This window comes from Bubalus bubalis, chromosome 5, assembly GCF_019923935.1.
Source record: "Bubalus bubalis isolate 160015118507 breed Murrah chromosome 5, NDDB_SH_1, whole genome shotgun sequence".
NCBI lineage: Eukaryota > Metazoa > Chordata > Mammalia > Artiodactyla > Bovidae > Bubalus > Bubalus bubalis.
This window is the reverse complement of record NC_059161.1, coordinates 55,076,766-55,365,123: the sequence shown is the minus strand read 5'-3', so window position 1 is coordinate 55,365,123 and position 288,358 is coordinate 55,076,766. Positions and strand designations below refer to the sequence as shown.

Below are 288,358 nucleotides of genomic sequence, written 5' to 3'. Positions count from 1 at the left end.
TGAAGTGATGGGACCAGATGTCACAATCGTAGTTTTCTGAATGTTGAGCTTTAAGCCAACTTTTTCACTCTCCTCTTTCACTTTCATCAAGAGGCTTTTTAGTTCCTCTTCACTTTCTGCCATAAGGGTGGTGTCATCTGCATATCTGAGGTTATTGATATTTCTCCTGGCAATCTTGATTCCAGCTTGTGTTTCTTCCAGCTCAGCATTTCTCATGATGTACTCTGCATATAAGTTAAATAAGCAGGGTGACAATATACAGCCTTGGCGTACTCCTTTTCCTATTTGGAACCAGTCTGTTGTTCCATGTCCAGTTCTAACTGTTGCTTTCTGACCTGAATATAGGTTTCTCAAGAGGCAGGTCTGGTGGTCTGGTATTCCCATCTCTTTCAGAATTTTCCACAGTTAACTGTGATCCACACAGTCAAAGGCTTTGGCATAGTCAGCAAAGCAGAAATAGATGTTTTTCTGGAACTCTCTTGCTTTTTCCATGATCCAGCAGATGTTGGCAATTTGATCTCTGGTTCCTCTGCCTTTTCTAAAACCAACTTGAACATCAGGAAGTTCATGGTTCACGTATTGCTGAAGCCTGGCTTGGAATATTTTGAGCATTATTTTACTAGTGTGTGAGATGAGTGCAATTGTGCAGTAGTTTGAGCATTCTTTGGCATTGCCTTTCTTTGGGATTGGAATGAAAACTGACCTTTTCCAGTCCTGTGTTTCCACTCTTACTCCTAACCAAATCCTAGGAGATATACATGTCCATGAAGATTAACTACCCTTGTGATAATCCATCCAACAAAGTGATCTTGAAGTTCGTGGATCTCCCTAATTCTGCTTATTTACTCCACTGCATTTTGACCACCCATCTTCATGGCCACATCCTGGGTTTTGTCATCACGCCAAAAGCTCAAACTCCAATATTCTGCTCTCTGGTCCTTCTATCCTCTAAGTTTTCATAGTTTCTTATCCCTACTACGCTTGCTCCCTGGCCTCACAGGTATTCCAATATCTTGACTTCTCAATTTTTTTTTTTTGCAATCAGCAATACTTTTTCTTCCCATTCAAGCCTACGTACCTGGATAGGTTACCCAAACTATCCTGTCTGCTAACCTCGATTTCCTTGCATTATCTGTCTACCACATTTCTTAGGAATATTCCAACCCTGAGACAATCCTTCAATCCTCTTTCTCCATCCCTGTACCCAGAAGCTGCACCTAATAACAAAAACCAGGCAGCTCTCAGGGTTAGTTCTACTATATATTCATGGCTTCAAAATTCATCTGATCTCTAGCACCACCCAACAAAGCTTTCGCTTGTCTTTGGTCAGCACCCTCTTCCATTCTCTGCAATAAGTATTGCCAATGTTGACCATTCTATTTCTATCTTTATCCCTTAGGTTTCCTTCCATCAGTAGATAATTTACCTCTTCTCCATTAGTGAAGCTGAGGTTATGAAGTGTGATCTCCCTTATCTTTTCTCACAATCATGTGTTTATTTATTTACATCCACATCACTTTTGATTCTTTCTCACCAGTCTCAGAAAGTATGGTTTCCTTTCACCTAGGACGTGGCTCCTCTCTCCCTGGACACCACCTCCTTCAGAAACTTTCTCCACAACTTACCCCCACCCTCTCGCTTCCACAAAGACCATGAAAGAAACACAATGCAGCACCCCAGCCCTGAAATAATCTAAAATCTGCTTAGAAACACAAGGTAAAGAGCATTGGGCCAAACAATAAAGCAGATGAGTAAAATCCTCAGCCTAGTATAGTCTCATGAATCTACTGCTGCTGCTGTTGCTGCTAAGTTACTTCAGTCATGTATGACTCTGTGCGACCCCAGAGATGGCAGCCCACCAGGCTCCCCCATCCCTGGGATTCTCCAGGCAAGAACACTGAAGTGGGTTGCCATTTCTGTCTTCAATGCATGAAAGTGAAAAGTGAAAGGGAAGTTGCTCAGTCATGTCCGACTCCTAGCGACCCCATGGACTGCAGCCTACCAGGCTCCTCCGTCCATGGGATTTGCCAGGCAAGAGTACTGGAGTGGGTTGCCATTGCCTTCTCCTCATGAATCTACTACCCAGTCATAAAAGTCAATACTGAAAAGTACTACAAGGTTATCTGATACCCACCCCCAATACTACAAGGATTTCTGTTCCAGACAGGCATCCAAGTAAATGAACCAAGGAAGATAGTTGTCTCATCTTACTAAAATCCTCCAGAGATGGAAATTCCAATAAGTTTCCATCCCAGAGTGGCTGTTGTACTTCCCTTAGGAGCATTCAGAGGCATATATTTTGATGGTGAGCCAAACCTTTCAATTTTCTCCTATTTCTTAAAATGCCTCATTCAAAGGACCACAAGACAATCAACCAAAATTACTTCCTGGAAATGAATAATGTGAAACTCTGGGAAAGTATAGTCAGCCTTGGGACTCTCAGAATTACAATAGATCAATTTCTTCTTAGAGAACTTGAAGATAACTTAGAAGAGTAGAGTGATCTTCGCCTGGTAACCAAGAGTAACCATATCTGGAGAGTGGGACACACACACACACACACATGCCTATCGCCCCAACCAGAATCTTGTCCCTCTCTCCCTTTCTCTGCATTTTCATTTCTCCCTGGAAGACTTAGTCTAAAGCCCTGAAATTTGCCCAGCCTGCCTGATGGAAGTTATCCAACTCTATGCAGTGACTGATAGAGTTTCTGCAATAAGGTCATTAACCCTGGACCATCAGCCAAACCCAATGCAGGAATCACAAGACTGATGTTCTCCATCAGCCATGGAGCAAATCCACTTTTCCTCTAGCCTACAGCATCATAGATGTGAGACACAGCCAGAGTCTAACAGCAAGGACCACTGCACAGTGGCAGCTAGAATTCTCCAAAGAAGATCCCTGCCAATGAATGTGAGACCATCTGTAATAGTCATTAGTAAAGCCATGTTTTAAAGTTCCTGCTTAAATTATATAGCCAAACTTTATGTCTAAGATATATAGCCCCCAAATTTTCCACTCCTAAAATAGTTTTCTTTTTTGGAAGGATGTAGTTACTAAAATGCATGAAGAAGGCTTGAAATGATTGAGGAACAGTGTAATGGTATGTATTAAAGGGCAGGGAATCAATTTAAGGACAGGACTGAGAAGCTGGACCTGTCTCCACCACTAATGTAGGGACAACAGTGACCAAGCTGGAGTTCTCTGTATCCATGACCACAAAACAGAGAAAAATTAGAGAACTAGGAATACAATGCAAGTAACTAGAAGTAAATTATATAGTTTAATATATACGAGTATAAATATATACATACATATATAACATTACTGCTGCATATTTTAAAATGGACTTTGCTTTTAATCAAAGAAAGTAAATAAATTGATGATTTCATTTATCCATTTCAAATCACTAGCTCCTCCCACCAACTCTGAGAAGCATCTTAACATGGAAGAAAAGAATGCTACATGGGGAGTCATTTAAATTCATTTCCCCATGAGATATCCAAGGCCCAGAGAAGTTAGGTGACTTATCTGAGATCTCACAGCTTTTAAATAGCTGAGTCCAAATTCCAACCCAGGTCTTCTGATTCCAAAATGTGGTGAAAATGCTGCAGGTTCTCACAACTTGTCCCTGAGACTCACCAGTTACTGCCCCTCCTAGAATATTCTTCCAAATTACAGCACCACATGCTTCTTGTCGAACAAGCTCTATACTGAGTTTAAAGCTTCCTGGAAGCCTTCCAAGCTCTGCCTGTTCTAGCAGGTCCAGTGCCTCCAGCTCCGGTACTGAAAGTATGGAATTTTGTAAAATGATTTGCATATACGACAACTATTCAAAAAGAATGGGACTTGGGGAAATTGCCAGTACAGGTGCAATTGGGATTCTGCTGGGAGCTCAGTACCCTATTAGAAATGTGTGTCTGGTATTACCTATGACTGTTTTGTTGTATTCTTCAAGAAAAATGGCCATTTTTCTACACTATAATGGTTAAAGTGTTCTAATAGAGAAAGTTTTAAAAGAAATACTTTTATATTCTTATCACCAACTTACAAAGTAAGATCTTTGGAATATAATTAACTATTTAAAAGGATAGGTTAAAGCAGTGTTGTTGAATACAAATACAATGCAAAGAATTTCGAATCTCATGATAGCCGCAATTTCTAAAAAGTAAAAGGAAATGGGTGAGATTAATTTTAATAATACATGCTATTTAACTCAATATATATTGAAAATATTATCATTTCAACATGCAATCAACAAAAATTATTAAGACAGTTTACATTGTTTTATTTTAATTCTAAGCCTTGGAAATCTGGATTAGTCACATGTCAAGTGCTCAATACCCACACGTGACTAGTAGCTACTGTACCGCACAGAACAACGTTAGGGAAACCTGGTCATTTGGTTTCCCTAGGAAAGCCATTCCCTGGCCATTCACCCAAGGGAAATGCAAAGTAGAGGATATTAGATAATAAGAGTTCAAGTTTAAGGGGAAAAAGGAACCTACAAGTGTCAGGTATGCTTATGTAGGCTTGCACGAGTATGAAGAAAGATGTTGAAGACTATATTTATCAGGCTTTTAATACTGTTTATTTCAGCAGAGCACAATTTGAAGAGCCTGGATGACAGAATATTACTAGCTATTTTATATACTTTTCAGGTGGCACTAGCAGTAAAGAAGCTGCTTGCCAATGCAGGAGATGCAAAAGACAGGTTCAGTCCCTGGGTCGGGAAGATTCCCTGGAGGAAGGCATGGCAGCTCATTCCAGTGTTCCTGCCTGGAGAATCCTATGGAGAGAGGAATCTTGCAGACTATAGTCCATAGGGTGGCAAAGAGTCAGACATGCCTGAAGCAACTTAACACGCACACATACATACATCTTTGTATTGTTTCACACACAGTACAATGAGCCTGTATTAATTTTACACTTTGTCTTCAATCTACTAAATAAACTGGCAAAGGTTGAGGGTAGGATGGGCTTTAGAAGAGGAGAATTTTAGTTGATACAGTAATCAGAGCTGTTTTCAGAGCTGGTCAAGTTTTCAGAAAGAAAGGAAATTAAAGAATTATTTTTATTGTACTCTGCACACTTAATGCTTAGAGATGATGTAGGAAAACAATAAGTTGTCACTGAAATCTCAGAATCAAATATAAGGGAATCAGAAGTCAACACCTCCTCCCGCCCCATCAAAGAAATTCTTCCACCTCAGCTTGAAAGGAAAACATTTGTTTTATCAGATGTACCCAGGGCCAAAATGTCACTCCTTTGCCAAGAATCCCATTCCAACTCAGCTGCCTTCCTCACCCTAGTTTCTCTTCACATGTCAAATGAAAACACCAGAATTTAAAGTGAATTAATAATAAAGTGTTAATTGCTCAGTCTTGTCTGACTCTTTGTGACCCCACAGACTCTAGCCCGCCAGGCTCCTCTGTTCATGTATTTCTCCAGGCAAGAATACTGGAGTGGGTGGCCATTCCCTTCACGAGGGCATTTTCCCCACCCAGGGGTCGAACCTGGGTCACCAGCTTTGCAGGCAGATTCTTTACCATCTGAGCCACCAGGAGAGCCCACAGTAGAGCACAGCAAAATGACATTGCCCCAGTCAGTCCAAGGCCATAGGCTACTCTGAGAAATGGATAGCAGACAACAGAGTATCAGTACAATTCTGAAGGTGGATGAGGATCACCAAGCCCAAACCCATCCCAGCAGAGAGTGGCCAGAAAAAGGCTAGAGAGAGGAGTTCCAGGAGGACTCAGAATAGATCCTCAAGATCATCCTCCCCACTTCCTCTTGACCACTCTTCTTCCTATTCCTATAATTCACCAGATTACAGCTTAATCTTTGCGCAGTGCAAACTGAAATGGAAAACTGTGTCAACAATGCTAGGATTGCTGACAAAAATACAGCCTAAGACACACAGTCGCCTGGATGATGAGAAAGCTTCCCCTCCGGCGTGAGCCACTCTGGTTTCCTGGCCTGTCTCCCCCACCAGCCGTATGTTCCGTTTCAGCACTTGCTGTATCTCACTCAGCTTTCGATCACCGAGGCCTATCACGGTGCCTAAGACTGATGCTCAGGTAACACTTTTTTTGATAATACCAAAATCTAAATTTGATTAGCTGTTTACCTTGGGCCAGGCATTGTGTAAAAAAAGAATGAAAGAGTGAATTGTTAATGGGGAATAAATGAATACTGAATGGGAAACCTAAAATAAGCTACATGTCATCCATCATGGTCATTATTGTACCAATTATCTCAATACTGAGCATATTCCTAAATATGCAATGCAAAGACTAACAATTTGTAAAGAATGTGTACCCTATTGTGATATTGTGATTATAATAGATATGTATTGGGGTCTTCCTTCATGGTTCTTGGCTCACCTCCCAAAACCTTTGGAATGTTCTGAGCAATAAGAGCAGTGGGATTGCCTTTTTCTATTCTATTTGGTCCTTTGTCCTCAGTTCCTGAAATCTCTTCAGAGCCATCAAGGTGAAATGGGTATCATGTTATTCATAACAAAACTCTTCCCCCACAGCCGAGTTTATGTTAATGAGGGGAGTTTTGGAATCACTTAAGGATAGGGGCTGGTTGCCAAAGGGAATGAACCCAAAGAGAAGGTTGGGATTTTCATCTCCACTCCCTGATTTCTGGGGAGAAGAGAGGGACTGGAAGTTAAATCAGTCACCAATGGCCAGTAATTTAATCCATCATGCAAATTTAACGAGGACTCCATAAAAATCCCCCAAAAGGACAAGTTTCAAAGAGCTTCCAGATTGGTGAACCAGACTGCTTCTGCATGCCATTGTGTCAGGACCCAAATTCCAGTAGGACAGAAACTCTTTTGCTCAGGAACTCATGCTATGGATCTCTTCACGTGGTTGTTGCCTCCTATCTTTTACTGTCCTTTGTAATAAGCCAGAAATCAAGTGAGTTAACTGGTTTCCTGAGTTCTGTGAGCAAATTAACTGAACCCAGTGAAGGAGTTGTGGGCACCTGTGATCCTTAGTCAGTAAGTCAGAAACGCAAGTGACAACCCAAACTTACAATTGGCATCTGAAGTGGCGAGCAGTCTTGTGGGACTGAGCCCTGAAGCTAAGGGATCTGACACTCTCTCCAGGTAGGTAGATGGTGTCAGAAGGGACTTAAATTATAGGTCACCCAGCTGGTGATGTCTGAGAATAGCTTGGTGGTGGGTGAAAAAAGCCCACACATTGCAATTGGTCCCAAAATTGAACCCATGAACTACATCTTACATTGAAACTTCAGTGAACATAATTTGTCCATCCATAATCATTATGGCTTCCCAGAGCTAATGGTAAAGAACCCACCTGCCAATGCAGGAAACATAAGAGTCTCGGGTTCAGTCCCTGGGTAGGAAAGATCCCCTGGAGGAGGGAATGGCAATTCACTCCAGTATTCTTGCCTGGAGAATCCCGTGGACAGAGGAACTTGGCAGGCCACAGTCCATGGGGTCTCAAAGAGTGGAACACAATGAAGTGACTTAACAACACATAGTACTACAGAGGGGCTATTTAAGGTATTTCCATCTTTCAGGGTATTAGGGTATTAGGAATATCAGTTATCACATTTCATGGATGAGGGAAGAGTTGCTTGATATTCGGTTCTTATTGATAAAACACTGGAAAAACATCCTTTTCTGAGGCAAAGACATAGTTGCTACACAAACTTAGTCACTTCTGAACCCCTGAACCAGAGGAAGAGGATCACCAATTTCCCCCTCCCCCAAGAGGCAATTACCATGGGCCCAAAGAGACATTTCTGTTTGGTACTTAGCCTAGATTTTACACAAGGGACTAAAATGTTATACTATTTCAGTCCAATCCATCAAAACTAATGAGCCCTCTGCACTTCATGGCTCTTCCTCTCCATCATAGACTATTATCAGCGACCTATGAGTTCTCCCCTTCTAAGAGCTGCCTGGGGGGTTCATACACATAATTCGGGCATAACTGCTTCGCAGTCGTGCAAGCAGCCTTGCATTTTTGTGCAGATGGCCGTGCTGAGAATCAATTCATCAGACAGCTCCAAAGAGCTCTGTGCAATTAAGGATATGCAATCTGGAAGAGCCCCAAGCCCAGAGAGGGTACCCAGTGCTCTCTGTTCAGTCTTCCAGTGATCTCTGGCTCAGCTCTGCCCCTCCAGTGGTGAGAGGAGTGACCTAGAAGGAAAGGGACAGGCATGCTCCTGGACAGTGTGTGGTGGCCATTCTGAAATTACAGAAGGAGAACAGATGGAGAAGTAACCTCAAATAAATATTCATAAGAAGAAAATCAATTATCCACCTTATGTGCCACCTGCCCTACCAACCCAACTTAGCACACAGCTGCGGGAGGCAGAGGAGGACACATGCGAAAATTACAGGCTTCCCCTCGAAGGTATTCGTGCAGTCCAAGGGGCCAGTGCCAAACCAGGGATTTGGGCCCACCTGATCCGAAAAGATGGAATATTTTGTGTGTGTGACCTTTAAAACAGGAACCAAAGCCATAGAAAGATGACATAGGGTAACAGAAAGAGCAAAGCTTTCCAAGTCAGACTGGCCTGGGCTCCAATTCCAGAAATGACCTTTCTTACCTCCTGCCTCTTAGCTCTGATTACACAGGACAGGGTACCAGACTCTGAACCTCACCATCCTCACCTGCACAGTAGGGAGAGACTCCTACCTGTGCTGATGAGGGTCGAGGAGCAGGGCACAAGGACTGCGATAAGAGAGATGAAGCATCTAGGCACAGCCAAAATGAACAAGGATTAGTTCCTCCTGCCCCCAAGTATACCATGCCATAGGTGAGAGACTGGATTTGCCCATGTCAAAGCCATTAAAATTGACTGGCTTCCCCTGGGAACTCAAAGGATCTGCCTGCAATGCATGAGACACAGGAGACATGGGTTCAATCCCTGGGTCAGAAAAAAATCCCCTGGAGAAGGAAATGGCAACCCACTCCAGTATTCTTGTCTGGAAAATCCCATGGGCAGAGGAACTTGGCAAGCTACAGTCCATGGGGTTGTAAAAGAGTCAGACATGATGAGGAGACTAACAACGAAAGAGTGGGGACGAAGGTATGTAATTCCTAGAAGTTTATGACTCCACAAATCTTTAGGGACTTGAGATATAGCTAAATGATTTGGTATTAATATAAAATGTTTCTTGACTATTTTTCAGTTGTTATTTTTAATAATGTAGCTCCAGACTTTCCTGGTGGCACAATGGATAAGAATCCACCTGCCAATGCAAGGGACATGGGTTCTATCCCTGATCTGAGAAGATTCCACATTCGACATACTGCAGAGCAACTAAAAGCAACTAAGCTTGTGCACAGCTACTGAGCCTGTGCTCTGGAGCCTGTGAGCAGCAACTATGGAGCCTGAGCCCATGGACTGCAGTTACTGAAACCCACATATCCTAAAGCCTGTGCTCCACAACAAGAGAAGCCACCGTAGAGAAAAGTTCACGCACCGCAAGTAGAGAGTAGCCCCTGTTCATGGCAACTAGAGAAAGCCCATGTAAAGCAACGAAGACCCAGCATAGCCAAAAATAGATAAATAAATAATGTAGCTCCCTAGCATAAATCCTTTATTCTGCATCCAGAGCTATGACAAGGACAAAGCCACTGTTACCAAGTCCAAGCTCGCTCTGCTCACTGCATGATATAGGCCAATGAATCTGAGAGATGAGGTGTTGAGGCAAGGAAGAGACTAATCATGGAGCCGGCAGACCGAGAAGATGGCAGGCTAGCACCTCAAAATAACCGTCTTTTGGGGGCCTGGATGCCAAGTTCTTTTATCAGTTCAGTCACTCAGTCATGTCCTACTCTTTGCAACCCCATGGACTGCAGCATGCCAGGCTTCCCTGTCCATCACCAACTCCCGGAGCTTACTCAAACTCATGGCCATTGAGTCGGTGATGCTATCCAACCATCTCATCCTCTGTCGACCCCTTCTCCTCCTGCCTTCAACTTTTCCCAGCATCAGGGTCTTTTCCAATGAGTCAGCTCTTCGCATCAGGTGGCCAAAGTATTGGAGTTCCAGCTTCAACATCAGTTCTTCCAATGATTATTCAGGACTGAGTTCCTTTAGGATGGACTGGTTGGATCTCCTTGCAGTCCAAGGGACTCTCAAGAGTCTTCTCCGACACCATGGTTCAAAAGCGTTAATTCTTCAGTGCTCAGCTTTCTTCATAGTCCAACTCTCACATCCATACATGACTACTGGAAAAACAATACCTTTGACTAGATGGACCTTTGTTGGCAAAATAATGTCTCTGCTTTTTAATATGCTGTCTAGGTTTGTCATAGCTTTTCTTTCAAGGAGCAAGCATCTTTTAATTTCATGGCTGCAGTCACCATCAGAAGTGATTTGGGAGCCCCCAAAAAGAAGTGTGTCACTGTTTCCATTGTTTCTTTTATAGATTAAAGAGAAAGAAGCAATGAGGAACTAAAGTCAAAAGGCAGAACAGAGAGGGAGATGCAGTGGGGAAGTTAAGTGAAAGGGTGTTCTGTCTTGCAAAACAACTCCCAGGGAATGACCAGCCTTCAGAAGGGGTGTGTTGATCTCTTCTATTCACAGGTTCAGTTCAGTTCAGTTCAATTCAGTCGCTCAGTCGTGTCTGACTCTTTGCAACCCCATGAATTGCAGCATGCCAGGCCTCCCTGTTCATCACCAGCTCCCAGAGTTCACTCAAACTCATGTCCATCGAGTTGGTGATGCCATCCAGCCATCTTATCCTCTGTCGTCCCCTTCTCCTCCTGCCCCCAATCCCTCCCAGCATCAGAGTCTTTTCCAATGAGTCAACTCTTCGCATGAGGTGGCCAAAGTACTGGAGTTTCAGCTTTAGCATCATTCCTTCCAAAGAACACCCAGGACTGATCTCCTTCAGAATGGACTGGTTGGATCTCCTTGCAGTCCAAGGGCCTCTCAAGAGTCTTCTCCAACACCACAGTTCAAAAGCCTCAATTCTTCGGCGCTCAGCTTTCTTCACAGTCCAACACTCACATCCATACATGACCACTGCAAAAACCATAGCCTTGACTAGATGGACTTTTGTTGGCAAAGTAATGTCTCTGCTTTTGAATATGCTGTCTAGGTTGGTCATAATTTTCCTTCCAAGGAGTAAGCGTCTATCCACAGGTGGGCAGGAGCAAACTATGTCTCCATGAGCTGAACAAAGGCACTTTAGTTTACAATTAAGCAGAGGGGCAGGGTCCTCCAGGCAAACCATTGAGTATGATTATAATAATAATAACAAGAACAGCTTCCAACACAGAGTCAGAATTGGCTTCCTCCCTGCAACACCACTGAATTTACCCACCATTAAAAAACTTTGAAAGGAATGATACTAAAGCTGAAACTCCGGTACTTCGGCCACCTCATGCGAAGAGTTGACTCATTGGAAAAGACTCTGATGCTGGGAGGGATTGGGGGCAGGAGAAAAAGGGGACGACAGAGGATGAGAAGGCTGGATGGCATCACCGACTCAATGGATGTGGGTTTGGGTGAACTCCGGGAGTTGGTGACGGACTGGGAGGCCTGGCATGCCGCAATTCATGGGGTCGCAAAGAGTCAGACATGACTGAGTGACTGAATTGAACTGAACTGAAAAAACTTTTAGCACCTCAAAATTACAAATTATACTTTCAAAGAAAGAAAAGAAAGAAAGTGAAGTTGCTCAGTCGTGTCCGACTCTTTGCAACCTCATGGACTGTAGCCTAGCTGGCTCCTCTGTCCATCCACGGGATTTTTCAGGCAAGAGTACTGGAGTGGGTTACCATTTCCTTCTCCAATACTTTCAAAAGTGTTTTACAAAATGGCAGAAATGATTGGCACCAGAAAGTCAAAGTCAAGGGCAAAGACACCCCCATTTGCCCAGGGTCCCGTTTCTGAGCTCAGGGACTGTAGCCCCATATTCACACCCCACCCTCTTCCCTGCCATACCCAGTAGGAGGCAAAGGGTGGTCTCCATCATCCCTAAGACAGTGCTATCCTATCCCCAACCTCATGAAACCATCACAAAGCAGATTCTGCCTTCCCAAAATAAAAATCTCAGCTCTTGAGACTTCCTTCGTGGTCCAGTGGTCAAGAATCCACCTTCCAATGCAGGGAACTCGAATTTGATCCCTAGTTGGGGGCTAATATCCCACATACCAAGGCAACTGAGCCCACGCACTCTGGAGCCCTCAAGCCTTAAGTAGAGAAGCTGGCAAGCTGCAAAGACCTCACATAGCCAAAAAAAAAAAAAAATCCCACATTACTTAAAAATAAAGAGAGATAAAGAGACAGAAATCCAGCTTTCAGCATCATTCCCTTCATCCCTTGAGGGGGTGGGTAGCAGCTAAAAGGGGGACTCTATGAAAAAGACAATTTATATTCCAAGTGCTTATGATTTACCTCCAGACTCTTCTTTTTTGCTTTGTTTTTCGCTTTCTCAGTTTGTTTGCTGAGTGTGCTTTTGAAAAAGCAAGCAGTACAAAGAGGAAAAGAAAGGATTTGTGTGATTGATGACTCTACCTGATAAACACCCTGCCCTCATGATTCAGTGGTGCCAAGAGAGAACTGAATTATTCTAATTCCAGGCTGTGGAACCACTTTCCTTTGCCAAAGCATAATAGGGAGCAAATCGTTGGAGGCACCTGGGCCCCTTCCTGCCTTTCAGACAGCCAGGTGGCCATCACCGCTACCATTCTGCCATGCACAGACAGACTGTCAAGCACACAGAGCCTTGGTAACCTGGAATTCTGCTTTATAGAGGAATTTCTCACCCTCCTCACAGGGATGGGGACCAGAGTTTAACTCAGTGTTGCTAGCTGGCTACACCCACATGACGCATCTGCCTTCTGTCCACAGCATCCACACTCCCCACTGATGGCCATGGTCACCCCCTCAGCTCCCCTACCCACCCAATTCCCCCAAGTAGAGATAGATAACTTGTAAGAGAAAAGGAAGCAAACAAGAGACCTCTCCTGTGGTCTCACCATCTCTCCTACCCTGAAAAGAGAAGCGCATACCCACCAGCCCATCATCAGAAGCCAGCATATCTCCATTGTTACTGCAACCTCTGAACTCTTGAAACCTCAGGCTTGAGGGTAGGGGAAAAATGCAGGTTTTCTCCTCAAACCTGCATTTGTGCAGGAGGACCTGAAAGGGTAGGACAGCCCAGAAAAAGAGGGGGGGGGGAGGAGGAGAAAAAGAAAAAGATTGGCTGGCAAGACCTTGCAGTTTGGGGTCAAGACCCTGCAGTTCGGGGTCAAGACCCCAGCAAGTCTTCTTCCTACAAGTTCATGAGCACTATCCTCCATCATAGCCTTTCTAAGGGTTTGAGAAAGAGCCCTAGGAGGGCTCTAGAAAGAGCCCCTAGAAAGAGCCCCTGCATGAGGCTCTCTGGAAGCCCACTCCTTCTCACCCCTGAGCCACACAGCCTAGCCTCAGTCTCACCTGGAACATATGCGTCCCCTCCTCCATGCCCCTCTCCTCTCTCCAAGTCCCCTTGGTACCCACCCAGCCTTCCCCCTCCTGCCTTTTGCTTATAGGCCCATATGCTCTTTGCTTCTGTTCACCCAGCTATATCCCAGTCCCATCTATCAGAAACAAGTCCTGACCCAGATGGTCCTGTGGAGACTTTGAGGAAGAACCTCAAAGCAGAGCACAAGAAGGAACTCATGAGGCCACAGAGCTGGTGTTTATCATCATTGTTTCTGGGTTCTCGTCTATGTTTTCCTACTGTTATCATTCCATCAAAATCCTGATGAAGGCCATTGAGGGTGATGAAGAGAAACAGAAAAAAAGCAGAGAAAGCCCTCATGCATCCTGCTCCAGGATGCACAGGCCTCAGCAGAGCCATTGGAGCCATTGGAGCAAAACACAGGCTCAGGCCAGCGTTAATTAGCAGAGCCCAGCCAGGCTACGGTGATGATGGGAGACTGAAGGATTATAGAAGGCAAGACAGATGTGGTTCTGTGAATAGTTTGGAGGTCAACAAGTCACTCTGTCCAGCTATGAATTCACGTGGTGTGACAGCTTGGCAGACATGGAGATCTCACTAATTTTCTTTTTTATGGCAATTCTGGATGTATTTCTTTTTTATGGCAATTCTGGATGTATTGCAACCCCGCTGCTATATGTGTATGTATATATATATATTCAGGTCATGACAGCTTCACAGAATGCCTTTTCCCACACAACAGGGGTATTCTCTGCAGCAACCTGCAGCCAAAGCTGGGACAGAGCTGGCATTCAGGTATCAGCAGGGAGGCAGTTCAATTGACCACAGCTAGGAAGAGGGCTCACTTGTCTGCCCTGAAGATTCAGGAAGAAGTAAGGATCTTACCATCACCTCTAACTGCCTGGTCCAGATGTTACCAAGTCCAGGCTCATTCTGCTCGCTGTACGACAGGCCAATGAATCCAAGAAACCAGGTGTTGAGAAAAGGAATATGGCTGACCGAGAAGATGGCAGACTAATGTCTCAAAATAACAATCTTGTCGGGGTCTGGACACCAGGTTCTTTTATAAAACAGAGATTGGGGGGATGCCATGTGAGAAGGCAATGGCACCCCACTCCAGTACTTTTGCCTAGAAAATCCCATGGACGGAGGAGCCTGGTAGGCTGCAGTCCATGGGGTCGCTAGAGTCGGACACGACTGAGCAACTTCACTTTCACTTTTCACTTTCATGCATTGGAGAAGGAAACGGCAACCCACTCCAGTGTTCTTGCCTGGAGAATCCCAGGGATGGGGAAGCCTGGTGGGCTGCTGTCTATGGTGTCGCACAGAGTCGGACACGACTGAAGCGACTTAGCAGTAGCAGCAGCATGTGAGAGTTGGACTGTGAAGAAAGCTGAGCGCAGAAGAATTGATGCTTTTGAACTGTGGTGCTGGAGAAGACTCTTGAGACGCCCTTGGACTGCAAGGAGATCCAACCAGTCCATTCTAAAGGAGATCAGCCCTGGGGGTTCTTTGGAAGGAATGATGCTAAAGCTGAAACTCCAGTACTTTGGCCACCTCATGCAAAGAGTTGACTCATTGGAAAGGACTGATGCTGGGAGGGATTGGGGGCAGGAGGAGAAGGGGACGACAGAGGATGAGATGGCTGGATGGCATCACTGACTCGATGGACGTGAGTTTGAGTGAACTCCAGGAGTTGGTGATGGATAGGGAAGCCTGGCGTGCTGCGATTCATGGGGTTGCAAAGAGTCAGACACGACTGAGTGACTGAACTGAACCGAACTGAACTGAAGAAACAAAGTAAAAAGACCATCAATTTTAGTAAATATCTCCTAGAATGGCAAGCCTCAGGCAGGGGATGTGTTAATTTCTTCCTTCCTGCCACCCACAAGTGGACAAGGTGCTGAACAAAGACTCTTTAACAGTCAGGCAGAGGGGCCTGCATTCTCTGAGGTAGGCCATTATGTATGATTATAACAAAAGCAACAAAAAGCAAGTCAAAGAAACAGTTACAACATGGAGTCAGAATTGGCTTGTCCCTGCAACACAGCTGGTGAACAGTCACATCGGGTTCCGCTTTAGATGTAGCGCCTGGCTTTGCCAAAAGGCTGGACAGAGGCCTCGTCAACCCCTCCCCCAGTGTTATTCTGGGAAAAGAGATGAATGATGAGATATTAAATCCCATGCCCCCTCTCCCACAATACCAAGCTCATCATTTTCTCCCAAAGACAATTTGAGTCTCCATAACAGTGTTTGGCATAACATCTGCTATATTAAAGGTATTTGAACACCCTCTTCCCTACTCTCCATCCTTGAACTGTGGTATTCCTTTCTGCTTTTCCACTCCCTGACTTAAGCCTGCATCCAGGAGCTCATGTTTTCCATCCTCACTGGCTTCAGAAACCTAATCTGAGTAACACTCACTGGCTTCAGAAACGATCTTGTTGTCTTTCACACTTTGTTGCCTCTGCCTGGAATGTCCTTCTCTCTCTCCTTGCCCTTTGGTCCAAAGGAAATTCCTACTTCTGATCTTAGCAGGGACTCCCCCACACTGCCAGGCTGTGCTGACTCCTCCCTGCCTCCCACTTCATACACCCCTCTCCTAAAGCCTTGACTACACTATTTTGCAATTACATGTTTACCTGTGTCCTCCCAGGAGTACCTTATTTTGTGCATCTTTATTTTCTTCATTGCTATGGCCCCAGCCAGCACAACACACATTTTAGATGAATACTGACAAGACCTTGGTATCTCTGTCTAATTCTCCAAATCTCTCCAGAGACCAGCACTATTCAGCTGGAGCTGCATTCCTGCCCTGCTTTTCAGAGCAAGAAGGGAAGCTGTGAAGGATGCTCACCATAATCCATCACACGTCTCACTGTAGAGAACCGTCAAGGATAGACCACTTAAGGGAAACCTTTTTAAACTGTGCTTTGAAGCCAGGTATGGTGGAAAAACCACTTCATCACACCAGGAGGGTCAACAACACACTAGGAGAGAGTCAGAAGAGGGAAAACCTCCCTGGGAAATGGAGCAGGACCACTTGGTCCTTGCCACCCCTCCCCTCCATGTCCTCAGCCTGCCTTTTGTCTGCAGAAAAACTTTAGCCAAAGCAGAAGTTTAATCAGAGAAGTGAGAAAATGCAGGAGCGGAACTTCCCTGGTGGCTCAGTGGGTGGGAGTCCACCTGCCAACACGGGGGACACAGGTTCCATCCCTGATCCAGGAAGGTTTCACCTGCCAGAGCAACTAGACCCATGCCCTACAATTCTGAGCCCGCACTCTTGAGCCCACAACCCGCAACTACTGAAGGCCACCCGCCTGGAGCCTGTGCCCCGTAACAAGAGGAGCCCCTGCTCGCTGAAACTAGGGAAAATCTGTGCACAGCAACAAAGATCCAGCGCAGCCAAAAATAAATAAATGTTTTTAAAAAATAGAAAATGCAGAAACAAAGAAAACCAAATAATATAGTCACTGTGTTGTAGCCACGCATTCCAGGAAACAAACTCACTCAGAAGGACAATGCAGATAGTGGTGTGCAGTTTATTACACCGGCGGGCCCAAGGCAGAGTCTCCTCTTAGCCAAGGACCCCAACCAGTTTTTGTGAAAACCTTATATACCCTAAGTGTAAATGCCCAAACCCACCTCCCCCAATTCCCTGAAACTAGTCTGGACAAGGTAAAAGAGAGATACAGTCAAAGTTAACCCATGATTCATGTGTCACAAGACTAGATAAACATTAGGCATTTATCAATAGGACTGCTGTCATATCCCTATAAACATAATGGAATTTATGACTTTGTTCTGTTACAGAGATAATTAGCATATTCTTTTAGGCAACGGAGAGTCCAAGTACAAGTCCTGAGGCTCTTTTATCCGGGGGGTCTGGTTTCCCATTGGTATGCCGCTTCTATAGACACCGGGCACAAAATTCAGAGTCCATTGGGAGGGTGACCATGCGTGTAGCCTAATGTTCACAGCCTGGCCTAAGATGGAGTCCAGCTCTGTCTGTTTCCTCCTTCAGCTAAGCATAATCAAGGACCTTTAGTTCCTCCTCAAGGGCAATATATAATATTCTGAGCTATATCCTGTGAACTGTCTTACAGACACTGAACCCCTACCAGATGAAATTAACCACATGATGACCAAACTGTGGCCATGACACAAAGTGCCTCAATTCTGAGAACTGGCCTCAAAGAAACGGGAACAAACTGGCCCTGGAAGTGAAGATTAGCTGTACCTAAAACAACCAAGATGACGCTGGTCAGACCACCAGTGACCAATTTCAAGATGACAGTCAGAGCTGACTGTGCTCTTTCTGCATGTAGCCCCCTCTTTATAGGCAAGAGCCTATCAAAGCTCTTGCCCCCTGATTGTTATGGGGGGAATTGGCTTTTGGACAGACATCCGCCCTTCCCCACCCCCAGTTGCCAGGATCCAGAATAAAGCAAACTTTCCTTTCCACCAACCTGGCTTCTTTACTGGCTTTTGAGCGATGAGCAGCCAGACCCCACTGTGGTAACACCCACACAGCAGAAGGGCCTCAGATCCTGACATAGCAGCAGCGATGTCCTGAGGACGCCAGCCTTGTGCCAGCTCCCTGTGTCCCAGAGAAGCCTGTGTCCCTTGAGGGCCCTTAGGCAGAAGAACCTCCCACTAAGGGCATCTGAGGGTCAGGGGAGCGAGACGCATCATCAGAAACATGTTTACCCAGCTGGCCACTGGTGGCCAAGTATTCTTTACCAGAACGTGATGATAAATTCCATAACCAGCAGATGGAAAACTTGATGAAAGAATCACTTAAAATGGGAGGATGCTAATACAGGCTATGGGCCTCTGTTAACCCATCTAAATATCACTCTACTTCAAGCTCAAGGGTAGCCGCCTCTTCATCACAATAATTCTTAAATGTTTGGGACCTGGCCACCTCCCAAACATTTCTCTTAAAAGACAGAGGTTCCTACAAGGTGGAAGGCCTTGACTGCCTCCATAAGGAGGAAAAAAATATCAAACCTGATTGACTTTCAAACTAAGTCCATTAGTGTTTCCTATCCACCCCTTTTCTGCTTCTTTGGTTAAAAATAGGAAAGGCATTATGAATTGGTGAAGTATCAATAAAAAAAAGACTGTGATTTGGAGTAACACAGACGTAGGTCCTAATCTCAGCTCTTCTGTTACCTGGAGCAAGCTCCTTGATCTTGCCAAACCTCAGTTTCTTTGTCTGTAAAATGGGATTGAAAATAAACACTTCAGAAGGCTAAAGTAAGAAATAAACAAGATAATGTCCAAAATCACCTAGCAGGTTTCCTGCAATGGAAGAAACTCAGTAAATGCTACTTCCTTCACTTGAACACAGGTTCCCAAAAGGGCTTCCCAGGTGGCACTAGTGGTAAGGAACCTGCCTGCCAATGCAGGAGACGCAAGAAATGTGGGTTCAATCCCTGGGTTGGGAAGATCCCCTGAAGGAGGGTATTCTTGCTTGGAGAATCCCATGGACAGAGGAGCCTGGTGGCCTATAGTCCATAGGGTTGCAAAGAGTCAGACACGACTGAAGCAACTTAGCATGCATACATGCAAAAAGGGCTTCATAGTCAAATAAATTTGGAACGTGCTTGCTTAGACAACTTGAAACCCACTTTTTCTCTGCCGGACTTTTCAGAGCCTTTAACCTACCAATATGAGCTCCAGGAGGTGCTACCGTCTTCAGGCTTCCCAGGCTTCTGTGACCATAAACCCTCTTCATGGACACCACTCAGGGGCAGTGCTCTGTGGCTTATCATTTACAAAATGATGCTTTAAATTAAAGAGAGCATATCAGCTAAATGCCACAGTGTTTAAATGACCTCTTCTGGATTATGTAAATAGCATTGTTTCTCTTTAGGGAAAACATTGTCAAAGTAGAGAAGCCAAACTCAGTTTTCTTCCCCAAAACTCCTGCATCAAACGAGTGCTTAACCCAGCCCTAACTTTTTCTAGATGTGGACCAGCAGTACCCGCTGCCTCAGCTTCACTGCTGATTATCTCTGCTGACGCTTCCCAACACGCGCTTCTCTGGAAGAATCAGGGGCCAAAAATAAAAGTAGAGGGGTGAATACTTAAGCATTTTTAGGTTTTCATCTGATTGGATGTCTCATATATGCATGTACTCTAAATAGGGATTTCTGGGCCAAACTGTAGCAGCAGAGAAATTTTCAACCATTTTATTAAGTTTTCACACCCTTGTAAAGGAAGCAGGCTAGAGACTCACACACTCAGCTGGCAGAGTTAGAAACTGACAGCCAGAGAGTTCAGCTGGAGGGCAAACTGCCATGGGAGGAGGGCACGGCCTCCCTGAGGCTCCAGTTTAGACTTAAAAGCATCTTCTATTATCATTGTCACTTCTACTCATCAGTTATGAATCCTGGCATGTTGTGAAACACACCAATTCTGCTGGTAAGTAAATTTCATCCTGCAGAGGAAAGGAATTAACAAACAAGCTTCATCGTTCCAAAACTATTTGTCAGGCTTAAAGAGCTCCTCTAGATGCGGTGGTCCAATCCAGCTCTGCCTAGTGACCTGCCTACGAGCTTCACAGCTGAGGTTGTGGATTAGACGCAAGGACAGTTTATCCCTTCATGCAGATGAGAATGTCAGATGGCTCACCTTCACCACCGTCCCCTGAATCACAGGACGCACTTAATCCTGCTGCTAAACGAAACGCTGAGCACAATGTTATCGGACTGGAGGCGAGAGCTTTGAAAACAAGTGTTACATTTACAAAGTTGCAATCTCAACATCCCGCTCACCACCCACTCCCAGCTCCCTCTAGCTGTGTTCCTCTCAGTAACACCCGAATGCCTAGAGCAGTGCCTGCTGCAACGAAACACACACTGTCACTGTCGTTTCTGCAGAATGAAGAACCATCCGTTGAGCCGTTATGCTGGGAAGCCCTGGGTGGGGCTCTTATCCGCACACCAGCTCTGCTAAATAGACAGTCATCCCATTTAACAGATGACAAAATCAAGGCTCAGACATGTCCAGAAACATACCAAGATGCTCTCACAGTATCTATATCCCAGGCAAGGCCAGAGAGGCCCAAGGAGATGGACAGTAAACCTCGCCGTGTCTGAAGTGGAGGGCACCTGCCTCAGTCACTGCTGGGTTGCCCTTCCAGAATCTTCCAGTATCGTTGAAAATGGGAAACAGTAGTGCCCCAATTGTAATCTTGCAACAGTAATTTCCCTCATTCACCAAGTGCTTCCTATTCACCAGTCATTATTCTGCATAATTTATGTCTGCTACATATTTAATCCTTACAACAACCCAGTTGACTAGGTATGATTCTTGTCGCTCATGAGAACTGAGGTCTGTAAAGGTCAAATGCCTTTCTGAAAGTTCAAGAGCCAGAATTCAAATCCAGGCAAGGCAGCCTGGCTCCAGAGCCCACACAGGCTCCAAGCGCTCAATCTTCCCGCTCTCCTGCTGTGCTCTCACGGCTGGGAGGACTTCCTCCCTCGTGAGTTTAAGTGTATATCTGAAAGTAACACAACACTGTAAACCATCTATACTTCAATTTAAAAATAAATAAAATGAAAAAAAAAAAAAGAATTGCAGAACTCGGGTAACGAGCAGAACTCGTCTAAAAGAGGCAAATTTGAACCAAGGCAGGCTCCTGCAGTTATCTGCAGTTACCACTTACTGCCTGAGTCTGCTTCCCACGTGGTACAATACTGGCTTGCCAATACAGGAGACACAGGAGACGGGGTTAGATCCCTGGGTGGAGAAGATCCCTGGAGAAGGAAACGGCAACCCAGTCCAGTATTCTTGCCTGGGAAATCCTACGGACAGAGGACCCAGATGGGTTACAGTCCGTGGGATCGTGAAGAGACAGACACAACTAAGCCACTAAGCACATCCAGCCTTCAGCGGGTGGCTGGGGAGGCCTAGCCCTCAGTGGGTCCAGTCTGTCCGGCGCACAGACACAGTGGTTACCTGTAAGTGCTCTTGGTCTGTGGTGCAGCAGTGATGGTATGGGCTTCGTGACCATAGAAACAAGATGCGCTGTCGCTAAGGTCAGCCTGGCCTAGATGTAGGACAGATGGGTAAGACTGGGGGTGAGGAGAGAGTCAGGCTTGAGTAAATCTAGGGTGGTTAATGTCTATACAGTTAGGTTTAGGAAAAGCTCTCGAGGAAGACAGCACGTAAGATGATGCTTAAAAGGATGGGTAGGATTTTCATAGGCAGAGATAGAATGATGTTGGTAGTAAGATTTGAAAGAAATAAATACATAAATGTGGGCTACAGTCCACAGGGTCACAAAAACCGAGCACGCATGCACACCTGAGTCTGCAGTGAGCCGCCCAGAAATGGCTGGTGCTCCCCAGGGGGTCTACATGCCACCTGATGAGGTCCCTGGTGCCACCAGCAGCCTCTCGATGCCATCTCCAACCCCAGTAAGGTGGAGTGTGGCGTAGATATGGGAGGTGTGAGAGAGGGAGAGGGAGAGGGTGAATAGAATAATGAGATAAAAATGGAAGTGGGGCCTTGTGTGAGCCCGCTGATGACATCAGATAGAAGTATAAGAAGTATCCTGACTTCTTTGCCTATAAAAGCTTCCAAGCACCTCAATTCCAATGAGCACTGGAATACAGCAGCACCAAGCAGGTCTCAGATGCCAGCTGGAGTCCTACAGTCTGACTCAGTTTTGATACCATTTACCCAGTGACAGCGTCAGATCCCACAGGTCAAGGGCTAGGTGGCACCAGACTGACCCCACCCCACCCTGCTCCAGATGCCAATCAGAAGCCCTGGTCACTACCTGGTGCTTCTGACCCACCAGCTACAGAGGGGAGGCTCCTACATCCTCTCCTTGGACTTCGATGCCAGTCACAGTCAAGGTGGTTACTTGTTCTTCTGTGAATCAGAGGTTCCACAAGCCCTCCTCAAGTTTGAGTAATTTGCTAGAGCAGCTCACAGAACTCAAAGAAACAGTCTACCTACTAGTTATTTTAAAAACAGCTTCCCAGATGGTGCTAGTGTTAAAGAACTCGCCTGCCAATGCAATAAATGTAAGAGATGAGAGTTCGATCCCTGGCTGGGAAGATCCCCTGGAGGAGGAAATGGCAACATACTCCAGTATTCTGGCCTGGAGAATCCCGTGGACAGATGGACAGAGGAACCTGGTGGGCTCAGACAGACACGACTGCGCAAGCACCCAGGAATAGCCCAGTGAAAGAGAGGCATATGGCAAAGCATGAGGAGCAGAACCCCTGTGCCCTGTCCATGCATGCGTGCTAAGTCCCTTCTGTCGTGTCCGACTCTTTGTGACCCTATGGACCGTGGCCTGCCAGGCTCCTCTATCCAAGGGATTCTCCAGGCAAGAATACTGGAGTGGGTTGCCATTTCCTTCTCCAGGGCTTCTTCCTGACCCAGGGATCGGACCCGAGTCTCTTTATGTCTCCTGCATTGGCAGCTGTGTTCTTTACCACTAGTGCCCTCTCCAGCCTCTCTCCAAATCTCCACGTCTTCATCAGACAGGAAGCTCTCCTAACTCTCTCTGTTTATTATGAAAGCTTCATTACAAAGGAATGATTGATTAGATCATTGGCCAGCTTTGACTGATTCACCCACTAGACCCTCTCCTCTCCCTGAAGGTCTGGGGTGGGACTGAAAATTCCAACCCTCTAATCATATGTTGACTCCAAAGGCAACCAAACCAGCCCCCAACCTTAGGGGAGAACCAAAAGTCATTTCATTAACTTAAAGGACATCTTTCTCACTGTCATCTCTTAGGAAATTTCAAGGAAATTTTGGAACTGTGAGCCAGAATCAAGACAAAGACTCCTCAGCCCTAACCCATCCCTGTTCCCGAAGTTCTGGCCTAAGGTGTCTGATGCCTCACTCCTAAAGGGCTCACTCAGTCTTTGGCTCCCACCTCCCCTTCCTGAGGATGTATGCCCCCAACCCAGACCTCTCTGGGCTCCAGGCTGGAATTTCCAGCAGCGCCCTGGACACCTGCACCTGGGCATCCTGCCAGCTGCATGGATCTCAGGCTGGATTCATCACCTTCTCAAAGCACATTCCTAGTCAGAGGTTGCAGGTCTCTGTCCATCCACTTGGTCCCCAAGCAGAGGGCAGGTCCAGCCACAATCAGCAGAAACCAGTCACCACCCTTAGGAATAAAGGAGCTCAGATGGTAATCCAAGAAATGGATCTAAACTATGACCCAGGTGGTGATGAAGGCAAATGCAGCAGGCTTTGGAGATAGTTGCAGAGAAAGGCTCTATTTTATGCACATGTTTAACATTCCAGGTCAAGATGTGTGTGTTAGCTGTTCAGCCATGTCCAATTCTTTGCGACCCCGTGGACTGTAGCCCACTAGGTTCCTCTGTCCTTGAAATTCTCTAGGTAAGAATACTGGAATGGGTTGCCATTCCCTTCTCCAGGGGGTCTTCCCAGCCCAGGAATCGAACCAGGTCTCCTGCATTGCAGGCAGATTCTTTACAGTCTGAGCTACCAGGAAAGCCATGGTCAAGTTTCACTCCTTCAATAAATGAGCCTGGAGAGAGAAAAGAAGATCTGACCACAGGACACATTGATGTTTAGGGATGAGGAGGATGAAGGGCAGCCTGGGAGACAAAGAAGGTGCTGCTAGGGAAGTAAGGGGATAAGCAGGAGTGAAGGTCCAGAGGCAAAGCCAGGGAAAGGTTTCTGGAAGGTCAACCAAGGCTGGGGCCCCAGTGGGGTGAAGACTGAAAAGAGACCATTGGTTCTGACAACACAGAGGTCACGGAGACAAGATAGGGTAGATTGGATGGCGTGTGGAGAAGCAGACAGGTGAGAAAATTGAGAGGTGAAACGAACTGGAAGCAAGTCTTCCGAGGAGCTTTGATATTCAATGTAGCAGAGAGATGGAGCAACAGCTAAAAGAAAACAAAATCTAGGGTGGGGCTTGTTACATTGGGAGATTACTGCCTACTTGTATGCTGGCATAATCCAGTGGAGGAGAGTTTGTGGAAGAGAAGAGGTCATTGCAGAAGCAGAGCAGTTGATGGGTAAGAGGGTTGAAGACATGGAGTGCCTGTGGACAGTTTGCTTCCAACACAGCAGGGAAGGTCTGATTGATGCCTCCCCAAACTCCTGGTTGCATCTCTAATCTACACTCCTGATTCTTCAGTCTTTAGTCAATCACCAAATGTTGTTGTTTATTCACCCCATACTATTGATCACTTTCACCGCTTGATTTTTTTCTCATGCTGTCAGTCACAACTCAATTATTACAAGCCTTCTTCTTGAGAAAATACACTTGCTTCAGTGTTCAAAGCAAAATGACATAGAGCCGTTACGCAGCCCAGATGAGCAGGTACGCAGCCCACATGAGCAGGACGAGCAGTTTGTCCCTATGAGTGGATGAGGTCTGTGGAGAAGAGGAGCTCCTTGCTGCCTGGTCCCACAGTCACCAGAGTTCATTGACTGTGACAGTTGACAAAGTGTCAAAGTGACAAAGACGGCTTGTCTTTGCTGCCTCCTGCCCTTTTGCTGTCCTAAGGCAGAGGCCCAGGGTCCCTGCTGGATCCCAGAGAAGGAAGGCAGGGCAAAGAGAAGCCCCCACCACAGGTGCTGTGACCAATGCTCTCCACTCACACACAGACCCCAAGGCCACCAGACATGCTCATTCAGCAGAAACAACTTAGACCAAGGGCAATGGCTCTTAGCAAATGATCTCTTTCCAGCCAAAAATTCCTCAGGGAGAAAGCATGGCTCTACTGAGGGCTAACATCAGTCCTGGCTTCCCCCCTGGCTTTGCAGGGAGGTGCGCACCTGGCAGGCACGAGCCAACCTCTGCTGCCGAAACTGGGGCCAAGGTTAGCTCATCCCCAGCCCTGGAGGTACCCCAGGCCCTTCACAGAATCAAAGTCCAGGCCCGAGAAAGGAGGACGGTGCTCCTTCTCCCAGCCCGTGGAGGGCCTCACTCTTGCCTAGGATGACTGACAGTTGAAACATCAATTTCTTGAACAGTAAAATCCCACCCCTGGGCTTCCCAGTGAGCTCAGTGGTTAAAAAAAAAAAAAAAAAAAAAACCCACTTGCAATGCAAGACATGTGGGTTCAATCCCTGGGTCAGGAAGATCCCCTGGAGGAGGAAATGGCAACCCACTCCAGTATTCTTGCCTGGAGAATTCCATGGACAGAAGAGCCTGGTGGGCTACAGTCCATGGGGTTGCAAAGAGGCAAACACGACTACATGACTGAGCATGCATGCACAAGCCCCTCAGACTTGGTAATTCACTAAAATGACTCAGAGAATTTAGAAAATTGCTGTATTTGCAATTACAGTTTTACTACAAGGGATTCAAATAAAGACCAGCCAAGTGAAGAGGCACATAAGACAAGGTCTCAAATGTGGAGCTTCCATGTCTTCTCCCCAGGGCAGTGGAATGTGTCACTCTGCTGGCACATAAGTGTGCTCACCAACAGGAAGCTCACCCATCCAGTGAGTCTCAGCATCCAGAGTTTCCAGGAGGGTTTCATTACATAGGCAAGGTTGATTGAATCATTGGTCATGTGACTGAACTCTCTCTCCAGCCTTCCCCCAGCCCCCATCCCATCTCTTCCACAGAAGTCAGGAGATCAGATTGATATCATGTGGCTCAAAGCTTTAATTCTCTGATCTCATGGATGGTCTTTCCCATGGTCAACCACCAACGTAAAACTATCTGGGTGCCCATCATATGTGACCTCATTAGCATAAGCCCAGTTGAGGTCGCAGGGCCCACCATGAATAACAAAGACAAAAACTCCCTCCAAGGAACCTGGGACAAAGACCAGACATTCTTTATTATACAACAGTCACGTGGGTCATCAACACCCATTGGCCAAAAAGGGAAAGGAGAGAGTAGATGATTTCCCAAGAAGTGTGCATGAGCCAGGCCTGGGAGCGATATACATACACCGAATTGCAAGAGGATCTGGAATTTTTGGCCTAGCTGTATCCCTAGGAAGAAGAGAAAATAGATTTGTTAAACAGTAAGGTGGCTCAAACGGTAAAGAATGCCTGCGATGAGAGAGACCCAGATTCAGTCCCTGGATTGGGAAGATCCCCTAGAAATGGGAATGTCCACCCACTCTAGTATTCTTGCCTGAAGAATTCCATGGACAGAAGAGCCTGACAGGCTACAGCCCAAGGGTCACAAAGAGTTGGACATGACTGAGCAACTAATACTTAACAATGCCACATAGATACTTTATTAGCCTGGGGTAATAATATTTGTCTTAGAGGAATAGACTAAAGATGAGATTATAAAGTTTCTCAGCATATTACTTGGTACATGTTGGGCAGATGACTAGCCTCTTAACTATTCTCCCTTCCTCCTTTCTCCCTGGTCTGTCTTCTCTCCAGTTCTTTTCTACCCTTTGTTTCTCTTTAATATTTCTGCAAGCTCTACTTTTCGCAAATCATTACCTATTCCCCATTCCAACTAAAGAACTTGGATAGTTTCTATTGTTTTCAGGGCAAAGTCCAAAGAGAACCTGGCATTAAGGCTCCCACCCCAACTTTCTGACTCCCCCACCACTAACTCTCATCTTGAAACAACTCCTGCTCTCAGAACATACCATGCAGCTCTGCTTCAGTTAGATTCTTTATTTGATCTCTGCTGCTGCTGCTGCTGCTGCTGCTAAGTCACTTCAGTCGTGTCCGACTCTGTGCGACCCCAGAGACGGCAGCCCACCAGGCTCTCCCATCCCTGGGATTCTCCAGGCAAGCACACTGGAGTGGGTTGCCATTTCCTTCTCCAATATTTGACCTCTGGCCCCACCTAAATTGTACTCATATTTCAAGAAATAACTCATTTCCCATTTTCCCCATGAACCTCTTCTGACTACACAGGTGTTACTCCCTCAGACTGAACATATCATCTCTTCTTTCTGGACATTTGTGATACTTCTTCATATTATTTCATTAAGTTCCATCTGTGTAAGTATTCCTCCCTTTAGTCTAATTTCCTAAGAGCAAGAGCCATGTCCGGTACCCCTTGCATCTCTCTAGGTTGCCTAGGGTAGTACCTTTTGCAGAGAAGATATTTCAACAAATACTTGTTGATTGAGGCATAAACTTCAAGAGTACAATGACTAGGAAGAGTTCAGATCTGAGCTGAAAATCCAATGACAACATTTTCAAGCTGCATAATCAGAGACAAGGTCATTCTTGAAGATCTCTTTAAGTCAAGGCTAATTACCTCTACCAGACAGGGTGGTTATGAGTAGTAACAGGATAAATATATATAAGGCACCTCCTGAGTCCCTAGAACACAGTGTGCCTTCAACAAATGTTAGTTCCCTCGCTCAGCCACCCTACCTGAAACTGATGACACAAAATGAGGAGGAGACAGGCAAAGCTGACAAATATATCTTACATTCCAAAGCTCACAGATCCTGGCCCCGGGAGCGGGGTGTGTGTGGGGAGGAATAGGGGTGACCACCTCTTTGGATAATATGTGAAAGACAAGATGCTCTTTTTTTCTTTTTTGACAAGATGCTCTTTGGCTCTAAGGGGGCCTGAAATGAGGTTTAAGGGATGGTAAGATGCTAGCAAATTCGAAATCAGAGTTATTTCAAGAAAAATTTGCATCCCAAAGGTCTGACCTCACCAGGGAGCTGGAGACCACTTTGTCAGTTTGGCAGGAAGGTGAATATTCCGCCCTGAAGAGCCACGGACCCAGACAGCCCTGGTTTAATGACCCAGCAGTAAGGGGACTGGCCTGTCCCAAATGAACAAGAGAAGATGGGGGATCACACATCCCCCTTCCACACTGACAAATGTCTTAAACTGGACTTTAAGAGACCCACCCTGTGGGACATCCAGTTGAGTCCATGGTTGTTTATAACATGATGAATGGATGTGACTCCGGATAAAAATACAGCCCTACACTATGGGGAGGAGTAGATGCATGTCTGTGTGTCCTTCCAGTTATCACCAATAGTTGATCAAGAACTCACTGCATATTCTTTGCAGAGCGGCCTCGTTGTTGTTCAGTTGCTACGCTGTGTCCCACTCTTTGCAACCCAGTGGACTCCTACACAACAGGCTTCCCTGTCCTTCACTATCTCCCAGAGTGTGCTCGAACTCAAGTCCATTGAGTCGGTGATGCCGTCTAACCATCTCATCCTCTGCTGCCCTCCTCTTTTGCCTTCAATCTTTCCCAGCATCAGGTTCTTTTCTAATGAGTTGGCTCTTCCCATCAGGTGGCCAAAGTATTGGAGCTTCAGTTTCAGCACCAGTCCTTCCAGTGGGTGCTCAGGGTTGATTTCCTTTCGGACTGACTAATCAGAGGGAAAAAGCAGAACCTCTGCTTCTCGCACAGGCAGTTGAGTCTCCTGCCCACCCGCTTTCTCAGAGAGACCTGAGTTAGCCTCCCAACTCTACCACCCACCTGCCCCAGGACTTTCAGAAGTGACTCACTTGACTTTCCCAGATGTAATGCCCTCGCAGGTGCCCTGAGCATCAGCTGAGGAAACGAATGTCCCTACAGAGCCAGCGCTGCCCCTGCCATTCTACTCATGAATGTGTCAGTACATTATCAGACATCAGGAGATTGAAGAGCAGAGAGTAACTTTGGCCACCTGATGCAAAGAACTGACTCATTGGAAAAGACCCTGATGCTGGGAAAGATTGAAGGCAGGAGGAGAAGGGGATGACAGAGGATGAGATGGTTGGATGGCATCACTGACTCAATGGACATGAGTTTGAGTAAACTCTAGGAGTTGGTGATGGACAGGGAGGCCTGGCGTGCTGCAGTCCATGGGGTCACAAAGAGTCGGACACGACTGAGCGACTGAATTGAACTGAGTAAATTGTAACTGTTTATTAAGCATGAATAGGAATCCAGTCTAAGCAGACACAGGCAAAAAATGAAAAGGGATTGAATTGGGGGCCATGGCATCGGCCCCTCTGCATCTGAGGCCCCTCAGCGGGATTGAAGGTCTCCTCTGACATCACGTGGGGCTGTCTGGTCACCTGATTTACAGACCTTCTCAGGTTCCAATTGACGTGCCTTCCTTTGGAGAAGTTCTGGCCTTCTTGCAACCACCCTGCCCAGTCCGTCTATATTTTAAAGATAAGAGCAGAACACCAAGGCTTCAGTGAAATGACATTGGGGGGAATTGCCATGCCCCCCAATTCAAAGATGTAGTTGGTGGCAGAGCTGGAATGCAGAACTATTGGGTCTGAAGCCACCATCTCAGCCCTGTACCCCTCTCCCTTTCTAAAGCCCTGACCCCCTGGGACTTTGCAGTAGTGGCTACAGGGTTTGGAGACACCTGGCAAAAGGACAGTGAACTTGCATGGGAGCCCGTGAGGTCCAAGTCCATTTACAGTTGGGATGGAGCGGTCCCATGGTGACTGCCAGACAGAGGGGCCGGTGGGCAGTCTGGGCCCATCACCATGACAACAGGCAAACAGCACTTTCTCCTTTCCAGACCCGTCTGTACATCGCCCCCTGTGATCTTCACTCCGCTTACTTTCTAACTTGGACGAGAAAAGTGATCCCTCTTCTAACTGGTAGAAAATCTGAGCTCAAGAAAGTGGCATCACTGCCTAAGCGCAGGGCCAAGCCCCTCACAGTTCAGAAACAGCCCACCTGACAATCAGAAGGGTCTTCTCATGAAAACTGCACATTTATGCCACAGTCATGACAGAGAAACATCGGTGCCAGATCCCAGGCCTGTGTCTGAGCCCAGCTGCTTCTCATTCTCTTCTGAGGCCAGGCCTGCTGTGAGGTTTCATTTAATTGTGTATTTTTATCATTTGATATCTGTAGCCAGATGCCTGTAGGCAATAAATGCCCTTTTCCATCAGTTCAAGCAAGAAAATGTACCTGCCATGGTACCATTTGCTTCACTGGGCTGCTGACTTATTTTAAGAACTAAATCTTTGCTGCTACTCTATTTTTCACACTGGGGTGTATGTACTCCAAGACTGACATTAATAACTTACACGGAGGGCAGTTTCCTTTCGAGTGAGAACGTAGCGCCACCTAGTGTCTGCTCGCTCAACCGCAGCCAAAATAAATAGCGGTAACCTTGACAAATGAGAAAGTTTTGCGCTCTCAACCAGAAGTTCTACACACATTCTTCTCTTCTCACATAACAGAGCTTTCCTGGCAGGATTATATTTGTCTTATTTTTAAGATAAATAAGTTAAGACACAAGGCCCCAGCAAGAAAGCTGAGTAAGTTTTCCACTTGCCAACTCAGGGTCATACTTTCCAACTTGGGTGGCTGTCATTTATAAACGATGAGCTCATGAGAGAAGAGAGCTAATGCAACCCCCAAGTGCCCAAAGCACGACCGTGGAGAATGGCAGCCCTCCCGCGGGACCTGATGCAATCGTCTTGACTTTATTTAGCCTTTCATACCAGCGTCTCTAAGCTCTGGGTGCAGGATTATCCTCACAGCACCCCCTAAGGAGTACAAATCTCAGTGATGTTATTACCTGGAACTTATATGTAAGGAGGTGTTACGTCCTTCCTCTGTGGTGCTACCCAGAGATGGGGCTGTTCACAGGCCCCCTAAAACTCACTGCCCCTCTACTTCCTTGCCAGGGCAAGAACTGATATCTGTCACCCTATTATCACTCTGGCCTTCATGCTCCCAATTTTTTCCAATATCTACACAGAATTTCTTGACCTTGGCACCATTGAGATGGATAACTTTTTGTTGGGACAGTGGTCTGTTCTGTGCACTGTGGATGTTCAGCCACATCGCAGTTTTCTACCCACTGGATGCCAGTAGCATCCCTCTCCGCATTTATGACAATCAAAATATCTCTGGACATTGCCAAACGTTCCCTAGGGGTGCAAAATTACCTCTAGTTGAGAACCACTCTTCTAGAAGGCAAGTACACAGAAATATAAATACAATAATACTAACAACAGTTGCTGGTGTTGCTCCCATTTGAAAGGTACAAAATGCATGTGAAGAGCTTGATGATACTATCTTATTTAATATTTGCAACCAAGAAACCAGTCTGTGTTGACTCTCTAAGGAAATACTTATATTGCACATAAAGAGACTAGAGCTCAGAGATGTTAGGTAACATGGCCAAGGTCACACAGCCAGCAGTGGCAGAGTTATCATTTAAAATCAGGCTTTTGTGACTCCAAACCCTGAGCTCATCACCACCTCCAGATTCTGGGACCACAGATCACAAATGTTTCTGAGTAGCCCTGATTGTCCACAGTCCTAGAATATGCTTCAGTTCAGTTCAGTTCAGTCGCTCAGTCATGTCCCACTCTTTGCGACCCCATGAATCGCAGCACGCCAGGCCTCCCTGTCCATCACCAACTCCCAGAGTTCATTCAGACTCATGTCCATCGAGTCGGTGATGCCATCCAACCATCTCATCCTCTGTCGTCCCCTTCTCCTCCTGCCTTCAACATTTCCCAGCATCAGAGTCTTTTACAATGAGTCAACTCTTCGCATGAGGTAGCCAAAATACTGGAGTTTCAGCTTCAGCATCATTCCCTCCAAAGAAATCCCAGGGCTGATCTCCTTCAGAATGGACTGGTTGGATCCCCTTGCAGTCCACAGGACTCTCAAGAATCTTCTCCAACACCACAGTTCCAAAAGCATCAATTCTTCAGTGCTCAGCCTTCTTCACAGTCCAACTCTCACATCCATACATGACCACAGGAAAAACCATAGCCTTGACTAGGCGGACCTTTGTTGGCAAAGTAATGTCTCTGCTTTTGAATATGCTATCTAGGTTGGTCATAACTTTCCTTCCAAGGAGTAAGCATCTTTTAATTTCATGGCTGCAGTCACCATCTGCAGTGATTTTGGAGCCCAAAAAAATAAAGTCTGACACGGTTTCCACTGTTTCCCCATCTATTTCCCATGAAGTGATGGGACCGGATGCCATGATCTTTGTTTTCTGAATGTTGAGCTTTAAGCCAACTTTTTCACTCTCCTCTTTCACTTTCATCTAGAGGCTTTTTAGTTCCTCTTCACTTTCTGCCATAAGGGTGGTGTCATCTGCATATCTGAGGTTATTGATATTTCTCCAGGCAATCTTGATTCCAGCTTGTGTTTCTTCCAGTCCAGCGTTTCTCATGATGTAGTCTGCATATAAGTTAAATAAGCAGGGTGATAATATACAGCCTTGACGTACTCCTTTTCCAATTTGGAACCAGTCTGTTGTTCCATGCCCAGTTCTAACTGTTGCTTCCTGACCTGCATACAGATTTCTCAAGAGGCAGGTCAGGTGGTCTGGTATTCCCATCTCTTTCAAAATTTTCCACAGTTGATTGTGATCCACACAGTCAAAGGCTTTGGCATAGTCAATAAAGCAGAAATAGATGCTTTTCTGGAACTCTCTTGCTTTTTTCATGATCCAGCGGATGTTGGCAATTTGATCTCTGGTTCCTCTGCCTTTTCTAAAACCAACTTGAACATCAGGAAGTTCACGGTTCACGTATGCTGAAGCCTGGCTTGGAGAATTTTGAGCATTATTTTACTCGCGTGTGAGATGAGTGCAATTGTGCAGTAGTTTGAGCATTCTTTGGCATTGCCTTTCTTTGGGATTGGATTGAAAACTGACTTTTCCAGTCCTGTGGACACTGCTGAGTTTTCCAAATTTGCTGGCATATTGAGTACAGCACTTTCACAGCATCATCTTTCAGGATTTGAAGTAGCTCAACTGGAATTCCATCACCTCCACTAGCTTTGTTCATAGTGATACTTTCTAAGGCCCACTTGACTTCACATTCCAGGATGTCTGGCTCTAGGTCAGTGATCACACCATCGTGATTATCTGGGTCGTGAAGATCTTTTTTGTACAGTTCTTCTGTGTATTCTTGCCACCTCTTCTTAATATCTTCTGCTTCTGTTAGGTCCATACCATTTCTGTCCTTTATTGAGCCCATCTTTGCATGAAATGTCCCCTTGGTATCTCTAATTTTCTTGAAGAGATCTCTAGTCTTTCCCATTCTGTTGTTTTCCTCTATTTCTTTGCATTGATCACTGAGGAAGACTTTCTTATCTCTTCTTGCTATTCTTTGGAACTCTGCATTCAGATGCTTATATCTTTCCTTTTCTCCTTTGCTTTTTGCTTCTCTTCTTTTCACAGCTATTTGTAAGGCCTCCCCAGACAGCCATTTTGCTTTTTGCATTTCTTTTCCATGGGGATGGTCTTGATCCCTGTCTCCTGTACAATGTCACGAACCTCATTCCATAGTTCATCAGGCACTCTATCTATCAGATCTAGGCCCTTAAATCTATTTCTCACTTCCACTGTGTAATGATTTAGGTCATACCTGAATGGTCTAGTGGTTTTTCCCTACTTTCTTCAATTTCAGTCTGAATTTGGTAATAAGGAGTTCATGATCTGAGCCACAGTCAGCTCCTGGTCTTGTTTTTGCTGACTATATAGAGCTTCTCCATCTTTGGCTGCAAAGAATATAATCAATCTGATTTCGGTGTTGACCATCTGGTGATGTCCATGTGTAGAGTGTTCTCTTGTGTTGTTGGAAGAGGGTGTTTGCTATGACCAGTGCATTTTCTTGGCAAAACTCTATTAGCCTTTGCCCTGCTTCATTCCGTATTCCAAGGCCAAATTTACCTGTTACTCCAGGTGTTTCTTGACTTCCTACTTTTGCATTCCAGTCCCCTATAATGAAAAGGACATCTTTTTTGGGTGTTAGTTCTAAAAGGTCTTGTAGGTCTTCATAGAACCATTCAACTTCAGCTTAAGAGTATGTTTAGCACTATTCAAATAATATATCCAGATCTAGGTTTAAAGACATAAAGACTGTAGCTCTTCTCTGTAAGTTCAATCCAAAGTGTTAGAGCCAAGGTCTTGCTCCAAGGGAGAGCCCTGGGCCTGAGTGCAGACACAGTGGCCAGTAATTCACTGTATGGCCTTTATTTGGGGTCAGTTATTTAAGCTCTCAAAGTCTCTATTTAGTCTCCCCCAAGATAAAAAGGATGAGAGAGATTTTCAACCCTGGCTGCACACTAAAATCATATGGGGATCATGATGGGTAGCAAAAAAATCATATGGGGAGCCTAGGAGTCACCCCAAAACAATTAAACCAGAATTGCTGGGACCTGGACCATAACATTTCTGAGCTCCCCGGGAACTCAATGTGCAGTCAGAACTGAGACAAATAGGACTAAGCCCCTCGAGTTTTGTGTTTCTACTTTAGGACCCAATTCCCCTTAGAGAGGAGGTCCTCTTCTCCCCTTTCCATTATACACAAAGCTGGTTTAGGGGTGCCTGGTTTCTCTGTCTCTGAAGACTGTCCCAAAAGCCTTGAACAATTTCCTGGGACCCCTCAGTGTTTCAACTGCCCTCCAGTCCCTGAACGAATCTTTTCCAGCCTCCCACTGTACCCACCAAAAGTCTGGAAACCCCACCCCACTGTCTATGGCAGCTGGGGGTGGCAACTCCTTCCACAAAAGGCTGCAAAGAGCAGGGAGCATGACAGAAGACAGCTGCCATGAAAGACTATCCCCCTCCTGGCCTCGTTGAGCGCTTGCTCTGACTTTAATAAGGTTAATTCTAATCTGTGGTCTTTCAAGAGGTGAGAGAAGCTCCCCTTTCTAAACATGGCTCGCTGCCTCCCATTTCAGCCCAAAGGCGAGTGATAACATCTCTCAGCAGGTGCCTGAGAGGAGTTCTGGCTACGGAAATGCGACTTCTTCCTTTCCTCTGCCTCCCACCACCTCCATTTCTGTGAGTGACCCCACTACATTGGGAGGGCTTCACACAGTACTTTTAGGTACAAAAGAAGTAATAAAAGTAATTTACATCGATGAAGCATTTCTGAGATGCCAGGCTCTGGGTAAAGTCTTTACATGCACTGTTTCATTTCTTCTTTGCAAGCACCCTCCTGAGAAGGTACTGTTGTTATTAACACCATCATCATCATTATCCCCATTTTACAAATGTCTGCATTCACTGTTCTTGTTCCTCGGCCTTGGTCCCCACGATGCCACCAACTATCTGAATGAAGGCGGGTTCCCACTGGCCCATGCAAGTGCAGGGACCATGTCCAGTTTGGTTCACCACTGGTTCCCAGACTGGCAGAAAAAGAGCCAGAAATCAAACTCAGGCAGGCTGGCCCCTAAGTGCCTGTGAAGTCTATAAGGAAGGCTGAGAGGGACTTCCCTGTGGTCTAGTGCCTAAGACTCTGTGCTTCCAATGCAGGGGGCCCGGGGTTCAATCCCTGGTTGGAGAACTAGATCCCACATGCTGCAACTAAGAGTTCACATGTTGCAAATAAAGACCCCACATGGTGCAAGTAAAAAAAAAACAGCTGAGCAGGCTCTCTGGATGTGAGCCATGAAGGACACAGAAGAGCATATGGAAAAAGATATGGGCGGTGAGGGCAAGTGCTACCGAGACACCAAGGCTTTATCCATGAAGAGGCCAGGGAGGGTCATTTCATGGGAGTCGCGGGATGGAAGGGAGTTGGTGAGTTGAATAAATGGGAGATGAAGAACAGAGAGAACTGCTACCTATCCCAAGCTCACGCTGCTTGCTGCACAACAGGCCAATAAATGGAGAGACAAGCTGCTGGAGCAAGGAATAGAGACTATTCAGAAAGCCAGCAGCCCAAGAAGACCGCAGACTAGTGTCCCAAAGAACCATCATCCTTCCCCAGTTAGAGGTCAGACTCCTTTTATCCTAAAAGGGGAGAAGGGAAAGTCCTAAATCTGGCCAGACTCCAAAGGAGATGTGTTCATTTCTTCCTCCCTGCAGCCATTCACATGTGGGCCTGGTCAGGAGGTTTCCTGTGAGTTAAATATATTTTAGCTTAATGCTCATGACCTGGGCGGAGAAGGGAATGGCACCCCACTCCAGTACTCTTGCCTGGAAAATCCTATGGATGGAGGAGCCTGGAAGGCTGCAGTCCATGGGGTCGCTAGGAGTCAGATACGACTGAGCGACTTCACTTTCACTTTTCACTTTCATGCATTGGAGAAGGAAATGGCAACCCACTCCAGTGTTCTTGCCTGGAGAATCCCAGGGACAGGGGAGCCTGGTGGGCTGCCGTCTATGGGGTCGCACAGAGTTGGACATGACTGAAGTGACTTAGCATTAACATGACCTGGGAGGCATGGTGTCCAGAGATGGGCCATCATAATGTAAGCTCTAGGCAACACTCCCCTTAGTGATTAACTTGTACTAAAGTATAAAGGTTCTCTGTTACAGAAATAGTGAAGACAACTCCCTGGAGTGGAGGGAGACTTTTGATTTGTTTTGCTTTGTTTTATCATGCTTTCTGTGACAGAGACTCGAGCATGTTAAAAGCTGATGGGAGGTGTCCAGCAGAGACAGAGAGGCTGAAATGTTTGAGGGGTAGAGGGCAGAGTGGTACTGCAGGTCCCCGGCTGTCTCTGCCACAGTCAGAGGGAAGGCCAGAAAGCCAATCAGACCTTGCAGGTCCAGGTGGGTGGTACCTGAAGGGGACTGAGCCTGGCATCTTTACACCAAAATTAAATTCTATCTTCATTACCACCCTGGGAAGTATGGATGCTCAGTCCCTCTGCACAAGTGAAGAAACATCCTCAAAAATTAGATAACTTCAGGATCTTCCCTGGTAAGTCTAGTAGTTAAGACTGTGCTTCCAACGTAGGGGTGTGGGTTCAGTCCCTGGCACCAAAATCCCACATGCTGCACAGTGTGGCCAAAATATATTAATAAAATAAATTTTTTCAAGTTTGGTTAAAACAAAGAAAAGAAAGGTTTGGTTTAAGAAAAAAAAATTTAGGTGACTTTGATACAGCCAACAAAGGGCACAGCTTGGCTGGGCACCAGGTCCCTCTGGCACTGAAGCCTGAGCTGGTCTGTGGTTGCAGTCTGACACCCTCCGCAAAAGGTGACCAGGACCAAGTGCCACCAGATTTGAGCCAAGTCAACCAGATCCCCCAAGTCCCTGGTCTTCCCACTGCCCTGCCTTCCCCCTGCCTTTTGATCTGCAAGTGGTCAGTCCTCACCTCCGCGGTGTGAGTGAATCTTTGTTGGCTCAGCAGCTCAGGAACAGACACCAGGGTCAGAGGAGTCCACCAAATGAGACCTTGTCCGAGTTAAGAAATCAGTGCAGCAAGTTAATTCATCACCATGGTGGGACTGCGTGTGTGCATGCTAAGCCGCTTCAGTCGTGTCCAACTTTGCAACCCTATGGACCACAGCCCGCCAGGCTCCTCTGTCCGTGGGATTCTCCTGGTATGAATACTGGAGTGGGTTGCCATCCCCTTCTCCAGGGGATCTTCCCCACTCAGGGATGCAACCTGTGTCTCTTACGGCTCCTGCATTGGCAGCCGGATTCTTTACCACTAGTGCCACCTGGGGGCTAGAGGAGCATTTCCCCATCCTCCTTGGTCTTTGCCCTTCGAGGCTCCTCCCTCCCAGAACAACTTAACACCAGCAGCTAACTGATATTTAGGCTAACTGGCTGTGCACCCCGACCCGCTGACACCCCAGCACTGCTTGTTCACGCCTATCTCCAGACTCAGAACTGGAGCCGAATCAGAGCTCAACCATCAATCGCATCCAAAAGTCCAGCAAGCCAATTAAAATCCTATCTGAGAGAGGTCTGTTTGGTGTGAGATGGGACCAAAATCCAGGAGGTGAATTTGTTACAATGATTTTAATAAGCAGGGGCATTTCATTAGACCCTCACAGAACAGGGAGGCATTCAGGCTCGAGATGCCCCTAGGAGGTCAGACTCTGCCCACCCATGAGTGGGAGACATCTGGCCTGTTAAAATCAAACACAAACAGAGACCAGACTCAAAAATCCCCTGAGCAGACAAGTTCAGTTTAGTTATACAAGCAAAGCTTAATTTAGCTTCTTTTGCAAGACAAGCAAGGTTAACTTGACCTGGATCACTTCTCCCTTTGGCTGCTGAAAATCATATGCAAAGCTTCAATTGTTCCCCCAAACTGGTACGAGGTAACCAAAAAACTGATCACTTCTAATATTGTAAATAATTCTGAATCGGTAACTGAGAAGAACGTGAAGAGTCAACAGAAGCACCTCCACACGGTATAAGCTGCTTCATAACGATATTCCTCGGAGCCTCACTCCATGTTTCAGTCTGACTGCTCCCCATTTACAAACTGTCCTTTTTGGTGCGTGCACAATACTTTCCTATTTACTGCTTCAGTGGTTCATTGGTTCTGTTGCTGTGTAGTCGCTAAGTCATGTCAGACTCATTTGTGACCCCATGGACTGTGGTCCACCAGGCTCCTCTGTCCATGGAATTTCCCAGGCAGGAATACTGGCGTGGGTTGCCATTTCCTTCTCCAAGAGACCTTCCTAACCCAAGGATCGAACCCTCAGCTCCTGTATTGGCAGGTGGGTTCTTTACCACGGAGCCATCAGGAAAGCCCTCGTTGGTGTTACTCCTGGCTCTTTTCTGAACTCTTTCTGAACTCTGGACAGCTCTAAGGGGTGTGGGCCCAGGATGGTGAGAAGGACTGTGTGTTCTGGGTCATTGTGGAGGATGTTACTGACCCTCCCAGCAAGGATCTGTGCAAACAGAGGACAGGGTCAGCTAGGACTCAGGGCCCCTGACCCCAGCTCCCAGGTTCTGCACCCCTGAGCGCCTCCTGTGTCCTGAGTTCCTACCAACTTGGGGAGGAGGGCAGGCCAGAATTCAGACACCTGAGCCAGGCCTCCAGCCTTCCTGGACACCAAGAATGCGGCAATGCGCTCGGGGATCTATCCCTCTTCTCTAGCACTACATGGAAACCTGGAGGGCAGGGATTTCCTATCCTCTTCATTTCGAATCTCCTGCAACTAGACACGTGTATGCTCCGCGCCTCCTGGGACACAGGCCACAGGCATAAATGCTGTCACTTCCGCTTGAGAATCTGTATGGGGTTTATAAAGCGACAGGGTCCCCGGCTTCCCGCGCCTCCCCTTCCTTAGCATTGCTCCTCTCTCCCTCCATGCCCAGACTCGGGTGCTCCCAGCTAAGGGGTCCTATTCCTGCCTCCCACCCCCAACTCAGTAGTGAGGGGCCAGATCCCAGGGAAGACCCCCCCATCTCCCTCCCTCCCTCCACACTCTGATCCTGGGAGTCCCCACTCAAGAGCCTACCTTTCATCTTGGACCTGCTGTTGCCAGCCCCTGAAGCTTCCTCATCTTCAAAATGAAGGGCAGGCTAATTGAACTTGAAAGTCCACCCTGACCCTTAAACCGCACATGCTCTGACCTTGAGTCTGACTGTGGATACGCTGGAATAAGGCCTGCTCCCTGGACAGTGGATGCAGGACAATGATGCTCAGGATGGTGCAGAAGAGCCGATGGATGCCCGGGCAGGTGCTGAGCCGCCGGGCTCGGTCCTGTTCCCCTTCCCCCACCGCGATGCAAGGGACTCAGCCCCGTGCAGCTGGAGAGAAAGGAGAGCTTGCGGATGGGCAAGCAAGGCAAGCTGCCTGCCGTGCAGAGTGCTGCCTTACAGCAGAAAGAACAGAGAGCACAGCCAAGGGACTTCCGCATCCATCTCCTCCTCTCTCTCCATTCAAACCGGGCCTGGGATGCCTTCTGCCACTTCCCAGTGCCTCAAGCTGGAATCTCTCCCTGAGATGTTCTCCTCTGGGAATGTTCAGCCCATGAAGCACAACATCTGTCACGTTTGTAGCTGGCGCTTCACAATCTCTGCCCAGGGTCAAGTTCTCAATTGTGTTGAATTCCCCAAAGAGCTCCAGGATAGAGCCAAAATGATCAACTCCATTTTACAGATGGTGAAAGGGCTTGATAAAGGGGGTCAGGAGAAGCAGGAAGGGACATAAAATTAAATATAAAACTTCCATACACTTGTTTCTCTAATACCAGACTGAAACTGAAAGTTGTGACCCCATGGATGGTAGCCTGCCAGTCTCCTCTGTCCATGGAATTCTCCAGGCCAGAACACTGGAGTGGGTAGCTGTTCCCTTCTCCAGAGGATCTTCCCAACCCAGGAGTTGAACCCAGGTCTCCTACGTTGCAGACGGATTCTTTACCAACTGAGACACCAGAGGCTTGATAAGGGCGGGGGGGCGGTCAGGAGAAGGAAGAAGTGATGTAAAAATTAAATATAAAACCTCCTTACACTTGTTTCTCTAACACCAGACTACTTATGAGCAAATTACACTCTTTACAGGATGCCCACCCTCCTGATCCTTCTTTTCATCTCATCCTTCATCTTTATGTCCTTTATCCTACAGCTCAAAAGTTAGAGTTGAGAGGAGAGGGGCCTTTTTTCTATCACATACCATTGCGACTGCCGGCACACCCTATTCACCAGGGCTGTGAGGAGGGTTGGTGCAGGTGAAAATCGCTGGTGAAGCTCCACTTGCCAGAGACAGCACAGGATCAAGGGAATGGAGGTGGAACAGGAGGGAAAGAGGCAGGGCACAACCTTGAAAAGAATGATACAGCCGCTGCTGCTGCTGCTGCTGCTGCTAAGTCGCTTCAGTCGTGTCCAACTCTGTGCGACCCCAGAGACAGGCAGCCCACCAGGCTCCCCCGTCCCTGGGATTCTCCAGGCAAGAACACTGGAGTGGGTTGCCATTTCCTTCTCCAACAGGATGTGACAAAAACTGGTTATAACCAACTAGGTGCAAGATTGTGGAAGATTCAACTTCTGGTGGACCTTGAGCCTCATTATACACTCACTAGTGCCATGACCGTTCTGAGGCCAACCATAAAACATCAAGAGATGGGAATATCAGACCACCTTACCTGTCACATGAGAAATCTATTTGCAGGTCAAGAAGCAACAGTTAGAACCAGACATGCAACAAGGGACTGGTTCAAAATTGGGAAAGGAGTAAGTCAAGGCTGTATATTGACACCCTGCTTATTTAACTTATATACAGAGTTCATCATGTGAAAAGCTGGGCTGGATGAGTCACAGGAAAATAAAGGATGTTACAAAATTCCAACTTGGATGGAGAGGCCTTGGAAGTAAGGGAGGATGATGAGAAGACGTCTCCCAAAGCGGCTTCCTGATTTCTTCTGGCTCACAGAATGAACGTCATCGCAGATGTCATTCACTCAGCATTTATTGAGCACCTACTGTGTGCTAGACACTATTCTGGGTGCTAGGAATACAGCAGGGAGTAAAACAAAAACCCTTGGCCTCAAAGAACCAACATCCTAACCTGGAGAAATAATAAACATAATAGTAAGCACATTATCTAGTAGGAAAGGTTAGGTAAGTGGCATGGGGCAAAAGGGCAGATAAGGAGGACGGCGCAGCTTTAAGTAGGGGGTGGGAGGGTCTTGTTGTGAAAGGTAAGCAGAAGCCTGAAGGAGGTATAAGGGAGAGAAGCCCGCAGACCACTGGGAGCGCGCGATCCTCATCCTCTCCTTCACGCGGTGCTAGCTCCTGCTGCCGGCATGATTTCATGCCTTCAGTAAATAGTTAAGCAAAAGGAAATAAGGCTTCATTATCCAAATAGTTTTTAAAAAGAGCAGGGACAAGCTTTACTTACTCTAATGTCTAATAGTATGTATCAGATCAGATCAGTCGCTCAGTCGTGTCCGACTCTTTGCGACCCCAGGAATCGCAGCACGCCAGGCCTCCCTGTCCATCACCAACTCCCGGAGTTCACTCAGACTCACGTCCATCGAGTCAGTGAATGCCATCCAGCCATCTCATGCTCTGTCGTCCCCTTCTCCTCTTGCCCCCAATCCCTCCCAGCACCAGAGTCTTTTCCAATGAGTCAACTCTTCGCATGAGGTGGCCAAAGTACTGGAGTTTCAGCTTTAGCATCATTCCTTCCAAAGAAATCCCAGGGCTGATCTACTTCAAAATGGACTGGTTGCATCTCCTTGCAGTCCAAGGGACTCTCAAGAGTCTTCTCCAACACCACAGTTCAAAAGCATCAATTCTTCGGCGCTCAGCCTTCTTCACAGTCCAACTCTCACATCCATACATGACCACAGGAAAAACCATAGCCTTGACTAGAGGAACCTTTGTTGGCAAAGTAATGTCTCTGCTTTTGAATATGCTATCTAGGTTGGTCATAACTTTCCTTCCAAGGAGTAAGCGTCTTTTAATTTCATGGCTGCAGTCACCATCTGCAGTGATTTTGGAGCCCAGAAAAATAAAGTCTGAATAGTATGTAGTACATAATAAATATGTGTTGAATCAATTAATTCCTCCATAATCAATAACTTAATAAGAACAGTACAACTTCCCTGTAAGTGTGAAACATGATACAAATTGTCATATAAACAACAGATTGGAGACTCTTTTAAGATGTAAAAGTACCGCTAGTAATATCAGAACACTATTATATTTTTGCTTTTTCCCTTCCAGCATTTACCTGTATCTATAACTTATCATAGGTATGATTTAGTGATTCGTAATCATAAACACATGGTTTTGAGGACGGATTTTTTCTACTTATGGTGTTGTTTTCGTAATTGCCATTGATAGAGGATGCACAGGCTAAGCTATTTTCCGACTGCCAGAAAGTAGTATTGTTTCCAATGTCCCTGAATTATAGCGCGCCAGGTAGCAAGGAGGCTCCATAGCTCAGTGGTTAGAGCACTGGTCTTGTAAACCAGGGGTCGCGAGTTCGATCCTCGCTGGGGCCTCTCACTCGCTCCTCTCATTTTTAAAATCGTCCCGTTGTAAATATGCCCCAAAATACAAAATTATTTCTGAAAACGTTACTTCTTGCAGGATTAAAAGTAACTGCTCCTGACATGCTTTACTGTGCTTTAGAACTGACCCGGAAGAGAAAATACCGGAATGCAACAAAGAGCAGGAAAAGGAAAAGCGGTCCTCGGCGACGCGGCGCTACCAGGACCTGGGGCCCAAGCTCCCGAAAAGGAGGCGCGAGGCTCCAGGGGTTTGTTCTCAAGCCCTGCAAAATCAGACTAGCACTGAGCCACAAAAGGGCAGGGGGGCGGCTGGCGCCCGGCACTCCTCCGCGGGCGGGGCGCGCGCGGAGGCGGAGTTGCGCCTGTAGTTGCACAGCGCAGCCGGCGAGCGGCGCTATGGCTAAGCGCCCACTCGCCTGTCCGCGGCCGGCTTGCGCCTTCTAAACCTATTCCCGGTACTCAGAGTGTGGCCAGCGTGGCCTGGACCGAGGCCGGCGCTGTGATGACACGTGGCAGCCCGGGCTTCGGAGCCCAGCCCTACCCCTTGGAGAGGAAGGGGGAGCGACTCCCAAAAATAAACAGTCCCGGTCTGCTTGGGAAGCCAAGTTTGGCAGCCGGTCCTATGTCTCCGTTTTTTTTCCCCCTGAATTGCAGAATGCCGCGTGACTTTTAAAGTCGCGAGAGCCTTTTCTGAATATATGATTCTCTCCACCCACCATTTCTTGATAAAGGATTGTTTGTAAGGAAGCCACTAGCCACTTGTGGCCCTTGACTGAGTGCCTGAAATGTGGATATTTCGGACTGAGATGTGCTGAAAGAATAAATTACACGTTGGATTTAGAAAATTTAGCACAGAAAAAGAGAACTATGCCGTTAGTAATTTTTCGTTGATTACATATTGGTGTAAAGCTATCATATATTGTTCAGTCGCTCAGCTGTGTCTGACTCTTTGCGACCCCGTGGACTGCAGCAGGCGCGGGCGAGGCTTCCCTGTCCTTCACCATCTCCAGGAGCTTGCTGAAATTCGCATCCATGTAATATATTGGGTTAACTAAAATACATAGTTGCATTGCTTTTACCTATTTTTAATGAAAAATGCGAAAAATTAGAAACAGAAAAATTTTAGTTACAAGTGTGGCTTCCATTTGCAGCTCTCATTTCTGTTGGATGGTGCAGAATCCTGTGACCTTGAGTTCAAGTTAATTCTTAACCTGTGCTCATGCCAGGTAAACCTTTCATCTCTGGGTCTCCCAGAGCCAGTACTGTGCCTGGCAAGCAGTAACCATGGCATTGGTTGAGCTGAAATTACATACCTCCCTAACGTAATCTTAAACTCCACAAAAAACAAGAGAATGTATTTCTTAAACTGGGTTCATTTTGAGAATGATGTAACTGTAAGAATTTCTATCTTGGTTCCCTACATGTTAGCTTTAGAAAAACACACTTATCTTTTATTGGTTATTTAGACTTCCCTGGTGGCTTAGACGGTAAAGAATCTGCCTGCAATGCAGGAGACTGAGATTCAATACCTGGGTCTGTAAGATCCCCTGGAGACAAGAATGGCAACCCATTCCAGTGTTCTTGCCTGGGAAATCCCATGGACAGAGGAGTCTGATGGGCTATAGTCCATGGGGTCGAAAAGAGTCGGACACAGCTCAGTGACACTTACTTACTTACCCCTTTGTGAAAGTTCATGGGCATTGCCAGCCATCTTCCAGAAAACAAAGCCAATTGGCCAGAGAGGAATACCCTGCCTCTCCCCCAGGTTCCCAAGCATTTCAGGGCACCTATTCAGCTCCTGTCTCTAGACCCACTATCCTCCTGTTGAAAAGTTGTGTTCAGAAGGCCTTGAATTTGACGGATGTGGTCCTGTGCTTAGACACATGAACTCTGAACACCTTTCCCTCGGGACTTAAAACACTTTCAGACCATAACCTTTTTTTGTTTTAATTTAAGTATAGTTGATTTAAAATATTGCTTTATTTTCAGGTGCACAGAAACCTGTTTTATTGTTTCTTGTTTTTTTGTTTTATATAGTTTGTATCTATTAATCTCATGCTCCTAATTTATCCCTCCCCCTTTCATTTCTTAGTTCTAATGATTTTTGTGTGGAGTCTTTAAGGTTCTGTGTATAGAAGATCATGTCATCTGCAAATAATGACAGTTTTACCTCATCCCTTCCAATGTGGATACCTTTCATTTCTTTGTCTAGCCTGACTGCTGTGGCTTGAACTTCCGATACTGTCTTGAATAGAAGTGATTAATCCTTGTCTTGTTCCTGAATTTAGCAGGAAGGCTTTCAGGTTTTTACATTATTATGTTGGTTGTGGGTTTGTCATAAATGGCTTTTGTTGAGATAGGTTCTCTCTATAACCACTTTGGTGAGAGATTTTTATCATGAATGGATGTTGAATTTCATCAAATGCTTTTTCTGCACCTATTGAGATAATCAGGACTTTCCAGATTGCTCAGTGGTAAAGAATCTGTCTGCCAATACAGGGGACAGAGGTTCAATCCCTGCGTCAGGAAAATCCCCTGGAGTAGGAAATGGCAACCCACTCCAGCATTCTTGCCTGGGAAATCCCATGGACAGAGGAGCCTGGGGGGGTTACAGTCCATGGGGTCACAAGAGTCAGACTCAACTGAGTGACTGAGCATGCACTGAGATAATCATACGGTTTTTGTCTTTTCTTTTATTAATGTGGTGTATCACACTGATTGGTCTGCATATGTTAAACCACCCTTACAACTCTGGAGTGAATCCAACTTGATCCTATTGTATGATCTTTCTTATGTATTGTTGGATTCAGTTCGCTAAAATTCTGTTGAACATTTTTGCATTCATATGCATTAAATAGGGCCAGACGCACACGTCTTTAAAGAAAGATTGTACAGGGAAAAAAGTGAAACAGAGTGAGCGCATATATCTGTTCCAAAGGTTAGATCCAGTCTCCCTGAACTGAAGCAAGATTTTCAGTGATGCAGAGAGTAAGCCCTCCCATCGTTTCGTTGATGTCTTCATCTGAGAAGCTAAAAGTGTAAAATGTTAGGGTTGGTCGGACCTGAAATTCATTTTTATGCTAGAGAGTGTGTACAAATATCCTAGAGAGTATATACAAAGAACGTCACCTGCCATTTCAGTAAACAAGCGATGCTGTGGCCATCCAGCTGTCAGCCGCTGCAGCCACCCCTGACGCTACACCTTCAGGGGAATTCAGGCTGGAGAAAAACAAGATACTGGCTCTCGATAGTTAAGATGCATATCTAAGGAGTAATTTCAATAAACCCAGACTCTTTTGCATCTTCCCATACATAGAAAAGCATTGAGATCTTTAACATGAGATGTCCATTTTTGTGTGTGATTAGCATTAATCTTTTGATGTTCAACCACATGTTGTTCATCTGTTTTCAACAAAAACTCCTATAAACCCTGGCTCCTCCCTTACCTCTTGGGAACAGTCACTCGGAGCTATCTGAGAGGCTGCTATCCTGAGCTATAAAAGCCTGCCAAATAAAATATAACTCTCAACTTTCATCCATGCAATTTTTTTCAGTCAGCAAGAGTGATCATAAGAGCTACAAAGGTAAGCGAAAGTAAAGCAGAGCAAAACCATGAGATGGGGTAAAGGAAGGTGGATACGTGCATGCTCAGTCACTCAGTTGTGTCCAACTCTTTGTGACCCCATGGACTGTAGCTCACCAGACTCCTCTGTCCATGGGATTTCCCAGGCAAGAATACCAGAGTGAATTGCCTGATTCCTCCTTCAGAGGATCTTCCTGGTCCAGGAATCAAACTCATGTCTTCTGCATCCCCTACATTGGCAGGCAGACTCTTTGCCAGTGAGTCAACTGGGAAGCCAAGATAGCTAAGAGATGATCTAAAAATGCTCTTCAGAAAATGATGACCAGTATTTTACATCTTTAATAAAGGAGAAAAAAGAGAAAGAGAGAGGTTTGGTGTGTTTATATTAGGTTAGGTTACCCCACGAATGGAGATTGCTAAAGAAAAAAATGGAATCTATTTCTTTGGAAGCCTAAAATAATCTGTCCGGAATATATTCAACCTCATCTAAAGCAGGAATCACATGACCTCTGAAAGTCCTTAACAACCCTGGCATTTTTGGGATTTGTTCTGCTTAAGTCAAATTGCCTATACTGTTCTGGATGCTTTGCAGAACTTGGAGAACTTAAGACAGGGATCATTTCTTCTCTCAGTGCTTTCATTGCTCAAATACCTGGTTAAAAGCCACCTATCCTCATTGGGGGCCCTAGAGGGAGGCAAGCTCACAGGAGGCAGACCGGGGCATTGGTTCAAGTCCAGCTGAACAATTGACTGTTCCCTCACTGCTATGGTCTAGGGCACATTGCTTAACCTCACCAAGCCTCACTTTCCTCATCTTCAACATAAGTCATATGGCCACACACATGATGCAAAGTTTTGAGGTTTCAGAAAATTTGTATAAACTTAGCACACAACAGGTAGGCACAATGGAACCACCTTTATTATGCTATTTGCCAGGGCAAAACAGTAGTCGCCGGAGGTACAGAATAGGACCTGCCCTTATTCAGACCCTGAGCTTCAATGAGGGCAAAGGAGATGACCGCTTTAGAAGGGGTTCCCCTTGGGAACTTGCCACTACAGGCCTCCTCTTAGAGCTGGGAGGAAGCATGGGAGAGACATGGTTCTTAAGGCAAACTGGTGAGGCACATCAGATTTCTTAACGCCAGACAAACATCAAGGAGCTCAAAGAATATATGTCCATTTGAGCCAGTGTTGATGTATCACTGTTGCCCACAGGCACTTACAAAGCAAAATGGAAACACGCGGTGGGATTTGAAGCAGGCTTACAGACTAGTGCACATGATTATCGAGGTGCCCTGGCCAGGTGGGGATTGGTCTCCCCGCAGAAGCAGACAAGGAGCATCCGTTCAGCTGGCAAGACACGGGGAGAGGACGACCCGGCCACCCTAACTCAGGCTCTCTCTGCCGGCTCCCACCTCCACCCCCAGCTTCCTGCACGTGTAAAGTCATGTTCAGCAGCAGCAGCTTCCACGTGGTGAGGTGGTTCTGGTCCCCTGAGCGGCCACCTTGACTGAAGAGGCGGAGGGAGACTTCTGCCAGCTCGTCTCTGCTGTGCGGCCTGCCTGGCTATGCCACCGGGGCGTTTGGGGATCCCTTTCCTCTTCCCCTGGGGGCCTGGGGACCACACCCTGGCTCTCTTCTTTGCACCAGGCCCTGGAGATGTCTTCCGGCTGCTTGTGGGAGAAGCTGGCTTCTTGAACGAGTCTTTCTGAGATGAGGCCCGGTTTGGACTGGAAGCTAAAGTTGCACTGGACAGTTTTCTAGCAGCTTTCTCAGACTGCTCCTTTAGCAAGTCCAAGACCATCTCTGGAAATGAGCATTAATTTAGGAGAAATATTAGCCCTGGAAAGCAGCTGTAAGGAAAGTGCCACCCAGGAATCCTATGCCCACTTGAGGGTTCTTGAATATTCTTGAAATTCTTTTGAAATTAATATATTTAATTCCCTGGCCTTGATCTAAAGAGATGACTTTTGTAATGGGGTAACTCCAGTAATGCATACCTGTAGAATAGTGCCCTTAAGACAGCACCTCTCTTCCAAAAGTCTTTCCTGACTCCCCACCCTACCCCAAGGAAGAGGTCCTCACTCTCGGGGCCCTCTCAGACCCCTGGACATCCTTCTAGCCAGAATCTTAGTGTTCTTTTATTTCTTCACTTGCCTGTACTACCTGCCCCCCTCTCCTTCGGTTCTAAACTCCCACAGGTCAAGTTACTGGTGCATCTACCCCCCGGGATTAGCACAGGACTGCTGTAAAGTACTAAATGAAAGAATGAATACATGAACGACTGAATGAATGAATGGACTGAATGAATGAATGAAGGGCAGCACGTGCTGCCCCCTGGTGCACAACCAAGACATGCAGACTGAGCCACAGGCTCTAGTCCTCACCCAGAGAATAAGCCTTAGGTGAGAAAATAGGACCTGCCACCCCGGGACGGCAGCTGTTTGCACGGAGCACTGTAGCCAGTGCCTCGATGCCAAGGCCTGAGCCTAAAGACAAACATGGACTCACTGGCGAGTGGCCTGAACTGGACCCGCTTACTCTTGGTTTTCACCGGCACTGGTTTGTACTTGCATTTGCCTGGAGGTGCTCTCCTGAAAACAGATGGAAAAAGTGAGGACACAAGACTCTGAAGACAGAACCAGGAAATAGGTACAGAGTTGTAAGAACGGAGGCCAGCCTTCCCCTCCCCACAGGGATGGGACAGATGAAGCAAGGGATCTTCAGTGAGCTCAGGTGGAGAGGAGGAAGGACACGGACATCACAGGGACACAGCAGGCCGTTGGGGGGCAGTGTGCAGAGGGGGTTGGGGCAAGGGCGTGGCAACAAAGGACAGGGTTCAAGTCCCAGGGACCACAGGCAAGCCTTGCTGAGTTTCAACTTTCGCAACTATAACGTAGAAAAAATAATAGCACCATCCTCACAGGGAGATGGGGAGGATTAACTAAGAACTGTGTACTTGGCACACCAGAAGTGATGAATGAATAACTTGTTGTTATTGTTATTTCGGGAGGTTGGTTTGGTTTTGGGGGTTTTTTTTGGCCACATTGCGTGGCATATGGAACTTCCCTGATCAGGGGGTCAGGGGATTGAACTCATGCCCCTTGCAGTAGAAACATGGAGTCTTAACCACTGGACAACCAGGGAAGTCCTAAATTGTTTTTTAAATGAGATTTTGAAAAACACCGGGAGCAGTGGTCAGAACATACAAACGCTCTGTGGGTAATGATGGGAGTGATGGTGATAAGGAGGAGAATGACGCTCTGCCTCTGCTCTGATGGCAGTGGTGATTCCCTAAGGAAAATCTCTTCAGATACTCACTGCGCAGCCCCTTAAGTAATGCCAGCCCCTCTGCCTCCTAGTATTTTGATTCTTAAACTGCTGTCCCCGAGTGCATCTTCTGAAATAAAAGGGGCTTTGCAGACTAGGAGCATTTCCAGCTACTTGGTGGCAAAGCCAAGATTCATACCCAGCATTCAGCATTCATACCCAGCTGGGATGGGTGCATTTGGTGCAAAGATGGGCTGCAGAATTAAACACAGCAGAATCGGGATCCATTGCTACAGAATTTTTTTTTTTTTTAAGTCTCAATAATTCAAGTCATCATTATAACTGAACTGAATGGGCGGCGCTGAAAAGACTTTGATCCAGAAAGAGGGATGTGTTCCTATCCTCTGGCCCCTCTAACTAGCTCTACCTAGGGCAAGCAATTGAAGGTAGTAAGGCTCAGTTACTCTAACCTGCAGATTGAGGGTGTCACCCTGTCTCGCTAGGGTTCTGCCAGCATTGAATATCAGCCTGCATGCACAGCACGGTGCCTGGGACACAGAAATGCCTGGATAAATGTCAATGTCTTCTAGGTGGAACAGCCTTCACAGTTGCCTTATGACTGACTTCTCTTGCTGCCAGAAGTGAGCTAAATTATCCCCTAACCTAATCAGGAAACTTTCAGAGGAAAGAAGAGGGGATTCACACACCTGTTGTGTGAAAGAGGTTGATAGAAAGAGCAGAAAACTCCCCACACAGTCTCTGTCAGTCACCGGAAGCACTTTAAAGACCCTGGGTTTGCTCCAACCCCAGATCACAGGAGATCTGCATGGAGGAGACGTAGCAGTGGAGACAGCTCAGTCCCTAACTCACCCTGGCAACCTTTCCCCCATCAGGAGAGGCCCCAGGCACAATCTTGAGGACAAAGCCCCTTCCAGGAACTTCTGAGAACACCTAAAGGGAGCCCTATTGCCAAGAGGAACTGAGCTAGGCTGGGCTTCTGAGCCCTCACCAGTAGCTGGACTGAGCTGCCAAATGTCCTCTGAACTACCCCAGATATGGTAACATAAGCCTCAAGGGAAGTCCTCCTTGGCAGGTCTACCTTCAGGCTGATTTGTAGGGAGACTTTCTTGCTTTGGGTAAGAATCCTGAGATAATAATAAATCCAGTTCACTGCCCAGAGCTCTCAGGATGGATACCCCACATCACTCTCCCAGGGACAGATATGGACACACACTCAAAAACCTCACAAATGGGAAGCTGTAGTTTGGCATTTGCCAGATGAGTTGAAGGTTGGTTAGTCCCTGAGAGAGGTGGGCAGAGAAGCAGAGTTACACATCATAGAGTTCACTAAGTGAATAAACGCTGTCCCTGAATTCTGGAAACAATCAGGTGGAGACACAGAGAATCCTGACAGTTGAAGATACAGCTGCTTCTGGGACTCTCCTGGGACTGGTCCAAGACTGTACAGATGCCAAAACCCAGTGATGTGCGAGTCCTCTATATAAAATGATGGAGTATTTGCATAGAACCTACACATCCTCCTGTATACTTTAAATCATCTCCAGATTACTCATGATACCTAAGAATGCAAATGCTATGCAAATAGTTGTAAATATAATTGCAAATATTACAGAAATTGTTGCCAAGGCATGGCAAATTCAACTTTCGCTTTTTGTAACTTTCCAGAAGTTTTCAAGATATTTTTGGTCCACAGTTGGTTGAATTCACAGACATGGGACCCACAGATATGGAGGGCCAACTGTATTTGCCAAAGACCAAGCCACGGAAGGGCAGCAATATTTACTCAGGTGGTCAGAGTTGTACACCACTGTCAGATGATCCCAGACAGAAGTTTCCAGAAGTATATTTTTAAAAAAACAAACAAACAAGGGACTTCCTTGGCAATCCAGTGGTTAAGATTCCACACTTCCACTGTGCAAATTCAATCCCTGGTCAGGAAACTAAGATCCAGTGTGCAGCACAGTGTGGCCAAACAAACAAACAAGACAGGAGCCACAGGCCTACAACTAGTCATCCTATAAAGGCTCAAGATCTTCATTTTCAACCACAAAGAGATCATTTCTCAAATATTCCATAACTGTCCTACACTTTCGCCAGTCCAATCTGCTTTGAATCTAAAGCAAAGATTTGCTTCCTTGATCACTTCTATTGATAGTAATTCTTGGGGAGTGAGGACTGTCTTTCTGATCGGCCATGGAGATAAGGACTAATCCAAATCACCTGAGAAGAAAAGGAACCCAAATCTCACCTTGATGGGTCAACAAATTTGTAAATGGATCCGTGTGGTGCATAGGCACTGGGGTAAGAGGTGGCCAAGAAGTAGAGCTCCCCTGAGAAAACAGGAACAGACCATCAGGACAGGGACACAAGGCAGGGCCCAGACAGCTAAACACACAGAAAATCATCACCAGGGGGTTGTGGCCCTGAAATACACGAGCCCCAGGAAGGGGTCCCCAGAATCCCAACTGGGGAGAGGCCTCAAGAGCTGTGAGCTCCCCAAGGAGAAAGTCCATCTCAGCCCCCAGACCACCTCGGAGTGCCACCCAGCAGAGGCATGTTTCTGCTGTGCGTGCTAAGTTGCTTCAGTCATGTCCGACTCTTTGTGACCCTATGGACTGGAGCCCACCAGGCTCTTCTGTCCATGGGATTCTCCAGGCAAGAATACTCGAGTGGGTTACCATGCCCTCCTCCAGTGGATCTTCCCGACCCAGGGATCAAACCTGCATCTCTTACATCTCCTGCATTGGCAGGCAAGTCCTTTACTACTAGTGCCACCTGGGAAGCCCATACGTTCCATAAACCAAAGGCTTCTCATCTCATTTATCACCACTTTGCTTTCAGAAACTTCACCCCAGTGAGTCTCCATCTCCCTCCCCAGCTCTTCAGTACTGATAAGGATTCTCTGTGAAACCCAGAGACAGGCGAGCTACAGGCTGAAGACCACTTATTATTGAGTTGGTCAAAGTTCATTCAGGCTTTCCATAACATCTTCCAGAAAAATCCAAACAATCATTTTGGCCAGCGTTGTTCAATCACTAAGTCGTGTCAGACTCTGCAACTCCATAGACTGCAGCACGGCAGACTTCCCTGTCCTTCACCATCTCCCAGAGTTTGCTCAAACTTGTGTCCATTGAGTCGATGATGCTATCCAACCATCTCATCCTCTGCTGCCCCTGTCTTCTTTTGCCTTCAATCTTTCCCAGCATCAGGGTCTTTTCCAATGAGTCGGCTCTTTGCATCATGTGGCCAAAGTATTGGAGCTTCAGCATCAGTCCTTCCAGTGAATATTCAGGGTTGATTTCCTTTAGGATTGATTGGTTTGATCTCCTTGCAGTCCAACGGACTATTTGTTACCCCTTCTTTAGGGTTTCCCTGATAACTCAGTTGGTAAAGAATTTGCCTGCAATGCAGGAGACCCTGGTTTGATTCCTGGGTCAGGAAGATCCACTGGAGAAGGGATAGCTACCCACTCAAGTATTCTTGGACTTCCCTTGTGGCTCAGCTGGTAAAGAATCCGCCCACAATGGGGGAGGGCTGGGTTTGATCCCTAGGTTGTGAAGATCCCCTGGAGAAGGGAAAGGCTACCCACTTCAGCATTCTGGCCTGCAGAATTCCATGGATCATATAGTCCACACGTCAGACACGACTGAGCGACTTTCACTCACCCCTTCTTTAGTGCATTGGTCCCTGCTCCCTGCCCCTCACTTCACTTTGACCTCCAGCTCTACCTTCTTCAGTCCTGGCTTCCTTGTGTCCCATGATCTTCCCCTCACTCCTCAGTCCCTCAACTTGGTCTTCTCCACACCCTGAAGAAATCACCTCCACCCACTGTTCCCGTCATCTCTTTCACAAGGGCCCCTGTTTCATCCCATTTTCTCCTGTTTGAACTCCAAAAAACACCATTCCCTTCTCATAGTAGGTACCTCATTCCACCTCGTATCACAGTCTCCTATGAGAGACAATGAAGAGTTGATGAGCCCAACTTCAACTAGATAAATCTGAGTCTGAATTCTGATAACACTCGTTACCATCTGTATTGTCCTGGGCAACTTCTCCACCTGGGTAACCCTCATGTTATTTATTCATTTGTAAAAGAGAGATAAGAATACCTCCCCTGATTATTAGGTATTGAGTGAGAAAGTGTTCAATCATGGACAGTTCCTCTTACTTCCTTACGTCTCTGTTCACTGTGATAGCTTTTTGAGCTTGGCACAATCTCTGTCCTACCACCGTGGATTTAATACTCTTGCTATCGTGTGCTTCATGCAAGCCCTCTCGATTTATGGAAGGAAACATCTTACCAAGGTACAAACTGGAAAAGCCTAGAGCTTTAAACGGCTCTGGGCTATTTAAACAATCTTCTTCCTTGAAGTTGTGGTGAACAGTGACTAATATTTGTTTGAGGCCAAGTTGTGAGGCTAATGTTCTTTGCAGAGCCCTGCACACAATGTAACAGCTGCCTGTTAGACTGGTTTTGTGGACTGACCCTATAATCTTCCCCTTGTAAGGGGTGGTGGGGGTGGAGGTCTGAGGAGTTAGGACAAACCTTTCCCTAGAGGCAGTTGGCCCCTCTGATTAGAAATCATTACCTCATCCGAGGTGATGCTGGCATGAGATAAATGATACCAACATGTACACAGGTCACCCTTAGGCACAGGTCCCTCCAAACCATGCAATTTCTGGTCTAAAAGAATTGGAAACCCTGTGTTGCTGCATATTCCCTACACATGACTATAGTTTTTGTAAATTATATATCCTAAGCATGCCATAGACTTCCCATTGTATTTTTAGAAGACAATGCTAGACGTGAATTTCATCTATAGGGTCTAACTGGCATTTTTAAAGCATTGTTGTTGTTTAGTCGTTAAGTCATGTCTGACTCTTCTGTGACCCCATGAACTGTAGTCTGCCAGGCTCCTCCATGTGTGGGATTTTCCAAGCAAGAATAGTGGAATGAGTTGCCATTTCCTCCTCCAAGGGGGATCTTTCCCACCCAGGAATTGAACCCATGTTTTCTGCATTGCCAGGCTGATTCTTTACCACTGAGCCACCTGGGAAGCCCCTTTAGAACTATATTTTAGGGTAAGAACAACACACCAAAAAACTGTAACAGGCTATATAAAGCAAAACATATGCAATATGAATTTACTGCAATCATTATGACCTCAGCCAGCCCTCTCGGGAATGTGCTTCCGTGACTGACATTCAGAAACCCAACCCATCAGAACTCAGCCATACAGCCCCACGCCCACCATTTACTCCATCTACTCACTCGTTTATTTGTGCCAGCTGTCGGCTGGAAGAGTCAGGAAATAACTGTAGCAACAGTGAGGGCAGAGCTCTGGTGCAACTAAAACGGGGCTTATCACACTCGGTTCTAAATATGTCAGTAATGGGAAAGACTCTGACACACACAGAAAATCTGAATCACTGAGCAAAATCATAAAAGCATGCAACTCTGAAGGAAATAACTTGCCTTGGGAACAGCCACTCTGGTTTTAGGGCTGCCCTTTGGGCAAAGTCTGGCTTGGAAACACCTTGGCAAGTCCACTCCATCAAATTCAGCCAAGGACACTTTTGTTTGCCAGATGTACTGAGTGGTGTTCAAAAACTGCCTTGTTTTCTCCTGCAACAAGTCTACAGGCTAAACAAACCAAGCCACCAAAATCTGGCTTTTCTGTGGCCTCCTGAAAAGGAACAAGCCATAGAACATGGCAGCCCAGGGACCCTGGGAAGGCTGCCTCCAGGGGTCTCCAGGCTCTGAGGGCTCCAGCCTCCTTGGGGCACCAGTAGGGGAGAGGCCCCACTGCTGACATGGCCTGTGGCTGACATTCATTTACATCATCCACTTTCCACTGAACGTGCCAGCCTGTGGTTTCTCCCCTTTTTTGTATGTTTGGATTTTCAATTTGGAACTCACTAAGACTTTTCTCTATTAAGAATGCTTAAATTTTCCAAAATATCATCTGCTTCTATAAAATATTTATCTCAAACTATCTATTCACCAGGTATTTGAGGACTTCCCTGGCAGTCCAGTGGTTAAGACTCCTCACTTCCAATGCAGGGGGTGCAGGTTTGATCCCTGGCCAGAGAACTAATATCCCATATGCCATATGGCATGGACAAAAATAAATTTTTTAATTAATAATAATAATAATAATAACATAAGCTAGCTGAGAGGAAGGCTGCAGCTTCTGACTGGCTTTCTTTATGTCCCACTCAAGTGAAGCTTTTGTACAGCCACCCTTGGGTCAGAGTGGAAAGAAACCAAACATTGAAGAAACCATCAAGGCTCTGGTTAGCACTTGTAGAGAGTCCTGTGGAGAAGGCAATGGCATCCCACTCTAGTACTTTTGCCTGGAAAATCCCATGGATGGAGGAGCCTGGTTGGCTGCAGTCCATGGGGTCGCTAAGAGTCGGACATGACTGAGCGACTTCCCTTTCACTTTTCACTTTCATGCATTGGAGAAGGAAATGGCAACCCACTCTAGTGTTCTTGCCTGGAGAATCCCAGGGATGAGGGAGCCTCGTGGGCTGCCGTCTATGGGGTCACACAGAGTCGGACACAACTGAGGTGACTTAGCAGCAGCCGTAGCAGTAGAGAGTCCTGTGTCTGGAAGAGACCCCTAAGAGATCATTGTGTTCTCTTCCGTGCCTCAGAGCATGGCTAGATGCAATGCCAAATACCGGAAGGATCACAGGCCTTGTCACCACTTACGTAAACAAAATAAACCTTTAACTTTCAAAATGACACATAACTTATATAAAGCTCAAATTAAAACTTCATTTTCTGAGTTAACAATTTGAGGATATTTGTTTTCTCATTGTTTGTTTTGTATGGGGATTTTTTGTTTCCTTTTGTTTTGTTTTTAACTTTTTATTTTATATTGGTGTTGAGCCAATTAATAGTATTGACAGTTTCAAGTGAACAGCAAGGGACTCAGCCATGCATATATATGCATGTATTCTCCCCTAAGCTCCCTCCCATCCAGGCTGCCACACTGAGCAGGGTTCCCTGTGCTAAACAGTAGGTCCTTGTTGGTTATCCATTTTATTTTATATTTTTCAAAATGGGAATATAATTGCTTTACAATGTTGTGTTAGCTTCTGCTGTACAGCAATGTGAATCAGCTATGAAAGTGAAAGTGTTGGTCGCCTAGTCATGTCCAACTGTTTGCAACCCCATGGACTGTAGCCCACCAGGCTCCTCTGTCCATGGAATTCTCCAGGCAAGAGTACGTTGCCATTTCCTTTTCCAGGAGAGCTTCTCGATCCAGGAATCAAACTCGAATCTCCCACATTGCAGGTAGATTCCTTTAATGTCTGAGCCACCAGGGAAGCTGTGAATCAGCTATAAGTGTGTGTATATATATATATAAACTTATATATATATCCCTGTCCTTTTGAATCTTCCTCCCACCCCCACCATCTCACCCATATAGGTCAACACAGAGTGGATATTTATTAAAGCTAAATCCCTCTTTCCCTTCACCGCTCTCTCTCATACGTGCACAAATGCCTTGCTCTGCTGATGCCCTTAACATACACCTAATGGCTCTAGTGTGTAGCCTCCTACCTAGCTGTCTACCCTTTCCCCAGATCTCTCAAGAAAGAAATTCTCCCTTGTTCATTCACAGAAGTTTCCTAACAAACTCTGGGCAGGATCAGGAAGAGCCCAGCCCAGCTAGTGGCTGATCATCAGAGGTGCTTTCTCTCAGGCAACAGCAGCAGGATAAATACCCACTGTTGGCTCTGTCTACATTTGTATAATCACAGATTAGAACAGTCCTTCACAGTCAAAGGACTGAACAGACTACAGTGCAGACCTTGGTCTACCTGCACAGTGAGCTGTACAGCCAACCAAGAAGGGATAAGTTGGCATAGTCAGTCTGTCTTCCTCATTGGTGAAATAAGCAAAATAATTACATTATGGGGGTGTCGTGATTACTAAATAAGATTTTAAAATGTGAAGTGCCTAGAACAGTATCCAGTTCATTATAAAAGGTGGGCAATAGTGAAAATAGAAGAAGTGGTAGTTTCTATTTAAATAATAAGAGTAATAATAACAACAGCAATGATAATTAGTATATAAATGTTTGGGGCTTCCCAGGTGGCTCAGTGGTAAAGAATCCACCTGCCAAGAAGGAGACGCAAGTTTGACCTCTGGGTCAGGAAGATCCCCTGGAGAAGGAAATGGTGACCCATTCCTGTATTCTTGCCTGGGAGATCTCATGGACAGAGGAGACTGGTGAGCTACAGTCTCTGGGGTTGCAGAACAGTCGAACATGACTTAGCAACCAAACAACAACATAAATGTTCAGTTCACAATGCCTGTGATTATCTAAGATCCAGTAACCAGAAATCAATAAACTGTTAACATTTGTTACCTGCTTCATCTTCACCAAAGGAGATGATAAACTTGCTGTGTGTGCTGATCAGCCCTGGGAAGGCACAGGACTCAGTGCTGCCCAGGCAAATGTCCTGTTTCTTCCATTTCTTGGTTTTTCTATCTTCCTGCAAAGCCATAAGTCGACTAGATGAAAAGTAAAACCTTATATTTTAGGAATCCATATGTCTACCCGGCAGGATATTTTTTTTCCTCCTAGAATCTGGGAATCCTGGAATACTAGGACTGAGTCTCCCATAGGAGGTCAATAACTAACCGCCCTTAGGAATCAAAAAAGCTGCTTCAGAGATATTTCTGACACCATCTTGCCCTGGATGGGGAAGCTCACTTGCTATTATAAGAGGAGTTTGGTGTCCTGTGAAGCTTGCACCACCACAAAAGACTAATTTTTATTAGCTGGATAGTTGCTCATCATCTCTAAGCCTCAGTTTTCTCATCTATAAAATGGTGGATAGTAAGAGAATGTACCATAGGCAAGAACTGTTAAGGTTAAATAAGATAACATATGTAAATATTCATAAATTACCAATGTGCTTAGCATATAGTAAGGACTCAAAACAAGTAGCTATTATTATTATTATGTCTGTAGAGTAGCAGTTTACTTCGTATTCCACTGTCCATCTATCTGAACTAAAAGAAGGTTTTTTAGAAGAAAAGGGAGAGAAAATTGGGTAACCAGGGGTATCAGCTGAAAAGTTTCATAGAAACAGAGATGCTCAACCCACAGTAATTCTAGTGCATAGAATTCAATTAAAAATCACTGCATATCTGTTATGTGTGGGGGTGAAATGGTGGGTAGAGGTTATGGGGAAAACATAAAGAACAATTAAATCCCAAAGATCTGACAAATTCCTTGACAGCAGACTACAAAGACTCACTCAGATAGAAATAAGCTGAGTAGCCTGTGTCTAGAGATGGAAATGGCAACCCACTGCAATATCCTTGCCTGGGAAATCCCATAGACAGAGGATCCTGGCAGGCTACACTTCATTGGTCAGAAAGAGTCAGACATGACTTAGCATCTAAACAACAAGCCTGTATCTATTAAAGAAACTGAATTTGTATTTAAAAGTCTCCACAAGGAACACTTCAGAGGACTTCTGGTTTCCAGTCCAGCATGTAACAAGCTTGGAAGTCAGCACACCATCCTAAAATAAGCAAAAGACTGAAAAATCAACAACTTCTTAGATTCATAAGAGAAGCGAGGTCACAGGGAAAACCATTGCCCCCAAAATTAGAAAGACAAGCAGGAAGATACAGAGAATCACAACTTACAGAAAATCAGAAGCACAAACCTTCACAGGTATCAGTTCTGGGGTTGGAAAACCTAACATGTAATTGACAAATTGCTAGAAGTTCCATATGGACAAAGCGTGAGTTAGACAGAGGTGTCCAGCCATCCAGGGTCCCTACACTTTTGTGAGTTTTATCTCCAGGAGCTTGACCAGTTTCCCAAAATAAATATCAGGAAAAATCTGCTTGTGCTTCCAGCAGGAGAAGGGGGAAAGGAATCATTTTGAAATACACCAGTGCTTTCTGTTTCTCTTAACAAATGTCTGTCCTCAGGAGAAACTAACCAGAGACTAACCTGCCAGGATTTTATCAGAACCTCACAGACCTGGGATAAGGAAGTACCTAACTCTAGCCAACTCTAGCTGTCCTGTCCCACCTAAATGTGTATGGAGGCAGGAGGGCTACTGAGAAACACTGATGAAGTTCACAGTCCAGAGCCTGCTGCTGCTGCTGCTGCTGCTAAGTCGCTTCAGTCGTGTCCAACTCTGTGCGACCCCAGAGACAGCAGCCCACCAGGCTCCCCCGTCCCTGGGATTCTCCAGGCAAGAACACTGGAATGGGTTGCCATTTCCTTCTCCAAGGCATGAAAGTGAAAAGTGAAAGTGAAGTCGCTTAGTCGTGTCCGACTCCTAGTGACCCCATGGACTGCAGCCTACCAGGCTCCTCCATCCATGTGATTTTCCAGGCAAGAGTACTGGAGTGGGTTGCCATTGCCTTCTCCAGTCCAGAGGCACAGGCTCACTAAAAAACTCAGACCTAATCATAAGACTAGAACACTTCCTCTCCCCCACACATCACCACCACTTTGCTAAAGACCAATTTACAGCAGTTTCTTTTACCCAGTGCCTCATACCTGGCAATCAGGAAAAAAATTACAAGGCAAAAAAATGTAGTTTGAAGAGACAGAACAAATGTCACAACCAGATTTGGATGTGGCATGGGATGATGGAATTATTAGATTCAGAATTTAAAACAACTATGATTCATACGCTAAGGGCTCTAAGGATAAAGCAGACAGCATGCAAGAACAATGTAAGCAGAGATAAAGAAACTCTAAGGAAGAATCAAAAAGAAATGCTAGTGATCAAAAACATCATAATTTAAATAAAAAACACTTTGACAGGCTTATTAGTAGACTGGACATGGCTGAAGAAAGAATCTGAGTTTGAGAATATCTCAATAGAAACCTCCAAACTGGAAAGAAAGAGAAAAAAGACTGACCAAAAATTAAAAAAAAGAACAAAATATCCAAGAAAAGTGAAACAACTTTTATTTTACAACATAAAGTTGTAACATAAGCATAACAGGAATATCAAAAGGAAAAGAAACAGAAAGAAGAGCAGAGAAATATTGGAAACAATAATTATTAAGAATTTCCCAGAATTACTGTTAGATATCAAACCACAAATCTGGGAAGCTCAGGGAATACAAAGCAGGATAAATTCTTTAAAAATTACTTATAGGCAGATCTTATTCAAACTATGGAAAATCAGGCATAAAGAAAAAGAAAATCTGAAAAGAAGCTGGGAATGGAGGGGTGGCACTTTCAGTATAGAGGAACAAAGATAAAAGTTACATCAAACTTCTCTTCAGAAACCATGCAAGCAAGAAGAATGCAGAGTGAAATATTTAAAGTGTTTAGAGAAAAAAGTCACCAACCTGTACCTGGTGAAATTATATTTCAGAAATGAAGGACAAATAAAGACTTTCTCAGACAAAAATTGAGGGAATTTGTTACCAGTGCATCTACCTTGCAAGAAATGTTAAATGAAGTTCTTTTGAGAGAAGAAAAATAATATCGGTCAGAAACTCAAATCTATATAAAGAAAGGAAGAGTATCAAAGAAGGAATAGGTGAAGGTAAAAATCAAAACTTTTTTTTTATTCTTCACTGGTCTAACAGATAGAAGTTAGTTCAATATACTAACAACAATTACAACAATATACAACAGCAACAATGTATTTAATTATGTATGCTTATGTATACAGTAAAATAATAGTATTATTAAATTATAAAATGTTAATAATTATTATATATCACTGTTATAATTATTATATATGCTTATATATAAGTGAAATGAATGATAACAATTAGGGACAAAAGGGAGGAAGTAGGATTATTTTTTTATTGTAAAACACAGACTACCCAGGAAGTTTTGTAATGTTGTTTGAAAGTGAACTTAGCTTAGTTGTAAATGTATATGGCAAACTCTAAGCAACTCCTTAAACAAGATTTCAAAAAGTAGTATGATCAATATGCTAACAAAGGAGAGAAAATGGAATCAACTAAAATGTTCAATTGAATCTGCAAAAGGCAGAAAAAGAGTAGAAGAAAAAACAGAAACAAAAAACAATATCAAAAAATAGAGGAGTAGTGAGTATAGTAGATATCATTTCAACCATAGCAATAATATCTTTGAATGTCAATGGTCTAAATGTACCAATTAAAAGACAGAGATTGCCAGAATGGATCAAAGAATAGGGCCCAACTACCATTAAATGGTCATCTACCATTAAACATCAGATCTAGATGGCTTCACTTGGAAGGAAGAAACACATTTTACACAAATTAGTCCAGATAATTAAAGAAAAGGAAATACACTTTAACTCATTTTATAAAGCTCACGTTAACCTGAGGCCAAAATCTGACAAAGGTATTATAAGAAAGGAAAGCTATAGCTCATCTGTTTCTTCATGAACACAGAAACATTCCAAACACATTAGCAAGTTGCATTCAACAATATATTAAAACAAAAACAATATATTAATCAAATACAACATGATCAAGTGATAATTTTATCCCAGGAATGCAAGATTGCTTCAGTGATTAAAAAAAAATCCATCAGTGCAATTCTCCATATTAACAAACTAAAAATGAAAAAGCCTCATGATTCTCTCACTAGATGCCAAGATACATATGACAAAATGCAACATCGTACCTAATACAAACCCTCAGCAGACTAGGAATTGAAGGAAATGTCCTCAACCTGATAAAGGGCATACACAAAACCCAGCTGACAGCATCAATCTTATTGGTAAAAAATCGAATGCTTTCCCCCACTTCTATCCAACATTGTACTAAACGTTAAAATGAAGCAATAAATCAATAAAAAATAATAAAAGGCTTCCAATTCAGGAAAAAAAATAAAGGTATCCATGTTCATAGTGAAATTATCTTCTACATAGAAAATCCAATAGAATAAACAAAAAAGTCACTAGAACTAATAAGAAATTAGTTACATGTTATGAATTAATATATATGTTATATATATGCTGGATATATATTATACTTGTTATATATATATATATATACACACATATATAGCAACATTCAACATAGCATCAAACACTACGAAATACTTAGATGTCCAAGACCTTTTACACTGAAAACTACAAAGCTTTGCAGCAGTTTTATTCACAATCCCCCCAAAGTGGGGACAGCCAAAACATCCATCAACAGGAAAATAAATGAATAAACTCTGGCATATTCATGCAGTTGAATGTTACAAAGCAATAGAAGAGACAAACTACTGATACATGCAAAAGCATTGACAAATTTCACAGACATTACTCAGTGAAAAAAGCATCTATGATGAGAGTGGTTATCTCTGGCTAATGAGGGGGTGGTGGGGAGAAAGGGATGGTGTACTGACAGGCAATAGGCAAGAAGGAACCTTCTACAGTGATAGAAATGTTCTTCATCTTGATACGATTAGTCTTAACACAAGTGTATACATTTGTAAAACTATACAGCCACACTGTTAAGACATTGAATGTTGTGATATGCAATTTATACTCCAATTAAAATGTTGAAAAAGAGAGAGGGGACATCAATCCTTCCTTACCCACTCATGAAGTCCCCAAAGATGTATAGACCATTGAGATTTGGGGATTCACATCCACGGTAGACGTAGCCTCCAGTGACTGACTTGCCCACTGCATGGCCATAAGCATAGATCGGCAGAATATCGTCTGTCCAGGAACAAGGAAAAAGAGTGTCATAGCTAAACCTGGGAGCTTCAAGGAGGAAGAAGGCAGTTTTTAAAACCAATTCCCTTACTGAGTGGAGAATGTTTCATCTCTTGGTCTTTGGGAGGACAGAAAGCCAAGTAAATCATGTTTATCTTCTCAACAGACCAGCCATGATATTCATGAGCTTCCCATTTGATTGGCCTCAGAAAGCATAGAGGAAGCCTAAAGTTCCCTCATCTGTGGGGCAGTGACCTGGAAATCAACACCCTTAAATTTTCCCCCCAGGTCAATATGGCAGATACTAAGGTTTAGGATTTGGAATATTGTAAGGATTGGATGACTGCTTTGAGACCTTCTCAGGACAGACCATCCCCTGTCCTCCACCTGCCTCTTGTCTACAGAAAAACTTTAGCCAAAGAATAAATTTAATCAGGGGAATGAAAAAATACAGAAGCAAGGAAAATAGTCAAACAGAACAAAATAATAGTAATTTAGTCATTAAACTAAATCAAGGACCTTTAGTTCCTCCTCAAAGTCTATACATATATACTGAGCCATATCCTTTGAGCATATAATCCTTTCAGTATTATAATGAAACTCCCACCAGATGGAAGAAGTTAACTACATGATGGCCAGACTGTAGCCATAACATAAACTGCTCCATCTCCCACAGTTCCAAGAACTGGCCTCAAGGAAATGGAAACAAAGCAACCCTGGAACTAAAGATTAACTATACTTAAAACAATCAAGATAACTCTGATCAGACCCACCCTGCATGACCAATTTCAAGAAAAGTGTCAGAGATGGCTGTCCTGTCCTACATAGCTTTCTCCCTCCACCTATATGCCCCTGAAACTCCCATTTAAAATTCTTTCCCTGGTTAGCAAGGGGAAATTGGTTCTTTAGGACACTATTCCACCTTCTCCCCAGGATTGCCAGCTTCCTCAGTAAAGCTATCTTTCCTTGCACTCAACACTTGTCTCTCAGTATTGGATTCCTAAGTAACAAGCAACCGAACCTGAGTTCAGCAACAGAAGGACGAAAAGACCAAGCAATGGTGATAAAGTCAGAAAAATTAGAATTTTAAGCCAGATGGAGTTTCTAAAGCACACCTTGATGACTGATGTTTAGGGACTGTATACGGGATATCATTTCAGTGGCAGTTCCAAATAAATAAAAACATACAGCCACTTATTTTCCTTTGAGGATGGTTCAAAATTGTATGCCTGAAAAATCATGTGAGTAACTTATTTGGAATATAGATTCCTAGGTCAATCCCACCACACCCCCAATCCACCCAGGATTCAATTCATTAGTTGGCGAGAAATGCCCCGACTTTCAGGTGCCAGTGGCTAGAGAACCACTGAGAAGCACGATTCCACAGGACACAAACAAAGGCACTGTAAGGACCTGCAGCACAAGACACTCCCAGGTTTTATTCTCCCACCTCCACCCGCAATTCATTCCACTCACTCAAGAAATAAGAGGGCTTCTCACTTACCCAAAGAGGCATTTTGACAGAGCTTTTTGTCGTAACATTCAAACCCCTCCTTTGCCCTCCAGCCATAGTTTCCACCTTTAACAATGATGTCAACTTCTTCAAACCGGTTCTGTCCCACGTCCCCACAGAACATCCGACCTCGGCCCTGATGTGTGACAGGGTCCCCTCGGTCCACGGCACAGCGCCACATGTTTCTGATCCCGTAGGCGTAGATGGCGGGATGGGCCCCCGGCTCAGAAACAAATGGATTGTCCATGGGCACTCGGTACCGCTTGCCACCTGAGCCGGCCCCATTCACATCGATCCTTAACACTTTCCCCAGCAGGGAACTTCTGAAAGGAAGAAGGCCAGAAACAGGAACAGGAGAAATATGAAGATGTGAGATTGCTGGGTCACATGATGCTGCTGCTGCTGCTGCTGCTGCTGCTAAGTCACTTCAGTCATGTCTGACTCTGTGTGACCCCAGAGACAGCAGCCCACCAGGCTCCCCCGTCCCTGGGATTCTCCAGGCAAGAACACTGGAGTGGGTTGCCATTTCCTTCTCCAATGCATGAAAGTGAAGTCGCTCAGTCATGTCCGACTCCCAGTGACCCCATGGACTGCAGCCCACCAGGCTCCTCTGCCCATGGGATTTTCCAGGCAAGAGTACTGGAATGGGGTGCCATTGCCTTCTCCAGTAAGTACCACAGACCCACTCTATATTGTCCCCACAATTAACAATACTGTGCTATACAGTACTGCACACCTAAACTTTTTAAGAGAGTGGATCTCAGGTTACATATTCTAAATAAAATAAAACATCTCAGAACTGGAGGAGATGGCCCAAGATAGTCTACTGAGAGTGGATCTCAACTGACAACCAAGAATCACATGGGGAGATAATACACACACACATACACACACACATATATATATATGTGTGTATATATATATAGTTAAGACTTTCCAATTTTTGACTCAAAGAGAACTATTAGGCAAAAGTCTGATGCAGCCCCAGTCCCTGTGACACTGAGCAAGTTGCAGCTTCAATTTTTCTATTTTTATAATGGGGTGGTTTCTCTCAGGTTTGGTTTAATACTTTGAATTTTTTAAAGGAACTGGTTCTATTCTTCTTCATGTAACAATGTGGGCAGTAGAAAGAACAGAGGCTTTTGATGACTGTGGTCTCTGAGCCTAAGGAAAGTTATGACCAACCTAGATAGCATATTCAAAAGCAGAGACATTACTTTGCCAACAAAGGTTCCTCTAGTCAAGGCTATGGTTTTTCCTGTGGTCATGTATGGATGTGAGAGTTGGACTGTGAAGAAGGCTGAGTGCCAAAGAATTGATGCTTTTGAACTGTGGTGTTGGAGAAGACTCTTGAGAGTCCCTTGGACTGCAAGGAGATCCAACCAGTCCATTCTGAAGGAGATCAGCCCTGGGATTTCTTTGGAAAGAATGATGCTAAAGCTGAAACTCCAGTACTTTGGCCACCTCATGCAAAGAGTTGACTCATTGGAAAAGACTCTGATGCTGGGAGGGATTGGGGGCAGGAGGAGAAGGGGACGACAGAGGATGAGATGGCTGGATGGCATCACTGACTCGATGGAAGTGAGTCTGAGTGAACTCCAGGAGTTGGTGATGGACAGGGAGGCCTAGCATACTGCAATTCATGGGGTCACAAAGAGTCGGACACGACTGAGCGATTGAACTGAACTGAAAGCAGGGGAGAGTAACACCACTTTGCAGTGTGGCTGTGATGTAAGGGTTAAATGAGTTAGTGTGCATATAGCATGCCATGCAGTTTCTGACATACAGTCAGCATTCAACAAATGCAAGCTCTTTATTATTACCAACCCTGATATTTTTATTACTAGGGATAACGAGAGCCACAGGCTTGCTGGGTACAAAGGGCAGAAGGATCACATGACCTTCCTCTAGATGGCACAGCCTCGCTGGATTGTCTGAGTTTGAATTCTGGTTCTGCCCTATACTCTCTATGACCTTGGATAGACTACTTCACTCCTCTCTGCCTTTATTATCTTGTCTGTAAAATGGCTATCATAACACCTATACTTCATAGGATCCATTCATTCCAAATGTATTTATGGCATGACACCATTGCTAGGCACTATTCTAGGGGCTGGGAATACATGAACCAAGAAAAGAGATTAAAATTTTTGCCCTTGTCAGAATTATGTGCTCAAATAAACATAAGGTATTTAGAATAGCATTGGACACACAGTAAGCAACAAATATACATTGCTGTTGCTTCTGTTAGCCTCATTAACTAACTACTCATGTATCTTCACGTGAGACACAGTGCCTGGAACACAGTAGTCAATAATATTGTTGAGCTGAATTGAACTAGATGGTCAGACCATGGCATAGTAAATAATGTCCTACTCATATATATTAAAAATCTTGAATTTATCTTTATATGGCCCTCTGAGAGTCATGTTGAACATCTATAATATTAATTATAAAAATACATTATGCCTGAAAAGTATAGGACAGAATTTCTCTGGTGGTCCAATGGTTAAGAATCCACCTTCCAATGCAGGGGGCATAGGTTTGATCCCTGGTCAGGGAACTAAGATCCCACGTTTCACGAGGCAACTAAGCCCACAGGCCACAACTAGAGAGACTGAGAGTTGCAGTGAACAATCCCACATAAGGCCCGAGGTTGCCAAATAAATAAATATTCCAAGTAAATATTAAGGAAAAAAAATAAGAAAATAAAACCAAATGTTCTACCCATTGTGTCAACAGAGGAGACTACATCTTGCAGTAAATGAGTTGGGTTTGACCCTCTGCAGATTCCATCTCAGCAAAAACATTACACCAGGGCAAGCCTGCATCCAGCTTACTTGTTCTGAGCATTTCCAAATTTGCCGAAGGGATCCCCAGCCTGTCCTCCATCCCCAGTGAATATGTACATATAACCATCTAGGCCAAAAAGAAGTTGTCCACCATTATGATTTGAGGCTGGTTCTTCTATCTCCAAAATGACCCTGGAAGGAAAAAGAAACCACACTTTGATGAAAGCTGATACAGCATCCTCTTGAGACATCCAGAAATGACTGGCCCAAGCCAGCCAAGGACCACAAAATGGGTAGCTCGGCAGCCCTGGGACACCCCTCGCTTCCTAGTATGACTGCGTCATGAATCTTTTTTTTTTTTTTCACATCCTGACTTCATGTGCTGTAGACACAGCGGGGTAACCATCACCTTTTCTGGTGTTCAGCCTTACTCTCTTCTCTACAAGAACCACCAGTCCCATCCTTTGGACAATCTAGCAGGGGTTAGTCTATCACTTCTTCATGCTCTTTTCAATCTCTAAACCTGTCTGTATGGGAAAAGCGAGATAAGGCAGAATGGAGTAGGAAAAAAGGGTGGAATGGTGGAGCAAAAAAGCATGAGCTTGGGGTTAGTTGGAGCTGGGCCCTTCATCTGACCAGGCTTAATTACCTTGTGTCAAGCTTTCCGGAGAGGATGGGAATTCCCATGTTCAAGATAAAAGGCCTGAGATCTAATGGTCACACAATAATCAGAGGCTACTGTTAAATTTAATGTGGATATTATCTAAAATCATTTCTCCAACCCTTATGGCCTCTGGCCTTTGCTTACCCTCTATAAAATCAAGCAAGCATGGTTCTAGGTAACTGTAAAGATGGGTGGTTATAGTCATGAAGACCATCCACTCAAGATTCTAACTTGGGTTAACCCACTAATCAGCAATGACTTTTGTCCTCATTATAAGCTACTGCTGCTGCTAAGTCGCTTCAGTCGTGTCCGACTCTGTGCGACCCCATAGACGGCAGCCCACCAGGCTCCCCCATCCTTGGGATTCTCCAGGCAAGAACACTGGAGTGGGTTGCCATTTCCTTCTCCCATGCATGAAAGTGAAAAGTGAAAGTGAAGTCACTCAGTCATGTCTGGACTGCAGCCCACCAGGCTCCTTCCATGGGATTTTCCAGGCATTGCCTTCTCCCCATTATAAGCTAGTAGATCTAAACCCAGGGAAGTTCCTCTATTTCATCTTAGAGGACCAACTGGCAATATTTTGGAACACAGCACACAGTTGCAGACTCTCATGCGTATGCCTCACCTCTCTGATTTGGGATCGGCTTTGTTGGGATCAGCCCGAGAAACTCTCATCTCACTAATCCGGATCTTCTCTACCCTCTTCTTGCCCAGGCATGAATAATAAATGTAGAACTTGCGGTTATGGCGGAATCGGGGATGAAAAGCCAACCCCAAAAAGCCTCTCTCGTCCCCAATCCAGGGAGTGGTCAGCACGAGGTTCTTGAGGTCCAAGAAGGGTTGTTCCAGGCGACTCCCATCAGGCAGATAGACCCACACCACCCCCACCTGCTCGGCCACGAAGAAGCGGTGGGTGCCGTCCCCAGCGTGGACCATGGAGACCGGGTTCCTCAGCCGGTTGGCCACCTCAGCCAAGCAGAGCTGCAGGCAGCCCCGACGGTCCTCGGCCACCGCCCCCAGGTTGCGGTTGAGATGGTCACTCCTCAGGATGTTGGGGAAGCAGTAGTCCTTGTCGGGAAGGTTGAGGAGGTGGCAGAAGCGTGTGCCATCCTTTCCAGGGGATTCCTGGAGGCGGCGGTCATTGGTCAGCAGGGCGATGGCGGAGTGGCAGTTCGAGTGGAATGCAGAACAGTAGTCAGAGCAGAGGCCAGGAAGGTTCTGGAGGGGCGTGCGTGGGTTCTCAGCGTCGTAGAGGTGGGCTGCGTAGGGGGAGCACTCCTGGAAAAGAAGAGTGACCTTAGCCCCCAGGCAGACTGGCCATGGTAGGGCTGGAACCAATTTTTCTCTTTTCAAGGATTTGACTTTTTTTTTTTTAAAGAATTTTTAAACCTTGACTTCACTTTGGTTTTATTACAGAAATATTTCCCTCTTGATGCAATATACTTATTTTAATTTTATAAAGTCATACCTGTGTGGATGTTCTAATCAACTTTATGTTTTGAGCAAAAAGAGGGAAAACAGGCCTGGGGAAGAACCAGGATTCTGGAGCTTCTGTTACCAACTACTGAAAAGAAAGCTCTTCTTTGGGACCCATATTTTCTACCCAGTTAATGCTCCTGGAAAGTAGAAAGGGAAAGAAAGTTCTCTCGGATTAACTGTAATTATAACTTTGCTCTTGACACATAGAGTTTTGGTAAATGATCTTTTTTTTTTAATAAAAAGAGGTAGTACCAAATGTCTCATCTTTCCCTTTTTTTTAAATTATAAGTGCTGTAAGATTTAATTTCTTTATGCACATCTGAAGCAGTGTGCCAGAAGTTTTACATTTACTGAATCTCAGTACTGGATCTGTGTGAGTCGCTCAGTTGTGTCTGACTCTGTGACCCAATGAACTGTAGCCAGCTAGCCTCCTCTGTCCATGGAATTCTCAGAAAAGAACACTGGAGTGGGTTGCTGTTCCCTTCTCTAGGGGATCTTCCCGATGCTGGGATTGAACCCGGGTCTCTTGCATTTCACATACTGCAGGCAGATTCTTTACCATCTGAGCCACCAGAATCTGTCATGTTAATTATTTAATTTTTCTGTGCTTTTCCATATGTTAATTTTTTTTCTTTCGCCACATTGTACAGATGTGCAGTGTGTGGGACCCTAGTTCCCCAACCAGAGATGGAACCTGTACGGCCTGCAGTGGAAGCACAAAGTCCTAACCACTGCCAGGGAAGTTCTAGTCAAAATATTTTATAATTTAAAAATAAAATTATCAAAATGAACGTGCAATGTATCATTCCCAGAGATGAGGCATGTAGTGATTTCTTCTCTTTGATGAAAGGCAGAGGCAACTGCAATCAAGAAAGTAAGAAAGGCCCGTTTTTGTTTGTTTTGTTAATTTTTGGCTGTGCTGGGTCTTGGTTGCTGCGTGGGCTTTTCTCTAGTTGCAGTGAATAGGGGCTACTCTGTAGTTGTGGTTCATGGACTTCTCACTGCAATGGTTTCTGTCTCTCGTCACGGGCTCTAAGGTGCGTGGGCTCAGTAGCTGTGGCACATGGGCTTAGTTGCCCTGCTGCACGTGGAATCTTCCTGGACTGGGGATTGAACTCATGTACCCTGCATTGGCAGGCAGATTCTTAACCACTGGACCACCAGGGAAGCCCAGAAAGGCCAATTTAAAGGGAGTGGTTGGGGCCGTGGAGTAGGGCAGGGTCCACTCTGGAAGCTGCTTCTGATCATGGACGCCTCCCTGGCACCTGCCAGCCCAGGGCTGTCTCATTCATATCTGTTCTCTCATCACCTAAGAGAGGAATCAGCAGCATTTCTCAGATGTGTTGAGTTCCCCATTTTTTCTTATTTCAACCCTGATTGCAGATTTGCAGAGCAGCAGACTCATCGGGAAGAACAGAAGAAAGAGCCCAGGGATTCACAGCATCTCTCCCAGAGCTGTTTCCATTTAGGAGACTTGTCAGAGCCGCTGACAAGAAGCCAGATAGATGAACTGCTCTGAGTCCCACCTGACTGACCTGTCCACTCCTGGGGAATGGAAAGAAGAGAGATGGAAGACAAAAATAAGGATAAAATACCCAGGAACAGAGGAGGCTGTGGACAAGTAACCACCTGCATGGCACACTCTTAGGCATCATTTAGAATCTGCACAGCTGCCTCTACTCAATCAGCTCAGGAACTATCATTTCTGTCTTAGAAAACAAAGGCCCAGGAACAATCTCTCCTAGGCACCAGGCACTGTCCTCTGCCCTGGGGCTGCTGACAGTGAGTGAGATGCCCAATGGCGCTGTCCTGCTGGAGCTTATGCTTGCCCTAGGTCAGGGAACCAGTAAGTGGATCGGCCAGGGCTGTTGTGACTCGACTTTGGCATGGTATGATCAAAACGGCACGAGACTTGGAGCCTGAGCCTGTGGATTTGTGCCACGGCACTCTTTGACCGTGAATAGTGAAAGTGAAAGTCACTCAGTCATGCCCAACTCTTTGCAAGCCCACGGACAGTAGTCCATGGAGTATCTCCAGGCCAGAATACTGCAGTGGGTAGCCGTTCCCTTCTCCAGGGGTTCTTCAAAACACAGGGATCAAACTGGGGTCTCCTGCATTGCAGGTGGATTCTTTACCAGCTGAGCTACCAAAACTCCTAATTCTGGGACTTCCCTAGTGGTCCAGTGGCTGAGACTCCTCGTTCCCAGTGTAGGGAGCCTGGGTTCCATCCCTGGTCATAGAACTAGATCCCACATGCCGCAACTAAATACATAAATGTTATTAAAAAACAACAACAACAACAACAACCTAATGCATAAAATGGGGGTCCTAGTAGCTGCCTGAAGAATCATTGCTGGGAACATACTGCATATGTGGGGAAGAAAGAGGGAGAAGAAATTTAAGTTGTGAAATTTAATAAATATTAATAGATGCGTGTAGGTCATTGTTTTCGTTTTCAATTTTTTTAATTCTTATTTATTTATTTTTGGCAGTGCTGAGTCTTCCTTGCTGCACAGGCTTTTCTCTAGTTGCCGAGAGCAGGGCCACCCTAGTTGTGGTGTGCAGGCTTCTCATGGCTGTGGCTTCTCTTCTTGCCAAGCACAGGCTCTAGGGTTCGTGGGCTCAGTAGTTTCCACTCTCCGGCTCTAGAACACAGGCTCAATAGCTGTGGCGCAGGGACTGCTCTGCGGCATGTGGGATCTTCCCAGATCAGGGACTGGACCCGTGTCTCCTGCATTAGCAGGCGGATTCTTTACCATTGAGCCACCAGGGGATTTCGTTTTCAATTTTGCTGAAGCATAGTTGATTTACAATGTTGCATTAATTTCTACTCTATAGCAAAGTAATTCAGTTATGCATACGTATATTCTTTTTCATATTCTTTTCCTTTATGGACATGTGTAGGTTATTCTTATTCCTCAAATCCCTGAAACAGGAGAGCTGCTGAATTTGGCTTTCTGAAACCTCATGCAATAGGGAAGGGGGAGGGAGGAGACATTTTTATCTGGGGACTTCATCCAGAAATGGAGTCTCAGTGTTGCTCATAAGAGCCGGGCTTCTGCCCAGATGGTTATCCCAGAGTTAATTCTCCAGGAAACAGCTGAAGGGCAGAGCCTGAGGTGAGAGAGGACAGCCCAGGGTGATGCCTCCCAGGTGGCTGGCTTCTGTTCCATTCACTTCACAGGGAGGTGAGGTGGCCAGCTGGCTCTGGGATCACAGTGGGAGAGCCAAGTAATTGCACTGACATGCCCGAGGGGCTGGGGAGGGGGTTCCAATCTGCCTGGATTTGCTGTCTCACCCCCAACCCATCAGTAGAGTGCTCCTCATGACAGCTTCTTTCCTCTGCCCTCCAACTAGGCTCTCCCCGGCATCCCTGAAGCCCTCTTCCCACAAAGTCTGTCTGCAGCCAGCATCTGACATGGGATCAGGCTGAGCCCCACAGAGGTGATGTCTGCCAGGGATGTGGGTTTTGGCCACTAGAGAGCCAGGAGAAGCAGAACCTCTGAGTAATTGCCACTGAGCAGCTTGACACTCTCCCAGGCCAGGTTTGGAAAGCTGGGGAAAGCCCCCCTCATCACACCAGAGAGCCCCTGGTGCAAATGACCCAGCCGAGGACTGTATCCCAACGGATGCCACCACTCTGTCCACACGCTCCATGAGCACCCACGGGAGCTCGCAGCTCTCAGTGCCCTGTAGGGAGGTCCCAGACCGCAGCTGTCCCGAGCTCCGCAAATAATACACCAGGGCCTGCAGGACCCCGGAGGGAGAGCTTTGGGAAACCAAACTCCAACTTAGTGTGCCCGTCCAGAGCCCTAAGTCCCAGGTGAGGGCAGCCACAGGTGAGTCTCTCTCAAGGGCTGGGCGCCCAAAGAGCCCTCCCCCCAAAACCCTCACCAGCCATCCCAACGTTGTATCAGCTGGGGCTGGAAGGCAGCCTCCAAAGCTGGCTCCCTCACCTTCCCGCAGGGCTCCTGCTCAGGCCTACCTGGCAAAGGATGTCTTTAATGTACCCGCCACACAGCTCATGGCCCTTTAGGTCGAAATATTCCATGATGTCCCAGTACCGGGCAGCGATGCGGTGGTCCTTACGCTGGTCACAGCAGCCGAAGGACTCATAGTCAGAGCAGAACTCGAGATGCTGGAGGGGCTGGAAGGGGGGCCGGTAATCCAGGCACTGGGGGTGTCCCTGCAGCAGCCCCACCTGGCCCAACAAGACTATGAGGCTGAGACAGAAAATTCGAGAGGTGAGGAGCCGGGGCGTCCACCGACTCCAACCACCCCTGGGAATGGACCTTCTGAGCATCTTGCCCTGGGGACACTCTGGCTACTGCGTGCTCAGGCTGGCTTCCTGCTTCGGGCTGGTTCCCTCACTCCCGCCCCCGCTGTTTTTCTTCCTTCCTTCTCTTCTCTCCTCTGAAGGTTCACTGAGGTGGTTTCTGAAACATGTCCCTTCTGGGAGCTGGACCGCTGTCTCCTGTGAAAGCGGTGAGCAGCGTCCAGTCCCTGCCAGTCCCCTAAACAGGAAACTGGTACAGCCTGCTGGGAGTGTAGTTATCCGGGAGCCAGCAGAAAGGTACAGTGATGTCCACGGCCAGATGAACTAGTTTATTAAAACTGCAGAGAATTCCTATGGGAAATTCCCACTTTGTTTACAGCCCCGTTCCCAAGCTGAGCAGTCAGGATCTCCAAGGAGAACAGCACACAGTACCCGGTCCTGGACAGCACGGTGGAAGACGGTGTTCCAGTGTGCCTTTCGTGCCAACAGCAACACGGGGAGCTCGGGTGTGGATCTGGGAAGACGGAGGCGGGGTGGGGCAGGCAGCAGGGCCCTGCAGTTCCTGAGACCCAAAAAGGTGTGTATTCTGAGGGGTAGGAAGACAGGACATTTCACAAATCAAGAGGGGATGGTGAGTCATAACTACCATGGTGATCATTTTGGAATGTGTAGAAGTATTGAATCATTATGTTATGTAACAGGAACTGACATAGTGTTGTATGTAGATCAATATACTTCAAAAACAAACTCACAGAAAAAGAGATCAGATTTATGGTTATGGGGGGATGAGGAATTGGATAAAGACAGTCAAAAGGTACAAATGTCCTCCTTATAAGACAAATACTAGGGATGTAATGTACAATATGATAAATATCATTAACACCTATGTTTTATATGAAAGTTGTCCAAAGAGTCAATCCTAGAGTTCTCATCACAAGAAAAAAATTTTTTTCTGTTTAACTTTGTATCTATATGAGATGATGGATCATCACTGAATTTATCATGGGCATCATTTCATGATGTATGGAAGTCCAATTATTATGCTGTACACCTTAAATATATAGTTCTATAACTCAATAAAATAGAAAAAAAAGAGGAGATGGTGAAGGAAAAGGAGAGGTTCACACCTAATGTAACCAAGGCATCAGCAAGGACTATCTGGGATGGTTTCATCAGGAAGCACAGAACGTCTGGGTTATTTTTGCCAAATCTGTATTTTTGGGGGGTCAGCCCTCCTCACTTAGCATGTGTTTCAACATTAGCACTGATGAATACTAATACACATTTTGCTTTATCAGAGTAGGAAATGGCAATCCAGCCCAGCGTTGTTGCCTGGAGATTTCCATGGATGGAGGAGTCTGGCGAGCTACAGTCCACGGGGTCAGAAAGAGCCAGATGCAACCAAGCATGTTTTGCTTTATATATGTCCCTTGCACATAATGGTCCTTTGATAAATATTTCTTGAATGTGTGATGAAGTACACAGAATCCCAAACTCAACCCCAAATAGAGGCATGAACAGGAGGAGCTTAGGCTCACAGGAGACATTTGGTACCTGAGCTCGCTTTCCTTTGGGTTTTTCCACAAGTTCACTCCACCCTGAAATGTCCTTACTGGCAAACACTGCCCTCTGAAATGCAGATGAAGTCAAAGATTCTTCTGGATGGAGGAGGGCTCCCCACCTGGCACCCTCTTCACCACCAAGAGCCTTTGCCAGAGCATCACCAAGAAGGGACACTGAGCCTCAGTCTAGCCAAGTCTGTGCTCATGATGCTTTGGATTATGAAAGCCCAGAGTAGCTTTTAAACTATGTTTTTATAACTATGAGAAAAGGCAAGAAGAGGGACTCATTAGAATGACTCCCCAGCACAGCCCTGCTCTCCCATGGGTATGGCTCAATATCATACTTTGTTGAATGTCGCTTTTCAAAACATACATAACACAGCATCTGTTATTCATTGCGACTGTGCTGATTCCACAGGCTTGTTTGCTCAAAGGTCAGATAATGTCATCGCTTGGGAAGCCTTGGGCGGGAGGAACTGCTCTTGGACCAATCTCAGCCAGTGAATTCACAGCCCTGAGACCTTCTCAGAAATGGGAGGTGACCAGCTGCCCTGTAATGTATGAGAATGAATGCATTCTCTCGTTCCATGTCGGGCCTAGGAGTACTTTTTGATTCTTTACTGACGTTTGGGTCAGTTTCCCTTTCGCCAGGAAAAAGAAAATTGAGTCCAAAGGAATGCCTCCTTTTTGGAAAATCATTTTAATGTTTCTATTTACATAATTATGGCTAAGTATTAAAAAACTTATACATAATTAAACACAAATCTATGTAAGTTCAAGTCAGATCTTACTGTTTGGGGCAGTGATTATAAAATTAGCAGGGAGATATTGGTTTCCAGGCCCCATCAGAATTAATGACAGCATGAATTTCTGATTATTAACATATGCAGTGTTTCAGGTGGGACTGCATAATATTTTAAATATAATTACATGATACGTTTGGTTATGTAATAATGATGCAGTAATTAATTTTATAACAGATGTCTCAGTGTCAATTCGGTAGGTTTTTATGATTATGTGCAAAGGATTATACTGGAAGAGGAATATTGAACCGAAAACTGATGCGTGAACTAAACTTTTTGAAGAAGTTTATGCTCTGAGAAGAAACGTTAAAATAAGTGTCTAGAGGAAGGGCAGGACAGTAAATGCAAGTTGCCTTGGTCTTTACAAAGCACGCAGTGTCACCTGCACTCAGACTGAGCCGCCAGGCGGAGCGGGGTTCGGGAAGAGTGGGTGACCTCCCCCCCCACCGTAGGTACCCCCCGGGAAACTCAGGGCCTGTCACGTGTAATAGCTCCCTCTGTTTCCTTGAAGTTCTTCCACCTACAACTCTTTCTTTTTTTAAAAAAAAAAACAAATCAGGTTTATATTATTATTAAAAGAAGCTGTGAAGAGGCTTTGTTTTCTTTTGGCTGAAAGAAGGGAAGTTTGTTAATAGTCTCACCTCTTCTTCCCAAACCACAGCCCAGACCTGTGGGGCATTGGGAGATGACCGTGGTGTCCAGGATGTCCCAGGGTTTCCTCGCCTCATTCCTCTAGCTTCACCCCTGCGGGCGTCTCAGGCTCCCCCTCCTCCGAGCCCCCAAGACCCCTTTTAGGCCCCTCCCTGTGGGCAGGGGGATTGCGAAGGGCTCGTCCCTCGGGGCCGAGGAGGTGATGGAGGACTGCCTGCACGTTTAGCTGAGGAGCCCTCTCTTCCTTTCGGAGGCCGCTTCTCCAACATGTCAAGCTTCCCAAACATCAAACCCAGGGTTACTTCCCCCAGTGAACAGTATCCGAGGGACGGTTCCGATGCCCAGGTTCACTCCTAAAGCGGTTCTGCTCACTGTTTTCACCACTGAGCCTGTGGTTAGCTGTGAGACTGGGTTTCCTTCAAACAGCGTGTCCCTGCCTAACTCTGTCCCAGAAACCAACCGCTTAAGAGGAAATGCAGACGGCATCAATGAAAGTGAATATTGAAAGTGGGCCTCTTTCTCACTTGGTAACAAAGAATTGATTTTAAGTCTGAAATGATTTTAAAGAACAATAGAGCCAAGTGTGGATGTTCAGAGCGTGCTCCCCAAGAGAATGGATTCAGAGTTTTTTTATTGCAGTGGTTCCCATCTTCACACCAGGTAAAGGACAGGTGTGTTTCTGACACTTTTTTCTTCCACTGGTACTTTTTTAATGCTTTTCTGTCAGGTTTAAACATTTTGAAGTGTCCCATTGACAAGAACATATTGTATAACAAAAATTTTAAAGAGTATGTTTGTGTTCCTGTTGTAATTTGATTATAAGAAAATTATGAGGGCTAAATTACACTGTATAAAATGTCACTCTTAAAACTCGCATGTTTGACGTAGCTTCTAAGACCCATGTAATTTTTTTGTGTCCCTTTTGAATTTTTAAACTTTTGATGAACAGTTAGAGAATATGAAAGTATTTCTGAATAAAAATAAATCCACACACAAAAAAAATAATAAAATAAAATAAGTGTCTAAATAATACAAGGCGCATTATATTGAGATAATAAGCAGTTTGTTAGTGGATTCCAAGGAGGAAGAGATGACATCAGGCTCAAGGGAATGAAGAAAAAAATCATAAAGAAGGTTGAGCAGGGTATTGAAGGTACAGGTGGGGAAGAATGGACAACAGTTTCTGACCGTGAGGTAAGCCTAGGAGATAAACCTGGCATCACAGCTGGGCCCAGACGGAGTATCTGAAATCACTTTAGCTCTCACTTTTGAAGTAAACATGGTATTTTTCTAAAAATTACTGTATTCGTTTGCTAGGGCTGCTATAACAAAGTACCACAAACTGGAGTCTTCAACAAGTATTTATTATTTCACAGCTCAGGAGGCTGGAAGTCTGAGATCAAGGTGTCGGCAAGGTGAGTTCCCACTAAGGGGCAGGAGGAAGAATCTGGCCCTCGCCCCTCCCCTAGCATTTCAGGGTTTACCAGCAGTGTTCTGAATTCTTTATAGATACATCACCCTGATTTCTGTCTTGTGTTCAGATGACTTTCTTTCTCTGTGCATGTCTGTGTCCAAATTTCCCTTTTTCATAAAAACGTCGGTCAGATTAGAGCTCACTTTAATGATCCTATTTTTAACTTGATTACCTCCGTAAAGACCTGATCTCCAAATAAAGTCACATTCTGAGGAACTGAGGGTTAGGATTTCAATATATCATTTTATATATATAAAATATATATATGCACCCATACACTGGCATGCACACAATGTTTCATAAGACAAGTGCCTTTTTAAAATGATGTTAAGAATCTGGTGTTTATCTTAGAATCAGGTCATGGAATAGAATAGAAACAACATAAAAAGCAATGCTCCAGCTCAGTAACCTCTCATACAACGTTTACTGCTTTCTCTGGCATGTGCCTTCTCTAACAATCTGAAAATGAGCAGGTGTGTTTGAGCTCAGGGAAAGTATTAATAACTCTTATTTGTATTGTGTATTATAGTGTATGGAGCATTTTCTCACTTCATCTCAGGTGATCTTCACAATAACTCTAAACAGGGCAGATATTCCACTACCAATGTACAGACAAGTGACTTCAGTCTCAGATTCCATGAAAACACTTACGAGTCATGCTTTAGGTGAAGGAAAAAGATGGCATGAAAATTTAGGTGATCCAAGTTATAGCCCAGATATCGCTCACTCCATCATGATGTATAAAAGCTTTTTTTTTTTAATATAGCAATAATCTTACTTGTCTCTATTCTATAGGCAAAGAAACTGTGAAAGCTTATGATAAGCCCAGGATTCAAACCTATTGAACCAATTCAAGAGGACTGCAAGCCTCTTGAGGTCTGCACTTGGCAGAAATTCACCAAAATATTACTGCCTATGGGATAGGCACAGTCAGTCAATAACTTTCATAAGTTTTCATTCGGCTCTGTTCAATATTTAATAAGCCAGAAATTCTGTTAGGTGTTGGTGATATGGAGATTATTAGTGTTAATCGCTCAGTCACGTCCAACCCTTTGCAACCCTGGACTGTAGTCTGCCAGGCTTCTCTGTCCATGGGATTTCCCAGGCAAGAATACTGGAGTGGGTTACCATTCCCTTCTCCAGGGGATCTTCCGCACCCAAGGATGAAACCCAGGTCTCCTGCATTGCAGGTGGATTCTTTACTGTCTGAACCACCAGGGAAGCCCGGATAATATACTACTAAGACAGACAGATGTACAAAGATCATTAAACAATGCAGTGATTTGACAATTTGACAAGAGGCTGCAGGGGAGGGATTGGTGAGGACACAGAGAGGGAACCTTCCATGCCCAGGAGAGGGGAAAGGCGATGGCTTCCCTGTATTCTTTGCCCTGATCCCTAGCTCAGGGCTCTGCAGGTTATAAACACTAACCTGGGAGGCGGTACACATACCACAGATAGTCTCTGATCTTTGGAACTACACTGATTGAGTTAGAGTCCTGATGCCAACACTTAGCAGCTGTGACCTTGGGTGAGTTATTTAATCTCTGACTACCCTACTTTCTTTCTTGGTAAGATAGGGGATAGTTCGTAGGATTGCAGTAATGAGATGATGAAATGTGAAGCCCAAAGTGCTTGATAAACTTTAGCTGTTATTATTTATGAAACTGGCTTTTACTGCGCTTAAGAAATTTTCAGTTGATTCACACTGCTCTCATTGCATAATTAGATACAAACTTTTGATAACCATATGTACTCATTTCTCTTTCATCCTCACCTCCATCCTGCTAGAGATCAGGAGAATTCATAAATCCTATTTTAGAGCTTTTGACAAAGGTATCAGGGAATAGATGGGATGTGGACATCCCTATAGGGTTAATCTTATATGGAACTCACATACCACCCAAGCATGGACTCCCAGTGGTAAAGCCAATCCTGATTACTGGTAGCTTTCACTTGCTTTACTTTGGTTCTGTTGGGCATCTGCTTGTCTCACATAAATAGTATAAGGTTGGGTAGTTGTTCGTTGATGGTCATTTATTTATGAAATATAAGATATCAAGTTAAATTATTGACAAAGCGTAATTTATCTGCTAGTTTTCTCACAGAAGGTTTGAAATTAGTAAGAATATAAGCCAATAGTGGGCTTCCATGGTGGCTTAGATGGTAAAGAAATCTGTCTGCAATGCAGGAGAGCCGGGGTTCAATCCCTGGGTCAGGAAGAGCCCCTGGAGAAGGAAATGGCAACCCATTCCAGTATTCTTGCCTGGGAAATCCCATGGACAGAACAGCCTGGTGGGCTACAGTCTATAGGGTCACAAAGAGTCAGACACAATTGAGACACTAATACTTTCGCTTTCAAGCTTAGTGAGGAAATAGCAGCAGAAAACAGGACTCTGAGTATATGATCACACATAAGCCAATGGGGGAAATGTGTGGTTTGCCATCTGAATACTGGACTTGCTCTGAAGTTAGGGAGCCTTCAAGGAACTCAAATACTAGTTATCTGAACAGTAAATGTACCTGAGCCAAGACAGTTTTGAAGAAGCACTTACTCCAACGGTTACTACAACATGTTATAAAACTCACTCATATTCCGGGAAAGTTGTTCTTGGCATCTGAGTGAAGCTTCCCCATTGGGCTTCCTATATAACACTCAGACACTATTTCTCCACTGTCCAGCCATCCACTGCTGCAGCCTGGTCTCTAGGAGAAAGGAGAGGGACACAGGAGTTCTAGAGCAAGTCTTTGCCGGCCATGCCAGGCACACACGTGGACCAACACAACTGGAGTCCTTTAAAGTTAGGCCAGTGCCAGCTGAAAACAAGCAGGCCTTCTACCCTCTCTGACCCAAATGTCCTCTAGAGTCAAAGGTCCCTCTCTACCAGAGGTCACTTAACCCCACACTGCCATGTCTCATTACAAAAAGAGAAAGGGGAGGAGTTCTTTTCTAAATTCTTCTTTCCTCAACAGAACTGATCACCAATATATTCTTCATGGTATTAAACCTAACGTGGATCATAGCATTGCAGGCATACGCTTTAATCTCTGAGTCACCAGGGAAGCCCTAATTAACATCTAAAAGAACACAAGTTCATTTAATAGTCCCACAAGTTATATTTCATTACACAATTGTCAGAAGCAAATTAGCTGCAAACTGCAATAACTGCTGTAGCGCTATATTCTTAGATTAAACAAATATATTTTTATTTGAAGATTATTCCTTAATGTTACATTTAACAGTACAAAAGGGAAAAATGTATTTACAAAGAACAAATGAGACTCTTCCTCTAGCTATAACTGTTAGTAAAAAAATATATAAAAAATATACAAATAAACTTTTTGTAGTCAAATAAACTACTTCCTTAAAATACCAAATAAAATACACTTAAAACTATCACTGAATTACTACTCTGTAGCTACTAATCTGAAATAACTAAAATTCAGTATCAGAGTCCTGAATTTACAATGCTGTATTTTTTCACTGATTTCTTCATCTGCTTCATTTTCTTCTTTAACACTTGATGATCTTGCTTTGAAATATACCGAAAATATTTACAACCTAAAAAAAAAAAAAAAAAAAACAAGGCAAAATAAACAAAAAGTTTTAATACTTATCAAATTCTTCAAGTGCTTTTCTACATTGTAAAAATTCTGCTTCAACTCTGGCACACTGATGATTATATAAACAGATGGATTTGTATTATCTATGGACATATGTCTCGGAGAAGGCAATGGCACCCCACTCCAGTACTCTTGCCTGGAAAATCCCATGGGCAGAGGAGCCTGGAAGGCTGCAGTCCATGGGGTCACTGAGGGTTGGACACGACTGAGCGACTTCACTTTCACTTTTCACTTTCATGCATTGGAGAAGGAAATGGCAACCCACTCCAGTATTCTTGCCTGGAGAGTCCCAGGGACGGGGGAGCCTGGTGGGCTGCCATCTTTGGGGTCGCACAGAGTCGGACACGACTGAAGCGACTTAGCAGCAGCAGCAGCAGCAGCAGCAGCAGGGACATATGTCTAAGCTCATTCTCAGCACTGTCACCAGTGAAATGGACTGCTTCCTACCTACAAAAATACTTCCGATCCATCATGATTAAAACTTATACTTTAGCTTGTTTTCTACCTTCCCTCCCAAACCTTAGTTAAGATGATATGCATATTATACTGTGCTCTGCTTAGTCTTGTCTGACTCTTTGCAAATCCATGGACTGCAGCCTGCCAGGCTCCAGGGTACCCAGGGATCAAACCCAGGTCTCCCGACATTGCAGGCAGATTCTTTACCATCTGAGCCACCAGGAAAGCCCAAGAATACTGGAGTGGGTAGCCTATCCCTTCTCCAGGGGAACTTCCCAAACCAGGAACTGAACCGGGGTCTCCTACATTGCAGGAGCTACCAGGGAAGCCCATGCATATCACATTCATGTATTAAATACGCCTTCTCCAGAAGCAAACTACAACAGCTTCCTTCTCAATGACAACTTGGTCAAACAGTCACAGAGGTATCTGTAACAATTAGAAAGTCCTCTGTAGAAAACCTTGATGTGAAGAATTAGGACAGACAAATTCTAGGTTAGAAAAGATCAAAAATTATCTCTCATTCCCACCATCTAGCAGGCAGCCAGAGGTGATCAAGGAGTTCTGCCAAAGGTGCTCATCAGACCTTCTATCTGCTTTTCATACTCTTACAGTGCTAAGAGGATCGCTAGTTAAGTATCTGAGAGACATGAGTCAAATTCCTGTAAGAAAAATGTAAGCTGGATATTATAAGGGATTATCTATTTAATAAATGAGACCATAAATCACATATAAAAAATTAATATTATTACAGTCTCAGCTTGCATCTATTCATCTTTCCTAGAAATTGCTAGGATATATATTGTACTTAGAGTAAGGAGTTTATTATCCCTGAAAACAGTATGTGAGACTTGCTAATATTTTGTTAGCTGGGAAGCAGTGGTGTATGCAGTGTTAATAATTTGTGCTTCTAAATGTATCTGCCACTTTAGCAAAAACAAAATACAGATTTCTGCTTCTGTCTAGAATACAGAAAACTGGAAAGAACTTTGCTCCCATCGTAACAAAGAGAAAAAGCCAAATAAACGACAATATCCTAACTTCAAGCCCACCTGAGCTGAAGTCACATGACAGCCGAGCAGCCTGGACGGCCAGGAGGGAAAGGCCCCTCCAAGGAGAAGTGGGCCTGGTCGCCTTGAGTGGAGCATGGGAGGAAGGGCAGCCCCTACACCCTGCTCCGAGCACAGAGCAAAGGCAGATGACGGCGAGAATTCAAATCCAGGGTGTAATGAGGGTAACCAGACCAAGAACAAAACCCAGCTCAGTTCCCGATAGACTGACTTAACCCCCACACTAACATCCTGAAAAAAGAAGCAGTGAGCCCACTCTCAGGCACTTTATGCCTGACATGCCTGATATTTTAGAACTTACGCAGCACTTTAACGTGAGCTTTGCGTGATGCTTACAACAATCCTGTAAGCAAATCAGGCAGCTGTGACGCTGCCGGTCTCACACAGAAGGCTCCCAAAGGCGACCTGCTTGGCCTAAGTGATGCAGCGAGTAAGGGACAGAATTGGAAAGTTAACCCAGGCCTTCAGACCCCGCTCAAACACAGGTACATTCTGATATCTGTACTAGAAATCTTTATACTCATAAAGTTGGAAATCACAGTCCAAATCACATTTTTGTGTCTTGTCGTCAGTATATTAGGGAGAAATTTTTAAAACTACTCTCGTGTTTATTAACCCCTTTCTTCGCACAAAATCAGCATCTGGTTAATCTTAGTAAACATCTGAAACATTAACTGAGAATACTAATTCCAAATTAGCACAAACTATATCTAAACTGATCTGAAGAATCTCTTTAGAGCACTTTAAATTCCCTGGCCACACAGTGCTCACTGTGGCCACCGTGAGGTTCCTTTCTTCATCTCTGGACAAGATGGACAAGTCGCATTTCAGTACTGGCTACCTTTCCATATTTCAGTGGGAGAAAGCAGGTAAGAGTTTTACCAGCCAAGATACTCCCCAAAGAAAAGATCAATTTCCCTTTAAGAAAATTCTTAGGTAAGTTAATAGGAGGTATGTTTTTCTTTTCGTAAGGGAAGAAATGACTCATTGTTACAGGAACAGGGAAGTTAATAGAACATAAAAGTGTCATTTAAAAATGAAATCAATAAAGAATATTTTTCTATTTCTTGTAGACAATCTCAGTCAACTTTATAGCCCAGCCAAATGGTTATTGGGAAAACAGTCTGCATCCTTTATCTTAATGGCCCTTAAAATATACTCAAATCAAGAGTATAAAAACCAACAACAACAGTTTGAAATCACTGTTTCTAATCCGTGGAAATTCCCGACCAACAGATCACTGGCTCCCCCAACTCAAGATTCATTTTTCTATTCATCAGTTATTTCTCCAGCATGAATGCCCACACTGTAATTTCAAAATCGCCTAAAAGCTATGGCTAGATAAAAAGAAAACAAAACATGTACCTTTTCCTAACAATAACCCAGCTACCAAAGCTTTCTCACAAGCCAAAGTTTTATCATCCTTCCAATTGCTTTTTGCCCAAAAGTAGCTGAAGTGAAAGCTTGGCCACCAGCTTTTCCTGGAGTTCCACTCTTCTTGAACCCAGGCAAGATGACTCCTGGAAAAGAAAAATGTCAAAAGCAAAGGTCAGTGATGGAAACAGACCTACACGGTCAGGATGTGAATTTCAGTCGGGTCCATGGAAAGATGACAAACCAGATGTTCTGAAACTAGCTTCTAGGTACAGCCATGGCACAGAACATACATGAAAGCAAATCCTTTTGAGACTTCTTTGATCTCCACTTCCCATTCTCCATCTAATGAAACAGCCAGTTCAGCACAGCACAGTGGTTACCAGCATAGACTCTGAGGTCAAAGTCTTAGATTCAAATCCTGCATCTTCATTTATTACCTATGTGACCTGTGCAAGTTGCTATGAGGCTCTGAGCCTCAGGGTCCTTGGGTACACTAATGACACCCATCTCACAGCCTTGTTATTAGGATTAAACTGGTCCACAGTCTGGCAGGTGTCATAGAAAACTCTTTGCCTGCTGTCCAGTACAAAGTAAAGTTTCAATAAATGTTAGCTATTATTATTCATTACTTTAAAAGTTCCTTTAAAAGCTTAAATTTTATAGGCTACAAAGAATTACTATCCAAATTGAGATGCCACTATTATATATTTACATGAACACATGGGTTTGACAGCTAAATCCAGGCAATGCTAAGTGTTCATCAACAATTTAATTGAGCAAAGACTTATTTAGCACCTATTTTTCCTTGTGGCAAAACTTCTCTGCCTTCAAGAACCTTATGGTTAGTAGGGGTGTAGACTGAGATTTGGAAAGTGGCTTACAGTGAGCACACCCACATATCACACCAAAAACACTTCATGATCAGGACTATTCTATCTCTAAGGTCAAGTCAGGTCTGAAGCCTGAAGCAAGTGCCCACTGATAATTAATTTCCTAATAAACTACAATGGATATAATAACTCAATGAAAATTTCATTTCGTGATATCCTTTATTTTCATGCACAAGGTAAAAATGACAAGGGCCACTTCTTTTCTTATATTCGAAATGTGGCATTGATGATTACTATGATCAGAGGTATAGTTTCAGATACTCAGCTCACAAGGGACTCCATAAATATCTGTTGAATGAATAACCAAGATGATTTTAAAAGGTCCTAAAAAAATCCACTGAAAATAGCTGGGAGAAAAGCTGCTTTCTATGTGATCTTACAAGCAGATGGCACAAATTACAAAAAGCTTTACAAAGAATCTTGTCAAGAGCGGAACTGACCCCTTTTAATCTTTTATTTTCGATAAGAAAGTATGCAGTTATCCCTTAGCAGAGTAGTGGTAACTGACAGTATTTATTTTAATAGCACAAAAAATCTTGATAGAATTTGTTTTACTTGTGATTTTCTATTTCCTGTCTTCTGATGTATTCAGAAGAAAACAGTTAAAAACACAGTTTAAGAAATCCAAAAACATAAACAAAGAACTTTAAAAATTGACATATATTAGCTAAAATTTTATAAAGTGTTATTTATGCTGAAGGCAATGGCACCCCACTCCAGTACTCTTGCCTAGAAAATCCCATGGACAGAGGAGCCTGGTAGGCTACAGTCCATGGGATCGCTAAGAGTCAGACACGACTGAGCGACTTCACTTTCACTTTTCACTTTCATGCATTGGAGAAGGAAATGGCAACCCACTCCAGTGTTCTTGCCTGGAGAATCCCAGGGATGGGGGAGCCTGGTGGGCTGCCGTCTATGGGGTCACACAGAGTCGGACACGACTGAAGCGACAGCATAGCATTAACATAGTAATAAACACTATGTGTTTCTTACTTACCCCATTAGAGTCTGTTTGAGATATTTTGCCAAGTATTTCCAAGCAGTTATATTTTTAGTGCATCCAGCAAAATCTAAAATTCCAAATAACACCTCCAATCCCAGTTTATGGTGTTCTTCCTTGTCTGTGATGGTCAAAACAATTAAGAGTTTACAGAAAGCACTGAAGAGCACAAAGCTAAAAGGTTACATTCCATAGACAAAATATCACTGAAGCATAAGCCTTAAAGTTTAACAGTTTAAAACAATTCACATGATCACATTATGATCAACATACGCTCCTACGATGAATCTGAAAAATTCAATAACATAGTCCATGCTTAAGAAAACAGGGTGGTGAGTCTGACCTCTGTATGGGTTTATACTACTCAGAATGTTATTTAAAGTACCTACCCTACTGAGGCATTTCATACATATTCTTTTCTATTAGGAGAGGGACAGAGGCAGTCCCAGTACTTATTGGACTTAAGCAGATTTCCTCCTATGAAGAAATGTTCTTTTCTATACTGAGCTGAATAACAGTAAAGATTAAAATGAGCTGAATTATACAAATAGAAGCCATTTTTCTTTTGCAACCATTGCCTAATACTCTACAGCATGGGTCAGCAAACTTTTTCTGTAAAGGGCCAGACACTAAACATTCAAGTTTTGCAAGCCTTACAGTTGTCATAACTATGCAGCTCTACTGCTGCAGGGCAAAAGCAGCCACAGGTGATATGTAAATAAATGGGCATGGCTGTGCTCCAACAGAACTCGATTTATAAAAACAGGCAAGAGTTGGATCGGGCCCACAGCCACAGCTGGCTAAGCCCTAGTCTACAGTTTGTCTGCACAAAGAGATAGAAAATAAGAACTACTTACCTGATTTTCGCAGTAACCTATGGAATTCTAACATCAGTTTATGAGATGGTACAATCTGATACAAAATCTGGAAGAAAGAATAATATTGTAATTGTTACCCATTCTAAAGGCATTAGTATACTTTCAGATAAAAATCTTACTATCTAATATGCTCTCAGAAAATGGATCAGTGATTTAAAAGATACTTTGCTTTTATCCAGTTTTAATTTTGGTAAAAAATGTATTCTATGCAAAGATATTTAAAACAAAAAATTCCTGCTAAAAACCAGATAGCTGGTTGGGTGGGTGGGTAGTGTGGATAAACAAAGACTTTTTCTTTTCTCCATACTTATACTGTTGACCACACTCGAAAAATTTACTTTCTTTTCAGCACCAGGACTGAGGAGAAAATAAGGAAAAAGAATATCACACAGATAAGATATTTACTGATCACAAAAGGTCACAAAATATAGAAAACAAAACAGCAAAGCTAGTTATTTTGGAAGATTGTTTCAGGAATGCACTATATAAAGGGTATTCAAAAGTCAAGGAACTTCCCTGGTGGTCCAGTGGTTAAGAAATCTGCCAATGCAGGGGACACAGGTTCAATCCCCGGTCTGGGAAGGGTCCACATGCTGTGGAGCAACTAAGCCCATGCACCATAACTACTCAGCCTGCACTCAAAGAGCCCAGGCGCCAACACTGCTGAAGCCAATGTCCCTAGAGCCCACACTCCACAACAACAGAGTAGCCCCTACTTGCGGCAGCTAGATAAAGCCCACACACAGCAACAAAGACTCAGCACAGCCAAAAAATAAATAAGTTAATTAAAAAAAAAACAATAGCAATGCAAAACTTTCCAACCAGGGTGACAAAGGGTTTCTGTAATACTGATCCTCTCCCCTTGGTCTCACTTGGGCAGAGGATAGGGGAATAGTAGTTGATGAGAGGAGGATCTGCCTGAAGCCCACAGCCTCCTGTCTTTATCTCAGTGTATCATCCATACACGGTCACTTTCTCTGGGTGCTAGAACATGAAAGTTGGAAAGTAGTGACCTAAGAATGTCTTAAAAGTATTTGATTCCCAACCCTGTTCAAACACTGACCTAAGAATTCCCTACCTTAAGCACACTTATCAGTTTCTCTCTTGGTGCCTTCTCTCTCTTTAGAAAGTTGTATAAGTAGACATGAGCGTTTGGATTTGATGGGAACTTTTCATCATAGGCGTAATTGTTAAGCACCTCTCGGGCGCCATCTTGATCCCCGTAGAATTCCAGCATCTATATAAAATAAGTGATGATATCTTAGGTAAATCCTGTAAGATACCTATATGAAACATCATGTACAACTTTACTGATGAGCACAAAATATCACACAACTGAAAAATAGCATTTATTGTATAGGGAACAATAGTGATGCTAGTTTTTGCTTCCATCAGTGTATGTTACAACCTCCGTGGAATAGAGAAGATCACATCAAAGGCTTACACAGTTTCCCAATTTTTCCTTGTCATATTTTGTTACTGAAAAATATAGCAACTTCAACATAAGAGCTGTTCCTGTGAGAAATAAAGGCTTCAAAGTAGGGCAAACTAAGGACCAAAAAAGACCATGTGATGCCACTAACCTCAGTGCCCTACATACTCCAGCCACAAAAGGAGAGCATAGGAATTATAATTCCTTTCCTTTCATTCTTTCCCAGCCTGACACAGGAGTTTCCAGATTCACTGGCATACAGTTTCAGAGATTATCTTCTGACAATGTAATTCTCACTTTAGCACTAATGAAACTTTCAAAAAGCAAAGTATTTTGATGATGTATTCCTAGTCCTCTGTCCTTTCGCAATAACTCTAAGATAACAGGATGTCCTTAAGAACTTCTAAGAGCCATTCTTCTTCATTTCACATATTGTGACCTACTTTCAGATTTTTGCCCCCTTCCCTTCTTGATCCCACCATATCATAAAAGATCTTTCTGCTTTTCTTTTAAGCTCAATCAGAACAATACAGAATTGACATTTACAACTGTTGTGCTATTTATTTATAAATAAATAAACCATCACCCTTGCACCATCCATGAGCCTACATCCTTGGGTTTTGCATCTTAGGCTTCAACCAACCACAGACTGAAAATATTCGGAAAAAGAAAATTTCCAGAAAGTTCCAGAATGCAAAACTTGAATGTGCTGCACAAAGGCAACTACTTACACAGCATTCATATTGTGTTAAGTATTAAGAGTAACCTAGAGATGATTTAAAGTATACAAGAGAATGTGCGTAGGTTACATACAAATACTACACCATTTTATATAAGGGATTTCAGTGTCCAAGGATACTGAGGGGTGACTGCATTTGGCCACGACAGGTTATCCAGTGGTGAAAATAAACACAGTAACAGTTACTGTATAGTAGGAAAATAAGCAAAATTATTCAGACCAAAAAAGGGCATCCTACTGTTTAAAAAATAATTTTCTCCATTATTTGCCTTCTGATGGATAAAGATTAAGCTTAAAATGAAACTAATAAAAACTTATGAAAAGTCTACTTACCTCTATATAACTCTTCACAAAAGGGTCCCAAACTCCAGGAATTTGAATCAATGTGCAAAGGTTTATAGACGTCTTCCAGCTGTGATTAAGCATACTCTGGGATGCTGTGTTGTAAGCATAATCATCTTTATCTGCCCAAAGACAAAACATTTTTTAAAGCAGTCAGTACTGGAGACTCACGCAGAATCAGTAATTGATAAACACATAAGAAAAGCTTAGACTGTAATGGCTTCACTGGTGAATTCTAACAAAGAAGAGTACTAATTCAAAGAAGAGTAGTAATTCTTTACAAACTATCCCCCCAAAAATGACAGAGAGAACACTTCCCAACTTACCTATGAGATCAGTATTACCCTAAGACCAAAATCAGACAATAACAACACAAGAAAATTACAGACCAACACCTCTTATACAGATGTACAAATTCTTAACAAACTACTAGGAAACTGAACCTAGCAACATATAAAGTGGGATTTATTCCAGGGATGCAAGGTTGTTTAGCATTTGAAATCAATTAATACAATATTCCAAATCAACAGAATAATGACAAAAACCTCATAACCATCCCTACTGTTGCAGAAAAAGCATTTGATAAAATTCAGTAACTTTTCATGATAAAAACACACAATATCTAGGAATAGAAGGAATTTCTTTAATCTGATAAAGAGCATCTTGTGAAAAACTCACAAGTAATATCAGAATTCATGGTGAAAAACTGCATGCAAGGGAGAATTCCTCTCTTGCCACTTCTGTTCAACACTCTCATGGAGGTTCTGGCCAGGCAATTCAGCAAGAAGATGATATAAACAATGTTCAGATTAGAAAGGAAGAATTAAAACTATCTCTACTTGAAGATGACACGATCTTCCACGTAGAAAATCCTAAGAATCCACTAAAAATTTATTAGAATTAATGAGTTCATACTTGTATAATATAAAATCAACATACAAAAGTAAACAAATCATCCAAAAATGAAATCAGGAAAATAATGCCATTTACAATAGCACAATAGCATCAAAAACGAGAAACAACTTAGCTATAAGTTTTACAAAAGAGATACAAATCACATCTGAAAAGTATTGTTCAAGGAAATTAAAAACGACTTAAGTAAATGGAAATATATCCCATGATCAAAGATTAGAAGACTTATTAACTTATAATTTTAATGCAACTTCTATCAAAATCCCAGCTGGTTTTTTTTTTTTTGCTTAAATTGGCATGCTATTCCTATAATCCATATGGAAATGCAAAAGACCAAGAAGAGCCAAAATAATATTTTTTAAAAATTTGGAGGATTCACAGTGTGATCTCAAAAGTCACTACAAAACTCCAGTAACTAAGACTGTGTGATATAGGTATATGTATATCCATAATATGAACTTCCAGGGTGGCTCAGCAGTAAAGAATCCATTTGCCAACACAAGAGACATGGATTTGATTTTGCTAGGAAGACTGCCCTAGAGAAGGAAATGGCAACCCATTCCAGTATTCTGGCCTGGGAAATACCATGGACAGAGAAGCCTGGTGGGCTATAGACCATGGCGTCGCAAAGAGTTAGAGATGACTTAGCAACTAAACAACAACAATGGACGCATACAGATCAGTGGAAGAGAATTTACAGTCATAAACAAAACTTCGTATATGAGTAAGTGATTTTTGATAAGAGTACCAAGGCAATTCAGTGGGAAAATAATAGTCTTTTCAAATAAATGTGCTGGAAAAACTGAATATCCACATGTAAAAAGACAAAGTTGAACATCTATCTACCTCACACGACATACAAAAATTAACTCAAAACGAATCAAAAAACCAAAATGTAGGAGTAAAACTACATACCTCTTAGAAGAAAACATTAGTCTAAATCTTTGTGACCCAGGAGTAGGCAATGGTTTCTTGGATGTGATATCAAAAGCATAAGCAACAAAAGAAAAAGTAGATAAACTAAACTTCATCAAAATTATAACATTTTGTGACTCAAAAACACCATTAAGAAAGTGAAAAAGGTAATCCACAGAATAAAACATTTCCAAATCCTGCACCTATCTGATAAAGGACTTGGACCTAGAATATACAAAGATCTAAAACTCAATAATTTAAAAAAAAGTACTTCAATTAAAAACCTCCTAGGAGAAAAGAATCTGAATGCAAATTTCTCCAACCAGACATATGAATGGCCCAAAAGCACATGAAAAGATGCTCAACATTATTAGTCTCTAAGGAAACGCAAATCAAAACCACAGTACACTACCTCACACCCACTGGGATAGTCCTATCAAAGACAGATAATGGCAAGTGTTGGGAAGGACGCGAAGAAATCAGTATCCTTCACATACACTGCTGGTGGGAATGGAAAATGGCACAGCTACTTTGGAAAACAGTATGGAGGTCCCTCAAAAGTTTACAGCAACATTACTCAAAAGTGCCAAAAAGTGGAAACAACCCAAATGTCCACCAACTGATAATGGATACTTAAGTGTGGTATATCCATACAATGGAACATAAATAAATAAAAAGGAATTAAGTGCTATTACATGCTACAACGTGGTTGAACCTTTAAAAACATTAGGCTAAGTGAAAGACTAAGTGAAAGAAGTCAGTAACAAAAGACCACATATTTCAGGACTACATTTGTATGAACTGTGCAGAACAGATCTCCAGAGACAGAAAGTAGATTGCTAGGTTGCATAGCAATGCAGGAACTGGGGAAGAGTCAAGAGGGACTGCTAATGGGGATAGGCTTTCTTTCAGGGGTGACAAAACTGTTCTAAAATTGATGATGGTAATGGATGAACAACTGTGAATATATTACAAAACACTGAATTTATTATACTCTAAGTGAGATCAAATTGCCAACGTATGCTGGAACATAGAAAAAGCAAGGGATTCCAAAAAACATCTACTTCTGCTTCACTGACTATGCTAAAGCCTTTGACTGTGTGGATCACAACAAACTCGAATATTCTTAATGAGATGGGAATACCAGACTACCTGACCTGCTCCCTGAGAAATCTGTATGCAGGACAAGAAGCAACAGTTAGAACTGCATGGACCAATGGACTGGTTCAAAACTGGGAAAGGAGTGTATCAAGGCTGTATATTGTCACCCTGCTTATTTCTTCTAAGCAGAGCACATTATGCAAAATGCTGGGTTGAATTAATCACAAGCTGGAATCAAGATTGTCAGGAGAAATATCAACAACCTCAGATATGCAGATGACACCACTTTAACGGCAGAAAGTGAAGGAACTAAAGAACCTCTTGATGAAGGTGAAAGAGGAGAGCAAAAAAAGCTGGCTTAAAGCTCAACATTCAAAACACAAAGATTATGGCATCCAGCCCCATCACTTCATGGCAAATAGATGGAGAAATTGTAGAAACAGTGTCAAATTTCATTTTCTTGGGCTCCAAAATCAATCTGGATGGTGACTGCATGCCATGAAATTAGAAGAAATTTGCTCCTTGAAAGAATAGCTATGACAAACCTAAACCGTGCATTAAAATGCAGAGACATCACTTTGCCAACAAAGGCCCATAAGGTCATGGTCAAAGCCATGGTTTTTCCAGTAGTTATGTATGGATGTGAGAGTTGCACCATAAAGAAGGCTGGGCGCCAAAGAACTGATGCTTTCGAACTGTGGTGGTGGAGAAGACTCTTGAGAGTCCCTTGGACAGCAAGGAGATCAAACCAGGCAGTCTTAAAGGAGATCAACCTTGAATGTTCATTGGAAGGACTGGTGCTTCAGCTGAAGCTCTAATCCTTTGGCCACCTGATGTAAAGAGCTGACTCACTGGAAAAGACCCTGATGCTGGAAAAAACCAAGGGCAAGAGGAGAAGGGGATGACAGAGGATGAGATGACTGTATGGCATCACTGACTCAATGAGCATGAGTTTGAGCAACCTCAAGGAGATAGTGAGGGACAGGGAAGTCTGGCTTTCTGTAGTCCATGGGGTTGCAAAGACTCGGACAGGACTTAGTGACTGAATAATGACAACAAGTGGATGAACCATAATCATATCTCAATTGTCAATAAAGCTGTTATTTAAAAAAAAGAGAGATTACCATACCACACAATAAATTGGATGACATGAAAACTCCTGATAATAAATGATGAGGAGACAACAGACAAAAGAAAACTCAAAACAGACTGCTGCTGCTGCTGCTAAGTCGCTTTAGTCGTGTCCGACTCTGTGCAACCCCATAGATGGAAGCCAACCAGGCTCCCCCATACCTGGGACTCTCCAGGCACGAGTACTGGAGTGGGTTGCCATTTCCTTCTCCAATGCATGAAAGTGAAAGTGAAACAGACTACTAATGGGATATAAATTAGTAACTACTTTGGAAAGACTTTAGCCTATTATGTAGTACAGTTGAAGATACACATGCTTAGTGACAACAATTCTACTCTGAGAAACACATGCATATGTGCACCACTATCTGTGCCCAAGAACTTCAAAGCAGCATTAATTACAATATCCCCAAACTATTAACATCCTAAATAGCAATCAATATATAGAAGGAAAAAATTGCAAGAATATCATACAATATATTGTTTCACAACAACAAAAATGAAAAAACTAGAGCTAATTCAACCATACAATCACATGTTAAATGTTGAACAAAATATGCAATGTCCCCCAAAATATGTACAGTGTGGATCCAAATATGACACTAAAATATAGGCAAAACTAAATTACATTTACAGATGCATGCGCTGTGCTGTGCTCAGCCGCTTCAGTCCTGTCGACTCTTTGTGACCCTGTGGACTGCAGCCACCTGGGAAGCCCCTATAAATGCATACTTGAGTGGTAAAGGTATCTTTAAAAAAAAGGAACTAGTATCATTAATAATAGCTTCCTAGGTGGCACAGAGGTAAAGAATCCACCTGCAATGCAGGAGACGCAAGAGATGTGGGTTTGATCCCTGGGTCAGGAAGAAGGAAATGGCAACCCACTCCAGTATTCTTGCCTGGAGAATTCCATGGACAGAGGAGCCTGGTGGGCTGCAGTTCATGGGGATCACCAAGAGTTGGACATGACTGAGCTCTGAACACTAATTATCACTGAAGTCAGGACAGCGGTTTCCTTGAGACAGAATGGGAGATGTGATCATGAAAGAACACATGGGGAACTTTCAGGGGGACAGTAATGCTGCGCTCCTTACTCTGGGTGTAGTTACACAGACGTTTGTTTTATAATATTCATTCTATCATACATTTGTTTGACACACTTCTTCAGGATATATTTCACAATCTTAAAGGTTTAAAAAGAAAATCTGTCCTTTGAAACAAACAGAAGCACAAAACACTTTTGGGTTCCAATACTTCTTTTTGGCCAAAATAGTAGCCTCCTTTCACCTGATATATATATAGATTAGTATCCTCTTCCCAGTGGATCTATTGCATAAATATCAATATGAACTTGGAAATGAAATGGTAACTGGAAAGCAGGTGTAAACGGATATCAGAAAAAAAAATGTTAAGAAAGAAAGGCAGATCCCTGAGTAAATATAAATTGGGTGTGAATTTACCATGGAAGGGGGTTCCCAGCTACCAAGTGCATCAAAGCCAACCAGCACAGGCCACAACAGAAAGGAAAAGCTCAAGGCAACTCTGAGCACACGTTCATGTGTTACATTCCATAAGTCTGGTTATATAAAACTAGTCCTAGTTTTTTTTTTCCCATTAAATAGCTATGTGAGGTTAAAGCCAATCTAAAGATCTCCACATTTCATCCCATCTTTATCTCTTGTTGCTCCAGAAGAGTGTCAGCTGCAGAAGGTACTGAATTATCTAACCATGAAAGTGACGGTATATATTCATGTTCCAACTGCTTTAATCATCATGTATTTGCTTGAGTTCTACCTAAGTGTGTGAGAAGAAAAGAAAATAATGATTTTAAAACTCACCTAAATCAGTATCAGCAAGCCTTCTTAAAAAGAACATTACAGTGGGCATTTCAGCAAGGTGTGTTGTGTAGTGTTACTCGCTCAGTACTGCCCAAATCTTTATGACCCAATGGACTGTAGCCCGCCAGGCTTCTCTGTCCATGGAAGTCTCCAGGCAAGAACACTGGAGAGGGCTGCCATTTCCTTCTCCAGAGGATCTTACCAACCCAGGGATTGAATCCGGGTCTCTCGCACTGCAGGCAGATTCTTCCCTGTCTGAGCCACTAGGGAAGTCCTTCAGCAAGGTTAACGAAAGAAATACAGATATGTGACCTCAAAAGATTGATGAGTCTAGACAAGGAGACACAACACAAAACACACATGAAAAAAAGTTAGACTGATTAAAAAGGCAAAAGGTGAAGAGTCAATTGATACAGGCTGAACATGCAGCTGGTATGTTGGGTTTAAAGTAAAAGGAGGAGAGGTCTAACGAGTCCTGAAGACAGATGGCATACTGGAGCAGGAGGATGCACAAGAGGCCTCGCAAGGTTATCATGATGAAGACAGCATTTCAGAAGTGTCTTGGGGGTGGTTAGAGGCAGGAAACAGGAAGGGAATTTGTGACTGGTGAACCCACCCGCCCAGAGACCAAGGAAATACTACTATCAATTAAGGATATTGAGGAAACATAGCTTAACATAAATGAAGTGATAAATGTCAGAACTGGGATTTGGATGAAGGAGGTGAAAACAGAAAAAGGTTAATCCTAGAGAAGTTATGGAGAAAAACTATATGAGGGTAAAAAGGTGCAGAGAATCATACAGCTTCAAAGAACACAAATTTAGGGACAGGAGAGGACATCACCACCACTGCAAGCAAGAGAAAGAGAAGGCAGGTGAGGAGAACACATAGTCAGTTTTGGAGGTGATCAGTGAGTCAAGAAAATTGTCTGTGATGACCTTTGTACAGAAATGAAACAACTTTATCTTGCCCTATTCTTTGAACATGTTTTCCTAAGAAACAACATTACAAAACAAACTAAACTCCACTGTAAACACACAGAAAGAAATGCTGCTTCTATGCGATAACGCCCATGGATGAAAACGTGTAACCTTTCCTGGAAATCACGTTTCTAAGAAATGAATGAATCTAGGACTATTGCTGGTGACACAGTGGATAAGAATTCACCTTCCAATGAAGGGGACACGGGTTCTTAGTTCCCTCGGACCCTGGGCCAAGAAGATGCCACGTGCTGTAGCGCTTAGCCCAAGTGCCACAACTACTGAGCCTGTGCTCTAGAGTCCACGAGCCACAACTACCGACCACAGCACCGCAAGTACTGAAGCCCAGCGCCCTAGATGCCGGGCTCCGCAACGAGAAGCCACTGCAAGGAGAGGCCCATGCACCGCGGTGAAGAGTAGCCCCTGCTTGCTGCAACTAGAGCAAGCCTGCTCACAGCAATGAAGACCAGTGCAACCAAAAATAAAAACAAATTGTAAGAAAGCAACGAATCTAAAATGGTCATGAACTTAACCTATGAATTACCTAATTTATGTCTGAAAAGTCTTTTGTTTAAATATCAGAGATTTTATAAAGGATGAAGCAGAATTTTACAAGCATAGCAATCTCTGTTCTCTGTACTATCTGGATAAAGCCAGGCTTGGAAGAAGGGGAATTAGATTACGCCTCAAGATTCCTTCTGTCCCTCTGACAGTCTTACCACTCATCACTCATAGTTACTCACCGAGTTTAGACAATTCCATCTTCTTTTTATACCAAGAATAATACTGCAAAAGACCTTTATAGGCCTGAATAAGGTTGACTAACACTTCCTGGGAAGATGACTTTTCACCATATCGCCATGTCTCTGCCTGGGTGAGAATTCTGTTCGCATCTTCAAGCAATCCATGATGCAGAAGGTATAATGCATGTTGTAAGGAAATCTGCAACATTAAGAAGAGCCCACTGTCACGCAGGTCATTAGATAACCATTAGTTTAAAAACTCAGTAAATATATGATACACACTGGGCTAAGACCTTGGGAGAACACAAACAATGGAACATTGTCCCCATGATCAAAAATTTCAATCTAGCAGAAGATGCATGAAAAAAATTGTTGTTGTTTAGTCACTAAGTCGTGTCCAACTCTTTGCGACCCAATGGACTGTGGGCCTACCAATCTCCTCTGCCCATGGGATTCTCTAGGCAAGAATACTGGAGTGCGTTGCCATTTCCTTCTCCAGGGGATCTTCCCAACCCAGGGATCAAACCTGCATCTCCTGCTTGGCAGGATTCTTTACTACTGAGCCACCAGAGAAGCCCATACATCAACTATATGTCAACTTTTCAATTAAAAATTAAAAAAAGAATAATTACATAAACAAAGAGCAATACAAATAGGGAGAGCATTAAGGAGGAGAATAATGGGAAATACAGTTAATTATATGAACAGTGTCAGAGTTCAAACCTTCCTCTTCAACTACTGTAATAATTTCTCAACTTGTGTCTCCTGTCTGTCCCCCTACAATCCATCTTCCATGTGACCACCAAAGAAATCCCAATGGTCATTTGTGTAAAATTCTTCAACAGTTCCCACTGCCTACAGAATAAAAATCTCAGCTCTACAGAGATGGCATACAGAGCTCAGCTTACTTCCCCTGCTTTCTACCTATGTGATTTTTAGAATAACCTGGTAGCTCAGAGGTTAAAGCGTCTGCCTGCAATGCGGGAGACTTGGGTTCGATCCCTGGGTTGGGAAGATCCCCTGGAGAAGGAAATGGCAACCCACTCCAGTATTCTTGCCTGGAGAATCCCATGGATGGAGGAGCCTGGTAGGCTACAGTCCACGGGGTCGCAAAGAGTCAGACATGACTGAGCAACTTAACTTAAAGACACATCAGACACAGAGGTATCAGACTCTTTACTATCCCCTCCATGCTAGACTACAATCTCCTCCAGTACGCACAGTGAATACCCACTAGCTTCTTCAGACTCATCTCCAGCATCACATCCCTTCTTTGCCCGACTCCGCTAACTCATTCAGTCCTAGCCCTTTACAATTCCAGAGAGCCAACCATTTTCAACTTTGTCTTCTCACTGCAATTGCATTTCTACCATGGCAACCATAACCATTTATTTCATTTACATACCTGTCTCCCTTTACTGCAAGAACCATGTCCAGCAGATTGTCTGGGAAAGAGCAGCAGGTGTTTTTTTAAAAAAGTGTTACTAAAAAATGTCTTTTGTCTGTCTTAATTACCACCCTCAGACTCTGGAGTATGAAATAAAATTCCTCCCAGATTTCTTTACCTCACTTGAGTAGATTCTATGAGCTTAGAAGGAGCTAACCAATAATTTAGTTAAAACTCTACCTTCCCTCCCTAAACGGCTATCTAGTTTCTCCCTGAAAGAAGAGAAGCACACAACACCAGGGCAGGCTATCCCCTTTCTCCGACTGTTCACTGAGAAAGTTCTTAAGTGGAACCACACGCTGCCTCCGTTTAGTTTCTACTTATAATGTACATGGTCTACCAGAAAATAAGATCCTAAGGGAGAACCTGGCACATAAGAGAAACAAAATTTTTTCCTAAATTAATAAAACCTGTAAAGAACCCTAAACTAGGGGAAATCTTTTTTCAAAATTAGAAAGCAGTGGGAATATAAAATGCTACAGCCACTAAGGAAAACAGTTTAGTGATTCCTAAACGGGTTAAACATAGAATTATATGTCTATACATACATGTTTTTATAATACACATATATAACCACCAACTCATTGGAAAAGCCCCTGATGCTGGGAATGATGGAAGGCAAAAGGAGAAGGGGACAATAGAGAATGAGATGATTAGATGGCATCACTGATTCAATAATGGACGTGAATTTGAGCAAACTCTGGGAGATAGTGCAGGACAGAGGAGCCTGGCGTGCTACAATCTATGGGGTCACAAAGAGTTGGACAGAACTTAGTGCCTGAACAACAACAAATATGTGTATATGTGTGTACATGCCATAAAACATGACCTAGCGATTCTACTCAAAGGTATACATCCAAAGAAACTGAAAGCAGAGACTCAGACAGGTATCTGTATGACAGCACTCACTGAAGTGTTATTCACAACAGCCAAAAGACGGAAACAACCGAACAAGAGATGAAAAGATAAGAAAATGTGACAGATACACACAACAGAATATTGTAGTTATACTGAGCCGTAACAAGGGATGAGGTCTGATACACGCCACAACACAGATAAATCTTGAAAACATGATGCTAGGTGAAATAACCAAAACATGAAAGGACAAATATTATATGCTTCCACTTATACGAAATACCTAGAAGAGCCAAATTTATAGAGACAGAAAGTAGGTTATGAGGGGATGGGAGGAGGAGGGAACCAGGCGTTACTTAATGGATACAGAGTTTCTGTTTGGGGTGATAGAAATTTTGGCAATACTGGTGATGGGGGCACAACAATGGAAACAATTAATGCCACTGAATTATACACTTAAAGATGGTTAGAATAGCGCACTTTACATTAGGTACATTTTGCAACAATTTAAAAATATCTGAAAACTAGGGCAAGTAAAAACAAAACAAGAATAGGAGGGTAAATATTTATGCTTCACAGGCCTATTGGTCTCAGTCACAACTGCTCGACTCTGCCATTGTCTGGCTAAAAGTAGCTACTGGCAACATGGAAATGAATGGGTGTGGTAATGTTCCAACAAAACTTTATTTAGAGGTACTGGAAAAAATTAAAAAGCATGTAAAAACTTGACTGAGAAAGTGCTTTTAGTCAAATATATACCACAGAGAGGGAGATTATCATAACATTTTGGAGGATGTCAATTCTTTTGGATAAAACTTTTATTAAAGGACACTTTAATTTGGATAAAACTCCGCCTAAACATGGGAAACAATGAAACATTTTCACACGTGGATCAGAAGAGTTAATACTGTGAAAATGTCTGTACTACTGTGAAAATGTCCACACTACCCGTACTACCCAAAGCCATCTATAGACCCAATGCAATACCTACCAAAATACCAGTGCTATTTTTCACATAAATAGAAAACACAATCTTCAAATTTGGATGCAAAAATTGTATTATTCACAAAAAAACCGTGAATAGCCAAAACAATCTTGAGAAGGAACAATGCTGCAGGTATTGCACTTTCTTATTTCAATCTATATTACCAAACTATAGCATTCAAAACAGACACACCAGACAAGTGGAACAGAATTGGGAGTCCAGAAATAAGCCCATCCATACGTTGTCAACTAATATTTGACAAAGGAGCCAAGAATACTCAAAGGGCAAAGGTTAGTCTCTTCAATGAATGATGCTGGGAAAACTATAGATGTTTATATGCAGAAGAATGAAACTGGACCCTTAATTTATACCACTCACAAAAATTAACTCAAAATGGATTAAGGACTTAAAGGTAAGATCTGAAACTAAAGCTCTCAGAAGAAAACAGACGAAAAAAAACTCCTTGATATTGGTCTTGGCAATGAATTCTTGGGGTATGACACCAAAAGCACAAGCAATACAAGTGAAAATAAGCAAGTGGGATTGCATCAAACGAAAAAGCTTCCGCACAACAAAGGAAACCATCAACAAAATGAAAAGGCAGTCTACTGACTGGGAGAAAACATTTTCAAATCATGTATCTGATAAGAAATACCTAAAATCTATAAAGAGCTCATACAGCTCAATAGCAAGAAAACAAAAAACATATTACAATTAAAAATGGGCAGAAGGGGGACTTCTCTGGTGGTCCAGTAGCTAAGACTCCGTGCTCCCAACGCAGAGGGCCGGGGTTTGACCCCTGGTCAGGGAACTAGATCTCGCATGTTGCAACCAAGACCTGGTGCAGCCAAATAAATAAATATTAAAAAAAAAAAAAGGTGGGAGGAGGAGGTTCAAGAAAGAGGGGACATATGTACACCTATGGCTGATTCATGTTGATGTATGGCAGAAACCAACACGATATTGTAAAGCAATTATCCTCCAATTGAAAATAAATAAATAATTTACATTTGAGCCACAATAGTGAAAGTTTTGCATCCTAACCACTGGGTAGCCAAGGAATTCTCCCACTTCACACAAGCTAGAATGGCTAGCATCAGAAAGACAAGAGAGGACTTCCCTGGTGGTACAGTGGATGGGAATCCGCCTACCAATGCAGGGCACACAGGTTTGATTCCTGTGCGGAATCCCATGATTCACATGTGGAATCCCGGAAAGATTCCACATGCCACAGAGCAATTAAAGACTGCGTGCTGCAACTACTGAAGCCCGTGCACCTAGAGCCTGTGCCCCGCAATGAGACACCCGTACACGGCAAGGAGGAACAGCAAAGAGAAAGGGCCCACACAGCAACAAAGACCCAGCACAACCAAAAGGAAAACAAAACAAAAGACGAGAAATAACAAGTGTTGGTAAGGATGTGCAGAAAAGGGAACTGTTGAACACTGCTGGTGTACATTCCCTTTGGAATGTAAAGTGGTCTAGCCCCTATGGAGAATGGTGGTATGGTGGTTCCTCTAATAAATTAGAAACAGATCTAATATACGATCCAGCAATCCATATTGGCATATATATCCAAAGTTGAAATCTCTATCTGGACGAGATATCTGCACTTCCATGTTCACTGAAACACTATTCACAAGAGCCAAGACATGGAAGCAATCTAAGCAATGATGGATGGATGGATAAGGAAAATATTGTATACACACATATATACCATGGCATATTATTCAGTCATGCAAAAGAATGAAATCTTGCATGTATGGCAACATGGATGAGCCTGAGGGCATTATGCTTAGGGAAATAAGTCATAAAAAAAGTAATATTCTCTCATCTCACTTTCAGGTGGAATCTAAAAACATCCAACCCATAGAAACAGAGTAAAATGCTGGCTGCCACAGGCTGAGGGCTGGAGCAGTCAAGGGACACAAACTTTCAATTCTAAGATGAGTAAGTTTGAGGGTCTAATGTACAGCATGGTGACTATGGCACTGTTAACCTGAAAGCTGCCACAAGGGTAGAACTTCAACATTCTCAACACAGCAACAACAAAATGATATTATGTGAGGGGATGGCGATGTTAACTAACCTCATTGTGGTAAACATTTGGCAATATATACATGCTATCAAATTATCACATTGTATACCCTATATGAAATTAAATCATACGTCAATTATATCTCAACAAAGCTGGAAAACTTTTCTCAAGTATTCAAATTCCCAATTTGTTTAGCTCTTTCCCTTTTCCAAAAGCACCAATTCTTAGAGAGCTCAACTGACTTAAGCAAAGAAGGCAATGGCACCCCACTCCAGTACTCTTGCCTGGAAAATCCCATGGACAGAGCCTGGAAGACTGCAGTCCATGGGGTCGCTGAGGGTAGGACATGACTGAGCGACTTCACTTTCACTTTTCACTTTCATGCATTGGAGAAGGAAATGGCAACCCACTCCAGTGTTCTTGCCTGGAGAATCCCAGGGACGGGGGAGCCTGGTGGGCTGCAGTCTATGGGGTAACACAGAGTCAGACACGACTGAAGTGACTTAGCAGCACAGTGAAGCACACATGCCATTTCTGAAGGAGCGGTTGTGGCAGCCAGAGATACACAAGGAGGAGACAGTTTCACTCACACAACGTGGTAGGCGACAGGAAATGGAGAAGTAAATGGCTCTCATAATGCAATTTTTCTCTCAGCTTCTCTTACTGACTCAGGTGTGTTACTCCCTTTCTCATCTTTTTTACATTCTTACCTACCTTATCACTGAGACAAGCAATTTTAAAAAATGAATGCTGCAGATGTAAATTCACAAAGCCTACATTCTCACCTTCAAGTAATTCGTGATGCCAATATTTTTCATCCGGTCGGCAAAGGTATTGAAAGTCTCCACGTTGCTTTTGGGATGATAATAAAGAATTTCACTTCCAAGCCTCCAAACAATCTGTCAAAACAGAAGTTACTAACAAAACTGTAAAACCCCTGCCTTAACCAATGTCTCAGGAAGCTATTTTCTTCTGATTACAACATTAAAAAACAACCTGAAATTCCTTTTTCTAGATACCACTACTGTCAACATTTTACTGTACTTCACCCAATGGAAGTACTATTACATTTTATGTGATTAAAAGCTTTTCCTGTTGATTAAAATACCAGGTGTCATTAACAGTGTCATTTTGAGCCAGAAGTCTAAAGAAGGTGAGCAGTTAAGATACATATTGAAGATAACATTTTTAATTAGTATAGGAGAAAAACATTAAAGTTAGAAAACTCGGGTTCCATTAATATTGGCTTCTTCACTGCTCTCATTATGTATCAGGTGAGAGCTATGGATTCAATGTTTCCTCACATTTCATCAGGTTCTACAACTATTGACTGTGGTTAGTCTATCTTTAGAGCTTCAACTTAAGAATCTGCATCAGCTTTATTTATTATAAATTTTAATAAAAATCTTTTCTCCCCAGAGCACCAGAACTTTGATGCCAGTACTTGCAGCTCTTGCTTTGCATGAGGGCAAATCTCTACTTCTCTTACTCCATTTAAAGTACTTCAGTGATACTGATCTTCAAAGTAAACTGGTTGTTTGCTATAATATTGGTTTAGTATAATCATAATACTCAGAAAGAGATAGAGTTCTTTTATAGATAATCAAATTGCAGTATTTTGAAGCTTAAAGAAAATGTGGAGATTATCCTACCACAGTTGTTCTTAAATCCACATGTATGTAAGAATTACCTGGGACACCAGTTAAAAATAAATATTCCAGGGATTCAGACTTGGACTCAGTAAAACTGGGGTGGAGGGCAGGAATCTGTACTTTCAACAAAGGCTCTATGTGACTCAAACAGAGCCCAAACAAGTATCTGGTAACCACTGATTTAATTCTTTCAATTTATAAAACAAACTCTGGACAAAAAAGGACTGTAATTTGTCCAATGTTTTATAGATCTAGATTAACTTTAGTCCATAAACTAAACTTTCAATCAATGGTTAAATTTTTTTTTTTTTCATATTTTTTGGTTCTATTAGACATCTAACTGATGCAATGGTTACTCTAATAGTAAAAGCTACTTGAGATATCCATGTGACGTTATCTGTGGATATACTGTCTTTTACAAAACAAATTTAACAATACATGCCAAGCACTGTTCTAGATCCCTGCCCTGGTGGAATTTACATTCTGTTGTGTAGAGAGACTGACAATAACAAAGAAATACAATAATTAAACTGGAAAGTATTATGGGAAAAACAATGAAGCAGAGTCAGAAGACCAGGGGTGCCAGCTGGAAAGTGAAGGGGGTTGGTGTGCAGTTGCAACTTGAAATAGTGAAGGGAGGCCCCACTGCAAGTATGATGTGAAGGAGGGTGACCACAGTGATAGCCAAAGAAACAGCAAAGACAATCAGGAAGAAGTATGGCTGTTCAAGGGATGAGCAAGGAGGCCAGTGAGGCTGGAGAAGAAAAGCAAGTTAGATGGTAACAGGAGATGAGGCCAAAGGGGAAAGGGAATGAGCAAAGCACGGAGAACTTGTAGGTGATCAAAAGGACGCTGGCTCTTACTGAGTGAAACAGGAAAGCCACTGCAGGATTTTCAGCTGAGCAGTGACATGATTGGACTCATGGTTTAAAAGGACTATGCTGTATTATTAATCATTTGAAAAATGCCCATCAAAGCTACGAGACACCACGTCACAATCACTAGGGTGGCTGTAATCAAGCAGACAGACAATAATACTGTCGGCGAGGATGTACAAATGTTGGAAACCTTGTATGTTGCTGGTGGGAATGTAAAACAGTGCAGTCAATGTGGAAAACAGTCTACCAGTTCCTTAAGAGGTTACATATATTTATCATATGCCCCAGCATACTCCTCCTCCTCGATATATTTACTCAAGAGAAATTACAACAAACACCCATATAAAAACTTGTACATGGGGAGAAAAAAAAACTTGTACATGAATGTTCACAGTAGCATTATTCATAGTAACAGAAAGAAAAACTACTCAAATGTCTAAAAACTGATGTATCAGTTTTATCTCATCAAATGAGATAAAGCCTTACACTGAAATATTATTTTGCAATAAAAATCAGTGAAGAACTAATATGCCACAATATGGTATAATAAGCCTTGAACACATTATGTTCAGTAAAAGAATTCATTCATAAAAAGCCATTATTACATGATTCTACTTATTTGAAATGTCCAAAATAAAAAGTAGATTAATGGTTGCCAAGGGCTAGGGTCTGGAGAAGAGGGACTACAAGTGGGTACAGTGCTTCTCTTGAGGAGGGGGGCAACAAAAAATGTTCTAAATTTAGATTGTGGTGACCGTTGCACATCTCTTGTGAATATATGAAAACACACTGAATTGTTCAATTTAAATGGGCGAACTGTATGGTGTTTAATGTCTCTCAATAAGGCTATTTTTTTGTTGTTGTTAAGGCTCAGTCTGGTTATTATGCCGAAAATACACTGGGAGGCAGAGGAGGGTAAGCAGTCATCTAAGTGAGGCGATGGGGGTTTGAGTCAAGGAAGCAGCAAAAAGGATGTGGTAAGAAGTACTCAAGACTGCAGGGAGCAGGTTTTCCAAGGAGAGCGGACAGAATTTTCTGATGGTTTGGATATGAGGTGCAAAAGAGAAAAAAAAAACAAACAACTCCAGATTGGGCCTCAAAATTAGATAAGGGAACCATGATCTGAGATAAGGAAAATTAGGCTGGACAAGGAATATCAGAAGAACCAGTTTATATTTGCTAGTATGATACGACATATCGTACTAGCTGGTGTTAGATACTAAGAGGTGAGGTTGAACAGAATGTTGGGTACAGCGATCTGGACTTGACAGATGTCAGAGCCCCAGATACACAATGGGGGATCACCAGTATACAGACTGAATGAAAGGCTATGAAACTGAATGAGATCAAGAGAGTTCAGATAACAATAACACCTAAAGATTGGAGTTCTCAAGGACTCCCACGTCAGAAGGCCAAGGAGACGAAGAGCAATCAGAAAAGGAAACCGAGGAATGGCCAGTGCGGTAGGAGAAAAACCTGAGAGTGCAGAGTCCTGGAAGCCAGACGAAGAATTCTGTTTGTTTCTTCATCACACAGAAGGGAATGACCTGGTATGCTTAATATAGGTAACGATCAAGTTAGACGAGTACTGAAAATCAGCCACTGGATTCAGCAAAGTGGATATCACTGTTGATCCTGACAAGGCAGTTTGGTAGAAATGATGATTTGTGGGGGAGTCTAACTGAAGAGGGTTTGGAATGAATAGATATATAAACTCTTCCCAGGAGTTCTGCTGAAAGGCAGAAGGGAGAAATGAGCACAGCTTGTGGAAGAAGTAGAAGTCAAGAGATGATATTAAGTGGGAGAGAGAATGACATGTTTGCATGAAAATGGGAACCACCCTATAGAAAGGGGACCATAAGGACATGGGGAAAGATGGAAGAATTACTTAAATGAATGAATAAATATTTGGGAAAAAAAAAAAAATATTTGGGAATCTGAGAATTCAGAGTTAAAGTATTTTTCGTCTCCTTAAAATGATAATAGAAAAATGAAGTATGAAAAAAAATGTCTTGATACAAACTCAATTTGAGATCTTGCAAAAGCTGTTCTGGGTGGAGTTCAAGAGGCAGAAACTCCCAGGATTCTGTGCTGTCTTCCAGGGGACTCACACTTTACTTACCTCGGGTGCACCCTGCCTTTTGTTGCTATCCGTATCTTCCAAAACCTGAAGGTAACTGTGCATGTATTCTGCAGCTCGCTGCCACTGGTGCTTCAGCAGAGCTTCTTGGATAAAATTTAAACAAGCGCTTGTTGTCTGAGCAAAATCTTTCTCCTGTTTTCCTCCAGAGGCTATAAAGGTTAAAGAGGAAAGTCTTGAGCCAGTGACCTCAAATCAACAATTCAAGAATCTTACTTCTGATAAGCACAATTTTAACAAGTAGGTATTACTTAACCCAACCCATCCCCAATACCAAAGCTAGCTCCACTTAAAACCAACTCTTCCACATCATTTTAACTAGTTGTGGCAAATGAAAAAAAAAAAAAAATTCGATTTAAGAGATGTCTAATTTGATGTTCTTGGACTACCAAGGTCACCAGTTCCCTCAAATCTGATTCAACTATCCTTTCACCCTTGCACTAAACAGTCTGGGAAGAATCTCTCAGAGAGGGCCCCCAGTGCAAAATACCAAGTATTCAGAATGCGTAAAAATCATCAGGGTCATCCTAGGAAAGCACTGTCTTTTTTCCTACCTATGTTCTGAAAACACCAAGAGGTGCACTTTTATTTTTCATGGACCACTTTCATTTTGTATCTCTAAAATACTGACAATCCTCATGTTAAGAATATTAGGGTTAGGACTTTTCTGGCAGTCCACTGGTTAAGACCTCACACTTCCAATGCAGGGGGCATGGGTTCAATCCCTGATCTGGCAACTAAGATCCCATATGTCTCAGCCATAAAAACTGTTCAAAAATGAAAAAAAAAAAAAAAAGATTTGTGCTTAGTTACAACCTCATCTATGACAACAAGCTGCATATTGCCACCTCTTCCTCCCTTCCCACACCACTAAAGACTCCTATGGGCCGGCAGTCTTCCAGTTGGGGCGCCCTCACCCCTGGGAATATGCTTAGTCACTCAGATGTGTCTGACTCTTTGTGACCCCATGGGCTGTAGCCCGCCAGGCTCCTCTGTCCATGGGGATTCTCTAGAAAAGAATACTGGAATGGGTTGCCATGCCCTTCTCCAGGGAATCTTCCCAATCCAGGGATCGAACCCAGGTCTCCCACACTGCAGAGGATTCTTTACTGTCTGAGCCACCAGGGAAGATCCCACCCCTGGGAATACACAGAGATTAATAAGTATCATGCAAAAATAGCTTTATAGCAATCAACTTGCACATCTTCAACTTTCTCACATACTCTTTCCTAAAATTAATCTTCTAGAAAGCTGTGCATATAGATAAGGCTTCATCAAAATAACTCTAGTATTACCTTAAGGTGAAAATACAAGTGTTCAGTGTTGAGAAAATGAATGACTCTAACATCCATTTGCAAGTCAGGTGATTTCTAGTTCTTTATCAGAAGTGTAGAAGAATCTAATAATTTTTTAAAACACTATGTAATTTTTTCACAAGTAAGTGAAGAGGAGTCAAAGACCTGATACATTGCTAAAATTAAATGCCATCCATTGCCAGCTACTTACTAAAGTGAGTAAAGTTTCTCAGAATTTCCACCAATTAAAACAAAATACAGGGGCTTCCCTGGTGGCTCAGTGGTAAAGAATCTGCCTGCCAATGCAGGAAACACGGGTTTGATCCCTGGTGCAGGAAGATCCCACAGTCTGTGGAGCAACTAAGCCTGTGAACCACAACTTTTGACCCTGTGGTCTAGAGCCCAGGAGCCACAAGAGAAGCCACCTGCAACGAGAAGTCTGCTGACCCCAACAAGAGAAAAGCCTACGAAGCAATGAAAACCCAGCCCTGCCAAAAATAAATTAAGTAAATAAAATTATTTAAAAATATACAATAGAATTAAAGCTAAATCTTTTCTCATTCTAGAAATATATAATATTCATCCACAGATATAAGAATTGGAAAAAAGTGATATCCTTATCCATTTTATTGAGATAAATAAGCAATAAAAATTTACATTAACACTTAAAATTTAACAAAAAAAGTAATACATTATTTTAATCAGCTGTGTAAAAAATTAATTATAATAATGTCTCAATCCAGAAGAAATTTTAATAGTTAAAAACTTTACAGGATATTAGCAAAAATTAAATGTGGATACATACTTTATGGAAGAATAAAGGAACAATATAAAATTTCCATCTATTAAAAGCTTTTTCATAAACACAAAATGGATGATAAAAGATATCACATTCCTAAGCTACTTAGACTCCACCAATTATTTTTTTAATTTATGGCCGCTCTACACACCATGTGGGATCCTAGTTCTCCACCAAGGACTGAACCTGCATCCCTGAAGTAGAAGCATAGAGTCTTAACCATTGGACTCAGGAAGTCTCACCAAATATGTTTGTTTAAGTCATATAATAATTTCATTTGAAAGTGCCAATATATGCTGAAAATTATGCCTTTTGGAACTACCAAACTTATGATGCAATTCTTAGATGGCACATTAAAATGGTGCAAAATAGTACCTAATTTTTTAGGGGGAAAAAAAAGTAGACTACTTCTTTTGACTGGTGCTTCTCCAACTTTTTAAATGTATATACAAATCACCCAGGGATCCAGATGTAGTCCTAACACCACCAGAGAGCTTATTAGAAATCCAGAATACTATGCCCTGCCCACCTCTCTGAATTAGAAGCTGCATTTAACAGGATCTACAGCCAAGTTCCTAGGATATCAGCAGCAACACCAGGCAGCTAGGCCAAGAAACTGACAAAATGCTTCTTCCCTAAAACCTCATTTATTCATCTAAAGGAAAACTGATCTCAGGCCAAACTCCCTTCTGTTATACCTCTAAAGTTTTCACAGCTCAGACTGGAAATTGACTTTAGACGAGGATACAAAAATCCTTGGGCTATGCCCCTCCTATCTTACACCTGAGCCTAATTATCTCAGGAACAGCTCAAAGAATAGCATTCTTTGTAAGCAAAACATAATGTTATTTGTTGCTGATAAACTTGAAGAATAACTATCAAGGAAAATATATTTGATGGAATGAGATACAGTAAAGAACTAGTGTCATCAACCTAGTTTCTAATTCCCTTGAGAGAACCTAGAAACTCATCAGCCTGTCAACAAGTATTTTTTGAGCACTGCCATGGTTAAGCACTAGTCTAGGTACTCACCATAGGGTGCCCACCTTCAAAGTTTTTATTCTGGAGGACACACCCTTCAAAACACCCAAAGATATTTAAAGGAATAAAAAGTAAATAATTGTTAGGCAACTAGGTTTTCCTATTGTGGTTAATTACCAATAAAACATCAATATTATCTGCAACTATATTCTCATAGCAGACAGAAAGTATTAATATTTGGGGTTTAACAGGCTATCCATAAAAGATGAAACATTTTTAAGTATGTAAATTCTGGTCTTAAACCTACTTGTTTATGGACTGACTCAAGCTCTCCATAGAACACTGTTGACAGACACATGCCCAGGTATGCGGTAACTAGCAGAAACTAGATTACTATTAATAGCTCCCCAGAAGGGGCAAGGAAACACCCTCTCTGAAGTTCCATTCATTGAAACCTGACTCAAACCATGTATATTAATCCAGTAAAAATAAAATGAGGAACGAGGCAATAAATTATTACATTTTCAACACTCATGACGCACAAGGCTCTATGCTAGGCACTTTTCCCTTTTTTTAAATATATGTATCTCAAAGCAGATTTTGAGATCAGATAGGCCTGGGTTTGACTCCTGATACCAGCATTTAGAATTTTAACTTCTTTGAAATTAAGTTCTCTCATCTGTAAAATGCCTGGTACATATATTTACTGAGAATTAATTTACTGAGATAATTAAATAAATAATATTCAGATTAAAAAATAAAGAAATAAGAGCTAAATTCTAGCAGCCAGGGACCCACAATCAAGGGGAAAGAAAGCTAGGCTAAGAAAGATATATTTGTGAATAATTAGAAAAGTGCTAGTTCATGACAACATACAGATAACTGATTTTGTAAAAATATATTCTAATAAGGAATTATCCCATAGAACAACTTGTTTATTTCTACATTAGAGGAACAAAGAAGAAAATAGTCTTTTCCTAAAATCTGCTATAGATCAATTCTATTAGGGCTTATTTCAATGCAATTCAACAGAAATTTCTGGTATGTATTCCTCAATAGCAGAGATCTTATCTTCTTCAACAAATCTGTCCCCAATATTAAGCCAATGCCAGGGATATAGTAAAATGCTCAGAAGAGCTACTGGAAGAAAAAAAAAGTGTATCTACCACAATATAGACTGTTATTAATTCAAAGAATTCTATGAGAAAAAAAGAATCTATTTTTTTCCTATTTCTTTTTTATTAACTGCCTTAAAAAAAATCCTCATATGTTCTTATCTTGAAAATTGAACCAGCTTGGCTATCTGATTTTGTATCCATATTGAATCTTATCATCTACTTGCATTAAAGCTGAAATGGTTATATGTTATTTTACTTACCTATGGATTCTATATGCTTCTGGAGCCAAGGGAAACACATTCCTGAACCAGAGCGCACACACGGTTCTCCCTGTTCATCCTCTGTCGTGGGTCTTATCAATTCTTCACTGAAATCACGCATATCTATTCCAGACTGAAAATATCAGTTACTTCCTGTACATCTTAATCCACAGGTTTCTGAATTATACAGAAAGACAGCCACTTTTATCTAATAAATACCAATGATCAACAAAATTAACTGCACCTGGAAGTTCCTTTAAAGAAATGAATTTAATTACGTCAGCAGCAGCCAAAATGAATGACCCAATTAAAAACTATTGACTACTTCAAATACTACTATATTTCAAAAAGAGACAAGGATAGATAAGATACTAACTCTTTAATTTAAAAAAGAAAAACTAATATAGAGGAAGAAACATATAAATGATGTATGAGGTAAAGGTGATTGTTCAGTCGTGTCCAACTCTTTGGGACCCCAAGGGGTATAGCCTGCCAGGCTCCTCTGTCCATGGGATTTTCCAGGCAAGAATACTAGAGAGGGTTGCCATTTCCTACTCCAGGACATCTTCTTGACTCAGGGATCAAACCTGCATCTCTCTCATCTCCTGCAATGGCAAGGCAAAGTCTTTATCACTGAGCCACCGGGGAAGCACAAATGATGTATAAGACAATATGAGAAATACAATAACAACAGTAGTAATTATCATTCTCATTGAGTCCTCTCTATATACCAAGCCTGCTGCTGTTGCTAAGTCACTTCAGTCGTGTCCGACTCTGTGCGACCCCAGAGACAGCAGCCCACTAGGCTCCCCTGTCCCTTGGATTCTCCAGGCAATAACACTGGAGTGGGTTGCCATTTCCTTCTCCAGTGCATGAAAGTGAAAAGTGAACGTGAAGTCGCTCAGTCGTGTCCGACTCTTAGCGACCCCATGGACTGCAGCCTACCAGGCTCCTCCATCCATGGGATTTTCCAGGCAAGAGTACTGGAGTGGGGTGCCATCGCCTTCTCCGATACACCAAGCCTACAAAGTATCTCATTTAATCCTTACAGAAATCTGGAGGTGAGTACTGTTATGTTCTTCCATTTGCATGTTGAAAAAACTGAAGGGCTCAGTGAAACTATGTAACCTGGACCAATGTTACAAAAAAGTGAGGACAATATTCTGGGAACTAGAATGTGTTCCCAAACACAACTGTCATGAACAGAGTTTGGGGTGTTCGTGGAAGAGGGAGGCGGAAAGCAGATGGTGGGAAAAGAATCTACAAAAACAGCTTTGTGCCAAGCTGAGTTTAGACTCAATCCTCAAGATGCTCAGGACTCCTCTCCGTCCTTCCACATATCCAATTTAGGTCCTGCTGGTACCACCTGCTAGTACTTCTCCCATCTTCGCCAAACTCCGCAACTCTACACCACTTCCCCAGCTCGGGACTCCTTCAAACTGTGTCTAGATTACTGCATGAGCTTTCCAACTAGTAATCTTGCCTCAAAATTTGGCTTCTCCACATCATAAACCGAACAAACCTTTCAAAATCAGATTAAAAGCACGTGTTTTAAGTAACATGAGTTTTGAACCCGACTCATACGTTGAGTCCTTCCAGAAGAAGCTCTCCCAACCCAAATTCTAAAGCCATTTAGGCGTCGTGTAGTTGTCACGGCAACCAAAGCAGCTCCACGCCTTCAGCCTTGCCCGCGGAACCCGTTTCAGAGTAAAAGAGAAAATATAAGAACACGGGTGAAGCCTAGGGTAGGCCTTCCTCTTTCACGTGAACGCAGGCAATAAGAGATGGACGACAACCGCGGGACTTACCTGCCTGAAGCCAGAATTTTTCTGTGATACCAAACTCAGACTCCTGACTCCGGACCAGCGAGAGGAAACCCTCACACAACGAGAAACAAGCAAGTTTCGAGAACAAGCTTGCAAAACTGGCCTCCAGCGCTCTGGAGACGCGCAAACGCAGCCCCGCCCCTAACTCTCGATTGGGCGGTGGAGCAGCCTCGACCCCTGAAATGACCTGGAAGTGGCGGTGGATTGCCGCCTTCCCATTGGATGGGTCTCAGGTTTACAGCTTAGTTTGTCTCAGCGGGAAAAATGAGAGACTTTAATTGTAAAAGAAGATTAATGCAAGGGGAGGCCGGCTGGATAAGGGTGCTGCTAAGTCGCTTCAGTCGTGTCCGACTCTGTGCGACCCCATAGACGGCAGCCCACCAGGCTCCCCCGTCCCTGGGATTCTCCAGGCAAGAACACTGGAGTGGGTTGCCATTTCCTTCTCCAATGCATGAAAGTGAAAAGTGAAAGTGAAGTCGCTCAGTCGTGTCCGACTCTGTGTGACCCCATGGACTACAGCCTACCAGGCTCCTCCATCCATGGGATTTTCCAGGCCAGAGAACTGGAGTGGGGTGCCATTGGATAAGGGTAACCGTCAAAAAAAGCAGAACGTCACTTTATCCGAGTAGTTCTCCGTATGACGACCTTTCAGTTACTGCTTGGCTCGCGGGTGCGCGCAGCGAGCCTCGGAGGCGTGGCCAAGATAAATCTGCATAGCCTTTTAACTGCGTCCTGGAAATTTTTTTTTCTTTTATTTAAGGTTTAGCTTTGAATTGAAATGACTGACTGCTTCCCCCAAATTTAAGGGAGGTGTGCACCCGTCTGGAGTCACTTTTCATGACGAGGGTTAACGAACTTACTAAGAAGTAAGTGTTGAAAGTAAGTTTCTAATGTAAAGATTTGGTTTGGCTACATTTCTTCCCTTGCTGTGAGGTGTAATTTCACCCAAACCAACCTAAAATGGGTTTTACCTGGCTGGAAATTCATGCTCCCACAAAAATGGGGAAGAAATTTTTGACAACTTAAAGTTATCAGTCAACTCAAGGCAACAGTAGATAAAAGGGAGGAAGTTAACTGATATCTTTCTTTTTTCCTCTGACAGACTACCAGATTATTTCCATTATTAGCTACACAAGTTGGAGAAACATATTTGCTGAAAATAAGTCAATAATGAGAGACAGAACCAATCAGGAGCTATTCTCTCTGTGTCGGTTTTCTGTGGGAAGTAGGATAGAGATGAAAGTTTCCACAAAACCAGCTGGCTGGTGAGCACTTCGTCTAAGCGCCGGAAACACCAGGGCACTCAAAAGGGTTCAAATCAGCTGGAAAACATGCAACAAAACTGCATAGTTTAGAAGACTTGACATGGAATCTTAGTCCTCTGACCAAGAATTGAACCTGGGCCATGGCAGTAAACACGCCGAGTCCTAACCACTGGACCACCAGTGAATTCCCACTTAATTATTATCCAAATAATTTTACCTACTGCCTGTTAGCCTACATTTGCCTAAGTTTTAGTTGAGAAATATGTTCTTTTGTTAAGAATAAAGGGAAAAATTCCTCTACAATATTCCCGATAATTTAAATATATCCATGATTTGACTCCCAATACAAAGGGAAAAAAAAAAAACCAATTCAGTTTTAAATTCAGGATAAGATAGTACAGAAGAGGAAACAACTGTGGGAGTGTGGAAGCAGAACAATATAAGACCCCTCTCAGAGAAGGGTAATACAAATTCAGACGTGTAATATATCTACTAAGGTAGTAAGTATTAGCTTCAATGATATATATAGGGCTTCCCAGGTGGCTCAGTGATAAAGAACCCGCTTGCAATGCAGGAGAATTGGAAGAGATGTGGGTTTGATCCCAGGGTCAGGAAGATCCCCTGGAGAAGAAAGTGGCAACACGCTCCAGTATTCTTGCCTGGGAAATCCCATGGACAGAGGAGCCTGGTGGGCTACAGTCCATGGGGCTCTCAATAGAGTTGGATACAATTTTGCAACTAAACAACATATATATTTTTTTCTTAGATTGTTATTATAAATTTTTTATTTTACAGCTAAGAAAAACATATATTTTTTTCTTAGATTGATATTATAATTTTATTTTACAGCTAAGAGAAACTTATATATGTTTTTTTCTTAGATTGATATTTTTTTATTTTACAGCTAAGAGAAACTACGAAATACAGAATTTTCACAACCACAGGTGCTTTATTAACTGGTCAGATTTTAGAAAAAGTTATAAGCAATGTTTCTCAACTGGGAGGTTAGTACCACTTCTACCAAGAGGAGTTTGGAAATTACTGTGTATGATCTGTAACAAGTCTGCTGTGGTTATATGTTTCATCAAAACCATATTTTCTCCCTCTCAGTTCTCAGCGTCTCCTTCCAGGAGGCACTTTTGACCTCACAAGCATATTTTGGAGGGACTTATAACCCTCCATGCTATCTTTTAGTAACAAAGGAGCAGTTTCCAGGGTAGGTACTATCAAAAAGTGTCTCCTCTGTGACAAAGTCATTGATTTGCTGAAACTCTTCCCTGGTGGCTCAGACAGTAAAGTGTCTGCCTACAATGCGGGAAACCCAGGTCCAATCCCTGGGTCAGGAAGATTCTCTGGAGAAGGAAATGGCAACCCACTCTAGTACTCTTGCCTGGAAAATCCCATGGACGGAGAATGTGGTAGGCTACAGTCTGTGGGGTCACAAAGAGTCGAACACAACTGAGCGACTTCACTTTCTTGTATCATCAACCATCCCTATTGGCTGTAAGAGCCTGAGACTCTGCTGTTTATTTAAACAACATAAATGGACAACTTCATAATATATTATCCCGTTTATTCGTATAGAAACATTATGAGGTTTTACCATGAGCCACAATGTTATACACAAGAACTCTAAGCCTCAAAAAAGTTAGCAGCTTGCCTAGGGTCATACAGTTAAACTTCTGATATATTTTAATGCTTTTGACTCCATTCTCTGTGTCTGCTAATTGTCCCAGTAAGGAAGTAATCCCTATCTGAAAACTGTAAATAGTTATAAAGCCAAACAGTCTACACTGTGGAAATTGTGTTGTACAGGCCTCACCCTGGTATTTGTTCAAAGCACCAAATATTTGGCTTCTATGAAGATAGTGCCAAAGTAAATCAGGCAGACCCGGAAACAGGAACTTCTATATAAGCCTATATTCTCCAGGCAATTTCATGTGTTTGAGTTTCTTTCTTTGTTCAGTAGAAATGGTAATAATATTTGTCAGGACTAGACAAATAGTACATGCTGATAGAAGACCTTGCCTTGTATATGACTCACTCCCAGGAGAATATACCCTTTGACAGGACTTTGACGTGGCTTTTTAATTGTAGGAAAATAATTTAACTCTACTGGCTGTTCCCAATGCAAATCTTCAATTCTCTTTGGCTTTCAGACAGGATACTGCTTAAGTTCCATTTCAGTTATATGATCCATTTACTGAAAGTCTGATAGCTTTCTGTTTTTCACTCTAAATCTAAATTATTGTGCTTGATTAGTAATCTTTAATAATCTGATTTACCCTCACCACCCAAATTATCTCCCACTACTCTTGTTTTAAGATTTTTTATTGAAGTATAGCTGATTTACAATGCTGTGTTAGTTTCAGATGTACAGCAAAATGATTCAGTAATACATATACATATATCCTAAGAGTCAGACCCAACTGAGCGACTTCCCTTTCACTTTTCACTTTCATGCATTGGAGAAGGAAATGGCAACCCACTCCAGTGTTCTTGCCTGGAGAATCCCAGGGACGAGGGAGCCTGGTGGGCTGCCATCTCTGGGGTCGCACAGAGTCGGACACGACTGAAGCGACTTAGCAGCAGCATACATATATCCACTCTTTTTTAGATTCTTTTCTCACATAGACCATTACAGAGTATTGAGTGGAGTTTCCTGTGCTCTACAGTATGTTCTTATTTGTTATCTATTTTATGTATAGAGGTGTCCACTATACATAATCCCACTACTTTTTAATAGGATCATTTCAATCCAGTAGTTTAGGTCTCATCACTGTCCTGTTTTCTCCTATGCTTCTTTATGCCCATCCCTACCCTCCCTGCTCTATCACCAAGCAACCACTGTCATAGGTTAGTCTGAATTGTCTAGAATTTTATATAAATGCAGTTTTACAATGTGTATTATTTTTTGGATCGGGGTTATTTCACTCAGAATCTCTTTGTTGTTGCTAGTATCTATAGTTCCTTAGTATTGCTGAGCAATATTCCAAACTTTAAGATCTATTTACCTGTGAAAGGACAGCTGTGTTTTTTTTGTTTGTTTTTGTTTTCACTGTTACCAGTGAAGCCACCATGAACATTTGTGAACAAGTCTTGGTGTGGATATGTTTATTTCTCTTGAGTGAATACCCAGGAGTGGAAAGACTGCATTTGTATGATAGGCATAATTTTTAAAGAAACTGCCAAACTGTTTTCCAAAGGGGTTGAATCATTTTAAATTAGAACCAGCAATGTAATGAGAGATCCAATTATCCTCATCCTTGGCAGCATTTATTATGATCAATCTTTTTAATTTTAGCCATCTAGTGGATGTGCAGTAATATCTCATTATAGTTTTAAGACTCTTGAGAGTCCCTTGGACTGCAAAGAGATCCAACCAGTCCATTCTGAAGGAGATCAGCCCTGGGATTTCTTTGGAAGGAATGATGCTAAAGCTGAAACTCCAGTGCTTTGGCCACCTCATGCTAAGAGTTGACCCTTTGGAAAAGACTCTGATGCTGGGAGGGATTGGGGGCAGGAGAAGAAGGGGACGACAGAGGATGAGCTGGCTGGATGGCATCACTGACTCGATGGACGTGAGTCTGAGTGAACTCCGGGAGTTGGTGATGGACAGGGAGGCCTGGCATGCTGCCAAGAGTTGGACACGACTGAGCGACTGATCTGATCTGAATGACTAATGAGACTCTTCCCTGGTGGCTCAGACGGTAAAACGTCTGCCTACAATGCTGGAAACCCAGGTTCGATCCCTGGGTCGGGAAGATCCTCTGAAGAAGGAAATGGCAACCCACTTCAGTACCCTTGCCTGGAACATCCCATGGGCGGAGAGCATGGTAGGCTACGTCCATGGGGTCACAAAGAGTCAAACACAACTGAACAACTTCACTTCACTTTAATGACTAATGGGGCTTCCCAGGTGGTGTAGTTGGTAAGGAATCTGCCCACCAATGCAGGAGCTGCAGGTTCAATCCTTGGGTCGGGAAGACAGCCTGGAGAAGGAAATGACAACCTCTCCCAGTATTCTTGCTTGGAAAATTCCATGGACACAGGAACCTGCAGGCTTGCTGCTGCTAAGTCGCTTCAGTCGTATCCGACTCTGTGTGACCCCATAGACGGCAGTCCACCAGGCTCCCCCGTCCCTGGGATTCTCCAGGCAAGAACACTGGAGTGGGTTGCCATTTCCTTCCCCAATGCAGGAAAGTGAAAAGTAAAAGTGAAGTCGCTCAGTCATGTCCAGCTCTTCACGACCCCATGGACTTCAGCCCACCAGGCTCCTCGGTCCATGGGATTTTCCAGGCCAGAGTACTGGAGTGGGGTGCCATTGCCTCCTCTGAACCTGCAGGCTTAGATACAACTGAAACTGGCTACTGAGCACAATGACTGATGATACTGAGTATCTTTTGTTGTACATATTTGCCACATTTGTATCTTGTTTAGTAAAGTATCTGTTCAAATCTTTGACCCACTTTTTTCAAATTGGGTTGTTTTTATTAATGTTATAATATTTATATATTCTAGATACAAGTTCTCTGTTGAATACATGATACATGCTTTGCAAATATTTTCTCCCAGTCTGTGGTTTACCTTTCCATTTTTAATAACTGAGAATATATTCATAGAAATGAGAGCAAATGTTTTTATTTTTCTAAACCCCATATTAATTTCTTTATTTTAGAGTTTATGGGTTTTGTGTGTATTTTTTCAGTCTTGGTAAACCCAAGGTCGCAAACATTTTCTCCTATAGTCTCTTTAAGAAGTTGTTCTTACATTTAGGTCAGTGATCTATTTCCAATCAGTTTTTGTATATGGTATGTAGTAAGGGTTGAGGTTGATTGGTTTTTTTTAACTAATGGCTATTCAATTGTTCCAGCGCCATTTATTGTAAAGATTAACATTTTCCCACTGAACTGCCTTGCCATGTTTGTTGAAAATCAATTGCCTCTATATGTGTGGGTTTATTTCTAGAATATTCTGTCCTGTGGACCTATGTGGTCTGCTTATAGGATCATCGAAAAAGCAAGAGAGTTCCAGAAAAACATCTATTTCTGCTTTATTGACTATGCCAAAGCCTTTAACTGTGTGGATCACAATAAACTGTGGAAAATTCTGAACGAGATGGGAATACCAGACCACCTGACCTGCCTCTTGAGAAACCTGTATGCAGGTCAGGAAGCAACAGTTCAAACTGGACCTGGACCAACAGACCAGTTCCAAAGAGGAAAAGGAGTACGTCAAGGCTGGATATTATTTAACTTATATGCAGAGTACATCATGAGAAACACTGGGCTGGAGGAAGCACAAGCTGGAATAAAGATTGCTGGGAGAAATATCAATAACCTCAGATATGCAGATGACACCACCCTTATGGCAGAAAGTGAAGAAGCACTAAAGACTCTCTTGATGAAAGTGAAAGAGGAGAGTGAAAAAGTTGGCTTAAAGCTCAACATTCAGAAAACGAAGATCATGGCATCCAGTCCCATCACTTCGTGGCAAATAGATGGGGAAACAGTGGAAACAGTGGCTGACTTTATTTTGGAGGGCTCCAAAATCACTTCAGATGGTGATTGCAACCATGAAATTAAAAGATGTTTACTCCTTGGAAGGAAAGTTATGACCAACCTAGATAGCATATTCAAAAGCAGAGAAATTACTTTGCCAACAAAGGTCCGTCTAGTCAAGGCTATGGTTTTTCCAGTGGTCATGTATGGATGTGAGAGTTAGACTATAAAGAAAGCTGAGCACCGAAGAATTGATGCTTTTGAACTGTGGTGTTGGAGAAGACTCTTGAGAGTCCCTTGAACTGCAAGGAGATCCAACCAGTCCATCCTAAAGGAGATCAGTCCTGGGTGTTCGTTGGAAGGACTGATGCTGAAGCTGAAACTCCAATACTTTGGCCACCTAATGCGAAGAGGTGACTCATTTGAAAAGACCCTGATGCTGGGAAAGATTGAAGGCAGGAGGAGAAGGGCACAACAGAGGATGAGATGGTTAGGTGGCCTCACCAACTCAATAGACATGGGTTTGGGTAAATTCCAGGAGTTGGTGATGGACAGGGAGGCCTGGCGTGCTACGGTTTGTGGAGTTGCAAAGAGTCAGACACAACTGAGCAACTGAACTGAACTGAGCTGTACCAGTATCACATTATTATAATTAATGTAACTACAGTAAGTCTTTAAAAAGGTAGTGTAACTTCTCAGCTTTCTCTTTTTCAAGGCTAGTCTATGTCCTTTGAGTGCTTGCATGCTAAGTCACTTCAGTTGTGTCTGACTCTTTGCAACCCTATGAACTGTAGCCCGCGACGCTCTTCTGTCCATGGGATTCTTCAGGCAAGATTACTGGAGTGGGTTGCCATGCCCTCCTCCAAGGGATCTTCCTGACCTTGGAATTTAACTCTCATCTCCTGTGTCTCCTGCATTTGCAGGCAGGTTTTTTACCACTAGCGCCACCCAGGAAGCCCATATCCTTTGCATTTCCACATAAATCTTATAATTAGCTCATTGATTTCTACAAAGAAACCTGCTGGGATTTTGATTAGAATTTCATTAAATTCATAGATCAACTTAAGTAAAGTGGATATTATTATAATATTAAGTCTTACAGCCCATGAATATGGTTTAACTCTCGTTTTTTAAATTTAATTTTCATCAATGGTAGTTTATACTCTTTAATATTCAGTTCTTTCACATCTTTAGTCAGATTTACCCCAAAATATTTTATTTCAGGTGCTATTGTAAAAAGTATTGTACTTTTAATTTCACATTCTGATTGTTCACTGCTGGCATATAGCAGCACAATTAATTTTTGCATACTGTTCTTGTTTTCGGAAACTTTGCAAACTTCTTAATTCTAGTAGCTTTTTGTAGGTTTCTTAGGATAGTCTAGAAATTTGTCTGCAAATTTAACTTCATCCTTTCTGAATTTTATGCCTTTTATGCTCTGCTTGCCTTTTCCACTGCTTCGATACAATGTGGACTAGATATGGTAAGAGCAGACCTCCTTGACTTCTTCCTGATCTTTAAAGGAAAGTCTTTGGTTTTTGATCAATAAAACTGACACTAGCATAGGTTTCTTTTGTACAAGCCCTCTATCAAATTGAGAGAGTTTCCTCTTACAGGCATTCCTGGTTTTATTGCACTCTTCATTATTGCTTTGCCATATACTATCTGTTTTACAAATTTAAGTTTTGTGGCAGCCCTTTGTGGAGCAAATCTATCAGCTCCATTTTTCTGACAGCCTTTGCTCACTTCATGTCTCTGTCACATTTTGGTAATTCTTACAGTACTTCAAACTTTTTCATTATTATATTGTTATGGTGATTTGTGATAATTAATTTTTGCTATTATTATGATGACTCATTGAAGGCTCATAAGATGGTTATTATTTTTAATCAATAAAGCCTTTTTAAAGTAATACACATTTTTTAGACATGATGCTATTGCACACTTAATATACTACAGTATAGTATAAACATAACTTGTAGACACACTGGAAAACCAATAAAACTTGTATATGTGTGACTTGCTTCTTTGTGATATTTCCTTATTGCCATTGTTTGAAAACAAACACAATATCTCTAAGGAACACCAGTATTTCCAAGGTGCTAAGAATTTTTATCAAGAATGGATATAAGATTTCACCAAATATTTTTGGTATCTATTGAGATGATCATATTGCTTTTTTTGATATTAATATGATAAATTACTTAGAATGGGTTTGAACATATTTCACTCTCTTCAGTTTCCTGGAGAAGTTTGTAGTATACAACCGATATTACTTTTTTCTTTAATGTTTGGTGGAAGTCACTAGTGAAGCTATATGGGTACGGAGTTTTCTTTGTTGGAAAGTATTTTCCCCATGTGTGTGTTCAGTCACTTCAGTTGTATCTGACTGTGGCCTCATGGGCTGCAGCCCTCCAGGCTCCTCTGCCCATGGGATTATCCAGGCAAGAATACCAATTAATTTCTCTAATAAATAAAAACAGGGTTATTCAGATTATCTTTGTTTAAAGTGAGCTTTGGCACTCTGTGTTTTTCAAAGACTTCATGCATTTTATCATAGTTTTATCATTTATTGGCATAAAGTTGTTGATAATATTCCCTTGATATTCTTTTAATGTCTGTAGGATCTGTAGTTATACGTTCTGTGTCATTTCTGATAGTGGCAATTGATGTCATTTCTTTATTTTTTCAGATCAATCTGACTAGAGGTTTGTAAGTTTTATTGGAATTCTCAGAGTCAGCTTTTGTTTCATTGATTTTCTCTATTTTCTTTTTGCTATTTTATTGATTTCTGATTTTATCTTTATTAGTTCCTTTCTTATGCATACTTGGGCTTTAATTTGTTCTTCTTTTTCAAGTTTCTTAAGGTAGAAGGTGAGGTTATGGATATGAGAACTTTCTGGTTTTCTAACATAAATATTTAAGGATATAAGTTTCCCCCTAAGCAGTATTTTAGTAACATTTCACCAATTTTGATATGTTGTGGTTTCAATTTCGTTCACTATGAAATACTTTCTAATTTTCTATTAGATTTTTTTTTTTTACTCTTGGGTTATTTAAAAGCTTGTTATTTTCTTTTTAAAGTTTGTTATTTAGATTCCAGAATTTGGAGACTTTTTGTTATTGATTTCTATACTTTAATTTCTATATTTTGATACTTCAGTTCCATGTGATCAACAAACATATTTCGTATGTTTCAAATTTTTTAAAATGTATTGTTCCTTGGCCCACAATATCATGGTAAAAATTCCACAAACACTTGAATAAGAAATGTATATTCTGCTGTTTTGGGGTAGTGTTTTATCCCCCATAGATAGATATCAGTCAGGTCAACTAAACTGATTGTATTGTTTAAGTCTTCTATATCTTTATTGACTTTCTGTCTAATTATTCTATCATTGAGGGAGAGAGGACCTCTGAAATCTCCAAAAATAATTATAGATTTGTGCAATTTTCCTATAAATTCTTATTTTGCTTTATATATTTTGAAGTTTTCTTATTAAGGTAAGCTATTAAAATTATTATATCCTCTTGATGAGTTAGCTTCTTTAAAATTATTAAACAACTTCCTTTATACCTGGTAATATTCTCTGCTGTGAAATCTGCTTTGTCTGATAATAATGTGGCTACTCCAGCTTCCTTTAGATTAGTGTTAGCTTGATTCATCTTTTTTAAAAAAATTAAACCTATTTGTGCCCTCTACTTAAAGTGTGTTTTCTTATAAGAAGCATATAGTTGAGTCTTGCTTTTTTAAAATTAAATCTGAAAATCTGTATTTTTTGATAGGCATGTTTAGACTATTTATATTTAATATGATTATTGATGAATGGAGAAGGCAATGGCAACCCACTCCAGTACTCTTGCCTGGAAAATCCCATGTATGGAGGAACCTGGTAGGCTACAGTCCATGGGGTCCCTAGGAGTTGGACATGACTGAGCGACTTCACTTTCACTTTTCACTTTCATGCGTTGAAGAAGGAAATGGCAACCCACTCCAGTGTTCTTGCCTGGAGAATCCCAGGGACGGGGGAGCCTGGTGGGCTGCCGTCTATGGGGTCGCACAGAGTAGAACATGACTGAAGTGACTTAGCAGCAGCAGCAGCCTTTCTTTCTCCAGGGGATCTTCGCAACCCAGGAATCGAACTGGAATCTCCTGCATTGCATGTGGATTCTTGCTGAGCTACCAGGGAAGCCGCTGTTGTTATGAAGTTCATAATATTCATCTTTAACTTATTATGGTATACCCCCATGTGATATTTTATCGCTTCTCTTACTGTTTTAGGTCTTTACAACAGTATACTTCCATTTTACCTCTCTTGCTTTTATATGCTCGTGGTCATCCATTTTATCTGTACATACGTATAAACATCACACTATAGCATTACTATTTTTACTTTGAATGGTTAATTACCTTTTAAAGAGATTTTTTGAACTAAGAAAAAATATTTTATATTTTATTTATTTTAAACAAATATATTTTACATTTGCCCACATATATACATTTCTTATAGGGGGCTTCCCTGGTGGCTCAGGAGTAAAGAATCTGCCTGTAGTGCAAGAGATACAGGAGATGCGAGTTTGATCCCTGGGTCAGCATTATCCCCTGGAGGAGGAAATGACAAAACACTCCAATATCCTTGCCAGGATAAATTCCATGGACAGAGGAGCTTGGCAGGCTATAGTCCATGGGATCACAAAGAGTCGAACATGACTGAGCATGCACACATACATTTCTTGTATCCTCAATTTTTTGTGCAGATTCAGGTTTTCGTGTAGGGGCTTCCCTCATAGCTCAGTCAGTAAAGAATCTGCCTGTAATGCAGGAAACCCGGGTTCGACTCCTGGGTTGGGAAGATCCCCCGGAGAAGGAAATGGCAACCCATTCCAGTATTCTTGCCTGGAGAATCCCATGGACCAAAGAGCCTAGAGGGTTATAGTCCATGGGGTCGCAAGAGTTGGACATGACTTAGCAACTGAACCACCACAGATTTTCATCTAACATTTTCTTTCTGCTGAAAGATTTCAACATTTCTTGCAGTGTAGATATGGTACTAAGGAATTCTTTTAGCTTTTGTGTGTCTGAAAATATATTTCACCAACTCTTTGCTTGTTTTGTTTTACATATTTGGAAATTTGCTTTTTGGCATAGGAATCATATTGTTTTGTAATAATGTCATTGACATATAAATCATGTAAGTGTTGAAGTGAGCAATTCAATCATTTTTAGTAAAATCACAGAGTTGTCCATGACCACAATCAATTTTAGAACATTATCATCACCCCCAAAATGAAATCCCCCTTTCTCAACTCCCCCATCTCTGCCAGCCCTAGGCAACCAGTAATCTACTTTCTGTCCCTATAGATTTGTGTGTTCTGGACTTATCATGTAAATATAACCATACAATATGTGGTCTTTTGTGGCTAGATTTTTATCACTTAACATAATGTTTTCAAGGGTCATTTCTGTTGTGGTATGTATCAGTACTTTATTTTCTCCATTTTTTTCTTTTTGTCAATGTATTGATATACAGCATTTTATTTACTAATTCATTAGTTTTGTGAATGAGTTGTTTCCATTTTTGGCAATTATGAATAATGATGCTATGAATATTTGTGTACAAGATTTTGTATAAATACATGTTTTCATTACTTTCGGTTATACACCTAAAATTAGAATTTCTGGGTTAATTGGCAACTCTATGTTTAGACTCTGAAGGAACTGAGATACTGTTTTCCAAAGGGGCTGTACCATTTTACATTTCTACTAGCCATGCATGAGAGTTCTAGTTTGTCTACATCCTTGCCGACACTTGTTATTATCTGTCTCTTTTATTAGTCTTCTTAGTGGATATGAAGTGATAGCTCATTGTAATTTTGGTTACCATTTCCCTAATGGCTAGCCATGTTAAGCATCTTTCCATCTAGTTACTGACCATTGTATATTTACTTTGGAGAAATGTCTATTCAAATTATTTACCTATTTTTAACTAGGTATTTGTCTTTTTATTATTAAACTTAGTGTTCCCTATATATTCTAGATCTAAATCCCATATCAGATACATGAATAGCAAATATTTTCTACCCCTCTGTGTGGCTGTATTTTCATTATTTTGATTAGATCCTTTGAAGGACAGATGTTTTAAATTTGATGAAGTCCAGTTTATCTATTTTTCATTTATTGCTTATGCTTTTAGTGTCGTACCTAAGACATCATTGCCTACTCTAAGATTTCTCCTTATATATATTTTTAAAGATTTTTATACTTCTAGATCTTACATTTAGGACTATGATTTATTTTGAGTTAATTTTTGTATATGGCTTGCCGACAAAGGTCTATATAGTCAAAGCTGTGATTTTTCTGGTAGTCATGTACAGATATGAAAGTTGGACCATAAAGAGGGCTGAGCACCGAAGAACTGATGCTTTCAAATTGTGGTGCTGAAGAAAACTCTGGAGAGTCCCCTGGACAGCATGGAGATCAAACCAGCCAATCCTAAAGGAAATCAACTCTCTGAGTATTCATTGTAAGGACTGAAGCTGAAGCTGAAGCTGCAATACCTGGACCGCCTGATGCAAACAGATGACTCACTGGAAAAGACTCTGATGCTGGGAAAGATTGAGAGCAGGAGAGGGGGCAACAGAGGATGAGTGGTTAGATAGCATCACTGACTCAATGGACATGAGTTTGAGCAAACTCCAAGAGATAGTAAAGGACAGGGAATCCTAGCATGGGGTCACAAAAAGTCGGAAACAACTTAGCAACTGAACAATAGCAACAAGGTAGGGTTCAATTTCATTCATTTGCTTATATATATCCAGTTATCCCAGCACCATGTGTTGAAAAGACTTCAGCTTATCTTTGAAAAATATTTTTACTTGATGTAAAAACTTCAGACTGTCATATTTTCCACCAGCACTTTAGATATATTGATCTTCCATTTTCTGGATTGCATATTCCCAAGGAGAAATTTATCTTTGGGAGAAGAAAATGTCAACCCACTCCAGTGTTCTTGCCTGGAAAATCCCATGGACAGAGGAGCCTGGAAGGCTACAGTCTATGGGGTCACCAAGAATCGGACACGACTTAGCAACGAAATCACCACCACCATGTACATAGTGTATCTGTTTTTTCTCTTAATGAGTGTTTTTCATTACCACTGGTTTTAAGCAGTTTGATGTGCATTCATGTCATTTTACTCACGTTCCTTAAGTTTGGGTTTGTTGAGTGTCTTAGATCTGTGAGTTTTCATTGTATTTGGAATGCTTTCTTTCATTATTTCTTGAAACGTGTTTTCTGTTTCCTGCCTTCTTCAAGGACTCTGGTTACACATATATTCAGCTGACCCAAGTGCCTATACTGATACTCTGTTCATTTCTTCCAGTCTCTTTTGTTTCATTTTGGAGAGTTTATATAGCTATGTCTTCAAGTTCAGTAATATTTTCTTCTGCAATGTCTAGTATGCTGTCAATCCTGTCCAGTGTATTTTCTTGTCAGCCATTGATTTATTCACCTCAGTTTGATTTGAATCATTTTTATATAATCCATGTTATGCTTTCCTACATAATCTTGAAATATATGAAATATAACTGTGTCAATATCCTTGTGTAATAATTGTATCATCTGTGTTATTTTGGAACATTCCTATCAATTGACTTCTCTTTGCCTTATGGGTTGTATTTTCCTACTTCTTTGCGTGCTTCGTAATTTTTATTGTATTCCAGATATTGTGAATTTACCTTGTTAAGTGCTACATATTTTTTACTATTTTAAATAATCTTGAGCTCTGTTCTGAAATGCAGTTAATTTACTTGGAAACATTTTGGTCTTTTCAAGACTTGTTTTCAAGCCTTGTTAGGTAGGATAAGAGTAGCTTTAGATCTTAGGCCAATTCCTCTTTACTGAGTAATCTACCTGATCCACTGACTCATAGGTTTTCCACTCTGGCTAGTGAAAATACAAACTATTCTCTGCTCCAGTAATTGTTCTTCCTGTCCTCTCTGGTGATTCTTCCCTGGCCTAAGGTAGTTCCTCACATGCAGTTCCTCATCATTAGTCAGTTGAAGACTTGAGAGGAACATTCTACAGATCTCTTGAGCTCTCTCTGGAAAATTCTCTTTTCCCCATGCCATTCTCTCCTCTCCTGTACTTTTCTCTTATGTATTCCAGCTGTGTTTGCCTCCCCTAACTTTCAAATCTGTCTCTTCAGCTCAAGGAGATCACTTGTTTGACTTTCCCCTTTTCTGGTTGTGGCCTGGAAACTTTATCTGGGGAGTAAGCTGGGATAATCATAGCACTCTCTTCATTTCTTCCACTTACTTTAGGGATCACTATCCTGTGCTGTTTGTTGTCCAATGTCTAAAAATGATCATTTCATATATTTTTGCTAGTTTTCTAGATATTTAACTGAAGCACAGAGGGAGGGAAATCTAGACTGGTAGCCATAGTCTTTAAAAAATGTTGTATCCCATTCTGTCCACTCTGAGTAGTTTTATCATTGGGAATAGGCTGGGTTATTTCTTATAACTCCAATGTTAGGTCTTCTGGATGTTCCTCCACTGTAAACCTCGCAGTGTTAGGCACCGTGGGGGGTTTACAGTGATATATGGTATTGTGCTGTCTTCTGTTGGTTTCAGGTGTACTTGTCTAGTTTTCTCAATCAGAATGCAAATTCTCTTAAGGTCAGGGACCCTCCATACCTTATATTTTATGCCCAATCCCCACCAAACTAGACACATTTATTTATTTATTAAATATTTATTTAATTGGCTCCATTGGGTCTTAGTTGCATCACTCGGGATCTTTCCTTGCAGAACATGGGGACTATCTAGTTGTGGCATATAGGCTCTGAAGCACGTGGGCTCAGCAGTTGAGGCACGTGGGCTCAGCAGTTGAGGCACGTGGGCTCAGCAGTTGCAGCACATTGGCTCAGTTGTTCCAGGGTATGTGGGATCTTAGTTCCCCAACCAGATTCAAACTTGCATCCCCAGACTGGCAGGTGGATTCTTAACCAGTGGACTACCAGGGAAGTCACCACATTTATTTTTTGACTGTTACTCAGCCTTTAGTTAGTGAAAATTCCATCTGAAGTGTTAAAAAATAATACACTTGGGATTAGAGTCTATGTCAAGCATCAGTGTTTAAATGCTATGAGTTAAAAATGAATGCTGATTCATCCACTATAGTTATATATATGCAGGCAGGAAGAACTACCACTACCGCTCTCACTGTGGTCAGCAGAGAATTTTTTTTTTTTTTTTTCTGATTACCCACCAAGATTGTTAGTATCTCTTTCAGGTAATAATAATAGTAAAAAAAAAAAAAATGATGCAGATATAAAATCTGTAGAAAATCTACAAAGTAAGCAGTCAGTTCTTCAGTAACTGAGCACTCTCACTCTTCATATAAAAGCAAATGTGAAAACCAGTCAAAATAATTATTAATGAAGTAATATTTAATTAGGTCATTTTGAAATTTTGCTTTTCCCACCAATGAATTGTTAGTAATACCACTCTAAATAGAAATAATAGAAGTTAATATGACCTCTTTATCTGCTTTAATATTCTGGTAGGATACAGGAAGAGAGTACAGTACAATTTCATTCACCCCCTCCACAACAAATATGTCCTCAATCAACAGTAAATATATTTCAAGTTTGTTTCTAGTGCTGAGGGTGCTGCTGAAGGGAAGACAGAAGATGGCGTGCTCTCATGGCATATTCCCTCCGTATATAAATATTCCATATTTATATATGGAAGCTCCATGTAGGTAAATAGTGTAGTATATTTATAATATGTGAAGAATTATGAGTTCATCAAATCATTGGTTGAGTACCTCATATATTGCAGATATTTTCCCTGGGGCTTACGTTACACAGTGCACAAAACAGACAAATTCCTTTCTTCCATGAAGCTTATATTTGGGGTAGGGGGGCAGTCAAATAGGTAAACAAATATAAAGCAGGTGGTAGCTGCTCTGAAGAAAAATAAAGCAGCAAGATGGATCAGATAATCATGCTAATAATAAGGAGGGAGCTCTTATTTACTTAGGGTGGTCAGGGAAGGCATCTCTAATGAGATATGCTATTGATAAAGACCCTTGATGAAGTGAGGGAACTAGTTAGCCAGCAGACTATTCAGGGGAACTGTTCCAGGTTGAGGGAAAATTGCAAGTGCAGATGCTCCCGTGTATGAGCGGGCTTGGTGTGTTTGAGTGAAACTAACAGAGCCAGGAGAAAGTGCTAGGAAGTGGGAGTAAAAGGGATGAGCAGGGTCAGATCAAAGAAGGTAGTGCAGACCATAATAAAGTCACTGTGTTGCACTTGGAAGTGGAAAGCCAGAGGAAGATTTTGAGCAGAGGAGAGACATGACCACATCTGTATCATCAAATGATCGCTCTGACTGCTGCTGACACAATAGACTTTGGGAGGGCAGGGCAGAAGCAGGGAGAAGAGTAAGGAGGCTATTGCAGTCTTTCAGGTGAGAGATGACAGTGGCTTGGCCTGCAGTGTTAACACAGGAGGTGGTCAGATTCTGGGCATATTTCAAATGCTTATGCTAAGTGAAAGAAGTCAGACAAAAAAAAAAACATAATGTATCATCCCATTGATATCAAATTCTAGAAACTACAAATCAATCTAGAGTAACACAAGGTTTTTTGGAGACAGGCAGGAGAGGGGAGGGAGGGATGGCAAAGGCGCATGAGGATTCTTTTCAGGGGGATAGATATGTTCATTACCTTGATTGCAGTGGTGGTCTCATGAATGTATACATGTCAAAACTTATCCAGTTTTAGATTCTGTGTGCACGTGCATGTTAAGTTGCTTCAATCATGTCGAACTCTTTGCAACTCCATGGACTATAGCTCACCAGGCTCCTCTGTCCATGGGATTCTCCAGGCAATAATACTGGAGTGGGTTGCCATGCCCTCTTCCAAGGGTTCTTCCTGACCCAGGGATTGAACCCGAGTCTCGTATGTCTCTTGCTTTGGCAGGCAGGTTCTTTATCTGTAGTGCTACATGGCAAGCCCCAGTTGTACACTTTGCTGCTGCTGCTGCTAAGTCGCTTCAGTCGTGTCTGACTCTGTGCGACCCCAGAGACGGCAGCCCACCAGGCTCCCCTGTCTCTGGGATTCTCCAGGCAAGAACACTGGAGTGGGTTGCCATTTCCTTCTCCAATGCATGAAAGTGAAAAGTGAAAGTGAAGTCACTCAGTCGTGTCCGACTCTTAGCGACCCCATGGACTGCAGCCTACCAGGCTCCTCCATCCATGGGATTTTCCAGGCAAGAGTACTGGAGTGGGTGCCATCGCCTTCTCCAATTGTACACTTTACATATGTGCAATTTACTGTATGTCAATTATACCTCAAACAGGTTTCCCTGGTGGCTCATATGGCAAAGAATCTGCCCGCAATGCAGGAGACCCAGGTTCTATCCATGGGTCAAGAAGATCTCCTGGAGAAGGGAATGGCAACCCACTCCAGTATTCTTGCCTAGAGAATTCTATGGACAGAGGAGCCTGGCAGGTTACAGTCTGTGGGGTTGCAAAGAGTTGGACACAACTGAGTAAATCTTTGCCTGTCTGTCTATACCTCAATCAAATAATTCAAATAAAGGGTGCCCAGGATTATCTGATGGATTGGACTTGGAGTATGAGACAAAGAGGAGTCAGAATGGTTTGTAAGTTTTTTACTTGAACATCTAGAAAATAGAATTAAATGACCAGTTGTTGAGATAGGGAATATTGAAAGGAGCATGGCTTGAGAGAGAAAATAAGAAGTTTGGTTTTCAACATATTAAGTTGGGGATGCCTAATAAATCTAAGATTCTAAAGCAAAGAAACATATAGTAGAAAAGAAATTAAGAACTCCTAATGGCAATACTATTTCCACAGTCACCTAATCTGTTGTATAGTCTCTCCAGAAAGCATGGGAACGACACTGGACCAGTGGGACATCTCATGGTCCCTGTAGATAAACAACTGTGAACTCTTGCTCGTCTTTTTCTTTATTCAACATTATGGTTTGCATAGATGGACCACATTCTTTCCTCTTGCTTTTAAGGAATCCAGTCAGTTTGGGAAACTAATTAATGGGTTTGATTGGCATTTGGGGTTAGTTGATGATTAGCTTTGGCAGAGACTATAGAGAGAAGCCCCTGGTCAAAGACAAATGCAATATCTTCATCTTGAAAATGAAGGCAGTAACAGGACCTACTATTATTGTGAAGATTAAACAAACTGATACCTATAAGGACTTTAGAATACCACCTGGACATGAAGAAAACACTCAACAAATGGTAGACGCTACTAACTAGCTTTTCCTTCCTAACAACTTTTGCTTGCCGTCGTTTTGATGTGAGTTGGTTTCTCCTAAATTGTGGGCTTGTCTGTTGATCTACATGTTTGCCTTCACCACCCTAGTGTTTTGTCCAATGTCTGGCCTAAAATGGTAACATGAAATGGAATTTCAACATATTGGCATTGAATTAAATTATTCTCCCCTTATGGATAAGAGCTTCTCTGCTGGCTCAGACGGTAATGTAGTACCTGCCTGCAATGTAGAAGACCCTGGTTCAATCCCTTGGCAAGGAAGAGCCTCTGGAGAAGGGAATGGCTACCTACTCCAGCATTCTTGCCTTGACAGTATCCTTCTTGGACAGAGGAGGCTGGTGGGCTACATTCTGCTGCTGCTGCTGCTAAGTCACTTCAGTTGTGTCCAACTCTGTGCGACCCCATAGACGGCAGCCCACCAGGCTCCCCTGTCCCTGGGATTCTCCAGGCGAGAACACTGGAGTGGGCTGCTATTTCCTTCTCCAATGCATCAAAGTGAAAAGTGAAAGTGAAGTCGCTCAGTCGTGTCCGACTCTTAGCGACCCCATGGACTGCAGCCTTCCAGGCTCCTCCATACATGGGATTTTCCAGGCAAGAGTACTGGAGTGGGGTGCCATTGCCTTCTCCAAGGCTACATTCTATGGGGTCGTAAAGAATCGGACACGACTGAGCGACTAACACTTTAAATTTCTTATGGATAAAACCCCCAGAATCTGAAGATCTCAGCATGGGGACCCATTGCCCATCTACATCCCCCAAGGCTAGGGGACGAGGGGTGCGGAAAAAGGCCAAGCAGGCCACGGGCTCTAATGTACATCAGCGACCCATCATTCTGCTGACCCCTCCTTTTCCTATAAGGAGATCACGGGATGGGGATGCTCCCCAAAACTCCTGGGAATCAGAAGAGGGAATCTCGAACTCGAGACTACCAGTGGAAAATCGTGCGTGGGATTTGGTAGTTAGGAAAAAGAAGTATCAAACCACGATGGGGAGGTGAGGATGAGCCAGACTGAGAAGGACCAGAAATCGGAAGCTGCAAGAAAGGGGTCCAAGAGGACCTGCTGTGGGATGGCGCGGGGTGGGGGATGCAAGATGGAAGAGCAGAGTGAGCGAGGAATGGAGTCTCGCGGAGGGTGGACGACGCAGGGACCGAGGCAAAGGCACGCGGTTGGACGAGGAAGAAGAGAGTCCCGGTTGCCAAGGCAGACACCCGACGAAGAGGCCTCGGCAAGGAGGTGGGAGCGCGAGTCCTTCTCCTCCTCCGGGACCCCCGCGGTCCTCTCCCGGAGGCCGCGCTGACGTGTCGGCAGCGGACTCACAAGCCGGCCGGCGCCGCCCCTCCCGCCGCCGCGCGTCCCCCGCCCGCGCGCCCCGCCCCGCGCCCCGCGCCCCGCCCGCCGGCGCCCGCCCCGGCCGCGTCCTCCGCGTCACCGGCTCCGCGAGGTGACCACAACATGGCTGCGGCGCAGGGGCTGCTCTTCTGGCTGCTCCTGCTCGGGCCGCCTTGGCGCGTGCCCGGCCAGCCGGAGCAGGACCCCGGCCGGCGCTTCTCGCAGCTCAAACTCTGCGCGGACGAAGAATGCAGCAGTGAGTGCCGGGAGGGCGGCGGCGGCGCCGGGGCATCGCCGGGGCGGGAGCGGGAGCTCGGCCGCCCCGCAAGCCGACCCGGGGGGCGCAGGCCGGGAGGGCGGAGCGCCGGGTGGTGGGGGAGGGCGACCTCCGGGTCCCTGCGTCTGTCCCCTCCGGCTTTCCGGGCGCCCGGGCCAACCGGCCTCGGCGGTGGGGGTCTCTGCCTCCCACTTGTTGCCAGCTTTTCATTTTTCCTTCGCGGACGGAGGCGGGGGATGGTGTGGGGGGTTCGGAGGTGGCCCCCCGGTTTCCCCGGGGGCAGCTCGCAATGTCCCTTCCCCCGGCACGCCCCGGCTCCGAGGGGAGATGGGGTTGCGCGCCGTGCGCCCCGGGCTCCGCACGCTGCCTGCGAGCGCTTTCCTGCCCCCGTCGCCGGGTCCTCGCTGGGTGCAGTCCGGGGGCGGATGCGCCGGGACTCGGTGGGCGTCTTCCCTGCTGCAGGTTGCTAGGGCTCGGAAAATCCTCCCTGGCGCAGCCCCTTCGCCCCTCTGCTTAAGTCAGATTCCGGGCTCGGACCGCCTTTTCAACAGGGATTGGAGTTGAGGTTTGGAACGAGCCCGGAGTCCAGGCGTGCGGTGTGTTCCAAGGTCTCCTCCCCGGCTCTGCCTCAATCCTATCATTTCTGTGCTTGGAAGGCTCCCGCAAATAGCCCGGCAGGGAGGGCACCGGGAAGGCCAAAATCTGTCTCTCGAAAGAGGCCGAGACTCTGCATCGGCCACCTGGTACCAGTCGTCTCCAATGCGCAGGAAGCGAAATTGTTCCCTAACCGCGAATTCGGGGTGGGCTGGGGGTAGTGAGAAGGGCAGAGATCCCCAGACTCAGATGAAGATTGTTAAAGTGAAAATAGTAAATACCCCAGGGGTTTTATAAATCCAGCCAGCTTGAGCCTTGATCAGTTACATTGTTGGGCTCTCCTCCTGTGCTTTTGCCTTGGGCCCCTATCATCGTTGTGGTCTCAAATAACCTTGTAACTTACTGACAACCATTTCACACAAGGTTGTTCATGTGTTGTAATCAGTGCATATAGAAAAACATTCCTTCTGAGGCCAAAGCCTACAGTTTAGCTATTTAGATTGAAATCAGTGTTATTCAAAAACAGATTTCACAATCGGAAGAACCGTAGCACTGCCACATCATTAGTGGAAAGAAAGGAGGCTGTCTTGGATTTATTTAAGCCATTCCTAGAGGTAACCCTAAGACTGATGTAAATAAACGCTACAAAAGTGGAGCAACTTCCATCAATTTTTCCTGTAGTTTTCTCAGAGTAAGTCCAGGTTGGATATGGCCAGTGTTGGCTATGCTTTGCTTTCAAACACTATCCTGCCTGGGTACCTCAAAACCAGTCATCTGGAAAATTATAACATCCCTAATGCTTCCTCAGTATGGAGACATGGTGTTAGAAGGGCCCATGGGTGTCACATAACTGGAGAAATGGCGGGTGTCCAACAAGTGTAGCCAAAGGCAATAGCCAGCAGCTAGAGCAGGGTCTGGGTCCCCTGTTGTATTGCATAAAGTGTTTTGTTTAGTAAGGTGTGTCCATGTTAGCTGTCCTTGTGTGCTTTTCAGGTAGCTGCCCCACGGAGTGCATTATGTTGTCGTCTGATTTATTATTATACCCCTGCAGTGATCTTCCTATTTCCAATTCTGATAGGATCCCCAGTCTATCAATTTAAGAATTGTCCATCACCTTCAACTTTGCCTCTCACCTAATTATATCTGAATTAGAATGCTGACATGTATTTAAATAATCAGCTTCAAAATCCAAATAACCCCCTTTAAATATGTGTTTGTCCCTCAAATATGTATGTAAAGATACATCTTAAGGTACTTATTGCCAGTTGGCTTTTAGAACAAGTGTTATTTCCGTTTCATCCTTCCCTTTCTCTGCTATTTAATTGCATTTGTTATTTCATTTGACGAGAAGCTGTATATTTGGCCAACAAAAAGAAAAATACTGCTTCTATCAATTTCTAGATCGAATATAGTTTAAGTCCTGCATGTTAAGACTGAAGGTAACTACTGGACAGTTCTCATGGTTTTGCTTGTCCCTGCCACATACGATTTTGCTTATAGAAACAAAACCTGTTTGCCCACTTTTGATTTTGTTTTTAGAAATAAATAAACCTCCTTAATGTTGGATATATTCAGCATTATGTGCTTTCAGAAGATATTATCTTATGTGATTGGATCCATAATTGGGTATGATAGCCTTTTCCATTCATTTATCCAGATACTGACAGAGCAACTTGACTGCAAGTGAAGTGGAAGGTGTTTACTGTTGCACAGTAGCAGTTACAACCACTTGAAGAGGGCCTTTTAGTGGTTAGTTCAAGTTAATTGACCTCTTGGGGGTTCTTGGGTGCTCTCCCCAGTTACCTATTACCACTGCATGTAGTCATGCTTACACTAGTTGCCTCTGTGCTTGAATTTACCCAACTGCAAAATGAAGCTTTTTATAATTATGAAACAGCAAAGACTGAAAGCTGGATGGTTAGAGAGGGAACCAGGAGTTTCACTCGAGACCAGCCACGTGTGGCAGTGGACGCATTGCTTTTTGTTTGCATTATCCATAGAGAAAAACAGGGCAAATTTCCCTCTCTCCTGGCTACTTGCAGGGGGATGTCCTGATTTATAACGATACAGCTCTATAGATGCTCTGAGCATATGAGTTGAGGCTGATTGGTTTCAGAGAGTACTGGAGAAGCTTGATTGTTGTTTACAGTGGATTGTTATGTTTCCTGATAAATCAATATTTGAAAGTTGAATCCTGATACCCGCTTTTTTTCCACCCCTCTTTCTATACAGTGCTAATGTACCGGGGTGAGGCTCTAGAAGATTTTACAGGCCCGGATTGTCGTTTTGTGAATTTTAAAAAAGGAGACACTGTATATGTCTACTATAAACTGGCAGGGGGATCACCTGAAGTTTGGGCTGGAAGTGTAAGTAAAAATTTGACATAATTTTCTGCCTTTTTATTGACTTGTTTAGCACTGTAGATTTAAGTAGCTACAGTTTCTTAGAGTCTTTGATGGAGTTAACTTGTCCCCTCTGCTTGACTGTGGAAAAAGGGGCTCGTTCTGTGTCCCCTGCTGGCATCAGGCCTGGCGCAGAAGAGGGTCTCCAACAGAAGTGAACTGCTTCCAGGTGCTGCTCCTCAGAGTCAGGCCTTACAAGCCACGAGTGCTCCATACGTAGCAAATAAGGATGTGGTGTATATATATATATGTGTGTATGTGTATATATATATATATACACACACACACACACACACACAGTAGAGTATTCAGTTCATTTCAGTTAGGTTCAGTCTCTCAGTCGTGTCTGACTCTTTGCAACCCCATGGACTGCAGCTCTTCAGGCCTCCCTGTCCATCGCCAACTCCTGGAGTTTACTCAAACTCATGTCTGTTGAGTTGCAATAGAGTATTGTTCATTCATTAAAAGACTGCAGTCTTCCTATCTGCAACATGGGTGGATTGGAGGGTGTTGTGTTAGTGAAATACGGCAAAGACAAATACTGTACATTACAAATACTGTACATACAAATACTTCCACTTATATGTGGAAGCTAAAGAGTAAGACAAATGAATATAACGAAACAGAAGCAGTCTCACAGATGCAGAAAACAAACTGGTGGTTACCAATAGTGAAACCTGAAACTTCACTTCACTTTGAAACGTCTTAACTTCATTGTTTCAAAAAGGAAGGATTCGTGAGCATTAGACTTAATCCTCTAAAATATGGGCAAGGTAGTGTTTCAGGCATTCCTGTTAAGAGCTGATTTTTTAAAAGATTTTTTTTTCTAAACTGTTAACATACCTAATCATGTGTGCTGTTTCTGTTAAAAAAGCAAAATGTGATTTTTGCTGTGTGCTTTCCTGTTTGTTTGCTTGTTTTGCTTGCAACTGCTGGGGCATCCTTTTCCTGCTCTTTGGACACTTGCTCCCACAAGTTCTTCCCAGCAGGTCTATTCCCAGCCAGCTCTGTGGGTGCGGGGATGGTGGACATGGAAATCAATGACTTGTCATGCTTTGATGTTTTTAATGAGGTGATTCACTAGAAGTGACCTGATTGGGAGGCTTATGAGCTATTGTCCCTTCCTTTCTATGTGATGTGTTGCCTGATTATTTATTGAAAGTAGTAAGAGTCCTGAATACCTAAGGATTGTCCAAACTTAGAGAAACACTCAGTCCCAAAGGTGAACATTTTCACTGTCTGTAAATCAAACAACAGAAAAGAAAGCTTAAGAATCCCCTATTGGGAAAAACAGATTTATTTTGCTGGTGGTCCACATTCCTCCAGTAAGACCAACTGGTCAGGTCAACCTTTCTATTTAGGCAGAATCCCAGTTGAATGGCTCAGATGCTGAAGAATCTGCCTGCAGTGCAGGAGACCTGGGTTTGATCCCTGAGTCGGGAAAATCCCCTGGAGAAGGAGATGGCTACCCACTCCAGTGTTCTTGCCTGGAGAATTCCATGGACAGAGGAGCCTGGCAGGCTACAATCCATAGAGTCACAAAGAGTCGTACCCAACTGAGCGACTAACAAACATACACACACCAATTGAATCACCATATTCAGAAGAGAATCTGTTTTGTTCCTTTCAAGTCTATTGCATGAGATTTCTTGATAGCCTTTACTCTTGGAACGTTTTTTTTTTCAAGCCCATACCGTTTTTGATAAAGTGGTGAAGTTGGAGCATTTGGGTAAGTGAACTTGACTTTTCACCTCTAGAGAGCCTGCCAATCTTTCTGGTTCCTGACTCTGACCCTGCCTTTGCAGGGAAACCCTGCCCTCAGCTCTCAGCCAGAAGGGATCTTTGCTGTCTAATAACCGTGCAGGCGGCGCTTTGTTTGCACTACTCGTGTGGCATTCCTTTTACTGCCTTGTATCGCAGTTAATGTGTACTGTCTTAGCTCTAGTAAAGTCAGAAACTCTGTAACGGGGCATGTGTCTTACCCATTTTCCTTGTGAATATCTCCTTTCAGGGAGCAGCACTTGTTTCCATTTGTCCCAAGTGTAGCTAATGTACTTGTTCTCTTGAAACAATATTCTTTTCCCAAATCAAATCAACAGAGATGAGATATAGAAGCAAGATTAGATATAAAAGTTACCTTCAATCATGAGGACCTATGATTCTGTGTCTTTTTGTCAGATCCTAAGAAACAGGACCTACTCAATGTAAAAATATATGGAGTTTTTTTTTTACAACTTGTAGTCTCAGTTGACAAAGATCACACCAAGATAAATGTATTTCCTTTCTCCACATAGCTCTGATTTCTTTGCCTTTTCTAGATTCTCTTAATAAACTTTTCCTGAGAAGGAAAAAAGTGTATTTTCCCTCAGCCTCCCCTCTCATTTCATGATTAAAAACTCTGTCTCCTGAGCTTTCAAGATGGTTCTTGTTTCTGTTTTTTAGTTTTCATTCTGCAGCTTTTTTTTTTCTTTTGGTTTTTTAGAATTTTATACTTTAACTGCCAGTGTAGCAATTTAAAATTGCACTGTCTTATCTAATCTTCAAGGCAGTGTTCTAGTAAAACTGGCTTTCACAGAGTTGCCAAATATAACAAAAGCTCTCATAATGTGGGTATTTTAGGAGTTAGTGATAAGATACCCTCTTTTTTTTTTTTTTTCTGTGCATTTGATCTGCTTGTCAGTCTCCTCCTTTATTGATTGGGAAGAGATCTGCTACTCCCTTTCAGACTATAGTTAGTAAAAGACAGTATGTGTTTCTCAAGAGGACACACAATATACTGATAATAATACCTTTTAGGTCTCCTTGGTGGTTCAGTCAAGAGACCACCTGCAATGCAAGAGACCCAGTGGTTCAATCCCTGGGTTGGGAAGATCCCCTGGAGAAGGAAATGGCAACCCATTCCAGTATTCTTGTTGGGAAAGCTGTTCGTGCTATAGATAAATGGGATTATCTTCTGTCTTTACTTGCATGAAACTAAGCTTGCTGTGTAGATTAGTATGAATTTTATTTTCTCCCACAAAACTTGAAAATCTAGTTTGGAAAAAGCTAGTGCAGTCCATGGTATCAGTCAATATTTGCCTTTTGTTGTACTGGTCATGCATTTCAGAAATGTATTTTTTTTTTCACTTATTAATACGTCTAAGACCTGGTTTATGAGTGATGCTGTGAAATGTGCAGATAAATTCTTGTTAGAGGGTATTTGGAATTATTTCTAACCAACTTTTATTTACATAGTTTTAATTGCATAATATACACTTTCTCTTGTACAGATCTTCTAGCTATTTCAGAAATCTCACTGTATGTGCCCTGTGTTTAGAATTAAGCTGAATATTGAAAGAAAATTTCAGTAGTTTTAGAAAAGTTGTCCTTACAACATTCTGTATTAATTTATTTTGGAATAATAATCTCTGTAATCATAACAGCAACTATCTCTCTCTTGTGGTTATATCTGCCTATCTGTATGTTTCCTCTCACTACTGAGAGGTCTCTCATTTATGTTTCTTATACAGAATTTTGATTGATACTCATTTCTTCTGCTGTTTTTTAATGTAGGTTGGGCATACTTTTGGATATTTTCCAAAGGATTTAATCCAAGTAGTCCATGAATATACTCAAGAAGAGCTGCAAGTTCCAACAGATGTAAGTTGTGGATTCTCTTGTTGTTGTTCTCAGTTATAAATAGACTTACAAATTCACCAATTACACCGAATTAACTAATTTTGAATGTGTTTTGATCAAAACACATAAAATCATAAAAAATTAGGGTTGGAGTTAGGGTTACACTTAATTAACTAATTTCGAATGTGTTTTGATCAAAAAAGGAAAAACAAGTTAACATCTGTGTATCAGATTTTAATTTATCAGACTGCCTTTAAAGAAAAGAGAAGTTTGAAAAGAATTTATGGCAGACTTTGTATCAGAATCTGACAGTTCTATGTTGAAGTAGGTGTTCTTGTACAAAGCTGTGTATGCTTATTCAGGATTTTTATTTGCTACTTGATATGAGAAAAAAATGAATTCAGTATCTTTGTATTTAGTTATTAAATTCAGGAAGTAAATAAATATTTTTTTACTTTTTTTTACTTCAAATTACCTGAAGTAATTTTTTTTTTTTTTTTACTTCGAGCAAGATGAGAAGTTGTCTCAATACTCATTGAATAGCCTTTAGACATTTTGAGTATATAGAAATCAGGTTAAATTAATCAAACCCTAAATTATACGTTAGGCCATAAGGTTTTCTTTTGGACTCTTTAATGATTTAAGGGATTAGAGTTATGGGATAGATTCTGGAAAAGGGAACCTGAGTATTTCACACACGGTCCAGCCTCGAATCTGCAAGGTCCTGACTGCACAGTCTGGAAGGCATTCATCCAGGTGCACTAATTTAAGTAGCTTTGTGATGACAAGGATTTTGTGTTCTGGGATCCTTACTCCAGCTGATTATTTTCTGGAGGTTTAAAATTAATAAGAATTGAAACCCACCTTCAAACAGAAATCTTCAAGCAACTCTTTGGAGTCTCTGCAAGAGTGTGCAGGCTGCCCGCCTGGGGCATGTATAGCTGAGCTCTGCTGAATAGATGAAGCCACAGAGCCGTTGCTATTCTTGAAACTTTTTGTCTTCCCAAGGGTCATGAAATCAGCCTGATTGCCTGTTAGTCCTTGCTCCTAATGAGGATCCTGCTGGGAGGGAAATTATACGCTAGACAGCAGCTCAAGGGTCACAGAGACCTCATTTGTTGGGGATTCCACCTTCTTGTTGCACCTCTCACTCCATGCTTCCCTCAACGTGAAGAAATGGCTTAGAAAGGCACGTGGTGAGCAGAGGAATCATTCGTTCCTGCCACACTTGTCCGGTCTCTCCAAGGACTCTGAGACTTTAGTTAGGGGAAGGAAATTATCTTTGTTGGTTTTTAAACTTTTCCCTCTGTTTAATGACCCCTTTTATGTCAATTTGTTTACTAGCAGAGGTTAAAAAAAAGTATTAGGTTTATGGGTAGTCTGAAAGCAGATCTCTTTGACACCTAATCAGAACCCTGATTTAGAGTGGAGTGCATCCCTCACTGAATCTTGTCTTCAAGCTGTACTTGTGATGGTTAAGTGGGAGCCCCCTGACACCATTCTTTGTCCCTCGATATTTTTACTTCCCCTGCACTTGTATTTCAGTAAGATGCTTCTTAAGCTGATTTAACTTTCCCAGTCCAAGTAAAGTATAAGTCAGGAATCCGTGTAGACCGAGAGCCTGTCAGCAAGGTGGTACTGCCTGTTTCCAGCTAGGTAAGCAGGAAAGTACAGCCTAGAGGGGAGGATGAGGGAGATGCTGGGTGGTCTTCCAGTTTCTTCTGGACAAACTATTACGGATTAAATTCCCAGAGCATCAGGTATAAATGCTGGAAGTGGGGAGGACCAATAAATGATGCCCTACTTTTCCCTACTTGTACTCAGAACAAACTGAGAAACCCAGCAGGCAGGTAGATGGAGACCAGGATGTCACCATCTCTTACTGATAAAACTTTTTGGAGAACACAGCTCAAGTGTGCAGAAATTAATGGGCTTTGAACATGGCAGTCTAGAATGAGACAGACTTACCCAGCCACAGGCAGAGCTAGCCAACTAGGGGGCTCTCCTAGTGGACTGTCCCTTATAAAACTGCCAGCACGGAAGAGAGAGGGTGCGTGTTCCCTCCAGCCAGGCCCAAGCAGAGAACAGGGGTGGTGCAGGACAAACCCACCAGCCACATGAGTCATTCCTCCTCAGGGAAAAAGAGAATGAAGGGAAGCCAGGAACATTACTCAGGTCGGAGCCCTTCCTCATGGAAATACAAAGCCAAGGGAAAGATGGGGGTCTATCCTTCTATCTCCTGACTCCCCAGGGTTGGCACAAAAGCCCCGCCAGGACCAAACATGAATTTGCAATCATCTCTGTCATTAGCGTGGGCAAGCACGTGTTTTTTTGACACTCAGTTAGTGACACGCTAATGTTTTTCTTTGCCTTGCAGGAGACAGATTTCGTTTGTTTTGATGGGGGAAGAGATGATTTTGATAATTATAATGTCGAAGAACTTTTAGGATTTTTGGAATTGTACGATTCTGCCACTGAAGATTCTGAAGAAGTTAAAGAAAAAACTGCTCAGCGTGTGGAAGAACCTCCTGAAGCATCTAATGAAAGTGACACTGAACCTGAGCCAGGAGAACCCAACTCAGAGGAAAGTGAAAGCGTACTCTCAGAAAACACTGCGGAACTCAGGGAAAGATCTGAGGCTCAGAAGAGCCACCTCCAGGTAAACAGTCAAACAGGTCATGCTCAGGGAGAGCGAACTTCATTTGAATCTTTTGGAGAAATGCTGCAAGATAAGTTAAAAGTGCCAGACAGTGAAAACAACAAAACCAGCAATAGTTCTCAGGTCTCGCACGAGCAGGAGAAGATCGATGCTTATAAACTTTTGAAAACAGAAATGACTCTGGACTTGAAAACCAAATTTGGCTCAACTGCAGATGCACTTGTATCTGATGATGAGACAACCAGACTTGTTACTTCATTAGAGGATGATTTTGTTGAGGATTTGGATCCTGAGTATTACACAGTGGGAAAGGAAGAAGAGGAGAATAAAGAAGACTTCGATGAGCTGCCGTTACTAACCTTTACAGATGGAGAAGATACGAAAACTCCAGGGCACTCCGGAATTGAGAAACACCCAACAGAGAAAGAGCAGAATTCAAACGAAGAGCATAAAGTTGAGGAAACTCAGCCCCCAGACATCAAAAAGGGTGATAAAGATATACCAAAACACCGGGAAGATACTGTCTTCTCTGATGTTATGGAAGGGGAAGAAAACACAGACACAGATTTAGAGAGTTCTGATTCAAAGGAAGAGGATGACCCATTAGTCATGGATAGCAGATTGGGGAAACCACGACCAGAAGATCGTACTGACCCTGAAAAGGCAGCAGACCACCTTGTGAATGTAGAAGTCCCCAAAGCAGACAGTGACGACGACCCGGAAGTGGGCGCAGGACTTCACATGAAAGGCAAGGGGCGGAAAGTTGAGGAGCCCAGGAGGGACTGGGTGCAGCATGAGGTAGGGCTAGAGGACGAGACGCAAGAAGACCAGGCTGTGCAGGGCTCTTCTCAGAGTGGCCACCTCAGCTCTTCACCAGCTGCTGAAAAAAGTACAGAAACATTAAAATCAGCCTTTGCTAACCAAGAGAATGACCTGAAAGGAGCAGCCGTTCACATCTCCAAAGAAATGCTTCACGAAGAAAAGCCCTCAGGGTGGAGTTTGGAAGGTGCCTCAAAGAGTGACTCAGTCCGGCAAGCAAAAGCGGCGGGGAATCAAGAGGATGAAGGAAAGACTGAACAGGAATCTGTGGGCGTGGCAGCCCCCTCAGGCGATCATCAGCCTAATGCTTCCAAAGACAGCGTGGACGAAGTAGACGGTTCAATAAGTGGGCCTAAACCACACGTGCTTTCGGGGGAGCATCCGAGCGCAGAACTTATAAAGGATCGGCTTCTTAAACTTCAAAATCAGACTAGGTTCTCCTCTCCAGATGACATGGGCTTGCCAGGAGACCTGGAAGAAGAGGGTCCCGTTCTGGAAAGAAAGCTTTCCTGGCAACAAGGAGGTGTGGCTGCCACAGTTAATAAGCAAGTGAGCGAAAAGAGAGAGCTCTCTGAAGAAGAGGTCACCAGGGTCACCAAGGATGCCTCGGATGAAGGGCAGGAAGTAAGAAAAACAGGCCAAACTGATAGCACAGAAGGGCGAGGCTTCCACCCAAAAGAACCAAACCCAGAAGATGAAGATTACAGCCCTGAAGAACTCCTGGAGGATGAAAATGCTATAAGTGCAAAGCAGTCTAAAGAAAAAAGTCCTGAGATTCAGGATAAGAGGTTAGATGTTGACCTGCAAAACCCTGAAAAATCTGTTTCAGGTGCCATTAAGACTGATCCAGAAACTGAAAAAAACAAAGAAGAAACTAGTCATATATCGGAAAATGAAAGAAAAAATGAGACTGCGGGTAAAACGGTAGACAGTCTGGGCAGGGACGCAGGTGGCCCGGTGGTGGAAAAAGAAGGAAGCTCTCCTGTGCATCAGAAGGTACAGAGACCCTCTGAAGGAAGTGACTTTCCTGGCAAGAAAGAAAATCATACTCCAGAGTTAGGGGAAGCGTCTCAGAAGAAAGATCCTGATTATCTTAAAGAAGACAACCATGAGGGCCACCCAAAGACCTCAGGGCTCATGGAGAAGCCTGGGGTAGAACCCTCGAAAGAGGACGACGAGGATGCAGAGAAATTCGTGGACCCAGGAAGCCAGGGGTCTGCTGCCAAGGACCCTGACGATGACCCATTCCCCTGGGCTCCACATGCCCCTGTGCAGCCTGAGGAGAGTGTCCATTTGGAGGACTTGCCCATAATCAGCAGCTTCTTTAAAGATCAGCAGTCTCTGCAGCGATTCCAGAAGTACTTTGACATCCACAAGCTGGAAGCCATGTTCCAGGACATGTCATCCAAGCTGAAGTCAGCTCAGAGCGAGAGCCTGCCCTATAACGTGGAGAAAGTCCTCGATAAGGTCTTTCGTGCTTGGGAGTCACACATTCTGACAGAGGCAGAGAATATGCTCGATGCTCGCGTGACGGAAAACAGAGACCTGGAAACGAAGGATAGTAGCGTCTTTGAGGAGGCTGCGGTGCTCGATGATGTTCAAGACCTGATCTATTTCGTCAGGTACAAACACGCCACAGTGGAGGAGACTGCTCCCCCAGCAGCGGCACAGCCTGTAGAGGGAGGCTGGGATGGACCAGCAGAAGGTGAGGTACCCACCTATGGCCTTGTAGGGTTGGGCTTGAGAAATAGGCATGGGGGCCGGGGGGCCGCTGAAGTGCCTCGTGCCTGATCTTTGAAGCTCTCTCCACGGGTCCCAATGTGCCCAGAGGTGAGGGGCAATACAGGGATGTCCACATGGGCCTTCCCACCTTCTCTCTTGAAGGCTGGAGTATAGATAAATATTTCTTGATCCACTTTTCACTTAGACAGTTGAGACCGGTAGCATCCTCAGCAGGAAACTTTATAAAAAGAAAAAGACTCGAGCAAGAAAATGGTGTACAAAGTAGACCTGGTGACAGCTTACCAATTTCATGAAAGCGCTTTTTGAACACATTTTCTTCACCATAAAATAACTCCTGTCTGTCCAGGGGTGGACTGGCATTAACTCTTAACTTGATTCCTTGCCTGAGTTCATGCCCTCTAATATTCTTCTTCTTTTTTTTAAGAATGTTTTTGCTTGGTTGGTTTTGTTTTTTGGCCGCACTGAGCGACGTGTAAGATCTTAGTTCCCTAACCAGGGATCGAACCCAAGCCCCCTGCAGTGGAAATGCAGAGTCTTAACTACTGGACTTCCAAAGTAGTCACCCCCCTGCCCAGCTTTCATCTTCAATGGATGCCATGTTCTTCCCTGCCCTGTTAAGGCAGGCACTTTGATCAGTTAAATTCTACCAAGCCCTTGAGTTCTTGCATTCAGATTCCATTCCAACCAAGGAACGGAACCAGGATGCAGAGCCTCCTAACACAGCACTTGACGTAGAAGCCATTCCGTAAAGAGCGACTGGACAGACCCTGAGGCAGAACCCTAGAAAAGTTGATTCCTAGCTCCATGCTCTTTCCTCTGTCCCTGTGCTTCTGAGATGGAAGTATACAGACTCTTAGGTATACTTCGAAGAGATTTGAAAGGCACCTCGGCGAGCTGCCTTTGCATGTCATGTCCTTCCCTGTACCAGCTCTGTGAAGCAAGCCTGCTTCTGTGTGGAGGAGATCTGTTACTTCTTTGTGGAGTAGATGTTTGCTATTTCTGCTCTTGACTAGAATTCCCTTTTCCACATTTTTCTGTGTGGGCATATGTTGGTTTGCCAAGGGAAGTTAGGTTCATTGAAGTCCCTACAAGGAAAGATATTTATGAAATGCTTTGGGATCAGGGTTTCTCCATAAATTTTATCATGTAGATTAGATATCTGTGATGTGAGAGAAAAGCAGTTGAAACTCTTCTTTCCTTGCCCAGTTTTGCCCTGTGGGGTGCCAGCGCATGAAGGGCAGGGTGGGGGGCCATGGAGTTGTGTGCTGGGGGCGTGCTGGAGGGGGGCTTGTCATTGAGCTTTGCCAGCCCAATACGTTCTCTCCTGTAGACACACAGCCACCACTGGAGGAGAACTTCCCACAGGAGCACATGGAAGTTCCTCTGATGCAGATTCCCAAAGAGCCCAGTCATTTGGCTCAACCCGTGACAAGGGACATGGGTACCTCAGGAGTCGCCCAGAAGCTGCAAACTGAGGAAAAGGGAGATCCAGGTAACACGTGCTAATTTTTCTTTACAAAGTAGAACCCTGTCCTAGAGAAGACCTACCAGGAAATTTGTTGATAAAAGTAGGAAATGGAGGGGACCATAACACAGGCATAAATGCATTTGAAAAGTAAAAAATCCTGGAACTGAAAGGTTGTTGTTGAATCACGCAGACGCCGGGATTCTTGGCCCCAAGAGGAGAAGAATTCAATCCGGGGCCAGAGACGAGGCTTGATCGCTCAGAGCTTTTGTGTAATAAAGTTTTATTAAAGTATAAAGGAGATAGAGAAAGCTTCTGACATAGGCATCAGAAGGGGGCAGAAGAGTACCCTCCTGCTAGTCTTCAGCTGGATGTTATATAGTCACTAGCAGTCTGTTAATGAAAGAAAGGAATGTCTTAAAATTTAGAATGGCACCAGGCCCCTCACCCATAAGATGCATTTTGGGATAATCTTGGCACCAAATGGTTTATCCTGGGCCATAAAATGATTAACTTGAATCTTGAAGAAGGGCAGACCACTATACAAATAGTTTCATTTACACAGATTAGAGGAACAATATCTGAGTATAACATAACTGGTTTGTCAAGCAGGTTCTGAGCCAAGAGGCAGAACCGACTTGAAGACAGAAGCTTAAGACAAACATTTCCATAAGAAAAAGGCATTGGTTATCTCTAGGTTTGAGAAGTTAACTTCAGGCGAAACCAGGTGTCATTATGGCAACACAGTATTTTAAAAGAAAGCTCCTTTTAAATTTGTATAGAGAAGGAAAAAATATTGCTAGTTTGTTTCCTCCTGCCACTTAAGAGAGAGAAAAATGTCTGACACTTGTAGGCTATTTCCTCCCTTTGGAGAGTTTGGAGACCCCTGGCCTTTCTGCCTGTTACCCTCTCAGAACTAGCAGAGAAAAGCAGGAGTCAAGACAGATGGAGGGGAGGAGCCAAGATGGCGGAGGAGTAGGGCGGGGAGAACACTTTCTCCCCCACAAATTCATCAAAAGAGCATTTAAACGTCGAGTAAATTCCACAAAACAACTTCTGAATGCCGGCAGAGGACATCAGGCACCCAGAAAAGCAACCCAACTCTTCCAAAGGAGAGAGAAGAAATACAGCTCCACCCACCAGAACATCGACACAAGCTTCCCTAACCAGGAAACCTTGACAAGCCACCTGTACAAACCCACACACAGCCAGGAAACACCACAATAAAGAGAACTCCACAAACTGCCAGAATACAGAAAAGACACCCCAAACTCAGCAATTTAAACAAGATGAAGAGACAGAGGAATACCCAGCAGATAAAAGAACAGGATAAATGCCCACCAAACCAAACAAAAGAGGAAGAGATAGGGAATCTACCTGATAAAGAATTCTGAATAATGATAGTGAAATTGATCCAAAATCTTGAAATTAAAATGGAATCACAGATAAATAGCCTGGAGGCAAGGATTGAGAAGATGCAAGAAAGGTTTAACAAGGACTTAGAAGAAATAAAAAAGAGTCAATATATAATGAATAATGCAATAAGTGAAATTAAAAACACTCTGGAGGCAACAAATAGTAGAATAACAGAGGCAGAAGATAGGATTAGTGAATTAGAAGATAGAATGGTAGAAATAAATGAATCAGAGAGGATAAAAGAAAAACGAATTAAAAGAAATGAGGACAATCTCAGAGACCTCCAGGACAATATTAAATGCTACAACATTCGAATCATAGGGGTCCCAGAAGAAGAAGACAAAAAGAAAGACCATGAGAAAATACTTGAGGAGATAACAGTTGAAAACTTCCCTAAAATGGGGAAGGAAATAATCACCGAAGTCCAAGAAACCCAGAGAGTCCCAAACAGGATAAACCCAAGGCGAAACACCCCAAGACACATATTAATCAAATTAACAAAGATCAAACACAAAGAACAAATATTAAAAGCAGCAAGGGAAAAACAACAAATAACACACAAGGGAATACCCATAAGGATAACAGCTGATCTTTCAATAGAAACTCTTCAAGCCAGGAGGGAATGGCAAGACATACTTAAAATGATGAAAGAAAATAACCTACAGCCCAGATTATTGTACCCAGCAAGGATCTCATTCAAGTATGAAGGAGAAATCAAAAGCTTTTCAGACAAGCAAAAGCTGAGAGAATTCTGCACCACCAAACCAGCTCTCCAACAAATACTAAAGATATTCTCTAGACAGGAAACACAAAAAGGGTGTATAAATTCGAACCCAAAACAATAAAGTAAATGGCAACGGGATTATACTTATCAGTAATTACCTTAAATGTAAATGGGTTGAATGCCCCAACCAAAAGACAAAGACTGGCTGAATGGATACAAAAACAAGACCCCTACATATGTTGTCTACAAGAGACCCACCTCAAAACAGGGGACACATACAGACTGAAAGTGAAGGGCTGGAAAAAGATTTTCCATGCAAATAGGGACCAAAAGAAAGCAGGAGTAGCAATACTCATATCAGATAAAATAGACTTTAAAACAAAGGCTGTGAAAAGAGACAAAGAAGGTCACTACATAATGATCAAAGGATCAATCCAAGAAGAAGATATAACAATTATAAATATATATGCACCCAACATGGGAGCACCGCAGTATGTAAGACAAATGCTAACAAGTATGAAAGGAGAAATTAGCAATAACACAATAATAGTGGGAGACTTTACTACCCCACTCACACCTATGGAGAGATCAACTAAACAGAAAATTAACAAGGAAACACAAACTTTAAACGATACAATAGACCAGTTAGACCTAATTGGTATCTATAGGACATTTCATCCCAAAACAATGAATTTCACCTTTTTCTCAAGCGCACATGGAACCTTCTCCAGGATAGATCACATCCTGGGCCATAAAGCTAGCCTTGGTAAATTCAAAAAAATTGAAATATTCCAAGCATCTTTTCTGACCACAATGCAGTAAGATTAGATCTCAATTACAAGAGAAAAACTATTAAAAATTCCAACATATGGAGGCTGAACAACACGCTGCTGAATAACCAACAAATCACAGAAGAAATCAAAAAGAAATCAAAATGTGCATAGAAACGAATGAAAATGAAAACACAACAACCCAAAACCTGTGGGACACGGTAAAAGCAGTCCTAAGGGGAAAGTTCATAGCAATACAGGCACACCTCAAGAAACAAGAAAAAAGTCAAATAAATAACCTAACTCTACACCTAAAGCAACTAGAAAAGGAAGAAATGAAGAACCCCAGGGTTAGTAGAAGGAAGGAAATCTTAAAAATTAGAGCAGAAATAAATGCAAAAGAAACAAAAGAGATCATAGCAAAAATCAACAAAACCAAAAGGCTGGTTTTTTGAAAGGATAAATAAAATTGACAAACCATTAGCCAGACTCATCAAGAAACAAAGGGAGAAAAATCAAATCAATAAAATTAGAAATGAAAATGGAGAGATCACAACAGACAACACAGAAATACAAAGGATCATAAGAGAGTACTATCAACAATTATATGCCAATAAAATGGACAATGTGGAAGAAATGGACAAATTCTTAGAAAAGTACAACTTTCCAAAACTGGACCAGGAAGAAATAGAAAATCTTAACAGACCCATCACAAGCACGGAAATTGAAACTGTAATCAAAAATCTTCCAGCAAACAAAAGCCCAGGTCCACACGGCTTCACAGCTGTATTCTACCAAAAATTTAGAGAAGAGCTAACACCTATCCTGCTCAAACTCTTCCAGAAAATTGCAGAGGATGGTAAACTTCCAAACTCATTCTATGAGGCCACCATCACCCTAATACCAAAACCTGACAAAGATCCCACAAAAAAAGAAAACTACAGGCCAATATCACTGATGAACATAGATGCAAAAATCCTTAACAAAATTCTAGCAATCAGAATCCAACAACACATTAAAAAGATCATACACCATGACCAAGTGGGCTTTATCCCAGGGATGCAAGGATTCTTCAATATCTGCAAATCAATCAATGTAATACACCACATTAACAAATTGAAAAATAAAAACCATATGATTATCTCAATAGATGCAGAGAAAGCCTTTGACAAAATTCAACATCCATTTATGATAAAAACTCTCCAGAAAGCAGGAATAGAAGGAACATACCTCAACATAATAAAAGCTATATATGACAAACCCACAGCAAACATTATCCTCAATGGTGAAAAATTGAAAGCATTTCCTCTAAAGTCAGGAACAAGACAAGGGTGCCCACTTTCACCATTACTATTCAACATAGTTTTGGAAGTTTTGGCCACAGCAATCAGAGCAGAAAAAGAAATAAAAGGAATCCAAATTGGAAAAGAAGAAGTAAAGCTCTCACTGTTTGCAGATGACATGATCCTCTACATAGAAAACCCTAAAGACTCCACCAGAAAATTACTAGAACTAATCAATGACTATAGTAAAGTTGCAGGATATAAAATCAACACCCAGAAATCCCTTGCATTCCTATACACTAATAATGAGAAAACAGAAAGAGAAATTAAGGAAACAATTCCATTCACCATTGCAACGGAAAGAATAAAATACTTAGGAATATATCTACCTAAAGAAACTAAAGACCTATATATAGAAAACTATAAAACACTGGTGAAAGCAATCAAAGAGGACACTAACAGATGGAGAAATATACCATGTTCATGGATTGGAAGAATCAATATAGTGAAAATGAGTATACTACCCAAAGCAATCTATAGATTCAGTGCAATCCCTATCAAGCTACCAACAGTATTCTTCACAGAGCTAGAACAAATAATTTCACAATTTGTATGGAAATACAAAAAACCTCGAATAGCCAAAGCGATCTTGAGAAAGAAGAATGGAACTGGAGGAATCAACCTACCTGACTTCAGGCTCTACTACAAAGCCACAGTTATCAAGACAGTATGGTACTGGCACAAAGAAATATAGATCAATGGAACAAAATAGAAAGCCCAGAGATAAATCCACGCACATATGGACACCTTATCTTCGACAAAGGAGGCAAGAATATACAATGGATTAAAGACAATCTCTTTAACAAGTGATGCTGGGAAATCTGGTCAACCACTTGTAAAAGAATGAAACTAGAACACCTTCTAACACCATACACAAAAATAAACTCAAAATGGATTAAAGATCTAAACGTAAGACCAGAAACTATAAAACTCCTAGAGGAGAACATAGGCAAAACACTCTCTGACATACATCACAGCAGGATCCTCTATGACCCACCTCCCAGAATATTGGAAATAAAGGCAAAAATAAACAAATGGGACCTAATTAACCTTAAAAGCTTCTGCACATCAAAGGAAACTATTAGCAAGGTGAAAAGACAGCCTTCAGAATGGGAGAAGATAATAGCAAATGAAGCAACTGACAAACAACTAATCTTGAGAATATACAAGCAACTCCTACAGCTCAACTCCAGAAAAATAAATGACCCAATCAAAAAATAGGCCAAAGAACTAAATAGACATTTCTCCAAAGAAGACATACAGATGGCTAACAAACACATGAAAAGATGCTCAACATCACTCATTATCAGAGAAATGCAAATCAAAACCACTATGAGGTACCATTTCACACCAGTCAGAATGGCTGCAATCCAAAAGTCTACAAGTAATAAATGCTGGAGAGGGTGTGGAGAAAAGGGAACCCTCTTACACTGTTGGTGGGAATGCAAACTAGTACAGCCACTATGGAGAACAGTGTGGAGATTCCTGAAAAAACTGGAAATAGAACTGCCTTATGATCCAGCAATCCCACTGCTGGGCATACACACTGAGGAAACCAGAAGGGAAAGAGACACGTGTACCCCAATGTTCATCGCAGCACTGTTTATAATAGCCAGGACATGGAAGCAACCTAGATGTCCATCAGCAGATGAATGGATAAGAAAGCTATGGTACATATCACAATGGAGTATTACTCAGCCATTAAAAGAATACATTTGAATCAGTTCTAATGAGGTGGATGAAACTGGAGCCTATTATACAGAGTGAAGTAAGCCAGAAAGAAAAACACCAATACAGTATACTAACGCATATACATGGAATTTAGAAAGATGGTAACAATAACCCTGTGTACGAGACAGCAAAAGAGACACTGATGTATAGAACAGTCTTATGGACTCTGTGGGAGAGGGAGAGGGTGGGAAGATTTGGGAGAATGGCATTGAAACATGTAAAATATCATGTATGAAACGAGTTGCCAGTCCAGGTTCGATGCATGATACTGGATGCTTGGGGCTGGTGCACTGGGACGACCCAGAGGGATGGAATGGGGAGGAAGGAGGGAGGAGGGTTCAGGATGGGGAACACATGTATACCTGTGGTGGATTCATTTTGATATTTGGCAAAACTAATACAATTATGTAAAGTTTAAAAAAAAAAAAAAAAGACGGAGATCAGTAATAGCAAGCGGGTCAGAGACTATAACTAATCTACCAACCAGTGCTTGGTGGGCACTAGCTTATGCGAGTAATGGAAATCTAAAATACTATTCTTAAAAAGTCTTATGCTCAAAAACAACAGTTTTCAGCCAGACCAACAGCGGGGAAACTATGGGCGTGGAGACCAGCGAGCTTGTTTAACAATCCCTCCAGGGAATTCTGACCTGTTAGAAGTTAAAGTTTGAGAACTACTGCTCTGTGTCTCGGAAAAGGCAATGGCACCCCGCTCCAGTACTCTTGCCTGGAAAATCCCATGGGCGGAGGAGCCTGGTAGGCTGCAGTCCATGGGGTCGCTAAGAGTCGGACACGACTGAGCGACTTCACGTTCACTTTTCACTTTCATGCACTGGAGAAGGAAATGGCAACCCACTCCAGTGTTCTTGCCTGGAGAATCCAAGGGACGGGGGAGCCTAGTGGGCTGCTGTCTCTGGGGTCGCACAGAGTCGGACATGACTGAAGTGATTTAGTAGCAGCAGCAGCTCTGTGTCTCAAATTCTGTTTCCCTCTGTTCTCTCCTCCATCCCACTCCCAATAGAGTACATTGTAGCTCAGGTCTTTTGTTAATATGCTACCTAGTCATGGTAAAGCTTCTTTTAAATCTGTGAAGGGAATATATACATCTAGATATCCTTATACTATAAGATTAGAGGAAACAGTGCAGGACTTTGCAGGAGGTAACAGTCCAGTGGAGGCAGAACCTTGGGAATAGTATCACTGCTTAATCACAGAGCACAGTAAACATCCAGTGGGACAGTGAGTAGCAGATTTCATTTGGATTGAGAAAGTTGTTTTCAAAATAAAGGTTTTTTTTTAATTCATTTATTTTTAATTGGAGGATAATTACACTGTTGTGTTGGTTTCTGCTATACATCAATATGAATCAGCCATAGGTATATATATGTCCCCTCCCTCCCCCCCCCACCCAAAATAAGGTTTTTAAAAATGCAACCCCAGTATTAGTATCAACAGCGTTCTAATTTTTGTGTAGCTCACTCATTTTACTGATAAATCAGAAGAACAGCCGATTTGTGTTATTTTGTCTATCCAGTATTGTGATACAACATCATTATCGTTTTGTGTTTTTAGAGGTTGTGGTCTCTAACCATAGGTAGAGTCTTACGCTATGATACCGCAGGCCCAGCGGCACTGGGCTGCCTCCTTGACCACCTCAGCCCTTCAAAATATAGGAGAGGTCATAGCAGGAAGAGGAATTCAGCTAATTTGAGAAGAAATGGCATATCAGAGGTCTCTTGTGTTCCAGAGGATATTGTGTTCATATGTAGTACTCTGTACTTCTAAACTCTTGTAACTCAAAAGTGTTTTCCTCGTTGATAATAAGTCATGGACTGAATAACTTGATACCTTCTTGGTCAAAAACTTTCTGCAAGATTTTGCTTGCAGAATTAAAACCAGGTGTCTTGCCTCATCCTTTATTTTGCACCACAAAGTGACACAGCTTCCTTTAGAGACTGAACCGTGCAAGTGGAAGTGCTAGTTGCTCATTCGTGTCCGATTCTCTGCGACCCCATGGACTGTGGCCCACCAGGCTCCTCTGTCTCTGGGATTCTCCAGGCAAGAATACTGGAGTGGGTTGCCATGCCCTTCTTTAGAAGATGATCTTCCCAAGTCTCCCTTCATGCCTCTCAGATGAGGTGCTGACCTGCTTGGGAAAACTTCACCAGTGGTCAGATGCATAGGTCAGTAGCTGTGGCGTCTTAGGGTTGGAAGACATCTGCGTGGCAACGAATCCTCCTTCTCGTTAGTTACTTCTTGGACTCCTAGCTGTTTATAAGAAACACCCCAGACCCCCCAAACTCCTGAAATTCCTTCCCTACCTCCACCTCATGTAGAGATCCTTCCAGGTAGAGGTAGAATTGGACCTCTTTCGCAGAGCTACACCAGGCCCCAACCTGTAAGCGGTTCCCTTTCGTCTCTTGGTGTTTGCCATCCTCCCTTTGTAGCCGTCGTTCATGCATTCAGTGCCTGCCAGGTGCCAGATTCTGTGCTGAGCATGGGTGCAAGTTTGCAAACGGACACGCTTCTCTTTCTCATTGTTTGCCTGAAGTTTCTAATACAATAAGTCACCAGCACTAAATAAATGTTTGTTAAATGTGGTAAGTGTGTCTATAGGAAAAGCATAAAATTCTGTGTTCCTCAATCCCCGTGAGCCTGTGTTATTCAGACAGCAGTTGCATTGCCGGGGATGTGATGGAGGGATTGCTGGCAGGTCGGAGATAGTGTTCATTTTATAATTGAGGATGTGATGGCTCTAATGGGGGTTCTGACATTTTTTTAATATATAATTATCTTCAGGAGAAGCACATATCCAGGTAGAGAGACTAATATTCAGTGGGCACTTGATAAATATTTAAAATGAAGGGAAACAAAACTTATTCTGAAGCTTAAATAAAATATTTCCTTTCTCCTTCAACTTTAGGGATAATTACACCACAAGGCACTCCTGTCGATGCTGATGATGCTCAAAAGCAGCTGGCAGCAGATATTGAAGAACCAGCAAGTGTCACGCCTCTGGAAAATGCAATTGCTTTCATATACTCACTTGTGTTTCATTTAACTAAGATGGTAAGTTTGACATGTAATTTTTTCAAATAGAATGTTAATTATTACCATTTTCAAGTTGATTTTAAGCATGAGATGAAGAATTTAAAATGTCTTTATGAAAACTACTCCTACGCCTTTGAAGGCAGCCTCTGAAATAAGCCACAGGTGTGTGATGGTGGTGGGTTCTTAGTTCAGTTCAGCACTTGGCGATAGCGTTGGCGGCCAGTGCTGGGCATCTGCACACCTGTTCTGCCTTCAGGGATCTTTTGGTCTAACAGGGAGAGAATGAAATTCACTGGAAACACAATATGATATGGGAAAGAAGAGGCGTATTTACCTGATGGTGTGAGAGTATGTTAAATAAATTGATTCACTGAGGTGGGAGGACGGGCAGAGGAGGTCAGAAGTTAGCTGAGACATCTTCTGAGCCGAGCTGCAGGATCCGTGTAGTTTGATGTGTAATTTGTTGTTGAATAGGGCTGGGGAGGTGGATGGGTTGAGTGCACAGGCACACAGAAGTAGTATGTTTGGGGAAATGGGACATGAAGAAAAGGTTACTTGGCATTGTCCAAGTATAGAGTTCGAGGGGCGTGCGTGGTCTTGTGGAGGGAGATGGGCTCAGGTACAGGAGGTTGTATGTCATGGTAGGTTGTGTTAGAGATAGAGATCCTGTGAAGGTTTTAAGCAGGAAATAAGTATAGTCATATTTGTTCTTAGAAAGAGTCACTTATGGCAGAATTATTTATTCAAGTTGATCTGTCTAAGGAATTCTGATCCATATGAGACATTTAGTCCGTCCATTGAATGGGATCTAAGCTGTTTAGGGCTTAGCACCCCCTTGTGGTATTTTCTGGAATTGGACATTCTTGGTAAATGATGGGAATGAGCAAGCTTTCAGAATTCAGAGGCCAAGTTGCCCTTGGAGCTATAAAGTATACTCTCCATCAAAAATACCTATCCTCCAGGTTCTGTTATTTCAAGACTTTTTAAGGAAAAGGGGTTATTTTTTTGTTCTGTTATACACATGGGCTTTGAGTGAGGATAAATCTGGTTTCAAATCCCAGGTCCGTCATTTAGAAACTTGGGTAGATTACTTAAGTTTGAACCTCAGCTTTTTCATCTTTAAAATACAGATAATACCTACCCCAGTTGTAAGAGTTAAATGAATCGATAATATCAAGCAATAGTGTAGTGCCTGGCATTTTATAAGATCTCATCCCCCTGCCTGCTTCTCATTTGGATGATCAGAGAGGGCAGTATAAAAATATTGGATACTGCAGGGAATTCAGGAGAAAGGCCGCCAGGATGGGAAAGTTAGAGGAAACTTTTCAGTTTTCTCTGTGTTTGTGGTAGCGGCAGCCACCCCGTGAATGTGTATGCCCTATGCAGTTAGAGTTCTGAAGGAAATTTTCAGTGATGAAGGCGATCTCAGAATTAGAATTTGGTTATCAGCATGAATCATCATCACATCTAAAACTTAACAGCCTCCAGATGTGAGAGGAGTTCTTTGTTCATTTTATTGGTGGGTATGCACAGAGCCCTGTTGTAGACCTGGGTTGGAGGACACAGATGTGGTAGAGGATATTATTTCTGCTTGAGGGATAACGGGAGAAGACACAGACATGAATGGCAAGAGAAAAGGGTGCATATTACAAAGTAACAGTGACTTGAAAGGTTATCATCGAGAAAGTATTTGGATGGCCCAATATGTATAGAGTATTATGCTAGGAATAAAAGAGTCTAAGAGGTATAAAACATGATTCTGATTTATGAAAGGCTTAAAAAATGACATATCAAATATATATGGAAATTGGAAAAATGGGAAGCATGAAATAGCTGTTGTTAAGTATCAGATAAGTAGTATAGATAACTATTTGTAGAGCTGGGAAGTTATGGGGTGCTGACTTGTTTGGGAAAACTGCACCAGAAGTCAGATGCATAGATCAGCAGTTGATGGGATCTCCAGGCTAGAGGAGATCTGAGAGAGCAACTAATTCAACTTTTTACAAACTGCGCTAATTTCCTCTACTCCAGCCCTGACTAGTAGTTATGGGGTCTGGGCATCAACAATTCCTAGTGTGAGCCATCTGTCTTATAAGACTACACATTGCTTTGTTGGCTAGTTTATTCTTATATTGACTCCAAATTTTTCTCCATATAATTTTTTTCTCTTAGAATCTAATTCCTTTTTTACATAGTAATCATTTAAATATTTGAAGTTATGCTTCAATTTTTTTTCCTTTAGTGTTTTAGCATGGAAAATTTCAAAATGGTAATAGTAAAGAGAAAATAGTAAAATGAAATTATGGCCCATCACTCAACTTAACAGTAATTCCTTAATATCACCCATTTTTGGACACATTTCAGAATCCCCTCCCTTCCTTTTAAAATTATTCTTACTCAGTTCAGGATCTTGAGGTCCAAAAGTTATAAGGGGTTCATACCTGTCTTAAATCAACCTTTTAATCAGATATAAATTACATATAACAAAGTGTACCCATTCTAGGAATGAATTTTAACAAATGTAAACACTTATGTAAAAACAACCATAACCAAATATGGAACATTTCTTTTGTTTGAAAAAGTTCCTTTGCATACCTTCTCAGTGTATCTTACCCAAACCACCTGTTCTAGGCAACCATTGACAAAACTTTTTCTCACTATACATTAGCTTTTCCTGTTGTAGAATTATAGTTATAAATGGATTTATAGTTGGTGTGAAACTGCCCAGCCTCACGGTAAGTTTATTTTATCTTGGAAACTGCCCATCTGCTCTCCAAAGTGACTGTATCATTTTATATTTCCACTAACAATTTATAAAACTTCCATTTGGTCACATATTTCCTAACATCTGGTATTATCAGCCTTAAAGTGTAGCTATTCTAGTGGGCATGCCTTTGAGGTTTTAATTATATTTCCTGATGCTTAATGATGTTGAGCACCTTTTCATGTGGTCATACTTTTTCATGGGCTTATGTGTGAAATAGCTTTTTAAATCTTTTGTCCTTCTTTAAACTGGCATTTGTTTTTTGTTTTTTTTAATAAGTATTAAAGTCTAAGAGTTCTTTATATTCATATAATTTAGATACAACTCCTTTCTCAGATACATACTGCAAATAATTGCTTCCAAATTCTGGCTTGGCCTTTCAATTTCTTAGCATTGTCTTTTGAAGAGCAAATTTTTAACTTTGATGAGCACCATTTTATTAATGTTCACTTTTATGGTACGTGCCTTTTGTCTCCTGCCTAAGGAATCATAGATAGTTCCAATGATGTGAATATTTTCATATTTTCTTCTAGAAGTTTTATTGTTATACCCGTTCATGATTAAGACTTTGTTCCATTTTGGGTAAATTTTTGTGAATGTTGGGAGGTAGAGATCATGTTTTTTTTTTTTCCCCCCAAATGAATATCCATTTGCTCCCATACCATTTCTTTCCCCTTTAAATTACATTGGCACCTTGAGTTGAGATCAGTTGACCACATATATATATATGTCTCTTTCTGGACTCTGCTGCTGCTACTGCTGCTAAGTCGCTTCAGTCGTGTCCGACTCTGTGCGACGCCATAGACGGCAGCCCACCAGGCTCCCCCATCCCTGGGATTCTCCAGGCAAGAACACTGGAGTGGGTTGCCATTTCCTTCCCCAATGCATGAAAGTGAAAAGTGAACGTGAAGTCGCTCAGTCGTGTCTGACCCTCAGTGACCCCATGGACTCTGCTCTGTTCTATTGATCGACAACACCACACTGTTTTGATTACTATAGCTTTATAGTAGGTTTTGCAATCAGGTAGTTCCTTTGTGAAATTGTTTTGGTCCCTGCATTTCCTTTGCATTTCCATATAAAGTTTAGAATCAACTTATCACTTGCTATAAAAAAGCATGCTGAGCATTTGATTGTTATTATACTGAATCCATAGATGAATTTGGGAAGAACTGGTATCAACAAATATTAAGGCTTCTCATGAAGATGAACTAAGTTCATCTCTGCATTCATTTAGATCTTTATATTCTCTCAACAGGGCTTTGTACTTTGCCGTGTACAAGTTTCATGCATATTTTGTTTATGTATGCCAGGTATTTCATGGTTCTTGATGTTCTAAATGGTATTTTTTTACATTTTGTTTGCAATTTTTTGCTGATATGTAGAAATACAGTTGAATTTTTTGTACTGACCTTACTTATTATCTTACTAAATTATCTATTATTTCTAAGGGGGGGTGTAGATTTCATAGGATTCTCTGTGTAGATGACCATGTCATCTATGAATAAACACCTTTTTAAAAAGTCAGATTAATTAAAGCATAATTTATATCTAGTAAAATTCACCCTTTCTGTATGCAGTTCTGTGTTTTCACATTTTTTTCAAAGATTTTTGTTTTCACCCTTCTCTTGCCTCTCTTTCTAGGACTCTAACTGTATTTCTGTTAGCTCATTTTATGTAGTTCCACAGGTCACTGAGACTCTGTTCTTTGTTGTTGTTATTTAGTCTTTTTATGTACTTTAAGTACTTTTTATGTAATTTAAGTATTTCCTGTTGCTACTTTAAGTTTATTGATCTTTTGTGGTATCTTATCTGCTCTTAAGCCATCAGGTAAAATTTTGATTTTGGTTATTTTATTTTTTAGCTCTAAAAGTTCCACTTAGTTTTATTTTATATCTTCCATTTCTCTCCTCAGTATAGTCATTAAAAAAAAATTCTTAAATATATTTTTAAATGATTCTTTTAAAGCCCCTTAAAGGCAATGACACCCCACTCCAGTACTCTTGCCTGGCAAATGATGGAGGAGCCTGGTAGGCTGCAGTCCATGCGGTCGCTAAGAGTTGGGCACGACTGAGAGACTTCACTTTCACGCATTGGAGAAGGAAATGGCAACCCACTCCAGTGTTCTTGCCTGGAGAATCCCAGGGACTGAGGAGCCTAGTGGGCTGCCATCTATGGGGTTGCACAGTCGGACACGACTGAAGCGACTTAGCAGCAGCAGAAAAGCTAACATTCTGTCATCTCTTGCAATTTCTTGGTCTATTTTTGTAGGTTGACTTATCTCTTATATGGGATACATTTTTCTGCTTTTTTTCATGTCTAGAGGTTTTGTGTGGTGTTTTTTTTTTTTTTTGGTTTGATTGTTTTTCTTTTTGGATACTAGGTACTGGGAATGTGAATGATGGGTGCCTGGATTTTGGTGGGTTCCTTTAAAAAAGTGTTGAAGTTTGTTTTTCTAGACTGTTAAGTTATTTGAAGATCTGCTTGATCCTTTCTAGACTTATTTTTAAGATTTGTTGCGAGGTATAATAGTAGTATTTACTCCAGGGCTAGTGTTTCCCTACTATAATGATGTTATTCTTCTGGAATCTACTAAATGCCCTGAGCATTCATTAAGGTCAATTCATGCTGACTAGCTGGAATACAAATGTCTCCCAGCCCTACATTAACTGGAAATTGTTCAGCTTCCAGCCTCCTTGTAAGTTGTTCTTTTTGCCTGTAGTTGTTCTTTGCTGATCCTCAAGGAATCTTGCTTATACAGGTGCTGCTTTGAATTTAGCCCACGACTGAAGGAGACATCTTGCAGATTCCTAGAACTCTTTTTTCTCTGTAGTTCTCATCTTTCCCTGTAACTGTCCATGCATGTGTCAGGCACCTCAGCCTCCCTGAACTCTGATCTCTGCTTCCTTGGCAAGATTGGTATATTCTGCTTACCTTCCCCTACATTGCTGTCTAGAAAGTGCCTCCAGGTAAAAAGCTGGGTGATCCCAGGGCTTAACTAATGTGTTAGCCTTTCCTCAGGAGTCACAATTTTGTGTTACCTCTTGTTGTCTCCCTGAAAAACTTTTTTTTTTTTTTCCCATAAATTTTGTCCAGTTTTCTAGTTATTTTCAGTGGCAGGGCAAGTATCAGATCAGTTAACTCAGTCTATACATGTCTTCTTTTTGTTTGTTGTATTTTATTTGTTTGTTCAGTGTATTCATTAAAGAGACAGGTTTGTTTGGCTGCTAGGAAGTACCATAGTGTGGGTTTTGCTAACTGCATTCCTCTAGAACAATTGAACATTTTCCCTTGTTGTTTATATTTCTTGGTAATTGCTTAGTCATATTGGGAGTCCAGATTCAATATCATTTTTGTTTGGCAGGAATACTTAATAAAAGATGTTTGTATACTTCCATCAGGAGGCATCTGTTGTCTATATGTCCCTCTTTTTCTTGATGTTACTAGCAATTGGTGACATTGATTAGAATGTCTGTATTATAGGCTGTAGAATGGTAACTGTCTACTTATAGCATTCCCACATCATTTAAAGGTTGGGACACTTCTACAAAGAGAAACTTAATAATCAACTGTTCTTTATACTGAGATTGGTTTGTATAGTTAAGGCAGTACAAATATTTGATTCTTTCTGTTTAAGTAGTTTTCAAAATAATGAGTTGTCTTACCAGCATTATCCAAAGATGCCCCAAAGGTTTATGTGTGTTTCTTCTAACTCTTTTCTAAGAATCATTATGATGCATGAATTTTAAAGTATTTGGTTTGTTATAATCCACAATAGTTATTATTCTTATCAATGCTCAATCTCTCCCATTTTTGGTTACTGGGAGCCTCTTTAGCTTTGCTCCTGGGCTCTTTTGACATCATCTCATGGTCATTGATACCTTCCTTGCTTTCTAGTGTAACAAGATGTTCCAAGCTCATTTTGTACATTTCCTGCCCAGATCTTGAAGGAGCTATTTCTCTAAAGGGTCTTTTTTTCCTTTCACTGGGAAATGGTATTCAGAGGCAACATTCTGGATACTAAGATCACTTACTGCTTTAGAGTTGGCCATCATTTCTAGGCCTTTTCAGAGGACAAAGCTAGGATATAAGGGAGGTTTTTTGTGTGACTGTTCATTATGATGCCATTTAGATATTCCCAATCAGAGTTCCAGATGCTAATGGAATTTTACTTAAGCACATCTATCTGATATTGTATTTTTTTTCTCCGATGTTGGAAACCCCAGTTTTTAATGACATCAACATAATTATTTATTTATCTTATTTTACAATAGTCACATAACAGTATTAAAAATACCATATCAACACTACCACCCACAATGTGTTGCTGAAAATATCACAAGGATATTTTGCAGCTTGTTTTGTCTTTAACCTGTATCCCACTGGGGTATCCTTGAAAATAAGCCTTTTATGTTGTCCTGCCATTAAGTTGACATAGTTAGCTTAGTTGTTTCATTTTTGCTTTCAATTTTTAGGGATTTTTTTTTAAAAAGATTTTTAAATTTTATAATTTTCTAACATATTTACAAGAGCCAAAGTCAATTTGTAGAACAAAGTCTGTTCAGAGAAGTCTAACTTTTGTCCTATTTCCATCCAACCTGTTGATGTGTTCCTCTATAGATAATTTTAAAATTAATTTCATTATCTGCCCGGCCATTAAAAAATAAGCAAATGATTTCTGCATCTGGGCTTTCTATGTGGTGCTAGTGGTAAAGAGCTTGCCTGCCAATGCAAGAGACATAAGAGATGCAGGTTCAATCCCTGGACCAGGAAGATTCCCCTAAAGAAGGAAATGGCAACCCACTCCAGTATTCTTGCCTGGAGAATCCCACGGACGGAGGAGCCCTGTGAGCTACAGTCCATGGGGCTCGCAAAGAGTCAGACATGACTGAGCGACTTTCACTTTTCTGCATCTAGCCAAGATAGATTTATAAATACCAGCTTTACTCTCCTAACTAAAACAGCTAAAAAGAAAAAAACTGAGACAAAATACATGACACAACAGTTTTCAAGTCATCAGGCAACAAAAAACAGTAGCTTCTGAAAGCTGGAGAACAGACGCCATGAGGTTTACCATTGTCACATCTCACTGCGTTGAGAGACTTCCCAGGCTGTGGCACAGAGAGGAGAACCCCTGAACTGAGGAAATGGAGCTGAAAGTCCAGGAGAAGCAAAGCAGCCTGGATTCACAAGGTGGAAGCCCAAGAGTAGAGCTACACAGAGAGCGAGCCCTGGGGATTTCCGAAAGGCCCCTGAGTATTCACCAGAGTACTGATCACACATGAGGGTGACAGACGACTTAAGGGCAGAGAGTGACCTTGATCTGGTGAGTAGAAGAGACAGTTGCTGACACAGGGCCAGGAATAGTACCTCGTAATTCTAAGGGAATTGGGTAGAGTCTCAGAAGGTTCTTGCCTCAGCCTAAATGCTGTTCATGTCCTCCTTAACAAATCTTAAAAGCAAGACTCAATAGAACCAAACTGTTCCCCAGCAATTTACCTGCCTCTCAGAAAAAAGCTTAAGAATATCTGGTGCATTGGTCAGGGTTCTCTAGAGAAGCAGAACCAGTAGGATATACATACAAGAAGAGATTTATTTTAAGGAATTGAGTTACAAATGGAGGCTAAGAAGTCCCACAGTCTGCAGTCTGCAAGCTGGAGACCCTGTAAAGTTGGGCTGTAATCAGTCCAAGTCCAAAGACCTGAGAACCAGGGGAACTGATTCTTCCCTTGGTCTGAGGGCCTGAGAACCAGGAGCACCAGGAGCAGAAGACTGATGTTCCAGCTTGAGCAATCAAGAAGGAAGGGACAAATTTTTCCTTCTGCATTTTGTTGTCTTCAGGGCCTTGATGGATTGAATGATCCCCAGTCACAGTGAGGAGACCAATCTGCTTTACTTATTGTATCAATTCAAATGCTAATCTCATCTGGAAACACACAAAGACATACCCCAAATAACATTTAATCTAGGTACCCTGCTGCTGCTGCTGCTATGTCACTTTAGTCGTGTCCGACTCTGTGTGACCCCATAGACGCAGCCCACCAGGCTCTCCCATCCCTGGGATTCTCCAGGCAAGAACACTGGAGTGGGTTGCCATTTCCTTCCCCAATGCATGAAAGTGAAAAGTGAAAGTGAAGTCGCTCAGTCATGTCCAACTCTTAGCGACCCCATGGACTGCAGCCCACCAGGCTCCTCCATCCATGGGATTTTCCAGGCAAGAGTACTGGAGTGGGCTGCCACTGGGTACCCTAGGATCAGTCAAACTGATGTAAAAAATTGACCATCACATTCATTCACAAAGTATGGCATCCTGTAAAAGATTATCAGGCGTGCAGAGGCAAGAAAAGATGACCTGTGATAATGAGAAAAATCAGCCAAAGCCAACAAAGAACTGTCAGAGATGTTAGAATTACATGATGGTATTAAACAGTTATTACTGCCATGTTTCAGATATTAAAAAAGTTAAGGTGGAGACCTGAAAAATATTTTTTAGAAAAGATCAAGTCAGACTTCTAGAGATGAAATGCCTCTGGTGAAAATATACTGTGTGGGATTAATGCTAGACTAGACATTGTTGATGAAAAGATTAGTGAACTTGAAGATACAGCAATAGAAGACATCTAAAAGGATAGGGGGGGGGGAAGAAAACTGAACAGATTATCAGTGAGCTGTGGGGACACTTTTCAAGCAATCTAATACATTTAACTGGAATCCCTGGAGGAAAGGATAGAGAGGTGTTTAGAAAATTATTTGAGGAAATAAAGGATGAAAAATTTCTAAACTTTATGAAAGCTGCACCTACAGAGCCAAAAAGTTCAGTGAAACTCAAGTATGAAAAGCATGAAAAAACTACACAAAGATATGTGCTTGTGCTCAGTTGCTCATCATGTCCAGCTCTTTGTGACCCCATGGAGTATAGCCTACTAGGCTCCTCTGTCCATAGAATTTCCCAGGAAAGAATACTGGAGTGGGTTGCCATCTCCTCCAGGGGATCTTCCTGACCCAGGGATCAAATGGACATATATAATAATCAAATTGCACAAAGTAAGTGATAAAGAGCAGTATTAGCCAGAGAAAAGAGATATTTTAGAAACTAAGATAACATTGACATCAGATTTCTTATTTGGGAACAAGGCATGGGAGAATATAGTAGAATAATATCTTTTAATATACTTGAGAAATACTGTTGATCTCCAACATTATACGCAGCAAAATATTTTTCAAAAATGAAGACTCTTTCCCCGCCCCCCCACCTCAATATACAAAAGCTGAAAAAATTCACCAGGATACCTGCACCATAAGAAATGTTAAGGGAAAACCTTTAGGCATAAGAAAAATGACAAGAGACGGATATAATGAACCTACACAGAGTAGTGATGAATGCCAGAAATGGTAGGTATATATGGCTAAATATATAAAACCATTATCTTATTATTTAAATATCTTTAAAAGTTAATTTTCTGTTTAAAGAAAAATATTATCAGTGTATAATGGGGTTTACAAAATATGTAAAGAATAATATATATGACAACAATAGTATTTATACTGTTGATCAGGAGAGAGAAAGGGTGATAACTTGTAGAAGTCTTATTGCATACATGAAGTAGTACAGTATCACTTGAACATAGACTGTGATCATTGATCATTTAAAGATGTATAGTATAATAGTATAGGTGTATAGTATAGTATGGGCTTCCCTGGTGGATCAGACAGTAAAGAATCCACCTGCAATGCAGGAGATCTGGGTTTGATCCCTGGGTGGGGCAGATCCCGTGGAGAAAGGGATGGCAACCCACTCCAGTAATCTTGCCTGCAGAAAGCCATGAACAGAGGAGCCTGGTAGACTACAACCCATGGGATTGCAAAGAGTTAGATACGACCAATCAACTAAGCACACACACATATAGTATAGTATAAACTCTAAATCAGCCGCTAAAACAACAAAACAAGGAATTACACTTAATAAATCAACAAAGATGATCATTAGTATCATTAAAAAGACAATCTAAAAGAAGGTAGAATAAGAGGAAAAAGGGAACAAAGAACAGATGGGATAAATATAAAAAAAAAGATGCTGGGCTTAAAATTAACCACATCAAGCCACAGACTAGAAGGGAGTCATTACAAAGCATGTATCTAATAAAGGACTTATATCCCGATTATATGAAGAACTCTCAAAATTCACTAAGAAAAAACATAGGCCAGTAAAATAACAGTTCACCAAAAAAGATGTGGATAGCAAATAAGCACTTTAAAAAAATAAAAAGCTTAACATCATTAATTATGAGGAAAATGCAAATTTAAACCATCATGACTAAATAATGACTGAAATTAAAAACACTTCCCCAAGTTTTGGGGAAGATGTGGAGGGACTCATACACTGCACATGGGGATATAAAATGGTACCACCACCTTGGAAAATAGTTGGTCAGTTTCTTAGAAAGGTAGGCATACACCTGTCAAATGATCTAGCCATTCTTCTACCAACCACAAATTATACATCCATAGAAGGCCTTGTATATCAAGGTTTGTAGCAGCTCAGTTTGCAAAAGTCAAAAAGTGGAGGGGAAAAAATGTCCATCAGCTGGTTAGTAAGTAAATGAATTGTGGTTTATCCATACAATGAAATGCTACTCAGCAGTAAAATAGTAATGACTTATTGATCTATGCAGCAACACAGATGAATCTCAAGTTATACTGAGTGAGAGAAGCCAGAGAAAATAGAATACATAGTGAATTATTCCATATATATAAAACATTAGGAAATGCAGACTAATCAATTAGGACTGAAATTCTGCTTGGGGACAGGGAGGAGTGACAAGTGGCAGGAGGTGGGATTACCAAGGGGATGATGAGACTTTTGGAGGTGAAGGGTATGTTCATTATCTTGAATGTGATGTTTTCATACATGTATTCATCTGTCAGAACTTATCAGATTGTGCGCTTTAAATAAGCGTAGTTTATTACATGTCAGTTTTACCTAAAATTCTTCTCATATATATATATACACACACACACACACACACATATATGAAATCAAACCCTAGCGGTATATAGAATTATTTCATTTCTTTTTTCCAGTTTCATACTACACTTGACCCTTGAACAATCCAAGTTTGAATTGCCTGGATCCCTACTTATACATGTTTGGTTTTTTTTCCACTAAATGCATACTACAGTGCTACACAGTCCACAGTTGGTTGAATCCTCGGAGGCAGGAGGACTCTTGCCTAAGGAGAGCCCACTAACTGTGAAATATATGGGGATTTTTGACTGCACCAAGGGTTAGTACCCCTAACCTCTGTGTTGTTCAGTGGTCAGCTGTATATTTTAATGTATTCAACAGTTGTTCTGTCATTGGACAGTTTGGTTATTTCCAATCTTTTGTTATTATAACAAGGCTTTGTACATATATCTTTCTAGCATTTGTTATTCTGGTTCTAATATCTTTGAGACAGATCTTTAGAAGTGGGATTGTTGTGTCAGAGGTTATTACACGGGTAGCTTTGGGGAGATGTTGCTAGATTCTTGTTGATAGGGGTTTGTATCATTTTGTATAATGATCAGTAATGTATGAGAGTACCCATTTCCTCTGCATTCTCTCACTAAAAGAGTATGTTGTTAAATGTTTGGATCTTGCCAATAGAAGTGAGAAATGGTATCTCAATATAGGTTTAATTTGTACTTCTTTTATTATGAGTGAGACAGAGCATGTTTCCCTATGTCTGTGAGCTCTTCTCTTCCTACTTCTTTCCTGAAGACTATCTTCATTTTTTTCTGCTCATTTTTCTGTAGGCTTGCTGGCCAGCTTCTCTATTTGTAAAGTTCTTTATTCTTTAGGAATATTAACCCTTTGTAATAAATTTCAAATAATGTTTTCCTCGGGTTTTCACTGTCAAACTTTGCTTATTTTAGTCCAAGGGCTGGATGCTTTTTTTTTTTTAATTTCTAAGTAATCAAGTTCACAAATCTTTTCCTTTAGATCTTGAGACATAATTAGGAATGTTTTCCTCACTCCTAGTAATCAAGAAAACTAACCAATTCGATCACATGTACCACAGCCTTGTCTAACTCAATGAAACTATGAGCCATGCTGTGTAGGGCCACCCAAGATGGATGGGTCATGGTGGAGAGTTCTGACAAAATGTGGTCCACTGGAGAAGGGAATGGCAAACCACTTCAGTATTCTTGCCTTGGGAACCCCAAGTATGAACAATATGAAAAGACAAAAAGATAGGACACTGAAAGATGAACTCCCCAGGTCAGCAGGTGCCCAGTATGCTACTGGAGATCAGTGGAGAAATAACTCCAGAAAGAATGAAGAGACAGAGCCAAAGCAACAACAGCCAGTTGTGGATGTGACTGGTGATGGAAGTAATTAATGTCCGATGCTGTAAAGAGCAATATTGCGTAGGAATCTGGAGTGTTAGGTCCATGAATCAAGGGAAGGAAGTGGTCAAACAGGAGATGGCAAGAGTGAACATCGACATTTTAGGAATCAACAAACTAAAATGGATTGAAATTTCACTCAGATGACCATTATACCTACTACTGTGGGCAAGAATCCCTTAGAAGAAATGGAGTAGCCATCATAGTCAACAAAAGAGTCTGAAATGCAGTACTTGGATGCAATCTCAAAAATGACAGAATGACCTCTGTTTGTTTCCAAGGCAAGCCATTCAGTATCACAGTAATCCAAGCCTATGCCCCAACCAGTAAAGCTGAAGAAGCTGAATTTGAACAGTTCTATGAAGACCTACAAGACCTTCTAGAACTAACACCCAAAAAAGATGTCCTTTTCATTATACAGGACTGGAATGTAAAAGTAGGAAGTCAAGAAATAAGTGGAGTAACTAGCAAATTTGGCCTTGGAGTACAGAATGAAGCAGGGCAAAAGCTAATAGAGTTTTGCAACGAGAATGCACTGGTCATAGCAAACACCCTCTTCCAACAACACAAGAGAAGACTCTACACGTGGACATCACCAGATGGTCAATACCGAAATCAAATTGATTATATTCTTTCCAGCCAAAGATGGAGAAGCTCTATACAGTCAGCAAAAACAAGACCAGGAGCTGACTGTGGCTCAGATCATGAACTCCTTGTTGTCAAATTCAGACTTAAATTGAAGAAAGTAGGGAAAACCACTAGACCATTCACGTATGACCTAAATCAAATCCCTTACGATTATACAGTGGAAGTGAGAAATAGATTCAAGAGATTAGATCTGATAGAGTGCCTGAAGAACTATGGACGGAGGTTCGTGACATTGTACAGGAGACAGGGGTCAAGACCATCCCCGAGAAAAAGAAATGCAAAAAGGCAAAATGGTTGTATGAGAAGGCTTTACAAATAGCTGTGAAAAGAAGAAAAGTGAAAGGCAAAGGAGAAAAGGAAAGATACACCCATTTGAATGCAGAGTTCCAAAGAATAGCAAGGAGAGATAAGAAAGCCTTCCTCAGTGATCAATGCAAAGAAATAGAAGAAAACAATAGAATGGGAAAGACTGGAGATCTCTTCAAGAAAATGAGAGATACCAAGGGAATATTTCATGAAAAGATGGGCTCAATAAAGGACAGAAATGGTATGGACCTAACAGAAGCAGAAGATATTAAGAAGAGGTGGCAGGAATACACAGAAGAACTGTACAAAAAAGATCTTCACAACCCAGATAATCACGATGGTGTGATCACTCACCTAGAGCCAGACATCCTGGAATGCGAAGCCTTAGGAAGCGTGACTATGAACAAAGCTAGTGGAGGTGATGGAATTCCAGTTGAGTTATTTCAAATCCTAAAAGATGATGCTGTGAAAGTGCTGCACTCAATATGTCAACAAATTTGGAAAACTCAGTAGTGGCCACAGGATTAGAAAAGGTCAGTTTTCATTCCAATCCCAAAGAAAGGCAATGCCAAAGAATGCTCAAACTACCACACAATTGCACTCATCTCACACGCTAGTAAAGTAATGCTCAAAATTCTCCAAGCCAGGCTTCAGCAATACATGAACCATGAACTTCCAAATGTTCAAGCTGGTTTTAGAAAAGGCAGGGGAACCAGAGATCAAATTGCCAACATCCGATGGATCATGGAAAAAGCAAGAGAGTTCCAGAAAAACATCTATTTCTGCTTTATTGACTATGCCAAAGCCTTTGACTGTGTGGATCACAATAAACTGTGGAAAATTCTGAAAGAGATGGGAATACCACACCACCTGACCTGCCTCTTGAGAAACTTGTATGCAGGTCAGGAAGCAACAGTTAGAACTGGACATGGAACAGACTGGTTCCAAATAGGAAAAGGAATATGTCAAGGCTGTATATTGTCACCCTGCTCATTTAACTTATATGCAGAGTACATCATGAGAAACGCTGGGCCAGATGAAGCACAAGCTGAAATCAAGATTGCTGGGAGAAATATCAATAACCTCAGATATGCAGATGACACCACCCTTAGGGCAGAAAGTGAAGAAGAACTAAAGAGCCTCTTGATGAAAGTGAAAGTGGAGAGTAAAAAAGTTGGCTTAAAGCTCAACATTCAGAAAACTAAGATCATGGCATCTGGTCCCATCACTTCATGGGAAATAGATGGGGAAACAGTGGAAATAGTGGCTGACTTTATATTTTTGGGCTCCAAAATCACTGCAGATGGTGATTGCAGCCATGAAATTAAAAGACGCTTACTCCTTGGAAGGAAAGTTATGACCAACCTAGACAGCATATTAAAAAGTAGAGACATTACTTTGTCACCAAAGGTCCGACTAGTCAAGGCTGTGGTTTTTCCAGTAGTCATGGATGGATGTGAGAGTTGGACTATAAAGAAAGCTGAGCGCCAAAGAATAGATTTCCTTTAGGATGGACAGGTTTGATCTCACAGTCCAAGGGACTCTCAAGAGTCTTCTTCAACACCACAGTTCTGGACTGTGGTGGAGCTCCACAGATGGACTGCAAGGAGATCCAACCAGTCCATCCTAAAGGAGATCAGTCCTGGGTGTTCATTGGAAGGACTGATGTTGAAGCTGAAACTCCCAGTATTTTGTCCACCTGATGCAAAGGGCTGACTCATTTGAAAAGACTCTGATTGAAGGCAGGAGGAGAGAGGCTGAGATGGTTAAATGGCATCACCAACTCAATGCACATGAGTTTGGGTAAACTCCAGGAGTTGGCGATGGATAGGGAGGCCTGGTATGCTGCGGTTCATGGGGTCGCAAAGAGTTGGACATGACTGAGCGACTGAACTACACTAAACTGCTTCTTGGAAGAAAAGTTAAGACAGCCTAGATAGCATATTAAAAAGCAGAAACATTACTTTGCCAACAAAGGTCTATCTAGTCAAAGCTATGGTTTTTCCAGTAGTCATGGATGGATGTGAGAGTTGGACTATAAAGAAAGCTGAGTGCCGAAGAATTGATGCTTTTGAACTGTGGTGTTGAAGAAGACTCTTGAGAGTCCCTTGGACTGTGAGGTCAAACCTGTCCATCCTAAAGGAAATCAGTCCTGAATATTCATTGGAAAGACTGATGTTTAAGCTGAAGCCCCAAGACTTTGACCATCTATGCAAAGAACTGACTCTTTTGAAAAGACCCTGATACAGGGAAAGACTGAAGGCAGGAGGAGAAGGGGAGGACAGAGGTTGGATGGCATCACCGACTCAATAGATATGAGTTTGAGTAAGCTCAGGGAGTTGGTGATGTTAGGGAGGGCTGGAGAGCTGCAGTCCATGGGGTTGCAGTGAGTCAGATAGGACTGAGTGACTGAACTGAACTGACTAATCAAGAAATTCATCCGTATTTTTTCTTGTACTTACTTGTTCTCATTTTTACATTCAGGTTTCTGACCTAGTTGGAATTTATCCTTGTGGACAGTGAGGAAAAAAAAAAAATCCCATTTTTATTATTTTCTACTTGGTTATCTAGGTATGTCAACACCACTTGTTAAAAAGTCTGTTTTTCTCACAGCTGAATCTTACTGTACTATAAATTGCCAATGTAGTTCGGTCTATTTCTAGAAAATCTATCCTGTTCCATGGTCTGTCTGTATGTATTCTTGGGCCAGTACCATACATTTTAAATTATGGAGCATGCCTTAGCCCACTACCCCCGCTTCTATTTCTAGCTTTCCCTGCTTAATTGTTCTTCTGAATTGACTTTATATTCAACTCATAAACATACATATCTTTAAACATCTAAAAACGTCAGCCCCTCCACCCCTCAGGGTTAAATAGTTTTATTATCTTCCACCCTTAGAACGCGATTTCCAGACTGTTGCTTGTCCTTTTCCACAAATCCTAAAACGGTAAAATGTGGGACTCAGAACTGACCCCGCTGGCATACGTGTAATGACAAGATTCCCTAGAATTATACTTCTTGAGGGGCATCAGCGAGAACGTGGGCGCATTACGAACATTAGGAAGCCTGAAAGGGAAAAAGTGAGCCGGAGACCGCAGAGGGCCGGGAAGGAACCTGGCCCTACGTCGCGGCCGAGGCGGAGGGTGGTCCGTCAGAGGGACCGGGAGCAGCTGGCGTCTCAGCACCTGGAGATAAAAGGGTCCAGCTCTGGGCAGGCGTGAATGGGCCACCTTTCTCCTTTACCCCAGCCTCAGCTGATTGTCCTCGCAACTCCCGGGCCGAGGGAATCGCGCTTTCTCTCCCAGTTGCTGAGCCGTTCCGTCTCCCCCTCCTGTTTGGTGTCTTTGCTTTTTATCCCGGCCCGCTCGACCGTTGGTTTCTTCCGCCGTGGCCCCGCCCCCTGCAGGCCCGGCCCCCGTAGGCATCGGTACTTCCGCCAGGGGCCGTGTATTATGACGTGTTTTGTAGGAGGCGCGGGGCAAAAGTGCCAGCGGCCGAGGAAGGCGAAGTTCAGTCCGAGTTTCCGCCCCCTGAGCCGGGTCTTTTCCGAAGGAGGAAGCGGTGATAGGGGTTTTGGTGCTGTCCCACCGGGAAGCGTCGGCCGCGCTCCGCTGTCCCGTCACGATGGACTCAGTACCTGCCACTGTGCCTTCTGTTACCTCTTCCTCGGGGGACCCGGAGCTTCTGGGACCCCTGTCGGGGCTCTGCGCAGCACTCATAGCCAGACTCCTGGAGGTGACGGCCCTCTCCCCCAGCTCTGGCAGGCGGGTGGACGAGTTCTGAGCGGAGTGGGTGCCCTGACCGGGCGGAGGAGAAATAGTGTGTCAGGCCGGAGGCGGGCAGGACGTTCCGGTGCTGTTTAAGGAGATAGTGGGAATGTATTTGAGAAGGTTTGGTGGCGTTTTCATTTTTTAAAATTGACTACTTATGATGTGGCAGGGAGTGTGTTGCTTTCGACTGTACTGCTGCTGCTGCTAAGTCACTTCAGTCGTGTCCGACTCTTCGCGACCCCATGGACTGCAGCCTACCAGGCTCCTCCGTCCATGGGATTTTCCAGGCAAAAGTACTGGAGTGGGTTGCCATTGTACAGTCGTGGTCAAAATAAGCGAGCATCACGTCCCTGCGGGTCCTTTTCACTTGACCCATGACACCGTTGGGGGATGGGGTCAGTACAACAGAAAATAGAAACGGAGAGGAGTGTAATGCCCTGTTTGTAATGAAACAGAGTTTCTAGGAACCAGTTAAAATTCAGAGCGGTCTATCTAGACCAGTTATCAGGAACTGTTTGAGGTTTCTCAGTGTTTGTCTTTATGTAAGTATAAAACAGTTAAGACTTAAGATCTCAGAGGAAAAGCTAATTGTTTGTGGTGTTCATTATCACTCTTGTTTTATTAGCACCCGTAAAAAACTTCTATAGTAATGTTTCGGTTTTTTTTTTTAATGTGGCTTCTCAAATCATACAAATCAACTAAGAGGAAAAGGGTGATCCAGGGGGATTCTAGCCGTGTGTTGGGCAAAATGGTGTTTTGGAGACTGCTGCGAAATGGAAATATATGTGCCACATAAAGAGATTGAGATTTATAATGTTTAAAAAGACTTCAAGCAAACAGAAAAGAGGAGGCTGCCAATATCTTCTTTTTATTTAAGCAGTGGAAATACTGAAGAACGTTCAGGGGATCTCTGTCTAATGGACACAGAATTAGATTTCTGTGGATGATTCTTTGTGATGCTTTATTGTAAATTCCTTTCAGGTTTCCCACTATTTCTAATGTTTCTCTTCCAGCTCCTTGCTACATTGCCTGATGATGTCCAGCCTGGGCCTGATTTTTATGGACTGCCATGGAAGCCTGTACTTATCACTGCCTCCTTAGGAATTGTTTCATTTGCCGTTTTCTTCTGGAGAACTGTCCTTGCTGTGAGTAAATTAATTTATACCTTTAGACTCATTAAAACAGGAATATCACTGGCCCTTTTGCTTTTAATTACTAACTTGAACTCAAATGAATGCTTATAATCCAAGCTAACATTATAAAATAATTCAGTGTAATCTTTGTTGGTAAAGACTTAGGTGAACAAGATGACATGTGTATAATCTCAGTGGGGAAACTTTAGTTTATAAATCAGAAGCCTTAAAAATGTTCATGTCCTTTTGTATAGTATAATACCATGTCAAGTAATCTATCCTAAAGAAATAACCAGTCATAAAATATATACGGGGTGTTAAAAATGGAACCATATTAATTAGAGTGGAAACTTGACAGAACCTGAATGATCTGTTGTGGGGGCAGGTTATTAAATTATCGTACATCCATATAATGAGATATTAGGCAGCTCTTAAAATTTATGTATTTCAAAGACACTGGGGCACAGAAAATGCTCACAATTTAATGTTAAGTGGAAGAAAGCCACAACCAAGACTTTATAGTGTAGATAAACTGTTTATTATGTAAAAACATATATATGCACAGAAGAAATGCTGCAAATGGTAAAAATATATATCAAAAATAATTTTTCAGTCTTTTTCCTTACATATATGTTTCACATATTTTCTAATTTGATCATATGCTGTTGTGTTCAGAAAACATCTTTTTATTTGAAAATACAGATTACATAGTGTCCAAAGACACCATTAAAATTTTTATTCCTTAGAGTCCTTTTCTGTGTGTAATTTGTCTTTCATGCTTATAGGTGTATGTATTCTCGTATAGATACATACTTAACGATTCTATTTCATGGTCATCTAATGTAACTGGGGGAAAAGTCGTTCTGTATAAATGAGCTTTGCAGATGAAAAGGTTTCAGTTGAAGCTTAGCAGTTATAGTGGCCAGAAGGATTTGATGCATGCATATCTTTCTAAAATTGAGTCTTCTGGTTTCCTAATTCTCTCAGACATATCACTGTTGATAAGCTTTCTCTCCTTGCACAAGTGATTGTAAAATGATTTTAAAACAAAGGTCTTTTGCCTGGATTGTTGTGAAGACCCCTTAAATCTCATGGGGCTTTTCTTCAGCTATAAGGAAAAAAGATAGCGAGAACAGACAGCAAAAACATTTTCTATTTTCTAGTCTTGATTCTCCCATCTCAAAACCTCTGACACAAGGTTGTGTAGGCTTTATGTGCTAACTGCTGCCCCACAGTCTCAACATTTGGGATCTCGTTCCATACTCTTGTTGCCTGCTTCTTGCTTCTTCCTGCTTTCTCCTACCTGTTGATTGGGGTGAGAGGAGGATAAAGGAAGCTTACTTTCTCATTAACAAGGCTGTGACATTAGAGAAATTGTCATTAGTTTCTGTGTTGAAACTGAATGTAGTTTCTTGTAGCTGCTGCTGCTAAGTCACTTCAGTCGTGTCCGACTCTGTGCGACCCCATAGAAGGCATCCCACCAGGCTCGCCCGTCCCTGGGATTCTCCAGGCAAGAACACTGGAGTGGGTTGCCATTTCCTTCTGCAATGCATGAAAGTGAAAAGTGAAAATGAAGTTGCTCAGTCATGTCCAACTCTGTGCGACCCCATAGACAGCAGCCCACTAGGCTCCTCCGTCCATGGGATTTTCCAGGCAAGAGTACTGGAGTGGGGTGCCATTGCCTTCTCCGAGTTTCTTGTAGAGAGCATCATTAAAATGGTGTTAGATACTATAATAATACTGAGATATCGTGGATGATTTGTGGACTGATCTGAGCATCTCATCACCATTTATGACGTTTGACCAAGGGAGTAGGTTACAGAGACATTCAGTAATACTTTTTAAAAAAAATTAAGTACTGCTTGGATTTTATTCTGTAATTCAGTGCTGACCCTAGGGGATGATTTAGAAGATACTGGCTGTTATTTCTCTTGTTGCTTGTGTATTTTCCTGTTGTTGTTGTTTAGTTGCTAAGTCTTGTCTGACTTTTCCCTCTGCAGTCTTTTCCCTTTTAGATTTATGACCTCAATTTTTAGAGAGTTGGGAAAATCAGATGGTCTAATGTATTTGATTTCTAAATTCACCCAGTAGCCAACTTTGATTAGGATTTCTAAGATGTTTTCTGGTGGAAGAAGCATATCTTAGTTCCCTGATTATGCCTTTAATTTGTTTCCTCAAAGTCTTTTTCAGTTATCTTTGTTTCTAGATCTCATTCTGGCTATTTGGGGCTGTCAAATAAATGGTTTTGGGTAAATGAAGCATTAGTGTATTTAACGGGAAAATGTTACTCCTTTTTCACTTTTTTTAAATTGAGGTATAACAGACAAGTAATATTATACTAATTTCAAGTGTGTAAAATAATGATTTGATGTTTGTCTATATTGCAAAATGATTGCCAAAAGTCTAGTTGACAGTCCATCACCAATACATAGTTACAAGATTTTTTCCCTGCTTGGGATGGGAACTTTTAAGATCTGCTCTCTTAGAGTTTTCAGATATCTAATAATCCCTTTCCATTATGGAACTTAAGTGCTCATTTACTAAGATTGGTGCTCATTTAAAGAATACGTGAATGTATCTTTCATTGCAAAAATAAGGTATTTACCTTAGTGCATTTATCCATCAGGAACTGTTATGAAATATCACTACCAATTACATTTGAAATGTTTTAGCCTTTTCCTATTTTTTAATCCTGTGGATCCTTATGCTTAATCAAATCATTGTTAAATTTTCATTTGGTTATGATTTGACTGTTGTGTTAAGAACTATAATAATTCTATTAGTAAGATGTCTTGACATCAAGCTTATTTTTTTCTCTTTTAGGTAAAGAGTAGAGTATATCAAGGTAAATATTCAGGCTTATTTTGTTTTTGTGCTGTACCCTCAGTGTTGATATTTGATCTGAGTTTTATGTAAGCTGAAAGTAGAAATGGTGACATCTGATCTCTGATTAATTCCTGAATATTTTATTAATCCCGGGTTGTATGCTTAGATAACAGAGTAGATGGTGACGCTAGTAGGTGAGAGGAGATGAGGTGGAACAAATTGAGTGTAGGGAGAAGATTCAGTTTGAGCAGACTGACTTTGGATGTTGATGTAATGCAATTTATTACCTGTGAACATGTTCCTGTGCTAATGATTAATTCAATACAGTAAATATTTAAGTAGATAATTTGAGGAATAGAGCTATGTCAGTATGCTTGCATTTTCTGTTTCTATTTTCAAAAGAAATATATTTGAAGTGATCATATTTTCTGAGAAGAAAGATGTCCATGAAGGGGAAAGATACTGAGCTAAAACATTTTACTACATTTCTTATCTTTGAAATAAATTTGAAGTGGAATCTCACTGAAATAAGGGTTATTATTATATTTTTCTTAAATTTTAGTAATGTTTATACCCTTATTGCTATTAAACACAGATTTCTTTTTAAAAGCATAATAGTTCTGCTAAGTTCATTTACCTCAAAGTGCCAGATAACACGTCTTTGCTGCTAATACATTGGGTAATTCAGTTTTTAGTGATCATGATAATTTTATGGATTTCCCACCCTTTTTAGTCACTGAACAGCAAATTTCTGAGAAGTTGAAGAATATCATGAAAGAAAACGCAGAACTTGTACAAAAATTGTCAAATTATGAGCAGAAGGTATTATTCTTTCATTTCCTCTCCCCGCGTGGTTCTGTCTTGAGTTATTTCCTCCTGTCTTATAGTTCAGTTATTACAGTGTTTTTAAATCATATATTTAAGTTTCATTATCTCCTACAAATTCTTCAAATATGAAGCAGTCATCATACATGTCTTACTGCTTTCTTCTCAGCGATCTCCTATTTGGAGATAAGTTTTGATAGCTCTATAATTTATGTTTCTAAAGTTTGAATGCTTTATTTTATATAGATCAAGGAATCAAAGAAACATGTTCAAGAAACCAAGAAACAAAACATGATTCTTTCTGATGAAGCAATTAAATTTAAGGTAAAAATTTCTTCTTTTGGAGATTACATTCTAAAAACTAAAGAAAAATAATGAATGGTTGTTTTTAATCCATTTTTTGGTAGGATAAAATCAAGAGTCTTGAAGAAACTAATGAAATTCTGGGAGACACAGCTAAAAGTTTACGCGCTATGTTAGAGTCTGAGAGAGAACAGAATGCCAAGAATCAGGACTTGGTAAGAGTTTTGCTGTTAAGTGTTGCTATAATTTGGCTTTTAAACTATTTTGTAGGTTGGGTGAGATGAACTCTGCATTTTCCTGTGCTGGAACTAGAGTCATATTGAAAGTCAGGGAAGTGGAACCTACTTTTGTGCATTTCTGTGGGATTTTCCCAAGTTACTATTTTTATGGGCCTAGAAAACATTTTTTGTCCTCTGCCCTGGGTAATTTTCACATTGCTTGGCCCTGCCCTTTGACACATGTAGAGCAACGAAGAAATAGTTGCCCCTTTGTGTGGTCTTAGTACTTTGTTTTGATTTATTTTTGCATGTTTTGTTTCTAAAAATAAACTTTAAATACTTGAACAGTTTTCGAATTACATACAAAATGCAAAAATAATAGAGAATGTTCCCATATATTGCACACCCAGTTAAGCTTGATCACCTGATTGAGGTAGTATTTGACAGGTTTCTCTGCTATGAAATTAACCCTTTTGCCATCCTTTGCATAGTATACTCTTTGGAAGAAGGTGACTGTGCACAACCCACAGTTAAAGCATGAAGAGTTAGGCTCCATCTCCGTGACAAGGCAGAGTATCTTTGTAAATTTTAGAATTCTGTTTCTGAGATTTGGCTCTTCTCCCTCAAGTGCAGTCATTTTTAGTTTAGCAAGAGAAGCTTTAAGTGACTTTGGGATTTTTTTTCTTGACCACTAGGAAAATTCATTGATTTGAACTGGTCTAATCAAATTTTTTTTTTTTTTTTCATTTTTTTTGCTTTGACTTTTTTAATCTCATCATGTACCACATTATGTCATAACTAGAAAGTTGTGAATGGTATGAAACGTTTATATCGTCAGTATTTTCTTTCCTCATGTTTCTACATTCTTGACTTTTCTCATAGGCCAAAATTGGATCGTCTGCTTTTACTCAGTACCTAGGGGATAGCACTGGGATGTGTTTTGTTAATGTTTCTTCCTTTTATCATATATCCCAGTGTTTCTACTGCAGTCCTAAAACATTTTTGTGCCCTTTTTTCCCCATTGCAGATATCAGAAAATAAGAAATCTATAGAGAAGTTAAAGGATGTTATCTCAGTGAATGCCTCAGAATTTTCAGAGGTAAAGCTCTACAATTCCTGCAAGATAGTAATATGATATCTTAGTATTTTGAGGAGCAAACATTGATGTATGCTAGGAAATGCAAAAAACCAAAACTATATGAATTAATTGGGAAAGTGTAACTTTTTTGTGTGTTTTTCATTGGAATTACTGCACTAATAGCAGTGTTTTGCATTAGGTTCAAATTGCCCTTAATGAAGCTAAACTTAGTGAAGAGAAAGTGAAGTCTGAATGCCATCGGGTTCAAGAAGAAAATGCTAGACTTAAGAAGAAGAAACAGCAGGTAAAGGAAAGTTAGCATCATAGATTAAACTAGAAAACCAAGTATTATTACTTCTTGGATATGTTTTTAAGAAAATGAAGTATGTATGCAGAATTCTATTTTTAGGTATGCAAAGTATAAACTGTGCTCCCCAGATTGAGTGCATGTATACATTCTCCATCTGTTCTGGGTTTTCTGTTTTATACAGTTCCCTGTAGCTATCAGAATGTTTAGTCTTTGTCTCATCCAGCACCAACCAGTTACTAACTTGAGTAGCCTCAAGGGGGCGAGGGATTTGCGTAGACCAAAGAATGAGGTATTTGTCACCCTCCTCTGAGGAGTTACTGCCTCTCTGACCAAGGGAAGGTGACATGATGTGGGGTCTGGACCTGGTGGGCAGTGGGCTGCTGCCCTTCTGTTCCTACTGGGAGTGAGCTATTGGAACCGGCAGCGGTTTTCTGCAGGATGCAGTACACTAGACCAATGTCCTGACAGCCCTAGGTTCTCACTGCAGTTCTGAGTGTTGGAGCCACTCTCTCCTCTCCTTTTACCAAAGCCATAGCTCATAGTGAAAAGCCAGAGAGAAGCACTGTTTCTCTGTTTCGTTCATGTGGTCCCCGCTTCCCTGTCTTGTTCATGTGGTCCTGCTGCCTCCTCTGCAAACATAATGTTTGGAAATTCATGTATTTTAACTTTTCAGTTGCAGCAGGAAATCAAAGACTGGAGTAAATCACATGCTGAGCTCAGTGAGCAAATCAGATCATTTGAGAAGTCTCAGAAAGATCTAGAAGTAGCTCTCACTCACAAAGATGATAATATTAATGTGAGTTCATTTTCTTGAATACATGCTTAATTCTCATAAATTCTCATGAAATCTGTGCAGTTGAAATTGAGAGGCTGTTTCTAATAAATATCCTTTTGCTTCTTTTCTAGGCTTTGACTAATTGCATTACACAGTTGAATCGGTTAGATTGTGAATCTGAATCTGAGGATCAAAATAAAGGAGGAAGTGAATCAGATGAATTAGCAAATGGAGAAGTGGGAGGTACGATTGGTTTCTGGGAGGTTGGACCTCTTTGTGCCTTCTTGTCTTTAAGTACACCGATGCTTTTTTCTGCAGACTGAATTTCCTATTAAGGGTTCCAGCTGTAGATGCCTGTCACTGAATTTGTACAGTCAGTCCTCCAAATCTGTGGGTTTGCATCTGCAGATTTAGCGAACTGCGTTTTGAAAATATTGGGAGGAGAAAAATCCCATAAAGTTCCAAAAAGCAAAGTTTCAATTTGCTTCATGCCAGCACCTGTTTACTTAGCATTTACATTGTGTAAGGTATTATAAGTAACCTAGAGGTGAAATATGTGGGAGGGTCTGTGTAGGTTATGTTCAAATGTTGTTCTATTTTATATAAAGTACTTGAGCATCCATAGGTTTTGGTTTCCTGTGGGGGAGGTGTGGGGAAGGAAGTCCGGAGCCAATCTCTCGTGAACACTGAGGGGCTACAAGGCTTTGTGCACTGGGCCGAGGTGGTTACTGGGTCGTAGTACAGCTAGGCATGCGGTAAACACTGACATGGCTTTTCCATTCCATTGAGAGCTGGGTATGTGCACTGGCGCCAGAGCAGCATCAGTCCTCTCTCACTCCTCTGCATCCTGAACGTTCTTCAGTAGGAGAAACTTGTTTCTCAGCTTCATGTCTACTGTATCTGTAGCTCTGTGGTTTTAGGGCCGCAACCAGTTTTCAAAGTACTGAGCCGCAGGGAGCTGTAAACTAAGCAATGAGAGTGGAAGCTAAAGGGCAACAGTGTTTACTGATGAAGGAGGTATTTCTAGACACTGAATCCCGGGTTGAATGTTGCCCAATTGGGAGTGTTTTAAACTATACCTGGTAGCAGGTTCCAGGGGAGAGGAGAGGAGGGAGTCTTTCTAAAGAAGATATTTGACTGGGGGCGGGTGGGTCCAAGAGAGAAGAAAAGCTATATTTCACATATCCCTTCCTGCTCAAGAACTGCATGGATGTTTTTACTGTACAGACTGGGAATTCATTAATTTTTTCAACCTAACTTTGCAAATCTCTTGGAAGTCAAATAGCCTAATCAGTTCTTTGGGTTAGTTTGTTTTTTCTTTGAATGTTTGAACATGGTAATTGTTCGGGGGAAATCAAGGACATATAGTTAAACAGTAAGGAAGGAAAGAGCAATGAAATCCTTTTGTTTTTCTTTTTTTAGGTGACCGGAGTGAGAAGGTGAAAAATCAGATTAAGCAGATGATGGACGTTTCTCGGGTATAATCCTTTTTATAGAGTACTGTAATCCCCTGGAGAAAGAAATGGCAACCCACTCCAGTCTTCTTGCCTCAGAAATCCCACGGACAGGGGAACCTGGCAGGTCACAGTCCATGGGGTCCCAAGAGTCAGACACGACTAAGCGACTGAACCACCACCACTCTAAGTGCCTGTGATAGGAACATTCTTACTATGAAGAATATTTAGAATTAGAGTATTTATTATTAAGAATAGTAAATATAAGACTATTTACTATCAAGAATTCTTACTTTTAAGAATATTTTTCTCTTCGGCAATTTTTAGACACAGACTGCAATATCAGTAGTTGAAGAGGATCTGAAACTTTTACAGTGTAAACTCAGAGCCTCCATGTCCACTAAGTGTAACCTGGAAGGTAGGTTGCTTCTTAAAAAATTGCTGTTGGAAAAATAAAGAATGACTTCCTCTTTCCATGTTTTTCACCCCCTTTAATACTGCCCCCGTCAACGAGTTCTCCGTTTCTTGTGCACACACACAAAACTAAGATGTTTTATCCCCTGTAGACCAAATAAAGAAATTAGAAGAGGATCGCAGCTCACTTCAGTCTGCCAAAACTGTGCTGGAAGATGAATGCAAAACACTGAGGCAGAAAGTAGAGATTCTAAATGAACTCTATCAGCAGAAGGAGATGGCTCTACAAAAGTAAGATTATGGTGCTTCATTGTTGATAATATTGTCATCTAACTAAATGCATGTACTACTGTAGATGATCTTGTCTTTTTTAAAGATTGTTTATTGTATTTTCTATCTATACTTAGTATAGATAAAGGCTTCTTCCTTTTCTACCCTGTTTCCCATAACTTGCATTTTTTTTCCATTTTGACTAATTGTCAGAAATTATTGCCTGTAATTTACCTGAAGGGTGGTAGTTATTGGTACTAACAGTTGCTGTTCTGAAAGTGCTTCTTTTATAATCTATACCCTTTTTGCAGCTCCACCACTTATTCCAGTTTTCTTTGTTGTTGTCACTTACATCCTTCTTATTTGTCTTACATTTGTTCTAGTTCTTAATATAGCCTTTAAAAATCCTGAGTGATTTATAAGACATGATTTTTGGTAGAATCATTATACTTTAAAAGGAGTATTTAGTTACTGACAGTATTGTAAGTTTTTGGACTTAATACGGTCAAATATTCAGAGTATACATATATAATACGTAAATATGGCAAGGTTATTGGGAGTTTTGAATTTAGAAATACCTGTTTGGTGTATTTAGATATTAATCTTTTGAAATAGACATCTCAAATTAGGAGTTAGGTATCTTTTGAAAGATATACTTTTGTAGTTCATTTAAAATTTTCTTCACAAAAATACCTGAACTCTCTATAAAAGTAGTTTATTGGTGGCAGTTGCTATTTGTGTTTGTTCCTGTAGTTCACTCTTTGGTGTTTATAGCAGTCTGTGAGAAAGCTTCTTTTGCTAAGGAAATTTAATCTTTTCCAAATGCTTTGGTTGCTATTGCCAGATGCTGTTAAACATTGAAACCATACCACTGACTTTTTCTCTTAATTCTTTGCTCACCAAGAAATCAATTTAGATTTTCCGAGTTTTATTCAGGCCAGCTCTAAGTACCTGGTTTGCTTTTTCAGTTCAGTTCAGTCGCTCAGTCGTGTCTGACTCTTTGCCACCCCATGAACCACAGCACGCCAGGCCTCCCTGTCCATCACCAACTCCCGGAGTCCACACAAACCCATGTCCATCGAGTTGGTGATGCCATCCAACTATCTCATCCTCTGTCATCCCCTTCTCCTCCAGCCCTCAATGTTTCCCAGCATCAGAGTCTTTTCAAATGAGTCAGCTCTTCGCATCAGGTGGCCAAAGTATTGGAGTTTGAGCTTCAACATCAGTCCTCCCAATGAACACCCAGGACTCATCTCCTTTAGGATGGACTGGTTGGATCTCCTTGCAGTCCAAGGGACTCTCAAGAGTCTTCTCCAACACCACAGTTCAAAAGCATCAATTCTTCTGCGCTCAGCTTTCTTTATAGTCCAACTCTCACATCCATACATGACCACTGGAAAAACCATAGCTTTGACTAGATGGACCTTTGTTGGCAAAGTAATGTTTCTGCTTTTTAATATGCTGTCTGCTGCTGCTAAGTCACTTCAGTCGTGTCCGACTCTGTGCGACCCCATAGACGGCAGCCCACCAGGCTCCCCCGTCCCTGGGATTCTCCAGGCAAGAACACTGGAGTGGATTGCCATTTCCTTCTCCAATGCATGAAAGTGAAAAGTGAAAGTGAAGTCGCTCAGTCGTGTCCGACTCTTAGCGACCCCATGGACTGCAGCCCACCAGCCTCCTCCATCCATGGGGTTTTCCAGGCAAGAGTACTGGAGTGGGGTGCCATTGCCTTCTCCGAATATGCTGTCTAGGTTGGTCATAACTTTCCTTCCAAGGAGTAAGCGTTTTTCAATTTCATGGCTGCAATCACCATCTGCAGTGATTTTGGAGCCCCCAAAAATAAAGTCTGACACTGTTTCCACTGTTTCCCCATCTATTTCCCATGAAGTGATGGGACCAGATGCCATGATCTTCATTTTCTGAATGTTGAGCTTTAAGCCAAATTTTTCACTCTCCACTTTCACTTTCATCAAGAGGCTTTTTAGTTCCTCTTCACTTTCTGCCCTTAGAGTGGTGTCATCTGCGTATCTGAGGTTGTTGATATTTCTCCCGGCAATCTTGATTCCAGCTTGTGCTTCATCCAGCCCAGCGTTTCTCATGATGTACTCTGCATATAAGTTAAATAAGCAGGGTGACAATATACAGCCTTGACGTTCTCCTTTTCCTATTTGGAACCAGTCTTTTGTTCCATGTCCAGTTCTGTTTGCTTTAGACAAATATTTCTCATTTCATTATTTATTATTATTTTTTAAAAAGCACTTCTCTGCCACTGGTAGTCATTTGAATTACCTGAATGGCAATTGCCTTTATGAGACATAAAGTCAGTACGATACGGCACTCTCCAGCATCCACTCAGTCACATGTCAGGGCACACACTGCACTCCATCCCCAAAGCTATTGTGTGTGGTCAAACTCGAATCATCTCTTCTGCCACCCCTTACCTTAACTAGTCACCTGTCTCCAGTTTCTCTTTCTTATACCTCTTCCAAAGTCTACAGCTGCTGGAACAAGCTTCCCAAAATATGAGTCCTTTTATGTTGTCACGTGCTTAAAATGTGTCAAGGAGGCTCTGTTCCTTCAGGATCAATTCTGAACTCTCCAGCAGGCGCACAGGGCATTGCCCCTCTGTGATCCTGGGCGGCCTCTCCAGGTGCGTTTCCTGTGACTCCTGATGCTGCCTTAGCAGCCTGACCACGGTGCCTTCATGCCGCCTTCATGCCGCTCTGAGCTTCTTTGTCATTATACATACGCCTTTTTGCAGTAAAAATGTCCTTTTACTTTATTTCCACCTGGCAATCTCCTGCCTATTCAAATGGTTATGTGCCTTAAAATCTTTTCTAGAGTAAGTTGTGATGGCAGTAGGTGACTACTCAGAGTACTCATTTTTTTCTTACAATGTAATTCCTTCTTTTTCCTTGTAATGTCATTCCTAATTATAATGTATTTAAACCTGTTAAGGTTTAAATCTGCATATTGATATTTTCTTTGTATTTGGTGGCCTGTTCTGTGTTCTTTTTTCTGTTTCTTCTTTGTGTCTTTTAGGTTGTTTGAATATTTTTCAGAATTCTGCTTTTCCCCTGCGTAAGTTAGGTAGTTATTGGTTGCTTTAATTGTCTTCATGTAATTACTCTAAAGACGACAGCATGCATCCTGGACTTACTAAATTAATAGACATCCTGACTTAGATGCTCCTGCATTTTAATTCTTTGTATATTTGAACTCCACAAGTTGTTTTTATTGTCCACTATAGTGCTTTCCAGCCGGTAGTCACTTAATTTACAGGCATACCTCATTTTATTGTATTTTGCTTTATCGTGCTTTGCAGATACTACATTTCTTAGAAATTGAAGGTTTGTGGCAACCCTGAGTCAAGCAAGTCTGTCAGTACCATTTTTTTCAACAGCATTTGCTTACTTCATGTCTCTGTGTCATACTTTGGTAATTCTCACAGTATTACAGACTTTCTCACTATTGCTATATTTGCTGTGGTGATCTGTGATCAGTGATCTTTCATGTTACTATTACAAAATGATCATAAAGGCTCAGATGATGGTTAGGTATTTTAGCAGTCAAGTGTTCGGTAGTTAAGGCTTGTATGTGGTTTCAGCCACGACACTGTTGCACTGCTTACAGCACAGTGTAAACGGAGCTTGCGTGTGCACGGGAGGCCAGAGCAGCGCCAGCAGCCCCTCTCTTTCTTTGCTTTATTGTGGTCTGGAACTGAACCTGCAGTATCTCTGAGGTCTGCTGGTAGTTCTTCCTTCTCCCCTGCACCTTCGGTGTCTCTCATTTGGAATCCCTTTCATTCTACTTGAAGAACATCCTTCAGTGACAGATGTGGCCAATTTATCTTTGTGTGAATACATCTTTATTTTGACTCCTTTTTTTCAGGATCTTCTGCTGGCTCTGGGATTTTTGAAGTTACTTAATTCCAACACTTTAAAGATAACCAATTTCTTCCTGGTTTTCAAGTTTCTTCAAGGAGTCTAGGATCACTCTTATTTTCCCTGTTCCCTTGCCTTTGTGGTCTTTGTTATTTTGTTTTTTTCAGCAGTTTTATTAGGAGCTGCCTAGGTATGGGTGTTTTTGGTTTTTATTTCTCTTCTCCTTCCACCCCACCCCCCCCACCCCCAATCTGTTTTGCATTTATGCTGTTTGAGGTCATTGACACCTGCTGAATTTTTGGGTTTTTAATCCACATATTAATTCTGTCTCATTCTTCTCTGAGATTCCATTTAAATCTTTTAAAATTACTTCCCCCTGTGTCTCCTACGTTGTCATCTGTATTTGCTTCATTCTGGATGTTTTTTTCTGACCTGTCTTCCAGTGTGCTGGCATCTCACTTCAGTTATCAAATCTGCTACTAAAATCATTCATTGAGTTCTTAACGTCAGTTACTGTGTTTTAGTTTTATATTTCTAATCCTTTGCTGAAATTTGTAATCTTTACTTCCATGAATATATAAGGCACAGTTATTTTAAAGCCTGTGTGATAATTCCATTATGTGGATCCTCAATGAGTCATTTCTGTTGTCTTTCAGATTTTAATCACAGTGTCTTGTGGGGTGCCTGGGCATTTTTGATTGAGTGGCGCACACTGTAGAAGGAATTGGAGGCCTAAGATGGTGTTATTTTCCTAAAGAAAAAAAACAGTTTGTTTCTAGCAGGTGGCCATTACTTTAATCCAGTCAGCAATAAAGATCAGAGATGACTTAGTTCCTTCAAAGGACACTGCATTGTTTGGTACTCCAAGTACACAATTCTTTCTAGTCTCAACATAACCCAAGGCTTTTACTAGGATGCCCCTTGTTGGAACCGTTAGCTCTGCTTTGTTTTCTGTGCCCCCAAGAATCTGTTGAACTCGGTTCAGCCTCCTTATATCTCTTCATTGTCTTCAGTGCATGGGTCAACCTAGGGGAAAAGGAACTTCAGATGGCAAGCTTACTTGTAATTCTGAGATTCCTTTTTTTATTGGATTGTGACCTCATGTATTAGCTTGATGCCTTCAAGCATGTTCTTTATATTTTTGTCTAATGTTTTGTCTAATGTTCTATTTGTCTAATGTTTTTAATGTTCTCACACTAAGTCATTCAATTCCTGGAAGGAAAATTGTCAGTGATCTTTCTTCAAGACCCAGTTTTCTCACATCTCTTCCTGTGCCAGAGTTAGGGGATTGTTCTGTGGTTAAGTGCGTTGCTAAACTGCATTCAACAGTGCACTCTGTTAGTACAGGGAGAGTACTTCACACACATTGTTATCTTCAGCGTCTTACTAGGTAACCAGTATATTTTAGCCATTCATAAGACACTTGCTGAAGTATTGAATGGACAGTTACAAAAGAATATATAACTCTTTTTCTCTGTGATTACTGTTTTTACTGTGTTTTTTCTGATTATGCTTCTGATTCATAGAAACTAAGTTTCAAGTTTCTTTTGAATCAGAACTATAGTCAAAGTACTAGAAAGGTAAAAAAAAAAAGCATTTTAAAACCATTATCACATGTTGCTACCATTAAAATTTCTGTTATAGTATATTAATATCTTGAACTTGAAAGTTAAAACCAGTTTCTGTAGATGATACTCTGATTATGGGACAGGTTAGATTCTTTTTCTATCCAATAGACACTGCCAATTCTAAGATTTTCCTCTTTCCTCTAATCATAGTTCCATTGACATACACAGTAGAAGTTCCACATCTGAAGTGTGGAAGTGTTCTATGGTTAATTGCACAATTGGAAGACTTTCTAAAAGGCTTTTGAGGACTAATTATCATGGTGCCAGTCTGGATTGAAAAATAGTCCTTCCAAGATTGAAATAAGAGAAGTAATTACAGGCCTTTCCATGGTAGAAATAAGAGCCATAATTATCCCCTGCTCTATCCTAGTAAGCTTGATTGTGTTAGGTTGATCAGCCCTGGCTCTCCATATTGAAGTAAAATGAGCTCTCATTGTCTCAAACACAAGAAACTTGCCCATGGGATGCAGCATTTTTTCCCATTTGTTTGTTTCATTTATTAGTGAGTAGAGAATTGTGAAAAGTTAAAAAATGCAAGTGTTGCCAACAGGCAGAGTGATTTTTATCCCTAAGTGGCAGGTTTGAATTCCTTCCTATGACTTTGTATGAATATGTTTTGGAACGGATGGAAAGTAACCTAGAGACATTTAGACAGAATGCTGGGAAAAAAGAGAAGCACCTTCATTTGACAACTGATTTTATCTTAGGAAATTGAGTCAAGAAGAGTATGAGCGGCAAGAAAGAGAGCAGCGGCTGTCAGCTGCAGATGAAAAGGCGGTTTTGGCGGCAGAGGAAGTGAAAACTTACAAGTGAGTTCAGATTCTGAGAAGGGTGTCAGTGGCTGATGAAACTACTGTAGGCATTTTTTTTCAAAACAAAACGTTTTACACTGTGTAGAACAAAAATAGCACCAAAGCAGAAATAAATGGTCAAAACATTTAATTAACATGAGAAAACATAAATTTTAAGTTAACAAAGGAAAAAATGTTAAATTAACAGAAATTTCCTTACACCCAATACTAGCAAGACTGAGGAAGCTTGGTTCATGCCAGCAGTTCTGAGTGGTTTTATATATTGGCGAAATCTTTTTTGGAAGGCAGTTTGCTGTATGATGTATCTAAAAATCATTAAAATGATAGTAGTCATAGCTCTGGAAAATTTTCTGTGGATATAATCAAAAGGAGATACAGCTTTCTGGAGAAAGATTTATAGCAGGATTGTTTGAGAACATATGAAAAGCAGTTAAGGAAATTATAATGTATCAATTCAGAATCTCCAGCTCTTAAATAATAAAGAAGGAAATTATGTAGTATTAGTTTTAATCACAGTATGCTCCTATAACCAGGCAGAATGTGTTTTTGTATGTATGGGTAATGTCTGAAAGGGTACAGTTGTTAAAGGGAACATGGTAAGATTGTGTAAAATTTTATGCAGTTGCGCTTTAAATAATAAAAGGAAGTTTAACCCTTAGGCGGAGAATTGAAGAAATGGAGGATGAACTACAGAAAACAGAGCGCTCATTTAAAAACCAGGTAAATTATACTGCCCTACAGGGCACAATTCTCTGCTATCTGATACAGATTATTACAATAGCTATTATACAGAATCCTTGAACATATTTTTTGATGGGTTGTCTTTTTCAGATTGCTACTCATGAGAAGAAAGCTCACGATAACTGGGTAAGATTTTTTTTTTCTTTTCTTTATTTTATGTGGTCTATCACAGCTTATTCTGGATTTTTTTCCTCCCAATAGCTCAAAGCTCGTGCTGCAGAAAGAGCTATAGCTGAAGAGAAGAGAGAAGCTGCCAACTTGAGACATAAGTATGTGTTTTTAAAACTTATATTTTCAGTGTGTTTTAAGAGTTTTTAAAGGCTGTGCCATGATATCCAGTAAGGAATTTTCTATTTCATATTTAAGTCTATTCTTTCTTTATATTCAAGATTATTGGAACTAACCCAAAAGATGGCAATGATGCAAGAAGAACCTGTGATTGTAAAACCAATGCCAGGAAGACCCAACACACAGAACCCTCCACGGAGAGGTAGGGAGTACTTTTAAATGGCAGCAGTCTATATTTTGGTGAAAAATGTGTTTTATAAGTTACTTTTTTTTTCTGTAATATGTGTGTAAATTTATAATGCCCTAGAAATAATCCCAAGAACTTACTAAAGAAAAAAGGTTAAAGTGCCAACTCCTCCTCATTGTCTGCAGGTCCCCTGAGCCAGAATGGCTCTTTTGGCCCATCTCCTGTGAGCGGTGGAGAATGCTCCCCACCGCTGACAGCAGACCAAGCCGCAAGACCTCTGTCTGCTACGCTTAATCGAAGAGAGATGCCTCGAAGTGAATTTGGTGAGCATTGCCATGCTACCTTGTGGTAAACTGTTTCAAGAGTTCTTTCCTCCTTTGAGAATTCTGTTGCTAATGTAAGCAACAGTTGAGAATTTGGGTCTGTCCAATATAGAGAAGGATTAATTTGTCTTAATAGTCTACTTTAGATCTGCTTTAGAACAAAAAGCATTTATTTACTATTATGATACTATTGTATTTATTATATGTGAACATATATGTAAACAAATATAAACATTTATATATAGTGTATATAAAAATATTGATTATTGTTTTTTTTCAGATTTTTGTTGTGAAGTATAAACCTTTATCTTTAAATTTCTGTTGAGTTCCTCTCGAGTATTATAAAAGTAGCCTTAAACTTTATAGTTAATGCAGTGTACATATATTACTCATTACTTTAATATGAAATGCTATTTAAGTCTAGTTCTAATCATAAATGTGTTTATACTTGTTAAGATACAGAAGTCAGATTACATATAGACAGAAAAGTCTAAACAATTGCTGGTAGCCTGAAGTACCTGACTGGTGCTGGTGCTATTAACGTGCAGGTCTTTCAATCCAACATAGTTCTTGGTTTAATTCTATTGGTTTGTGTATAAACTGTAAGTGGTTTCTCCTCATATGTATTGGGAGACCTGTTTTAAATTTTGCTTTAGGTAGAATTGAACCCTGACCTGTCCACAATTGGTTTATTCTGAAAAATTCATGCAAGGGCTCTGTTACCTCTCTCTCAAGGATCAGTGGATGGGCCTCTCCCTCGACCTCGATGGGCCTCTGAGGCATCTGGGAAACCCTCTGCCTCTGGTAAGGGACCTGAGTGTGTTCACCGAGTCTCAGATTGTGGAGGAAGTGGGCGGAGGCCTTTGTAGTCCTCAGAGCGCGTATGCAAGTCAGAACAAGCCTATGTCTGCTCTCTGGCTTCCCACAGATCCAGAATCCGGCGCTGCTCCCACAGTGAACAGCAGCTCCAGAAGCTCTTCGCCCTCTAAGGTGATGGATGAGGGCAAGGTAAAATCTGCGGTCATTTTGAATTGTTATTAGGTATTTCTGGACACATGTAACTTTTTCTACAACATCCTCTCTTTGCCTTATCCATCTCCCTTTCATGTGTCTATCTGTACCATCTCATTTTTTGAAAAAGCAAACTGTTCCCCAAGAGCCTGAAGGCCCTTCAGTTCCCAGCATTCCTTCTTTGGCTGAGCATCCAGTATCAGTAAGTACTTAGAGGTTGAGAGCAACACTGCATTTTCTACTTGGTGTATTTCTAGAAAAGTTCCAAGGAGCATGACACTAATCTGCTTTGCTTAAAATTGCATGGCGATACTGACCTTATGACCTCGAAGTGTTTCTGGGTCGCTAAAGTCTGGTTGGTTGGTTTTTACTCCTTTTTCCTGTTTTGGTTAAGTGATTAATCTCTTTAGAGCATCTATTGTAAATAACCTTAAAAAAATGTGATAAAGTCATCACTCCAACTCTATATGGTATGTGCTTCAATGATGCGAGCTCTAAGGCAAATCAGTTCATTATGTATTACATAGATTCATCATATTTGGAAGTATGCTATTTAAGAGTATCTCCAGCGGTACACTAGGCAAACCCTGTGCCGTATTGTGAATAATCTGAAATTACAGACTGGTAACAGAGGTTGATTGTTGTAAGTGAAATACTGAATAGTGGAAATCTTTAATTACCCATTATGCCGTTTCCCAGCAGCAGCCTTAAATTATGTTCACATAAGGGTCTTCTCTTGCAACTTGCATAGCTGTGACAGCTAGTGAGTCCTATGATTATACCGCAGAGTGCTTTACTGTGTTGAAATCAAGATACATATTTTCATTATTGAGAATTTCCAACCCAGTTTCCCATAGGGAAGTACAGGTTAGTACTTTGTAGTACAAAGGATGGTGTTGCTGGAGAATGAGGGTGGCTGTTAGAGCTGTGCCTGCTGAACTCGTGTATATATAGCACTGTCTCTGTGTGGAACTCCTTCGACTTCCAGGGCAGGACTCTAGGACACATTGCTTGAGAGCTCTTTTTATCCCAGGGCAACCTGGAGAAGACCCAAGACCCCTTGGGAGTGGCAGACTTCAGAGAGAGTGGAGCTTCTTTGACAGAAGGGAGGCCGAGGAGGACGAGTGCAGGCTTGGAGTCAGACCCCCTGTAGTGAATTCTAACCCAGCCTCTCTATATGCTGTGTGACCTTCAGCAAATTATCTAATACTCTGTGCTGCTTTTCCCTCATGTTTAAAACAAGATGACATCTTATAACATAGGAAAGGAAATTGAAGGTACTCTGAATAGTAGCTTTTATTACATGTGTGTGAAAATTGATTTTTTTCCTTATTGTTCTTTCCGTTCTTAATATGGAAAAAGGAGCTCTTGTGGTGATGCGAGGGAGGGGCTGCCCTAGACATAGGTTATAGTGTGTGTGGTATGGTGGTTTTTTCAGTTGGGAATTGCCTCTGTTAATATCAATATCCTTTGACAGTCCTCTTGCTTCTTCTCTGTTTGCACATACAAGCAATAATATGATTATGGTGAAAGGGTTCCTTCCTCTGACATTCTCTTAACCCGCCTGAGCTCTCAGGGGGATGGATAGGAGGGGTGGAGTTCTGTTGCACTAGTTGGCTCTTTGGACAAGTGTCTGACATCTGCTCAGTGGGTTTTAGCTCTTATGGTGTTGGTGCTTTTATCTGTTATATCCAGGTAATTCACAACTTTCATTACTTCTGCTTTGCAGGTTAGTATGGCTGCAAAAGGGCCCCCTCCCTTTCCAGGGACACCCCTCATGAGCTCCCCTGTGGGAGGCCCTCTACTGCCACCCATCCGATATGGACCACCTCCTCAACTCTGTGGGCCTTTCGGACCTCGGCCACTTCCTCCACCCTTTGGTATGATGACTGAATGGTAGTAATGGACTTGTAAAGTGTATTCATCTTTTCATTCTAATCCTTAGTAAAATGTTAACAGTTGCTGTCGCAGGGCTGTGCAATGAAAGGGTAAAGCTGGCTGATACATTTGAACTTTTCCACCAGTTTCTTAGGACTCAAGGGGTGCTGCATCATCTCCCTATACTGAGATGCACAGGAGGAATCTCTTGTAGACAGGGAAAAGGGGGACTGTTCATAGAAAGTCAGAAATACTACTTCTGCTATGTTGCTTGAGCATCTCTGGCTTCATACTAGGCTCTGTAGTGGATAGAATTAACTGTCCGAACTCCACGAGCTTAAGGGATCCTGTAGGACACACATACATACATTATACAACATAAAACTTGTAATCACCATAATAAAAGCATAAGCAATGGGTCACAGAGTATAAAAGGAAAGATGAAGCCATCACTACCCACCTTGGGAATAAATAGGAAGGAAGTGTTGAAGGTAGAATGTAACAGCTAATAGGTCGAAAGCTGCTGAATTCAATTAGGTGGAGCTGGCAGGCCTTTCCCAACAGGGCAGACACCTTGATTTTGATGGCATGTGTAGGTCCATGCTGAGCTCCTGTGTGCATTTTTAATTGACACAGTGACTATGGGATTTCCTTTATCAAAATTTACTTACAGTGAAAGCCTTATTTCATAATCTATAATCTTGGTATGATGCATAGTATTTCTGAGTATAAATCAAGCTCTTACGAGATACAGACAGCAGAATTGTATAGTTGAAAAAACCACCAGCTAGGTAGAGCGATATTGAAATCCAGCCTCTATTGCTTTGTGACTGGCTGGCCACAGGCATGTAACTTAAACTTGCTGAGCCTGTTTGCCTCATCAGTAAAGTCGGGAGCCACCACCTGACTTCCAGGGGTATGAGAAATTGATTAACATACCGGGAACTGTCTAAATTTAAGTGTGTTTGTATGTATTTACATGACTTAATTTTAATTTTTTCAGGTCCTGGTATGCGTCCACCGCTAGGCTTAAGAGAATATGCACCAGGTGTTCCACCGGGAAAACGGGACCTGCCTCTCGACCCTCGAGAATTTTTACCACCAGGACATGCACCTTTTAGACCTTTAGGCTCTCTTGGCCCAAGAGAGTACTTTTTTCCTGGTACCCGATTACCACTCCCCAATCATGGGCCCCAGGATTATCCACCTTCCTCTGCTGCAAGAGACTTACCGCCCTCCGGCTCCAGAGATGAGCCACCGTCTGCCTCTCAGGGCACTAGCCAGGACTGCTCACCGGCTTTAAAACAGAGCCCATAACTGACCTTGGACATTCAGTCTGAGAGAAAATGGACTGTGCACTATTCGTTACAGTTAAGGTTTTCATTGGCTTCAAAATCCAAAAGCTGATTTTAAAAGGTTTGTTTTTAAATCTAAGCTGCCCTGGCAGTGTGCGTTTTTGAGCCAAACAATTAAAAAAATATCATTTCCCCCCTAAAATAAAAAACCATCTTGTAAGCTGGAGCCTCCTTACAACTTTGAAATGTGCAATAAAAAAATACCTGTGTTTTAGTTCATGTAGCATATGTTACTGCTAAATGATTTAGAATGTTGTGAAAAGTATGAACATTTCCTGTGGAAATGCTATAAGAACATGTATTTCCATTTATTATCCTATTTTTAGTGTACACCAGTTGAATATAGAGCAATGGTATTTATAAGCTTGATTTTTAAAAAATATCTGGTCGCAAAGGCTGTTACGCTAAAAATGTTTACTTAAAGATCACTAAAATTTTATCTCCCCTCTTGCTTAAGTTCTTTGTAGTAATAGTTCATAAAAATTTGGTTATTAACATTTCCCAAGTGTCTGTTGATTCATTGGATTGTTTTCTCCTGAGATCTATACCCATTTGGAAACACGTAAACTCAAGCTCCCAAAACTGAAGATGGTGACCTGGCAGCACGCTCCCCTGGCCCGCTGCTCAGGCGTTCAGCCTCAGAGTCACCGGGAGGCATCATAACTGAGGCGTGCCTTCTACTTCAGAGACGCCACCAGGCCTGTTGAGACAGCAGGCACGTGTTTTCTTGTGACTCTGATTGGTTTTGACTTGAGTGGTTTTCTGAGTATGAGTTTACATGTAACAAGAGTTGTTTAACCGGATGTTCTGTTGCTTTTACTGTTATTGTGTTAAGGGTGCGTAACAGAAAAATGAAAATGATATGTTGCGACCATAAAGTAAGAAAATTTCTTTTAAAAGATCTAGAGTCTATTATTTCTCCTATCCCTTGCCACTGGCTTTCAAGGAATATGGCAAAAAAAGACCAAAGCATGTATAATACTATGAGATGATTTAGGGTCGTAAGCCTTGTAACAGGCCCTAGGTCAGCAACCATGGGCTGAACCCAGTTCTTTTCATTGACTAATACTGCTACAAAGTTAATATTTGAATCCTGGCACTTATTAAAAGCAAATAAATCTGAGAATCGAGGAATACACCGTAATTACTACACTCATTACTATACAATGTCTTTTAAACACTATTTCTAAGTCCTAACTTATCATGACACTTCAAACTCTAGTAACTAAGCACATTTTAAGAATCAGATTTCATTAAACCAGAATTACAAAAGGTTTACATTCTTGTTCACAGCTAGATCATACTCTCCCATTCTCTCGAGTTCTATGTGATGAACCTAATGATATCTAGACCATGACTTGCCACCATTAAGAGTAATCCACTAAGAATACCTTAACAGTAAATTCTTCACTGTGAAACAAAAACCTTTTCTTAATACTAAAGTGAAAGGCCTTTGAAGGAAGACAAGTCTTCCAAAATTCATAATGAGTATATAAGAAGTTTTTCAGGAAAAGGAAATTCCATCTTCACGTCCTAGTTAATAATCCAAAATAGAAATTTTAGGAGGAAAACTCCACAGTTATTTTTAACCAGTAAAATAAATTAAGTCACAAATACAGCTTTTGAGTATATCAATCTCTTCAGGACATGAAATAATGGTGAATAATAATTTCAGAACTTAATATTTTAATATAGATTATACCAGTTAGAAAGATAATAAAGCAGCAAAGATACATTAAATCTATTTTAAAAATCAAATCTGGAGTCTTTTTTTTCTTTACCTCTAAAGCCTTTTTTGGTGTTCATTTTATATTTCATATTATTGAAAAATCAGTAAATTGTAGAGAAATTCTAAGTGTGGCCTGAGTGGCCCCAAACCTGCCAACACTGCTGCCTCCCAGAACCCTCTCTGTTTGTACCACTTCTTCAGCACGGCCCAGGCAAGCTGCCAATGTAGAGAGGGTGTGGGGGTCATCATTCCTCAGCGACACCAGGCTTGGCCAATCTTGAAAATTACATCTAATTCAGAACTCACCTGCAGCTAACTGTTTTCTTGGCTTAGTTGCTAAAATAATCTTTTATAGAGCAGCAATATTTCAGCCGGAAAGTCTGCTATAGTAGTGGTTATTGTTCACTAGCTGATATTTTTTATTGAAAAGAATTTGTGGGATGTGGAGTATTCTGTGTCTACTGTGTCAATTCATTTTGTTATTCAGATCTGAATTACAAAGCTAAGCTAATCACCCTGTTCCATCTAAGCTTTTTGTTAATACTGATGAGAGGCATTGGTAGTTCATCTAAACCATACTTTTGTTAATGACAGCAGGTGTGACATAAACAATCACTTTGATATTCATGTCTTACGGTCTATGAGAAAAGAAAACAATGTATCAGTTTTGCTACACTTTAATGGTAGATTTTTTAAGGGATTATCTTTAGGTCTTGTCAGCAACATCAAACAAAAGGTACTGAGTACTCCACAGGGTACAGAGTGCTGCCAAGCACCTCAGAAAATGTACACGACATGGAGAAAATGTGGTTCTTGCCCCTTGAGGAGCTTACACGCTGGGTGGGGGTGGGGTGGGGGTGGGCTGACAACTCACAGTCTGTAAGAGCTGCATGAACAACAAAGTAATTTATTAAGGCAAATTCTTCATCCCCTCAAGATAACTGTGGGTAGAATGGTTTTGGAATTAATCTAATGAAGATGAGAGGCAAGACAATTTTGTTGAGAATTCTTACATCCATCACAGTAAAGAGAACTGACTGGACAGACAGCTGAAAGTGGAGACGAGGTCTCTTGAAGTGTAACAGCTGGAACTGAATTATGGTTACTTATTTTAAAAAGCAAACATACTGAATGGTATGACTAGGCTTGTTACACTGGTTTAAAAATAGGCCAAGTACTGGCACTGCATTTTGCTCGTTCTAGTGTTGGTCATTTAAAATAGTGAATATTAAATATGTGGGCTCCACATCTAACCCACAGAATGCCCACCCCAAATCTTCATGTTCTGTGTATCAAATATCCACCGTGTATGTACTATGAAAGTTTTACTTAGGCCCCATTATTAAGTCAAAAGAATGTAAATAGTCAAATTATAATAAGCTAATGACCTGCATATTTCCATATGGATGAATGTCAATATATCTAAATAGGAAATAAATGGCAATCCTATCTACCTATATAAAAAAAAAAATAGAATATCTCCAGATTTGCATACTCATCACTATAGAAGAGGTATGCAGGTTTTAAGGTTTCACAATCAGTTGTCAGAAAACAGCAGTTATTCCTGCAGTATCTCATTAGCATCTGACTCAAATTATTTTTAGATTACATGATTTAGAAGACATTATAAACCCACCAAGAATTTGTAATTATTCTGAGATGGTTTCATTAACCCTAGAATCACTATCAGAAAGAATAACAATGTGACGTAGGAAAAAAGCTAATCAACGTGACTAAAAATATGCTCACTTTCAGAAGAACAATCTGGTCATCTGGAAAAATTCCAGCTACAACCTGCAAACGCTCCCATGTGGGAGACTGGCCAAGGCACACGATTTCTAGGCAGGAAAACCATGAGATCGGGGTGAACTGAGGCTGTCTCTTAAGGAACAGCCTATAAACTTCCAGACTGACCTAGGGCAGCACAATTGGTCCCATTTCCTCTAGCAGTCTCATGCTCTTCTCCCCACATCAACCCAAAGTCTGACATTAACTCGGAAAGCTAAAGAGCATACTGGAGCAGAAGTGGACAGGTGTGTAAACTCTAGCACATTCTTATTGCTGTATTACGTTTGAAGATGAGCACATCCCACCCACAACAGTGTTGTTTCAGGAACTTGGGCGGGAGTAGTGGTAAATTAGAAAAGAGACTATTAATTGCACAATTAATAGGAAAGTGAAAACGTTTCAAGATCTACAATAAGCCTGTATCCAAAGAGTCTGTTATGTCAGTGACGCTGGACTTTGAATTCTGTGCTACAGCTTGTAATGGACTCACTCTGGCCTGCCGGCCTGGGTCCGGGTTGCTTCCTGCCTGTTGATGGGTGCATATGCTACACAGAGCAATGATGGATTCTATGGAGTGGTGAGATTCACAGAAGTTCCAGGATACTCATGTCAGGATCATTCCTTGTGCAAAGTTTGATGCAGATGAAGATAAAGTGGTTTCTTGGTCAATAACTGCAATTTCTTTCTTTTAAAGTCAGTGGGTTTCTTGTATCTGTAACCACAACAGAAAAACCATTGATGAGCGATCGATTCCAAGGTCACACACTAAGACGAGATACTAGCCACCACTCATTAGTACTCATTCTGCATGTGCATCACTTACAGTTCTATTACAATTGGCCCAGGTTTAATTTCATCCATCTCCATGAAAGCAAAACACTTGGTGCTGGTAAACCTTTTTTTAGGCTTGTAGTGTTTGAATTCAAAAAAAATAGCTGCACCTAAGGAATTAAAGCAAAACACATTAGCCACAGACAGCCCATTCTAGGGTCTCAATAAACTTTCTCTCATCACCAGAGGCCAGTGAACAAGCAACAACTGTCATAGACGGTCACAGCAAAGTAACCTGTGTCAGACTGATGTCTCTGATGATATGGCTGACTGTGTCACCCCCAAACTCTTCTGCACCTAAAGGAGGGGCTTGTGTCTGTACTACCCAACTCTACCAAGTAGAGCAAAACTTGAGCCAGCCTGACACAAGAATGCAAATAAGTTTACCCACAGATAGAATTATAAAATATTAAGAACAGAAAACACTAAATACTACAAAAAAGAACACAGAAGATACTTGTTAAGTATGAACATTACTCAGAAACTCATTAAGTAGAAAAGGCACATTAAAAGAGCTCATCAAAAAAATCCAAACTTAGTTTTTCCCCACCCAAATTAAAAACTCAAAAGTTAAAAAATTCAGTATCTGGGGTGTTTTTAAGTTTGAACAACATAAATCATGTGCTGGCTCAGTTTTTAAATATTAACTACTTCCTAATACATTTTTCAGTGTCCAAAGCCCTGTTTTGTTTTTCCTGGAATAACAAGTCCTTCTGTAAAGACAGCACTTCAAGATGCTTAGAAAGCAGACCTACTCCCACCCCTCTCCCTAAAAAAAACGCACACACAATGAGCAAGTGGTGATAAAACAGTTTTCTCTCCCCAGAGTCCTACAGATAAGCTCTCTCCACCTCCCTACAGAAAAACACTAAAACCTGAATAAGTTGCCTCATCCACACACCCAAAAACAATTAATTTCTAATGAAGGCAAGGAAAGAGACAGAAGGATGCCAGGCTCTCATTCTTAACCGACTCCTTACTAACATGGCCTTAACCAGAGTGGTGCTGGGTCTTGCTTTGCTTTTATAGACAATCAACATACATCTAACACTTTCATAGATGACAAAACTACCAACTGACTAGAAGTTTCACAATGTTCAGAAATGTGTGTGCAGTTCTGGCGCCTGGGTCCAAATGAAGCACTCTGCATGTCAAGCAAAGAAAATCGCTTAGGAGGCAAAGGGATGTGATCAAGGGGGAGATGGGCTTGCTTATTTATTTGCTGTACCACGTGGTTCCCTGACAAGGGACTGAAATCCAGGCCCCGGCAGTGGAAAGTGCCAAGTCCTAACCCCTGGATCACCAAGGAACTCCCAAGGCGGGCATATTTAGCATCTACTACCAACACACAGGATCACAGCTGTTAGGTTACCAGTGGCCTTCTGTCCCTAGGTGCATGACTCTGCCATGTCCACAAAATAATAGCTTCTCTTCTCCCTTCCACAGCAATAATAGAGGCATTTTATTATTAAAAATCCTCACAGATTTCTAAGATAGCAGATCACATTTCTTCAGCTATGGATTTATCTCCTTGTCCCTGTGATTGTGTCTGAGGTCTGAATAAATGCAAAAGTAAAGTCATATTTAGAAACATTAAAGTTCAAATATGATACCATCATTAAAAAAATTCATTACTCATCTGCATCATCTCTAGATAATATATTTCCTGCATTTCTGGTATGCACAGCTCTATACTTCATGGCATTTATAAGAGCAAGATGTAAAATGAGAATAGCCTACAGGAAGAATAACTGAAATGCTCACCAGCATGAAGTATGCTCACCAGCATTAGTTTCAGTTAAAACGACAGCACTGTACACAACAGATTCAAAGTCGGAGAAAAGGAAGAGTCAAATTCTGAATATAGTTCTACTTTTAGCATCACAAACCTTTGGTTAACTTTTCAACATGCTTCTGGAGCTCAATGTCCACATTAAAATGAACATACGTATCTTCTTTTCTTGAAGCCACAGGAGTATCTTGCACAGGAGTTAAATCTATGCCATTCAGATCTAGAGAGGAAATAAAGTTTCTGCTCAGAGCCCTCAAACACACAGACTTAAAAACTGCAAAGGAACCGCAATGGGCTGTGTTTCCTGAAGAGGCGAGAGCTGAGAGGAGATTCTCAGGCTGACGGAAACCCGTGTCTAGGGTGAGCAGATACCTGAAGGTGACTGGTTTCTGAGGTCATGTGGAGGGCGCAAAACAGGGTGGGAGACCCCATGGGTGGAGAAGGAAGTCTCTTTACAGATCATGGAATTGGATCCTTCTGGCTAAGAGGTGTCTTCTGGGGGAGTAGGCCAGTGTGTTTTTGTGATTTACATTTGGGGATGTAATACACCACAATGGTGCCCCTACCCCTACTTTCCAACCTTGCCCAGGTGCATGGCATGGAAAGGCCTGTAAATCGAACATCGGCAGCATTACCCTGCTGTATTCATGTCAGAGGACCAAATAGTGGACATGACAGCTGCCAACGAAACCTTGCCAGGAATGAACACTTCTTATGTCTATTACTTAAATTCTGGTGCTATGTGCTACAACATAAGCTGATTTACAATAACCAGATGGCACACGATGTAGGGTATATGGCTGTAATTTCTGGAGCCAGGAATCATCCAGTTTAATAAAATCTAACACAGACTTATTTAATGATCACTCAACTGTTTATGTATTATTCAACAGACCCATCTTAGGGACCTTCAAACAAGAGAGTATGTTTGATTACTTCAGTTCCTGAAGATATTTACATAAAACACGTTTGAGTTCAAAATCTATATTTCATTACTTTTTTTTTTTGTATTTTACAAGTGTTCATCCCTGAGAGAGAGATTCAGTTTTATGAATGGCCTATCAAATAACCTAGTGTATAAATACTTTGCAGTAGACAGGTAGATGAGAGCCCACAGAACCAGAGGCTAAAGCATCAGAGCATCAGTGCTGAGGATCATGGTGTTTTCATGTCAAAATTCTTCTCTGTTGCCAAAATCCTTTTTTCTTTTACTTGGTACTAATGAACCCATGGGTCTGAATGTTTCTATGATTGGCAAGCATTCCCTCCAGTTAATTTTAGTCCACATCTGTTTGATTTGTCTTAAACTGTAGGTTTATTAACTGTAGATTGAATTAACTGCGCAGTTATTTCTGAATAATAGTATGACAGTTTCATTCCCAGTCACCCAATAATTATTTTTAAAAGACTGTTGAGTGCCTTACAAGTAAACTGCTGTATAAAAAGCTTAGCAATGACAAAAGAATTCAACCATTGCAGTTTCCCTCTTAAACCAACGATCAAAAAAGTTGTTTTCAAGGAATAAACAGTTTGCCAACTTGAACAGTAGAAAAAAACAAATCCTAGGAGTAATCATGCTTAATAATGACAGTGACATAGTTAAGAATTAAAAAGTATTATCACTTGTCTAATGTCCTGCAGGATATATTCAGGGTGTAGAGTTTATGTATGCGTCCTGTTTCCCTATCTCCACTCATGATTCACTGAAGGCCGATTCTCATCCACCTCTGCACCGCCCTCCCATGTACAAACCTCTGTTGGACAGGAATGAGAGGGCCTGAAGTGGAGGCACAGGAAAACAGAGAGCAATGGGCTTTGCAAAGAAAACCACACATCCTTGGAAAGTGGGGGACCTTTCTTTAACTTGTTTCCTGAAGGATGTATCTACTATAAAAGACAGTGTGTCTGTGTAGTCAGCACCCCTGATGGAATTTGGAAGAATAAAAAGACACACAAAGAGAAAAAAACAAAAGCAACTCTGAGTATAAGTTATGGATGGGAAAATATTTTCTGTAAATCTCTGACAAATGTTTGGAGAAGGAATGATGACATCTTCCCAGGATTTTGCCTCACTATAAAATGAACTAAAATGAATTGTCACAGATAAAACCCCCTCACGAACCCCCCAAAAGTCCCAAATGAGAAGCAACACTTTAAAATTCACCAGAGAGAAGATAGGCATATGCAGTTACTGACCTTTTACACTAACTGTGATATAGGGATCAATGCATTGCCCGGCATCTTTCAGGCCAATTTTCTCAATCCTGATAGTGAGTAAGGTCATTCCTGGTTCTGATGGCAACCTTGGTAATAAAGTACCTGGCAACAGAGAAACAGCAATAAAAATGAGTTCCACCAATAATTCCAGGGTAAATATTTTAACAACATAGAGAAGATATTGCTTTGCTCTTAATTGGCTTAGTAACTAGGCAGGCATTATTCTGGTTACCAAAACTCCCAAACACTTGGTGTTATTCTTTTCAAATTCTTAATTATACATAAAATATATCTATACTTTCATACTCCATATTTAACATGAAAGCATAAATTACTAACTCAAGTTTGTTAAAAATTCCACTCCAGGAAGCTGAATTACAAATTACCATGTAATTAATAATGTATGTAATATATTCATACAATACTTACACTTCACATTTATTGCTATATATATAATACATCCCATATTTCAATGTGAAGTGGTAGAACAAAGACAGAAAAAGCTTTTTAAACATGTTACATTTTCCTAAAGCTTGAAAAATTTAATACCAGAATCAATCAACAAATCATTTACTATTAATGGAGGAAATAACTTATAACTTAATATTTATACATTTGATTGAATAACTTGACAGCCTCATTCCCCACTGCTTTCCTCACCCTGTCCTTTATGATCTACTCTGTCAGAAATCAGTCCTGCTGAGAACGCTACATAAAACCACGAGAGCAACTGTATGTTTGAAATCTTTTCTATAAATTGATTAAAGTTTTTAACACTGAAAAACCACTCGAAATCACATAAGAGCATTCCCTAGAGAAAACAATATGAAGAAAGAAATCACCTGTACAGTTTGTTCATTTATTTCAAATAACTGACGAGCAACAAATGCAAACAAAAGTTGATTTTAATATGTATATAGTACCAAAAATTATACAACCTAACATTTATAAAGGACATTAGCTGACATTCTTCACATTTCTATCCAACAATGTGTTATCCTGCTTTTATTTTTTTAAAGATTAAAAAAATTCATTTATTTATTTTGGGCTGTGCTGGGTCTCATTGCTGCATGCTGGCTTTCTCTAGTTGTGGCAAGCAGGGGCTACTCTCTGGCCACGGTGTGTGGGCTTCTCACTGCAGTGACTTCTCTCGTTGCAGAGCACAGGCTCTAGGCTGTGTGGGCTTCAGAAGCTGTGGTGCATGGGCTTAGGAGCTCCATGGCATGTGAAATCCTCCCAGACCAGGGATCAGACACGTGTCCTCTGCACTGCCAGGCAGATTCTTAACCACTGGACCACCTGGGAAGTCCTATCCTACTTTTAATGATTAAGTATTTGAAGTACATGAATCAATCAACTTACCACAATCAAAATACATTTAGTGACTGCAAACATGCTTGAGGAAATTTTAGACGGCAATGAAAATGTTCTCAAATTGGATCAAACGATAGATGCACAATATTATAGATTTATCAAGTCACTGAACTGTACACTTACAATGAGGGAATTTTAGGACATGAAAATTACTATAGAAATCTAAGAGTCTTAACTGGTAATACTTGGTTAAAGAAAATTTTGGCTAATGAAAAGGTAGAAAGATAAAAAGCAAAAAACCAAAACGGGACATTCACACCAGTATTTAATACCATTTCAGAAGTAACATTAACTTTCTCACATGGAATATTTTGCCATATATCAACATACTTTCAATAGTCACAGGTTTTCTTACACTAAAGATAAAAGGTCTTTATTGCACCCACTTAACCATTAAAAAAATTTTTTTTAATTGTGAATCTAACACATATTCAGAAAAGCAAATAAAATGAGTGCACAGCTTAATGAAAAGTTGGAAAGCAAGCATCTATGTAACCACCACTGAGGTCAAAAAGTAAAGCATGACCTCAGGAGCTCCCTTCTCTCCTCATCGAATGCTCTTTTGAATTCCTCCTCACCACCCTTTAAAATCACTACTAAAAAGCATCCCTGTATAATTATGTTTTGCCTGCTTTTGAACTTTAGATTTATCAAACTGCTGTCAGTAGCTGTAATTTGTTCAGTTTTATAACTGTATAGTATATAGGTTGTATAAACATACCACAGTTTTTGTATCCATTCTTCTGTTGATATGCATTTGAGATGCTTCAAGTTTTTGGAAACTGTTAACAATGCTGCTGCTATAAACATTCTTGGACACATAAGCACACATTTCCAAAGGGAGGAATTACTGAGTCACATGGTGTAGTACCTCCATGTCTGCTATGTAATTACAAACTATTTTCCAAAATGAGTATGCCAATTTCTACTCCTAGTACAATTCCCATTGTTCCACATCCTCACTAATGCTTGGAGTTGTCAGATTCTTCTTTTTAGCCAATTCAGGTGTGGAGAAACACCAATTTAGGTTTTGTGTTTTTTTTACATTTTTTAACTGGAATACAATTGCTTTACAATGTTGTGTTGGTTTCTGCCGAACAAGAACATGAATCAGCCATAATTATATATTTATCCCCTCCTTTCTGAGCCTCCCATGGCCCCACCCCTGGGTCATCAGAGAGCAGCAGACTTGGCTCCCTGTGCAACACAGCAGATTCCTACCAGCTATCTATTTTACACACGACAGTATATACATATATGTCAATGTTACTTTCTCAATTTGTCCCCAAACTAGTTTTAAGTATATTTTTCCAATGATTAATAAGGTTGAGCCCCTTTTCATTTAAAAATAAGCATTTGGATTTCCCTTTTTCTGAAGTGTCTGTTCAATTATTTTCCCCACTTTACTATCAAAATATTTACCTTTCTCTTACTGACTTGTAGGCATTCTCTAATATTCTGATATAAGCATTTTGTTGGATATTTTAATTTACATAATTTTTCAGTGGCTTCCCTTAAGAAAAAAAAACCTTTAAATTGAACGGTAATATGTTCAGGAAAGATATTACCAGCGTCCTAGAAGCCTGATCTGTGCCCCCAACACACACCCAGATCAATCACTCTTTCTCCCAAAGAGACAACAGCTAGTCTCGACTTTTAACACCAATATTAGTCCTGCATGTTTAGAATGTCTTTTCTGTTTATTCTAAATGCTAATGTACTCAAATCTCTCAGCCTCTAAATTCATTTATAGTCAGTGCTTTCTGTGTCCTATTCAAGAAATCTTTCCCTACTCCAAGGTCATGAAGGTATTCTTATAAGAATGTTTTGCCATTCACATTTAATTATATAATGCAGGTGGAATTAATTTTTTACTATGGCATGTGGTAGGAGCCCAATCTCACTCATTTCACATTGACACTCAATTGTCCCAGCACTGCTTATTTAATAGACTGTCATCTTACCCAAGGATCTGCATTGACAATAAGTGGGTCTGTTTCCAGGCTCCCCATTCTTTCACTGGACTGTTTATCTTTGCATCACTACCACAAGTGTCTTGATAACTATAATTTTACAAAAGTCTCAACATTTAAATTCTCCCACCTTGACATTATTCTTCAAGTCTTAACTACTTTCAGCCCTTTGCATGTCCATGTAAATTATAACAAGAGCTGTCAAATTCTTTAAAAAAAAAAAAAGCAAACAACAAAAACACTGTTAGGACTGTGGTGAAGTTCAGCTCAATTTTAGAAACGGTCACATCTTTACAAATTGCCTCTTCCAACCCATGAACTGGAATATCTCTCTCCACTGATTTAAGACTTCTTAATTTCTCTCAATAAATTTCTACTGTTTTCTTCATATGGGTTTTATACTTCTCTTGTTGGATTTATTAAACTATGTTGTTATTTTCTGATACTATTATAAATGTCAAAATATTTCATTTTCTAATTTACAAACAATAAATGCTAGAGAGGGTGCGGAGGAAAGGGAAGCCTCTAGCACTGTTGGTGGGAATGTAAACTGATACAGCCACTATACAGAGTAGTATGGAGATTCCTTAAAAAATCAGAAATAGAGCTATTATATGACCCAACTATCCTACTACTGGGCATATATCCTAAGAAAATCGTAACTGAAAGAGACACATGTACCCCAGTGTTCCCTGCAGCACTATTTACAACAGCTAGGACATGGAAGCAACCTAGATGTCCACTGACAAGATAAATGGATAAAGAAGCTGTGGTACATATATACAAAAGAATATTACTCAGGTATAAAAAGAACGCATTTGAGTCAGTTGTAATGAGGTGGATGAACCTAGAGCCTATTATACAGAGTGAAGTAAGTCAGAAAGAAAAATAAATATTGTATATTTATTGCATAAATATAAATGCATATATTGCATAATATAAATGCATAAATATGGAATCTAGAATGATGGTACTGATGAAGCTATTTGCAGGGCAGCAATGGAGACACAGACAGAAAGAACAGACTTACGGACACAGTGGGGAAGGAGAGGGTGGGGTGAATGGAGAGAGTAGCAAGGAAACATATACATTACCATATGTAAAAGAGCCAGTGGAAATTTGCTGTATGATGCAGAGCTCAACTCCTGGGCTCTGAGACAACCTAGAAGGTTGGGATGGGGTGAGAGATGGGAGGAGGTTCAAGAGGGAGGAGACGTATGTGTACCTATGACAGATTCATGTTGATGTATGGCAGAAACCAACACAATACTGTAAAGCAATTATCCTCCAATTAAGAATAAATTTAAAATATATCTCATTTTCTAAGCAACTGTTGCTTGCTTATAGAGATAAAATCCTTTTTTGGTACCTAATTTTCAAAAATCAAGCTATGATTGACATATATTAGTTTCAGGTACACAATGTAATGATTTGCTATTTGTATATTGTAAAATGATCACAATAAGTGTACAGAATCTGTTTTTATGTACAGATTTCACATCCAGGAACTCTGTTATTATTTCTCTGATAAATTTTGTTACTATTTCTATTGATCTATCTATGCAAAAGGCGGTTTTGTATGTTCTACATACATATTCATAAAACCTACAAATAATTTTTATCTATCTTTCTGTTTTTGGTCCTAGTGTGCTAAGACTTCTAGAATGTTGATGGAAAGAGGATATAGTAAACACGTTTTGTTCTTGATCTAAAAAGGAATGCTAAAGGACGATTTTGGCTCAAAGCATCCTTTAGAAAACATCCAGTGAAGTGTTCTGTTTTTAGCCTGCTAGAATTTTTAAAAATCAAGAAGAGACTTAAAGGAATTTTTAAAATAATTTTCATTTATTAATATTTTTAGTTTCGGCTGTGCTGGGTCTTCATTGCTGTGCAGGCTACTCTCCAGTTGTGGCGCGAGGGCTTCTCGCTGTGGTGGCTTCTCTTGCTTTGGAGCACAGGCTCTGGAGTACGCAGGCTTCAGCAGCTGTGGTTCCCAGGCTCTAGACAACAGGCTCAATAGTTGTGATGCATGGGCACGTGGGATCCTCCTGGGCCATGGACTGAACCCATCTCTCCTGTAGTGGCAGGCAGATTCTTAACCACTGAGCCACCAGGAAGTCCAAGAGATTTATTCAGAAAATTATGAGATATTCCTCTTTACTCTGCCAATGTGAATTGCCTTGATATACTTTACTTATATAACAACATATTCTGAAAAATCATCAGTTCATGGAGATTTTCCTAACTATTATCTATAGTATACTATAGTGTTACTCAGCCAACCTACATATGGCAGTTAGTTTGTTCTAGTACTTTATTATTACAGATTATACAGAAATAAACAACCTGGTACATATGCAAAGTTTTCTTCATATTACTGGAGGTATATCTTGAAAATAAATTCCTGAGTGAGATTGCTGGACCTGAGAATAAATGTGTATTTCTGTTGTTACTGTTAAATCATCCTGAACTCCCCTTCAAAGGGACTGTATTATTTTGTACTTCCACCAGCAGTGGATGAAAATCTGTCATCCTCAGAGTTAAAGTAGTTCTAGAGTATCTCTTCACATGTTTAAGAGCTATTTGTACATCTTTGTATGTCTGTATGTGTGTGTGTACTGTCTGGTCATGTTTTTTCTCAGACTTTAAATATGCCTGTGGTCTTTGTTCATGCAACTCAAACTTTTTACTTCTATTATTAAGGATGTTAGGCCCTTGTCTTTTTTACTTTGATTATGGCTTTTTTTTTCTTTCTTTTTTTGACAGTGAAAAGTGGTTTCTTATCCAATATCCAAAGTCAATGATAGATTTTCTTTCTTTGAGACTATGTTTCTCCCAGTTCAGTTGTTCAGTTGTGTCTGATACTTTGAGACCCTATAGACTGCAGCATGCCATCACCAACTCCCAGAGCTTGTTCAAACTCATGTCCATCAAATTGGTGATGCCATCCAACCATCTCATCCTTTGTCGTCCCCTTCTCCTCCTGCCTTCAATCTTTCCCAGCATCATGGTCTTTTCCAATAAGTCAGTTCTTCGCATCAGGTGGCCAAAGTATTGGAGCTGCAGCTTCAGTCCTTCCAATTGAATATTCAGGAGTGAGTTCCTCTAGGATGGACTGGTTTGATCTCCTTGCAGTCCAAGGGACTCTAAAGAGTCTTCTCCAAAACCACAGTTCAAAAGCATCAATTCTTCCACACTCAGCTTTCTTTATGGTCCAACTCTCACATCCATACATGACTAAGGGAAAAACCATAGCTTTGACTATACGGACCTTTGTTGGCAAAGCAATGTCTCTGCTTTTTAATATGCTGCCTAGGTTTGTCATAGATTTTCTTCTAAGGAGTAAGTGTCATCTAATTTTATGGCTGCAGTCACCATGTTTTTCCTAACTGAACATTAAAACTAGTTTTACTTTTGGATGAGTTTCATAATCTATAATCATCTAGCTCTTTTAGTTGAAGTGAGTCAATGGGATGACATTTCTTTCCTTGTTACCAGCAAACTTTTCTGCCTCAGACCACATTAAAATCTAACTGGTAAATATATTTCTAACAATGCAATACAAAGGCAGTGATTTCAAGCTGAAAGATAATTAATTTATTCAGCTTAATTATTCTATAATTCAAAGTAGGGTGAAAACACTCCATCACATGAAGATTGAGTTTTACCCTCTTTGTTGCTGTTTAGTCGCTAAGTCATGTCCAACTCTTTTGCAAGCCTATTACCCTCTTTGTACCTTATTAAAGACTATCTGCAAGTTGACTATAATTGAAGACTACAAATGATATAGAATGGTAACTATTCAAGCTATTTCATGATAGTTTCCAAGATGCTCTCTCCCTGTATCACTAACTACTACACACTCTGAGTCTCAGTTCCAGCTAGATTACCTGTGCTGAAATCCCTTAGCCTTTTTTTGTTCATCCATAATTTTTAAGAAAAAAATTCTTAAAGAGATGGGATACCCAGATCACCTTACCTGTCTCCTGAGAAACCTGTATGTGGGTCAAGAAGCAACATTTAGAACCAGACATGGACAGCTGTCTGGTTCAGAATTGGGAAAGGAGTGTGACAAGGCTGCTGTATATTGTCACCCTGCTTATTTAACTTATATGCAAAGTACATCATGCAAAATGCTAGGCTAGACGAAACACAAGGTGGAATGAAGACTGCCGGGAGAAATAGCAATAACCTCAGATATGCAGCTAACACCACCATTATGGCAGAAGGTGAAAAGGAACTGGGGAGTCTCTTGATGAAAGTGAAAGAGGAGAGTGAAAAAGCTGGCTTAAAAATTAATATTCAAAAAAACGAAGATCATGGCAAGCAGTCCCATCACTTCATGGCAAATAGATGGGGCAACAATGGAAACAGTGACAGATTTTATTTTCTTGGGATCCCAAATCACTGTGGATGGTGACTGTAGCCATGAAATTAAAAGGCACTTGCTCCTTGGAAGAAAAGCTATGGCAAACCTAGAGAGTGTATTAAAAAGCAGAGATGTCACTTGGCTGACAAAGGTCTATATAGTCAAAGCTATGGTTTTCCCAGTAGTCATGTAGATATGGGAGTTGCACCATAAAGAAGGCTGTGCTGAAGAATTGATGCTTTTTAATTACAGTGCTGGAGAAGACTCTTGAGAGTCCCTTGGACTTCAAGAAGATCAAACCAGTCAATCCTAAAGGAAATCAACCCTGAGTATTCATTGGAAGGACTGATGATGAAGCTGAAGCTCTAATACTTTGTCCACCTGATGTGAAGAGCCAACTCACTGGAAAAGACCCTGATGCTGGGAAAGACTGAAGGCAAGAGAATAAGAGGGCAGCAGAGGATGAGACGGTTAGATAGCATCATCAACTCAATGGACATGAATCTGAGCAAACTCCAGGAGAAACTGGAGGACAAAAGAGCCTGGCATGCTGCAGTTCACGGGGTCACAGTCAGACATGACTGAGCGACTCAACAACAACAACAACTCTAACCATAATTATGTCGGCTTTGTCTTATTGACTGCGTATTAAGCAACTTGAAAGGCAAATCTAGATAATGGTATTGAATTGTGTGGTATTAGTAATATACAGATCTTTTTAAAATGAATTTTGAATTTCACAGCTCTAAAGGTTATATTATGTTCTAGTAGACAAATGGCTAGACAATATATATAGATGCACTGTCTTACATGACATGTGCATGAAAGAAGATAAAATAATAGTATAATACCACACCAGCTATAGCTCCTGGGTTACATGAGAAAGGTAGCATGTTTGTGTACCAAAAGTAAAACCATATGATAATTAGACATCACAGCACTACGTTAAAAGATTTATAAATGTAAAACTGAAATATTCAACTATATAAAGTAATATGAGAAAAAGTAATTACACTCATAAAATGAAGACTATAATCAGGATAAGAAATGACCATACATGATCTGGTATAAACTAAGCTTTTCCAACTAGAACTAAATAATTTGCTCTTAGTTCTAGGACAAGGATCAAAAATAACAAATGTTCTTCTATGTGGAAGTACTGCATAAATAACAAATATTCAACACTTACAGGACACTTACTATGTATCAACTAATTTAATCCACATAAGAACTCCATGACATAGGTGTTAATGTCAGTCCCATTTACTTAGAAGTGAAACTGAGATCCAGAAAAGTTAAGTAACCTGTTCTCTATTACACAGTAGTCTGGTCCTAGAGTACATGTTTTTAACTACCTTGTCTCATTTGCCATTTTTGTAATTTAATTGTCCATAAAGCCAATAAAGGCTAAAAAAGAGGGGCTTTCCTGGTACTCAGCAGGCAAAGAATCCCCCTGCAATGCAGGAGACCTCAGTTCAACTCCTGGGTCAGGAAGATCCCCTGGAGAAGGGATAGACAACCCACTCCAGTATTCTCGGGTTTCCCTGGTAGTTCCGATTGTAAAGAATTCACCTTCAATGCAGACCTGGGTTTGATCCCTGGGTTGGGAAGACCCCCTAGAGAAGGGCATGGCAACCCACTCCAGTCTTCTTGCCTGGAGAATCTCCATGAACAGAAGAGCCTGAGGGCTCAAAGAGTCAGACATAACTAAGTGATTGAACTGAAGCCTACCTTTAGAAAAATTAAGCTCTATTTTGGCTCAAGCCAATTATTAAACAAAAATTTATGTTTTCCATATGAATTTTTAAATTTTTGAAAAGGAAAGAGATGAATATTAAAAAGAAAGATAATACCTACCCCCTATTCCCCACCTACCCCAATTAAAGGTTGGTCAAAAAGTCACTTTCTATTTGAAATGGGAAAAAACTATTCTGGGTCACAAATTCCATTCCTTATTCCTCTTTAGCCTAACAGCAGTGTTGGTTAACACAACTGTACACATTTATCAACAAGCATAAACCTGCACGCTAAAAAGGGTGAATTCTGTATATATAAATAGAATCTCATAGACTCGACTTTTTAAACAAATCCCAAGAAACTTATAATTCAATAAATTATATAGAAACAAAGATAATAAATAAAAAGAAAAAAATCACAACAATTTCTAGAACCATCTTGCCATCAAAATGCAGACACAGACTGAGCATCACTGAAATCTTGGATTCTCTCAGTGTAACAAGGAAAAGAAAATGTTTTCTGCTTTCCAGTTAAGTAAAAAGTTAAATGCCATCTTGCTACGTCAATGAATATTATTTTAAAAGTTATTTTTTAATGACACTTATGGCTCAGATGATAAAGAATCTGCCTGCAATGTGGGAGACCCAGGTTCAATCCCTGGGTCAGGATGATCCCCTGGAGAAGGGAATTGCTACCCACTCCAGTATTCCTGCTTGGAGAATTCCATGGACAGAGGCTACAAGCCATGGGGTCACAAGGAGTTGGACACTACTGGGCAACCGACACTAACACATAGGCCCTGAACAATAATGACCCCAAACTAAATACAGTTAATTAAACTACATGTACTTTTTTGAAAAAGAAATTCAGAGACTAGAAGGATTCAGTAAGCTTTCTCTACCTCTGAAATGCATTATCACAATACTATATCAGAATACAAAAATCTATTAAGTTTAGGTTTAATCTTACATAGCAAATGGATTTAATTTATGGTAAAAGTTTCTTTCAACTCAGCAATCTGAAACCCATAAAAATCTTGATCTGTCTGTATAGCAAATATGTGGACAACCAAATCAGATAGAAATTTATAGTAGTGGAAGCTTCAGCAATTACAATACATGGGTTGAAAACAGAATTACAACTATTTAGTTAAGTAAAACAGCAAGAAAATTTCTTTCACAATCTCAGCAATTTTGACATTTTCTACATATATAACAAAAGCAAGAAAAATACATCTCTCTTCATAAAGTAAGTATATTAGGAATAATGCCCTTATACTGAAAAACACATTATTAACAATAATAGCTACCATCAACAGTAATTTTCCCAGTAATCCTATACTGTAGTATTGTTCCCTCCACTGAAAGGTGATGAGGATGAAAATAACCACCTCACAAATATTCAGCATATGACAGGGACTGGGCTAAAAGCTTTATATGCAGTACCTTATTTAATCTTCACAGGAACCTTATGACGTAGGCATGATTATCAATTCATTTTATAAATAAAAGAGAAATTGAAGTTCAGACTGGTTTAAGAATAGGTGCAACCAGGACTTCTCTGGTGGTCTAGTGTTTAAGGCTCCTCTGTCCCAATGTGGGGTTAGGGTAGAGGGGGCAGGTTTGATCCCTGGTCAGGGAACTAGATTCCATACGCCACAACTAAGAGTTCATACGCCAAAACTAAGAGTTTGCAAGCCACAACTAAAGATCCTGCATGCTGCAACTAAGACCCTACACAGCCAAATAAACAAATAACAAAAATGAAAAAAAAAAAAAGAAACAGAACAGGTGCAACTAGTAATGTACTAAGATTAGACTCAAGCCCCGTGTCTGTTGGTTTGAACCTACACTGCTTCTACCCCATAATGCCTCCACCCCAAGGGGCATAATAAACACTGAAATGGTACTATTATTATTGTATTACTTTATTGCACTTCACAGCTATTGCATTTTTTACAAACTGAACATTTGTGGTAACCCTGTGTCAAGCAAGTCTACTGGTGCCATTTTTCTAACAGCATTTGTTCACCTCGCGGCTCAGTGTCACATTTTGATCATTCTTGCAATATTTCAAACTTTTTCATTATTTTTATATTTGTTACAGTGACTGATAACCTGTGATCTCTGATGTTACTATTGTTAATTGCAGATGTAGTAGAATTAACAAGAGAACTAGAATAAGATGTGGACCCTGAAGATGTGACTGGACTGTTCCAATTTCCTAAAACTTTAACAGATGAGGACTGCTTTGTATAGATGAACAAAGAAAGTGCTTTCTCAAGATGGAATCTACTCCTGGTAAGGATGCCATGAAGACTATTAAAATGACAACAAAAAATTTAGAATGTTATGCAGAATTAGTGGATAAACAGTGGCAAGACTTGAGAATTGACTCCGATTTTGAAAGAAGTTCTATGATGGGTGAAATGCTATGAAATAGCACTGCATGCTACAGAGAAACTGTGAAAGGAAGAGTCAATCTAGGTGGCAAACTTCACTGCTGTCTTAGTTAAGAAGTTGTCACAGCTACTCCAGCCTTCAGCAACCAGCACCCTGATGTCAGCAGCCATCAACACAAGACCCTCTAACAGCAAGCAGGTTGTGACTAAAGCCTCAGATGATGGTTAGCATTGTTTAGCAATAAAGTATTTTTTATAGCACAGGGAACTAGTCAATATCTTGTAATAAGCTATAATGGAAAATAATCTGAAAAATAATATATGTGCATCACTTTGCTGTGTACCTGAAGCACTGTAAATCAACTATACTTCAATAAAAAATATATACAATGAAATACAAAAAATTTTTTTAGACATAATGCTTATCAAACACTTAACAGACTGTATATGTATTGTATGTATGTATGTAACAGACTGTAATGTACTGTATATGTAACTTTTACATGCACTGGGAAATCAAAAAATTCGTGTGACTCACTTTCTTGCAATACTCACTTTATTGTCATCTGGAACTGAACCTGTAGTATTACCAAGGTCTGCCTGTACTTTTGTTACCAAGAACGTTATCAGGATAACACATAAATTGTATCTAGCTGTATTTTAAAGCTTTTGGAGTCTATTATAAAATACATCACAATATATCAGCATATTACACTAAAGTGAACTAACTGACCAGAAATGAAAACTGTGTGCTGTGTAAGAACAGAACAGAGTAGAACAGTGATGGGAGAAATAAGAAATTTATCCAGTGTGCCTGCTTAGGTTATTGACAGGCAGGGAAGATCAGCTGTAAATAAAAAGCCTCACCATTATTTACTTTCTTTAAAACAAATGGGAAGAAAAAGGCATTTGCTCAGTAGCCATTCTCCCTGAGTCCAGTTTTTAACGACCAAATTTGATAGTGAACCGAAAAAGAGTTAACACAGCAGGTCTGAGACAGTCACTCTTAGAAAGGCCTGACTACAAGGGCAGCCCCTGACTAGCATCTGGGAATCTGGATTTTGGGAGGGTTGCTACTACCTCTGATAAGAATGGTCACTGTGTCTACATTTTTCTTACAAACAATATGGTTTATGCTGAATTATCTGCTTTCTTTCTGGGAGTCTGGAATTTTGGTCAGTGCTAGGCAGAAGGTGTCTATGTAACAGCTCTGGGCATAGAGTCCCTTATGTGCTTCCCACTTCAAGGGACACTTCACAAGTGTCGTTAGAATTTGCCACTAGAGGAATCAAGTACAAGCTGTGTGACTCCACTGGGAGAGGACTCCTGGAAGCTTGCACCTGGTTTCCTCTGGACTTCGCTCACATACATTTTCCCTTGGCTGGTTTTGTGCCTGTAATTCTTTTTCTGGGATAAAGCACAGCTGTGAGTTACAGCAACATGCTGAGTGAGTCCCCCTAGTGAACTCGGAACCTGAGTGTGCTCTTTCGGATCCCAACACAGATAGTAAGATAATTCCAGGCTATACCTATAAAACAGTTACTGCCGATTAACATGACCATCAAATTTTGCCTAAAATGGACATGCACCCTGGAGAGGTTTTACTCCCACTAGCAAATACTAAAGTAGGTTCCAAAAACTTTGACTGTAAATTAAGCCATGAATATTTTTAACAATTGATACTTACCGGGAACTCTGGCAGGAAAGGAATCAGGAGATCCTGCTCCAGCACCACCCTCTTCTTCATCTTCTTCAAATTCCAAATTCTCTTCTTCACCAGGTGCTAAAATTCTTCTACATGCGAAAGGACAGAAAAAACAGTGAGCTACAAAACCAAATATACAAGAGAAGCCAAATAGCTACTCATTTCCCAGGTAAAATGTTGATATAAAAAATGCTGACATAAAATGCTAATATGTTGGATTAATGATATCAATGATACTAACATTGATATGATACATCCAGAAATATCTGAAAAATAGGTATAAAATAAGATGATAAAATAAGAAGACAAATACTGGTGCTAATTTATTTTACCTTAAAGGGACAGGCTGAACATCAAATGGGAATTCTTTATTATATGTAAGAATATTCTTTAGGACTAGAATAAAAAGAGAAAGACACATGAATTATGTCATGAATCAGAATAAAAAAATTTATTGTAAGTGACTGATTTTAGCCAATTTTACCATGCCTATTAATATGTATGTGTGTGTGTGTGTGTGTGTGTGTGTGTGTTCAATTGCTCAGTCGTGTCTGATTCTTTGTGACCCTATGGACCACAGCCCACCAGGCTCCTCTGTCCATGGGTTTTCCCCAGCAAGAATATTGGAGTGGGTTGCCATTTCCTCTTCCAGAGGATCTTCCAGACCCAGGGATCGAACCAGTGTCTCCTGCACTGCAGGCCGATTCTTTACCGCTGAGCCACTGGGGTGTCTATTAATACTTTAAATATTCCCAATCTTATCATCCAAAGCCACAATGCACTTGTCCATTGAATATCTTAGCAAAATGAAAATATTCACACTTCAGAGTACTGTTAGAACTCCAAGGAAGGTAACTTCCAGAGTCTCAGAGCGCTTAGGGAAAGTGAACTCCAAAATAGTTCTAAGTACAAAATCCAAGGTGAGACATGGGGCACCTGAGAAAGACAATATCTCCTCCCTGGAGTACTTTAATTAAAAGACTGGTGTCAAAGATGACCAATGAGAGGGATATGAGCCTATCTTATTCTATGTCTTGATTAGTCTTCCCCTCAACTCCACAAAACTGGTAAAGTTTATAGTAGTGAGGTTATAATTCTCATAAACCTTTACCATAGTTTATTATACATATGTAATGTATACATACATATATGCTTACATACAGGCTCATGCATGCTCAGTCACGTCTGACTCTTTGTGACCCCATGGATACTGTAGCCTGCCAGGCTCCTCTGTTCATGGGATTCTCCAGGCAAGAAAACTGGAGTGGGTTGCCATTTCCTTCTCCATATATATGCACACACAAACACAAAGAGGGATTTATCCTCAAGAGAAGTCTTTAAACAATCTCTTGTATTACAACCTCCTGTATTATGGTTGTGGTCAGTGATTATATCCAGGCAAGGAAACTTAAAAACAGAGATGCTCTACAATTCTACCTACATTTGGAGAGGTGCTTCATAGCTTGTCTTACAGATTGCCAGTATCTACCTGCAGTTATATGAAGGTAAAGTAATGGCATTAATTGTGCAATTCAAAATGTTTCTGTGAGTTTATACTCAACTGATTTATTCTAATTTTGGAATCTTACAGTTTAGAGCTGAAATAGGTATGGATGTTGTCATCCTCAAAAAGAAAATCCCTGAGTACAGGTTGCAATTACATGCCTTACTCCCACAGGAGTCAAATGTGTTTATCATACTTCTTCTAATATATGCACTCCTACTAAGCCCTTCAGGGAGAGAAGTCTGAGACTTGTGTCTATATTTTCACTCATTCTTATTCTCTCTCTCCTTCCAACTCCTACCCTCCTTCCTCTTTCTCTCTTCTTCTCAACAAATGAGTACTGAGTGCTAAGATATGGCAGTGATAGAGACAGAGTGTTCTCACCTTCAAACGGATGTTAGACCCTAGCCAGGAAAAGCAGACAATAACAAGCCACAAAATGAACAAGATGATGTTAAGACTGTGGCTGAAGGACCCAGAGGATGCTTGTGTAAGTGGAGTAGAAGGATTACTTCAGCTGAAGTGAACAGAGTAGGCTGCTTAAACCTGAATTATTAGAAGACATTTGAGCCATGACCTGGATGAGAAGAAATGTTCACAAGCAGCTCTGGGTTAAGGGCTCTCCAAGTATTAAAAGAACAGGGCAGAGCAACAGCAAAGGCTCTGCAGCAGGAGTTTGTTCAAGGAATGGAGAGGACCACAAAGCTGAAGTCTGATAAGCAAAGGGCAAGTGGCAAATGATCTGAATCAGATCTTAGCCCTCCCATGATGTTAATGACTTGAGCATTCATGTAACTACTCTGAATCTCAGCTTCCCCAGTTCCAAAATCATATTCTACCTTTCTTCACAGATTGTTGAGAGAATTAAATAACATAACATGACATTGCATAGGAACACTTACAGTACAAGTAAAGTCTATATTATTATATGGTAATTTATTCTGTCCATAGTTCTCCCTATCTGACTGACTAGAATCCTATTATTTTAGATCTAAGAAGGACTATTTTTCAAATTTTAAGAATGTCACCTCTAAACTTGGTGCATGACTGTTTATTGTGAGTAAACTATTCATTCAACTCAAATATCAGATAATCACAAAGTATTGTTCTAGATGCTGAAAATAGGAAATGGGTGACAAGATTATGCATATTTATATCAGCAATGACCACATTTTAATAGTGAAAAGGAAAAAGTCAACCCTTAAAATGTAAACAAAACATCAATGAAACAGCTGAAAATCATATTACTTACTAAGAATATCCTGAATTTGTATTATAATAGAAGAATTAAACAGCATTTTCTTTTCTTAGGTATCAAAGTTTTGAAAAGGAAACGTCTGTTTTGGCATAAATAGCCTCTTCTTTATTTTGTATTTACAAGTATACAGTATATCAGATATTTAACTTATATGAATAATTTTGAAAGAAAAATAACAGCACCTTTCTTACTTTCTGTAATTGCAGGATGGCTTTCCATTTTCACCAACTGGGGAATAACAGGGATTCTAATGTCGTTTTAAAATAAGATTCTACATAAACTTATCATAGGATTTTTCTTCTAATATGAATCTTGATATTTTCTGTAGAGAAGAGGAGAAGCTAGTTTATAATTTCATGGAAGGGGTGATCCTGAGTGTGGAGTCCACCACGACTGGGGACTAACTGGTTCATTCAGTAGGAATAATGCACACAGGCCCCCTGAATGCTGACTTGATGGCATACCCTCTACTGGTGAGCACTCAGCACTCCCCGCCTACGCTCATGGAGCATGGCCTGCCACCCTCTTGAATCTGACACTAAAAATCACACACACACGCCCCAAACGTATTTCTTTTTTTTTCCTTGTAGCTAGTTTTCATTTTTGTGGTAGGAAAATGAGCAAGTGCTTCCCATCTGAAAGTTTATTTTAAAATACGGGAAACAATTCCCTGTAGACATTTAACTCTATTCAATTTAAAAATTTGCCGAGTTCATACTATAGGCAAAGCATTGAATGAGGCTCTGTGGGGAAAATACAAAGGTTATTCATAATACTCTTGAGAAAATAAATAAATATTAGTGAGAATAGTACAGGGAAGACTATGACAGTAGCTATAAAAAGTGCTCCTATAAAGAACATGAGACAGAGTCTAATTACTGCTAAGGAGAGAAGAAAAAGCTTTCAGGGCAAGGTGGGATTTCTTTGGGGCCTTGAAAGTTTAATTAATGGAAGGGAATTTTACAGTTTATGGGTTGGTCATAGGGGGTATATTTGAGTAAGAAGTAGTGTATTACTAAGCATTAACATAAAATTAAATTAACTATTACGTTCAGGATCTTAGCTTTAGTATGAATTTCAGATAGGGTTACAAAGAGATTTTAAAAATCTTGAAGGAAAAATACATTAGCAAAATAAACCAACTAAGACCAACAAGTTGAAAGATACAGTCATTTGTTAATTTTCCCTTCCTTACATTATTAGAAGAGGCAGAGGCCAGGTTGACTAAGAACACTTAATTTGAAATATAGTCAAATACCAATTTATTGAAAATGTTTAATTCTTGTAAAATAAATTTTATAAATTCAAGCTTAATTACAGGGCATAGCCTACTGAGATACAACATACACATTTAAGTTTAAGAGGCAAGAAGCAAATTAAAATCATCTAAAATAAGTACCAGGAAGGGAGAAGTCCAAATGAGGAACTTTATATAAAATCAAAATGTAATAAAAAAAGAATCCAAATTACTCTCTTTCCTCTCTATTCCCACCCCAAATCTTACAAACAAACAAATCAGAAAACAAATGTAGATTTCAGTTCAATCTTCCACAAACACATGGGTCAATAATCTCTCAGGAGTTTGACCTGAAGAATCATAGATCTCAAGGACTGATGTCAATATTGCATGATTACAAGTATTAATAACAGTGTAATGGTAGGAATGTAGGCTTTGAGATCACTTCAAACCCAACCCAGTTAGAGCATTTACAAGCTGTAAAATCATGGGCAAGTGTCAGCAAAATGTGGTCGAGTCTATTTATCTGAGTGTTTGGCACATTCCTGCTACTCTAAAAAATGGTGATCATTATTACCATTACACAACAAGAGAGTCTATGAGGTAACAGGGGGAAAAATTGAGTGTGTCCATGGAAAGAGATAATAAACATCTGATTATAAGTGTTTACAGTCTTTATAGTGAACCTACATATTCTTAAGTTTTATTTGGAAACAAATTGAAAAGAGATGGAAAATAGTTACTAAATGAGGATCCCAAATCCTCATTATTCTTATCATTTAAAATTGAACATTTCTAATTTTCTTCAGAAACATAACTCAGATATCCTCAATGCAGCTGAAATCTTTTTTTAAAAGAACCCACCTTCCAATGCAGGAGACACAAGAGATGTGGGTTTGATCCCTGGGTTGGGAAGATTCACTGGAGGAGGAAATGGCAACCCACTCCAGTATTCTTGCCTAGAAAATTCCATGGACAAAGGAGCCTGACGGGCTACAGTCCATGGGGTCACAAGAATCGGACGTGACTGAGTGAGCCCAAATGTGTTTTTCTTAAAATAATCTTATATACAGGCACTTACAAGAGACCAATTATTGTATGATTACATTTATATGAAACATTCAGAATAGGCAAATTTATAGAGACAAAAAGTAGATTAGTGGTTGTCTAGGGCTGGGAATCAGGGGAAGCTAGAGGGAAATGAGTGAATGCTAATGGATACAGGGTTTCTTTATGGGGTGATTAAAAAATGTCCTAAAATTGACTGTGGTGATATTCAATACTTGTGCCCTTGCCTATATTTCAAACATTTCCTCTAAGAGAACATTCATTTGAACCAGCAAAAAAGCTTCATCTAGCACATCCTAACCACCAAAATATTTGAAGGAATTGTTTACTTAAAAAAAAAATTTAGGAAGGAAAATGAGGACAATAAGGAAAGATTTTATAAAGCAGTTCAAACAGCTGGGCTGCAGTTTTCAGTGACATTCAGTATCAACAGGCATCAATGACTATAACTTTATACTTTCCAGTAGAATCCACTGTAAATGTTTACTACAGTAATTTAATTGTAGTCTTATTAAACTGAATAAAACAAAGGCTAAAACAGATAAGTGAGGTACAACACAGAGTCAAATAATTTTTCATATTCTGTAATGAAGGTGAGAGGGCTTCCCAGGTAGCAGTGGTAATGAATCCGCCTGCCAATGTAGGAGATGCAGGTTTGATCCCTCAGTTGGGAAGATACCTTGGAACAGGAAATGGCAACCCACTCCAGTATTCTTGTGTAGAAATCTCCATAGACAGGGGAGTCTGGTAGGTTACAGTCCATGGAGTTGCAAAGAGTTGCACACGACTGAGCACATAAGGTGAACCAAACAATAATTACTAAAAATATTATAGGAATTATAAAAGCATGAAAAATTACATAGGATTAGATAGTAACAGAAAAGACTCAAATTAGCATCTCTGCTAAATAATCTTAATATCCATAATAGTGTAAACATTTTTCTAAAGCAGTATCAATAAAAAATATGAAATAAAGCTTACTTGGTTCTAGCTTCTTCAGATCTTCCAGTTTAAATTCTTCCTGGGACTGTGTGGACTGAATTTAAAATATGCAAATTACATATTTTTAATACAAAGACTTCATTGCACCCTATGTTTGTTATTATGGCTGACAAAATATTCAAAAAGTAGCCAAAGTAAAAGAATCCATTTCTTGCCTTCAAGGTCAAAAAAAAATTTTTTTAATTTCAAATTAGTTTTTGTTTTTTCTGGGACATTCTGACTAAAAAAGTTGAAACCATATCTTTTATTTTTACCGTTTATATAACTTGAACTAATAGATCTTTTAATAGGAGTCAATCCATGAATTCTTATTGTTAAATCCTTTTGAGACTATACTGCTTTTGACATGAATGCCTAACATTTTATCAATTGTTCATACTAATTCCTTTTCCTTATATTAAGAAGTTGAGAGGGGGGGAATCTATTTACCTGTAAAGCTGCACTTCGTAATTCCAAGCATGTTGCAATTTTGCCTATGGTTTTCTGCAGGAAAAAGAAAAAGTTATAAATACCAAATACATTATAACCGTTAGTTGCCAAAAATTGAGTTAATATTTTATTGATAAGTGATCTATGATTTTTAAAGTTAGGTTAAATTTTATTTCTTTTTAGCATCTTGGAGACACTGGAGATGAGAAATAGGAGGCAAAAGGCTGGGACCATGCAGAGAAGATGAGCATATATTCACTCCTGGTCTAAAGTGCCACAACCAATTTTAAATAATTTGCTTTGATGATAGCTTTCTATATGATTTAAAGGGCAATGAAAAGGACTTCAAACATCTTCTCTCCAAGCTTTGCCTTCTCTTCTTCTCCATAAGGTCTGATATTCACTAAAAGACTTAAAGTCAAAAATATCTGAAAGTTAGCACAATGGTATGATTTAATTTTGACTCAAGTCCAATCTTAACTTGTTCAATTAAATGTATCAGCAATGCCAAGTAAAATCAATACTTGTGATAAATGGTGGCAAACTTTATAGTCAGATCTGAGTTATCAAATAGATATAAAGGACAGGGCATAGTCCTTCCTTTAATAAGCTCATGTTTCTATTAAACATGTAAGACACATATAAAATCACTGTAACATAAAACAGAGGAACTTGGTTTACAGGTGTCAGCAAAGTAAATGCTAATATGCCCTGAAGAAATAGGATAGGAATCAAAATTAGGAATCAAGCCCCAGTGACTGGGAGGATTTCTAAAACTAAAGAACTTGGGAAAAAGTCATAGTTCAGTTGTCTAAAGTCCCAAACTGAAAATAGGGAGATAGGTTTGAAATGTGAAATGTGTGTGCATTGCGGGGGGAGGGGTTATTATGAAGGGGACCTTCTATGACTAGCTGAGGAATGAATCTGTTATTACTTTAGCAATAAATTACACAGATAGTTTTTGGACAGAAGAATGACTGTCAGATTTGCCCTTTAAGAAAACTGTTGTGATAACAGTGTCCCTAGGGTAAAGGAGAGAAGGGCAAAGACTAAAGGTTAGATCAGGTTATTTCAACTGTCCAGGTAATCTGTAGTCAGAAAAAGAACATGGATGACTAGGGTTGAATTGAAAAGGAGGAGACCCAAAAAACAAATACGCACATGAGCAGGCAGCTAAATTATGACAAGAAAGACTTTGAAATCTTTCCAAAAAAAGATATTTCTTAACTTTCTGTTAGAAATAAACCCTGACCATAAAAGTGAAGTATATATGTACAATATTTGCAATGCCTTCACAATACAATATTCTGGGAAAAGTGATGTTTTTCTACACATACTGATGACCTGCAAAAGTTCAGTCAATTAGATTTGATGGTTTCCTCTTATGCCAATTTTCTTTAGGAGATAAATGAGGAGCAAAGAGGAGTAACAAGTATTGTCCTGGTATCTGGCACTCAGGCTAGTGAGTCCTAGGCGATTATCATACAGGCATTATATAGCTGGGATAACAATTCACAAAATAAAACACTAATTCTACAAATAACAGATGCTAGAGAGGGTACGGAGAAAAGGGAACCCTCTTACACTACAAGTGGGAATGTAAATTGGTGCAGCCACTATGGAAAACAGTACAGAGGTTCCTTAAAAAACTAAAAATAGGGTTGCCATATGATCCAGCAATCCCACCCCTGAGCACATATCTAGAGAAAACTATAATTTGAAAAGACACATGCACCTCAGTGTTCATAGCAGCACTATTTATAATGGCCAAGACATGAAGTAAGGTAAATAAATGTCCACTGACAGATGAATGGATAAAAAAGAATACGCACACACACACACACACACAGAGGAATACTGCTCAGCCATAAAAAAGAATGAAATGCCATTTGCAGCAACATGGATAGACCTAGAGATTATCATACCAAGTGAAGTAAGTCAGAAGAGAAAAGCGCATACTATATGATCTCACTTGCATTTGGAATCTAAAATATGACAGAAATGAACTTATTTATAAAACAGAAGCAGACTCACAGACAAAGAAAACAAACTTATGGTTACCAAAGGGAAAAGGGGAAGGGATAAATTAGGAGCATGGATTAGCAGACACAAAGTACTATATATAACACAGATAAACAATAAAGCCCTACTGTATAGCACAAGGAGCTGTATTCACTATCATACAATAAACCATAATGGAAAAGAATACGAAAAAGAATACATATATATATGTATACCTGAATCACTTAGCTGTGCACCAGAAGCTAACACAACACTGTAAATCAAGTATCCATCAATAAAAATTTTTCAAAAATAAATAAACTACTACTGAGCAAAAGATATGACTCTTAGTCAAGGAACTAGTAACAACATTTAACTATTTCTACAATCTTTAAAATTTCCTTTAATCTTAATGTGAGTTTAGAAAATGTGAAATTTTATTCTGAAATTTTATATTTAAATATTATATTTAATATAATTGCCGTAAAAGGATTCAAGATACAGATTTATTTACCCTCTTAAACAGCTGTTGTAGGGGAGCCAGCAACAATCTTTTCTATATAAAATCTAATATCCCTAAATCAGTGGTGTTCATATAAACCACTTAAATCTGACAAAACTAGTAAATTACTTTAATATAGTTAGTAATGACTAAAACCTACTGAGCACTTACTAAGTGACAGATTCTCCTAGGTGATTTGCCCACATTAATTCATTGAATCCTGACTATAACCCTATGCACTAGATACAACCATTTCACATCTATAAGATGTGAAAACCGAAGAGAGGTTAAGCAACTTGTCCTGGACATCAATGTCTTCAATACAATAGCAATATATACAACAAAGCAATACACTTATTTTAATACCATTTGGTCACACTTATGTTCTTTTTAAAAAATGGTTTTGAAAAAGGGCTGTCTGTATTAAGGGACACATATCAATGAGTAAGTCTTTAAAAACATTAGTTAACTCCTTGTCCTTCTTTACTATACAACCCATTTGATTTGATGTTTTTAACATTTCAGGTAAAATATATTCTAATTTAACAACTATAAGTCCACTAATAACCTATTATAAATGTAAACATTTCTTCAAGTTAAGAAGAAGCAATAGTTTTTTACAGTCTATTGAAACTATGGCAAAATACCAATAGGCATTATTCATAACTATTTTAAGGGACCACACCCAACATCAGTATTAAAAAAAGAGTGAAACACTATCATTTTCAGCCACAGCAATGACTTTTAAAATGTAGCATTTATTGACGTCAAAATCAAGTGCTTGCTACTGTCAGTATTCCACCTTAGAAAGAAACAGTTCAGAAAAATTATTAAGAAGCACACAACATAAATCCTGACTAATACACATTAAGACTAAGCATTCAAGGTAAGTGAACTTAATTTTAGAAAGATTTAAATAATTAGCATTTCATTCAAATTAATTGCATATGTCTAACAAGGTATATAGGTGGAAAATGTTGTCATTTTCAGAATACTGGCTGTCTTACTTTGTCATTAGCTAGGGGAATGCTTAACTCCAAAAGAGCTATTAAAGGAAAAAAGCAGTTAACAATTAAAGAACTATAGTAATTTTGCCAAAACATATTAAGGGAAAGAATAGTTTACAAAAATACAAAGAGTTAAGAAGTACAGTCTCAATCCAGACTATTTTTTAGATTTAGACAGCCCATCGTCTATCCTCTAGCTGGGGGGAGGCAGAGAAGAAAGGAAGTGAGGGAGGAGGCAGTAGAAAGGGAGATCTATAAAATATAAAACAAGCATATAGTGCTGGAATTCTCATCACCACTACATCTGATTCAAAACAGGGAAAAACTTTCTAAGCATCATGAGACAGGATGTTCTATTCTGTCCAGAAACTTACATGAGAAAATCTACTACACCAAAGTAGGGAATTTAATGGAATGAAAGCTTTTGGCAGCTATTTTTTGGCGACTAAACTCAGTTTTATAATGACAAAACTATTAAGAAATGAAATGAAAGCTAAGTCAACTGATCATGAGGGAGGATCAAATAAGAATTGTAAACTTTATTTTCCACCAGAAATCTTTGAGATTATGAATAGAAAATCCATATGAAGATTTTCTACCACCAACTAATAAAGTTAAGAGAGATCAGTAGTGTGGCTTTAGAGATCTTCACATTTAAAATAAATACTGAGAAGTATATGTTACTCTCTAAAAAAAATCATTTTTTTATTTGCAGATAATACAAATAAATATCAATAATCTAAGATCTAACAAAGCATTTAATCATCAAATAGTTTTGAAATCTTACTGGGAGCAACAGTAAAAAGTTTCATAAAGAAAGTACTTTAGAAATATGGTGGTTTTAAAAAAAATCTTTTAAAGTTCCACAAATTGTTGAATGGTTGGCATAATTCTAAAAATCTGTCTCTGCTACAAATAAATTTAAAATAGTAAAAGCACAAAGAACATAATTCAAAATAGAAAACACATAGAATAGTTTTGCATAGACTAATGTAAGGAACATTCTCCATTCTCTTTTAAGGAAACACAACTGAGTTTCTTCTCCTTTGGCTTACATGCCAGGTCTGGCATTCAAGTAATTTTGCAGACCTAACAGTCGGTTTCAAAATTTCCCATAACATGTTCTTTAGACCCAATGAAATATTATAAAGAGAAGAGGAGGGAGGCTTTCAAAAGCAAACAAATTTAAGAAATACTCCATTACCCAAACTCTTTAAAAATCCAACATATACATTAGCATGTTAAAAGCCCTGAAAAGTCACAAACTCTGTTGATATAACATCTATTAATTTTTCTGAGTCAATGTTCTCCAGATAATGTCTGGAAAATCTTTGTTTTCTAATCATTTATTAACTTGGAGTCTCTGACTTTTTCCTTCAGTTCAGTTAGTTCAGTCGCTCAGTCATGTCCAACTCTGAGATCCTATGGACTGCAGCACGCCAGGCTTCCCTGTTCATCACCAACTCCTGGAGCTTGCTCAAACTCACGTCCATCAAGTTGGTGATGCCATCCAACCATCTCATCCTCTGTCGTCCTCTTCTCCTTCAATCTTCAATCTTTCCCAGCATCAGGGTCTATTCCAATGAGTCACTTCTTCACATCAGGTGGCCAAAGTAGTGGAAGCTTTCAGCATCAGTCCTTCCAATAAATATTCAGGATTGATTTCCTTTAGGATGGACTGGTTGGATCTCCTAGCAGTCCAAGGGACTCTCAGCAGTCTTCTCCAACACCACAGTTCAAAAGCATCAATTCTTCTGCACTCAGCTTTCTTTATAGTACAACTCTCACATCCATACATGGCTATTGGAAAAACCACACTTTTGACCAAACGGACATTTGTCGGCAAAGTAATGTCTCTGCTTTTTAATATGCTGTCTAGGTTGGTCATAGCTTTTCTTCCAAGGAGCAAGTGTCTTCATTTCATGGCTGTAGTCACCATTTGCAGTGATTTGGGAGCCCAAGAAAAGAAAGTCTGTCACTGTTTCCATTGTTTCCCCATCTATTTCCCATGAAGTGATGGGACGGGATGCCATGATCTTAGCTTTCTGAATGTTGAGTTTTAAGCCAGCTTTTTCACTCTCCTCTTTCACTGTCATCAAGAGGCTCTTCAGTTCCTCTTCGCTTTCTGTCATAAGGGTGGTTGGTGTCATCCGCTTATCTGAGGTTACTGATGTTTCTCCTGGCAATCTTGATTCTAGCTTGTGCTTCATCTAGTCCGGCATTTCGCATGATGGACTCTGCATATAAGTTAAATAAGCAGAGTGACAATATACAGCCTTGATATACTCTTTTCCCAATTTGGAACCAGTCTGTTGTCCCTGTACAGTTCTAATGGTTGCTGCATACAGATTTTTCAGGAGGCAGGTCAGCTGCTCTGGTATTCCCATCTCTTTTAGAACGTTCCACAGTTTGTTGTGATCCACAGAGTCACAACAAACTGTGGAACTTTTTCCTTAAGTGACATTAAATAAAGGCTCTATATCAAAGTGACTTTTTTGCCCATTGTGGATGTTTTATCTGTATTTTTAAGGAAAGTTAAAATTTTAAATGTAATGACTTGCCTTATATTCATAATGTAGTACAGAGTAATGGGGGGTGGGGGCGGGTCCTTCTCCCAAGCCCAAGGAATAGGCAGGCAGGCACAAGCTCTCTCTGGAGACACAAATGGCTGCCACATATGCCTCCTAGGCAGGTTTTTAAATATTAAATACCTCAGAAATCAGGTCTCTAGGAAAGGAGGAGGAGCAGACTACCTCAAAGGCAGTGGTCATTTGAAGATTTAGAGATGGTTTTCAAGATCATTTAGGGTTATCTTATCCCTCACTTCATACAGAAGGAATTTAAGGCCCAGAGACAGAGACAGGGTTCAAGACCAAGTCTTCTCACTTCAGATCTCAGGCTCATTCCTCTAGGTCATGCTGCCTCCTGGGCCTTATGGAGGGGTGGATCTGTGTAAGCTGAAGAGAGAGCAGCTGGGCACCTACTATAAACAGCAATAAGCTAAACAAACAGCATTATCAAACACCCAGCTTCAGCCCTAGGAAGTTGAAGAAAATTAAGAAAAAGCTGATTTTGTCTCATTAGACTAATCATCATCATATGCCAAAGCTCATTTCTTGATAACATTTTAAAAAACGAGTATGTTTTAGGTCAAATCACTTTATATTTGAGTTCATATTAGATCCTATACCTAAGCAGTAGATGTTAGAGATGAGGCATATAAGTAACTTGAGGGAAACAGGTGATTAAAACATGGCTGTCAAACTTTTTAATTTCCAAAGCTTTCATTTTGATTCCATATTCATAACATGCTTTGTTAGCTGTTAAAGTTACATATTCAGATAGCTGAGATTATTTCAAAATGTAGATGTTTTAACCCTTAAATTCTGTGATGTCAGCTGATCACATCCTAGTCATTCCTAGACAGATATCACAAATCTTGGATGTGATAAAGCATATAGTCCTTTTCCCTTTCCTTTTGCAAACCAAATATTTCCTCTGAGCTAATTATTTTCCTGGGCTAAAATCCTAAACTTCCTAAATCTATCATCAGTCAGTTCAGTTGCTCAGTCATGTCCGACTCTTTGCAACCCCATGGACTGCAGCACACCAGGCCTCCCTGTCCATCACCAACTCCTGGAGTTTACTCAAACTCATGTCCATTGAGTTGGTAATGCCATCTATCTATCAGCAATACTAGCAATTATTAAGGAAAAAAGAAAACTACACTTTAAAATTTTAAAAGTGCTATTTCTTTTTAAAATACAAAATAAACATACATTAGATAACACAGACTCTAAATAGTTTTAAATGCAAACATACTAACCTGTGTAAGAAATATGACTGACCCTAATCTTTGGGATTTTTTTCTTTTCAAACTCTTATAAAGAAGAATCAAATAAGTACAAGCCTAAGAAGTGTTCAAAGAGTCATTCCCACTCCTTGTACAAAAAAACGATAAAAGCAAATTAAGTTGCCATAGTTTTCACAATGTCTTTTCTTAATAAGAGGAAAACTGACATTAATTTTTTTCATTATCTATGAGATTAAAATCTGACTTAACATTGGACCCCTTGAGCTAGGAGAAAATATGGATTGTTTCCTCCCATTTCTTCTCATTCTGTTAAAGTAAAGCTTCTTAAAATACCCCATTTTTCATGGTCTTTAGCAATACAGGGAATCACCTTGACCCATTAAAATTTTAATTCAAGGAGAAAGGATACTCTTGAAACATTTTAAAACTTTATGGATTTATTTTGTTGAAGGACTCATGCCAAATTTTTGACTTGAACTAATTTTTTTTTCAGTGGTGGCTTGTTTGATTTTTGTCTGTTTTGAGAGGAGGTAGAAAAAGAGTTAAGGGAGTTCAGAGTTAAGAGGTGGGATGCAATTACTCACAATCTCACTCCAGTCTCTGGTTCCCCCTCCTCCCAACCAAAGAATGGATGGTCTCCACTAAAGTTAAAGTCTAAATGGCTGAGAAAAGAAATTCATTAAGTGAGAAATTCACTGCATGGTAAATCATGTGGTATCTCTGATTACTTAATGATCAGCAAAGCATGATCACTATCATTCTTTGTACGTAAGTATAATGGCTTTCGTTGTTTGTTTTTGCTTAATGGACTCAAAAGACAGACCCTTTTTCACTTGGAATCTGATGTATCTAGAGATTATTTTATGGTACCTTTTGTTCTTCTGTGAATTCAGAATTATTGTGTTGAGCTTGGGCCTCTTTTTGTAGGTGTCTTGCTAATCTGTAAGAAGAAACAAACATTCTTTAGAAGTGAAGGACAGCAAAGTATTTCAAGTACAAGGTAAAACAATTTAAATCTTAGAAAACAGTGAAGTACAATAACACTTTCCCTCTGTTTTCAAAGTATAAATCTACACTATCATTAGAATCTAACTTTGTGCAACAATTAAAGTAAGATACAATACTTTTCAAACCATTTCACTGGGATAAATTTCAGCTCAAAACCATAAAAACAGAATCATAGAGCTGGAAAGAATTTCAAATGACATCTAATTCAACTTTCTTCAGTACACATGATTTTCTTCTACAATAAACCAACAGCAGTTGTCCAGATTCAGCTTAAGCACTTCCAGTGAACACCAATAATAGTAGTGACTGGAGATATTTTATCAGTCTATCATTAATTTGCTGATAAGACTAGTTCAAATTACAGCTGTTACAAAGTGATGATACTCTATCAAATTATACTTTTGAACATATCTTTCAAGGCAAATAAAGAAAATTCCCTACTGATCAGACATGGAAATCATTATTTGCCCAGTTAACATCATACTTATAAACAGCAGCTAGTCTTGGATGAACTTTCAAGGATAGATGTGTGTTACAAGTCTAAGCTCAACAATAAAGATCCAGAGCTGTTTCTGAGACACCAAAAACCAAAGGAGTGATGCTTACAGCTAAACAATAAAAAGACAAATAACTAAATTTAAAAATGAGTAAAGGATTTGACTGACAGACATTTTTCTCCAAAGAAGATATAAAAGTGGCCAATAAGCACATGAATATAATATCATTAGTCATTAGAGAAATATAAATCAAAACCACAATGAGATACCACAACACACCCACCAGGATGGGTATAACTTTTAAAACAGGGGAGAAAACTTAGAATGCGTGTTGGCAAGGATGTGAAAACTAGAATCCTTACACTTCAGTAAGGAAAGTAAAATGGTACAGTCATTGTGGAAAACAATTTGGCAGCTCCTCAAAAAGTTAAACATAGAGTTACCGTATAACCCACCAGTTTCAAAATCCTATGTATATTTCCAAGAGGACAGAAAACATGTTCACACACACATACACAGTACATAAATGTTCACAGCAGCAGCATTTTGCATGATAGCCAAAAAGTGCAAATACCCCAGGTAAATAAAATGTGGTGCACACATTCAAAGGAATATTATTTGACCATAAAGAATAAAATACTAATACATGCTACAACATGGATGAACCTTAAAAACATTAAACTAAATGAAAGAAGTCAGATGTAAATGATCATGTATTACCTGATTCCATTTGCATGAAATATCCAGAATGGGTAAATCCATAGAGATATAAAGCAGCTTAGTGGTTGTCAGGGGCTGGGAAAGGCGAGAATTGGCAGTGACCCATTTCAGGTAAAGGGTTTCTTATGAGGGTGATGGAAATGCTCTGGAATTAGATAGTGGTGATGCTGGCATAACATTATGAATAGACTAAAATCTACCAAACTGTACAACCTCACAGTGATAAATCTCATGTTATATGATATTTATTTTAATTTTTAAAATTTGTGGGGTAGCAGGGGGTGGGGGAACCAAAGAACCAAAAGGACTTTTTTGGTGAAACATTTTATAACTGGCTAAAGAATCTGAAATTACAATTCCCAAGCATACTATACTATCCCAAGTAGGGAACAGAGGCAGGGACACAAGAGGTGCCTGTGCTGGATTTCCTACCAAGCCACAGCAAAAGAAGTTCACCATGTTTCCAAAAAGTCTTAGATGGAAGTTCCATTCTATGTAATCGTATCTTTAAAGATCAGGCATCAAGTTCACTTGAAGACCTCTATTCAGTCTATGAAAGGTCCACATTCGTCTAATCATAACCCAAGAAACTCCTACATGAAATCATAACGTTTACCAGGATAGTTCTACTATGTTACTTAAAATGTTTCCATCCATTTGTTTCTTTTCCTCCCAAACTGGAAATCCCAGAATATTTTTCCTAAAATGTCATTCCCAGACCCACTCTTTGCAGATTTTAAGCAGGAGTAAGTATAATTAGAAATAGACAAAGCCATACCTGTCCCTTACAGTACTTCATTTACTTTCTAATTCTTGCTAGTCTACCATCTACATATAGTTCTCTTTAGGAATCACAGTCTACACTTAACAATGTCAACTGTACATCCCTGAATTCAGGGAAGCTATAGTGTGGCAGTTTCTTTATTTGACTAGCTCCATTTACTTGGAGAATCCCATGGACAAAGGAGCCTGGTGGACTGCAGTCCACAGGGTCACCCAGAATCGGACACAACTGAAGCAACTTAGCACACACACACACCCACACAATATGCCAATAGTGACTGTTAACCTAAGCAGGTCACTGTCAGAAGAAAGACTATAGGAAATATTTGCAAATCATATATCCTATCTGATGAAGGACTTACATCCAGAATATACCAAAAAACCCTTCTAACTCAATAGGGAAAAGATAACTGAAAGAGAGGCAAAAGGTTTGAAGCCATTTTACAAACAAGATTTACAAGGAAAATAAGCATCAGAGATGCTCAGGATCATTAGTTGTAACAGAAAGGCAAATTAAAACCAGTGAAATGCACTATATACCCACTAGAATGGCTATAATCAGAGAGACACATGATAACAAATGCTGCCAAGGTGGATAAACAGGAACTCTCATATATTGGTGGTAGAAATGTAAAATGGTACACCCAGTTTGATCAACCATTTGGCAGTTTCCTTTTAAAAATCAGACATAAATTTACCATATGAGCCAGCAATTCCACTCCGTGGCTATCTACCTAAGAAGAATGAAAATACATGTGCACACACGGACTTGCATGTAAATGTTCACAGCAGTATTAAAAAACTAGAAAGAATTCAAATGTCCATCGATTAGTGAATGGATACACAAAATATGGTATATCCATACAAAGCACTGTTACTCATCAGTAACAAGGAACAAAAGACTGATACATGCAACAACATGGATGAAACTCAAACACAGGATGCTAAATGAAAGATCATACAGATCATACATCACATACAGATCATATGATTCAATTTACATAAAATGTCCAGAAAAGAGCGGGAATATGGAGTGACTGCAAATGTGCAAAGAGATCTTTGTGGGGTGATGGAAATGCTGTAAAACTTGATTGTACTGATGGTTGTGCAACTTGGTAAATATACTAAAAATTCATTGAATTGTAAAATGGTGAATTTCACTGTAGATAAATTAAACCTCAATAAAGTTTTTTTTTTAACTTTTTTAAAAACCTAGGCAAGAAAGCCAAACCCATAAACGACTGCACCATTTTAAGACAAAATGAGACATAAATCTGTCCACTGAGGAAAAACCCACATGCTCTAGGAATCAAAGAGCAGGTAAAAGAGTTGACATTCTATTAGTAAAGGTGAGAAACCTACCAACTGTTCTTCTCTAGAGAATAACCTCATACAAGGGTGCCTACAGTTAATACAGGACTATTCTCAAGGGGAAGTTTTAAATATACTTAACGAACATAAACAAGTAACCCACAGAGTCCCACAGCAATCGATGACAGTTCTTCTCAAACTATCTAGCGTGAAGGACGAGCTTCCCCCCCCAAATCTGTTCTAGCCTAATGCTTTTATAAAATAAAATAAAAAACTATCACAAAGATGTCAAACTTCAATAAAGTTCCTAAATCTTAAATCCCAATATCTTTACTTATCTCACTGCATACCAATAACAGTTTACAGACCAGCAAAGATCTGGGACCACACCTTGAGAGGTGCTGATATCAGACACAGTAAAGATGATTAATAGGTATTATCCAATCTTCAAACTCACCCATTCATTTAACAAATATTTATTGAGCATCCATGTGCTGGATCAATACCTTAAGACTGATTCTATGAAATAGGGAAAAGAGAGTCCATGCCACTCTACCCTAAGTTAGGGGGCAGGTACCCCACCCCCAGGCTGCTGAAAAAGGTAACCTGATAGGTAAGAGTTGTTTTTAATTGACCATGCATATTTGGGGGAGCAATTTTAGTTTTGACATAATTTGTTTAGATTTTCCAATTGAATTGTGGCATCAACTCCTTAATGCTTCCACAGCATACTCCTGAATCAAGCCATTCACTAGAATACAATAATTACATAATATCTAGATAAGAGACGGAAATGGCAACCCACTCCAGTATTCTTGCCTGCAGAATTCCATGCACAGAGGAGCCTGGTGGAGTACAGTCCATGGGATCGTGAAGAGTTGGTCACGACTGAGTCACACACACACACACACACACACACACACACACACACAGCAGCCTACTACTACTCTGGACACTAAGCATACAGTAGAGAACAAAACAGACAACTCCCCCTATTTTCTGTCCTCAAAGAGCTTACATCCAAGTGGAGAGGGAGACAACAAACCAAATGAATACAAAAAGTATATTGTATTTTAAATGGCGGTAAATACTATGGAAAAAACCAAGATTAGGGGGCTGGATTTGGAAAAGTGAGGTAAGAGGGACTGGGAGTGGATAGCAGACTTAACCGAGCAATTTTATTTAATTAATTTCTATTGGAGTATATTTGCTTTACAATGTTAAGTTGGTTTATGCTATACAGCAAAGTGAATCAGCTGTATGTTTACACATATCCTCTCTTTTTTGGATTTCCTTCCCACTTAGGTCACTGCAGGGCACTGAGTAGAATTCCCTGTGCTCTACAGTAGGTTCTCATTAGTTGTCTATTTTATACACAGTATTAACAGTTTATACATGTCGATCTGTCTCCCAATTCAGTCCACCCACCCTCCTTTTAACCCGGCAGTTTTAAATAGGGTGGCCAGAGAGGGTCTCACAGGGAAGATAATACTTGGACAAAGACCTGAAGGAGGTGATCCAACAACCCAAACAGACAACAGGGAGTGTTCCAGAAAAAGGACAAATGGACTAAAGCAGAAGCAGGCTTCAGGAAACAGTAAGGAGAGTGGCAGCACTTACTCTTTTCATACTTCTGTGACAGAAATACCCATTTGTTTTAAAATCCTCCATTAGACTCAGTACTATGAGGGTGGAGATCAAATGTTATTCATGTCTATATGCTTAGCTCTCACTTGCTGAGTGATGAAACTGTTCAAGCTATGATATTCTTACAATAAGTACAAACATGCTTATTCCTTCTCTCAACATCAACATCCCATGAACACACTCCTGTATGTTGTAGGGTTGTAAAAACACTGCTGGCTTCCCCATCAGACGGGCCAGTTCTCCCAGACGCCTCCTCCTTCTCTCAATATCTAGTTAGTGGCTAAATCCTGTCCATTCTTTCTCACATCATTTAGTGGCTCTCAAATCTTCTCTTTTTCGGCAGCTTTTCTCACAGATAATTCAAATGAAAAAGACGTTTGGCCTTCAAATTTGTGAGTATATTAATTTTAAATTCAACTTTATTGTATATGTAGCCTATATGTTTACAAAGTTTAAGCCAATCATGACATATTTCTATTCAAATTTGACACTGGTGGTTTTTATAATAATTTGAGAATTACTCTGAATCATGACGTTCAAGGTTAGTAACTGAGGTTCAACAATAGATTCGTCTGTGCCTATTACTCCCTTACTGAGATGTTTTTAGAAATTCCAGCTAAACAGCTTGCATATTCAATTTTCCTTTGTAACTTCAATTGGACATGGTATTCTTCACTTTCCATTGTAAGGTCTGCTGCTGAGTGCCAACAGCTGCGAGGTCCCACCATCACAAGTAAAGGGCAGCTTTAGATTTCAGGCCCTGCAAGTTCAGTTAACATAGAATGAGGATGCCCAGTGCTCACTAACTGGCTGCAGAATGGAAGGATACATTCTCTGGTAAAAAAGGAAGTCTTCTACCGTGTCCAATTCACTTATACAATGTATCAAAACATTTGCGTTTAACAAAATGTCTTAAACAGAGCAGACAGGATTTGAAATTTAAAAAAATCCCATACTTCAGTGACTCCAGGTAATCCCATTAACCTGAGCTTCAGTTTCCACACTTGTAAAATGAGAATAATAATATTCTTACTGAGCAGTTGCAAGAGTAAGTGAAATCAAGTGAAAGTGTGAAACAAAAGCCAGAAGTTATCACACATGGCAAAATGGCCCAAAGCATGGTGGTTTTCAGGGCTTTTGAAAAATGGCAGGCAATTCAAAGTCAGTAAGGTGAAATTGAAAATATCTATGCAGGATTTCTCTGGCGGTCCAGTGGCTAAAACTTCCGCCTTCCAATACAGGTGGTGCGGGTTCAATCCCTGATTGGGGAGCTGGACCCCCCACATGCCTGGCAGCCAAGAAACCAAAACAGAAGCAATATTTTAACAAATTCAATAAAGATTTTCAAAACGGTTCATATTAAGAAACAAGCTTTTAAAAACATCTACGCATTTAAATTACCTTAAAAGAATACAGGATTTAGATCTTTCAAGGACCAATCCTGTATTCCTTGCAAAAGACGTTTGAGAAGGAAAAAAAAAAATGTTTTACTAACACATGGTTTCAAACAATAACTTACTTTAAACCAAGAAGTAATTAATGTCAACAGTTTGCAAACAATAGCATTTTAGCAGGCAGTTCAGTAAAATGTGCAAGAAACCAAGCAAGGTTTTATATACACGCAAACCTGGCCTTATAATTTTAAAAACATCCCTGAAGTTTTGGGAGGAAACCAAAAAGGAAAGAAAACTGGACTTGGGGAGATCAAAGAACCTGGTGCTCACTTGTACCCGGCGGCTATACATTATACACAGGAAAAGGAGGAGGGACCCGAAGAGGGAGTGGTGGCTCCTGTGCGTGGTCTATTAATTCCCATTTTGCTCTCTTCTGTTCACATCCTGCGCGGACTCCACCCAGAGCAACCGAGCGAGGGGCGGGTGGGACTCACCCAGCCTAGCAAATAACAGTCCTAGAAACCGAAACGGATTCGAGGTGAATTGGGAAAACAAGGCTACTCAGAAAGAGGGGTGGAGAAGGGGCGCGAGAGGGGACCTTTCTTTCGTCTGATGAGACCTCCGCTCTCGATGCTTCCCGGGGGCACCCACTCCCCTCAATCGCCACCCGTTCCCTCCTGTCCTACACAGGGGAGGAGGAAGGCACTGTACACAGAGCAAGGCCACTCATCCCTGGAACGTGGGCGGAGAACACAGAAGTATTCCTAAGAGATTCTAAAAGAGAAACTGAGGGGCTGCAACGTGAGAGAGGCGGAAAGGAAACTGCGGAGCGGGGGACCCGGGAGACGGTGGCAAGGAACTCAGTAGTAGCCTGAATGGGCTGGCGCCCCGGGAAAGAAGGGCTACCTGTTGCACTGAACTGGCCCGACGGAGGGCGAAAAACCCCAGAGAGCGGACCGTTGTCTCCGGGGCCAGTGAGGTCTCAGCCCCAGTGCCTGCGGGGCCCCACCCTGAGAAGCCTTGGCTACAGATACAGTGATGAGAGACACCGACAGAAAGAAAGGGGAAGGCGGCCGACTGGAACCCGTCTGGCCCGCTCCCGCAGTTAGTCACTCACATCTGATACTCGTCTATCGCCTCCACCAGCTGGCCCCAAGAGTCGAAGTCGGCGCCTCTCCTAAAACTGGCGCCCCAGCGCTGCAGCAGACTTCGGGTCACCTCCGACATGGCCGGTCCCCACCCGTCCCCTCCCGCCCCTACCCCCAGGAAAGGCTGGGCTCTAGGGCGCCATCCTCCCCGGGCCTGGCCCCGACATTAACAGGGCCAGGAGGAACCGCTACGGCCACCGCCGCCACCCGCCAAGGAGCCGCCCAAGCCCATTTGCCGCCACAGCCAAACTTTGCGGCTCTGAAGCGGCCGCCCCGCCGAAGCTCCGCCCCCGAGGCCCCGCCCCGGGTTAGGTTGAGGCCGCCCCGCTCCCCCAATTGGCTGCCATTGCTACTAAGGAATTCTTCCTCGGCTTAGGAGGCTCGGCCAGCCATGCTCTTTGTCTCTAGAGGAGACCGCAGCTCACGAGGAAAGACTGTGGAGGAATATCTTTAAAAGGGCTGAGGAACGAAGTGTTTTAAGGGGGCTGCGACAACGCGGCAGCCTCCACTACCGAGGCGGCGGACACCGCCGAGCCTCGGTAGTTGTCATGGCTGCCATGGGCACGTGACCGCGGCTCGCGCAGGCTTGGTTCTGTCGCTCTGGTTCGGTAGTCCCGGCTTGCCGACTCCCTCCCTTTCTCGTTTGAGGAGTCGGACATTGCCTTTCTTCCCTCAGGAGGACTGCTGTACAGACTCCGAGGAATCTGGTAAGTATGTTATGAGGCTGAACCTGTCGTCTCCCCACAGTGCCGAGCAATAGGGTCAAGCCTTTTTACACCGGTTCCATAGACTCCCGGATAAGTGGTCTACAAAAGTTTCCTCCTAGTGCCTCCAAACAAATGAAAGAAAATCCACGTTAGACCCACGAATCAATGGTAGTAACAAGCTAGGTTCGCTGAATCCCCTTGCCCGCGTCTCCACTAGCCGTCGGGGTGTCTCATAAGCTATATGTAGGGGTTTGTTTAGGCACCTCTGTCCGCCTCTCCCAGTTGGATAGTATCGGCTTTCCACAAAAATGTCTGTTCAGGAGGGGCTCGCTAGGATATGCGCCTGCGCAAGGTCACGGCGTTCAACTGGACTGGGCACCGGAGGAAGAGGCTGGGTGGTAAGCAGGAAGTGGACCTTCGGAGTTCTGGTGGCGGTAGGTGACTCGAGGACCAGGGTCTCCAGAGTGGGGGACCGTTGTCAATAATCAGACTTTTCTTGTGGCAGCCGGTTTAGGCGGCAGGCTCGATCCGACTGTTGTGCTGCGTGGCTTTAAAGACACCCTTCCTTGCATCTGCAGGTGGGTGTGTCGTCTTTCTACCCCACCCTTCGAATTCTTGAAAACCGGAGTGCGAGTCTCTCCCCGGACAGATCGGCCAGGGGCAAAAGACACAGTATTTACCCTCTTCGTTCCTAAAGTAAAAGTGTACGGAACTTAAAACATTTTCAGCCACTAAGTGGGAGGGCGAGCTAAAATAGTATTTGTGGAAAATTTAAACTCACAATCAGAGTATTGTGTGCCACAATTTCTAGGAGGCTTGGTTTATATGTACAGAGATGCTGTATTAGTTTACATACGTTGTAAGGAGGTTTAAATGGATGATGTTTAGAAGGTTATATATTTTTGAAGCCCTTGTTAATTGGGTTAAGTCATAAGTGAACTTACTCAATTTTTCACTGGGTACACAATGCACTTTCTCTTCCTTAAATATCTGGTGCTCTCCAAAGGCGGTTTTGACATGAATAACTAAATATAGTAAGGGAGATGCATAAAGTAGGTATTTTTTACACTGAGCAGCCCACGCTTTTTTCCCAATAAGAAAAGTTAATGGACAACATTGTATAATGCTTTCAAATTAACTAAATCTTATCGAATTTCGACTTCTGGAATCTAACTGCCATAGTTAAGTCTTCAGCTTTGCCTTCCTGTATTATCTTCACTATTCACACAAAAACTTTTAAGCAAGTGGGACACACTTTTTTTTTTACCGGAAAGGTGTGAAACTTAATTTTTTTTAAGTTGGAATTTCATTTAGGTAGTTTTTTTAAAATGTCTTGGTTTTTAAGAATCGATATATTTTTTAAATTTATTGATGTATAGTTGATTTACAATGTTGTGTTAATTTCTTCTGTACAGCAAAGTGACTCAGTTATACAAACACATATTCTTTTTCATTATAGTTTATCACAGGATATTGAACATAGTTTCCTGTTCTATGCAACAGAATCTTGGTGTTTATCCATCCTGTATACTAGTTTAGGCTTCCCTGGTGTCTCAGTGGTAAAGAATCCTCCTGCCAGTGCAGGAGACGCAGAAGATGTGGTTTTGATCCATGGGTCCAGAAGATCCTCTCAGAGGAAATGGCACCCCACTCCAGTGTTCTTGCCTGCAAAATCCCATGGACAGAGGAGCCTGGTGGGCTACAGTCCATAGGGTCACAGAGTTGGACACAGCTGAGCAACTGAGCACACACACATGCGTGCATTGATTCTTGTTAGCTATTCTGTCAAAAGTATATTTATTATAGAACATATGCTATAAATAGTCAGTTGGCCTCAGCAGTATCACATGGGAAATATAGTTAATTTAAGACTTCTTTCAAGTATCGTTGGCAGTCTAAATAGGGGTTACCATTTGAACTTGTTTTGGAATTACATTTTCCTGGTCCTATGCCTGTTACATTTTCAGCTGTCCAACCAAAGTCCAGTGCTCTGCTACTCAAAAGTGTAGACTGGGAACCAGCAGCATCAACTTCTGAGGTCTACCACAGATTGTTGAATCAGAACCTGCATTTTTAACAAGAACTCTCACCCCTTGGCCCAGGGTGATTTCTATACACAGTAAAGTTTAATCATTACTGCTCCAACGCGTTTAACATTGCAGTTACTGTGAGCATATTTCCAAATACTTTTTTTTTAATAGGCCTTACCTAAATAAACATAGGCTGCTATAAATAGACAATTGAAACAAGATTGACTGTGGCAGTGAGGTATTTTATATACATACGTCTGTTTTATATATTTTTATTTGAAAGTATATATCCTATGGTAATTTAAAATTCTTACTTAAAAATATTTTAGTACTATTTACATTGCTTATTAAATGTTTTAGTTTTTATACATTTCTTTTTTGTCAATAGGAAACATCTGGAGAAAATGACACACTGGTTTCATAGGAACCCATTAAAAGCCACAGCTCCTGTCTCTTTTAACTACTATGGTGTAGTCACTGGCCCTGCTGCTTCAAAAATTTGCAGGTAAGTGTTAGCCAATCTCCACAAATACTGATTGAGCCACTCTTAGATACAGGGTCCTTTTATAGGGCCGTGAACAGTGCAGAAGTATGTAACACACCGTCCCTAACCTTAGACTCCTTGTTGTTTAGTCCTGAAGTCCTGTCTTACAACTTATAAATGACATGTGGAGAGTTAAGTCATAGATTATTTAAGCTGGGTCCTAAGTTTTAGATCAGTAAGTGAGTCCTGAAGAGGCTAAAGCAATTACAATTAAAGAGTTAAGACGTATGTTACAACAGTACAAGAGACTCCACAAAGTCATATTTGGATATTGTTAATTAACCAGATACTACATTAATTGAGTTCTGAGCTGGGAGAGATTTCCCTTTGACCTGAAATAGCCTTCAGGTTGTTCAGTAGGAGAGAGGACTTGAACTGGGATTTAAATGAATTGTATGCCTTAGATCGGGGTTGCCAGACTGTGTCCTTTAGATTGGCCCACAGCTTGTTTTTATAAATAAAATTTTATTAATTAGAACATAGCTGCCACCCACCACCGCCCCCCCCCCACCCTCCCCATTACAGATTGTCTTTGGGTGCCTTCCCTCTCTACAATAAGGTTGAATATTCCCAAGTGAGACTTTATGGCCCACAAGATCTAGAGTATTTATCTTCAGGCCATTTACAGAAAGAGTTTACTGATCCCTGACTTAGACAGTAAGAAGGGAGAGGAGAAAGTCATTTCTGTTAGGAAAACCTTTGTTCTAGGGAGTGTGAATAGAGCAGTTTCACTGAGAGATAGATACAAGAGATACAGAGAGATATAAGAGATAGATAACAAAAGAGATAGGTATAAGAGAGATTTTGAAGGAGGTGTCAACTAGCCAGATTGACTGATTTGCTCTGAAAAGAATTCAGTCTATGAGATTCAGAACCTAGATGATCAAGACATTGGTGGTACCATTAAAGGAAAATTAAAAGAATCACTGCTTTTGGTGGAAAGAAGTGATCAGAGCAGAAGATAGGAAAACCGATGTATTGATCTAGATCAGGAGTTAGCAAGCTTTTTCTGTAAAGGGTTAAATACTGTATACATTTGTATATATTTTAGGCTTTGAGAGCTATACACAGTCACAATTGAATTATTCTTCTTTATTTTACAAAAATAAGCTGTGGGGCATATAAAAACAAGTTACAAGTTGTAGTTTGCCAACCCCTAATCTTAGATTCCTAGACTGTTGTTGTTGTTCAGTTGCTAAGTTGTGTCCTACTCTTTGTGACCCCATGGACTCTAGCAGGCCAGGCTCCTTTGTCCTCCAGTATCTCGTGGAGTTTGCTCAGATTCATGTCCATTGAGTCGGTAATGCTATCTAACCATCTCATCCTCTACTGCCCTTTTCTCCTTTTGCCCTCAATCTTTCCCAGCATCAAGGTCTTTTCCAGTGAGTGAGCTCTTCCCATCAGGTGGCCCACATGTTGGAGTTTCAGCTTCAGCATCAGTCCTTCCAATGAATATTCAGGGTTGATTTCCTTTAGGATTAACTGGTTTGATCTCCTTGAGCTCAAGGGACTCTCACGAGTCTCCTCCAGCACCACAGCGCAAAAGCATCAGTTCTTTGGTTCTCAGCCTTCTTTATGGTCCAACTCTCATATCCGTACGTGACTACTGAAAAAACCATAGCTTTGTCTATATGGACCTGCTAGACATTGGTCCCAGCTTAACTGTTTCATCTGTGGCATTGGGCAGGTCTCTTAACTCCTTTGGGTCTAATTACTCATCTATAAAGTTAATAACCTAAATTAGATACTTCTAAGGTACACTTTTCTCAAATTCTGTCATTTTAAGATGAATTTAACTTTACGCAAGTTGGTTTTCAGGTAATAACTGAATGCCTACTTGGAAATAGCTGGCAAAGTATTTGAGCCTAAGAATAGGCCTTAAGGATTCAAATTGTTTTCATAGTCCAGAATGACTCCCTCCAAGCCTTTGGAGGGAGTGTCAGATTCATAAGGTAGCCCATCCCATTTTTGGTCAGCTGCATATAGTTATTGGTATATACTTTCTTGAATCAGCCTCCTAGGAGTTAGTACCAATGCATAAACACTCCATCTGGACCATACAGGATTAAGTTTGTGCTCTTTTCTAAATATTACTGCTATGTTACAGTTCTTCTGAATCTTAAAAGTATTTGAAATGTTAGTATTATTTCACTCAACAAAAAATTTTGAGTATGTGCTTTATCCCAGGCACTTATACTAAGTTCTGGATATACAGTCCCTCCTCTTGCTGCTTACAGTTTAGTCTTTCTTTAGTTATCCACACACAATTGTTTTCAGTCCTTCTCTATGTAATATGATTTCTGGATCCCTCACTAAGCAAGTTGCCTTCTGAAATTAGAGAAGTGAAACAGATGTAGATCTAGGATTAGATGTAAAGTCGTCCTCGTAGATGAGACCTCAGAAGAATGAAGAGCAGGGAGCCAAAAACTGAACATTGTTGGAGGTGGGAATACAAAGGGGACATGGAAGAAAATAGAGGAGTAACTTGTAGAGATAAGAGAAGAATTTGGAAATTTTAGTGTTATTGGAATCAAGGGAGAAAAGAATTTTGGAAAGAAACAATAAGTGTCTGCCACAGTTATTGCTGCAGAGAATCAAAGGAGCCAGGAGATGAGGGAGCATTTTTAAAATAACTAGTGGCCTCATTTTTTTTGCATATTTATGTGTGTTGTATTATAGAATGCAATTTTAAAATATGATTTTGTACTTAAATATATTTTGACATAATGTCAAACTTTGAAATTTTAAGAGGATATTAAAGTTATACACAAAAGTTAAATTTTAATTTTTCAAAAAACTTTTATTGTGAACTGGTCAGATTAATGTACTCACTCTTAATTCCTTCCTCCCATCTTAAATGCTTGTGTTAGTTTGATTATTTTAAATTAAAACTTGGTGTGCATTTTCATGATTTACCCCTTTAATTGGACTGAACTTATTTTAGTATAATTTCTAAAACAATCATTACTAGAAATTTCACTTATCTCCATTGTTAGTCCTAATTAAATTCATTCCTGTGTACTTAGAAAGGTCTTAGAGGAGGGTTGTGTACCTGGGTTTAAGCTTTTACAATTGAAACTTTTCAGCCATATTTACATAGATGCATTGTAATATAGCTTACTTTACTATCTGTTTCTGTCTCATATAAGTGACCTGAGATCATCTAGAGCACGACTGCTTGAATTGTTCACTGATTTGAGCTGTAATCCAGAAATGATGAAAAATGCAGCAGATTCGTATTTTTCACTTTTACAAGGTTAGTTTATTCAAACGAACTAAAGTTTTTAAAAAATCAGCTATGGAGAAATCCAAATTTAAGTAGTCTTCTAGGTTATATCCTTTGGTATGCTTGAGTTTCAGAAATGTGAAAATGTAAAGGTGGTATGTGGTCTTTCTAACATTTTGAAAATTAAATGTGTGTATATTTCATATTATGTTCCCTTAGGAGAAGGGGAGAGGGGTTGGGGGTTTCATTCAGGTACCTGAAAAAGTCATCTGAATAATGTTCTAAAGAGAACACTCGATATTTCTTGTAAAATTTAAAATGTTGTCTTCCTTTTTATAGGTTTCATTAATTCATTGGATGAATCTACCCAAGAAAGCAAGTTACGATACATTCAAAATTTCAAGTGGACTGATACATTACAGGGACAGGTTCCAAGGTGAGCAGCACCAAAGGTACTAAATTGAAACCATTTTTGTAACTATTTAGATAGTTAACTCATAGCTTTGGTATTAAAGAAACAAAATATAAATCTGGTCAGCATTTTCCTTTCTCGGGAAATTAATGAAAAAATGTTGACCTAAACTTCTAATACAGTCTATTAAGTAAAAGCAAAATTTGAAAAAAAAGCAAAATTTGTTTGTCCTGGACCAAATCTGTTTTGGAGATAATCAATGTTAAATGTTAACTAGAATTGAGAAGCCTTGCTTTTTTTTTTTTTTAACACCAAAAATATTTTGTATTGGGGCATAGCCGATGAACAGTGTTAACAGCAGTAACGATGGTAGTGATGGTTGCAGGTGAACAGCAGGGTGATCGGCCACATACACACATGTACCCGTTCTCCCCCAAGCCCCCTCCTCCAGAGTTCCACGTGCTGTATATTAGCTCTTTGTTGGTTATCCATTTTAACAGCCTTGACTTTTAATAATACACAAAGAATGGTTTGAGAATTTGAAATCCGAATTCCCATAATTGGCCTTTGCCTCCATTCAAGCAGAGCTGAGTTTTGGTTTCTCCACTCCTTTTCTTTTCTGATGGAGAGTTCAGAAGTCTTCGGTCACTCTCCTTTTTTCTTTCTCCCTCGTTCCACCCCAGCTCCGTACTTTTTTGACTCACAGTATTGTGTTTATTTTTCTGTAATTTCAGTGTTTCTGCTCTTTTTAAAAACTTCCGCTCAAAACTTTTATCAGTCACCTGAGACTAGTTAGATTGTAACAGGAAGCTGATTATAATCATGCTGAATTTTTAACTGCCTTTTTTAAAAAAACACCATTGGGTCCTGGGTTTTTTTCCCCCAAAATTTTTGTTTTGTATTGGGGAATAGCCATTAACAATGTTGTGATAGTTTCAGGTGAACAGCAAAGTGACTCAGCCATACGTATACATGTATCCATTCTTTCCCCAAACTCACCATTGGGTTCTTTAAATGGTCATATATCTGTGTCTCAATTTGCTTTAGAGTTACCTTTTATAAAATCAGAAAGGAAGAAAATTGGGATTGCTGAACAGCCAGGGCAGGCATTACAGTGGAAGGAGTGTGGAATTTGGATTCATACACATGGAGATGCAACCTCAGAACTTCTGTTATGTGAATATTTGCTTCCTCAGCTATATATTGGGGTTACAGGTATAGGGCTTCTGTGAGCAAAATAGGAAATCTTACGTTAAGGGACTAATGTAATGTCAGACATTGAATAGACATTCAGTAAATGTTAGTTTCCTTTGGTCCTTTGGAATATTGTATGTGGAATTCATAAACTGGGTAGGAAGTTAGGGACCATGAATCCCTTTCAAATTTTAATATTCTGGGATACCAAGGTTTTCTGAGTAAGTTCTCATTTTCTATTCTCTTTGTGTACTCCTTTGTACTTCATCTACACTTGAAGGAATATTTATCTTAAAAACTTTTTTCTTTAAAAGAATCAAAGTTCTATCATTAAATTACAAAACTTTGGCAGATTCTAAAGTGTTCCCATTTTTTTAACATTTCTCAGCATAGTTTTATGAGACAGGAATTAATTATATGATAAAGGTCTTAAGTTATAATGTTGACTATTCAGTACATCTGAGATTTTTAAGTTATTTTATCCTTGATTGCTGCTTATTTAATGGAAAGTGTGCTGTGAGTGTATCTGTTCTGAAAAATATCTTTATCAAGTATACATACTCTTAACTACTACCTAGATGTGGTACAGTAGAGATAGAGTGTTCGGGAGCAAGGCAGATTGAAAGAAGGGGTGGGCAAGAGAGAGCTCTTCATGAGGCTTTTATATAAATTAACAAAACTATCCTATTACTAAAGGTAAAGTTATACATTTGGTATGCCTCCTAGGTCACCATTGCTGGAATTACTAGATGTAGTTACAAGACATAATTCATTGGAAAGCTCTCAGTGCTGAAAAATATAAGCTCTTAAACTATGCATTAAATTTGTTTTGGCATGAGAAACTATTTTAAGAGTTCATAACTGTCATATTTTGATGTTATATTAAACAGGATCACTTTTAAGTCATTTTTGAATTATATGTTTTGTAATGAATCTTTTTTTTTAATCTAAAAAGTTTCCATGTCTCTGTTCATTTTAAGATGGAGACAACAATTAAACAAAACATACATAGCAGAGTCACAATTCTAGTTTCTTCCCTTTGGATAATTTTTCTGTATCTTTAGTATTATGTGTGTATATAAGGGTATTACTTCTGGTTATATAAGGGTATTCTGGTTTTTTAATTAATCATTTGAGACAAATGCAGTAATACATGAAGAATTTTCAGGATCTTAACAGTAGTGAATAAAAATATTATCTTTTTTGTTTCATAAGCTTTTTACCATCTTTGTGTTGTATTTAGTGATAGAATCTGAAGGAAACAAGATGTAAATTATCTTTAAGACCTTTTTTTTTAATAATGTACTGATTGACTTAGCATTCAGAATCTTCTGCAGGTTCACATCTTGACTTTTCGTTCTCTTGTTCCTCGACTTCTCTTTATAAATTGGCAACTTCAATCAAGCTAGTTAGGTCACTGCCATCAGAAAAATCTTTATCCTTTCTTGTGCTATAACAGTGTCATTCCTTCATCTGGGATGTCTTTCTGCTTCCCTTCTAGCCGTCTTTCAAGTCACAGTTCAGATTCTGTTTATAACAGTAAGCCTTCAGTCATTCTAGCCTATGATCTTTCCTCTGAAATCTGTTTTCTTAAAATATGGTAGTTGCTCCAGAAGCAACAGGATACTTGTTAAAAATGCAGATTCTGCACACTTCTAGACTTTTTTTGTGAGATAAGTTCCATAAATCTGTGTTTTTAAAGCTATTCAGTATACAGTAACCTTTGGGAACTATTGTTCTCATGTTTAATGTTACGGAGTACATACTGTACCTTCATGTTTAGTCATTTCTTGAATTTTTATTTTTAATAGAAGATAACTGCTTTACAGTGTTGTCTTGCTTTCTGCTGTACAACACTGTGAATCCCCCATAAGTATACATATACCCCTTCCCTCTTGAGCTTCTCTCTCACCACCACCCCCATAGTCATTTATTGCTAATTATATGTGCGCTTGTGTCTTATCTCCCCACCGATATTAAATACAAGGACTCTCTTCATTTTTTCAGTGGGTATTTAGCTCTATGGTTTTGGGTAAGATTTATTGCAGGCTTGATATAGAGATGTCTCAATCATGGATAGTACTTAATGATCATGTTTATAATTCTAGTGCCCAGCAGGATGCTGTTTTTGAATTAATTTCCATGGGATTTAATGTTGCTTTATGGTATACCAAATATGCTTCAAGACTGGCTGGAAAAGAAAAGTAAGTTAAAAGGAGAGGGTTATATGCATATGTACTATTTTTCAAATATTTCAGGCCTACTGATTAAAGTACCACTTCTGATAAATGTAAGGTTGCCTCATAATGCCTTGGTATTTTTAAGTACCAGAATCACAGAGCCCGCTGTTAAAAGCAAAAAGAGTTTTAATAATCTTGTCATGGGGATGGTCTTTCTAACTAAAACCTCAAACTATGAAAAGAAAATGTTGACTATTTGACTACATAAAAGTACCATAAACAAAGTTTAAAAACAAATGACAGATTGGGCCTAAGAAATTGTAGTGCATCTGACAAATTGTTTTAATAATCTGTGCTGTTACAGATCAACAGGGAAAAGACCAACAAATCAATTGAAAATAAGCAAAGGACATAAACAGGCAATTCACCAAAAAAGACAAAGGCTTATAAGTATGTGAAAGATGTTTTGAAGGATTAAGGGATTGTGAAATAAAATGAGATAGAGTTTTTACAATAGTACAGGTGAATGTTAGCAATAGGAAACTGGCAACTACCAACTGTGGTACAGCTGAACGTGGGAATAATAATACACAGCCATTTAAAAAGGGGGTTGAATGTATGTGCTGATGTAAAACAGTGTCAAGTAATTTAGGTGATTAAAACAAGAGAGTGAATACTGTGTATGTATGTGTTTTTCAAGTATGTGCATGCTTTACATGTATATTGACTTATGCTTGTTTATGTATGAAAAGTATCTGGAAGGAAAAGCAAGAAGCCTTTGTCCAGACCCCTAGACAGGAGCTCTTTTTCACTTGTCATCTCTTCTTTTTGGATATTTTTCATGTGCATTTGTTAGTTTTCTAAGTGTTAAGTCAGATTTTTTACAAGGAAGAAAACATAGTGAAAAACACAAATGATTGACTTTTGCAGTTTTATGAGAATATATTAGTTGTTGGTTTTAATACCAGAAGCAGAATTCATCCTGTAGCTAACGTCACCTCTCTCTTTCAGCATAACAGAGGATGAAGCAAAAGAAGTCCATCGAAGCTTAAAAATTGCAGCTGGGATTTTTAAACATTTAAAGGTAACAGAATAATAGAATATATTAATACTTTAATTGTTGAAATAATTTTTATTGCCTTCTTGGGGTGAAGGAATTATTTAATCATGTAAAAAGAGCTAGTGTGTGTTCTGTTTTCCTTACGTTAAGTACCTTGTTGACGAGTGCAGCCAATTAACAGAATATCGTCTCCACTTCAGAGAATCATCCGTGACTTTTACAATTAGATGACGCAGGTGGTACTTCACTGCTTGTTTTTCTGTCTCTTCTGAAAAGATCAGATCAGATCAGTCGATCAGTCGGGTCCGACTCTTTGGGACCCCATGAATCACAGCACGCCAGGCCTCCCTGTCCATCACCAACTCCCGGAGTCCACTCAGACTCAGTCCATCGAGTCAGTGATGCAATCCAGCCATCTCATCCTCTGTCGTCCCCTTCTCCTCCTGCCCCCAATCCCTCCCAGCATCAGAGTCTTTTCCAATGAGTCACCTCTTCGCATGAGGTGGCCAAAGTACTGGAGTTTCAGCTTTTGCATCATTCCTTCCAAAGAAATCCCAGGGCTGATCTCCTTCAGAATGGACTGGTTGGATCTCCTTGCAGTCCAAGGGACTCTCAAGAGTCTTCTTCAACACCACAGTTCAAAAGCATCAATTCTTCGGCACTCAGCCTTCTTCACAGTCCAGCTCTCACATCCATACATGACCACAGGAAAAACCATAGCCTTGACTAGCCAGACCTTTGTTGGCAAAGTAATGTCTCTGCTTTTGAATATGCTATCTAGGTTGGTCATAACTTTCCTTCCAAGGAGTAAGCGTCTTTTAATTTCATGGCTGCAGTCACTATCTGTAGTGATTTTGGAGCCCAGAAAAATAAAGTCTGACACTGTTTCCACTGTTTCCCCATTTATTTCCCATGAAGTGGTGGTTCCGGATGCCATGATCTTCGTTTTCTGAATGTTGAGCTTTAAGCCAACTTTTTCACTCTCCACTTTCACTTTCATCAAGAGGCTTTTGAGTTCCTCTTCACTTTCTGCCATAAGGGTGATGTCATCTGCATATCTGAGGTTATTGATATTTCTCCCGGCAATCTTGATTCCAGCTTGTGAAGCAAAACACAAAAACTGATAGTTCTCAGCATTTCTCCTTGCTGTCTGCCTCACTTGGCAGGAGTATTCATGATTCTGCAAAATGGAATTTTCTGAGTATATTCTCTGTATTAGAATGAAAATGCTAGCAGGTCAGTCAGTACACACTAATTATATTAAATTTCCTGGAGATGTGATGGGAATAAGGGAAAAGACTAAAATGTTTTCCAACCAGAATTACCCCCACTTCATTCTAATTAAACCAATATTTACTGAAGCCTCCTGGAAGCCAGTGTTGCACTTTCTCCTGACCAGAGAGTTTTATGGTGATGGAAAGAGCTGTGATCCCGAGTCTGCTACAGAATTGAGCTTCTTTGTATCTCCTAGTAGTAATGTGAATGAACAGTTCTGGCTCTCATGCAAAAGGGAACTAGGTTACCATGTCAGTGAAACATTTTCTAAATTGAGAATATGACTTGCATATCTAAGCAATGTATCATGACCCAGATTTTGCTCTTGAGTTTCTTGACAAAAGTTTATTAAAAAACTTTAAAAGATTTAGTGTACGGGAACTTTTATTCTCTGTAAGCTTCATATTGCTCCTTCATACACAATTTTTATTTGTACCCTAAATTTCTGATAAATCCCCAAATCAGGTGTCTCATAACTTCCATTTTCTTTATCTCTAACAACTGAGTTAAAATGTGGCTTCTTTGTTGATTTCTGGTTTTTTTTTCCTCTCTCAGGAAAGTCAAATCCCAAAGCTCATTACACCTGCAGAAAAGGGGCGGGATTTAGAGGCACGACTCATAGAGGCTTACATCATCCAGTGTCAGGCTGAAGCTCAAGAAGGTATCCTAAATATTATAAGATTTTTGTTGTTGAAGAATTAGCATTTCACTCTTCTTTTTTAAAAATCAGTTAGCTGGAATTAAGTTCCAGAATTTGGGAAATTTATAGTGAGGAATGACTTTTAGCATTTGCCTCCAATTTTTCGTTAGCAGGAAAGGACTTACAGTTTAATGACTTCGAGGATTCTGATTTCATGCATTTCTGGCAGCATAAAATTAAGTCTGTAACTCATCTTTGCCTCACCAACTTTTTTTTCTCTTCCACTGTTTGGCTTACCTTGAAATCTTTACTTTTGAATGGCAGGAAATAAAGAGTTATATGAAAACAATGAGACTTCATAGGCTTTTGTTGTTCTTTATTTCAAACTGTAGTGCCCTGAAAGTCTTTGTTTCCTCTTACATCATGCGATTTTGTAGTAGTGGTTTTCTGTGAATAGTAAGTAGCTAGTGATTATGTAAGGAAATGATACCAGCACCAACAAACTCAGTGTTTGGTTTGTTTACATTTGTTTTTTTTTCTTTTTTTTAATTTTTTTTAATTTTATTTTATTTTTAAACTTTACATAATTGTATTAGTTTTGCCAAATATCAAAATGAATCCGCCACAGGTATACATGTGTTCCCCATCCTGAACCCTCCTCCCTCCTCCCTCCCCATACCATCCCTCTGGGTCGTCCCAGTGCACCAGCCCCAAGCATCTAGTATCGTGCATCGAACCTGGACTGGCAACTCGTTTCATACATGATATTTTACATGTTTCAATGCCATTCTCCCAAATCTTCCCACCCTCTCCCTCTCCCACAGAGTCCATAAGACTGTTCTATACATCACTGTCTCTTTTGCTGTCTCGTACACAGGGTTATTGTTCTGTAGCTTACTTTTCATGTTAAAACTTTTAACAAAAAACTTAAATGGATTAAAATCTCGATAGATGGGAGACTGTCTTTTCCTTTTATAATTGAACTTAAAGTGAATGCAAGGGAACTTAATCATACGATACACTTCATTGTATTTTGGTTATAGTAACAATTGCTCGAGCAATTGAGCTGAAACACGCTCCTGGACTAATTGCTGCTCTGGCATATGAAACAGCCAATTTCTATCAGAAAGCTGGTAAGTTTACAGTTCTGTTTTTTAGTCTTTAGGTTTTCACAGTAAGCTGTTGGCTTAGTAGGCAACAAGCAAAACCAAAGGATTTTCAGATTGTTTCATCATTTGCAAAGCTGGAATAATATCTACATTATTTTATTACTCTTATTTAAAAGAAAATAAAAGAATTACAAATGTTCACAGTTGATAGGCTCCATAATTTCTAGTGAAAAGGACAGTGCTGTCCTTTTTAACCAGTTATGTCTAATAGTTAAACAATTGTTTTTCTTTTGAAGTGTTTTTGATCTTTATAACAACTTTATATAACTGTTCCTATTTAGATAAGAAACTGAAATCCAGAGAATCAGCATAACTAATTTGTAATTTAACAGCTTGCAGGTGTGAGGCTGGGACTAGTGCTCAGGTCTTCTCAATCTGGTTTTCTTTTCAGTCACTTATTTAGGAAACATGCATATGTTTCTGTTTATGGGATGGTTACACTTTTAGTTGCTGAGTGTACCGATTCGCAACCTAGGGAAGAAGAAAAACATGTAACCACATTATTATAACATGAAAAAGGTGTTGTCACAGGGGTGAAATAAAAACCTAAAGGATCCGGATATGCTAGAGAAAGCTTTCTAAAGGAAGTTGGTGGTTTAGTCTCATTTTGAAATAGAAATAGAAATTCTAGGTTTTCTTGGATGCTTTAGCTTATGGAAAGAGTAGAAAATTCTGTAGTACCTACAGAGATAAGAAAGAACTTAGTGCATTCTGGAACCTTTAGACAGATGCTCTTAGCTGAAACAGAATGAGTGGTAGGAGCAAAGGGTAAGAAAGTATGCATGTGTGAGATTACAAATTGATTCGTAAGCCTATGTAAGAAGTTTGGCCTTTGTTCAGTAGCTGTTTGGGACTCCTTAAAAGATAAAACTGATAAACTCCTTAAAAGAAGTAAAAGTGACTTGATTGGGTTTGAATTTAAGAGCCCTTTCATTGCAAGCTGAAAAATGGGCCTGCTAGTGAAGTAGTAGTAAGGCTGACCATAATCACTTCTTCCTAAGTACTATGGAAGAAATAATGAAAGCTTTGACAAAGACAGCAAAGTAGGCCATGGAGAGGAAGAAATAGATTTGAGAGGTGTTGGGAAGGAGATATGATCATGCGTATTTTATACAAGATGCAGCAGTGGGGTGGTGAATAAGGGTTAGGAGAGTATCCTTGTTTCTGACTTAGATGTCTAGAGTACTCTTTGCATTGTTATTTACATAAAATATTTAAAAGAGATACTCTAATAGTATTCGTATTTCTCTTGAAGTTCTCAGTCATTTCTATTTTATCATTATCTCCAACTTAAATTACATGAATCATCAAATCAAAGAGGTGCCCTGGTATTTAACCTGTCTTATTGTGTAGTTAAAATATAGTTATGGGAAAATGAATCACTGTAAATAAAGTTTTTAAAAGGTAAATGCTTGAGTTTTAGGTGTGAATGGCATTCTGCTTTTAGCATCTGAACACATGAACTAAAAGTCTTCTAGTGAATCAGGGTGAAATTATATTTTGCTTTTTAAAATGTAACTTTAGATCATGCTTTATCCAGTTTGGAGCCTGCATACTCTGCTAAATGGAGAAAATATCTTCACTTGAAAATGTGTTTCTACACAGCTTATGTAAGTATTTTTCACCCAAAACAATGTGAGTTACTGTCTCTTCAGCCCCTTGAGTGCCAATTCTGTCATTTCTCCAGGCTCTTCGTTAGCATTTTACAAATAATGGACAGCTCTCAGTAAATGTTCCCTGACGGTCAGTGCAGCCATTGTGGAGTAAAGTGGGTGGAAGGAGATGATGTAGAGCTGGGTTACAGCAATGGAATTGCTATTTGATTCAAACCCACTTAAGCTGCAACCTTCTGCAAACTTCATAAGAATTCTCTATAATTTTGTCCTGTTCATTGGGAAAGATATTTACTAATTCTAATCTTAAGACTTAACCATGCAGTATATCAACCTGGGTTGGTGAAGAATCATTAATAAAATTTATTATAGCTTATAATCTGCTTTTAGACACACTGTGTAACACCATGTGCAATCCCAGATTTGATGTAGATGTTTGAAGAGTAAATAGCCTACTCTAGGCTGGCAACTTTTTCTTGAAACCTGGTTAGTCCTTAATCTCAAAGTCCTCCTTCCCTCTACCCTCTGCATTAACTTAGTAATTTCCCTCCTTTATTCACTCTGCCCTGTTTGTTTGTTTGTTTGTTTTATACCAACAGAGATGGGGGTTAGCTTATTCAAGGAAAGAAGTGTAAGGGATTGCATTGATTCTTCCAACAATGCACAAAAGCATTTCTTTATCTGATGCATATAGAAAACAGTGAGAGTGGAAAGCATCATTTGAGAAGAGAATGAATAAAAATTTGTGTGTGTGTGTTTTTTTTTTAATCAGGCTTATTGTTATCATGGTCAGACTTTGTTGGCTAGTGATAAATGTGGTGAAGCAATCAGATCACTCCAAGAAGCAGAAAAATGTAAGTATCCCACCAGAATATTAACTCCCCTTTTAAAAACTAATGTTTTATCAGAAAGAGGAATAGGCAGTTAAAAGAGATTTTGGCTGAGATCATGAAAGGGAATGAGATTAAGAGAAGTATTGAAGAAAAGAAAGAAGTGCTTCAAAAACCTCAGACTTCTAGAACATACCTGCCTACCGCTTAACGTTATTGTTGGTACTGCTCTTACACTAGGTAAAGAGCATCTCTGATGAATAGCATTTTTAGTATAAACAATAATTGATTATAAGCAAATAACTTTATATCCTTTCACATTCAGTTTATGCAAAGGCAGAAGCATTATGCAAAGAATATGGAGAAACCAAAGGACCTGGACCAACAGTCAAACCTTCGGGACACTTGTTCTTTAGGAAACTTGGAAATCTTGTGAAGAACACTCTAGAAAAATGTCAGCGAGAAAATGGATTTATGTGAGTACAACTCAATATATGATTTTAGTAATATGATAATGGTATAGTGTATATAGTCAACCCTCTGTAGTCTGTGGGTTCCACATCTGTGAGTCCACCGACCACTGATAGGAAATATTCAGGGGAAAACAATTCTAGAGAGTCCTCAAAAGCAAAACTGCAATTTGCTGCAGGCCAGCCACTATTTACGTAGTATTTACCTGAGTTTGATCCCTGGGTTGGGAAGATCCCCTGGAGAAAAGAAAGGGTACCCACTCCAGTATTCTGGCCTAGAGAATTCCAGATAGTCCATGGGGTCGCAAAGAGTCGGACATGACTGACTTTCACTTTACGTTGTGGGCTTCCATCTATGGGGTCGCACAGAGTCGGACACGACTGAAGTGACTTAGCAGCAGCAGCCGTATTTGCATATAACCTACACATCCTCCTGTAAACTTCAAATCATCTCTAGGTTAGAGATGCAAATACTACTTCATTGCATATAAGGAACCTGAGCATCTGTGGATTTCAGTGATGAGGATCTGGGAACCAATCCACCAAAGATACCAAGGGACAACTATATTTATAATGTTTAAATAGTAATATTGTTTTAATAATACCACAGTTTGTTACCTCTATTCCTATATGTTTCATATCAAGTTGCATTTAAGTTGAGCATGAATTTTCCATTTAAATTGTTGATAGAATTCACTTATGTTGGACCTAACTTTATTTTGCTTCTGATAATGACCCATAAAAACAGATTTTAAAACACACATGAATTATTAACTTCAGCCCACTTCTACTGTCCTAACTTTCTCTTACCTTTGTTTCTCTGCCATCCCTTCTCCATCTGTTACGCACATATTAATACATATCTTCTGTTGACATATTCATCTCCTTCTAGTTTTGGTCATGTATAAAGAAGGGAAATCAGTTTTCTATCAGTCCTGTCTAGTTCTGTCAAGCAGTTTTCCATTATTAAATCAGTGCTGTTCAAGCTGTAGATGAGCACCTGTGTAAGCTGGTAGAATTAATTTTGTCCCTGCTTTTGTCTCTTGCATTCTTCCGTTTATATTCTAGTTGTGGTCATGCTGTGCTCTTTCACTTCTTTGAACATGCCCAGTTTAACTTTTCATCACCCCAGAAGGCATCCCTGACCCCCCAAAAAAAGACCCCCCTCTTTTGTGTTTTCACAGCGCTCTACATCCCTCATAGCTTCAGTTACATTGCTCTGTAGTTGACAGGGTTTCTTGACTTTGTCACCTACTCATCTGTAAGCTATGTGAGACAAGAAATTCTTTTCTATGTTAATCTATGTTTAATTGTCATTTTCTTGCATAGGCTCTTGGATACAGATAGACACTCAAATAGTTAAAAAAGGAATGAATGAATTGCTGTTTATATTTTTTTTGCAGTTACTTTCAAAAAGTTCCAACAGAAGCCCCACAACTGGAACTCAAAGCAAATTATGGTCTCGTAGAACCTGTACCTTTCGAATTTCCTCCTCCAAGTGCACACTGGACACCAGAAACATTGGCTGCTTTTGATCTCACCAAAAGACCCAAGGATGACAGTGTAAGAGATGGATTGTTTCCATTCATTCACAACATTTTAAGAGAATTCAGACTTCACAGTCTGATGTTGTTCTCTAAATAGATAGGTTTGTCTAAATGTTACGTTAGCTAATTACAGTGCTTTGTGTAAAGTCTATTGTAGAACTCTCTCAGAGATAAAGCTCTAGGCCTCAGTTGTCTTCTGATTTCTTACCTAGTTGACTGATATGTTTTAACACACTATCTTGCCATTTTACAGTTTGTCAGAGCCTCTTTTAGGAGCATGGGAAGACAGGTCTTAAAAGGATGCCTCATCCAATGTTTATAGTGCTATCGCAGTGTGGTTTTGATTCAGCATAGTGCATGCTGTTTGAAGGTTTGACCTAATTTCAACATTCTGTGAAATCATCCAGGGGCAAAATAAGATTTCTTTTATTCATTTGTATCTTAAGTATATCTTAGTGTGCTAAATAAAATGGTAGATTAAGTGGAAATTTTGAGGTTTGGCTACCAAAAGACAAGAGGTCTGTGAAGAAAAGGGATAGGAATTACTTTGCAGACATAGCCCCTTCCTTGAAATTTTTTTTTTTAATTTTTTAAGAATTGTAGTACTGTTTTTGACCACACTGGGTCTCCGTTGGGGCCCACAGACTTCTCTGGTTGTGGGACACAGGGCCAGTGCTTGCAGCCTGTGGGCTTAGTTGCCCTGAGGCCTGTGGAATCTCAGTTCCTTGACCAGGGATTGAACCTATGTCCCCCTGCGTTGGAATGCAGATTCTTAACCACTGAAGCGCCAGGGGAAGTTCCTGGTTTTGTTTTTTATATATAATTTTCTACCCATACTAAAACCATTATTCCTAAAAAAAGCAATTTTTGCATCCTGTTCAGCCTTTTAAAATAGTCCTAAGAGGTAGCCTGTTAGTGTCACAAGTAATCTTTGAACTTAAGGGTTCCACATTCATAGATTGATCACTCAATTTCCCCCTCCTCAGGAAGACTTAAGAATACCATTAGCTTGATTTTTGCCTACCTATCCAGGTTTTCATCTTCAGTGAAAATGTTGCTTTCCTATTTTGTCTTTAGTTGAATTGGTTGGTATGTAGCTTCTGCCACAGCTTTGGTGGTCTCAGTAATACATTTTAATATATCCCCTTTATATTGTGTGAAATAGAATAGACCTAGTGTTTGTTTTCCAGATCTTAGTTTATGTACTTACACTGTATTTTTCTTTCTTCCTAGGCTAAACCCAAACCAGAAGAAGTGGTGAAACCTGTGAAAGAACCAGATATCAAACCTCAAAAGGACACTGGGTGCTACATCTCCTAAAATACATTGATCCAGTGTGCACTTTGAATTTGTCTACCAGTAGATAGGATAAACCATGGAACTTCATGTATCTTGCAATGATTTCTCTAAAGCCTATAGATTAATTTAGTACATTCAGAGGAAATCTTCCTTCAGTTTATTCTTGATTTCTAACACAGTAGAGATGTTTTCTGCTTTGTTTCCAAACTCCTTTTGAATCAGGACAACTTGTGGACAGTTTTTATTGCACCTCTAAAGGGTGTATTTGGGGATTGGGTTTTTTCTCCAAACATCTGGGTAGTAGTCAGTTTCAGGTTAAACACTATAGGCCAGAATCATGTGGTTTCAGGTGTGTTTTTCTATCTTCACAAAGAAAAATTTATTTTCCTTCCTCTTATTTGATACCAGAAGAATGACAAGAATCAGTTTTTAACAGATAGTTTTTTTCCCCCTCTCCATTATGTCAGCTGGTAGCACAGACTTGTTACATTCCGTGTCAGTTGTCTTTTCTGGTGGGGAAAAAAAATTACTTTCAGTTAAGGATCAAAAAATCTTCATACCAAATCACTTACACATGTTGGATTACTCAGTAGGTTTATAGGTATATTAAGACCATCCAAAAACTTTACTCCTCTGCTGGTAGCCCTGCACTTCATTTCAGCCTCAATAAACAAACCTACAATATTTTTTACAGCAGTTTTTGTAATGGATTTTTTTTTACTTAGGGGACAGAACTTTGTAACAGCTCTTAGTGTTTCTATGTGAGAGGATAGTGAAATGTTTTTGTAGAAGTCATATATTGCATGATGAAAAGAAGGAACTTGAAACCTAAACAAGATAGGTTGTCCTGAATTATACTTGGTAAATCTCTACTTCTTTGTTGCAGAAGATAGAGTAATGCCTTTGTTACCTGATTTCAGTGTAAGTGGTTTTTCTATAGTTTTCTAATAACACTTACCCGTATCAGAATTGTAATGCTTTAGGTCAAAGGCCATAGCAAAAACTTAGCCAACAGATATGGTATATCTTAAAAACAGCTTGTAATATTTGAAATAGTTTAGTATATACACAATCCTGGGAAATAGTGGATATTTAATACTTAAACAAGAATCACCCCTGTAGATTTATCTTCCTTTGAGTTTCCTAGGGTGTTAGCTAATTTTTCTGTTATAAATGACAGGTTGGTTCAAATAATAGAAACAGTAGTATATGTTAAGAGCTTACTCCATGCTAGGCACTGTGCTGAGCACTTAAATAGATAAACCTTTGAATCTGCACAGCATTTCTGTGAGAAACAAGTAGAATCTGCACAAAGTATTGAGATAGGAATAAACATTACATTAGGAAGAATAAATACATTATGCCTATCTGAATCAGGATTGTGTTCAAATAAATGATTATTTAAATCATAGTTTATATTCTTGGGGAAAAAAGCTATATAGAATCAGTGAGGGTGTTTTTCTAACATAGGGAAATGCTAAGTACTCCTTGCTGTATTACACTTAATATTTGAAGCTTCAGTTTCCAGAATAAGTGAAGTAATAACTGGGCAGACATTTAGTTTTATTTTGTTGTTTATAGAAAAAGACACTTTAATTTCACTGTATTTTCTGTGCTTTTCTGCCATTTACTGACAAAACTTTAAACTGTACTTGATGCCAGCTTATTACTCTTGGCCTAAGATCTATTTATTTTAGGAACTAGTGCTTATTTAGCCTAGTTACTAAATTTTCACGTTGACATTTTAATGGATTCTACTACTATATATGGAATGAAAACATGTAATAAATGCACAGCGCTTCTGTAAAATGCAGTAAAGACTGGTATTAACATTTAATCAATTGGCAACTTCAACATAAGCAGATAGTAAATATTCCGTTGGCTCAGCAAACGTGACACTTTGTGACTAAACTATCCCATTTTATATATATGTGTGTATATACTGTCCTTTGAAAATGGTGTTGGAAATTTGGGGAAGTTAACAAATGTAACGAAGTTGCATGAACGTCTTAGAGAGATGTAACTATTTGTGTTAACTGTTGCACACTTAGTTTAAACCAGATAATGACAGCTAACATCCTGCTAAAGGTGTTAATATACTGAATTATCTTTTTATTTATGAAAATAAAAGTGATTTTACTTACAATTTCGTTGGAATTTTTTGTTTTTCAATAAATATTTTTCATGTTTATTAAGCTGGTAACAAGGTTCATACAATGTAAAATCATAATTCTTTACAGTTATATTTTAAAATGACAGATGCATTTGTATCTGTTGCTTTATGCTACATGGATTCATTAAAATATTCAATGCTCCTTGACCTCTTCAGTTTCTTCTTTGGCTTACTGGTACTTATTTTTTCATTTCGAAGCAAGGTTTCAAATCAGCCTGCATATAGTCTTTTTATTTTTTAATATTTGTTTATTTGGTTGCAAAAGACCCTGATGCTGGAAAGGATTGGGGGCAGGAGGAGAAGGGGACGACAGAGGATGAGATGGCTGGATGGCATCAATGACTCAATGGACATGAGTTTGGGTAAACTCTGGGAGTTGGTGATGGACAGGTAGGCCTGGCATGCTGCAATTCATGGGGTCTCAAAGGGTCGGACACGACTGAGCGACTGAACTGAACTGAACTGGGTCTTAGTTGAGGCATGCAGGATCCTTGATCTTCACTGTGGCATGCGATATCTTTAGTTGCAGCATGTAAACTCTTAGTTGGGGCCTGTGGAGTCTAGTTCCCTGACCGAGGATCGAACCCAGGCCCCCTGCATTTGGAGTGTGGAGTCTTAGCCGCCAGACCACCAGGGAAGCCTCCAGCCTGCATGTATCTTATTCACAGTATTAGCCAGCATGCTGCAGTCTTGTGTACTGTGGTGAGCTAAGTTAGGGACCTTATCGCTATACAATATTCTGTGGAGAACTTTGGGAGCTTTGAGGTGGCATTTTCAGTACTATATAAATGTATTCAAAATCATATTCAGAAGTATTGCCTTCTAGAGTAATCGTGGGGTAGAAAATAAGGCATTTTTTACCTCAATATGTGCATAAAAATAAATGTGTCATTGGTTTACTTGAATTTTGTTTCTAAAGACTGAGTAACTTGCTTAGAATTTACATTTTTAAGAAAAACTTTTTGTAGTAAACTTTAGAGATTAAAATAATTAATCTGGAGGGAGAGCCTACTGTGAACCATAGAAGAAAAAACCACATCGGGCTATGCTTATCCAAAAGGCCAGAGCTATCACGCAATTCGACGTATCTGATGCCTGTGATGCGCTTGAGGTGAGTCTCAGAGAAAATGTCAGATCACCCTTTGGCTTGATACTGTCTACAGCATCTCTGGTCATTTGCCTCAAGCTATTCCTCAGCTTTCTGGGGCTGGCTGGGCAGGGCCTCAGGTGGCTGCAGCTCCCAGGCTGGTCGCCTCCAGAATTTTTGACGAATTTCCTAGATCATCTGCTATGATGTAAGAAAAGTTGATAAATACCCCAATAGCACAGGTAAAATACCCCAATAGCACAGGTATGTTAGTAACATCACTTACCCATGGTGTTTGGGTGCATGTACAGGGTCTAGTACTAAAAGATTAATGGAAAAGTCCTGCCAGGTCAGCATTTCTCAAAGAAGAGCAGTGGTTTGTTTATACTCTTCGTTTACTCATATTTCCTCAGAATTCCTCAGTCTGCCTGCCTGGGGTGAGTCACTGATTGGAGAGGGCCCATGTCCTCGGGTGAAATGGCATAGAGAAGCTGGGAGTGAATACTGCCCTCTGCCCTCAAGTTGGGCTTCAACTGTCCTGTCCTTTCAAGGCTTGCTCTCCCAACCCCCTCGGAAAAAAGGGAAGGGAGCTGAGGTCACCGCAGACCCCTATGACAGGGCTGATAAACTCTCAGTAGTTACCCAATGCCAATTCTCTTCTGCATTAACCAGATTCATTTGAATTTTTTTTTTTTTTTTGATTAATGAAAACTGAAAGAACTCCAGGAAATTTAAGGTGTCATACCTTCCCAAAGTTAAATGCCAAGATGTAGAAGTATGCTATTTTGTTGCTACAGCTGAGCATGCTGTGTTTCAGTGAAGGAGTTAATTGAAACGTAATGAGTGTGTAAGTGTAATGAAAAACAAGGTAGCCATTTCAACATCAGGAAATAATCATAAAGCTGTTCTTATTTTTCCAATCTCATGTAGAACCTTCCCCCACCCATTAAAGTGAACCGACTGTATGATTCACGTATTAAACAAATACTGAGCTCCACCTGTGTCAGGGACTGTAGGGGACAGGAGATAAAGCGGGGAGCACACAGGAAAAACCCCTTCCACCCTGGCTGGAAGGTCGGGCAGAGAAGGAAGGGGAGAGGGAGACAGAAAGAGGTAAGTGAAATACAGATGGTGTTAAATGTTGATAAGTAATGAAACAGAATGAGGTAAGCTGTCTGGTGGGGGTGGTGAAGGAAGTGGGCGGGTGCTATGGAATTCAGATAGGAACTCTGTCAGCCGACCTTTGAGTCAAAGATCTGAAGGAAGTGAGGGAACAAAGTCTCAGAGAAGAGGGACTCGTCCAGAGAACAGCTCGCACAAGGTCCCTGCAAAGGACAGAGGCTGGGTGGTCAGGGAATGGCAGTAAGAGGGCAACGGCCAGAATGAAGCAGGTCAACGGAGGGAAAGTGGAGCAAAATGGGACCAGAAAAGTACTGGGGCCAAATCCACATCTCTGTAGGCCGTTGTAAGGACTTTGGCTTTTACTCTTGGTGAGCCAGGAACCCATTGGAGAGTTACAAGTAGAGAAGTGACACCGTATGATTTTGTATTTAACACTCTGTTTTTGAATATAGAAAGTAGGAAGCCAATTAGGAGGCACTGCAGTAATCCAGGTGAGACACAATGGCTTAGACTGGGGTTGATGGTGTTAGGACCATGGCAATAGTCCAGAGAATTTCCTGATGGATTTAAGGTGAGGTGTGATTATAGGAGAAGAATCAGAATGCCTCCAATGTTTTAGGTCTGAGGATCTGGAAGAATAGAGTTGCCATTTATTGAAATGGGAAGAATGCCAGAGGAGTAGATGGGAGTGTGTGAGTGGGGGCTGGGAGGAGGGGAGTGGTTTCAGGAAGGAGAATAGTGCACTGAAAGTATGAGCAGATTTAGACATGAGGATCGAGGTGTCTGTTATGCATCTGAGATTCAGGGAGATATAAATGTTGGATATAAATGTGTATATTTATATTTAAATAGTATTTAAAGCCATAGGGCCAAATGATGAGTAGATAAAAATCAGAATGAGTCTAGTGGCTGAGCCCTGGGGTACTCCAATATTGAAAGATCAGGAATCCCAAAGGGTGTGTTAATTACATGATACTCTTGGAAGCAATCCTTGATAAACTAGATTTTTTTTTTTTTAAGAAAAAACTAGAGGCTATCATAAGAATTAAAGTATGTTGTAGGAAATACTTGATCCTCCAAAATATTACTTCTCAGGTGGTGCAGTGGTAAAGAATCTGCCTGCCAATGAAAATACACAGATTCTATCCCTGGGTTGGGAAGATGCCCTGGAGAAGGAAATGGTAACCCACTCCAGTATTCTTGCCTGGGAAATCTCATGGACAGAGGAGCCTGGTGGGCTAAGTACAGTCCATGAGGTTGCAAAGAGTTGGACACAACTTAGCGACTAAACAGCAATATCACTTACAAAACATCCGAGTCTAGGTACTTGGTGTGAAGTTGGTGGTGCTCCCAAGATTTTGGCAAATTAAAAACAAGTAGATTCCACACTTCAATATTGAGTCCCCTCTAAATGACAGACACAGTGTTACAAAGATGAATTTTGCATAGCATATTCTGAAATGTCCATTAGGTGGCAGAAAACTTCACTAAATAGACTATAAACTAGACCTCTCTCTCTCTCCCTCCCTCGTTCTCTCTCACCAACACCATGGCCTTTGAACACTCTGATTTAAAAGATGAATATGTCTATTTCATGCATAACAGTATTTTGAAGAACAGAAACTACAATTTTCTTCAGAAAGCCAACAGATACCATTTGTCACGTCCAACTCTTTACAACTCCACGGACTGCAGCATGCCAGGCTCCCGTGTCTTTCACTATCTCCCAGTTTGCTCAGATTCGTGTTCATTGAGTTGATGATGCTATCCAACCATCTCATCCTTTGTTGTCCCCTTCTCCTCCTGCCCTCAATCTTTCCCAGCATGAGTCAGCTCTTCACATCAGGTGGCCAAAATATTGCAGCTTCAGCTTCACCATCTGTTCTTTCAGGGTTGATTTCCTTTAGCATTGACTGATTTGATCTTCTCGCTGTCCAAGGGACTCTCAAGAATCTTCTTCAGCACCACAGTTCTAAAGCATCAGTATGGTCCAACTCACATCTGTACATGATTACTGGAAAAACCATAGCTATGACTATACAGACCCTTGTCAGCAAAAGGATATCTCTGCTCTTTAATATGCTGTCTAGGTTTTCCTTCCAAGGAACAATCATCTTTTAATTTCATGGCTGCAATCACTATCTGCAGTGATTTTGGAGCCCAAGAAAATAAAGTCTGTCACTACTTCCACTTTTTTGCCTTCTGTTTGCAATGAAGTGATGGGACCAGATGCCATCATATCATTTGTAATATAACAAGGGTGAGCCAAGTAAATTAGGGATGGACAACTTCGTTTGGTTTGGAAATATCTGAATTGGGAGATGATTTAGAAAGGAGGTAAATTGACTATAAGGAGACGGCTGGACCTTAATCTTAAACTTTTGATGTTTAAGCTTTTCTGCTTGGGGAAAGGCAAGAAGGCCTGAGAAAGCGGAAAGCAAAAAAAAAACAACAAAAAACCTCTTGAAAAAAACAAACAAGACGTCTGTCTTTGCTTGCCGTTGGTTCTTTCTGCAGTACACCACAAGTCTGCTCAATTTAGAAGTCACATTTCTTCCTGCTTTCCTTAGGGAGCTGGTCCCCAATAACTGAGGCCATATCCCCCTCCTAGAGACTGTGGATCTCGAGTGTGTCCCAGCCTTGAAATTTTAAAAAAGGGCTCCCAGATAATCCTAAGATGAAGACAAGTTTGGAGCCACAGGGTTTATTTAAGTGGAATGTGTAAATACATCTGACCTTCCCACAACTCAAATACGTTCCACCCTGTAAGACGCACACAAGAGAACCTTTCCACGTCAGCACAGTCAAGGCTTTCAAAACCAACCATAACCAGTTAGAGCAATGAAAGAAAAAGCAGAGGAAAAACAGTGGTGAGTTGTTTTATGAAAATGTTTTAAATTTCTTCTGATCATACGGAATGCTTTATTTCTCACGGCACTGACAATATTTAGTTTTGCAGTAGTATTAGGCTCAGCATATTTAAACACCAAGTTACAATGTTTTGTTTGTTTGTTTGTTTTGCTTTTTGCTGGTCTTTGGCATCAGAAACTAAGTGGTACCAACTCTTCCTACTCCTTAGCAAGACTCTTTTGTGATACACTGCCACTAAGTCAGTCAGGAAACACCATGTCCATCCCTCAGACTCCTCAGGGGACCCTGGGCTGAAAGGGTCTCACGTCACCTTGGTTTAGATAACAAATTTAACTCTTGACAGTTTTTAGTAACTCTGACAGCAGCATAAATTCAGCATTGTACCAATCTGGTGACTGATTCATACATACATAAACATATATATGTATGTGTGTATTCAATACTATTTTCTTGCCCATAAAATCTTAAAAGAATTCAATCTGCTGTTTTTCATTTTGATAGGTGGCTGATAATTGACTTATATGTATTATGACCACTGACTTATTTGGAATTTTTTCTAATATTTTATTGGAAATTATTTCTGGTGTTTTCATTTTTCATGCTTTTCCTTTGTTCTCTTTCTTCCCTCTTTATTGCCTTCTGTGGGATGTTCATTTCCTTTGATTTTTTCCAACTGGCTGTGAGCTATATATTCTAATTCCGTTATTTTTCTAGTTGCCTTTAAATTGTCAACATGCACACTAATCCTCTCCTATTTCAAAACAATACTTAAAGAGGTCAGCCCCTCATATTTTTGTTATTATTGTCTAATACTTAATACTTCTTTGTTCTTATGCTATGCCATACCAAAACAGAGTTTTTAAGAGTCACTATTAAGATTTGTCACTTTGTTTACTCACTTCTTGGAGAAGGCAATGACACCCCACTCCAGTACTTTTGCCTAGAAAATCCCATGGACGGAGGAGCCTGGTAGGCTGCAGTCTATGGGGTCGCTAGAGTCGGACACAACTGAGCAACTTCACTTTCACTTTTCACTTTCATGCATTGGAGAAGGAAATGGCAACCCACTCCAGTGTTCTTGCCTGGAGAATCCCAGGAACGGGGGAGCCTGGTGGGCTGCCGTCTATGGGGTCGTACAGAGTCGGACACGACTGAAGCGACTTGGCGATTACTCACTTATTTACATTTGTTTCTCGAATCTCTTGCATCTGTGCTCACTTGCCTTCTAACTGACATATAATTTTATATTATTCATTCAGTGAAGATGCAGGAATGGTTACGTTTTTATAGGTCATAAAATGTCATTATTTCATTCTCAATAACTGTTTAGCTGGCATGGATGGACCTAGATTATCATATTGAGTAAAGTAAGTCGAACAGAGAAAGACAAGTATCGTATGATATCATTTATATGAGGAATCTAAAAATAATGATACAAATGAACTTATTTAAAAACAGAAATAAGCTCACAGGTATAGAAAGCAAATATATGATTACCAAAGGGGAAAGTGGAGAGGGGGGAGGAGCAAATTAGGAGTTTGAAATTAACAAATACATTTTATTATATATAAAATAAACATAAGACCTATTGTATAGCACAGGGAACTATATTCAATATCTTGTAATAACCTGTAGTGGAAAAGAGTCTGAAATAATATACATACAAAAAACGGAATCACTTTGCAGTACACCTGAGACTAATCAATTATTAAGTTGGTGCAAATGTAATTGTGGTTTCAGACTGTGAATTTTAAATCATTATAACTAGGCGCAAACATATCTTTATTAATCAAAATAGGAACCATTACAATCAACACGTTTTTGCCCACAAGAAATAAGTTTGTTTATTCCTGTAAAAATCCATGCTTCAGGATTCTACAAACTCATTTTATGCATCCTGCTGGTTGTGGAAGCATTTTCCCTTCAAAAAGTTGTCGAGATGCTTAAAGAAGTGGTAGTTGGCAAAAGGTCAGGTGAGTATAGCGAATGAAGCAAAACTTTGTAGCCCAAATCGTTCTACTTTTGAAGTGTTGGTTGTGCCATGTGCAGTCAGGCATTGCCTTGGAAAAAATTGGGCCCTTCCTATTGACCAGTGGAGACTGAAAATGTTGCAGTTTTCAGTGCATTTCATTGATTTGCTGAGCATACTTCGATGTAATGGTTTCGCTGAAATTCAGAAGGCTGTAGTGGATCAGTCCAGCAGCAGACTGCCAGTGACCATGACATTTTTGGGGTGCATATTTGGCTATGGAAGTGCTTTGGAGGTTCTTCTTGGTTCAACCACTGAGCTGGTTGTCACCAGTTGTCATATAAAATCCATTTTTCATCGTACGTCAAAATCTGATCAAGAAATGGTCCATTGTTGTTGCCTAAAATAAGACAAGATGACATTTCAAAACGATGATTTTTTTGATTTGTGGTCAGCTCATGAGGAACACACTTATTGAGCTTTTTCACCTTTTCAATTTGCTTCAAATGCTGAACAACCATAAAGTGGCTGATGTTGAGTTCTTCAGCAACTTAAGAGGATCAACTTCAATGATGGCTCTCAATTGGTTATTATCAAGTTCTAATGGCAGGTCACTGCACTCCTCATCTTCAAGGCTCTCATCTCCTTTGCAAAACTTCTTGAACCACCCCTGCACTGTAATTCAATAGCAGTTCCTGGGCCAAATGCATTGCTGATGTTGTGAGTTGTCTCTGCTGCTTTACGACCCATTTTGAACTCGAAAAAGGAAATCGCTCAAATTTGCTTTTTGTCTAACCATTTCCATAGTCCAAGATACATATAAAATAAGCAGCAAGTAATAAGTCATTGGCAAAAAAAAAAAAAAAAAAAAAAAAGTGAGAAATGCTCATTCAGTTCAGTTCAGTTCAGTCACTCAGTCGTGTCCTACTCTTTGCAACCCTATGGACTGCACCACGCCAGGCTTCTCTGTCCATCACCAACTCCCGGAGCTTACTCAAACTCACATTCATCCAGTAGGTGATGCCATCCAACCATCTCATCCTCTGTCGTCCTCTTTTCCTCCTGCCTTCAATCTTTCCCAGCATCAGGGTCTTTTCAAATGAATCAGTTCTTCTCATCAGGTGGCCAAAGTATGGGAGTTTCAGCTTGAGCATCAGTCCTTCCAATGAACATTCAGGACTGATTTCCTTTAGGATGGACTGGTTGGATCAACTTGTAGTCCAAGGGACTCTCAAGAGTCTTCTCCAACACCACAGTTCAAAAACATAATTCCTCGGTGCTCAACTTTCTTTATAGTCCAATTCTCACATCCATCCATGACTACTGGAAAAACCGTAGCTTTGACTACACAGACCTTTGTCGGCAAAGTAATGTCTCTGTTCTTTAATATGCTGTCTAGGTTTGTCATGGATTTTCTTCCAAGAAGCTGCTGCTGCTGCTGCTAAGTCGCTTCAGTCATGCCCAACCCTGTGCGACCCCATAGATGGCAGCCCATCAGGCTCCCCCATCCCTGGGATCCTCCAGGCAAGAACACTGGAATGGGTTGCCATTTCCTTCTCCAATGCACGAAAGGGAAAAGTCAAAGTGAAGTCGCTCAGTCGTGTCCAACTCTTAGCGACCCCATGGACTGCAGCCTACCAGGCTCCTCCATCCATGGGATTTTCCAGGCAAGAGTACTGGAGTGGGGTGCCATTGCCTTCTCCCTTCCAAGGAGCAAGCATCTTTTAATTTCATGACTACGGTCACCATTTGCCATGATTTTGGAGACCCCCAAAATAAAATCTGTCACTGTTTTCATTGTTTCCCCATCTATTTGCCATGAAGTGATGGGACTGGATACATGATGTTAGTTTTCTGAATGTTGAGTTTTAAGCCAACTTTTTCAGTCTCCTCTATAACATAGCCACATTTATTTAAGAATGTATTCCAGTATCAAAGGCAAGTGTCAACAATGCAAAACCAAAATTACTTTGCCCCAATCTAATAAAAATAATTGTTTAACTAGATATTGAATTCTTTTCTAAAAATGTTTTCAATTTTTTATCCAAGTATAGTTGGTTATAATATTTTGTTGGTTTCTGGTGTACAGCACAATGTACACCAGGAAATATGTGTGTGTATATTATGTACATGATTTTTCAGATTCTTTTCCCTTCCAGATTATTACAAAATATTGAATATAGTTCCTTGTGCTCTACAGTCAGACCTGGTTGTTTATGGATATTGAGTTCTTTATGGCAATAATCAATTATCTTCTGATCTCAATTGATGCTAATCTGCCCATCTATTATAAAATTTAAGATTTTCCATAATTTCTATTATTTATTTTTTTTTTAATTTTATTTATTATTTTTGACTGCACAGCATCTTCATTGCTGCATGAGAGCTTTCTCTAGTTGCAGTGCTCGGGCTTCTCATTTCAGGTGACTTCTTTTTTGTTGCAGAGCACAGGCTCTGAAGCGTGGGCTCAGTAGTTGTGGCTCATAGGCTTAGCTGCCCCATGGCATGTGGAGGCTTCCCAGAGCAGGGATCAAATCCATGTCTCCTGCATTGGCAGGCCGGTTCTTAACCACTGGACCACCAGGGAAGTCCAAGATTTTCCATAATTTCTATGATCAGGTTTGATTTTCTTTTATCCATCTTAGTATTCTCGTGTTACTAATATTTGAAGATTTGTGTCTTTCTTCAAATATGGAAAATTCATAGCCATTACCTCTTCAAACATTACCTCCCCCATTATTTCTATTCATTTCTTTCAGAACTTCCATTAAATGTATACTGAACTTTCTCATCTATTCCTTAGCTCATAACTTTGCTTTCATCTTAACAGACTATGTATATGTATTTTAATATATGTTTCATGGTAGTGAAGTTGCTCAGCCATGTCTGACTGTTTGCTTCCCCATGGACTGTAGCCTACCAGGCTCCTCTGTCCATGGGATTTTCCAGGCAAGAGTACTGGAGTGGGTTGCCATTTATTTCTCCAGGGGATCTTCCCAACCCAGGGATCTAACCTGGGTCTCCCACATTGTAGGCAGATGCTTTTACTGTCTGAGCTACGAGGGAAGTACATATTTCATGGTAACAGAATATATATGTATATGTATGTGTGTATATATACATACATATCTATATCTATCTATCTATCTATATATCTATATATATCTTTATGCTGTTTTATGAGAGATTTCCTCTAATTTCTTTACTATGTTCAATCTACATCCAACCTATCCTATGGTCCTTTATATTTCATTTCTGGAATTTCTGTTTGGTTATTTTTCAAATCAACCTGCTCCTTTTGGATTTTATAATGTTTTGCTTCCTTTACCTTTTGGAATATATTAAACACATTCATTTCTAAAGAATTTTTAATGTGGACCATTTTTTTAAAAAGCCCTCATTGAATTTGTTCAATACTGCTTCTGTTTTATGTTTTGGTTTTTTGGCCCCGAGGCATGGGCAATCTTAGCTCCCCAACGAGATCAAACTCATCCCCCTCGCATTGGAAGGTGAAGCCTTGCTCACTGAACCTCCATCACTTTTAAAGCTTTTGAAAAGATTTTAAAACTCATCCTTCATTTTTAAAGTTTCAGGTTTATTGTTCCTCATTCTTGGATGAGGGCTCCCGCCAGTTTTTCCATTTCATTCGCTGAACCCTCCTCCTGATGGTTGGTTTGGTCATATGATTTCTAAGTATTTGCAGTGAGTGCCTGCTTAGGGTGTTTTTTGCAGTGGAGGGCCAGCGTTCCCAGTCTGGTTGAACTCTCCCTCCAGCGTTATTTGCATTTGCATCTGAGAGTTCTGTGGACTGCGATGACTTCAGGTCACTCAGCTTCATTTCAGGACCAGATGAGGACTATGAACTCGGGCTACAAGCCAGTATGTGGTCCTGGCCTGCGGCTCACGTGGCCCATAACGTTTTTCATGTGACTATTTCTACCCATGTTGCCTTGAGAGATGATAAATTATTTTGCCACTTTTATAGACCAGCAGATAGTTTTTCTCCTCCATATTTTATAATAAGATGGTACTTTATTATCTTAGTTTTATGCAGTTTGCTTCATTTCATCCCCTTACACTCATGGGATTTGTGATTTAAGACTCTGCCCTCTCCACACCAGTATTAAAGGCCTAGCCTCAAGGCCTATATCTAATTCTGAAATTCCAGGAACCATCTCAGTTTCAGCTTATGATATGATTTTGAGTTTCCTCTCTTTTCCTGACACCTAACCTGGCTTTCTTTTTTTCTTCCTTTTCTCCTCTTTTCCTCCTCCTTCCTTCCCACCTCCCTTAGTCCTTCCCTTCCTCTCTCCCTGACTCTCTCTCTTTATTACTTCCTTAAGGGCAGCCTGATTTAATGTTTTGTTTGTTTAATTTTATCCAGCATTTCTGTATGTTTTGAACAGGAAGGAAAATTCTTCCACATCAGCTCAGCCTCCCGTGTTTGCTGATATAATCTTACAATATATGAAATATTAAGAAAATGGTGTTAGGTGTTTTGCTCTCAAAAAAAAAAAAATAAAGAAAATAGTGTACTTACTAAATTAGAGCAGTGTCTGATATATACTCACCATTAAGTCATAAGTACTTCACAACAGCTGCTGCTGCTGCTAAGTCACTTCAGTCGTGTCCGACTCTGTGCGACCCCATAGACGGCAGCCCACCAGGCTCCCCCGTCCCTGGGATTCTCCAGGCAAGAACACTGGAGTGGGTTGCCATTTCCTTCTCCAATGCATGAAAGTGGAAAGTGAAAGTGAAGCTGCTCAGTCGTGTCCGACTCCCAGTGACCCCATGGACTGTAGCCCACCAGGCTCCTCCATCCATGGGATTTTCCAGGCAAGAGTACTGGAGTGGGGTGCCATTGCCTTCTCCATCACAACAGCTAGACTTTATTAAATGCTTTCCATTTGCTAAGAACTGTACCAACTCCTGTATGTGTCTTTCTTCATTTACTCCTTAATTTTACAAGGTCAGTAATATATTTACGGAGAAGGCAATGGCACCTCACTCTAATACTCTTGCCTGGAAAATCCCATGAGTGGAGGAGCCTGGTAGGCTGCAATCCATAAGGTTGCTAAGAGTCGGATATGACTGAGTAACTTAACTTTTCACTTTCCACTTTCATGCATTGGAGAAGGAAATGGCAACCCATTCCAGTGTTCTTGCCTGAAGAATCCCAGGGACGGGGGAGCCTAGTGGGCTGCCGTCTATGGGGTCGCACAGAGTCGGACACGACTGAAGTGACTTAGCAGTAGCAGCTAGCAATATATTTACACACATTTTCAAGTTATATTATTCTTTATAGATGAAGAAACCGAGACATCAGAATATTAAGTAATAACATTTTGAAGCTAGGAACTCTGGCTCCAAGCTTGTTAGTTGTATTAAGATTTAACTTAAATACAATAAAATTCATATTAAGTCTAGATTTTGATTCATTTTAACAAATATATGCAGTCAAGTAACCATCACTACAATCATGCTATCTATGAGAACAGTCCCCTCACCCGAGTAAGTTCCCTTGGCCCCTTTGTAGTCAGTCTTCTCCTCCATCCTCTCAGTCCTAGCAAACACTGATCTGTGTTCTACTACTAAAATTTCAAATAAACAGAATCATACAGTATCTGGCATCTTTTACTTTGCATGATGCTCTTGAGATTGCTTCAGAGTATTGCAAATATTTGTTGTCCAATAACATTTAATCACTGAGCAGTATTGCATTGCATAGATATACCACATTTTGTTCATCTTTTTACCAGCTGATGGACATATGGATTGTTTTCAGTTTGGGGCTCTTATAAATAAAGTTGATAAAAATGTTCACATATATATCTTTATACTGACATACGTTTTTGTTTCTCTTGGGTAAATATTTAGACATGGAATTACGAGATTATACGCTTAAGTATATGTTTTTAAGAAACTGCCAAATTGTTTTCTAGGCTTCCTTGATGGCTCAGCAGGTAAAGAATCCACTTGCAGTGCAGGAGACACAGGAGATCGGGTTCAGTCCCTGGGTTGGGAAGATCCCATGGAGGAGGAAAATGGCACACCCACTCCAGTAGTCTTGCCTGGAGAATCCCATGGACAGAGGAGCCTGGTGGGCTACAGTCCATAGGGTCACAGAGTTGGACACACCTGACCCACACATATACAAACTGTTTCCCAAAGTGACCATACCATTTGCAGTCCCACTGCTGCTGCTGCTAAGTCACTTCAGTCGTGTCCAACTCTGTGTGACCCCATAGACAGCAGCCCACCAGGATCCCCCATCCCTGGGATTCTCCAGGCAAGAACACTGGAGTGGGTTGCCATTTCCCTCTCCAATGCAGGAAAGTGAAAAGTAAAAGTAAAGTTGCTCAGTCGTATCCGACTCTTAGCAACCCCATGGACTGCAGCCTACCAGGCTCCTCCGTCCATGGGATTTTCCAGGCAAGAGTACTGGAGTGGGGTGCCATTGCAGTCCCACTAGCAAGCAACATATGATGGTTCTAGTTGCTTCATTTACTCCTCATCTCTTGGCATTGTTAGTCTTTAATTTTTGCCTTCCAGTGACTATGTTATGATATGACATATGGTTTCCACTTGTATTTCTCTAATGACTGACATTGAGCACTTCTCCTAAATTTATTTGCCATCTATAAATCTTCGGTAAAGTGTCTATTCAAATTCTTTGCCCCTATTTAAATCGGGTTGTTTATATTTTATAAATTGCAGTGGTTTTTTAAAAATATGTTCTCAAAATAAGTTCTTATCAGATATATATTTGGCAAATATTTTCAGCTGTTTTGTGTAAAGATTGTACTCTTCACCACTACTTGTATTGCTTCTCAGTATTTATTGAAATGACTGAGGAATTTCTGCAGGGTGATGGACGCTTCCCACTAGCAGCTGTGGATTTTGCAATTAATAAGGCGTAAAGGAACCCTGCTGACATATTTGTTTGAAGACCTAAAGTTCACATTTTCACTGCTAATTAAACCTTTTCCAATTTGGTACAGAGCGAGACAGTCCTGTATTAGATTTGAAGAACTGATGAGATCATGGTTCTGATTACCTGTGAACTCTTTGTCTTCACAATCCATCAAGAATAACTAAATAATCAGCAAGGACTTCCCTGGTGGTTAAGACTCTGCCTTTGCACTGCAGAGGGTGAGGGTTTGATCCCTGGTTGGGGAACTAAGATACCACACACTGCACAAAATGGCCAAAAAGGGAAAAGAAAATGATTAGACGTGTCTATATAACACTCTCCTGGACAACTTGTTCTAAAGTGTCCTGATTTTCACTTACTAGTTGTTTCCTTATGGAAAAAGACAATTTCCAGCCGTTAGAACTAGAGACGAGTGAAGCTTCCAAAAGGACAACTCCCAGAAGAATTATCCATTTTGCTGATGGAGACATCATGGAAGAATATAGCACAGAGGAGGAGGAAGAGGAAGAAAATGAACAGACAACAAATTCAACACTTGATCCTGTAAGTTTAGATTATCATTATTAGTGAACATGGGGGCTGAGTGAATGAGAGATAAAACCAACAAGTTTTGTCAAAAATAGTTTTAAGCTAACTCCTTGTTCTCTTTGGTTTGCTTTCTGGAGCCATGTACAATCAGCTTATAATTTTGATCATCTTAGTTTTCTCATCTATGAGAGAGAAAATGGAACCTATTACAAAGCATTTTGAAGCCTCTACACTGCAGATTCTGCAGTCATCACTTCTGTTATTAATTACTCTAACCTGGTTTCTCTTTCTTGTTCTTTTTCAGTCTAAACTTGCCTGGGGGTCTTACCTATGGTTTTGTGCAGGGCAAATAGCAAGAACCTCATTTTCTAGTAAGTACTGCTAAGGTGGTTTTTTTTTTTTTTTTTCTGTCATAAATACAGGCTTTTAGAGCCTCAGAGTTAGATGAGACTTGAAGTGGTTTAATCCACTCCACAGCATTCTGAAGATCTGTTCACTTCCAGAGCTACACTGGAACATTCCTGAAGGCATAGAGCCTCACATCTTCAGGGAGACCTTGCCATCTTTTCCCAACTCTTGTTAGTAAACTCTATCTTCCTTTAAATCTTCTTTTAGAGTTTTCCCCTTTGATCCTAGTTGTCTCTTTTAAAGGCCAGACAAAACCTATCTAGATTCCTCTTTCATAGGACAGGTTTCAAACATTTGAAGACAATAGTCAGTCCTCACTGAGTGGACTCTTCACATGAATAAACTTCCAAGTTCTTTCTTGATTTTTTTTTTAATTTTATTTTATTTTTAAACTTTACATAATTGTATTAGTTTTGCCAAATATAAAATTTTAACTATTGTTATCTGACATAGTTCCCAGTTCCCTCATCATAATCATTCTATTATAAGTAAGACTTTTACTGACCTCTCTCAAGGAGATAATGAATGGCCTAAGTGGCTATTTATAAGAGAAAATGAAAGTGAAGTCGCTCAGTTGTGTCTGACTCTTTGCGACCCCATGGACTGTACCCTGCCAAGCTCCTCTATCTATGGGATTCTCCAGGCAAGAATAATGCAGTGGGTTGCCATTTCCTTCTCCAGGGGATCTTCTTGACGCAGGGATTGAACCCAGGTCTCCCACACTGAAGGCAGACTCTTTACCCTCTGAGCCACCAGGGCTCCTTTATTTATTTACTTAGAGAGATGACTAGTAAATCTTGTTTTGTTTGACTTTCACCAGTTAAAAAAAAAACACAATTGGAAAAATCTAATTACTCACTTCCTTCTAACTCATATATACTTATGTATATGATGGGCTTCCTGGTGGCTCAGTGGGTAAAGAATCTGCCTGCAATGTGAGGCAGGTTAGATCCCTGGGTCAGGAAGATCCCCCGGAGGAAGAAATGGCAACCCACTCCCGTGTTTTTGCCTGAAATATCCCATGGACAGCGGAGCTTGGCAGCGTACAGTCCACAGGGTTCCAAAGAGTTGGACACAACTGAGCAACTAACCAAACATGTGTATATGATGGAGGGAAAACAACTTTAAAAATCTGAGAAAATAGAAAGCATAGCTCTTAGAAATTGATTTCCATTCATTCATTAAATAAACATTTACTAAATACTCATATGCTCAGCACTGTGCAGGACCCTGGGACTCAAAGACCAATGACAGTCTTTGCTTTCAAGGACCTTAATATTCGATGAATAATACTGGCCAGTAAGCATGCTTATAATGATACTTTGTTGTTACAATTTCCAGGGTAGGAGGTATATAGGGACTATAGACTGGAGTACTCAGAACTCTGGAGGAGACACCTTAAGAGAGTTCTGAAAGTATGTCTGGCCAATGCCAGCTTGGGGACCATGAAAGTGACCAGAGTGACCTTAAATTACATTAAGGATGATTTAGTCAGATGGTATGAGCCCTAAGTACTTTTAGATCAAGGTAGAGGGTTAATGGAGAAGGCAATGGCACCCCACTCCAGTACTCTTGCCTGGAAAATCCCACGGATGGAGAAGCCTGGTAGGCTGCAGCCCGTGGGGTAGCTAAGAGTCGGACACGACTGAGCAACTTCATTTTCACTTTTCGTTTTCATGCATTGGAGAAGGAAATGGCCACTCACTCCAGTGTTCTTGCCTGGAGAATCCTAGGGACGGGGGAGCCTGGCGGGCTGCCATCTATGGGGTCGCACAGAGTCAGACACGACTGAAGCGACTTAGCAACAGTAGCAGCATCAGAAGGTTAGTAATTTGGAAATTACTTTAGAGATCCAGGTGAATACTGACCTTGTGTGTGCCTGCTAAGTTGCTTTAGTCAGCGTCTGACTCTGCAACCCTATGGACCATAGCCCACTAGGCTCCTTTGTTCATGGGATTCTCCAGGCAAGAATACTGGAGTGGGCTGTTGAACCCAGGGACCGAACCTGCTTCTCTTACATCTCTTACATTGGCAGGAGGGTTCTTTACCACTAGTGCCACCTGAGAAACCCCCACTACTGACCTTACCTTGACCAAAACACATTGGCAGAAGAAATGCTAGTTCCAGAGACTCCTATGTTTTAGTTCGGGCAATACTGTTTGAAAAGGTAAGATGTTTTTCAGGGATGGAAACTTAAAAGATCAGATCAGGTTAAAAAAAGGAAAACTCAGCACAGCAATATTAAAGTGTGAAGGAGAATGGGGACTACAGTGATTTCCACGTTGGGCTTTGATTTCAGATGACGGGGATAGGACACACAGGGAATCTTTCCACCTCTGGGTTCCATATAGAACTGTAATCTTAAAGAGCTCCTGCTTGGGGGTTCCAGACTATAGTGGAGGCATAAATATGTTAACAGTCAGTATCCTGATCTCTACAGAGACTTTGGTGAGAACTGGAACCCAGATGACACTAGTAACTAATTTCTTCAATTTAAAATTCTAGTAGGTCATAAACAGGAAAACGTCCTGAGATGCTAATATTTTAGAAACTTCTCTTATGCACATGTACTGGGCACTGTGGCAAACAAAGAGATTAAAAAGCTAGAGTATTTCTGAAAGGATAAAGCACATTAAAAAAATAGAGAGTGTCATTTTGATGTCTGTATGAGCAGTATCTTTAGAAGTGAAACATATCATGGGAATCACAAAGTCCTCTAATGGGAGGAGGTTCATCAGAAGTCCTACATGTTTTGATGTGGCTCATGTCTAAAGTCTTTATTGAATTTGTTACATTATTGCTTCTGTTCTATGTTTTGGGGTTTTGGCCACAAGACCTGTGGGATCTTAGCTCCCCCACTGGGAATCAAACCTCCACCCTCTGAATCGGAAAGAGAAGTCTTAACCACTGGACTACCAAGGAAGTCCTCTAGTCCTGTACTTTTAAGGGAGAACATCTCTAGGAAACCACTCATTATTCATGCTAACCCTTTATTCCTGACTCTAACAATCTCTGAGGCTGCAAGCCACCTTGTTACTGAAGTCAAGGCAGGTAAAGAAAGCTTTACTTAAATTGCTGCTTAGGGAGGAGTTTTTTTTTTTTTTGATGCATGGAAGAATTTCTGACATGGGTCTTGGTAATACTGGATTTAATTTTTGGTATCATTTGCAATGTACTCACAGCTGATGATCAGATGATACACATGTAAATGGACAACATCTATTCTGATTGCTCATGACGGGTACTTGTTATTAAGTATTTTGAAGATCTCTTGATATATTCACCTGAAAAAGATAGTTTAGAAGCCACTCTATGTGAAGATACAAGATTTAACAAATTCCCTTTGAGTCACAAAATTTGTGAGAGTCTACAGCAATTAAAATATCTTGTCAGCCTTGAAGGTAAATGTAATAATAGACAATCTGTGGGCAAGTTGAAACTCTTGGTAAGTCCACAGACTCTAAGCTTTCATTCTTAATTCAGCTTACCAAAGTGCTTCTTCTTTCTTCTAGCCTGTGAATTCCTTGGTGAAAGATTTGCTGTCTTCTTTGGTCTTCATCAGCCCAAGTACCAGTATATGTTAAATGAGTACTGTAGAACACAAAGTAAGGTATGTGACATCCTGATGGGGACAGCAAGAGCTCTGAGATGAGAATATTGGGTGTTTCTGATTTGGGCCTATGCGGCTGCTGCTAAGTCACTTCAGTCATATCCGACTCTGTGTGACCCCATAGACGGCAGCCCACCAGGCTCCCCCGTCCCTGGGATTCTCCAGGCAAGAACACTGGAGTGGGTTGCCATTTCCTTCTCTAATACATGAAAGTGAAAAGTGAAAGTGAAGTCGCTCAGTTGTGTCTGACTCTTGGCGACCCCATGGACTGCAGCCTACCAGGCTCTTCTGTCCATGGGATTTTCCAGGCAAGAGTACTGGAGTGGGGTGCCATTGTCTTCTCCAGATCTGGGCCTATAGAGAGGAGCATCTCCCACATGGTATTTCATGTACTGCAGTTTCACTGACCTCCCATGATCACTGACTTATTTTTCCAAGGTGCCTCACCCCATGAAGTTTATTCATATTTGCCTCTGGTGTGAAGTTAGAACATCACGAGATAGGCTGTAGAAGGTGGTGTGAAACCTGAGATTGCTTATAGGAGAAGCTTCTTAGAAGCTGTAAGATATAGAGGTCAGAGGTATTGGGATTACAGGTAAACATTTCCTTATTTCTCTTTATATTAGCAAAGTGACAAGGGAAGTGAAGAGAATGGATCAAAGGCCCAACCAGCCAATGTTCCTAATGAGAAATGTCACCTGGAGGCCAGGGGCCGTGAGTACGGAACAAGACTGCAAGATGTTGCAGAGGACATTTCTCAGTGGAGCGCCTCGTCCAGGGAGGGCCCGATGGCAGATTCCAGCTCCTGATGGGCAGCGGGGCTATGGTGCCCCTGGATTTCTGTTCCCTGGTCATTGATTACCATGGCAACAGCACCACAGGTGGTGCTTCTGAGCCAGATCTGATCTTAATCTCTTTGTGATTTATGCTGCACTAGCCAGGAATTGCAAGCCATCATGAGAACAATTGTGGTTTCTTTCTCAATATACATTTTTATTTATAAGCCCTGAAACCCAACTCCACCCCAGTGGTGCAAGTCCTGTCCATCAGTTGTGGGCTGTTAGTATTGATATTTGCATAGTAGTGTAAGTGACTTATGGAAGAGGGCATGGCAACCCACTCCAGTATCCTTGCCTGGAGAATCCCATGGACAGAGGAGACTGGTGGGCTACAGTCCATAGGGTTGCAAAGAGTTGGACATGACTGAAGTGACTAAGGACAGCATAGCACAGCACATAAATGCCTTAGGGAACTTGGGCATGGGAGTTTTAGGCTAAAACTCTTTGTCAGGTGGCTAGGGTGTAGAAAAGAACCCTCTGTTCCTAAAAAGAAATTTTGGGCATCATAAAGTCTAAATAAAACTTTCTTTTGGGGTTTCACGTAAGGGCTGTCCTTCCCTACAGCTGCTGGTTTACTTGAGGCTTGCTTTCCCCAATAAGCAAACATTGCTAATAACTCTGTTACGACATAGCAATCTTTGAGAGTTGGGTGCATTTTTCCCCAAACACATCAAAAATAAATGGCAATCTAAGTCCTACAGAAAGTATTTGGAAAAAGTAAATGACTCTCTCGTTAACTTGTCAACAAATTTTGGAAAACTGTAAAGATCAGACATGGAAATCATAAGTGCATAACACAGGTTGTACTGGCCAAAGGTAGCTATGATATACAAAACTATAGGTTTTGCAATAATAAGACCTGAGTTCAAGTTTCAATTCTGCTTCTTACTAGTTGTATAATTTTAGATGTCTTAATTTCTGAGCCTCTACTTCTTTCTTTGTAAAATGGGGGTTTTATTTGTTTCTCGAGTTATTGTTAAACACACTGAAATAATAAAGATGAAAACTCTTTTTAAAACTGTGAATATTAGTTGCTAATGCTTAACTAATGACTCTTATAGGCTTTCCAGGTGGTTCAGTGGTAAGGAATCTGCCTGCCAATGCAAGAGATGCAGGAAATGTGGGTTTAATCTCTGGGCTGGAAAGACCCCCTGGAGGAGGAAATGGTAATCTACGCCAGTATTCTTGCCTGAAAAATCCCATGCAAAGAGGAGCCTGGCAGACTACAGTCCATGAGGTTGCAAAGAGTCAGACATGACTAATGGGACTGAGTCCATAGACTGTTATATTGAAGGTCCCCAAAGAACAATGCCTTCTGGAATTCATGTCCTCATATAGCCTCACCTACATTGACTATGGCCTTGGCTATGTTACTTGCTTGGGTAAAGAGAGAGTAGCAAATAGGACGCAACTGGATGTTTGATAAGCACTTGCACCTGGACGCTTGTCCTCTTAGAAAGCTTCATGTTGGAAAGAAGGTTGGGCTAGATTTCTGATGATATGAGGCCACATGGAGAGGCCACAGCAACCCCCTACTCCCATCACTCTGAGTGGGTGACAGTCCACATTTGAACTTGCTGCCTGATTAGCCCTGGGCTTCTCTGGCAACAAGGGCTCCCTGGTGACTCAGTTGGAGGATATCCTAGCCATCCTGCCTGCTCCCCACCCCTGAGGCTGTCAGGTAAGCCTGACCTCTGTTCCGCACTGGGTAGGTTAGGCTTTGCTATTAGGAATACGACTTGTCTCCAAGAGCCCATGTCCCAGCCTCTCCATACCATTTTCCTGTTCCAGTTTCCTGGAATGTCTATGGATAGTAAACATTGTTTCAGGAGGCTTTGGGAAACTGGGGCCCTTCAGACCTCTGACGTCGCCGCCTGGCCTAATCACCTGGATATACATCTCTCTGAAGGGGGCCCACTTGAAATGCATCTGAGATGGGCTGCAAAGGTAACAACAATAATTTCCTAATTTTGTCTTGCTGCCACTGGGGCCTCAGGTCTCTCTAGGAACTTGGGCTCTCCATTGTCTTTCATTCTTGGAAGCCCTGCTCCCATCAGTCAAGGTTTCAGAGTTCCTGGAATGGATGGCTTCAGGTTAATAGGAACCTCTATTCAGCAGCCAGCTGACTTCAAGTCACAATGCTCCCAAAGTGCCAGAATTCTGCCTTACTCCTCAAGGCTAGACTGATCATGCTGAGTTGCATCAGTTATTCCTCCTGCCTTATTGTGTTGTGTTGGGGCCTATCCAGGTGATCATCTCCTGCAAGTTTAGTCTGGCTGTCTCATTTGCCACCATTGTTGTTGTTGTTCGGTCACCCAGTTGTGTCCAACTCCTTGCGACCCCATGGACTGCAGCACAATAGGCCTCCCTGTCCCTCACCATTTCCTGAAGTTTGCCCAAGTTCACATCCATTGCATTAGCGATGCCATCCAGCCACCTCATCCTCTGACTCCCTCTTCTCCTTCTGCCCCCAATCTTTCCCAGCATCAGGGTCTTTTCCAATGAGTTGGCTGTTGGCATCAGATGTCTGACCAAAATTATTACCACCATTATCCATTCCTATATTTTCCACCGGTTTATATACCCAAATGGGTCATCAATGGACCAGGAAAACAGTCTCTGATATATTAATCATGAGCATCCTAGCCAAAAAAAAAAAAAAGAACAAGCCTCCTAGAAAGTACAATTCTGGTGATATTACAGACCCATGGCCACTTTCCCCAAAATACAATCATAATGTCAGATTGACTTAGTAGGACGAGATTCTACCATTAGTCATACCCTATAACTGGAACACTGTCTCCCAATAATCTAGACAAAGAACAGTACTTGTCACCACTCCAGGCCCCACCTCTTTTCACAGAGGGTTTCTTCTTGAGTCTTGATCTCCTTCCATGACACCTTGGTCAGTATCATTTCAGTTCATTCTACCTCATTTTTATATCACTGAACCTTGGAGAAGGAGTTCCAATCTGAGTCACTTTCCTCCCAGGAGTCATCTCTGCCTTTTGTAGATTGATGGATGCTAAAGAGTATGTGCCCAGCTCTATCTGGCAGCTCCCAAGATCCAAAGATACGTTGGGAAAGGGCTAACTTCCCTTCCAATGATGTTTAAACCCGAGATTCTTGCCAGCCAAAAATATCCCCAACTAACCAGTTAAGTAGCAAAAGTTTGTTGATTTAATCAATCAACTAAATTTTAATGATCATTCTGATTTCTTAATGTTTTAGGTTACTGCCACAACACTTCATTGTGTGTAGTATAGGCAAATTAAAGTTAATTTTATATCTTTCTTTTCTAATGATGGAGTCACCCTAAACCTTAACCTTGAGAGTGGAAATTCAAGAAGTTTGAAGTGATGAGAGAAGCTGTCTGGCAAATGCACACAGGCGTCTACCCTTTATCTCCATACCTCCAAACATCATTTGAGCATGTTCATCATTGGATGAACAGCCTGCCAAGAATTGTTTGGGTCTTTTTCATCTTTGCAGGCTTGAGGGAGATGATACCCTTCAATTATTCCTGTAAAAGTTTCTGTCTTCTGCCAAACTGCACCATCTCCAACCACAAGATATAATTATTTATGATACCCACAGCAAAATGAAGTCAACCACACCTTTAACCATTCTGTTTCTCAGGCAACTTATGTGGGCTTGCCAAGAGCTACCAATCACAGTTATCAGCTTTTCAGGCAAAAGAGGAAAAAGAATGTTGAAATCTCTTTAGGGAAAATCTTCTGTATATGATTTCATTTATGTTGGGGACAAAGTGGGAGTGACATCAGTCTGAATTTAATTTGAGTGGACAGGATTTATACTGAGAAAAAGAAGATTAAGGTTCCCCAACAAATCATTTGAAAGGAAGTGGACACAATTTACCTGACACACTTACTTTGTCATCTTCAAGACGGCCTCAGGCCAACAAGCTGTATAAATCAGGGCAAAGTAGTAGAAACAAAATTCTATTTAGAATTGAGTGGATTTCTATATAAAATGTCTTCTAAGATAAATGTTTCATGGTGGTCTTTAGCGGTCTTGGGGAAAAAGTTAGTTTCAGTGACAGAGAAAAATGACTCCCAAGAACAAAATGTCTCCCAAGAATGCCTTGATGGTGGGGAACATATATCTTCAAGTTCAAAGAAAGGTAGTTCTTGAAATTTTATTTCTGTTTATTTATTTTTGGCTGTGCTGGGTCTTCATTGCTTTGTGCGGATTTTCTCTAGTGTCTTCAAGCAGGGGCTACTCTTCGCTGCAGTGTGCAGGCTTCTCACAGCAGTGACTCCCTTGCTCTCACGTCTGGAGTGCTCCTGTTTGGAGCACAGGCTCTAGGCGCTTGGGCTTCAGGAGTTGCAGCGCGTGGACTCAGTAGTCGTGGGGCATGAGCTTAGTAGCTGCATGGCATGTGGGATCTTCCCAGACCAGGGATCAAACCTATATCTCCTGTATTGGCAGGTGGATTTTTAATCACTGGGCCAGAATGGAAGTCCCTTGAAATTTCATATTCAAACTTTATTAATGTTAATTTTAGGCAATTGATTGAAATATCAGTCTTCCTCATTGGCTGATGTGATAGTTTTATGTGTCAACTTGGCTAGGCTCTAATGCCCAGTTATTTAATCAAACATTAATCCAGGTGTTACTATGAAGGTATTTTGCAGATGTGGTTAACATCTAAAAATCAGTTGACTTTATGTAAAGGACATTACTCTCAATATTGTGGATGGGCCTTATCTAATCAGTTGAAAGGCTTTATGAGAGAAAAACTGAGGTTCCTCAAAGAGGAAGAAATTCTACCTCAGGACTGCAACATCAAATCCAGCCCAACTTCCATGGTGGCTCAGTCATAAAGAATCTGTCTGCCAATGCAGGAGACATGGATTTCAATCGTGATTTGAGATGATCTCACATGCTGCAGAGCAACTAAGCCCACACCACAACTACTGAGAGCCTGTGCTCTAGAGCCCAAGAGTCCCAGCTACTACAGCCCGCGGTCCCTAGAGCCCGGCTCCACAACAAGAGTGTGTGCTAAGCAGCTTCAGTCATGTCCGATTCTTTGCGACCCCATGGACTGCAGCTCACCAGGCTTCTCTGTCCATGGCATTCTCCAGGCAAGAATACTGGAGTGGGTTGTCATTTCCTCCTCCACGGTATCTTCCTGACTCAGGGATCAAACCCAGGTCTACTCGACTCCTGCATTGACAGGCAGGTTTTTTACCACTAGCGCCACCTGGGAAGCCCCTCCACAACA

The 288,358-nt window shown here is 40.9% G+C and overlaps 6 protein-coding genes and 1 non-coding gene across 21 annotated transcripts; 4 read left to right on the top strand and 3 right to left on the bottom strand.

Annotated features, from left to right (window-relative positions):
- The first annotated feature begins 42,962 nt into the window (after window positions 1-42,962).
- TRNAT-UGU lies at window positions 42,963-43,035 on the top strand. The gene has a single exon. It is a non-coding gene; the product is annotated as a tRNA-Thr (tRNA).
- A 4,489-nt stretch (window positions 43,036-47,524) lies between these two features.
- HHIPL2 (HHIP like 2) lies at window positions 47,525-74,872 on the bottom strand. The gene is made up of 9 exons (XM_006057278.4): window positions 74,020-74,872; window positions 69,181-69,833; window positions 67,940-68,083; window positions 65,091-65,422; window positions 63,463-63,589; window positions 58,306-58,451; window positions 52,167-52,248; window positions 49,139-49,221; window positions 47,525-48,433 (listed from the first exon to the last, which is right to left on the bottom strand). Exons 1-9 carry the CDS (start codon window positions 74,335-74,337, stop codon window positions 48,018-48,020), a joined length of 2,301 nt encoding a protein of 766 aa, XP_006057340.4. The 5' UTR covers window positions 74,338-74,872; the 3' UTR covers window positions 47,525-48,017.
- Window positions 74,873-81,988: 7,116 nt separating this feature from the next.
- Window positions 81,989-114,680, bottom strand: TAF1A (TATA-box binding protein associated factor, RNA polymerase I subunit A). Of its 4 annotated transcripts, XM_045165755.1 has the most exons (12): window positions 114,485-114,680; window positions 113,053-113,281; window positions 112,677-112,809; window positions 108,206-108,375; window positions 104,339-104,452; window positions 98,229-98,427; window positions 90,600-90,730; window positions 89,174-89,332; window positions 88,075-88,141; window positions 87,215-87,338; window positions 85,316-85,470; window positions 81,989-82,362 (listed from the first exon to the last, which is right to left on the bottom strand). In XM_045165755.1, exons 3-12 carry the CDS (start codon window positions 112,795-112,797, stop codon window positions 82,250-82,252), a joined length of 1,353 nt encoding a protein of 450 aa, XP_045021690.1. In that variant the 5' UTR covers window positions 112,798-112,809; window positions 113,053-113,281; window positions 114,485-114,680; the 3' UTR covers window positions 81,989-82,249. The 4 variants fall into 4 exon arrangements, with proteins under 4 accessions (XP_045021690.1, XP_045021689.1, XP_045021691.1 ...); XM_045165754.1 differs by lacking the exon at window positions 113,053-113,281 and having other exon boundaries at window positions 112,677-112,853; XM_045165756.1 differs by lacking the exon at window positions 113,053-113,281 and having other exon boundaries at window positions 112,677-112,799.
- Window positions 114,681-135,010: 20,330 nt separating this feature from the next.
- On the top strand, window positions 135,011-198,026 carry MIA3 (MIA SH3 domain ER export factor 3). 6 transcript variants are annotated; one of them, XM_044943159.2, is made up of 30 exons: window positions 135,053-135,182; window positions 137,455-137,546; window positions 138,030-138,163; window positions 141,752-141,838; window positions 144,195-147,000; window positions 148,369-148,530; window positions 157,410-157,555; window positions 176,428-176,559; window positions 179,371-179,392; window positions 180,107-180,195; window positions 180,445-180,522; window positions 180,606-180,716; window positions 181,747-181,818; window positions 181,997-182,101; window positions 182,781-182,903; window positions 183,014-183,125; window positions 184,305-184,360; window positions 184,664-184,754; window positions 184,903-185,041; window positions 191,240-191,341; window positions 192,004-192,064; window positions 192,176-192,211; window positions 192,287-192,354; window positions 192,475-192,575; window positions 192,746-192,883; window positions 193,619-193,687; window positions 193,812-193,891; window positions 194,025-194,096; window positions 195,624-195,774; window positions 196,776-198,026. In XM_044943159.2, exons 3-30 carry the CDS (start codon window positions 138,035-138,037, stop codon window positions 197,087-197,089), a joined length of 5,652 nt encoding a protein of 1,883 aa, XP_044799094.2. In that variant the 5' UTR covers window positions 135,053-135,182; window positions 137,455-137,546; window positions 138,030-138,034; the 3' UTR covers window positions 197,090-198,026. The 6 variants fall into 6 exon arrangements, with proteins under 6 accessions (XP_025141857.3, XP_044799093.2, XP_044799092.2 ...); XM_025286072.3 differs by lacking the exon at window positions 137,455-137,546 and having other exon boundaries at window positions 135,011-135,182; XM_044943158.2 differs by lacking the exons at window positions 137,455-137,546; window positions 181,747-181,818 and having other exon boundaries at window positions 135,011-135,182.
- A 1,491-nt stretch (window positions 198,027-199,517) lies between these two features.
- On the bottom strand, window positions 199,518-241,612 carry AIDA (axin interactor, dorsalization associated). The gene is made up of 10 exons (XM_006057272.4): window positions 241,343-241,612; window positions 233,736-233,805; window positions 225,542-225,595; window positions 225,092-225,146; window positions 219,376-219,439; window positions 219,026-219,132; window positions 205,464-205,586; window positions 203,365-203,487; window positions 201,468-201,585; window positions 199,518-201,356 (listed from the first exon to the last, which is right to left on the bottom strand). The coding sequence occupies exons 1-10, from the start codon at window positions 241,450-241,452 to the stop codon at window positions 201,260-201,262; spliced, it is 921 nt and encodes a 306-aa protein (XP_006057334.1). The 5' UTR covers window positions 241,453-241,612; the 3' UTR covers window positions 199,518-201,259.
- Window positions 241,613-241,748: 136 nt separating this feature from the next.
- On the top strand, window positions 241,749-263,889 carry BROX (BRO1 domain and CAAX motif containing). Of its 6 annotated transcripts, none has more exons than XM_044943164.2 (14): window positions 241,749-242,080; window positions 244,048-244,183; window positions 244,499-244,615; window positions 247,804-247,910; window positions 248,220-248,316; window positions 251,595-251,690; window positions 252,678-252,750; window positions 254,557-254,662; window positions 255,685-255,774; window positions 257,335-257,420; window positions 258,196-258,277; window positions 258,579-258,729; window positions 260,127-260,286; window positions 261,504-263,889. In XM_044943164.2, the coding sequence occupies exons 3-14, from the start codon at window positions 244,515-244,517 to the stop codon at window positions 261,588-261,590; spliced, it is 1,236 nt and encodes a 411-aa protein (XP_044799099.1). In that variant the 5' UTR covers window positions 241,749-242,080; window positions 244,048-244,183; window positions 244,499-244,514; the 3' UTR covers window positions 261,591-263,889. The 6 variants fall into 6 exon arrangements, with proteins under 6 accessions (XP_044799099.1, XP_044799097.1, XP_006057330.1 ...); XM_044943162.2 differs by lacking the exon at window positions 244,048-244,183 and adding an exon at window positions 242,401-242,514; XM_044943165.2 differs by lacking the exon at window positions 241,749-242,080 and adding an exon at window positions 242,521-242,658.
- A 1,482-nt stretch (window positions 263,890-265,371) lies between these two features.
- Window positions 265,372-284,128, top strand: FAM177B (family with sequence similarity 177 member B). Of its 2 annotated transcripts, none has more exons than XM_006057267.4 (5): window positions 265,372-265,942; window positions 278,088-278,268; window positions 278,558-278,624; window positions 282,174-282,271; window positions 282,898-284,128. In XM_006057267.4, the coding sequence occupies exons 2-5, from the start codon at window positions 278,098-278,100 to the stop codon at window positions 283,078-283,080; spliced, it is 519 nt and encodes a 172-aa protein (XP_006057329.3). In that variant the 5' UTR covers window positions 265,372-265,942; window positions 278,088-278,097; the 3' UTR covers window positions 283,081-284,128. The 2 variants fall into 2 exon arrangements, with proteins under 2 accessions (XP_006057329.3, XP_006057326.3); XM_006057264.4 differs by lacking the exon at window positions 265,372-265,942 and adding an exon at window positions 268,719-268,821.
- Window positions 284,129-288,358: the final 4,230 nt, after the last annotated feature.

What these genes read in the sequence shown, in the direction of transcription:
- HHIPL2 (XM_006057278.4), bottom strand. Translation starts at nt 74,337, where the DNA reads ATGCTCAGAAGGTCCATTCCCAGGGGTGGTTGGAGTCGGTGGACGCCC. An exon ending in CTGTCAAAATGCCTCTTTGG is followed by an intron (nt 63,590 to 65,090) that starts GTAAGTGAGAAG and finishes GTTCCTGGACAG; the next exon opens with ACGATATTCTGCCGATCTAT. An exon ending in CTTTGGTGAAGATGAAGCAG is followed by an intron (nt 52,249 to 58,305) that starts GTAACAAATGTT and finishes CTGTTTTCTCAG; the next exon opens with GGGAGCTCTACTTCTTGGCC.
- TAF1A (XM_045165755.1), bottom strand. Translation starts at nt 112,797, where the DNA reads ATGCGTGATTTCAGTGAAGAATTGATAAGACCCACGACAGAGGATGAA. An exon ending in GATGGAATTGTCTAAACTCG is followed by an intron (nt 90,731 to 98,228) that starts GTGAGTAACTAT and finishes GTCTTTGGGCAG; the next exon opens with ATAAAGATGATTATGCTTAC. An exon ending in AACTGATAAGTGTGCTTAAG is followed by an intron (nt 88,142 to 89,173) that starts GTAGGGAATTCT and finishes TCTTTCTTCCAG; the next exon opens with ATTTTGTATCAGATTGTACC.
- MIA3 (XM_025286072.3), top strand. Translation starts at nt 135,050, where the DNA reads ATGGCTGCGGCGCAGGGGCTGCTCTTCTGGCTGCTCCTGCTCGGGCCG. An exon ending in CTGAAGTTTGGGCTGGAAGT is followed by an intron (nt 138,164 to 141,751) that starts GTAAGTAAAAAT and finishes TTTTTAATGTAG; the next exon opens with GTTGGGCATACTTTTGGATA. An exon ending in AGCTGCAAGTTCCAACAGAT is followed by an intron (nt 141,839 to 144,194) that starts GTAAGTTGTGGA and finishes TTTGCCTTGCAG; the next exon opens with GAGACAGATTTCGTTTGTTT.
- AIDA (XM_006057272.4), bottom strand. Translation starts at nt 241,452, where the DNA reads ATGTCGGAGGTGACCCGAAGTCTGCTGCAGCGCTGGGGCGCCAGTTTT. An exon ending in GTTCAGCCTGTCCCTTTAAG is followed by an intron (nt 219,133 to 219,375) that starts GTAAAATAAATT and finishes TTTCGCATGTAG; the next exon opens with AAGAATTTTAGCACCTGGTG. An exon ending in TGTTGAAAAGTTAACCAAAG is followed by an intron (nt 201,586 to 203,364) that starts GTTTGTGATGCT and finishes TTAATTCCTTAG; the next exon opens with GTGCAGCTATTTTTTTTGAA.
- BROX (XM_006057268.4), top strand. Translation starts at nt 244,515, where the DNA reads ATGACACACTGGTTTCATAGGAACCCATTAAAAGCCACAGCTCCTGTC. An exon ending in CAGCGAGAAAATGGATTTAT is followed by an intron (nt 258,730 to 260,126) that starts GTGAGTACAACT and finishes TTTTTTTTGCAG; the next exon opens with TTACTTTCAAAAAGTTCCAA. An exon ending in AAAGACCCAAGGATGACAGT is followed by an intron (nt 260,287 to 261,503) that starts GTAAGAGATGGA and finishes CTTTCTTCCTAG; the next exon opens with GCTAAACCCAAACCAGAAGA.
- FAM177B (XM_006057264.4), top strand. Translation starts at nt 268,793, where the DNA reads ATGAAAGAAAAAGCAGAGGAAAAACAGTG. An exon ending in CAAATTCAACACTTGATCCT is followed by an intron (nt 278,269 to 278,557) that starts GTAAGTTTAGAT and finishes GTTCTTTTTCAG; the next exon opens with TCTAAACTTGCCTGGGGGTC. An exon ending in AGCAAGAACCTCATTTTCTA is followed by an intron (nt 278,625 to 282,173) that starts GTAAGTACTGCT and finishes TCTTTCTTCTAG; the next exon opens with CCTGTGAATTCCTTGGTGAA.